The sequence below is a fragment of the Sphaerulina musiva genome (genome assembly GCF_000320565.1).
Source record: "Sphaerulina musiva SO2202 unplaced genomic scaffold SEPMUscaffold_1, whole genome shotgun sequence".
Lineage (NCBI taxonomy): Eukaryota > Fungi > Ascomycota > Dothideomycetes > Mycosphaerellales > Mycosphaerellaceae > Sphaerulina > Sphaerulina musiva.
Window position 1 is genome coordinate 1,135,420 of NW_016017383.1, and position 226,368 is coordinate 1,361,787.

Here is a 226,368-nt window from a genome sequence, read left to right on the forward strand (position 1 = left end):
TATATATATATATATATATATATATATATATATATATATATATATATATATATATATTATAATAGAAGAGAAAATAGCTAACAAACTTATAGTTATAATAAGCGCTATAGCTATTGATCGAATAATCTAATAGTAGGTAGATATAATTTTGACGGTTACATTACATATATACATATTGATAGTAAGTAATATAAATTCATCTTCTGGCTTTTAGCTAGCAAAATAGTATTAGTAGCTAGAGCAACTACTCTTAAGGATTAGCAAGTAGTATAGTACTTTAAGATTACAAATATGATTTCGATAGTATAGGCGGCCTTCTAGTATATTGAATAGATTAGCTAATAGGGTGTTTGTATCCGTTAGACTCTCTATATGATTCTATAGCTGTTTGGATAGATTTCTATATAGCATTCTGTAGCTGAGACCTAACTATGCTATTAGTATAGTATATAAGACCCTAGCGTTGTTCCTATACATATAAATAAGCTCTAAAATATAAGAAATATATATTCTAGTCTGCCTTTACATATTATATAATAGAGAAGAAGTATTTATTATTAAGTAGTAGGATATTACTACTAACAAGTTTATAGTAAGTTTTAGCAAACTTGTTATATATATTTAAAGTAATAGTGCTATATTAACAGACCTACTTTAGGAATAAACTTTGCTTTACTTCGATACTTATAGTAAGTATATCTAATTACTAGGCTATCTGTAATATCAAAATAATAGGTCCGTTTCTTACTAAGGCGAAATAACTACTAACTGTAGTTATTGTCCTTATTAATAGCGGAAAGTTATACTATAATACAACAGCTAGCTATTCTTCTTTATATACTGCTTCTTCTTTAATAATCGTCTCGTACGTTGTATAAGTAGTTACCGCCTTAGGATATACTATAGTATACTAATCGCTTATTATAGAAAGCGCTATTATAGAGGTTTAGGGATCTAATAGCGTAGACTATAGTACTAGAATCGTCGTTATTGCTATCAATAGGCTCCGACTAATAATTACTAATAATACTTGCTAATTCGACTATCTCTAAGCTCTCCTCTATTACTTAACGCTACTATTTATCCTTCTCTATTCTTTTGTGCAGCTTGAATCGCTCTAATTATCGTTATTATCGTACTTTCGCCTCTAGTCGAGTAGAGTAGTCTACAATCGAAGTTATACTAAGACTTTGATTAAGGTTTGGCTTCGAACTTTAATCAAAATTAAGTCTGTCTTCTTAGCATTAACAAACACCTATTATATCAACTCTCTATATAGATTCTTAAGAACCTATCTTTAAACCTATTGCTATAGGCTAGTTCTGCATACTTTGTTTTATTATATAGGTCCTAGAAATATAAGAGAGATGCTTTCCTTACTATATAGTTACTAAACTCAAAATTATACTATAATACCTGAATATCCTTCCCCAAACTAACGACTAATATTGCAAATAGCCTGGTTAGGCGCTTCTTACTATTATAGAGGGTCTTAATTAGTTATAGGTTTAGTAAATTAGTAGGGGTATCCAAAAGTTTGATATTTTAGGCCTTAATTTAGGTGCCTAAGGCAGAATGTACGTACTGTACGCAATATAATCCGTACCTACATTCTTTCGCTAGAAGGTACTGCCTACCTACTTTCAGAAGGACTTAAACAAGACAAGGTCCCTAGATAATCGAGACGGAGATAGAGATATAATACCTAATAGTATAGCTCTTTATAAAGAATTCGCTTTATAATAAAAGGCCAAATTACATAGATTCTTTTTAGGATTAGGGCTATAGCTTACTATTCTACTAGATAATAGAATTCGTGAAATTATTGAAGTTACTAATCCAAAATGTAAGGTCGCTAATTTAGACCTAAGGAGTAGAGCAATTAGGCGTAAAACTTGCTTTCCCTAATAAATTTATAAATAGATAGATATAGGCCAAACAAGGGTTTTTATATATGGCGGGCGCCGAAATTATACATAGCGGGCGCCCCGGCGCCAAGACTGTAGCCTTAGGCTGAAACTTCCGAGATTTTCAACTTCTTAGACATATCGCAGTTTCTATATACTTCGCTACTGTAATAGCGATAATACGTACAGTTACAAGCCTATAGTAGCGAAGTATCGGAATGATCGTAGCAATAATATACTAGAAGCCTGCATTTGTTTAACGGTTAGTTGTTAATATATCGCTATATTAAGTTCGGCTTCGGCTAAATACGCGATTGCCGCAGTCTCTATCTATATTACCTACTGCTATTAAGGGTATATCTCTATCTCCTTATTAGCTCGGCTAGAACCGTAGTCTGCCTTAGCGCTAGTATGTCGGCCGCGTAGGCGACGAAACTACTATATTAGCCTTATCTTTACTATTAATCTCGAACTTATTAGGGCTCTCTGTATTATTATCTAGCTCTTGTACCTACGTATCTATAACTGCCTCTTATACCTACGTATCTGTAACTGCAGCTCTACCTCCTCTTAACGCCCTACCTCCTCTTGACGCCCTACCTCCTCTTGACGCCCTACCTCCTCTTAGTCTACCTCGTCTACCTCGTACGCGCGTCGGTAGTAGCGGTAGCACCTACAATACCTCGGCTATAGTAGTAATTCGAGCCTATATTACGGTAAACTAAGCTTGAAACTCGGCGAAGTCGGATAGTAGAGGTTATAGCTAGTATTGACTATGTTAGCTAAGCCGGAGTAACGTTCTCCGCTCATTTTTGGTTAGACTCTATTAACGTCTAATAGCCCCGAGCTAATACCTATATTGTCTATAAGGATAACTACGAGAGATACTAAGAGATATAAGTAATCCTTCCTATAGCTAAAAACAATCGGGTTCCCTCTCTAGTCATATCGTAGACCGCTCCTCGTCTATACTACGTATCCTCGCTAGATCTATGCCCTAGATAATAATTTATAATATTAAGTAAGTAGTTAGCCTCCGGTCCTTTTGGTCGGCTTCCGCCTCTTCCTATTAGTCGGCTAACTTTCCTTTAGAATAAGAGCTTTTAAGGGCCCAAAGTTAGTACTAAAGGCTATAAAGGCCTTGCGTTTAGTTAAGCTCCCTAGTCTTTTGTCTCGGCCCGTCGCTCTAGAGTTAAGTACTACAATAGCGTAGGCTATTGTCTTACATATACTATAGGTAGAACTCCTACTTTTATAATTAGTCCTCGTAGGTTCTGGTAGTTTTCGGTCGGCGTCCTTTTTGTTTTGTAAAGATACCTTAGAGTAGGCGTTTTTAGTCGGCCTATACTAACTTTTGCTCTAGGCCTAAATAACTAAATAAATAGAATAAAATAACATAAATAAAATAACTTCCCTTATTCTAAATAAATATATCCTAATCACTATACCTATTTTCCTACGTTTTTCCGTCGGCCTATAATATTTACTCGCTCTAGGCCTTTCCTATCGGCCTACGTTTCTTTAATTATTTCTCCTATTTCTCTCTCGGGCTGTCTATAGTTTACGCGTTGCTATACTTTAGTTTATAGGTATCGAGGGCTATAGTATCTACTACATACTCTAGGGGTTCCTAGATAGGTTTATAATATCCGGTCTACTTTACTAAATCTTCGCGCCTCTTCACTTTTCTCTTAGGCTATTCCTTATATAATTCTACTAGGATAGGGTCCGGTTGTTTGTTATCGGATTCCTAGCTAGGTAAGGGATCTTAAGCAGCCGGTCTTAAGAGGTCAGTATAGAATACCAGATATATATTACTAGGGATCTCTAGTAAAGCGGTAAATTGTAGATAGACTAAATCAACTTTGTTCTAAGGATATTATAGTCTTATACTTTAGGTTCTATAGACTTATAATCGGATTCTAGGGCTATAGAAGCACTAGGTAAAGTCCTTCTCTACTATTTTCTTCTAGAGTTAGTTTATTTCCTCCTTCTAGAAAGGTCCCTTAAATACCCTACCTTCTTCCTTAAAGGTAGTCTCCGGTTATTCTACTATAGGCTCTAAGATACCTAGGTTAGAATCCGCGTCTATTAGTTCAGTAGCGAAGGGTAAGAGTATCGGCTAATTTTCTTTAAATAATCTAGCGATAAGAATCTCTAGAATTGTAATGGTTTATTATCGGCCCCTAGAGTATCTCATTCTCTTCTTAAGAGTATATTAGGGATAATAGCCTCGGCGCCTAGTCGATAAACTATAGAGAACTAAAAATTTGCTAGTATATTAGCCCATCGGATTTGTCTTTTAGAGAGTTGCTTCTTAGTAATAAAGTACTCTAGGTTCTTATAGTCCGTCTAAATAGTAAAGGAACTATACGCTTTTAGCTCGGCCTCCTAGAATTTTAGATAGGATATGATTACTAATATTTCCTTATTATAGATATTATAGTTTATTTTGGCTTAGTTTAGTTTTTTCGAGTAGAAACCTATCGGTCAAAGGATTCCGTTCCTTTCTTATAGGAGTATATCTCCTAATACGAAACTACTATAATCGGTCTCTAGGAAGGTAGGAAGGTAAGGATCCTATAGCACAAATACCGGGGAACTATAGTATTTTTCCTTTAGGGTATAGAATACGGTCTCCTCTTCTTCTCTCTAGGAGAACGATATCTTTTTGCTAGTAAGCCTAGTAAGTAGCGCTACAATCTTCGAGTAGTTTAGGATAAACAAGCGATAATAGTTTATAAAACCTAAGAACCTCTAGACTTCCTTCTAAGTACCTAGAGTTTTCTAGTTATAGAATACCTGCTTCTATACCTTTTCTATTAGTGTAAACGATAAAACCTAGGTACTTAATCTTCTTCTTTATAAATTTATATTTCTTAGGGTCGAGGAAAAGCCCTTCGTCCTAGAGTTTTTAGAGTACGAGACAAACCTTTTAGAAGTGTTCCTCTCTTGTTCTACTTGTAAAGATCGTAAAGATACGTAAAGTGGAAATTATCGAGAAATTCCCTTAATAATAAATTAATATACTGTTAGAAAGTTACTAGAACCCTAGAGAGACCGATTGGATAGACTAGCTACTTAAAGAGCCTAAAGCGCGTTCGGAAGGCAGTCTTATATTTATATCCATAGGCTATCCTAATATAGTAGAAAGCTACTACGACGTCTACCTTCGTAATCTACTTAGCCTTCCCTATACTTTTTAAGGTCTCTAGTATAAGAGGTAAGAGGTAACGATCGGGTTTAGATATCGGGTTTAGAGCCCGATAGTTATAAATAAACCGTAATCCTCTACCTAGCTTCTAGACGAATATAACGGGATATTAGAGGCGGAGTCCTTATTTCTCTTCTTCTATTTCTAGTTCGAAATCTTAAACTAGTTAGTTTCCTCTAGATTAGTTATAATCTTTTCGACCTTCTTAGAGAACTTGTAGTAGTCCGTATATTTTAATATAGTAGCTATATATAACTTAGCTAGGTTAGAGAAGGTATTTCTTAGATACCCGATCTTTACCTTAGAAAAGAAGTTTTCTCTACTCGCTATAAGTAGGAGTCTATCGAAATCTAGCTAGTATTTATACTAAGGTTAGCTTTACGAGTATTTTAAATAGAAGAGTTGTTCTAAGGCCTTAGCTTTCTTGTTACTATTCCCGAATACTATGTCGAGTTACGATATAAATACTTTAGAGTCCTTCGTCTTTCTATTGCTATTTTCCTAGAAGTGTCGTATTCTCGCTCTTTCCTAGGCTAAGAGGGTATCGTAAATAGTATCCTAGTAATAATCTATAGAGAGCGTTAGTTTAGAGGTAGAGGGTACTTAGTAGGAGCTTCGGAGTCGTATAAGGTAGTTACGGGAAGGTATCGGCGTTCCTGTCCTAATAGGCCGGTTTCTACTCTTAGAGGCCTATTACGACTAAATTATTGTAGCTAGTAGTTGTTATATTAACTCTAGGCTATTCGATTGATTTAGTAGCTCTATACTCTATAGGCCGGCCTCCGCTATAGAATTATAGAATAGGCGGACAGCTATAGAGTAGTCGTAGAAGTAGATTGCACTTCTTTAATAGTAATCTTTATCGCTTAGAGCCGGAGGTATATCTACTCTATTATACTTATTAATTCTTCTAGCGCAATACTTATATTAGGGTACGTCGTCGTTTGTCCGATCTCTAGTACGTTTCGCTCGGAGGAGGTTATTTTATCAATCGTACTTATTGTTATAGGAGAGTAACGTATATATAGAAACCTTATAGTATTAATATAGCAAGTACGATAAAGAAGGAAGGCTAGCTATTCTAGCCGGTCTATAAAGGAAAAAGGATAGAGTACGGTAGGCCTACTTAGGGGCAGCTATTGTACGTAACCTCTAGCTATACGTAACGCCCTAGATCTTCTAGAGCACTGCTTAAGGGCTCGCCCTTCACATCTAGTTGCTAGTTCTTCGTAGCTATATCGACCGAGCCTACATCTTGTAAAGCGACTACCTATAGTACTATAGCTCGATCTATACGAGATACCTAATAATAATAATAAGGACGAGTAGGAGACAGCGTTAAGTACGCTAAGTAGGGGTAGTAGAAGGCCTGTACAAGCTAAGGTAGCAGCGCGACGACTAACCGTCTTAGGTACCTACTATTCTATAAGTCTAAAGGTACAAGATAATAGCGTATAGGCGGCGGGATCTACTAAGCGAAGGGCATTGTTATCGTACGTTAGCAGGATTAAAGAAACTCCTATAGGGGCAACGTAGAGTCTAGTATACACGTAGTATATAGCAAAGGGTTTCGTATATCGTATATATTCGGCAGTAGGGGGAGAAGAGTTTGTAGGTAAGAAAGGCAGCAATACGTACATATAGTTTTATTATTTAGGAAAGTAGTATATTAGTTTATGCCCTTAATAATAAGTTTATACCCTTATACTGTTTGCTTAGTAAGAGCGAAAACCTTAGTTATGTCTAGTAAGAGTATAAACCTTAGGTTTTGATATATGTCAAGTTAGGTAAGGATATAAATTACTATATATTAGAAAGTTATGTATTAGCAATTTTTATCTAGTACGATTTTTGATTCTAAGCCGATTAGTACTATCTCCGTATTTATAGATACAAATAGGGGCATTTCTCTAGCCTCTTATTAGTCTATTAAATCAAAGCTTACTATTAGTAGTATCCTTATTACTATCGGCCTATATGCCCTAGGTAGGCGCTATAAAACTATTATCTTTACTATACTGTCCGAACAACGCTGACAATAGTAGCCGTATACCTCCGCGCTTATTCTCCTTATTGCCTTACTCTGGCTATATCTCTTTACCGAGCCCGCCGGCTATTATTAACTTATTCTTATTATCTCGCGCAGTACGTCTATCTCTTCTACCTAATAGAATAAAATTATTCTCGTTGAATCCGAGCGAGTTACTACTACTATATCCTTACTCTTGCTATATCCCCGCGCCTAGGCTACCGGCTATTATCAACTCGTCCTCGTTGTCTTACGGAACAAAGTACTTAATATTAACGTAGTATAGGAAGCGAGGAGCTACTAATTACTATATTCAAGGGTATTACTACATAGGCCTTCGAGTGCTCGGCGGAAGGCAAGTTGTCCGTTGCCCTGTTGTCGTATAAGACGAGTCAGTTCGAGGGTCTAGCGGAATACGTAAAATACTTAACGACCTGTAATCTCTAGAAGTTTAGTGTCTATAGAGATTTTAAATAGTAGGCTACTAGATACTAGTAGTAATTAGAAGAAGTTACTATAGATTACTATATTTATACTGCCGAATAGGCCGCTACTAGAGAGAGCCTATAATAGGCGCGACTTGATTATCTTTCATCAGGCAAGGCTAATTATTGATTTCGTTAATAATCAAGTAGATGATACCCTCGATATCGGCCTAGACCGTTTAGAGGCTAGCAGTTAATAGCTCTTCGAAAGTACTTTAAGTAGGTAGTCTGAGCAATTTATATAGGGTTGAGCTATTAATAGCGTATATAGCAATACTAGTTAGAGCTAAGCGGACGACTAGAGCTCTGCGCTGTTGCTATAAGCGCTTAGCAAAAGTTTAGAGGTATATAGATATTAACTTAATATCGTAAGATTTTCTAGTTCCGATAAGGCTACTTACGTTAAATAGTAATTATAGAGGATTTCTACCTATAAGGACATCCTCGAAGTAATAAATTACGGTATTAGATAAGAGGCGTTGCTCGGAAATTAAGAGATCCCTCTAGCCTATTAATTGTAAATCTATACGGAGCTCTGTAGGATTAGCGGTAATCTATTCTTTCTAGTAGTCTCTACCGGGATAGTCGTAAATAGTAGGCTACTACTAGATATACTTTCTAACGAATAGTATCTAGTTAGTATTAATATCTATTAAGCGGTTGCTAAGGGTATTGATATCGCACTAGCTTATCTTTTTGGACTGAGCGTTCTTCGAAATCTTCTATCTTAATTCGAGCCTAGACCTCTAGAGAAAGCTTTTAAAGGGGTATAATATATAAATCTAGGTAGTGTTTGTAATAGCGCCGATACTAGTAGTAGGCGTCAGAGTACCGATCAAAGGTATAGCTATTTTAAGAGTCTTGTAGGGTAACTAGTAACGTCGGGTATACGCGCAAAGGGTCCTCTAGTAAGACAATCTAGGTTCGATAATAATCGTTGTATATAGGATCAATAGCATCGTTCTAGTACTTAGAGAAGTAACTTAATAATCGTAGTATTCTGCAAATATTTATTATCGTTCAGAGCGAGAATACGGCCTTAATCGGACGGAGCTCGGTAATCGACTAAAAGTACTATACGAGTACCCTTCTAAAGGTAAAGTCTAAGAAGTAAGTAGTATACCTCCTATATACCCTAATCGCGGCTGCCTACTATCTTGTTTATTGCTTTAGCTACAAGCCGGATAATTAGTTGATTAGTTAATAAAATTATTAGAATTAGGGCCTTCAGTGTCTCTTTAAACGAGACCTTAGTATATAGTACTTAGTATATAGCGAAATATCTATATTAGCGCGCTAAGCAAGTAATATTAGGGGATTATAATAGTTTAGTATAGTTTAATTGTTTTATATATAGAAGATCTCTAGTAGGTAGGATTACGCTTCTTACTTGTCTCCGCAATAGGTTAGAATCGATAGAACATACTAGGGTCGTTAGCTCTCTAGTTTTTCTTACGATATTAGTAGTACTCTAAGTACTTTATAGCGTTACACGCGGTTCATTATATTAGAGAAATTCTAGGGCCGAAACTAATAGTACTATAGTCAGTTTAAGCAGCGGTCCGTTAGGGCTCCGGGTTAATAGCGAAGAGGTAGCGACGCTAGACATTCGTAAAGTCGCTACGTCTATCTTCGTCCTCTATATTAAATAAGCCTATTGTATAGGACTATACGAATCTATATCCTTAGATTTCAAACCGATACTAATAGTCTTAAATATAGAACTTTAGCTTTGGTATAGTCTTAATTAAGCAATCTAATCTTTGCTAGAAATAGGCCGTAGTAATATATAGATTATCGCGAAGCGTAGCTCTCAATAATTTGATTCGACCCTAAGAATTACCTTAATTATAGTCTCTGTTATAGCCTATACAGAAGAGTCTAATAGCTTATAACTAGGATACTACTACGGCTGTAGAACTTGAACCGGTAGTAATAATCTTTAATATAGAACTTCGGCTTTAAAGGGGTTTTTATATATAGCGGGCGGTTTTTCTCTAAATGGCGGGCGCCTCGGTGCCAAGCCTGTGTAGCCAATTCCAGAGAGATCTTTCACTCTGAATATTCCTAACAAAATGTACTCTCTACCTAGGTAAGGAGGAGGAGGAGGTAGTGGTAGTAGTAGTGGTAGTGGTAGAGGAGGTAGAGGAGGTAGTAGTAGTAGTAGTAGTAGTGGTAGTAGTAGTAGTAGTAGTAGAGGTAGAGGTAGAGATGGAGATGGAGATAGAGATAGAGATGCCTAGGGCAATGCCTAGGAAGAAGATGAAGGCCCGTACGCCCGCCTGCACGGCGCACGCACGCAGGCGTACGAAATTGGCTATCGTTCCGTACTACTAGTAGGCAGGACAAATAACATTTGGGGCGCCCGCTATTTAGAGAAAAATCGCCCGCCATTTATAAAAACCCCTTTAAAGTATACCTAAAAATATATAGTATTGAAAGTATATAGGGGTTTTGATAATCAGCAGGAGCACAAATCATAAAGGCAGGAGGCCTACGCTAAGCTTAAGGCCTTAGGCTGCGCTAAGCCTACAGTAGTTATATAACCTACTCGTCCAAACACTACTTCTACGTTGTACATTCTAATATATATATACTATATATATTACAGTCTATTAACATTCTAATATAGAGCTACTTAATAAGACGCTCGCGCGCGCTGTATTTATAGACGTAGAACTAGAGGAGTCTATTAATAGACTCCTTAATAATAAAGACGTAGCCGTAGAGGCAGCGACTAACCTAGTAGCGACTAATCCAATATATACGCTAGTACTGCCGGACGTAGAAGCGAGAGAACCGAGCCAATTGTAGGCTAGAGAAAGAGATAGACTTAGTATAGGTAATAATAGCGAACAGGGCATAAATCGTCTAAAATCGACGAAGGGCTAGTCTCGAATAATACCTCTATTATACGCTATAAAATTCCGAAACCCCGTATCTAGCGCTTCGCCTCTAAGTCAGATGCCTATTAATATATTAACGTATACGGAAAGCGACATAGCTTTAGCTAGACGAAGAATAGTAGTAGGAAGTATAATAACAATAAACTACTAGAGTTATAGAAGTATGCCCTTAAGTACGCGAAAGGCGATAGGAAGAATAAGTTAATACTCGACCGTAAGCCGTTAAAGAAGAGATATACGTAGAAGTTAGACTGCTAGGCGACAATAACTATTTACGCGCTAGATAAGGACAATCCTTTAGCTTTAGAGTAGATATTCTTACTTAGTAATTATACAAAGCACAACTACCTTAGTATCTCTATAGCCGGACTAGCCTTCTTCCGCCGCTAAGAACGTAGTAAGGGATTCGTAGCTTTTATCGCTAACTATCGTAAGAATAGAGCCTCTCCTTAGTTAGCGTATACTATAGTAAAGGATAAGTTTATTACTAAGGTAGGCCTGTTAGGTATAGCGGCTATACTAATTCTGCGCAATATCTATAACGAGTTCGCGTATATCCAATATACTATAATTAATATACTTATCCTAGTAGACAAAGTGCTCTTAGAGCTTATAGATAACGGCTTCTTCTTAGCTTATAAGGTTAATTACGATAGTAGTAACGAGAGACTACGCTGTATATTCTTTGCGTATCCTTAGCTTGTAAGTATCTATAAGGACAACGCGTATATACTAATATTCGACTATACTTACAATATCTATTTATCCGGCTTACCGCTACTCTGCTTCGACTTTATTATATACCTTAGTATTGTACTACCTCTAGCGCATATATTAATACTAGATAAGACGTTCGATAGATATAAATAGGCCTTTAAGACGCTATAGCGACTCTTCGAGGAGTATAAAATCGACGAGCCTGATATTATTATTTACGATCGCGATAGAGCTACTATAAACGTACTCGAGGCCGTCTTTCTAGGCGTCTAATCTATACTATATATATAGTATATAGACACCGCCGTCGAGGTATAGGCCTATAAGATATTTGGATAGTAGAAGAGCGAGGATAGTATACGTTACGTCGCTACTGAGTTTATTGCCCTCTACAAGATATATTGTAATACTACTATAGAGGATAGATTCGAGGAGGCCTATAACGTATTGCTAAAGCGGGCGTAGCGTAACAAAGCCTTAGATAATAGCGCTAATAGCGCAGATAGCGCAGATAGTATAGATAGTATAGATAGTATAGATAGTATAGATAGTATAGATAGTATAGATAGTATAGATAGTATAGATAGCGTAGACGACGAGGTAGATAAGATCGCGCGGCCTATCGAACTTAGTAAGTATATATTAGAAAATAATAAGAGTATACCGGAACAATAGCTTAAGATAGTACGATACCTAGAGAAGTATTAGTAGGTATACAAAAAGAAATACGTTAAGGTATAGACAAACCGAGTATACTATTACAGCTATAATATATCTTCTACTAGTAAGGGCGCTTACGTAGGGCTCAAACGGTAGATATAGAGCGCTTGTAATAATACTCTTATATTCTTTATAAAGCTAGGGCTATTCTATAATAGCTATATCGATAGATACAATACTACACTATTAGTAGTATAGAACAACTTATCGATATAGTTCATTAACAAAGCGTTCTATTATAGTATTAATACTATAATTAGTGTCTACGTACTTTAATATATATACAAATAGAAGGCTAAATTAGACGTAGAGCTCGAGTATATATAGAACGATCGTTACTATATCTGTAGCGTATATACTAGTATATTTATAATAACAATAGGTATAGACTACTCTTATAAGCTCGATAGTATAGAGGTAGTAATACTTTATAGCTACGATATATTCTAGTATATTCTAGGTATACTAGTAGATAATAGCGAGCTAGTAGTAAGAGTACTCGAGGCCGTAGTATACTTCTATAAGCGCTTAGTACGATAAGTACGCTCGTATATAGCAAATACTAGTACTTCTACCTTATAGCGTAAACTAATACTCGTAGAGAGGCTCGATCCAAATAATTGCAATACTATACTAAGAGCTCGTACGCTAAAATAGCGAGCCTTAATGGCTAATTTAGTAGTAGTCTAGACACCGTGTTACTACGCCGCCTAGTACGGTCTAGTATAACTATAGTAAGGGCTATAAATACGGCAAGTACGCTTGTCTTACTGCTTAACGACTGTATAGCGCTCGGTATAAGCACAAAGTAGGCGGAGAGCCTTATACTAATCTATATAGTATATTTACCTAGCGACTAGCAATAGCGATACTACAAGCGATACTACGAGCAATACTATAAGCAATACTATAAGCGATACTACGAGCGATACCGATAGCGACCCCTAATGCGCTAGCCGGTATTACGAACGAGTAATTCGTATAGTTGCTACAATAGTAAGCCGATATTTTAGCGCAGATCGCCGTACTCGCTAATAGTAATACTATACTACCTCTACCCCTCCCTAGAAGAGTAGTATGTACGAACGTTAGGTAGTATATAGACGACTTCGAGCTTAATAAAGATAAAGAGGAAGATAAGGACGACGAGGACGATAAGGATAAGGACAACGGTAATATAGATATAGACAATAAGTTTATATAGCTAGCGCGCGTACATCGCCGTATTAGATAACTACGGTTTAGGCCGTATAAGAAGAGGGCAGGTTAACGGCCGCTAAGAAGTTAATAGGTATTCTCTAGCCTATAAGTAGCTGTCGTTGAAAGCAGCTACAATACCTCTAGAATAGGGTAGTTTATAACTTTTGCAAGGGGTTCTAGTATATAGGTTGCTAGTTTAAGAAGCCTACTTTTAGCTATATGTTTCTTGTTAGATTTAAGGCTATTGTTTATATTATTAGTATAATGCTCCGCTACTATGTTTCTATTGCTACTTTATCTGTCGCTGTACTATATATTACTGTTAAGGAAAACTTATTAATTTGACATTGTACACTAAGAAAAGTTTTAAGATATATAAAGCCTAAGGCCTCAAGTTTGGCGTAGGCCTCCCGCCGTTTATAATTTGTGCTCCCCCCGTTCATCAAAACCCGTATATAGTAGTAATTTTTAGATTACTATAAAGATTAATCCGAGATAAGCAAATACGTTCCTAGGAGTTACTAGCTCTCTACTAACAATATATACTATTTGGTGTTAATTTTATTAGTAAGTCCTATTATAGGTTAGTAGCACTAAATAGAAACAAGTTAAAACAACTATTAAATTGAAAGTATACTTTATAATTACGCTTTGTTCCTATATAGTAGGTATATAAAGGGCAAATAATACCTTCACTAACAGATTAATATCGAGTAGAGTAGTATTTATATATACTATAGGTCCAATTTAATAAAGAATTAAGAGCTGTTTCTAGTCTATAGACCTATTTTTATATTAAATACTTTATAACGCTACTATAGATAGCAAGCAAAATAACCTTCTTTATACTTTTAAAAGGTATACTACGTACTCTCGGTAGGTAACTTTATATAATCGTAGTAGGTTAATTTCTACTTGTTGTTCTAGATATAATACTAGGAATACGAGAGAGAGAATAGGCTAGGTATCGAATCGTTCTACGTTAGGGTACACTAACTATAGCCGCTACTATATTTAGTTACTAGCTACCTAAGGGACGAGTACTGACGCGGTTAAAAAGAGCCATTATATCTAGATTGGTATTTTACAGCTAGTATAGTACTAATATTATATCTAGGATCTTTACTATTGTTACCGTCGAGTAACTAAAGAGGTATAGTTTTAAGTTAATTAAGTTTGTAGACATTGATCTCTAAGAGTATTAGTTCCGGCGCCTTTGTCTTAATACACTATACTACTTAATTAGTCGAGAGAGATTATTAATGTAGTTACGGTTAATAGTAATTTTATAGTAGCCTAGATAGTACGCTTTATAGTACTATAGCTACTATAATAGTAAATTCTTAGCTAAAGTAGAGGAGGCGATCTTGTTAGAGAGAAAGAGATAGAGATAGAGATAGATATGCCTAGAGCAATGCCTAGGAAGAAGATAAAGATAGTAATAGAATACATATAGACATACGCCCGCTTGTATATACGCCCGCTTATATATACGCCCGCTTGTATATACGCCCGCTTGTATATACGCCCGCTTGTATATACGCCCGCTTGTATATACGCCTGCCTCTATATACGCCTGCCTATATATACGCCTGCCTATATATACGCCTGCCTATATATACGCCTGCCTATATATACGCCTGCCTATATATACGCCTGCCTATATATACGCCTGCCTATATATACGCCTGCCTATATATAAGCCTACCTTTTTGTATACCCGTCTATATGTATATATATATACGTACTCGTTCCGTACTACCTTACTAATAGGCAAACCTATAGGGCATATATTTCGGTTACCTACTATTTAGAGTTTTAGGTTAAGGAAGGGACATCTATTCTAAAGCTTCTAGAGTACTAAGCAAACTTCCCGGAAATAGTCCCCTTATTCCGTTTGTATATATTATAATTTTATCGGTATATACGATCTAAGTACTCCTTAATAACAAGTTAATATACTACTAAAAGGTACCTTAGAAAGACCGAATAGGTAAAGTAGCGATTTAAAACGCCTAAAGCAGGTATAGAAGGTAGTCTTATATTCGTAACTTTAAGCTCTATTATTATAGTAGGAAGCTAAAATATCTACTTTTTTAATCTATTTAGCGTTTACTATATTTTTTTGAGGTCTTTAGTATAAGAAGTAAGTCTAGTTCAGAAATTGAGTTTAAGGTATAGGTAAGTCTAGTTCAGAAATTGAGTTTAAGAAGTAAGTCTAGTCCAGAAATTGAGTTTTACTAGGTTTCTATATAAATAGACCTCGAGGTCTAGCGTCTAAGCTATACTATAAAATATGTTCCTTCTCTAGGTATACGTTAAAAGCCTTATAGCCGGCCTCTAGTATATTCTAATTAGAGGACGCTAAATTATTAATCGTACTTATCGTTATAGGAGAGTAAACAAAATTGGACGGAGTACAACAGCCTTAGTTAGGGGTCACAGTATATAACCGTATATAGTCCAAGTATGTAATGCTTAGAATCGACTAGGGTAAAATCTTAGGGATCGCCCTTTATATCTACGAATTTGATTGTCCTAAAGGCTTATATATCTACTAGGTAAGTATTTATAATCGTATTCTCAATGCCTAGCTATTATAGAGGAACAGTAGGACTCCGTTACGTATAGTACAATAGACAGGTTTTAATACCTCTCTACTATCTAGAAGATACTCTATAGTATTACTAATATAGATATATGTTAATTACTCTACTTCAACCTTTCTTAAGAGGTAAAGCAGTTAGGTTATTATAGAAGCTATATACTATAGCTATAGATCTTATATTAAGATGTCTATAATATAGATATAGAGTTTAACGCTAAGTATCTAGTATTTGCAGAGGCAGCTACTTGTAGCATAGAATTCCAATACTAGTACTACTAGGCTTATTACAATAATACCAATATTTAGCTTGAAGGTAATAATAAAGCTAATATAAGAGATATAAGAGATACGTAGACTACATAATAGTATATATGCAATACGCACTTTCGCTAATACTATTATATAGTGCTTGCTTGCTTGACTAGGTCCCTAGCAGACTAAAGTAGATATCATTCACTAGAAAGGACTATAAGTATACCTAGATCACTTAAGGGTAATAGTTCATTTATATTTACTTATACTAGCAACTTCTATATAATTGGGTCCTAGTAGTAAAGAGTTTATAGTAGATATGCTAGCGCTATATCGGTAGTTGCTAGATAGCTCTACTCTATTATTATACAATATAGTATATAAGCGTCGATAACTACTAGACCGTAACTTGCTACTACTACTAGGAGCATAGAAGCGCTAGAACATCAAGTTTAGATAGATAAGGCGCGCCTGCTGTCTAAGCGGACTGACTAGTCCCCTAATATATAGTAATTATAGTCCAAGTACGCTATTACACGTTCGTAGAAATTTCTAGTTTTAACTCTAGAGTATAAGCGGAGAGCTATTAGCCTCTCTAGATAGACAAGTACCTTTGATAACTTTCTATTAACATTCTCTATTTCTATTTGTAGTTAATATAAACCTCTTAACTGGGCTAAGGTTACGTAATATAGCTTTTCTCTTAGATTCCCGGCTACACAAATAGCAGACCCCAAAACTGGCTTAGGGCAGACCCTATTCGAAGTCATTAAGTTATTACCGTATATACAATACTTCCGGCCTTTACGTCAAGGCCTTAATATATAGTAGTACTTCTCGTATAATTAGTTACTTCCCTAGTATAAGAACGATCCTAGTAATCTAGTTGTATATAAAAACTTTCTATAGGCTAAAATAGCGCTATATTATCTATTCTGTATATACCTAATACTATTGTATACTCTATACTATATAAAATAAAGATAGTACTCCCTATATCTTTTAGACCTTAATAGAAGTACGACGATTGTATGATCGAGAATATATCGCTAGCTATAGGTACAACTACCCCTCTAATTCTATAGAAGCTCTCTAGAAACCTAAGAATTATAATAAGATCAAGGATTAAGACTTCCAAGAGTATAAGGTATTGGAAAATAAGATAGTATTACCTTAGGGCGAGATTAGCAACGCTATTCGTATAGTAAATAACGATCCGAATGACATTAGACTAGTCTCTATTTGTTAGTAAGTATTGGTACTTATACCTTAATACTTATAACTACCCGTTACGCGAGTAGCTTAACACTTAATATAGATACTTAGTCTACCTTAGCAAAAACTTATATAAACGAAAGTAAGGTTGATTATATAATCATGTATTGAACTACTATATCTAAAGACATACTAGCTGTATGCTAATATAGCTTCTAATGAATATCAATAGCTATACTAGGGGTTTTGATAAATAGCGGGCGCAAATAGCAGGCGCCCCGGTACCAAGTCTATATAGCTAACACTCTAAGCGTTCCTAACAAAAAGCACTCTCTGCCTAGGTATTACAAGAGGAGGAGGAGGAGGAGGAGGAGGAGGAGGAGGAGGAGGAGGAGGAGGAGGAGGAGGAGGAGATAGTAGTAGTAGAGATAGAGGTAGAGATAGAGGTAGAGATAGAGGTAGAGATAGAGGTAGAGATAGAGATAGACATAGACATAGACATAGACATAGACATAGAGATAAAGATAGCAATAGGATATATATATATATACCTACATGTATATACACTTAAGTACGCCCGCCCGCCTATATGTACATACGGACCTACGTACCTACGGACCGACAGACTTACGGACCTACGCGGGCTTACGAAATTGGCTATCGTTACTCGCTCTGTACTACTAATAGGCAAGCCTATAGGGCGTATATTTGGGGCGCCTGCTATTTAGAGGAAATTCGCCTACTATTTATTAAAACCCTATACTAGTACTAGAAAGTTAGACGTTATTACCCTTATCTCCGTATACTTATGAAAGGTAGTATAGGAAGCTAACTACTTTAGGGCTACTATTCTCCAACTAGCTCCTACTATTATTGTAGTATATAGTATTAACAATTAAACTCTCTATAAGTTCTTTGAACTCTCTATTAGTTAAGTCTTTAAAGAGCTATCGAATAGTAGTATTTAATAGCTTTGTACTTCTTTCGATAGTATCTTTTATCTTACTATTGATAAGGAATCTATAATTAGTCCACTTCTATTTAAGTAGATCAAGCTTTGCCTATTATAAGTATCGTCTAGTCTAGAACTATTGAGAGGTATAAATTATTTTACATAATAACTTCTTTTAATTAGCTACTACTATGCTAGGGGTTATTATAAACGTCGGGCCAATAAATTTTAAACGTCGGGCCCAAAGTTTGCCTTAGGCCGCATTGTGTACCTAAGGCAGAATATTCGTATATTACCTGCTTCTATAACGAGCGCGACGAGACCGACGAGATACAACGAGACCGACGAGATACGACAAGACCGACGAGACGCGACGCAACGAGAGCGACGCAACGTAACGTAACATAACGAGGGCGACGAGAGCAACGAGAGGAACGAGACGCAAAATACCTATCTAGAAAGGAGAGAGAGAGAGAGAGAGAGAGAGATAGAATACCTAAGAGAAATAGTTTGAGATATCTTCTGCCTAAGGCAAACTTTAGGCCCGACGTTTAAAATTTATTGGCCCGACGTTTATAAAGGCCCCTCGCTAGATACTATACTTCTAAGTATACTATTGAGTTTCCTTAACTTGTATAGTAGTAGGGCCTTGGATAATATAGCTTTCGTAATACTTTAGAGGGTCTTTATAATAATTAGGTTAAACTGCTGTATTAGGCGCTTCTTACTATCTATATAGCGTCTATACTTAGCCCTTACAAACGTCGCTTATTCAATAATACTACCCGTATCTACTTGAATAATACTAATATAGCTACCTAGAATAAGATACGCCTTATAGACTCAAATAAGCCTATCGACTAGCAAGCTTTTATTAAGGAGTATAGTTAGCTAGAACTCGAAATCTAGGTCTCTACTAGCTATAAACTTATATTACTTAATAATATAAAGACTAAAGCTAGCTTAGTAAATAGTACTGCCTAAGGCAGAATGAACTTTCCTTGCTTACATTCATTTGCTACCTCCTACTGCCTCCCTACTTTTAGGAGAACTAAGAGAAGACAAGGTCCCTAGGCAATTAAGAGATAGAGATAGAGATAGAGATAGAGATAGAGATACAGAAATAGATACGGAGATAGATACCGCAATAGATACGGTATAATAGACACTACGCAATAGACACTACGCAACAGACACCGCGCAATATAGACACGCGTGCCTTAGGCAAACTTGACCTCCCGCTATTTAGAATCTTTGCTCCCGCCGTATATAATTCCTCCTAATATTGAGCTCTAAGGGAATTATACGTTTATACTGTTTACTTTTAAGCAACTAGGGCTATATAGCTACTCTTCGTAAGTATAATAATTTATACCCTTACTAATATTCCTTTACTAACTTAGATAGTTTAAACTCTTACTATGTCTTACTATATAGGCATAAACCTATATATATATATATATTGTATATTGCAATAGGTAAGGGTATAATCTTGTTAGTAAGGGTATAAACTAATACTCTTGTACATTACTTCTCTAAATAACAATACTATATATAGGTATTACAACCTCTCTTACCTATGTACATTTCTGTCTCCGCTCTAGTATATCAATATATAAAGCTCTTTACAATATACTAAGTATATACTAGATTCTACGCAATCCCTATATTAGTCTCTTGAATTTTTTGTACTTTCCTACCTATAGAATAATAACTACCTAAGGCAATTAGGGTTTTTATATATAGCGGGAGCATAAATTTTATATAGCGGGAGGCCTCTTAGGGTTAACCCTAAAGTCTAGGCCTTAGGTATACTTCTTAACGCTAATAGCACTTCCTCTATACAAACATACACATACGCGCGTAGTCGTAGTATATAGTATAGTGTTTTACCGATAGACAGATAGCAAATAGCGATAAGAGTAGTAATACCTTAGGTATATCGCGATTTACTAGAGCGATAGACGCGACAACGCGACGACGCAACGACGTAACGACGCGACGACGCAACGATACAACAACGCGACGACGCAACGACACGACGACGCAATAACACGACGACGCAACGACGCGACGACGCAACGATGCGACGACGCAACGACGCGACGACGCAACGACGCGACGACGCAACGACGCAACGACGCAACGACGTAACAACATTACGAGATTGCCGTCGCTATCGCAGTATGTTAAGAGAATTCTTCCTATCTACAGAGAAGTATGCCTAAGGTTTTCGTGCCCAATAGTATTAGGGTCAACCCTAAGAGGCCTCCCGCTATATAAAAAAAAGCCTCCTACTATATATAAAAGCCCGCAATTAGTTGCTACTATTCTACCTTCGGTTACAATAGCCTACCTCCCTTCTTTAGTACACTAGGCGCTATCTCTTACTCTTCCTTATTGTTAGGTATTTCGTATAGATTAAGCTATAGTACTATACTTAGCCGTTTTAATAGACGTAGGCTCGGCCGATATAATTACAAAGAAGAACTAGCAACTAGTATATATATATATTGATTGTGTTTGTCTATACTTATATTATATTAGCTAATTATTGACTAGAGAATTACTATTGCTTCTATATCTTTATTTGTATATAGATAGTACTAAATGTATAGAATTAATATATAGATATATATATATATATATATATTATAGTTTAAATTTCGAGAACTTAGCTATATATATAGATATAGATATAATATATAATATACGCTAAGGGTATAAACTAAATTCTAGTAAAGAAGGTTAGCTACTTAGCCTCTCCTACTTATAGGCCTTCCTATAGGACTTTATAGGCCTATACAAGTCGGACTAACTATATGTAATATATTAGCTAGCTAACTCTATTCTAGTTAGTATAAGTTAATCTATCTAGAAAGTAAAGTTATAGCTAATACAACTATAGTATATCCTTTAAAGTAGAGTATACTAAACCGAATACATTACTACCTCAAAAAAGCCTACTATAGGCGCTAAAAAGAAGCTCTATATAGTAGCCGCTAGAGGTACCTCTATATAGTTCTATAGCAAAGCGAAGGACTACTATACCCGCCGGAGATATTAAACGTACGCGCAACGTACGTAGTATACATTGCGTACGTTACGTTGCGTACGTTGCGTACGTAGCGCGTAGAGCGCGGCTTTTAGAGCTAGAAGAACCTTCCTCTAGTATAACGTATTATACCCTACGTCGAAATCAAGACGATTCTACGCTAAATCGGCAATCCGAACCGAATTGCAGAACCCTATACCGAGTTTAACTAATCTAGCAACTATATGCTAAATTTAACCGACGATAGCGATAACAAGCTAGATCGAGACAAACCTATACTAAATAGGCAATCCTAATTGAATTATAGAACCTTATATCGAATCCAAATAAACTATTAACCCTATACTAAATTCAACTAAACTATCAACTATACGCTAAATCAAACTAAACAAGCGACGACGACAAGCCCTACTACTAACGACTATATATACCGCTACCGATACCCTACCGCCCTAGTACGACGCTATCGAAAAAGTTACTCGCTTGCTAACCTATATACCTTCTAACAAAGTGTCTATTAAACCTACGTTTGTAAAAACTTAACAATACTAACCAACTTATAGGGAATTATATGCGGCGGGAGCAAAAAGTCTAAATAGCAGGAGGTCAAATTTGCCTAAGGCACACTGTGCCTATATCGCGCTATGTCTATCGTACTGTGTCTATCGTTAGGTATGTCTATATCGCGCTATATGTCTATCTATCGCGCCGCGACCATCGCGCCGTATGTCTATCGCGCCGTGTCCGTCGCCGTATCCGTCGCCGTATCTATCTCTCAATTGCCTACCTAGGTAGTAGGGCATCTCTATCTCTATCTCTATCTCTATCTCTATCTCTATCTCTATCTCTATCTCTATCTCTATCTCTATCTCTTGATTACGTAGGTATTTCTATTTCCGAGCCTATTTCTTGATTGCCTAGGTAGGCATCTCTATCTCTACATCCGTCTCTTGATTCCCTAGGGACCTTAGAGGCAGCAGCAAAGGAATATGCATTCTGCCTTAGGCAAATTTGACCTCCCGCTATTTAGATTTTTTGCTCCCGCCGTATATAATTGCCCTAACTTATAGAACTATATATACTAAACTATACGCCGAACTATATACCGAACTATATACCAAACTATATACTAAACTATATACCGAACTATATACTGAACTATATACTGTATCGATATACCAAACCAAATTGTAGACCTCTATACCAAATTAAGACGAATTTATATACCGGATCGACAATTAGTATTGAATTGCAGAACCCTATACCAAAATTAAGACGATTCTATACTGAATCGATACGCCGAATCAACTACAGAACCCTATACCAAAATCAAGACGATTCTACGCCGAACCGATATACTGAATTAAACTATAGAACTCTATACTAAGATTAAGACGATTCTACGCTAAATCGATATACCGAATTGAACTATAGAATTCTATACCAAAATCAACTAAATTAGCGACTATATACCGAATCTAATCGACAATAGCGATAACAAGCCTTACTGCTAATAACTATACCTACTACCGATATACCGAAGAGACATTTATATTACTATTGCCGATACGCCGCCGCTAATATACTATCGAAAAAGTTACTTGCTTAACAAACTATATACCTTCTAACAAAGTATATAGCAAACCTACGTTCGTAAAACCTTAATAATACTAACTAACTTATAGAACTATTACCTTACTATATACTATACTAACTTACTATACCCGAATTAAGTACTATAAAGTACCTACTACTATTCTACTATATTTGCCCTATTCTACTATACCTACCCTCTATATCTACTAATCCTCTCTCTACTATACCTACTAATCTAGTTAATAGCTACTATTTAGGATAGTGTAGCCGGTAGCGACGAAGAACTACTAAACAAACGACTATTCAAGTATACCCTCCTATTAGATCGACCTAATTAATTTAATCTAGATAAAGAACACGAATCGAAATACGACGCCGACTATCCGAGTATAAAGAGGTATACCCGCAGCTACTAGCGAGCGAAGAATTACTTTGTAGATAAGCGCGCCGGATACTACAAAGCTGTTACTACCTACGCCGATTATCGACAGATAGCGCCTAGTATACCTATAACTTAGTATATACCCCTAGCTAAAAAGACTAAAGTAATATCTCGTACTACTATAGTACTAGTACAAGTACTAATACTAACTGCCTCCTCGTTGTCGTTAGCGCTCTAACAAATATTAACGATCCTTAATTTCCGATATAGTACTAAGCAATAACGAGCTAATTAGGTATTTGTAGCCGATTCTAACTACCTATACCGTATCCTTTACCTGCCGCCGTACCTATATATAGTAAACTGGAATTATCAAATGCTACCTACTAATACGAACGATGCTCGATTCGATACTTAATATTAATTACTATAAGCCAATTCGGTATTAGTAGTCGGTTCTAACTACTCGTACCAAACTAAAACCTATCTACAACTATAGCTGTACTAAGCCCTATACCAATACCTATACCTACTATATCTGTACCTAGCCTCTACGTCGAGACTATATTAATTGATATCTCTCTGTCCCTATCGCTCCTAAGCTAAATAAACGACCCCCGATTTCCTACGTAATATAGGTTAATTACTAACTAATTTAGTATTAAGACGACATCTTCCGCAACCCGGAGTTATCTAGAATTCCTCTAACGACGCCAATTCCTTCCGCCGACCTTATCTTAGACACTTCTACTGCCTTCGTCGTCTTAGACGTTAGACTATAGACTACTTCAAGACGTCGATAAGTCGATACTATAGGAATCAATACTATAGGTATTGATACTATAAGAATTGATACTGTAGGAATTAATACTATACTAATTCGGTATCTCTAGTTTATAGTTTACCAATCCCGCTACTACTGATAATTACGACAGCCTACAAAGCTCGCAAGCTACTCTATCGCAATACGCTACTTGCCTGTAACGTAAGTAAGCAATATATTATATAGTTACTAACCGATAAGGCGAATAGACTACTATTGTTATACGACGACCTCGTTTAATAATACTCTCGGTTTAGATACAATAAGTATATACAATATATAAAATAAGCGATAGTTTAGTATAGAACAACAGACGTTCTTAATTAAAGGAATTAAATATACTAACGTCTATAAGCTCTACTATAGTAAGACTCGTAAAGGAGGTATAAACAATAAGAAACAAGGCGCCCTACCGCTTATATCTACCGGGAATTGTATAGATCTAGGACGTATTAACTATAGGCTAGATAAGCCTATAATAGTCAAAGAGATGTTAATAGCGTACGTATATATTTAAGTAGAATGCTTCTAGATTCGAGGGCAATAATAGAGCTATCGCGGCTATATAGTGTCCTTCCTTAAGGACGTTATCTAGGTCTATAATAAACTCCTACTTATGCCGGCTAATCTTAATATCGTAGTTCTTAAGGCTGCCGACGCTAACGATACCGATACTACCGATTGTAGTACCCGCTAGTTATAATTAAGCAAAGAAATTACTATCTGTAAAGATATTAGGGATTTATAAACGTCGGGAGCATTAATTTTAAACGTCGGGAGCCCTACGCAAGACTAATGCCCTAGGCAAGATCCTGACTTCAATCTTAGTATACCTCAAATCTGCTGTAGGCAGAAAGACTGCCTACTTATATACCTGCCTACCTGCCTACCTACCTGCCTACCTACCTACCTGCGTACCTATCTATGCCTACGGGCTACCTTACCTGAAATTCAGAAGAGAAGGACAAGGACAAGGACAAGGACAAGGAGGAGGAGGAGGAGGAGGAGGAGGAGGAGGAGGAGGAGGTAGAGGTAGAGATAGAGATAGAGATAGAGATAGAGGATATGCCTGCCTAGGAAGAAGCCTACTAAGAAGCCTACTAAGAAGCCTACCAAGAAGCCTACGGAGAAGCCTAGAAGCCTACGAAGCAGCCTACGAAGAAGCCGCCTAAGAGAGGAGAAGAATATATAGACGGCAATAGAGATAGAGAATATACGCATATATGCGATATCTTGCATCAGTCTTGGCGTAGGGCTCCCGACGTTTAAAATTAATGCTCCCGACGTTTATAAATCCCTAAGATATTGCTTTAAGTTAGCTCTACTTCTTAAAAGTATACTACCTAGGCTACCGAGACGTTCAAATCGATAATACTATAGATCTCCTATATAATAGTAATACAATTAATAATATTACTAGCAGCGTTACGGTAATACCGGCCCTAATAGAGACGGCCTTAGTAATTATCGTCTACGTACTTAGCTAAAAGCTAATCTTACTAATTCTACAAAAGCCGACGCCGACACCGAAGATAATAGTAACAATAGGTTTAATAGTAGCACTGTACCGGCTCTCGATATAGACTACAATATAGATAACCTCAGCTGCTAGATAGATATACAAACTCTTAGTAGCTAACAACCTGAATAGCAACTAGTAATTACTTAGCCTAATATAGAGGAACGTCTACTATCCGAATAGATTAAATTCTAAGCAATTCTGTTACTAGCCTTCCTATCTCTATACCTATCCTAAGGGCCTTATAGAGATTAAATAACCTCGAGATCGTAATATTATACTACTACTACTACTACTACTACTACTACTACTACTACTACTACTACTACTACTACTACTACTACTACTACTACTACTACTACTACTACTACTACTACTACTACTACTACTACTACTACTACTACTACTACTACTACTACTACTACTACTACTATAATAATAGAGATACTCTACTCCTATTACTTTAAAAGAATCTACTAAGGAGTAAACCCTAAGGTATTATAGGAAGTCTACTATGTCCTACAAAGCAGTATATAATCCACCTAATAATACTTATAATGTCCCCTTTATTATATAGTAGCCTACTGTAACTCTTAGCCTCCTTTATTCTAATTATTAAATAAATATAACCCTTACCATTGTATAGATTATGTATAAGGATTCAGAACTTATTAGTATCTTAATTCGAGATTAAGGATTCTGCTACCTTCTATCGGTCTCTATACCTTAGTCCGGATTAGTATACTCTAGGAAGTATTATATAGTTAACTCTAGAAGTGTCTAGAGCCTGCTCTAGGATTACTTATATATATAACCGCCAAGTGTAATGTAGTCGTTATAATTTACGTAAGCGTTAGATATATCGTAATTATTAGATATATCGTAATTATTAGATATAACGTAACCGCTAGATATAACGTAAGCGTAAGATATTACGTAGCCGCTAGATATTATGTAATTGCTAGATGTTACGTAGCGTAAGATGTTACATAGCCGTTAGATGTTGTATAGCTATATCTCTTAGCTAGAAGTTTCTAGAGAAGTAGGGACTTCCTCTAGAGATATTTATATCTATTGCTAGATTTAATATCCTGCTACGCTTCTAATTTATTTATCCTTATATACTTATAGAGCGTAACTATAGAAGCTATACTAGAAGAGCTAAAAGAAGAGGGGAAAAGGGAGCTCCTCCTTAAAATTAGGAGCTAGGAGCTAAAGGAGTATTCACTAAAGAATAGCCAGCCTAAGGCTAAGAAGATTATAGATAGAGAGCTTATATATACTAATATAGTCGTTAAGAAAAACTTCAGTATATTTGCTCTTATTAGCAAAGGATATACTTAGTACTATAGAATAGTTAGTAGAGACCTCCTAGAAGGCCTCGGATTACTATATATTGGTGATAAAGAGAGGAAAACTTAAAGAGTATCTAAAAGAATAAAAAAACTCGGAAGGGAACTAGAGTTATCGTATTCTATATAGAAATTAACAGATATTATAAGAATATCTATATACGTCTAGATTTTCCACTAATATTAGGAGAAATATAGAACAAGGCTAGGACTATACCTGAAAAAACCGGTTCTGTTTACGGCGCAAAGGGCGCCGATACTATCAGGGAATTTATGATAGTAGCTGCTATTTTACACAAAGATATTGAGATACCTTTAAAGAATAAACACCCTTCTATAATAGAAGAGGCAAAGAGAATAATACTTCTAGAGCTTGATAATATACTTCCGCTATTTTTCGAATAGGAAGTAGATAAGCTAGCCCTATATAGAGAACGAATTAACAATAAAACTCAAATCCGGACAAAACTAGATAAACCTACTTATGATTTATTTTAAGGTCCGATATATCGCTAGTATACTAGTACGCCAGTATGCTAGTACACTAGTACACTAGTAAGGTAGCGTATATATAGAGGAACTATTTAAGAACTTATTATATATAGCAAATAAGGCAATTACGCTACAGTACTATAATAATCTAAGAGCTAACAGACTATAACCTAGCTAGGTAATACTTACTATATAACTGGACACTACTAGAACGCAACAGAATATCCGTACCTATACCCTAGCCTAATCGGTACCTTAAGTTACAACGCAACGCCGCTACTATTAGGCTGTATATATACTTACTACTAGCTAGGCTGTCCTAATAAGTAACAAATAATTACAAGTATAGCCTTACTAACAATAACCGGTAAGGCCTTAATTTAAGTACCTACTATTGTTAAGTATAGGTACTAGCTATAGTTACTATACTAACATCTACTTAGCCAAGCCCGAGAGTTAAGGGGGAGGACAAACTGAAAGGATACCGGAAGCTGACTAAGCGTCGGCGCGGATCAACTATAGTCTGCGGCTAACCTTACCTAAATACTATATATATATATATCAACTATCTATACATATTACCGTTCCAAATAGTATAATCTACTACTTTATGACCGACCCTCCGCTATATTAGTCTTAACTGTATTATATAACACTAAGAGCTATTAGATTACTAAGTAGTACTATAAGGAGTACTATAAGGAGTACTATAAGGAGTACTATAAGGAGTACTATAAGGAGTACTATAAATAATACTATAAATAATACTATGCCTATAACTACAACTACGTCCGCGGCCGTAGCTCTATACTAGTTTAGTACTAATATATGTCTTAATCTCGGCTGTTTCTGCGGTCTTAATCTCGGCTGTACCTAGTACATATGCCTTAATAGCCCGTTACTAACCCGCAAATTCCGAGCGCAACGTAGTAGTAATAGCTCTCTCGGCCGCTACTACGTTGTTATAAGCTACCTCCGCGCTCGTTATAAGCCTATTAGTCGTCTTAGTACTACGCTTCAGTAGGTTTGGTAGCTATAGATACTAAGCCGGTTTTATAAGACCTACGAATAGAATAGCCTTATGCCTTGAATAATCGAGTTAAGTACTCTATAGGCCTATTAAATAGACAGCTTCGAAGGCTTTGAGCTTGTCTAGTAACGCTTATAGTTAAGTTTAAGTTCTTATAGTAATAGCTATTAGTATATAGTGTTATATAACTCGTTTGTAAGGCGATACTACGCGGCCTAGGCTATAGCTTTACTAAAGCTAGGTATATATATCTTGTAGATAGAATAAACAGAGGAATTTAGCGCTACTTTGTATAAATAATCGAGTAAATTGATAGTAAGTTACTATTACTTAACCGGGGTACCTTGCCTAACCTATACGTAGCTTAACCGATAGTTCTAACTATAACCCTTGTATTGTATATTTTCGCGTTACGTATATATAGAGTAAGTAATTCACCGTCGCTAATATTACCTATATAATTGTCAAATCCGTCGGTATTCTTAGTAGTCCTACTGTAGTAAATATACTTATATATCATACAGCTTATATTACTAGGCGTATAGATAATAGCAAATCCTTTACTAAACGCGTAGTCTTGTAGTCTCGCCTTGTAACAGTTATAATAACATAGATCTATTATATTAATAACCTTAGCATCTCGGCGAGCAGTAAATACAGAATCTATACTAGATATAGCCGAGGCGCCGGCAGTTCTATATAGAAAACGGACGGTAGGTATATCTTAACCTTCTTACCGCTACGTCCTTTATCAACGGCAGAAGCTATCGATTCCTAGGGTGCCGGCTACTACTATAAGGTAGGATGTTTAGGCAATAAGAACGCAGACGCGGACGCGGACATAGATGTAATACTAGCGTTGTTGTCGATCGTAATATCAACTATAGTATCGTCGATTATAATAGTATTAGAGGTATGCTTGCCTTAGTATAGCTATAGCTATAGACTAATCGGATCGTCCGGCGTAGGTAGCTTATTAAGTATAGCAGTATTATTTTACGCTAGATCGTAACTATCCTTGTCTTAATTAGTTAATATAGTTAGTACTAGCTCTTCTAATAGCCTAATACGGCGGAAGCCGTTCGGTAGTATAGTAAATAGTAAAGATAGGTCTAGAAGCCGGTCGGTTATATTAGTATCGGTATCGTCGACGAATAGGCTATTATTCGGGCTATTTAGATCGTTCGTAGCTGTCGTTTCGTAGTTCGTTATAGTACTTAATTAAATTAAGAGCCGTATCTCGCGCATTTGTAGTCCGAATCTAGTAATATTGCAGTATAATATTAGTATAAGTATATAGAAACGATTTAAGAGAGATATATATATATATCGGTACGTCTAGTAAAGATATTAGTATCGGTATTCGTATCGGTAAGATCGTAAGAAAAGTCTTCTTAGGAAGTAAGGTTAACTAAGGATCCGCGCCGAGTATAACTTATAGTATTAACTTATTCCGGTGTCTTTTTAGATTGTCCTTCCCCTTGACTCTTAGTAGCCGAGCAATTAGGGCTCTCTAAACACTATTAGCGAAAATTATAAACCGCTAATTGATCAATACTACAAATGCTTACTTACTATATCGCTTCTTATCGATTGTAATACTATTCGGCTTCTATTACCCCTTAACACTTAAAGCCTTTCTCTCTTACCTTATTAACCTACTAAATTTATAGTATGCCGCAACTACGTACTCTATCTTACTAACATCCTACGATACTAATTAAGTAAGAGGTAGTCGTTTACTCTATACTTGTAGGACGCTCGCTAGCAAAGGGATGATCGGTATATAAGGTACCTTCCTATATAAACGTATCTATTTAGCTAGTATGTTCCCTTCTCTCCTACTTACCTCTTTGTAGCAAGTACTTAATACTTAAACAACGCCTCGTTTCTATCTTATATAGACCTGTTACACTAGTATAGATTTGAAGTATAGGTAGGTCCGACTATCTACTAGTATATTTCAGGCTATACAAAGCAGTATTTAGATAAAATACTTTATACTTCTGCCTGTTTATTTTAAAAGTTTTCTATTGTTTGGGGGTTTTTATATATAGCGGGCGCTGTTTTTATATATAGCGGGCGCCCCGGCGCCAAGACTGTAGCCTCAGGCCGAAACTTCCGAGATCTTTAACTTCTTAAACATATCGCAGTTTCTATACATATATACCTATACATATACCTATACCTATACCTATACCTATACCTATACCTATACCGACGTATACGTACACGTATACGTATACGCATATAGGGAGTTACGTGTATATCGCTATACTACTAAGTATAATACGACACTAATAGCAATAGCTACTGTATGCTAGCGACAATACGATCTCAAGCGATAGTACTCTCGGTATAATCCGAGCCAATTAGAAGACCGACAAAGGTATACAATAGTAGTAGGTAATAGCTAAGAGCGCGGAAATAGTAGAATTGGCGGTAATTCGACGCCTAACAGAAATGGTAGAATTAGCGGTAATTCGACGCCTAACGGAAATAGTAGAATTGGCGGTAATTCGACGCCTAACAGAAATGGTAGAATTAGCGGTAATTCGACGCCTAACGGAAATAGTAGAATTGGCGGTAATTCGACGCCTAACGACGACGATGCCTACGACAATAACGACTCTAGCGACGCAGTTACCGAGGACGAGGATACCTTATATAGTCTACGCTATAAGATCCCTAAGCCCCGTCGCTAGCAGTTTCCTAATAAGCCCTCGGCATATATATACCTTGTCGCTTATAGTAGTCGCTATAGCGTTGTTTAGATAAAGAATAGCGGCTACAAATACTTTACTAGTACAGACAAGGTAAGGAAATATATAGTTAAGTATACTAGAGGCAACCGCCTGAACAAGCTCGTTAAAGAGCGTACTAGATAATTATTATAGAAGAAGTAGTATACCTAGAAGAATAGCTATCGTACGATAGTACAGGTTTCAGCTATCAATAAAGATAATACTAAGAGTAAGTAGTTATTTAGCCTTAGAAAGGCAGAGAAGTACAACTACCTTAGTATTAATCCTATAGGGCTGCTATTCTATCGTCGCTAACAGTACGGTAAGCGCTTTCGCGAATTCCTCCGAACGTACTATAAAACTAGTATCTCTCCGGCACAAACGCGCGCTATAGCTAAGGTAGAGTTCGTTACTAAAGCAGGCCTTACTAGTATAGCCGTAGCGCTAGTCCTTCGAGACATATATAATAAGTTTACTAAGATCTACTACGAGCTAATTAGTACTAATACTCCGGTCGATTAAATACTATTACTTCTCGACGAAGAGGGCTTCTTCTATAGCTATAAGTATAAAAATAGTAGGCTCGAATGTATATTCTTCGTATACCTAGAGCTTATTCAACTCTATAAGGACAACGCTAAAGTCCTTATCTACGACTATACCTATAATATAGTAAAGTCTAAGCTACTACTCTTATACTTTAACTTCGTCTTACGGCTTAGAACTATACTTCTACTTACGTATATACTTATACTAGATAAGATATACGAGGGGTACGTATAGGCATTTCAATAACTATAGCTCCTATTCGAATAGTATAATATCGATAACCTAGAGGTATTTATATATAATAGGGACAGAGCAGCTATTAATACGCTTACAAAGGTGTTTCTAGGTACTAATACTATACTCTATACTTAGTATATAGATATAGTAGTTAGGGCCTACGCAGCGAAGACGTTCGGTTAGTAGAAGAATAAAGAGACAAATCGATTCGTACTAAGCGAGCTTGCCGAAGAATTCCTCGCTCTCTATAGAAACTGCCGCTATATAGTCTTTAAGGAGGCATTTAACGATATATATACTACCCTTAACGAGCGCGCGAAGTACGGCGAGACATACTACGACAGCGACAATAGCGACGATAATAAGTACTATAATACTGTATCTAGAGCTACCTTTATAGCTACCGAGACGGATATAGAATTAGAAGAAGAGCTAGATATAATTATACGACTACTCGACAATCCTACTATACCTACTACAATAGTTAAGGATACGCTAGATCGTTAGTAGAAGATTGTACGATATCTATAGACTGCTTAGTAGGTTTATAAGGAAAAGTGTATAAAGGTATAGACAAACAAACTACGATATTTCGGTATTAATACTTCCTCTAGTAGTAAGAGTACTTATAAAGGCCTAAAGGTATAGACGACATCGTCGCGCAACGATATACTTACGTTCTTTATAAAGCTCGTACTATTTTACGACGCGTACCTAGATCGCGAAAAGGCTAAGTTAGCTAAAGCACAGAATACTACGTCTACGGCTTTCGTATATAAGGAGTACTATTATAAGATTAACACTATAGTAGAGACTAGAGGGCTCTACTATATTTAGAAATAGAGGGAGAAACTTCAGGCAGAGCTTGAATATATTAGAAGTAAGAGGAACTATATACGTAGTCCCTATACTAGTATATTTACGCGGACAATAGGTATAGACTACTCTTATAAGCTAGAGGGCAAAGAGTACCTTACAACAGAGTTATTAGATAAGTTCTAGATTATTCTAGGCACTTATAATACTAGATATAGCCCGGCAATACGGCTACTCGAGCTAGCGATACGTCTACGTAAGCGAGTAGCGCGTCTTATCCGCTCTTACCAAGCTGGTACTAGCGCTTTATCTAATAGACGAGATCCGACAGGTACAGAGCGTAATAATCTAAATAACCGTACAATACTAATAGGGGAAACTTCCGAGACTACGTAGCTCGCGCGGCGTAATAGCGAGCTACAAGTGCCTATCTACTACTAACCGAATCGCCGTATCGTAGCGCTAGATAGTATAAAGTATTGTTAGTATAGTATAGGTTATATATACGGCAAGTATATCTGCCTTCGTAATAAGCAACCCTATAACGAGCGCTACAAGTATAAACTACCTTATAGCGGCTACGAGAACGTCTATAGTATAGCGACTAAACGACCGGCGACCGTACCGGCTATACTAGTAGCATCTCGCCGAGCGCCGTAATCAAACCGCGCAGTTCATGAATATAATAATATTCTCGAACTACTATAATCCGGTTAGACAAAGCCGGAGGCTAATAGAAAGAGGACTTACTATTCGGAGAAAAGGGGCAGGGTAGTAGTAGTAGCGGAGGAGAAGGAGGAGGATAGCGGCGGAAGGCGGGGGGCCTACGAGATAGTAGGTTAAAGAAGAAGAGAGGGTTTTTTATAAAGAGAAGCGCTCTCCTATAGTAGGGAGAACAATAGTAGCTTAATCCGGCTATAGACAATAGGAAAAGTAAAGCTACGCGAAAGCTACTATTTTCTACGCGTACCCCTATCGCGATCGTAAAGAGGAGGAGGTATATCTACAAGATAAAGGCCATTATGGTCATAGTGCACCAAAATTATAGTTATAGTGCACCCCGCTGCCTCAGGCCACAACTTTCTAGAACGTTACTTTCGTATATATCGATTTCTTCCTTCTCTTACTTAGTACTATATCAAAAATTAATATATTAATACGCTAATACCGCGCTGCAGTTCAATACTCTACGCAATAGTTATAGGCAGTGATATTAATAATACTGATATATTAGACGCCGCTGTGCGCTTACTAGCAGTAGAAGATTTAACAGAAGAGGATAAGTATCTTTTTCGTTCTAAAAGCACTACCAACGTACTATACGCCAATAGTATTGACGACGACGACGATAATAATAATAATAAGGAGGAAAAGGATAGGGATTAGAGCAAGCGCGCCGACTACGACAGACGCGAATAGTTAGATATAGTAAACTATCGGCGGCGATTCCGTAATAAGGAAGTATACGAGTTCCTTTCTAACGCACAGAATAGCGGTATAGAGCCTAAGCGCGTTTGCTCTATAGCCTTTAAGTAGTTCTGCGGTCTATTATATTCTAAGAACCTAGTAATTATATAGGATATCTATAACGAGTACGCGCGCGTCAAGGCTAGCGATATAGTCTTTATTACGCCTATAGAGCGTACTATTCAGATACTGGATAAGGACTATTTCTACGACTTTCTAGAGGATAGGAGTACGCTTATATACCTCTTCTTTACGTATAAGGATAATAGCAGCTCGCGTATAGTACTAGATGTTACTTATCGTACTAATAAGTATAATCTGCCTATTATAGTTTTTGTAGTAGTTACTACTATTAGTATCTGTATACTAGTAGTACTTATATATATCGAGAATATGTAAGAGACGGACTTTAAGTAGCTTCTACGGATATTCCTTAACCTTATAGAAACTAACGATATTTAGCTACCTACTGTATTCTTCTATAATCGCGACTAAGCTCTGATTAGGGCCCTAAAGACTGTCTTTCTATCTATACTAACTATACTCTGTTTATAGTATATACGTAGGGATGTTAAGGCCTAGGCTATGTCTGTTATTAGCTATAAACCGGATAAGACGATAGGTAAGAATAGACTTACCTTAGAAGGCAAAGAATTTATAACCTTCTATAACGATATTATTAATATACTAAGGGAGGTAGAGTATATAGATGCCTATTAGAAGCTTCGAGAGTACGGTAATAAGGAGGTTGTAATATATAACGACGATCGGTAGCAAGTTATAGAGCGCTACCTATAGAATATATAGTATAAGTTATATAAGAAGAAGTAAGTAAAGGCGTAGACTGACCGGATTCTATACTATAGTATAAGTACTATATCTCCGGGTAAGTCTGCCTATACGTATCTCAAAGGATAGATTGTCTCTATATATAGCGATATTCTTATATTCCTATACAAGATAGTACTATTTATAGAGTACTATATTGCGTACTATAATATAAAGGTCGGATAGGCTCGCAACCGCGCTGCTATAGCATTTATTACTAGCGTAGGCTACCGTTTCTATATATAGCTTATCCGTATCGTACCTATAAAGCGATTACTTAAGCTACGTAAGCAGAAGGAACTCTTAGAGATATAGCGTAAGAAGGAGTATACAGACGACGAGTAGTAGACATAAGAGATGCTATATACTTATACGTTACGGCCGTAGGTAAACAGGAGCAACCTAGAACAACTTACTGCGACAAATAGCAATTTTAGGCAAAGTAACTTAATTCCGTAGCTAACATACTTTATAATCGACTAAGGTAGGCGCCTATAGGAGTTTCGAGTACGTCCGCGTAGACGACACTATATAGCTATAGCTTATAGTACTAGTACTAGTTTAATAGGTACTCGGCGCGAAGCTATACGTATAGAGCGACTAGATCTAGCATATCTAGCAGAAGTACCTTTTATAGTAGCTGCTAATACAGCTCGGACGCTAGTAATTAACTTATCTAGTAAGACTCTAGCAATTAACTTATCTAGTAAGACTCTATCAAATAACTAGCTTATACGCCGTAACAATATACTACTACCGAAGCGTAGACGACCGAATAGACCGAGCTATCTATCTAGTACTTAAAGGTACAACTATATAGCTAGTTATATACGGAATTGTCTATATTGTAGAGCTGTAAATAGTATAGGCAGAGCGTATATAGGCTTTACTTATTCAAGAAACAGCCGAATTGCTAGAGGAAATACGTATATTATAGGCAGAGAATACTACTATAAGAGAGCAGATAAATTAGCTCCTACAGTAGTTATCGCAGCCGCTAGTAACGCTAAGGTACGACCTATATACTAATCCGTAGAGCTAAGAGAGCTTATAGATAGCGTATAGAACGCTAGGTAGGCAGAATATATTAGTAGGTTACGAAATACTAGATCTAGGCTAACCTTAAGAGATAAGGGCGTTGAACTATCCGCGTTAGTCGCTACTATTCCGACCGGCTAGGGCAAGAAAGCCGTAAGGTAAGTATATAGCGACGTAGCAATCGTAGAGCTAATCAGACAGTAGAGATATAGTATTAGTAGTTATAGGTATTATAAAGAGAGCGGCAATTGCGTTATTAGAGCAAAGAAAGCTAAGCTACCTCTAATCGATTGTAATACGACATTCGACCGTCTAACAAATAAGTTGCTACTGTCGATCTAATGCTCTACTATACTAAGTTTGTATTTATATATGTCGTTACTGTCGTATAAGTAATGTGTAAAGAAAGTAATATCTATATTAACCTAGAAAGTACGAAAGTAACGTTCTAGAAAGTTGTGGCCTAAGGCAGCGGGGTGCACTATAATTAAAATTCTGCTGTACTATAACTATAATAGCCGCAAGATAACGCGAGCTTGTTTTTATATATACTCTAACTATTTTTAGCTAGAGGGTAGGGGGAGGGGGATAATATAAAGGGCGAGCCCTTAAGTAGTACTCTAGAAGATCCAGAGCATTACGTATAGCTAGAGGTTACGTACAATAGCGTACTGCTACCTCTAAGTAGGGCTGCCGTACTCCGTCCTTTTTCCTTTATAGACCGGCTAGAATAGCTAGCCTTCCTTCTTTATCGTACTTACTGTATTAATACTATAATGTTTCTATATATATACGTTACTCTCCTATAATACTAGAGAAGCGACCGGAGAAGAAGTAGTACTAGGCTATTTAGGTATAGTATAATACTACTTGTATTTGCTACTATTATCGATTAGCTCTAGTATTAGCTCTACGACTATCTTATTAATCGCATCGTATATCTATTAATTGTCGTCGGCTATACTTGAATTAGGTTAGCTAATTCGAAGCTAGATAATTGCTGTCGGTTCTATATATAAATTCGTATATATATAGCGCTAATTGACTTAGATTAGTATATAAATATAGATTTATACGCGACGCGTATATAGAATTCGTAGAATTCCGATGTTTGCGTATATTTAGGTACGGTATACAGTATACGTAGAGGATATAAACCAAATTCTAGTAGAAAAGATTAGCCTCTATATTAGCAAGATTAGCCGACGTTCTATAATACTAAGAGGCCTACCTATAGGATATATTATCTATATAGGGTTATAGGGATGTAAACGCGCTATATACTTTGCTTGTATTAACTATAGGCTTGTCTTCTAGGAGGTATAGTTACCTTCTATAGCCGATCGTTAGACTTTCTATATAGTATACCCCTCTGTCTAATTCTTACTAGGATCAAAATTGTAAAACATATCTATTTTGCTACTTATTAGTACGGAACGACCTCCAAACCTTCCGAAGCGCAGTATAGGTCAGGTGTAGGGGGGAGTAGAGTACTAATCAATTTGAGGTTTAGTGTACTCTAGCTAGAGAAATCAGTCCGGGAGCGCCCGTCGGGCCGCGCGGCAATTTCCTATTGGCGTATCCTTTGCAGTGGAGCACGCTAAATCTACTAGGCCCAATACGTTACTACCTCAAAAAACTACCTACCTGCCTACCTCTCTATCCCTACAGGCCACTCTGCCTAAAATTCAGGAGAGAAGGACAAGAAGAGAAGAACCAAAGAGAAGAGAAGAACCAAAGAGAAGAGAAGAACCAAAGAGAAGAGAAGAGAAGAGAAGAGAAGGACAAGGACGAGGACAGGACAGGACAGGATAGGACAGGATAGGACAGGACAGGATAGAACAGGACAGGACAGGACAGGACAGGACAGGACAGGACAGGACGAGGACAAGGACGAGGACGAGGACGAGGACAAGGACGAGGAGATAGAGATAGAGATAGAGATAGAGATAGAGATAGAGATAGAGGTAGACATAGACATGCGCGCGCTGTGCGCGCGCGAAAATTGAGATTGGTACCTCCTATACATTCCGTACTACTAACGGGCAGGCCTATAGGACATATTAAGGTACAATAAATCTACTTTCTTAATCCTTACTAGGTATCCTATTATAGAGCTATAGGTAGACTCTATTTCTGTCTAGCTATAGACCCTATTCTAGTAATTTATTAGTACGGAACGACCTCTAAACATTCCGAAGCGTAGCGTAGGTTAGGTATAGGGAGAAGTAGAGTACTAATCAATCTAGCTTAGACGCTCTTAGTTAGAAAAAATCCTCGAAGGCGTATACTCTAATTAGCGCGATCTTTAGCGGTAGGGCGCGCTAAATCTACTAGACCTAATACGTTACTACCTTAAAAAATTGCCTACCTAGCTACCTACCTACCTACCTCTCTATCCCTATAGGCTACTCTGCCTAAAATTTAGTAAAGTAGAACAAAGAGAAGAGAAGGAGAAGGAGAAGGAGAAGGAAGCTACGAAAGAAGAGGAGGCCGAGAAAGAAGAGGAAGCCGAGAAAGAAGAGAAAGCTAAGAAAGAAGAGAAAGCCGAGAAAGAAGAGAAAGCCGAGAAAGAAGAGAAAGCCGAGAAAGAAGAGAAAGCCGAGAAAGAAGAGAAAGCCGAGAAAGAAGAGAAAGCCGAGAAAGAAGAGGAAGCCGAGAAAGAAGAAGAAGAGGCCTAGAAAGAAGAAGAAGAGGCCTAGAAAGAAGAAGAAGAGGCAGAGAGAAGAGACGAGAGACGAGAGATACATATGCGCGTATACGCGTATATAAGAATTAAGATTAGTACGTACTCTATACTACTAACAGGCAGGCCTATAGGACATATTTAGTATATCCTTTATCTTAGGGCGCGCTAAATCTACTAGGCCTAATACGTTACTACCTTAAAAAAGGCCTACTATAGGTAATATATCCTATAGGCCTGTCCGTTAGTAGTACGGTATCGGCCAATTTTCTATATATACGCGCGCGTATGCGCGTACGTATATCTGTCGTCTCTTCTCTCTGTCTCTTCTCTCTATCTCTTCTCTCTATCTCTTTTCTCTATCTCTTCTCTTTGTCTCTTCTTTCTATCTCTTCTTCCTTCTTCTTCTCCTTCTCCCTATCCTTGTCCTTGTCCTTGTCCTTCTCTTCTCTATATTCTTCTTTACTAAATTTTAGACAGAGTAGCCTATAGGGATAGAGAGGTATAGGTAGCCTACCTATAGCGGGCTTTTTTTTAAGGTAGTAATATATTAGGCCTAGTAAATTTAGCGTACCCTACCGCTAAAGATCGTACTAATTAGAGCATATACTTTCGAGCTAACTTTTCTACCTTAATGTACTTTTCCTAGATTGATTAGCCTCTACTCCCCTCTACGCCTAACCTACGCTACGCTTCGGAAGGCTAGGAGGTCGTTCTATACTAATAAAGTAAGAGATACCTACCTATATACCTACCTATCTGTCTCTATAGGCTACCTTACCTAAAATTTAGAAGAGAAGAACTAAAGAGAAGAGAAGAACTAACGAGAAGAGAAGGATAAGGATAAGGATAAGGATAAGGACAAGGAGATAGAGATAGAGATAGAGAGATACGCGCTAGGTATCTCTAAGGTATTTAGTATCTCTAAGGTATCTAGCATTTAGTAGAAAGAGAAGTCCTAGAAGGGAGGTTATAGGTATAGAAAGTAAAGGAGATATATAGTTTTTTAGAGGATAGGGTTATAGTAGAAGGGTATATAATTACCGAATAACTTAGAATAGGGTCTATAGCTAGATAGAAATAGGGTCTGCCTATACCCGGCCCTATAGCCCCGCCGGTATTCTGTACCTAGAAGCCGGAAACTTATCTCTTTCGAGTAAGTTCAGGGTATAGATAGACTATCGATCGACTATAGGAGGTAGGAGGTAACTGTACATTCAGATCTTGAGTTTAGACTTCGCGCTACCTCCTAGTGCAGAGACCCTGCAGCAGCTCCTGCCCGTTTCGCGGCGGGAAGGTGCCACTTACCTCGCCCTGGCCGTTGCCCCTCAGCACAACACATCTAGGTGGTAGTCAACTACCTATCACACCCAACGCTTTGTGGTCGATTTGCCTCTGCCAATTGTGTTTTGCGCTCATCTCACATGCACCGCCGCCAATACAGTAGTTGTAAACCAACATATCGACCGACAGACAACCGATAGAAAACCGACAGACGACCGACAGACGACCGACAGACAATCACATTGATCTGGTGCCGCTACGACAATTGTTTCTGCCGCACTCTGATTGTACACACACGACATCACCACGACGAGCGAAAACGTCCTTGTAGCGCCCATGAGGGTCGTCGTCGGTGCTGGCCAGACTCGCTAGGAGTAAGGAGTCCATGGACGCCGCAGGCGATGCTCGACACCGCAGGAACCAGTCGACCAGCAATGCCATTCCACTGCAGGAACTCGACCGACGTGGCGGAGGAGAAGGCGCGGTACAGGGGCAGGGAGGCGGAGGCGGAGGCGGAGGCGGAGGAGAAGGAGGTGGTCTCAGACGCACTGGCGGCCTTGCGCGGGAGGAGTTGCATCGGCGGACTCTCAGTGATCGCGGTCGAAACCTATTCACGCGGCGCGACGTACACAGAAACAACCACGCCGGAGGCAGCAGTGGTGGTAGGAGCAACGTACAGTACACTGCGATTGACGCGCCGGTGACGCCCGTGGCATTCGTGACCACTCCATCAGGAGAGCACGAGCGGATCCATGACGGCGACAACGATGAACAGCACGGGTCGCCCATCGCGGATCGTGGTGCATTTCAGGCGGCCATTGGCTTCGCAGGCCTGTCTTTTGCGCCGCGCAACCGCGACTCCAGCGACTCGGACGTGGACAGTGAGGATCAGGACCACGTCACACCAATGCCTCAGCGCGCGTCCAGAGCCACTTTTGACTCTCTGCCCCCACTGCAGACCCCGAGCCGCAACAGTAGCATGGAGCGCATGGTGTCTGTCGAGCTAAACGACGGACCAGCGTTCCTCTCGCCTGGCGGTGCGGATGACAACGATGACACTCTCCCACTCACCGAGCCTGCTCGTCTGCAGCCGTCTCCTGATGCTCCGCAGAGCACTCCACAGCAGTCCCGACGGCGGGCAGCTTCTGCACTGAGCGTAGGCGGTCTGGGCGTCCGCTTCTCGCCGGGCTCGCGCAGCAGTCGATCGCGTAGCAGCAGCACACGCTTAGGTGATGACCTGGCCACTGCAGAGCTGGGCGCGCGGGCGTCAGGTCTTGAGCGTAACGCGTCGTCGACATCCTTCTCGCCCAGCGTGGAATCGTCTCTGGCACGAACCGGTACTATGCTTCGGAAGATGTCGCAGCGAGTGGTCAATCTAAGCAACGAAGCCGAGCGTGGTCAGTCCATGCCTCGACAACACTCCATAATCCGGCCACGTATCGAACAAGATGTTAGCACCTCCCAGGAAGGAAATCTAGATGGCAGTGCAGCCCCTAGATCACCCTCTAGTGAGAAGGCACCCCGTCTGGTAGCGGAGCCTGATTCGCCTGTTCTGCCGCCCATCGAGCGCAATCCACTCAAAGGCAAGTCTCTGGGGATATTTTCATCGCAGAGCAGACTGAGGCGCTGGCTGCTGAACTTCTTGGTACATCCATTCGTAGAACCTTTGATACTCGTCCTGATTGTTGTTCAGACGATCATCCTGGCTGTGGACGCGGCCCCAAACGCATTCACAGACACTCGTCCGACCAACTGGGGCACCAATTGGACAGACTGGCTACTCTTTGGCATTTTCATCGTGTACACGCTGGAGATTGTCGTCAAAGTTGTGGTCTCCGGCTTCATCTTCAATCCGGTAGAGTACAGCACCATCGATCGCAGTGTTGGCGTGAGAAGAGCGCTCAAAATGAAGGCCGATGCTCTGTTTGCGCTGCACAGGAGTCCCTCGAAGACTGGCTTTCGATCCAATACTGTAGATGCGCATCACGCGCCCGCGCCTGATTCGCTACTGCGCTCATTCACAACCCAAACATTCGACGATGTGCCCGGTGGCTCAAGGCAGGCGCAAAAGTTGCGTCTGGCTCATCGAGCTTTCTTGCGACACTCTTTCAATCGTCTGGATTTTGTGGCCGTTTTGTCCTTCTGGATCAGTTTTGTGTTGGGATCCGCAGGTGTTGAGCATCAGTATCACATCTACGTGTTCCGCATGATGAGTTGCCTGCGCATCCTACGACTGCTCGGCATCACCAGCGGAACTTCGGTCATTCTCCGCAGCTTGAAAAGAGCCATGCCCACCCTGTTGAACGTTGCCTTCTTGATAGGCTTCTTTTGGCTGTTGTTCTCCATTGTTGGGGTCCAGAGTTTCAAATCCAGCCTGCGCAGAACATGTGTATTTGAAGGTCCCGACGGGAACAATACGCAAAACCAACCGCCCCCAGCGGGAAATTTCCAATTTTGTGGTGGCTGGCTCGCAGACAACGGAACTGCCATGCCTTGGCTCAAAGCAGATGGCGTGCCAGGCACCGCCGACCACAAGGGCTTTCTGTGTCCGAAAGGGTCGTATTGCGTGGAGGGCGGCAATCCTTACAATGGCACCATCAGTTTCGACAACATCCTCAACTCAGCGGAATTGGTTTTTGTGATCATGACCTCAAATACGTTTACTGACACCATGTACTATCTGACCGACTCAGACTATCTCGCCGCAGCGCTCTTCTTCGCGTTCGGGATCATCTTCCTGACGTTCTGGCTGATATCGCTGTTGATCGCGGTCATCACGTCCTCCTTCCAGGTCATCCGAGAGGAGAGTAAAACCAGCGCTTTCATGAACGCTGCGGACCCTGCTGAGGAGTCTGTCGAAGACGGAGACACTTTCTCACCCGATCGTCAGAGCAGCACGGCGCACACCGCAGGCCTGAGACGAGCGTACGCGAAGACCTACTGGTTTTGGATTTTGGTCATTGTGTTCGATTTGGTCGTTCAGAGTTTGCGGACTGATACGATGGGACCCTTCATCAAAGACCTCATTGGCAACACTGAGCTTGCCGTCACGTTGCTGCTGCTCGTCGAGATTGCCTTTCGCTTCGTTTCTGACTGGAGAGATTTCCACCACCATCGTCGGAATTGGTTCGATCTGTTCCTTGCCATTATGACAGGCATCATTCAGCTCCCACCGATCAAGCATTCGGGCGATCCATACGCCTGGCTCACGGTCTTCCAAATTCTGCGCATCTACCGAGTGGTTCTGGCCGTGCAGCTTACGCGGGACCTCATTCTACTTGTGCTGAGGCACGTTTCCGGTGTTCTCAACCTCATCTTGTTTGTATTCCTTCTCACCTTCCTGGCCGCCATATTTGCATCTCAGCTGTTTCGTGGACAGCTACCGATGCTCGACGGCCAAGGAAACTATGTTCAGGTGACGTTTGCGACAATTTTCAACTCTTTCCTGGGAATGTATCAAGTACTTTCCTCTGAAAACTGGACACAGGTCATGTATAACGTTGCTAGATTTAGCAAGCAATATGGGACAGCCTGGATTGCAGCGTTGTTCTTCATCATCTGGTTCTGCCTGGCCAACTTCGTCGTTCTCAACATGTTTATTGCGGTCATTCAGGAGAATTTTGATGTGTCTGAGGATCAGAAACGAATGCAGCAAGTCAGGATGTTTCTGCAGCGCAAAGAACTGGGGGGTGACAGTGGAGGAACGCTGTCTCTGGCCACCATCTTCAAGTTTGGTCAAGTCAAACGTCAGGACCCTCTGGACTTTGGATCTGCCGCCACGGAGATGCTGCTCAAGGATGCCGTCGTGAAAGACTTCTTGGACGAGATTCAGCAGGAGGAAGCAGATTTGCGACGCGCTCCTACTGCTGGGCTGAAATCTGCATCGACTCTCAATCTGATTCAGCAGCCATCCGGCTGGGCCACCAAGTGTCGAGCATGGCTGAACAAGCATCTCCGGAACAGGCAGCCGAACCCATTCTACGCTCGACTCCAGTTGACGAAGCCTCACGAAGAGCTTAATCCTCGCCAGCTGGCCGAGGAAGTGGTTGCAGCGGCCGAGCAGCGCAAAATCTCACAGCGCGAGTACCTGCGACAGCACCCAAACTACAACACCACGCTCTATCTTTTCACGCCGGAAAATCCGATTCGCAAATTCTGCATGCGCATCGTCGGTCCCGGCCGGGGTCAGCGTATACAAGGCGTGCAACCCAACCCCACCATCTGGTACTCTTTCTCAGCCTTCATATACGCTGCAATTGTTGGTATGGTTCTCTTGGCTTGCATTACAACACCGTTGTACCAGCTGGAGTACTTCGACAAACGCTACGCTGGCATCAGTGACCGGTACAACTGGTTCATCTGGACTGATATTGGGTTTGCCGCGCTGTTCACCGCAGAAGCCAGCATCAAGGTCATCGCCGACGGCTTTTTCTGGAGTCCCAATGCTTACTTCCGTAGTTCATGGGGATTCATCGATGGAGTGGTGCTTATCACGCTCTGGATCAACATATTCACGTCTCTGTACGACCCTGGAAGCGGATCGCGCGCTGTCGGTGCATTCAAGGCTCTCAGAGCGCTCCGGCTGCTCAACGTCAGCGACAGCGCTCGGGACACGTTTCATTCTGTCATTGTGTTGGGAGGCTGGAAAGTATTGAGCGCCGCCTTCGTCTCGCTCAGCTTGCTCATCCCGTTTGCCATCTACGGACTCAACTTGTTCGCTGGCAAGATGACATGGTGCAACGACTGGCAGCAATACGACATCCACAACCTGACCGACTGTGTGGGTGAATCGGTATTCTCACCTATTGGCTACGACATGCTCATGCCCCGACGCGCGGCTCCGGTCAACTTTGCCTACAATTTTGACTCCTTCGGCGACGCACTGTTCATCCTCTTTCAAGTCGTGTCGCAAGAAGGCTGGGTAGACCTCATGTGGAGCGCGCAGTCCATCACAGGAGTCTTTACACAGCCGGCCTGGTTCTCGCAACAGGGCAATGCCGTCTATTTTGTCCTGTTCAATCTGCTTGGCGCTGTTTTCGTGCTCACGCTGTTTGTGTCAGTCTTCATGCGCAATTATACCGAGCAGACCGGTGTGGCCTTTTTGACCGCCGAGCAGCGATCGTGGCTGGAGCTGCGAAAGCTGCTGCGACAAGTCGCTCCATCAAAGCGACCGAATCGACAGCGACGACGGCAAAGCTGGCAAGAATGGTGCTATAGACAAGCCATCATGAAAAAGGGCCGCTGGCAGCGCACTGTCACCGGCGTCCTTGTTGCCCATCTCATTCTCCTCTGTATGGAATGGTACCCTGAACCTTGGGCGTGGACACTCACGCGACTGCTCATTTTCTTCGCCTGCACGCTATTCTACATGGCCAACATCTTCATACGTCTCATGGGCCTTTCCTGGGCGAGATTCCGCAAGAGTGCGTGGGACATGTACTCCCTAGTGGTCGTTTCTGCAGCGTTCATCACTGCGATCTTGGTCTTCCGAGACGTGCACAGCAACATCGCCTCGCAGATTCATAAGTTGTGTCTGGTTGCCGTTGCTCTGCTCCTCATTCCCCGCAACAATCAGCTGGACCAGTTGTTCAAGACGGCGGCTGCGAGCTTCAGTGCCATTGCAAACCTGCTGGCTACGTGGTTTGTGCTGTTCCTCGTGTATGCGATTGCATTCACGCAAACATTTGGGCTAACCCGCTTCGGGGCGAATGAGTCTGACAACATCAACTTCCGGACCGTACCAAAGGCCCTGATACTGCTGTTTCGCATGAGCGTCGGCGAGGGCTGGAATCAGCTGATGATGGATTTTGCCAATATTGAGCCACCATATTGCACATTAGCTGATGAGTACTACGACACTGACTGCGGCAGCAAGCAATGGGCCTATACGCTCTTCATTTCCTGGAACATCATCAGCATGTACATCTTTGTCAACTTGTTCATCTCCCTGATTTACGAGAGTTTCTCATATGTATATCAGCGGAGTACTGGGCTGTCGATCATCAGTCGCGAGGAGATTCGGCGCTTCAAGCAGGCTTGGGCGGAGTACGACCCTGACGGAAGTGGATATATCACGAAAGAACAGTTCCCTCGGTTCCTCGGCGAGCTTTCGGGAATATTCGAAATGCGCATATACGATGGAGACTTCACGGTTAAGTCGCTGATAGCAGACTGTCGATTGGGCGCCGGACGCAACCCACATTTGTCGCTGGATGGCCAGTCACTGCATCAGGGCGTTGAACTTGATATCGCCAAATTGAGTCGGAGATTGGCCGACTTGCCTGTGCAGGAGATTCGAAACCGCAGGAGGAGAATGAACACATTCTACGAGGAAGTGCTAGTGTCGGCCGATCCTGACAAAGGCATCGCGTTTAATGCACTGCTCATGATATTGGCGCACTACAAGGTCATCAGCGACAGCAAGAGTCTTAAACTCGAAGAGTTTCTACGGCGCAGAGCACGATTGCAGCGTGTGGAAGAGGCTGTCAGCCGCCATATTGTGGTTGGCTTTTTCGACACGCTGTATTGGTCTCGCAAGTTTCGGCGAAGGATTGAGGCCAAAAAGGATGCGCGAATGACGGCAATACCCTCGTTTGGTGTGCCTGAAATCCTCGTTCAGGACGAGACAGATCACCAGGGCACACAGCTTGGGAAGCTCGACGTTCCGGCCCTGAGCATCACACGTGTGGACCCAGAGTCGGATGATACTGCTGGCACGTTCGGCACGTCACCACGGTCGGCCGGTGGGCTCACGAATGCATCCAGCCCCAGGTCGCGCGCCAACAGTGGCGGTGGTGGCATCGCGCTCAGAGATACGACACAGAGGCAGCGAAGTACATCGATTCAACTCACGCCCACCTCGTCCCCGACCCGCGAAGAGTTCCGTCTCAGTCCGCAACTCCGGCCCCAACACCAACCGACAGCCAGCAGTGGCAGTATCCAGCCCGATTGGCACTTTGCTGCCGCTCTCGAAGGCGCAGGTGGATCGGATTTACATTCTCCGCCCGCCAGTCCGGGGGGGCTAGGAGACGGCCGGAGTGGCGGCGGCGGCGGCGGCGGGGACAATAATGCACGCAGTCGCGCCAACAGTGCCGTGTCTGAGATTTTCCAAGACAGCGCATGGGGACAGAGCATGCGAAGAAGTGTGACGCAGAAGAAGAACTCGCAGACGGGACGGGGATCACGGAGCCCATCGCGAGACGGAGGAGATGGACTGCCTTTGAGTCGGGGGAGCAGCAGCAGGCGGAACGAAAGAAGTTGACGAGTGCCATGAAATGACCACATGCAGACCAGGTTATGCACATTGTTGGTGACTTAGTAGTAGTAGATGATGATACAGGTCAATAATCAGCAAAAACATGATGATGTTTCCTCTTTCTAGCCCGTTTGATGATGGGGCTCGTAAGGAACAGTAAGTACAGGTAAGGTAGGTAGGGTAGGTAAGGTAGGTATTGTGAGAGGTGCCTAGGAATAGGTAGCCGAGGTTCTCCAACGGGTCTGACACTATCTTTCTACTGTAGACACACCGACACCAGCGACATTAGGTGCCTCGTTCCCTCTCGGGCAGATACATGTACCTATTCTTCGGCCTCGTCACCGACACGTCTCCGCTGGGCCAGATAGATTCGTCCCGTTTCGTAGACACCGAGGTACAGGCCACTTCCGATCATGGTCCAGACGGCGCGCAGAGCGCCGCCACGAAACAATCCCTTGACGCCTTCTTGCTGCATCACTTCGCGGGCCACGGTGAGACTGGACTTCCGGCCGGGTGCAGCAGAGGTAGCGCCTTTCCATGCCTCCCAGGGGTTCTGGCGTGCGGCTGCAATGGTGTGGGCGGTGGCATCCACGACGGCATCCTTGGCCTGTTTGACCGACTGGCGAGCAGCAGCAGCAGCAGTGCTGGCGGCGGCGGCAGCGGTGGTGGTGGTGGTGGTCTCGGCCGTGTGCAGCGAGTGCGGTTGGTGGTCAATGGCCGACAGCATGAGCCTCGTCTTGACCACGTCGACGGGGGTGGTGGCGACGGCAGCAACACTGCCGCCGGCGCCGGCGCTCACGGCGGTAATGATGGCGCTCTCGAGCAGCGTGTTGGTGCGGGTGCCGCGGTCGTCTCGATGGCGGCGAATGCTGGTTTTGATGTGCTCGAACAGGGGGAATTGCATGGCGGTAAAGGGCAGATTGCGGCCGGCCAATGCAGCATAGCCGCGCCACAGAGCGAGAGGGTTGGAGCGGAAGCGTTGCAGAGTGTGCAGCGTGGCATTCTTGGAAGGATTCTTCGCATTCTTCGCATTCTTCAAAGTAGTATTCACATTGTCATGGTTGACCATCTGCGCATTCTGTTTCAAGACCTCGGCGGGCGTGAGAATGGCACACGACACCAGCTCAGCGATGCCTGAGGCAGCAGCCGCATTCACGACGGCATTTCCATTATCGCCGAAGAGGGTTTTGATGCCCTCATATGTGCTGAAAAAGGCGCCCGAGGAGGGGAGAGTGGCGATGATTACGCTCCCGACGCCCTGATACAGTCCGCGATACAGGGCCGGGGTAAAGGCAGTGTTGGAGGCATTGCGGTAGAGGGTGCGGTAGGCGGGAGACTGCAATCGCGTGTTGACCGTGTCCAGCGGGTATACGATCAGGTCGACGGTGAAGGCGGCCAAGGCCCCAGCGAGCCAAATGTCCGCATTGGTGTTGGTATTTGACGAGGCCATTCAAGACTTCCAGGTTATATCAAGTTATACCTGATGTACCTGGTAAAGGCGACTTAGGTACCTAGGTCGGCCGTACCTGATATGTCCGTCATTCATGGTATTGGTGGCATAGGTACCTTACATGTACCTGACATGAACATAATTGATATCGACGTCGTCATCACCATTGCCAGTGCCACTACAGTTTACCACATGATCCACATCGCCCTCGGAGGTACCTAGGAGGTAGTGTATTACCGCATGTTACACTGCCCGAAATAGCCGAGAGTTCGCCGCGATATGGCCGCGCGGGAGTGTCTTCACCTCCGCGGAGGACTGACTGACTGACTGACTGACTGCTCCTGCTGGAGGTACCTGACACTTCCAGTTGACCTCCTTCCTTACCTAGGTTCCTTCTACCTTCCTTCTTCCTTCCTCCTCCCTTGCTCCTTCCGCCAGCCCCAGACAGGTGATGGTGGTATCGGCGCTGGCCACATTTATGCGCTGCCCCATCCGTCACGTGTCCATCGATCCAGCTGCTGCAACTCACATCGCCGCCGCCATCACCGCCACCACCACCACCACCTCCACCTCCACCTCCACCTCCACCTCCCTTCCCACCTCTCCCGCGCGGGCACGTCGAGCCTACAGCCACCAGCGCAGCCCATCATCCTACACCCATCGTGCCTACACATTCAAGCGCTTTAGTCCACATGGCCGCGTCGTGGGCACTGGCCGTAAGCGCCAGCGCGTTGTCTCAGCAGACCTGCAGCGCAAGTCGCTCGATCAGCCTGCCAGCGTGATTGTGTTCCACGATATCCACGAACCCGCTTCCCCGCCCGGCGCTGTTCCCAGACGATCGGAGCTCCAGGAAGACGACGACGACGACTTATCCCATGGCCCCCAGTCATCGTTGAGCGCTCAGGACATTGAACATGCCATCACGGGTCGTCAACGCCCCCCGGAAGAAGCTGAGATCAACACATCCATTCATGACACGCGGCCCCAGACGACCCTTCTGGACCAAGCAGCGTTTGAGCAACTTCGACAACAGCTCGTGCGAAGTTACACACTGCCCCAGTTGTCGCACTATCTGCGAGCTTCCCTGCGTCCGCCTTCTGCAGATCAGGCGAGTGCCGCCGAGCCAAAGCAGACGAGGAAGGCGCTGCGCATTTCGCCGTGGCAACCCCTGCAAACTCCTCTGGACGTGCGCCGGCCCATGGTGGTCCAACCCACTGCATTGAGCCGCAAGCTGCGAACTGCCGAACGTATCATCCGTCTCGCCTGGAGTGTCACGGTGGATGCCGAGGAGCAAGCAGTAGGCGAGTTGGAATTGATGCTACAACCGTGGCAGCTGTCGATGCTCTTTGATCTGTGTCCCAGTGGACAGCCTTATTACAAAAGCCTCGTCACTCCGCGGCTCTTACTGGAATCGACCACTGTGCAGAACTACCGGCGAGATGGCGTGGCCAGGGTGACAGGTCGCCGACGTGATGCGGAACAGGTTGCCTACCAGTTGGAGCGTGCCCTCATGAGCGTGCAACATCTCGATATGGATCTGGCCCGTCTTGTGAGCAAAGTGTCGACGATCAAAGACTCCGCAACGCCACGCCCGGGACGGTGCACGGACAAGGATTTGTCTCTGGTGTCCAAATTAACGACTTCTGTGATATGCAGTCGAGGTCCGAGTACTATCACCATTTACAACAGAACCTCCGCGGGGGTGAACCATGCGTGTCGTCTTATCCTCTCCTTGTTGGACCTATCTTCCGTCTCTGGCACGACATACGAACTCTCCTCTGCGCTGGGCTCACAATCAGGACCGAGTGGTATCCTTGAGATGGCACCAGTGGATGCCTCCATCTCTGGTCTGCATGCTCGCTGGAAGGGGTACGATCTGGTCCGTCGGGTCAAGGCGGCGTCACAAATTCCATCTATCCCGGTCATCTCTCCGGACGAATCAGGCGAAATTGCCAGAGACATTACGTCTCATTTGCGCAGCCTCGAGTGGAAGCACCGACCTGTTCCATCTCGTGAAGTATTATTAGGCCACGGATATTGGCAAAACGGCGCGCTTCTATCGGGCGAATGGGACGCAGATGTTGTCAAACTGCTTCAAGTCCGCTCTGCTTCAGCATCCGATGCTGAACCACAGCATCGTTTGCATGCTGAGAAAGACGCTGCTTCAGCGCAGAGCATAGCCCAACGGCACTTGCCCGCGGTGGACATTGCTCTCTCCTACTTTGACACTTATCACTCACCAAAGATTGTTCCCGGCAAAGATGCACGAGGTGCATCAACCTCTTCGAGTCAACAAATCCCGCACTTGATTGCGTATCTTGTGCCAGCGCCTCACAGCAAAGGTGGTGGTGGACACACTCCTCCACGCGCCGAACTGCACTTTGAGTTTGCCACATGGCAACGCGAGCTCAACTTGACCAGCTTGCGAGTCGTGCTCGAGACCCAAACTCTCAACGTCTCTCTTCCGACCCGTGCAGTGGACTTGGCCTTTGCGCGCTCTCACGCCATGGTCGCCGACATCGGCTCTGCCAGGCTGGACCCTCATATCTCTGCATTCTTTGAAGAGTTGAAACATTCGGTGCAGGCCACAGATGGCGCCATAGCTGCACCACCGGAGCTGATTATTCGCCTGCCCGCGTGGCTTATCAGCGGCTCCCATAAGCAGAGGAGTTCCGTACAAGACATTCCCATCACATATCTCCTCGAACGGTTCGAGCAGAGACAGAAGAAGATGTTTGTTGCACAAGACGACTCGAGCCATGCACCACAGCGAGAGTCGGTTGTCCAACTGGCTATAGACAACCTGGGGACAAGTCTTCACCTCGAGTACCAAGAAGTGGACGGTGGCGCCATCTATGGGTCAAGTAGCACTCTATCAGTGAAAAAATGTACGGGAACACAGGATCGTTGCCAGGAAAACACCCAACCTGCAAAAGAGGCTAGCAAGGTAGGGTTAGATGATCGTGGCGACTCGATTGCCCAGGTCGTCTCTGCTGCGGTGACTGTCGCGGATTTGATGACGCACGCCGCAGAGGGCTCCCTGCGCGTGGCACATTCGATGCAATGAACAACGTCCCAAAACGGGAAGCGCGAGTGACCATTCACTTGTTATCTAAGTAGGTAAGACGTCCAGCCTCGTGCACGCCTTTCTCTCTTCTCTCTCTTGAGGACTTTCTTTTTTGTCTCAACTCATGGCTTTTGCCGAGCTCTCGCGGGAGTGCACGGCACTGAGCGCTCTGTGTGGAGCGGGCAACATACACGGCATCGGGCTCGTCGTTTTGCATTGACGCTTCCATCCGCAGTGCTGGACAGCTTTGAGGCGAGTAGGTCACAAACTGCATGTCTGAAAAGAGCTTTCACTTGTGAGCTAACAAAGGTCAGCATATATGGCCGGTCCATCAAACATGGCTCCCCGGGGTAGTCACGTACTAACGCCTTCCACTGGCACAGGCTCGACGCCTGTAACCTCAGCTGCTTTGGGCTTTGGTGCCTGAATCTCATCCTTCTACGGTGGAAATTAGCGTTGAAAAGCGACAAATGCAGTGCCATGTGTAGCTCACCATGAATGGGAATGTCAGGACTTCCTTGATGCTGTAGTGGTTCGTCAGGAACATGACCATGCGGTCAATACCCATTCCCCAGCCTCCCGTTGGTGGCAAACCATATTCAAGAGCGTTCAAGAAGCCCTCGTCAAGCGGTTGCGCTTCATCATCACCTTGTGCTTTCTGGTTGGCCTGCTCCTCGAAACGCAGACGCTGGTCGAAGGGATCGTTCAGCTCGGTGTATGCATTGACAATTTCCTTCTTGCACACGAAAGCCTCGAAACGTTCGCAAATACCTGGCTGCGAACGATGATACTTGGCCAACGGACTCATGACTTGAGGATGGCCAGTGATAAAGGTCGGGTTGATGCACTTCTCTTCGATGAACTCGCCCACAAGTTTATCAATGATGCGTGAGTTGGTCAGCGGCGGTGAACACTCAATGCCAGTCTTCTTCAGCATGCGCTTCAAAAATTCATTGGTTTCAGCTGTATGAAGTTGGTCTCCAGGAGGGAATTTCTCGCCACAGGCCTCTTCGAGCGCGGGAATCATCTCGACGCGCTTCCAAGGCTTGGCCCAGTTGACGTCGTATTCTTCACCATCGACGGTGGTGAACTTGGTCTGGAGGCCACCCGTGACATACTTGACCATGCCCTCAACCAGCTCTTCTGTGCGTTCCATGACGTCGTAGACATCAGTGAAGGCTTCGTAATATTCGCAAGTTGTGAATTCAGGGTTGTGCGTGAGATCGATGCCTTCGTTTCTGAATTGCCGGCCCAGCTCATACACCTTGTGAATTCCGCCTATGACGAGTTCCTTCAGGGGAAGTTCAGTGGCAATACGCAAGGCAAGAGTCATGTTTAGGTCGTTGTGATGGGTATTGAAGGGCTTGGCTGTAGCGCCACCCGCAGACTTGAGCAGAATCGGCGTCTCCAGCTCATAGAAGCCATTGTTATCAAAGTAGTTCCTGACATAGCGAACGATCTTGGAGCGCGCTATGAACGTGTTGACGGTGCTCTTATTCATAATCATGTCCAAGTGGCGGTTGCGGTAGCGGGACTCCTGGTCACGGAAACCGTAGTGCTCCGAAGGGATCTGATGCAGACAGGGCGAGAGCAGCGTGACCTCCTGGGCAAAGATAGACAGCTCGCCAGGGTTGTCCTCACGCTTTGGGCTGGTGCGTCCGGGATATCCCTTGACGCCAATGATGTCGCCACGACGCAGGATGTCGTGCTGGGCGGCAAAGGGCGTCGCGCTGGTGCTCTCGAGGTTTTGAGCCATGATCTGGATCTCGGCGCCGTTGACAGCCACCTCGTAGAAGCGCAAGTTCTCACCCGAGGTGCGGATGTTGTAGATGCGCACGCCCACGCTGATGATCTTGTCCTTGACCACGTCGCCCTTCTTGAGGTGGCCAAAGTCCTTCTGGAAGTCGCGCAAATCGTAGGTGACGTGGTACTTGTGCGGGTACGGATTGGGACTGCTGGTCTCCTTCATGCGCTTGACGGCACGCGAGCGAATCTCAAAGTACTGGTTGGGGTTGAGTTGTGCCTCGTCGTCCTGCTCGCCGCTGCTGCCCGCCGCCTTCTTCTTGCCGGCGGGCGGCGCCTGCTTCGGTGGAGCGGCCGTCTTCTTGGCCTCCTTCTCGCGAGCCTTGATGCGCTTCTTCAGCTCCGACTTGGACACCATCTCGCCCGTAACCTCGTCTTTCTGCAGGTTTGTCTGCGTGCCCCCACTGGCAGCATTGGCACCACCACCACCACCACTGCTACCGTCCATCGTCAACGCCGACACCTGCTCAGCGGCGTTGCTGACGGCGTCGGCGACCGCGTCTGCTGCTTGCTGTGCTGCCATGTCGTTGTTGCGAAGCTCCGGTCCGTCAGACAGCTTCAATTTGAACTTTTCTCAGGTCAGGTAGGTACCTTGGTCCTTAGCTAGGTAGGTATGAATAATCTTCGTCACTCACGCACACTCGCCGCTGAGTCACACCCGCCCGGCCTTGGCGTTCGCGGGGTACTCAGCCCCCCACGAAGGCTCCAAGGCTGGTGAGGTAATTGCTTAATCAGCAGATATGTAAAAGATTGAGTTATCGATTCGCCCGACGCCCGTAGACGGTAGGAGGTACGAGAAGTGATTCAAGTGAATTAATTACCTTTAGGCTGGTTACAGCTATGACTGTGGCCCGTGGGGCATGAGGTGCAATTGAATATAAATGACTTCCAGGTTGTGGAGCTCACTACTTGACACTCTACTGCTGCGTGCGTGCATCGACACGAGGTCCCAGCTAATTACCTGTACTCATGTTCAATTGTTCATGTACAGTAAGTAGGTAGTCGATAACCTGCCTGCCTGCCTTGATCATCGGATTGCCTTGCTGCGAACAGTGTATCCAGCCCTGTTCCACCATGCCATGCCGTGCCCACTTTGGCCTCCCTCGTCGAACTTCTCCCTCCAATTGCACAGTACACCGTCTTAAGAGAAGTATTGTTGGAGCCAAGGCTACTGGCTGCTGGCGTACAATCTCTGTGTCAAAGCGTCAAACTGAGTCTGAGTCTCGGGATACTGCAGTAGGATCGCACGCAAGTTCTGAAGCTGATCTGTAGAGATGGAGGGCGCCGAACTCAGAATTGTCTGAGCACTCGATGCGTACTGCAAGTCGCCCAGGATGTGACTCACTTGCGGGTCCGGATGAGGCTGTCGCGGTGGCGCGACGGGAAGGACAGGTGGCTGTGGAGGCTGGGCCTGCGGTCCGTACGGGTTAGGAGGAAAAGCGACTGGAGGGCCGTAGCCTGGCTGTTGCGGCGGCACGCTGTTGGAAGGCGAGAATGTGGCGTGCTGAGGGTTCAATGGCGAGCCTGCAGGACCACCGATGCTCTGACGAACGTGCTGTGGCAGATGGCCGTTGGCAGGCGATTGCTGCGGAGCAGCACTCTTCGATGGGCTGTCTGGAGCTCGCGCGACTATGATGGTGGCGAGCAAGACTCGCTCTTGTACTGGTTTCTGTAGTGTGCAATGCTCAAGCATCTCCACGTGGCCTGGAAGCGTTTCGCCGACCTCGACCGGAATGATGTACAAGTCTTTAATCATTACAGGCTTGTTCTCCGCCACCACCGCGTAGCGCTTCCTAGTATGAAAGTAGTCGAAAATCGCGTTGAACGCTTCGGCATTGTCGTCCGGTGTAAGCTGCAAGACCGAGACATCACTGCTCGAGCTCCATCGCAAGCCGCACAAGTAATCCTCTGCTTTCGAGATTGCCAGTCTGCCGTCAATAGAAAGTGCGGGTGGTAAGATATGTTGCCATGAAGTACCGGCTTGCAAATCACGTCCGGCCACAAAACGTCCATTTACGACTGGAGCGCCTTCCTCGCTGGTCTGTATCAGCTTGCCACGCCATATTACGGATTCACCGCTTCCTTCTGCTTGTGGATATGTATCGTCGTGATCCTCCAGCATGCGATCAATGTCCGGATCGTCTTTGGCGCCGTTTGTCGGGGCTTGTGGGCGATGCACGGAGCTGCGACGTCGGTTTGCTACCTGCGTAGGTCGGATAGCTGCATCTTGCGGTCCAGTGGGCAAGGTTGGAGAGTTAGCTGTCTTTTCCCATATTCCTTTCATATCAAACTGCTGGCTTGATGAGCGACTTCCGATTCCAGAACGCTGCATAGTATCAACAGCTGGAGGGAGCTGTGACGCTCGCGGTGGAGATACACTCTTGTTAGGACTACCATCCATAGCCTGTCCTATGGTGGTGCCATCACGACGTGCCGGGGTCTCAGATTCAACCAGGTGGTAGCCTTTGTGGTCTTGAGCGTACTTTGGTCCTTCGGGCTGGTCAACAGTTGCCTGACGGTCCAGTACTTCCTTCATCTCAGCGCGTTGACGTTGCAAATCCTCACTTGCCATGTCACTACTGCTCATGGTCGAAATCTCGTCTGATGTAAGTGACCCGTTGAGCAGCCGCTCTACCAGAACATGATTCTTCTTGAAATTTGCGAGCAGCGCTCTGAACTGTATGCTGTAACCCTGCTGATTGCCGCCATAGTTCATGTGAAGAGCGTACTCGATCCTCGCCGCATGCAGATCGCCGAGGGCAGTTGCATTTTGACCTTTTGCAGTCTTGTGTCCAGATCGGACGCGCTCTTCAACAGTAGACGTGATAGCGGACGCTAAGGCGCGTGCCGCCCTCTGGCGATCTTGAGGCAACTGATCGATTCTGAGGAGCGCAGTGTCCGCATCAGATGAGATCGTAGTGCCAGTATCTGCCTCTGCCTTGCTCGGTGCGGTGGACGACTTGCGACGCTTCTCCTGCCGGCTCGAGCGAGTCATTTTCTCATCTACCGCAGACTTGGCGTCTTCCGGCTCTTCCTTGGCTTCGCTTCTCTTGCGTTTGTTGCCAGTCTCCGTGGTGTCCGCTGCTCCGTTGGCAGGTGCTGACGTCTCTTGAGAGGCTGCCATAATGGATGTCTGCGGCTTCGGCTGCGGCTCATTTTCCGCTACAGTCTCCTGGACAGCCTCCTCTGGCTCCGGGGCCACATCCTTCTTGAGCCAACCAGGTCTGTAGGGCTCGCCAGTCTTGGTCCTGCTCTTACGACTCTTGCTCATCTTCTTCTCGTTCTGAAATATCCTGTTACGTGTCTCCCATATCTTCTCGCCCCGACGGATGGCTTGTATGGTCTCTGGGTGCTCCTCTGGGCGGCACTCTTCGCAAAAGTAGTGCTCAGGCACGTCGTCCTCATCGTCGTGAACGCCCATGCACACATTGTGCTGCCACACAGTGCATGCATCACAGCCAATAAAGGCGCGCTTGTCCTTGGGATCAGTGTTGCCGCAGATGCAGCGGATCAGCTCTTCCTCTTCCTCGTCCTCGTCATCTTCTGGCGGGACTGGCTCTTGGCCGCCCGGCTTCTTACTTATGCTGCTGCCGCTGCCGCTGCCGCTGCTCTTGGCCTTGACGCTCTTCGCGACCGGCTTTGCGCTGGGTGCTGGAGATGTAGACGCATTCTTCTTGTGCTGACCTTTGCCCGATCGGTCTGAGCGACGTGGTTTTTCTGCGCACGAATTAGCCAACAGTGTCTTGCAAGTTCTGGATCGCGATTGTGGGTGTGGCTGCGCTCGCTGTCGCCGTCGTGGTCGTGACGGTGCTAGTTCTGGCACCGCATGACAAGCCGACGACCGTCTACACCGCTGAATGAGGGAATTGGATGGCTCACCTGCCATGTTTCGTGGCATCGCAAGGCAACGCAGGCGCGCGCGCGCGGCGTGATAGAGTAAGTGGCTGGGTGAGGGTGTGGTCACTCGGCACGCTTCAGTTTGACACGATATCTAGCTAATACGTAGAGAAGTGAACCCGTCCGCAGGCTCGACGCCGCTTCCCCAACACCTTTGCGCCCTCTCGCAGTGACCACTGAGCGTTTCGCGCGCCTTCGCAGACAGACACTGCTGCTTGAGGTGTCCGGGGTAATTGTTGCGCCGCGACCAGTGCCTCTGACACAATCCTCCAGGCAAAAAAGCGGACTACACGGTAGCGTGCGCGAGATCTGCTACTTCAAGATGCAGCGACAGCGGTGGGCGTGGTCCGTTATTTCTGTGATGGCGGATGAGAGGAGAGGAGCCGATGGTGAAGTCACCCGAGGCTTTCTTGGTGAATCACGCGACTTGCAGGGCGCGCGCAACGGTGATACAGGCTTGTCGCAATCCAGTGCACAAAATTCGGCGCACACGATCCGACAGCGCAGGCGAGGTGGTGGTGGTGGAGGCGGCGGCGGTGGTGGTGGTGGTGGTGGTGGTGGTGGTGGTGGTGGTGGTGGGAATGGCAATGGAGAGAGACGATGAGGGTGAAGGGTGGAGGGTGGTGCAAGCGAAGGTGGCGATGTTGTGGTGGTGGTGGTCCAATGGGAAGGGAAGACAAGCTACTGCAGCTGCTGCTGATGATGAGAGAAGAGGAGTTGAGTTGAGTTCAGGGCCAGTCCGCCAAGCGGCTGCCAAAGCCTGAGCGCGAGCGGCGAGCCTGAGCCTGAGCCATGTGGATCGGCAAGCTTCGTGAGGTTTCTCTCACTGTCTACTCCTGTGGGACCTGTGCAATGTGACGGTACGGTCCGCTTGTCCGCTTCGGCTTCGCGGTTCGCGCAACAATCTGCCCTGGTCATGCTCATGCTTCCATGTCCTGTCCTGTCCTGCCCTGTTCAACCTGTTACCCCCTACTCCTAGGAGGTAGACCCCTTCTCTCTACCCACGACAATACCTCTACCGCCCACCCTGCATCGATGGCCGACGTCCGATCACTTCTCAAGGAGGCGAATGCGGCCAGGAACAGTTCCACTGGCGCTGAAGGCGCTGGCAAGAAACGCAAGGCCGCTATAGCGTTGTCGCAAAGCCCTGGCAGGAAGAAAGCCAAGTCTGGTCCCATCACGCCTGCAGCTATGGACATTGTTGAGCGGCAAGCAGACGAGCAGCCTCTTGTGTCCACTGTGAGACAGGCAGGAGAAGTCCACGACCATGGGGTGGAGAGCAGCGACCCACGACACGAGGAAGAATTGGCTGCACTGGACCGCGATCTCGCGATGATGGCTGCTGCCCATGCCACATCTCACAACATCGAGGCTGCACCAGCCGTCTCCGCTCCCCCTATGCGGGTTGAAGACATTGCTGCTCAAGCTCGCATAGAGCAGAGTGCACATCCAGGCAGGAAAGAAGTCGAGATTGAGGCCGAGCGTGAGGACGCCGCGAAAGCTCTCGAGGACGAATTCGAGGCCATGGTCGGCCTTGAAGAGCGAGCCAGACGATTGCGGGAAAGGCGCGAGGCGTTGCGTAATACGCATTCAACTGAACAAGGGGGCGACAGTGAAGCAGCCACTGCTTTGCCGGCCTCATCGACACATTCACCGGGCGGGGCAAATCAACCAAGACCACGTTCCGCTGTCGAAAGGGATGATGCTGAGGTTAATGATGACGAAGACGACGACGAAGACGACGACGAAGACGACGACGAAGATGACTTTGCGGATTGGAATTTTGGCGTCAAGGCTTAGGTAGGTCTTGCAAACTCGAGGGCAATGGTCATATCCGATACATTGTGTGTACAAGCTACTTGGGCTCACTACACAAATGAGGTCGTCGGTGCTGTGCTAGCTACCAATGAGAGGATGCTCTCGGTAAGCCACTGCAGGTTGTGATAGTATGTTTCTGGCTCTGGCTCGTAGCGCAGTCGTGATTGTGATTCTCCATTCGTAAGACGGTCGATACACGATGATATGGAGGCCAATCAGACAGAGTAAGTCATAACCTAGGTACCTTACCTTACCGGAGTCTGCAGAACAGCTGTTAGTATGTCGCTATAGTATCTCTGATCAAAATAAGAAGAGATAGGATCACTAGGCACATCTTGTACGAGACAAACGGGCAGCAGCGACCAAAAAAAATACTCAAAACAACAGAAAACACATAAAGAATACTTGACATGTGTTAGTCTCTGACGTTTGAGAAGTAGGTACCTCAGGTAGCTAGACGATGGAATGTCAAGATTGCCCGAATTCGGAATGGCACCTCGTGTCACTGTCCACAACACAACATTAATGTACCTTTGAGTACAAGAAGCAAGTCGCGTAACAGTTGACGATGACGACCGAGTACAAGGGCCATAACAGACGTGTGGTTGAGCATCAGGGATCCATTACAGCAGGGAAAAAAGTCACTGAAAAGAGACATGCTCCTCGTAATAGTTCACCGCCTTCACATTCATGACACATCTAGGAAAAGCGTAGGTAGAGTCTCATCACACTCAGGTATGCATAGGTCCGTCAATCACTTCTTCCATATGCTCATCGACCTTCGCTCCCGTTAGCTGGTGGATTCACAATAATGTGCGAGCACAGGGAGCTTCATACCGCGGCTTGTGGAAATACAGCATCAATATGCCAGCAGCAACGCGATACAAGAATCCAATGAGGAACAACATCCTGCACACGTGTCATCAGAAGGCGCCCTCGATCATGAGCCATGGTGGTTGCTACTGACCCGACGTCCATTCCATAACGTCTGAGCTTGAAACCGAAGTATTGGGCCGCAGCGTCCACATCATACAAGTAGTCGAAGGGGACCAAGTTCTGTGTCCAATAAGCAAGGTAAACGATCCAGTCAGTGGCAGCGTCTTCCACACACCTCGCTGAATATGGCTTCTGTGAAGTAAAGCCCAGGGCACGAGCGCCACAGCCATAGCATGTGCCACTCCTCTGCTGTGCGGAGTCGAGGAGCCACCCCTCCGAACAGAGCAGTGGCAAGAGAGGCCAGCACGGCGCTGAGAGGCCCATTTTCGCGACGCGCGAACACGGAAACCAAGCTTGCCAGCCCATACTGTCCCCAAGGTCAGCATATCTCATTCATACTTCGAGTCCGGCATGTAATGTGTGCTCACAATGCACCAGAAGTACAACAAGACCACAAGATAAAGCTTCGAGAAGCTGATCATTGGTGTCGCAAGTACTATAAGGAGGGCAGCAAAGTGGAGGCTGCTGAGAACCATGCGGACGATAGTCGATGCGACTTTGCCGATGTAGTATGCTGATCTAGAGTGACCAGAAGCAGCCTCTCTGAAATATACCAATCGTTCTTCGCCAAAGATCCAGAAGCCGGGTGCTGATGCAACCAGTCCAATGGCCATTGCGGATAGTAGTGCTAGCTGCGGCGTGCTCAAGTAGTCGATTCTGGTGCTGAGAAGGGTGAATGGAGGATGAAAGAGGCCTACGAAAAGGCTGCCATTTGATGGATAGGTAGATAGACCAATGAAACCTCCAGCACACGCAGCAGTACCAAGCTCCATGATGAAGCATGATTTTTGACGCGTTTGCTGAACAGATGCTCTCTCGAAGCAGTACCATACTTGGATCGGCCATGCTGCACCTCTTTTACATATCGTGCGCTGCAAGCCGGTCTCAAGCTCACGCTCACTATGTTCGTCAACGTGCTCAGACTTGTGAATACCTATTACTTCTTTGGAATAAGCCGGAGGATACTGCTGCACTTCATGGTGGCCCATGGTCTGCCAGGCTTCAATCAAAGCTGGCATGCTCGTGGAGGTACCCGTGCCGGCGGCATACACGGCGCCATCTCCTGTAACGATGTCGAGCACTGTGTCGGATGCGTTCACATTGCCAGGAAACGCATAGCCTTTGCGCTCAAAATAAGGCTGGACTTGTTCTGTAGGACCGCAGTATACTGTCTGTCCTTGAGCCAACAGTAATATATGGTCGAATAAGTAGAAGATTTGCTCCCGTGGCTGATGTACAATCACGATCGTTGTAATACCAATCCTGCTGATTCTGTGCAATAGTCGCATGATTGAAGCTGCAGTTTGTGAGTCCAATCCTACGAGACAATGCGTTGAAGTCAGCAAGCGTCTTCTCCAGCCCACCAACGACTCGCGGGCATGTTACCGGAAGTCGGTTCGTCCAGAAAAAGGGCCATGGGCGCAGACGCCAGCTCGATTCCAATATTGACACGCTTTCGCTGACCGCCAGAGATGAGAGGGTGGCTAGGGTCTCCAACGCGACAATGTTGGACGTGGCTGAGCTGCAAACAGTCGAGAAGGGCGTTGACATGGTTGTCAATCGCCTTCCGCGTCCACTCAGCGGGCAATCTGATCTTGGCCGCGTGCATGATGTTCTCTCTCACTGTAAGCTCTGGTAGCAGGGTGTCATCCTGCGGAACATAGCCATATATTTTCTTGTAGCGACTCAGATCATCTTCGCGACCATTGATCCTGATACTGCCCGTCGTTCCGCGCAGTTGTCCCATCAGCACGTTCATGAGTGTGGACTTGCCTGCTCCACTGCCGCCCATGATTCCAAACAGGGTGCCTCTATCGATGTTGCCTGTAACTCCCTGCAAGATCGTCTTGCTGCCTGTAAGAGTCAGGGTGAGATTCTCGAAGCTGAAGCTGAGGCCCACAAACGAGGTGGTGACAGCCGTCGTGATCGAGTGTATGAGGTTCTGCATGGCAGGACTACTGGTAACGTCTTGTTCTGGAGCGGGGCTATCCTCATCCACACAACCATCGTAGTTGTCTGCTCGCATGTGGGCCCTACGATTCGGCCATGTTTGAGCAGGCTGATTCCTTGCTCCAGCTTTGGCAGATTGCGATGTGTTCTACATTTCGCGATCCGCCTGTACCCATGTCGCCTCGTCGGTCGGGGAAGGGGGCATGGCACGATTTCGTCGCTGCTTTTGACGCCTGTTGATCCAGTGCGTAATGCCGATCGCTAGCAGTATCGATAGGTCGATTGCGAGAACTAGGTAGATGGGTGCAAGTTGGACTTCACGCATGCTCCCTGGAGGGCAATATGCCCAAAAATGGCCTGTTCGATCAGTATAATCAGCATTTCGGGGCGAAAGTGTGCGGAGGCGACTGACATGGCCGTGGTTCGAAGCTTCCAGTAGGGCAGAAGTGGCCGGCTGGGCATATAGTCTGGACTCTGCCATTGTCTTTCCTGTCACAGAAATGTCCATACTTGCAGACAACTGGTTCGAGTATGCCTTGAGCGTCGCAAACTGAACCCGAGAGGCGGCTAATCTGGCAAGCGCTGCTGGGAGGACAATACTGGGGAGGGAAGGTCGCATTCGAGTTGGGGCCTGGAGCTGTGAGCCTACGCATCCGTGTCTGTTTGCATGCGCCGTGGAAAGGCGTAGTAGACTCACAGTAGAAGCCGCTCAGACAGGTATCGTTCTGTCCAAGCGGGAAGGGAGACGCACTCGGCTCGTTGCAACTGGCTTCGAGAAATCGGGTTATTGGACTCGCGCCAGACGGCGCTTCCACATTCCTCGCGTGCGGTTTAGGGATGGTAACGATAGTTTCGGGGGTAGAAGCTCGATTAGATGGACGGACTGCCGAAACGAACGTGGATATGCTCTGTGCTGCCATGACTGATCATAATGCGTGATTGCGTGCCTTGAACTATATGTACCTTGATAATGTGAATCGGCGTCTCCCTGGCCAGCAAGCGCGAACATAATTCAAGGTAGTGATTCCAGACTCGCCAACGTCGCAACTGCGCTTGGGTGACATCGTCGTTACTTCCGGGCAGGGGCAAATTGCAGGCCAGCCGCTGAAAAGCTGGCCAAGCACATGCAGCTGCTGATACAAACGTCCAATAGATATCTCGCGAGTCCTCGCACTATCACTACAGTTCTATCTTGCTTCTCCAACTCGCATGCCGCTCCGACAGGCACGCGTAGGCATACATTCGACTCTTGGTTTCTACTCTTTCATGATGTCGCTGGTGGTCCCTAATGTCGACGCTCAAAATCCGGTGCTGGGACTGGATCTCCCGGAACGCCCGGCTAAAACTGGCGCAAGTATACAAATGGCAACGTTATTGTGGGGGCGTTTCTGTTCTCATACTCCACTATGAGGCGGAGCACCAGATTCCGTATCGACCTGTGTGGGCGCGATTCGCCGCCTCTTCTCCCGACCTTGATCTTCTGATTCAGAAGGGTGACTACTGGCGTTGCTCTCTCTTTTGATACCAGATACCATAGCAGGCACATGGGGCATGGAGCTACTGTTCGCTGCAGATTGTCCTGGCGTTTGCGGCGGTGTAAAGAGTGGCATACTCGGGTTGCCCAGACCTGATCCGGCTGCCGCAATCGATGGTAGCGGTGTCAGCGACGGTGTTGGATTATTCATGATTGGTGGTGCATTTTGATCTGGTACACGCGCAAAACTGGCGTCTGTCGCTATACTCGATTGAGACATGCTTCTCGCTGGGCTGGCTGGACGGCCTCCCATCTGGCCAGTAATAGCAGTACATGGTGAAGGCGAAGGGCGTGAGGCCTTTGCTGTCGTACTCGAAATACCGTTGCTCGTAGATACTGGGGCTGTGCCTGTGGATGCTGTCGTAGTAGCGAGACCAGTCGATGTTGCCAGCGGCGTCGATGCCGCAGAACCTGCCTTTGCCATTTGGAAGGGTGCCGGTGAAGGTTTGGCACTGGTAGTATTCGCTGACTGCTGATAAATGACGCCGAGCTCGCCAGGAGCGAAGGTCAGCGCCGAGCAAAAGCCGTCTGAGGATGTCATTAAAAGCGTTTGGCCATCACCCGTCCTACATTGAAAAAAGTCAATACTGCCGTAGCTCACTACCGCGAGGCAATACTTACCAGCTCAAGTCGGTAAATGTGGCATAGTGAAGATTGCTCACAACGCACAGCGGCTTCTGCTGCTGCGTGTCGTACAGATGCACAGCATCTTGCGTGGCCACAGCATAAACTATGCGATATGGCAGACCAAATGCAGGTACGGGTCCTGGAGGGGGTAGAGGTGTTGTCGAAGTCGATTCCGAGTCTGCTCTCGTCCGTGGCGACGGCATTGTACCTGCACTGGGCGCAGGCGAAGGTGCACCTGCGAGTGGCGGAGGCTCCATTGCCGCATGAGACGTTGGCGCTCTGGTTGGCATGACCGGCTCTGGTAGAGCGGGGAGATCATCTTCAGTCCTGGTATCGATGGTGATTTCCTTGGTCTCTACATGCGAAGAGCGGATCTGGTAGAGTATCGGCGAGCATTTGACAGCGATCGAGGGCTTGTTGTGGCCCGGAAGATATGCTACCGGAGGCTTGTTGAGCCCAGCTCTGGTGTAGATGTACACGGTATTGATGATTTCGTCTGTACTTTTGCCTCCATCGAGCGCTGGATGACTCGTCTTGAACTGGCCTGCAGGTGTAAGGAGAAGGCTGCCATCTGGCGTGAAAGTCAATCGCCGGAAGAAAGACGTGAATGTCTCATTGGCGTAAATGTTGGTGTTCCGGATGCCCGTGGCGAGACCTAATCCAATGCTACCCGACAAGCTCGGCGACGCTGAAGGCATGACCGCAGGGAGCGGCATCGACGGACTAGGCGAAACGGATCTCCGCACGGACTGAGAACCAAAGGACGACCGTCGGCTGTGCGACGTCGGCGGCGGATTCATTGGCAGAGCCAACGACTGTGGTGTTCCCGGCGCAGATGGTCTCGGCGATCCTGCCGCTTCCGAGGCCAGATCCTGCACAAAAGAAGCTCGATGACCGCCGAGGGCAAAGTCTGGAGGTGCAGGGCTGTTGGATGATATGCGACGTCCAGGCAAGTCCATTTTCGTGACTTTGTTGTGTTGGCTGAGTGAGGGCTGGCCATCTTTCGTCTTGAGCGTGTAGATGTGAACGGAGCGATCCGAGGACTGTGTTGCAACATACTCATTGAGCGGATCCCAGGCAACACCTTGGACGTAGTGATTGTGTTCTGCAATCTGGCGCACCGTTTGTCCTGTATACTGTATCAGCTTGTGTTCGTCGGGTCACAGAACCTTTGGTGTCCTCAACGGTCGTACCAGTTGAAGCGTTGTATATCCGCGCTACGTTATCCATACTGCCAGTGATGAAGAATAAGCCGTCGGGTGACCATGCCAGATCGTATATCTCGGAACCCGTATTTGACCTGCACATTGTCTTGACTCTCCAATGCTCCACATCTTCTTGTCCATCGTCGCCAAAGGCCGAGGTATAGGCTGGGTTATCAGAAGGAGTCCACAGCAAGACGTTTCCATCATCTCCCGCAGAGGCCAGCAATTCGCCTACAACATATTAGGATGACAAATGTAGCTGGAGGATGCGAGAAGCACATACCGCGAGGGCACCACCGCACCACATTGACAGCTTGTGTGTGCTTCTTGAGCGTCGACAGGTACTTCACCTTCCGCTCGTCTCCGTGGCTCTCGACGCTCCATATCTAACGCTCCCGTTAGCCATTCAATGATCCCAATGCTGATGTATTGTGCTTTCTGCTACCCACCCTCACGTTGCCGTCGCCGCCTGCAGTTGCCAAGCGCCCTTTGCCCTGCAGTTCAAAGTGGGCAGAATAGATGGGGCTGTTTTCGTCGTGCCAGGCAACAAGCAGTGGTGTGGCTTTCATCGCGTCACAAGAGCTGGCTCACGGCCAGGGACGGGATTGTATGCACAAAACAAAGTATTCGGGCGGTATGGGTTGCGGAGGTGGTCGATGGGATGATGGAGGGCTTGTGGAGGGCGTGAGCCAGCAGGTAGGCGCGTGGCGGAAGGTCGGCGAGGTAAATGGATAGGTAGGTAGGTAGAGAGCTGGAGAGGCAGGGAGGTAGGTAGTAGGCCGATATCACGACGTCCAAGCGCACTTTAGAGGTGAGGTGAGGTGCGTGAGGTGAAGGTGCGTGAGGTGAGGTGAGGTGAGGTGAGGTGTGTAAGGCGGAGCTGGTGGGGTTCGCGGAGGTTGGTTGGCAGAGGGTGATGGTGAGATGAAGAGTGAGATGGAGAGGATTATTGAGAGAGATATAGAGAGAAAGAGGTCGAGAGAGAGAGAGAGAGAGAGAGAGAGAGAGAGGTAGAGGCAGAAGCCGAAGCCGAAGCAGAGCAAAGCAGTGGTGCTCGTTCGTTACACAACAATGTACGCTCTCCCGCGATGCTTAGGTTGCGGTGGAGCTACTCCTAGTACAGCGTGGTCACTGGTGGTAGGTAGGAAACGAAAGCTTGGGTATGAAAGAGTCAAAGACTGAAAGTATGTCTGTACCTCGCGCGTAGCTCAGGTACATAGACCTCCTAAGGTAGTTCCCTAGCTCACTGCCTCCGTAGTATGGAGACGAATGGTTCATGCGCTGCCAAGACACTCATCCGCGACGCGTGCAATTCTGACCGCGTGACCGTGACCGTGACCGTGAGTCCGTGACTGGGAGACACGCCATTCTGCCTCCGTTGTCCAGCGGCCTGCTCTGTGCACAGTTGATGATCATAACGACCACGTCGACCGCCAGTTTCGCGCAGTGTCTACAGGAGAAACTCCCCTGTGGCAATAGGAGGTAATGAGAAGGACATTTTGCTCCTTAAACGAGTATACCAATCCGCCAAGCCTGACAGATGGATTGCTATCAACACTCCAGAAACACTTAGGTAGCTACAACCACAGTCTTTGGGATTTGTCTTCTTGCAGGTCATTTATAAACGCATATGCATTTACTACTTATATGTAAGGCATACCTGTAATCATTCTCTTGATCGACACTGTTGCGACTACATGTACTATAGGTGGAAACACAAAGTCATTCCACCTAGTATAGCTAGGTCTGTTGCCTCCCTAAGGTTGCTACGTCCTAGGCTTAGTGTTGAACGTAAACACTCGCCAGCTCGGAGCTTCGCTTTGTTGGTCGTGATGCTGGATATATTGCTTTGGCTGCCGACTCTGCTCATTGTCGAACTAAATACAATCATCGGCTACTGTTGCTCTGGGACGCACACATCAACTATCAGTCGCATTGTTAGACCGGCGGCCTCGTGTCGCGAGTGCCCATGCAGTTCTTTTACGGAGTGAGGTGCCGAGCCAGCACAGAATACAGACTGACTACATGTGCCTAGTAAGGTACGGTAGTTATAGTTTACTATATGGACAGCATTATCACGGTTCTAAACACTGTCGCGAGTCTAGTGTTGTTATCAAATGTATGTTGCAGTCCAAGTACCTCAGTCCATCTGTCTCTTAGTATATAGTTCTAGTGTGATTGAGTAAATCTGTGAATCTGTTCCTAGAACCCGGTTCATGCCTTGACCAGGGCATAAGGCAGCACTATACCGTCTCGACGCCGCTGCGTGCCATGTCGTCCCACTCTCCGGACGCAACTGCGACTACTTCTTCTCCAGCGATGAAATTCACAACGCCTCTTGCCATCCTTGGCCGGGTCGGCAGCTCTGAGAAGAGGCTTCCAGTTGGACATGCCTTTGCCCGATTATTGAAGCTTCTTCCTTCAGAGTTCTTCGATAGTTCCTGAGACTTACCTCCTACAAGGGTGTAGGTGGAACGTAAGCCGTACAGCAAAGCACAGCTCAGGCACCTAAGGTACATATGCATATGATAGCGTATCAGACTTCTTCCGACTCTTGTTCACAGTGAAAGCATCTACACAGGCACGTAGGCTCCAAAGCGCGCCGTTCGGCCAGCTGGAGTCTTTATGCCACGTGGCGCTTACAACTCTCGTGCATGCACTCAGGTGAGTATGTACTCTGACAAGGTGCCGCACTAGAAGAGTTGCGGGTACCTCCTACATATATCTTGCACTTGGGCAGGTCTTTCTTGGACAGAGCGGTAGTGCGAGAAGACAGCTATTGGACGTGGCAAGCCCACAAATCTACATCATACACGTAGTGCAACTGTGGTTGCATGGATATCCCCGGGGTTGCACAAAACTTGGAATGAACCTACAGTATGTGAGCCTCAGTGAGGTACCTCCTACCTCCTAGGCTCCTACTGCCGTCGGCGCTTGGAAGGATCTCGGACCGAAGACCAAGAAGAGATCAGGTACTGTATACATATGCGAGCTGATGACCTGATGCGACGGAACCGGGACAACGGTGCCTGTGGGGAGATTACTGCGAACAGGACAACGCCCTCGTGTAACCAATTGGCGAGGACGCAACACGTGGATTATTATTATTGAAGAGAGTACCTCCTATGCCTTGAAGGCTTGAACGTTGATACCTTACCTCCTATGGTATATGTCCACGAGAACGAATCTGACGGGAACGATAGACTTTCCGGGGTCATGACCGCAACTCAAAAGTTGGACAGCTCCTCGGAAGCTGATAACTCAATTCCGCCCATGAGTCAGGACAGGACTCTTCAAAATGGATATACATGTATGTGCCTGTGTGATTGCTGCATCCGTCCGGCGCACCGCTGTTGACGCTGCTGTGGGTTTGACGCGAATAATTGCTTGGTCAATGAATCGGCGGGTTTCGGTAGTTCAGGTACCTTAGTGTAGGATATTGGTAGGTGGGAGACTGGTAGTACAAGCTCGGTGCGGTGGTGAATAATTTCTTGGTTGGCAGTTGACTAGATCCCTGTAATAATCCCATCCGGTGCTTAGTAAGGCGAGATGCCCTGATCTGATACGACGACCTGCTCTCGCTCGTTCCTTCCTGCTTGCTGACACCAGACTCATCCTCGCACCTCACCTCCATTTACCTCGCTGCACCTCACCGGCATCACCGCACCGCACCGCACCTCACCTCCCCTCCACTCACTTCACCTCACCATCGCTCACCTTTTCAGTCGCTTCCGAAGTGGAGAAGAGCACAGCCACGCCAAGCACAGCAAAGCACAGCAAAGCGCATGTTCGAAGAGAGACAATGATTCCAGCCGCCGCGCTTCACTGAGTTGCGTGCAGTCCGACTAGATCAGACCAGCAAAGTCCAACGACAAGCTCTCTGCCCCACCGAATCGATCCCGAACTATTCACGAATGCTCGTCCTGCACCTCCTACATACATCGACCGCCGCCGAAACTCCCTCGAAATAGGTCGGCCTGTTATCAGCACGGAATTCTGCACATTCTTATCGTCGAGAGCACTTCCTCAGACTGCTCGCAATCACGCCCATCTGGCGTTGTACGCCACCAACACAACAACACCACCCTCTATACGCATAGCCCGCTCACACAATGATCACTCGGACATGGACGAGCCTGCTGCTGGGCTTGCTGATGTCGTGTCTATGTCAGCCAGTAATCGGCGCTGATCGCTGGTTCAACTACCAAACAGACGATGGCACGACCGTAGTGCTCAATGACAACCGTCAGCCCGCTTTGTATACCAAGGACTTTGGTGACTGCTTGGGCGGCAGCACCATCAATGTCACCCGCTTTGATGTGGCCTACTACAAGGACAACATGACGATTCTGTGGCACATGGCAGGAGAGACTGGCGTTATTGGCGACAGTGTCATGATGAGCATTGGAGTCTACGCCTATGGCGAGAATAGATACGAGCTCATCTTCAATCCTTGTGCTGCCAATATTCGGAGTCTGTGTCCGCTCAACGCGAGTGTACCGATAGTGGCCACCACTATCATTCCCGTCAGTGCATCCGATGTGGCTGCCATCATCCCGCTGGCCTTGACCATTCCGGACTTCGAGGGAGAGGCTATATTGCGCATCTTCTCCAACACTACACAATCGGAGATTGCCTGCTATTCTGCCGTCGTGACGAATGGTGCCTCGTTCAGCCACCCTGCCGCTGTGGGGACTGTGTTAGGGCTATTCACGCTGGTAGCTGTGATTGCTTCTTTCGCAACCGCCATCTATGGAGAAGTCGTCCCAACAATGAGATTGCACTACGCGCACTCCCTCTCAGTCGGCGTGGTCTTTGCCGTCTGGCAGCACATCTTTTTCTCCGGGGCTCTCTCAGTCAACTGGGCATCAGTACTGCCGGCATGGTGGAGCAACTTTGCGTGGGCAAGCGGCATGATTTACACCCAGAGCATGCAGGCCAACCTAAACGACTTCATTGGAAACGACTTGGGTAACACCTCTCAGGTGGGAGCTGCTCAGTCTGGTTCTTCGAATGCTGGCGTTGGTGGCGGCTTTGACATTAGCTCGATTTACAGGAGAAGTCTCTCCAGCGTCAAGCGAACTGCAGACCACCCTGTGTACCACGATCTTGCTGCAAAGATCTACGGTCGGCAGGCAGCTGCCACGGAGTCTACAGCGTCGAGCTCGGGCTTCTCAAGCAGGAGCCAAGGCTACCAATGGTATGGCGATCCAGTTCCCAACGGCCTGCCACTGCCAGGAAATTATTCTGGCTTCGCGGGAACTCTTGGGGCGGAGAGCATATCCGCGAGCACAGCTTTCCTGACCAGCTTTCTCTGGTTCCTGATCATCCTTGTGATTCTGGTCGCAGCAGTCATGGCATTCAAGTGGCTTGTAGAAGGGCTGATTCGCGTGAAGTGGATCAAGCAGGATCGATTGAAGTTCTTCCGCGATCATTGGCTGGGCTACAGTGCTGTTGTCGCACTCCGCATCTGCTATATCGGCTTCTTCGCTATGATGTTCTTGTCGATCTTCCAGTTCACTTACCTCTCTAGCAGCGGGGCTCAAGGCATTGCTGCGATTGTATTCATCATCTTCTTCATCGGCATGCCACTCGCAGCTGCATATGCTGTCTGGTACAAGAAGGCCATCACTGGTACGACATCTGGCCGAGTCTTCGAGCATAAGACGCTCATGGGCAGGATTCCCTTCCCCAAAGGATTTGGCAGCAAGACGCCAAATACCACCTCTGTGGAACTTCAACCGCCCACTCAGCCAAATCACGCGCATGCCGAGAGCAAGTCTAGCACTGTGCCCCTCTGGAAGCGCAAGGCCTCAGCTGATAAGGTGCCCACAACCGCTGGTAACGTGCACAGCGTCCATGATGATGATGACTACATCAAGAAGTTTGGATGGTTAGGAGCTCGCTTCAGGCGAACACGTTGGTGGTTCTTCAGCGCTTGGCTCTTTTACGAGTTCATTCGTGCCGTCTTCTATGGCGGCGCCTCTGGCTACTCCCAAGCACAAGTTTTTGGTCTTCTGGTAATCGAGATTATTGCCTTCGGTCTCATCATCTGGATGAGGCCATATGAGGGCCAGCGACTCAACGTGCTTGTGGTGTACTGCCTTGGCTTCAGCAAGGTCGCAACTGTTGCGCTGTCCGCTGCATTCGATGTGCGCTACAACCTGGCACGTATTCCCACCACAGTCATCGGCATCGTCATCATCGTCATCCAAGGCATACTCACCATCATCACCATGATTGCGATCGTGGTGGGCGCCATCAGCTCATACATGTCGGTGATGCGTAACGCGGAAGACTTCCGACCTCGTCGCTGGTATAAGATGCGCGAGAGGTACTTCGACCACCTTGACCGCACTGTTAACGACCTTCCGCGACCACCCAAGGTGAAGAAGTCCAAGCAGCTGCCGGCTGAGCCCGAAGAGGCGAAGGTTGGTTTCGAGATGAGAAATGTGAAGCGGGTCGCAAAGATCGAAGACGAAGATAAGAACTTCCAAAGCGAGATTGCCACCGGTCCGAACCAGACCTTGGTTAGCACCGAAGATCTGTCATCGACAGCCTATGGTAAGAGAGCGATGACGCCCACTGGTGTGAGCCGGGCGAACAGCAGAGCAGCAAGTGTGGCAAGCATCAGCACGACGAATTTGCCATACGGTGCACGAACACATAGACCAAGCTGGAGCACTCGAGACTTTCAGCGAGCAGGTTTTGTGACGCAGGAAGAGGACGACACGAGCCTGACTGCCGTTGGCGACGATCCCGTCACTTCGGGAACACCTAATAAGCGGCATAGCGGGGTGCCTTCGTATAAGCAACCTTCGCTGCGCACAATGCCCAGCAATGCTTCTTTGCGAGTTGGCGCGGAAGTCAGCAGCACGGATGCCATCGGTGTTGTGCCTGTACCTACCGTTCGCCCCAGAGCAGGAACGATGGGGTCTATCCGGAGCTCACGTCGCATCTCCGGAGCCTCCTGGGGCATTCCCGAAGCTGCTCCGAGCCCAGACCATCTCACTTTCGAAGTACCGCCGATACCATCGCAGTACTCCTCCAAGAGAAATTCATGCATGTCCCAACACAACGACAATGGGGAGTCGAGCAGTAGGCCTACCACGAGCCATCAGCAACATCTTGCACATGCCAGGGGCATTCCGCTTACACCAGCGCTGGAGCACGAGGAGTGGGATCTGAAAATTACAAAGACCAACTCTAAGCCACAATAGCGCTGTGGCTCACCGGTTTGGGATATCTCTTTCGAAGACTATCCCGCGAGTCCATATTCTCGCGCCGGTACCTTCGATTGGATCTGATTTGGTGCAAGCGTGGAGAACAAGACGTGCTTGCTTTGGACATGATTGGAAGAGAGACGGGAAGAAGACAATATTGATTCCGCATGGCGAAAGGCGTAATGAGGCGATTGCGCAAGCAATGAAACGAAGATGGATGCGTTGAGCGTGCTTTGGCGCATAACGGCTCCCAAGAGCAGCGCCAAGGCTTTCTAATACCTTTTCTTACGAACATTCCTTGACATATTTCGACAGAAGATACCAGCTCTACCAAGGGCAACACCCCACATTAGCGGGAAATCAGATGATGCAGAGCTCTAGCAATCGCTCACGCCTGTCATAACCAGTATGATGGGATGATAGAAGGATGATGGGCACAATCACGGCTGGACCGAATAAAGCAAACATGTGTAGACAGACAGATGAAATCAACAGACGTACCAGTATCCCATGAATTAAAAGTCTCGAAGAACCGCATCATTGACACGCCACTTCCAGTCCTGGCATCATCATCATCATCATCATCATCATCATCATCATCATCATCATCAGCTTCAAATTCTCAATGAAAATGCTACATGGCAAGCAATCTGCACGTACGTGCTTTTTACCACCTAACTAGGTACACTACCGCGCAGTCCCATTCCCATCTCTGACAGACTGCGTAGCCGCCGCCTCCTTCGCCGTCCTCCCCTGCTCCTCCAACACCACCCTCTCCATCTCCCGAAACCCTTCCACCGCCTCTCCATACTGCTCAAACACACCCTTCGTATACCCCTCGGCAACCCTCTTCACAAACCCATCTTCATCCCATCGCTCCCCAATCAAATCCTCAAACGTCTGATAACCACCACCATCAGACTTCCTCTCACAGCCCCACACAGCTTTGTACGCTGCGCCCAAGGCGCACGCATTCCCTCCAATGTCTAATTTGAATACGCCTTCCACTCCGCCGAGGACTTGGCCGGCGATTTGCGCAATGGCCGGGTTGGCGGAGCCGCCGCCGACGAGGTAGACGCGGCGGGGTTGTGGAGGGAGGAGTTGGCCTGTTTGGGGGTCTTTGGCGGAGTGGACGAGTGGTTGGGAGCGCAGGCGGAGAGAGAGGAATTGGGATTCGATGATGGTGCGGGCATCGTCGGTGATGAAGTCGGAGGAGGAGGCTGTGGCGGTGAGGTTGTGGGAGTGTGGGTTGTAGGTGTATCGCCACTGGCCTGCAGGGAGATTGGGGACGATTTCTGGACGGGGAAAGTAGAGACCGAGTCGCTGGGGATCGGAGGGGGATTTTTGGGATAGAGGGGGTGTGGAAGTGGCGGCGGAGTTGAATTGGTCCCAGTCTTTTGATGAGGAGAGCTGGTCGCGGATTTGTTCTCGGGCGAGGCCGCCGTTCTTGTAGCAGAGCATGAACATGTATAAACCGGACGTGGTGGGATGGTTCATGAAATGGTACGCAGGGTCGGGCTTGTATTGGGGTGTGCTCATCAGGAACGTCGTGCTTGTGCCCAGTGATACCATCGCGTCGGAAGCTCGGAGAGGGAGCGCAAGAATGGTCGATGGGTTGTCACCGGTGGTAGGGATGATTTGACAGTCCTTCGGAAAGCCATATCTTCCAACGAAATAGTCACTGATGCAGCCAAAAGCTTTGCCGCCATCCTCTGGTACATCTCCCAGTTTCTTCTTCAACTCTTCCACACCATGCTTGCCACCTGCTGCAAGTGCCAACAGTCTCTCGTCCCAAGCCCCCTTCTTGATATTCCAGAGGTTCATACCAGTCACATCCGCAATATCAATCGGCGCAAACCCACCAAGAAACACCGACGCCAGGAAAGACGACACCAACGAGATCCTCTCGGTCGCTTCATAATGTTCGGGATACTTTTCCCGATATCTCAGAATCTGCGGCCCACTGAATCGATGATGCGCCTTACTCCCCGTCACCTCCGCCAAAGTCTCCGCATCTCCCAACTCCGCATCAAAAGCATCACACTGCTTCTGCGTGCTAGCATCCTGCCAATTCGGACTCATATCATGCGCAAACGCTCCAGTCTCCAGCTGTTCTTTCAACGACTTCCCAGAATCCAGATTCGAGAGAAGTGCACTCGCATCTCGGGACCAGAAGACCGTTCCATGTTGCATTCCCGCTCCAGAGAGACCTTTGACTCGGTTGAAATCCAGACCAGCTTCTCGGAGGCGGGAGAGAACAAGATCGATGGCATCTAGCCACATTGCAGGCGGCGCGAAGACTTCGCCTTCTGCAGGGTTGGTGAGGACGCCCTTTTCGATGCCATAGGTGGAGAGATCTGCATCAAAGTCGACTTTGGCTTCGTGGATCAGTTTGAGATTGGACTCGACGACAATTCCTGTTATGGTATCAGTCTTGGGCTCAGATTGTTCATGGTATACAGATGGTATATATACGTACCCTTGAGTTGTTGCGTGGACAGGTCGAAACCCTAGTTCGACAAAAGGTAAGCTGGTATACCTCGAGTTTCTGCTCTCCGCCTTCACTTGCCATGTATAACGGGCCGTGGGAGGCCATGATGCGATATCCTTTTGTGAGATGTGGTGATTCTGGTCACGTTTCATCAACACACTTGATGTGTGTCCTGTCACTCCTGTGGATCCGGAATGCAGGTACAGCTTGAAGCGCTGAGCTCATCATTAGATTATTCCCCCACATGCAGCTACATTTAGTTCTATAAGGTACCTATTTAGCCTGATATGCCCGCAACTTGCAAGCCCCGGGCGGAACAAGCAATTGAATGAAAAGCCGAACTGCGGAATAAATTGCTTCTGCTACCTTTAATAAAATAGTCTGGGCCTCTAGAACTAGCTGTCGTTGTGTGTCGTGATACCTCCGTACCATCCGATCGTCCTCGCCACATCCGGGAAGATACCGCCTCGTATCAAGGAGTTGTCGTCGCCGTGCTGCTGGACAGAGCCTCTGTGCTCTTGATGCTGGTTGATCTGCTACGTCCACATGCCTCGTCGATCTCTTTCAATGCTTCCCGGCCACCAAGAGCACCTAGTTTCTGCGCCATGAGTGTATTCTGGGTCTGTAAATCAGCCACCTGGTTTCTCAGCAACGAGTTCTCTCTGCGTAATAGATCTGCTTGACTCCGGAAGTCGTCTCGTTCGCGCGACACCAGGGAGAGCTTATACCGATCGTCCTTCTTCTTTCGCTTTTCTTCAGCTTTGCGCTCCTCTTTCGCCTTCTTGGCCTCTAGCTTCTCGACCTCTCTGCGATGCTTCTCTTCCGTCTTCTTAAGTTGTTGCTCGATCTTTTCCTGCGTCTTGCCACTTTCGCTGTTGTCTTTCTCCTGGGCCTCTTTGATTTTCTGCTGTTCTGCCAAGCGCTTCTTCGCCAGCTGTTGATCGAGCTTCTCACGCTTGCGGACAAGCTTCAGGACCTCCTTCTCGTGGTGGGACATGCCTTTAATATTCTTTGCCTCCTCCGAAACGTTGCCGCTCATGATACTGAGGTTGTCTGTTGATACATCAGGGGCTTGTACCTCTGGCGCCGTAGATACTCGTCTGAGCTCCTCGGCCGAAAGAAAGGATTCCATCGATGATGTGTCCGAAGAGTCATCGGATGATTCTGGCTCCGGATGTAAGTGCTGCAGCAGTACGCCAGACACTGATGCGGGCGCGTACGCCTCAATGCCGGCTTCGATTGCATTGGTGAAGCCGGATAAATAGCCTCCTTGCGAAGACTCATGTGTCGTGGTCGTTGTAGAATACGCGGCGGCAGGAGCAGGTTTTGTCCGCTCTGGTAATACTGGATTCGATGCTGTTGTTGGAGTCTCTGAGCTAACAGGCGCAGAACCATTCACCTCGGAAGGTGCTGAAGAGGTGCCCCCAGTCTTTGTCTTCTCTGCTTGCTCTCCTGGAACTCCTCTCTGCTCATCGAGGTCATCATCAGGGTGTGGTATCTCATCCAAAGCACATGCCCAATCAAAGAATTTCGTCAGGTCACCAAGCATGGCCTCTGGAGTCCCGCGCTCAACAAGAAATCGAGGTATACCACCTCCGGGATCTGATCTAGTCACCATTATCCATTCGACGGGATTCAGTTCCGGTTCATCTGAAGCATTCGCGTCCCTGCCCTGCGTGCCTTTCGATTGAGTGTCATTCGAATTCGTCCTGACCAGCTTGGTCGTCGACGTCGATTTCGCTGTAGACAATGGTATCTCGCGTATGACCTCGACAGATTCGTACTGACCTCGCACAAGCCCAGACCGAGAGGGAGCGTCGGGATGAGCGACGGGCTTCGATAGCACCATGAAGTGTCTGGGGACATGCGTGTTACCGCCAATATCGACAGCACTCTTGTCAGACAGAGTGCTGTCGCTGCTGATGACCAGAGCCACAAAGTCTCTCGGCGTGACCGGACCAGGGAATGCAGCACTCAACTCATACACTTCAAGCTTGCCTAGTCCAGGTATATCGATTCTTTCGAGCCGTCTGTCGGCTGCGATGCCTCGCACGGCACCTGCTCCGGGCTCACCTTGAACCGTCAAAGCCTGTGAGAACTCTCGCATCATCGCTCGCTTGAACCGATCATATCCAATACCCTCGTGAACCGAGCGCCTTGCGAACCATGCGCCATGTCGGTCATTACCGGCCATCTTGTAGAGCGCGACATTGTGTGGGTTCTGTTCTTTCTTGAACTTGTACGGCTTTCCCCAGCTCTTTTGCAATCTCACATGGTCTTCGTGAGGCGGATCCGATCGGGCTTCTGAAGCAGTCACTCCTTGGTGCGAAGTGGCCTGGTTGGGCTTACTTTGCGAGGCTTTGGAGGCATTGAACGGTGTACCATCAGGATTGGGCGGGACGGAATTAATGATGAGCTCGCCGGCCGTTAAGCAGGCCGATGCGAACTGCTTGAGATCGTCGGTGGGCACTTCATTCCAGTCCACTGGCCCCAGGTAAGTGAGCGCTTCGTGCAGCTCTTTCATGGTCGCTGTTTCGTGGACGACGACGAGTCGTGGTGTAGGAGTGAGGCGGTCGAGGAGAAGAAGGTGGTATGCACATGCCCGTATATCGAATGCTCCATTTCTCGCTTTGCTCCAGTCATGCAGCAAACATTGCAGCAAATGTAATAAGGTACCTAGTGTAAATGGCACTTACAGTAATCACAATTGGAAGCTGAGGTGAAAGTAGCTGTACACGCTTCGACGCGACGACATTATGTCACAGCGTTGTCGTATGATGATGATGATGCGCCAGGTTGAGCCAAGTTCCTTGGTTTTGTCCCACCTTATCTCCGTACGGATCACGAGTCCGCGGAGCTGTCTCCTGACCACTTGACCCAATAGGAGGTAGGACGTAACGTAGACCTAGGAGGTAAAACATGACCTCGGACGCCCAGGATCCGGGCTGATGATATGCGACATCCACCGCTGAAATAATGCAGTGACAAGTCAACGACCGTAGAATGGTTTGGGTGTACGTATAAGATGACTGTTCAGCGCAGTCAAAAGCAGCATCAGGAGCAGTAGTATGCAAAAACAAGAACGCAATATCAATCACAACGACAGTCTGGGATTCCTCCCATGCTTCTTTCCCGTTCACTCCCCTCAACATATTCTGTCTCCGTCCATCAGCCTGTCAGGAAACTCATTGCCGTACGCACTCCGTTTCGCCCTCCACAAGTGCCACGACGTACTCTTGGCACAGATGACCCGAGTAGTCGGTATATCCAGTCGATTTCCACCAGTACACGCAGAAATGAAAGCGCTGGGTGTTTCTCGACTACTTTTTTTTAGTCGGGATAGATGAAGCTTCGTCGACCAAGTCGTGTTAGAGAGTCTCTCATAGCAACTGCTCATGCAGTATTGCTTCGATCTCAGGTTGGGACCCACAACTTGCGTTGCTGACGGGGAGCCTCTGGGCGGGCGAAGCTGCCCGGGTCGATCTGTCCATGGGTAGTCACAGGCGTTGCGGCATTTTGCTGTTGTTTGTGGCTGTTATACTCAAATCCGCCGCGACCAGCGAAATTACCACGGCCTCGGACAGGAACGTTATTGGCGCGAAAGTTACCGCGCCCGCCACGGGCATTGCCACGCGGAGCAAAGGGCACGGCATGGTGATTTCGTGGCGATCCGCGTTGAGCAGGCACGTTGCCAATGCGTGGGGACTGAGGAGCCTTTGGCAGGTCCTGCTTAAGTGTTGGCTGTGGCTGACTTTGAGGCTGTGGACGACGGTCGAAGGCATTTGGATCGATGAGGTCGGGTTGCGGCTTGGGCAACATCGCCGCTGGCGCACGTGGCGGCCTGAACACAACTTCGTTGTCCTCGTCCTCGTCCTCGTCCTCGTCGTCTTCCTCGTCGACTGCGTCCTTGGGCGTGATCGGTCGATCGGCCTTCTTTACCTCCAACGGCTTCTCATTGTTATTCTGTCTAGCATCGATGCTCTGGTTCTCACGACTCAGCATGGCTTGCCGATTCTTAGAGTCGCGGTCCTCTCTGCCCACAGCCTCACGCAACTGCTCAAGTCTCTTCGTCTTGATGTCAAAACCTTTGGCAAAGCCGACCTTGCGAGTATCGTTGCACAGGAAGATGAAAGACTCGAGCGCTGCAACGGGATCCAGCTCCTGATGAATGCGCCAGATAATGTAGTTGAATAGAGGCTGTAAGCCAGCCGGGACACTAGCACTTGACGATTGTGGTCGACTGGCAGCTGCATTCAGGGAAGCAATGCTCTTTGCTGGCGGGCCGACTGCCTTCTGTGGAGTAGCCGGGAACGAGAGCGCGCTGGCACTTGAGCGTGGGCTGTGCAGGGACGAGGGCGACAACGAGCCACTAGCTTCCGTGGCACCTGAGCTAAAGGACGCCTTAGCATTCTCGTCGGAAACGAGAAGCTTGGCACGACTCTCATAGGAATTGTTGCTAGAATCGGCCAGTTCGAAATCATGATCGTAGTTGTCTTCCGAGAAGAGCGTGCGCGGCACGACGAAACGCTCGACCAAGGCCCATTTCTCGTAGGTGTCTTCAGGCCCTTGTACAGCGACCGAGTGAGGATGCTTGTCGGTAGCGTCGTCCAGCCACTGCAAAGTCTCGCGCACATCTTCCGCATGTTTGGTAGTTCCATTCTTTTGTCGGTTCAGCTCATCCAAAGCTGTCTTGTGTCAGTCCCGCGAAAGCTCCGTATATTATGCGTGCCCGTGCCACTCACCGTGCAGCGGGACAAAGAGGCGGATTTGCTCGTTCTTAACCCACTGCCGAATACCGTTTCTAGTGCTTCTCTTGACTCCCGCTACCAGTGCCGAGTCATCGACAATGCAGTTGAATATCTTGCGCGCTGGGCGGGTCGCTGGGGAGCGGGTCTGCGGCTTCGCGCCATGCTGCGAGACTGGGCGCTGTCGGGAGCGCATGGTTCCTTTTCCGCTCGATGCGGGCGGTGGTTTCTATGTGATCGCGGTATGAGATAGTGCAGGGAGGAAGAGGAAGAAGAAGAGAGAGACACAAGCAGCAAGCAAGTCGAAAGCTTGTGGGCGGCGCTTGTGACGAAAGTTCCGTGGGGGACGCGGCGGTCAGGTAGGAATGACAACAGCGCAGTGCCTCGAGTCAAAAGAAATGTAGGCGACACACCACTGAACCAGTAACCATCTTAAGCGAGTATGAGTTGGTGGTAGAGGTGAAGCGTTCATGTGCCGAGTACAGTCGCGGGCGGGAGCGCGCATATGGCAGTCAGGTAGGTAGACGGTAAGGTAGGTACCGGTAGTGTACTGTACGGTCGTAATGGCAGCTCGGCGAATGCGGTCGAGTCCTCTTCAGGGTTGGGCAGGCTCGGTTCCTGCGGCGGGAGTGGGAAGGGGCATGCTGTAGTAGCAGACGTCGGTTGTCGGTGTTGCAACTACCTGCGATTTATGCTTGTGTTGTGTGAAGGTCTGCGTCAAGTGATGAAGTGGAGCCTACAGTTATCGGCCTGCCAAGAACACATGCACATCCCAATCAGGACCGATGATGACCGCCAATCGCTCCCAGCCTCCCACCTCCATTATTCATTATTTATCATTTATTATTATTATTAGAACTACATGTAAGTTACTCACTGTTACTGCGTCCATTTCCGCGCAAACCTCAAACCTCGGCGCCATCTACACAATCTCATATGGGGTTCAGTCCGAAAAGTCTGCTCATCAACAACATCATTCACTCCTGGCGGCGACTTGTTCATCTGGCCTTCCTGTTGTTCTAGAAACCGGGCGAAAGCATGGAATTCACACGCAAGTACAGCAAGGTACCTTAAGTCGATCTGATCTGCTCTGTTCCTGGTCTTCACCTGGATCATCTCGAGCATGGCATAAAGACTCCCGTCGCGCCATAGCTCCGGTCATGAAACCATACCATCGCCTTCACTCCCCCCCTCTCACTATTGAAGTGGGCAAGGGAGTATGGTATCGGATTATTGGTAACAATCGATTCGGGACCGCGGTTCTTCTCAGAGTCAATATGTTTCCACGGTCTTACGAAAGGCGTACCCAACAGTACGATTTGTAACCCCTCAGATGTGCACAATACCATCGAGCGGTACCGTTGCATAGCCTATTGCTCGAGTCGGTCTCGCCTCATCGCACCAATGTAGACGTGAGCGACGATGCGTAAGCCTACACCGTCCGTCCCATGTGAAGCACGGAGAGTAAATAGAAGTGGAACTCTCGATTTTCTGCAGCGGCGCATTGGCACTGACCTACCAGTTTGAGTCCAGTACCCTTCGTCCGAGGCACCACGCATCTACGCGCCAATCTCCCTGTTCTGGTCCTCCTTTCCGCCGTATCCCTGCGCAACGCGATCTGCACCTCCACTGCTCTGCTCGCTCTGACCTTGCACACCACCATAACCACTTTGCTCTCCACCACTTCCTCCCTGCCCAGTGGTGAACCCGCTCATGCCGCCTTCCGAAATCGTCTGCCCATATCTGATGTTCTCTGCCGTCTTCTCGCCGCGCTCCTTTCGCTGCTGCTGAGCCTCTGACGTGGCTGATGGATCTTCAGTTGTTCTGTCTGAAGAGGAGCCAAACTGGCCCGTCGACTTCGAATTCGGAATCACATCTGAGTTCTCGCCCTCATACCTGCGAGGTATCAGTATGAGGGAAGTGGCAGATTTGTCAGAGCATTTACTGAGTCTGTTCGCCGCCCTTCTCTGTGTCCATTAAGCTGGAAGACATGTTGTTCCAGAGATGTGCTGTGTGTCAGATAGAATGTCCTGATTGTGTGCTTCAGTGTCCTCTCGACAGGAGTTTCAAAGTGATGAGGTAGGTATAGCTTGTGTGCAGCAGTTGAGATGTGCAAACGTTGTTGAGCTGCAACATCCTCAGAATGGAAGCATTCAATGGAACCTGAAGCTGGAGCTCATCGCAAGCATGACCTCATTGTGACCACCAAAAGACGCCGCGCTAAGTCTCATCAGGTGCATACTGGTACAGTGCATACAACGCGTGTATGAGGAATCATCCGCGCGTGACAGAGCTTTAATTTTAGTCGAAGAGGTCATCATCGAGGTCCATTCCCATGAAGTTCCTGTGGCTTGTCAGCATAGAGCTTCCCAATGTATAACATGGTTACTCACATCTCATATATCCGCATGAACTTGGTTACGAAGGCCTCCAAATGAAAGATGACCTTCGAGCCCATTCGAATGCGGTGCTCATAGAAGGCCGCCCACTTGACTACCTCAGGCTTCAGGCTGTCGTCCAGCTTCGGCATGAGCTTGAAAGTGAGAGTCTAACTCCCGTCAGCTCGTGTTTCGGTCGAGATCAGTTATAGAGATGTACACACCTTCAATATTGTCGTAGCGGGAATGCAATGTGTCAACAGATCATACAGCTTAGCCCGAACTTGCAAGATTCTTGCAGGACTCCGCTCCTCAATAATTTCCTTTGCAATGACTTCAATCAATGCTTCCCAATCAGGCGGCGGAATCGGCGTCTTTTCTGATATCTGCTCGTTTTGTGCATGAATGGCCTCGAACATGAGCAGTGCTCTCCTCAAATTTCGCTTCGACTCCTTCGCGATCTTCTTCTCTAGCGGCTCGCAGCTCGTATATCGCTCGTCCTTGCCAACCTTTGCGAGCACTTCGCAAATCTCCGCCTCCGTGGGTGCAGACACGCGCACAAGCAGGCACCGTGATCGAATAGGTGCGATAATGTTGGACGTGCTGTTCGCCAATAGAATCAGGCGAAGGTTGGGGCTGTACTTCTCCATCGTCCGACGCAATGCCGCTTGCGCATCTCGCGTCAATTGATCTGCTTCATTGATGACGACAACTTTGAAGCGCTGCTTCGCCGCAAGGTCGACTTGTTGTGTCTGCGCCACTTCCTTCAACAGGTCCTGCACGACCACTCTATCATAGTTGCCCACGTCGGAGGGCGTGATCTCCAGGTGATAGTTTGAGGAAACGATGTTGAATTCCAGCTTGCGATTGGAGGTAGTCTGAAAGACTCTGCTGTCTATCTTAATCTTCTCAACTCCCGGGCCATACAGAGCGCGCAATGTTGCTGTAATGCGTGTCTTCTTGCCTGCTCCTGATGGACCGTAGATGAGCAGATGTGGGAAATCGCCGCTGTTCGCGAGAGCGCGAAGTCGTTCAGACAGCTCGGGGTGGTAGGAGAGGGTTTCGAGAGTGCGCGGGCGATGTTTGTCTACGAGAAGGGCCATTCTTGCGGATGTTGGAGAGGTATCGCGGGTTTGATGGAGATGGGAGTGTTTGACTGTGGAATGGTGAATGAGTGGTGATGGTGATGATGATGCGTCTCGGAGAAACGCGTCGGACGCGAGATAGACGCGAAAATGGACAGCCGCTGATGCACTCGTTCCGAGGTCCCACGCATTCATTTAGAGCGCATGCCAAGACATAACGAGTGCAGGTCAAGGTACAAACGGTCTCTCGGCCGTTGAAAGCTCTTATATCCAAGGATACAGGTATACCTTTTTGCTCGTGCTCTCTGAAGCGCATCTTCCGTTATGCAGAATCCCACTCCCATCAAGTCCAGCCGCCCAAGAAGGCTTGGTCTGCCAGGTATGTACTTTCTCTTTGCAGCATCATTTCTATCGTCTACACCTGTTCCAACAGCAATAACGCTTCACATATACTGCTGTAAGACGTACGTGGAAGCGGCACCGAAATTATGTGCTCTGGATGGATCACATCACGACACAATTCTCCTCGTCTTTCTTTTGGTCTTTCCGGCTCAACTTGCCATTCTGCGGCATAGCTTTCTCCTTCTTCCCACCGTTTCTCTTCAGTTCTTCAAGCCGCTCGATCGCCTTGGGGAATTTATATGCTGCTCAGAAATCAGTAGCCGCACTTCGCGAAGCATACGCCCACGAGAGGGTCAAGGGCACTTACAAGCGGATCTCGAATACCACTTTCTCGCCTCCTCCATACTCTGCGGACATCCTATCCCATTCTCCGTAAAGTAACCCATGGCAAACATAGCCTTTGGGAGAGGAGGCTCCGAGCTAGCAGCTTTTCTCGCCCAAAGATAAGCCTCGGTATCACTATTTTCGAGAATTCCCGGCGCACCAGTCAAATACCAGCCAGAAAGTGCCAATTCAGCCCCATGTTCACCTTGTGCTGCAGCCTTGGTATAGTATGCTATACTTGTACGGTTATCAATGCCGCAGCCCAACGATCCATATTCCCATGCTTGGCCAAGGCGAAATTGACTATGCTTGTAGCCCAAGCCGGCTGCTTTTTCGAAAAGTTGACGAGCATAAGAGTCGTCTGCGACGACTTTGCTCCGGATTTCGGGATTTGTGTTCTCACTCTCATAGATTTGGGCCAGTTCATGCAAGGCATGTGGGTTATCAGCATCCGCCTTTTCAGCGCCACGTTTCAGCCAAATGACAGCTTCGACGACGTTGCGTTGTTGGCCGAGTAGACCTTTCAGAAGAATAGCGCCGAGCTTGTACATGCCAGGACCATCACCAAGGGTAGCAGCACGACGATACCATTGTACAGCTTTGGCATAATCACGGCTGGTGCCGCCGCCTTCCTCGGCTCCCATTTCGCAACAAACGGCTGTTCTGTAAGCAGATTCGGCATGATTCTCTTTGGCAGCTGCTTGATATAGCTTGAAGGCTTCTTTGGGGTCAATTTCAAGACCAAGTGCCCCTGAACCGTAGCAATCTGCCAGGTAGAACTGTGCTTCTGGAAAGCCTCCACCCACGAGCCTCTTGAGACGCTTATGAGCTTCCATAACGAACTTTTCACGATTCTTGCTCGTCGTCCGAGGGTCAGCACGCCCGCCTTCAGTCGCAAGGACGTTAGACGCCTCGACTAACTTCTTGACAAGCACCAATGCCAAGTTCATGTTACTTGGAGCGTTGTCAACCGCAGCACGCAGGCGCTCGAGCTCAGCATGGGTGACTGGCTGCGCGAATGGATCTGTAGAAACCTGCCGCTGATGAGACGCATCACCGTTTGCCACCTGACCAGGAGGAGACGAGTGTGATCCATTATAGTTGCGATTAGGTGGCGGTTGAGACGGCGGGGGGTCACCGCCCCGGTCCAGCAGTCCTGGGCGAACCGGTACAGGATGAAAAGGAAGAGCATCTGGATTGTGAGGAGGAGGATTCCGATCGGGCGCAGATCGCTGCTGACTAAGTGGTGCTCCCATGCCATTGGGTGGTGGCCCTTGCGAAGGCGGGGCGCTTCCTGTCCTGCCCGGATCCGACCAAGTAGTACCTTGACGATCCAGATCAGGTCGGCCTGGAAAGCCTCTGCCCATTGGCATGCCGTTAGGCCCTCCTCGTGGATGCATTCCATTCGGCCCGCCTCGCATGCCATGCGGTGGGCCTCGTGGCGCCAACGGCCGTCCCTGTGCATCAAAACGTTGCGGAGGCGGAGGCCCATTCCTGTATGGTAGAGGTCTGCCGTCATCTAGAGACCGTCTGACCTGCGGCTCGTGCGCGAAAGGCGCTCGAGGGGGCTGCATATTGTTGGCAGGGCCTTGCCGTAGGCGAGGATCTTGCGCACCTGGAGGCGGTCGTTGCGCATAACCTTGAGGTGGAACTGAAGACGCCCCACCATGATAGCCATCATGCCTTGGTGGCCCCCTCTCCGCAGGTGGCAATCTTCGATCACTAGGCGGGTACGGCTGCGCCGACTGCTCATATCGCACGTCTGGCATTGAGGAAGATTGCGGCAAGCCCGGGTGACCTGCTGGTGTGACGGCTGGTGGTAGTGGCGACGTTGAGGGACCGTTCGCCGGCAAGAGCTTTCCCAGATGTGATGTCCGTGCTGGGGCCACATTGTCAAAGTCGGGCATATCCGCCTCGATCTCCTCTTCACGGTTCGTGGGCCTTCGCTGCAGAGGCTTGGGCGGAGGTGCAGGTTCAGCACCATAGTCATCATATATATCACCAAGGCTAGCAGGTCTGCTGTTCTCCACTCGTGCAAAGGGTTTCGATGGCAGACTTGCATAATCGTCATGAAGTGTCCCATTTTGCAGCTGTGCCAACGGCACTGTAGCTTGGTGTCCGCCTTGAGGGCGTGCGCCGTGAGACGTGGATGGACGTGGTGGTACATGCGCAGGACTGAGTGGCTGGTGGTTGTTATAGACTGGGTTCTGGTGATGCTGGGCTCGACTCGTGTCAATGGGCGGAACTGAGCCAGGTCCGCGTGACTGTGGCATTGCCCGCTGACCTGGTTCAGCTGGAGCATAACCTTGCTGGTTTGAGGATGGTTGCGGATAGTGATTCTGGTGGTAGCCATTTGCCTGACGTGGCGCGTCTTGTCCAAGGCCAAAGTCGAAGTGCTGATCGATGGGACTGCCTACCTGATTTGGTGGCGGGGCTTGGGGGTAAGCAGGCCTGCCCTGCTGGCTATGCTGCGGCGCAGACATCTCATGGCGTCCATTTTGGGGTGGCTCAGGATACACGTCACGGCGTTCCATGTCAGGCCTTGAAGCAGGATTCTGGTAGCCATTCTCTCCGGAGCCATATGATCGCTGACCTTCCAAAGCCATCGGCCTCCGCTCTTGATCTCGACTCCCTTGGCCATTTCTTCTTTCCGATTGCTTTGAGTCAGGTCTCTCGTCTTTCTTGTTGTCGCCGAATACTGGAAAGGCATTGTCGAATGGTAGAGTTTCGGGTGATCTTGCTTCAGCCTTCATTTTGGCCCTCTCTCTCGCCTTCCACTCTTCCATGGATGACCTACCGGGAGGTTGTGGTTGTTGTGGTTGTTGTGGTTGTTGACGTTTTTGTGTATTCGGGGCCTGCTGTGAAGGCGCATCATTGCTGTAGCCATTGGAGTAGCCACCCGGCAGCTGGGGGGCATACTGATCCTGTGCAGGGCGCTGGTCGTACTGCTCCCATTGAGGCTGCTGGCTTGTCGGATCTCCATGCATAGGTCTGCCATTGGGCGCAGGACCTCGCTGCTGTCCTGGTGGTGCTCTCTGCTGTTGCGCTCTTGGTTGATATCGAGCATCATACGACCTGTCCCCATTCCCATAGTCTTGCTGCTCGCCATAATGCTCTTGCCGGTATTGATTCTCGTGCTGCTGCTGCTGCGGCGGCGGCGGCGGCCTACTTCGTGCCTGCTCATAGCCACTACCGTAACCCTGGTCAATGCCGCGCTGATAGTGTTGGTTGTAGCCACCGTTCTGCAGCGGTTCCTGTGGGTAGCTGGTTTGATCGTATTGCGCTTGGCGCTGGTCGAAGGGTGTGCTTGCGTAGTCGCTATACTGGTTATAGCCATGCGATACAGGCGCTGGCGGAGGCTGTGGGCGAGCCTGGTAGGGTCTGCGCGGAGGCTCATAGGCCGAGTTCTGGTCGTAGGCCATGTTGTGCTGGCGTGCAGTGCTCCAAGCCGATGGGTACTATGCCATGTTCGCAGCGCAGATTGGTGGACCGCAATGTGTGGTGAAGGCTTTGCAGCAGAGACGTCGGGCTGTCTCAGGACTGACTGATGCGTGGTCAGTACCTCCTAGTGGGGGGAATGTTTTGTCGCAAAGCAGACTCGTTGCAAACAGCGACACGCGAGATCGCGGTCGCGTCGTCGGTGGTGGTCGTCGTCGCAGTGGAGCTAGAATGAGTAGGTATAGTTTGGGACTGGTGGTGGGTTGGTACCACAGTTGTATAGTGTGCACGCGCTCTGTCGTGGGCCAATGGATCGGGGGGGTGTTTCTGGAAGCGCGTTCGTTCAGATGGGTGGGTGGATCAAGGCTCAAGGTACAGTTAGTAGTGGAAGAGGTAGAACCAGACGGGACTTGAACCAGTGAACGGGAGACGGGGGGGGGGAGGTCCTTCAGCCACGGCTCAGGTACCACCCAGTCCAGTGCGCCAATGTCCCAGTGAGCAGTGACCAGTGAGCCAGCTAGAAACTAGGTACTTTACCAGTTACCACCTCGGACTTCCAGGTTTCATTCTGGAGTGTGGTGGCGTTGTCTTGTGATGTGATGATGGATTGCTACCTTGTACGTACATCACTGTACTACAAGTACTTCCAGTGTATACCATCTCTATTGGTACATGTATCTCCATCAGTAGTGATACAGTGTATTCAGGTTTCCAACTGATTGATTCTACCTGGAGCCTGGAGGTACTGCTGATCTGCAGACTGCTGGACTCGTGTCTCTGGAGTGCATAAGGTTATGTAGCGTTGCATAAGCCAAAATGAGCGAATGTACCTTAACTCTATATACAAAGCTACCAGTGACCACCGAGGAGGTACATGACTAGGTACATGTAGGTAGGAGGTAGACGGTAGACGGGACGCCAGCTACCTCCTAGACGCACATGTTATATAAGGTGAGTCTGCTTGTTCACTTGTGTTCTTCTGCATACCTTATCCAACGGTCGAGCTGCGGAAACACACCTACATACAGATACCGCCAGGAATACCTAGATGTTGGATACCTTATACATACATCCGGTAGAATAGATACGATGGCACGTGTCGCCAGCCGACTCGACCACCTCAGCCGGCGTAGATAAGACTACCTTACCCAGTCAAGTCGTATGGCACGGTCGGTGATGTGATACATGATTATGTCGGTACTAAAAATGTGTCAATACGGTAGCGGACCTACGGTATGCTTCACTTTATCATCTTTCATGTCTCATGTCTGGAAGAGTTATCATGAAATGGCTGCAGAGGTCGACAAGTCTGTGTCTGCTCCTTCTATACCATCATACCCCGCCAGCCCGCACCGAAGACCTGCAACAACAAGTCTTGGCCATTACCGAAAGCGAAACCGGCCCCCCACTCACAGCACTCAACTTCTCTTCGACCTCTCCCCTCATCTTCCACTCCACCTTCTCTCTGCTCCACCAATGGTCCAACACCTTCTATCCCAACGGCCATACTATCGCTACCGCCACAATCCCCCCGCATACCAACCTCTACCACGCACATGGCAATGGTAGCTTCCCGCCGAGTCCAGAATGGTTCGCCTTCGATGCCTCCATGGCATATGCCATCCTCGGAGGCCTTTCCGATAGCCACCTCCTGACCTTTAGAACCACCAGACCAGTCAACGTCGTCTACTTCGATGGCACGAGCGCTGCCTTGACCGACAATGGCTCCATGGACACTCAAATGCTGCTGCTGTACAACAATTCTGCCAATGTTCCCGATAACCCGATATGGCCACGCCCGCCTCCCAGGAGACCGAACGAGACAACTCCCTACCCGCCGCCCCGCTGGGGATATGGTCGACCTCCTCCAGGCTTCAATCCTCTGCAAGGAGAGTACGATCGCGCCGATGGACTGTGCAGGTTCATCAGGGAGTCGAGCCTTGGTGGGCCTGGATGGGGCTTCGAGGGCGTAGTGAGAATGAACGCTGCCTTCGAGCTGATTTGGTGTAATTTTACCTCACCTTCAGCCCAGCTCGTGTCATGGCTGAACGTGAGTGCGCCTTTCTTGGCAGGAGTGGCTCCTGGGCCCTACTGGAGGCATATGAACACTGCATTTAGGGGAAGAAGCGCATACGAATGGTTTCTTGCTGCTGCAAGGACATATGGCTTTACAAGAGGCATGCCTGGCATGGGCGAGTCTCGAGTGAAGATTGACAGTTGTGGACTGTTCAGCTTCTACGACGGCGCCATGGAGGACCAGAGCAGAATCAGGACCAAGGCGGAGCAAGCAAGACTGAACCTGACCACGAATGGCTCGTGGAAAATGCCAGCGCATACCGGAGACCGAGCTGCTGCTCTCCGCAAGCTCACTCATCGGCGACGCTACCTACGTGCAACGAACATTAGCATTTCGGATGGACTTTACATGCGCGCAGAGCTCGAAGAGCGCATGCGAGAGACCTTGGAGGCAAAGAGTACAGCATGCAGCGGAATTGACTGGGTAGCCTTGACACAACGCATCGTGACCGATTACAGTACGGAGCTTCTGGAGCTCAGAACACTTCTAGCCGGATCCACTCCTCGCACGAATGCCTCTGAAATACGCTCCTGGCTATCTGATATACGGACCTTGATACATGCTCTCTACATGCCATACTACGAATATCCCTCTCACACGCCCTCCACAATCGATCAAGCCTTCTCGACTGCGCATCCATCTTCACTTGCAGCCCTCGATCTCTGCAAGACACAGCACAACGTGCTCGATCTCAACCAACCACTATCGAAGAGCGAGAATGTGACTTACACATCAATCTTGGAAACATTAAACTCCATCTGCTCCGTACTATTACCATTATTCCTCTCCACCGAGCGTCTCTGGCTACAGCACTTCAACAACATCACCCGCCTTCCAAACCTGACGCCCGACTTACGTTCCACAATATCTTCCACAACGTTGAGCAACCTTCAAGCCTTGGAAGAGTTGATGGCTTGGCTAGGATGGGACGAGCAATATACGACTTGCAACCCAGGCTGTGAGCTGGGACAAGTTTGCGCAATTCCCATTTGGCCTGTAATGGGTACCGGGCATTTTTCGGGACCCAATGGCGAGGGCAGGAGACCAGGTAGGGATGGAGGCCAACGAGAAGGCTATGACGAGTATGATACGTGGTTGGAAGCGAAATGTGTCGAGTATGGAGCACGAAATTTCGGAATGTCCGATATGATGTTGGCCGAGGAACGTTGGTGATGACTACTACTTCTACTACTACTACTGCTACCTAAGATCCATACTATGAAATTGTCGTTAATGTTATAGATTTCCAGACCAAATAGAAGAAATCATGCATGGACTGGTTCAGCGCAATTCGAAAACCCCCAAAGGAAAAAGATAGGGTATATGTACCTGAGGTAGGTAGGCAAGGTAGCACCACTCTTATCATACAGCCTTGCTATTTTCTTTTTCTTTTTGTCTTTCTTTTTTCAATTCAAACAGAATAAAAAGAAGAAATCCTCCTCCCCTCCCCTCTCTTCGCTTCCCTCTTCCCTCCTCCCTCTTCCCTCCTCCCTCTTCCCTGTCACCTCCCCTCACCTCACTGTGCACAAACACCTACAATCCGGCACAGGACACGTGTCATGTTTCGCAAACCACCGCTTCGCATGATGCGCATGAAAGCCATGTTCACAATTCACGCAAAACGTCAAAAACTTGGCCATGACTTCCTCGTTCAATTTCGCCACTTCATTTTCCTTGGCGGCCCCTCCTCTGCTGTTGTTGCTGTTGCTGCTGCTGCTGCTGCGGTGCGGGTCCGGGGTTCCTAACCACATTTTGCAAATTCCACACCGAGGCATGTGTCGGCCGCATTTGGGACATGTGATGCCTGCGCTGGCGGAGGCGATGGCGGAATTACGGGAGGAAGCGGGGAGGGAAGGGGTGGTTGTAGTACCTCCGCCTGTTGTTGTTGTTGTCGTCGTTGCTGCGTTCTTGGTGAGGTCTGCTCCTCCCCCTCCTCCTCCGCTACGGCTACGGCTACCACCGCTACCACGTTTGTTGTCGTATTTGGCGAGAGAGAGTTGACAGTGGTTACAGCGCAAGGAGATTTGTCCCGTCGGAGAATCAGACGAGTTCCGTCGGTCTTCCGTGCCGGCCATCTGGCTGTGTTGCACCATGAATTGGCTGCGTTCGGTAAAGGCGCGCCAGCTCTGCATTTGCATGAAATACGTCTCTTTCCACATCTCCCATCGGACGTCGTCGATGAAGCGCGGATTCGTGTAGGCAGCGGCCAATACTGCGGTTTGCAGATCGTTGCTTTTGGTGATGTAGGTTTGGAGCAGATTCATCGACTGTTCGCCGAGTCCTGTCAGGAGAATTCCTTCCAAGTCGCCGTTCTTGATGGCTCTCGCCGTCTCGCTCTGGATGAATCCATACAATTCATTGTCGTCGAGATACTTGAGTCCGAGGGCAACACGGTATCCCAGATGTAAATAGTTGGTCTTCATCACATCTCGCCAGTCTCCAGTCGTCAGATATGCCAGCAAAGCCTTCAGGGCTGGGTCGTCAGTATCCGCTGCCATCCACATACACATTTCGCGCTGTTCTTCGTTGATCTTGTCCGAAGCTAGTAATGCCCCAAGTCCCGAATTGGGCACCGTCTTCGCCCTGATGAGGGACCTGAGCAGGTTGAGCGCGATGGGTTTGCACTGGTGAAGCACAGCTTGCACCACGGCTTGATAGTGCAAGCCCCGGTTGGAAAGATCTCGGCATTCCTGTTCCAGGTCATCCTGTCTGAACTTCCACCCGCACATTTCTAAGCATAACTGGCGAGTATGAGGGCACTGGGTACGTATTCCCTCGTATGGCGGTAGACCTCGGGAGGCCGCTAGGTCGACCACTGCATCTTCCATTTTACCCGTTCTGAACGACAGCTTGCGGTTCGGATTTGTGCCAATTTTCTCGGCACAGATTGCGGCAATGCCAATGTAAGAGAGGTCGAGATTTTGACGCTCTGCAACCATTCCATCTCGATTGGCTTGCTGCCGGAAGCGGTTGATGATCTCCCAAAGCCTCTCTAGCTGCCAGTTGCCAGACACAAGCTCTGTATTTCGGGCGCAATTCCACAGGTAGCCTCGCCGGCACCGCTCTCGCTGGAGAGTTGGACAGGCCAGCATACTAGCCAGCTGCGGAGAATCGACTGTGCATGCCAACCTTTCATCTTGCGCATCACTGTGCATCGATTCGCCTTCATAGTCCGAGGGGCCGAAATCCTCGGCCGTTCGCGCCTGCTTGTATGGCTGAGCAGAGGCTGGTTCTACTGGCGCCTTCGGCTCTAATATGGAGATATCTTCAAACGCCATGCTCATATCGTATCGGGCACTAACGCAAGCTTGAGACACTGTACGAGGCACTCGTAAGATGTCAATCTTCCGATTTGGCCGTAGAGCGAGCACATCCTGCTCGACTGCTTGGGGATTCGCGGGAATCCAGTCGAAGGCAATTAGTTTCGTATTTAAGCCTGCCTCTGGATGTTCGTCGAGAGGCCGTTCGACGGACCTCGTCTGGGAGACGTAACTGTTGTGTATCCACGGCTGTCCGCCGTGAGAGTTCACTGGCAGGTATTCCATATCATGAAGCAGTGAATTACGTCCTTCTACCATGTCAATGACCTTCAATTCACCGCGACTAGAGCACATTGCTAGACGGCCCCGTTGCTGACCAGAATATCTCAGACTCCATATCGTGGCAGTGGTCGTGTTGTCAACAGCGGGCTGAAAGTCGAACACGGCGCCCCCTGTCCCGGTACCAGAGCCATTTTGGGAGATCCAGCGCTTATCCCACACTGTCACGGATGGATCATTCGTCGAGCCAGCGGAAGCGAAGTAGTTTTCATCGAGCGGGTCAACAGCAATATTATGGACATTTTTAGTAGTTACTTGAATACCGCTTTTGCTGGCAAAATAGTCATCTGTAAGCTGCATTAGCCAGAGATGCCGTGCTACAGGTTTCCTGCTGCATACCTCTGAGATCGTACAGCCTGATCAGCGACCGCTGCGCCGCGACTATAAGCTCCTCTGGATGGTTGGGTACGAATCTAACACTCGAAACAACTTCTGCTGGGCACAGACGTCGTATTGGCTCGGCACTGTTACCCTGGCCACTGGCGTCGAAGATGTTGAGACACGCGTCCGAACGCGTCCGGTCAAGAGCCACGGCCAGCCAATTTTCCGTGCTAATAGCGATTGAATTACACTTTCTCTGCTGTCTCAATTTGAACGTGGCGATAGTTTCTGATGCACGTTCATTTTCGTTCAGCTTAACCAGACATGCGCTTCCAGACACCAGGCCAAGGGCCACGACCGACTCGTCCGTCTTGGACCAGTCAAAAGCACCAAAGTTGGGGAGTCGACCATATCGTGCCACTTGTCTAAAGATGGCATCTTTCCGTCGCCTGTTAATGATGTGATTGAGGGTCAAGCTCTGGTCGATGACATCCACAACGAGGAATTTCTCCCTATTGCCAGAAGAGAACGGTGACCATCGCACAGCGGCCTCCATGAGCTCGCTGGGTAGCGTCGCTCTCGGACTTCATTGCCGGACGACGCGATGGCAGCGAGGAACGACGCTCGTGCTTAGAAATGAAGTTGATGGGGTGAATGTCGCCGAGACTGAGAGGTGTAGTTTACTGCCTCCTAGGTGGTCGTTGTAGGAGGTACCTAGGAGGAACAGTCAATGGTGGATTTGGATAGGACTACGCGACGTCGCGACCCGAAGCGAGGACGGCTCTGGCCGCGCCGTGCCGTGGTTCTACCGCAACTTTGTACGGTGGCCTACAACGACATGGAGGTCCATCGGAGGATCCGAGGATGCTTACCAATTCCAGATCACAGGCCGGATACCGTATACACCTTAGACTAGAAGGTATCTCCCATGGCCCATATAGGTGCTAAAATGCTCTATCACGAGCGACAGCCAACAAAGTAGGTGAACAACATATCGATATGGATGGTGCAACCACAAGAACAGCTCCTCCTCTGCCTCCACGACGGCCATCAACTGCCGTCTCACACATGGACGAACCGCCACCATACGAGGCTGTTGCTCACCAGCAAAAGGCTTTCGAAAAGGCTAGTGCCTTAGCTGGCCTCGCACAGAACGATCCTCGATCCTCAAGCCAAGACTCTTTAGTTCCGGAAGAAGGGACTCAGCAGCAACGAAGAAAGCTGCTCTTGGTCTACATCCATGGCTTCATGGGCGCCGAGACGAGCTTTCGCAGCTTTCCAGCCCATGTGCACAATCTACTCACAGTCCTTCTGTCAGAGACCCACGTGGTGCATACCAAGGTATATCCTCGATATGCCTCCAGAGGCAAGATAAGCATTGCCAGGGATGACTTTGGCAAATGGATCGAGCCTCATCAAGACGCCACTACGGACCTTGTACTTCTCGGACACAGTATGGGGGGTCTTCTATCTGCGGAAGTTGTACTTGCGCCTGCGATACGATCGGGAAGCGGACCGTTCAGACATCGCATATTGGGCACGATCAATTTTGATGTTCCTTTTCTGGGCTTGCATCCTGGGGTCGTCAAGAGTGGCCTTGCCAGTATCTTCAAGCCTGCCGAAGAGCCACGAGACCAAGATATCGGAGGTGGATCCCATACATCGTCGAGCGAGGGAAGTCAGGTAGAATCCCGACCACAGATACCTAGTCCCACCCCTTCAGCACAGCGTGTAGATACTCTATGGGCTCCCGGTAAACAGGATCCAAACTATAACCCGTCGTTTGCTAATGACGTTGTGTTGCCTGTTCGAAAGGGCTGGCGTAATGCATGGCACTTCATTAACAAGCATTCCGACGACCTTACACAAGCGACCAAGAAACTTGTTTCGTCGCACCTCGAATTTGGCGGCGCAATGGCCAATTATGGCGAGTTGAAGTCGCGATATGCTAGAGTGAGAGCTTTGGAAGAAGTAGATGGGAGAGTCCGTCAATCCGTCGTGGAAGGAGGAGTGCCCCCTCGGGTGCGATTCGTGAATTACTATACGGCTAGTACGGGACGGTTCAAGAAGCCCAAATCGCCACCTCGCGAGTCATCCAGAAGTCAGCATGGATCACGATCACTTTCTCCAGCAGATCACCCTCCAGATCTGCATGCCCGAACGAGCACCGACTCTGTAGCGACTCGCAGATCTGACGAGGAGCAGTGGGAGGAAGCTATGGAGAGCATGACTGTAGGCGACGCTGCAGAAGCAGAAGGTGTTCTCGAAAATAATACTGCAAAGAAAGCAGACCAGGCTAGTATGACCTTACCAGACTTACCGGTCAAGCCTCCAGCACAGGTAGACTTCAGCTATATTCAAGACCCAGAAATCAAGAAACTAGTGCAAAGAGAGCACGACAAAGCAGTGAAAGCGTACGAGGAGGCTATCGTAGAGCGCGAAAGACTTTTATCAGGGAGGGCAGCATACAAGGGCAAGCAGCGGCAGTTGGAGGATCCTGTACATCAGTCAAGGAGCGAGGAGCCTCGGGGGAGACCAGCTGTGTCCCACGAGCGAGCCAAGAAACCAGAGTCCGAAATGACACACTCGGAGCGCGAACATCTGCGGCTCGAGAAGGAGCAGCATCGCATGGAACGCGAAGGGCGCAGAATGCGTGGCGAGCGCAGTCCTGAACCGGGTCAAAGTAGCAATCCGGATACGATCCCAATGGTGGTGACTCCCCCTAGAGAATCGAGCCCGCGGCCCTCGACTACTGCATCGACAGTTGATACGTCTTTCACGTACGACCAGAGCTCACTTGCCCCAGCAGCCAAAAGCATGACATCGGTGAATAGCAAAGAAGAATCGCACAAGCCCAGGAAGGACCGCATGTTCTGCACCTTACCGCCCAAGGATGCGAATGGCGAGCGAGATCCAAGGTGGGTCCGAGTATTCATGGAGAACGTAGATGAGGTGGGGGCTCATTGCGGGTTGTTCTTCGTGGACGAGAGATATGAACGCCTGGTCGGAGACGTGGCATCGAGGATTGAGGGCTGGGTCAATGACGAAACTGGCGACGCCATATCTAAACCGCCCTCGCAGCCGCAAAAGTGGTGAGACGCAGCAGGTGCCGGGCCTTTCGATATGTACGCTGATGTTCATGCCATCAAGGCTAGAAGTGCTATCGTTATGTGCTTGGGTATCATAAATTGAGACGAAGCAAATACCAACCGCTCCTCTCTTCACTTACTCGAAAAAGCCTCCGCCACTCTCATTATCGCTTTCCATTTCTCCATCCTTTTGCTCATCCTGCGAAAGTTGTGGTGCCTTAACAGTCTGCTCCGTCTTTTTCCCTTCTGTAGTGATCTTCTGCTTAACAGTCCTCTGCTCCTCTTCTCCCTCTCCATCGCCACTGCTAGCCCGCCTCAACCTGCCCTCTCTCAAATCTTTCAGTCTCCCTTCGCTCGCGCACTTTTTCACCAGCTGCCACATATCATCATCGCCCTGTCTCACCACTTCCCCAGTGCCAGTCTCACGAGGTCTCCCTTTCTCCTCCTCCTTCTCCTCCTCCTTCTCCTCCTCCTCGGATTTTCCCTTCCTCTTTGTAGGAAACAGCGGTACATAATCCATATCGAGCGGAAAGTAAATTGCATAATTGACCTCATTCTCTCCATCCTCTACCTTCCTCCTCAACTCCTCTAGCTCCCCTCCTTCGGCTTCAGCATTCTTCAGCGCTTTCTTACTCTTCTTTAGTCTTCGTTCCGCCTTCTGCCGATCGAAAAATCGAACCTTGTGCCACCGTCCAATGCACTGGTCTCTCTTGATTGCATCTTCCTCCCTCTTCAGATCTTGCTCTGCGGTCTGCAGGGCCCTTTCCTTTTCGGAGCGAACCGTAGCGGGCAGCTTAGATGAGTTGGGACCGTTGAGAAGACGTCTGAGGGATCGGATGGAGGATTTGAGGTCGTTGACCGAGTGAGCTTTTTTGAAAGACTTGTTTCCGAGGTTGGCAGGGAGAGGTTTATGTGGTTGGGCAGTGTTGATGCGGTGACGTTTGTTGTAGGGGCGCGAAGAAGACTTCTTGTCGTCGTCGAAGGATGAAGGAGCAGAGCGCTTGGTGGCCATCCTGAATGGTGGTGGTGGTGGTGGTGGTGGTGAACGTGGGACCTTGGTATGAAAAGTGAGAACGAAGAAGTGAGTGGTAGAAATAAAATCCCGAACGGAAGGTGGAGAGAGCAGCCGATCCTCAAGCTTCAATTGAGTCCTCCCCGACACCTTGTACCAGAAATAAAGTGCAGTAGGTAATCCAGGGTGTTCACAATAATGCCACGACGAGTATGTCCGTCTTTTGTGCAAGTCGGATACTGAGGGCATCCACCACAGCACATGAACCACACCTAGCCACATTCCGCGACTTGGCCAGCAGGAAGACGAGTTGGTCCGACACGCTCGCGTTGCCCAGATCGCCATTTCCAGCGCGTCCATCGCCGGAACAGCTGGAGCTCTACCGCTCGCGATGCGCCGATGACCTGTATGCCTGGCAGCGGGAGCACCGACCCAAGACTGCCACCATCAAAGACGCATCGGGAAGCAGACAAGTCGACAACGAGTTCGTGCTGCACGATGGCCCGCCATATGCCAATGGCGCAGTCCATGTCGGACATGCGCTGAACAAAATTCTCAAGGACTTGATGTTGCGCACCGAGCTGGCGCGTGGGAGAAGAGTCCACTATCGACCAGGCTGGGATTGCCATGGCCTGCCTATCGAGCTCAAGGCTCTCCAGCAGCCCAGATCGTCGAAAGATCGAGTGAAGCCCAGTAGGGATGCGCCGAAGAAGGAGGCACAGGCTGCTGCCGAAGCTGCGAACCAGATGACTGCGTCTGATATTCGACAGGCTGCGTCGAAGCTTGCCACCGAGACCATCGAATCGCAGAAGAAGAGCTTCAAAAGCTGGGGTGTCATGGGCGACTGGGATGCGCCGTACACGACGATGAGCAAGGACTTTGAGATCAGGCAGCTGGAAGTCTTCAGGGAGATGGTGCGGAAGGGTACGGTCAGCATGCGTCGACATGAGTCTGGAAGGCATGCATACTAACGGCAACGGACAGGCCTCATCTCAAGACATCACAGGCCAGTACACTGGTCGCCCTCGTCGCGAACGGCTCTAGCTGAAGCCGAATTGGAATATGATGACAATCACAAGACTACTGCGGCCTTCATTTTGATGCCAATAGTCCGTCTCCCTTCCATTCTCTTGCGGGACAAGGACATCCAACCAAGCAAATTAAGTGCTTTGATCTGGACCACAACCCCATGGACTCTGCCTGCAAACAAAGCTATTGCTGTGAATGGCGACATCGAGTATTGCCTAGTGAACACCAAAAGCGACCAATTCCTCGTCGCAAAGGATCGCTTAGAACACTTGCAATCATTCTTGCCAGATGACCAGTTTGTCGTCACGCCCAAATCATTCAGCGGATCTGAGCTCGCAGATGGTCAAGCCACGTGCTTTAACATCTTTACCGGCCAAGAGTCTCCGATCTTACAAGCAGACTTCGTGACTGCAACGTCTGGTACTGGCCTTGTGCACATAGCGCCTGGTCATGGCATGGACGACTACGTACTTTGCCAGCAAAATGGGATAGGGCCTGCATTTGCGCCGGTGAACGATGGAGGAATGTTCACTTCTGATGTGTGGCCTACTGCAAAGGACAGCGACCTAGATTTGCTCCATGGGCAATTTGCGCCCACCAAAGGGACAAATGCCGTGCTTAATATCATGCGTGGATGCAGTAAGTATCTGCCAGCAGACAGGGATGTTCTCAGTAGTGATCTTGTGCTCGCGGCGCACAGCTTCGCACACAAGAATCCCATCGACTGGCGCACAAAGCAGCCTGTCATCACACGTGCAACTGCGCAATGGTTCGCGGATGCATCTGCAATCAAAGATCGCGCTCTTGCTGCTCTCGATGACGTGAACTTCATACCTGAAAGTGGGAAAAGCAGACTGCGCAGCTTTGTCGAAGGCCGCAGCCAATGGTGTATATCTCGACAGCGCGTATGGGGTGTTCCCATTCCAGCGCTATACCACGCCGACACTGGTGAGGCTTGCATCACTGACGAGAGCATCGCCCATATCATCAGCACGCTTGAACAGCGAGGATCTGATGCCTGGTTTTCCGATGCGAAAGACGACCCTGCATGGTTACACTCGTCGCTAGAGCCTGGCAAGTGGCACCGCGGCAGAGATACCATGGATGTCTGGTTTGACTCTGGGAGCAGCTGGACTTCCCTCAGCGCCAGAGAGGCTGGCATGCCCTTGAGCGACGTGTACAGCGAGGGCACTGACCAACACCGAGGTTGGTTCCAAAGCAGTCTGCTTACAGCGGTGGCTATGCAGGATCCTCACGCAAAGCCTGTTGCACCATTCAAGATGCTAGCTACACATGGCTTCACGCTCGACGGGGATGGGAAGAAGATGAGTAAGAGCCTTGGCAACGTTGTCTCACCTGAAGGAATCATTTCAGGCGCCTTGGTACAGACACAGCGGGGAACGAAAAATGGTAAGCGACAGCAGCAGGAGCCGCCGCCAAACAGCCAAAAGACTTCGCTCGGTCCAGACGTCCTACGGCTGTGGGTTGCGTCGTCGGACTTTACCCGAGATGTTTCCATCTCCCAGACAGTGATACAGAGTGTTCAACAGGCTCTGCAGAAGTACCGCGTAACCTTCAAGTTTTTACTGGGAGTACTACACGACTACTCTTTGCTAACACCCAACAAGGGTCCCAAGTTGCAACTTGATTTGCCAGATCGAGTCATGCTCTACCGGCTACAGGAGACGAACAAGTCTGTAAAGCGAGCATATAGCGAGTACAGGTTCTATGTCGGCATTAATGAGAGCAACAAGTTCATCAACAATGACTTGAGCGCCTTTTATCTCGAACTTGCGAAGGACAGACTATATGCTGGATCCACGGAAAGTCGCCAGCGTACACAAATGATACTGTTGCACATTTTACAGAATATGATTAGGTGGCTTGGGCCTGTCACGCCTCATCTTATCGAGGAAGTGGAGGCGTTTCTACCACCTGGAATACAACCTCAAGAGCCATATCTTCAGCAGATCTGGGAGGATGGCTCTGATGGTCTCATTGAAGATTATCCGGACGAAGTGGAGCAACAACGAGACCACAACAACACCATGCAGGCATGGCATGCCTTTCAAGCCATCAGCACAGCTGTGAAGGTGGCTCAGGAACGGGCAAGAGCTGCGAAAGTGCTTGGTAATGGACTCGCTTGTCGGGTTGAGATTCATACACCTTCGCCAGTCTCGCCGACTTCTTCACACCTTCAGTTCGTGGAAGAATTGGAGAGAGAGTTGCCTGCCATGCTTGTTGTCAGCGGAGTTTGTTGGATACAGCATGACGTTGTGGAAGGAGTTCCTATATCTATCAATACTGAGAGTGCGGAGCTGGGCGATGCATGGCGGTTTGAGCAGCCGGTAGAGATCAAGTGTGAAGGGAAGACGTTGACGGGCAAAGTGGTGGTGCTGCCCCCTGCACATGAGAAGTGCGTGAGGTGCTGGAAGTATGTGGCCGAGGAGAAGGCTGTGCCGTGTGCGGCGTGTCGGAAGGTACTGGTGGAGGAGCATGCGGATCTGTTACGATAGGGGGGATGGAGTGATATGCGTAGCTGTGTAGCTGTGTTTGCGGTCGTGGTGGGAGTGGGAGGGGCAGCAGAGCAGAAGTGATGGAGTGTAGGTATAGTGTATAGGTAAGGTATATGTATCCAATACCACTCCGCTCAGCAGAAGTACTACTGGCCACCCAATGTCCGTCAGTGCGCTGTTCCGTTCCCCTGTAGTGGGGGATAGGTGGGGGACCGAGCAGGTGAAGTGAGGGAGTGCCCGCACTGTAGTCTGTTGTTGCGATGACAAGGATGTGAGATACTGAGATTATTGCTGGTCCGCTGGAGTTATCAACAAGTGACAACAACCACCTAGGTACCGTCTGTCTAGGTAACCGGTAACCCGACGACGTTGTTAACTTGTTGGTAGGAGGTACCTTACCTACCTTACCCGGCCGTGCATCCGCACTCACTGCATCACTCACCCGACTCACTTACTCACCTGCCTCGCTCTACCGCCCGCCCGCACACCACCCTTAGGTACCCGCCCCGTACCCGACCTGATTACTTGCAACTCGTACTATCCATTATTCCACCGGCAATCCTCTATCGATATCGGCCGGGCACGTGCGCACTTCCGAAACATGCTCGAATATTCCACGGAACCTTGTTGATCCCACCTCGCAAGAGCTGCAAGACGGGGCGGCAGCGTCCCGTTCAATCTTTTGCGCTGTGCGTGCTGCCACTAACCGCTACACACCTTTTTTCTGTGGTACATTCCCGTGTGCCGCGCTGATTCCCCCGATGGTAACGCTTTTCCTACTCTCTTGATATCAAGGAGCCTCGTTTGTGCTGAGACCTTCCTCCTACAGCGATCATTATTTGGAAACAGCAAGAAACCCTCGTCGACACCACCTCGAACCCCGCCCATATCCTCTCCCGACAAGGACAAGGACAAAGAGAAGCGCACCAGCTACTTTGGAAAAGAGAAGGATAAGGATAGGGACAAGCTCAAGCGCTCCAGCAAGTCGTTCCCTTCGCGGAGTGGCAACAGGCGAGGCTCGGACGAGCACCCGCTGAACTTGCCGCCCGACGAGTTGCGGCGCCTCAGCGCTCTCTCTGCCCGGAAGATGAGTAGCACCAACAGTCCGCGACACTCGCGGGAGGGAGGAGTGCCCGTGCCTCCTGACGCAATGGAGACGACGCCTGCCCCAGAGACCCCAGGTTCTTTTCCAACAACCAATGGCACGAACGGGATCAGTGAGAGTGCCGAAGAAGGCGAGCATCCTGCGCCCGCTCCACCACCACATAAATCACAGCCAACTTCGCCCCCGCCGCCTGAGACACGTCCTGAAGATGCGGAGAAATTCAAGGCCGAGGGCAACAAGTACTACAAGGTGGGCAAGTATGCGGCGGCAATCGATGAGTATGGCAAAGGTACGGGATGAACTTGTGGTCATGATATGATGAATCTGCGCTAATGAAATTTGTGAGTCTGCAGCCATTGAAGCCAATCCGACATCGTCTACCTATCTGTCCAATCGAGCGGCAGCGTACATGGCAGCAGGAAAGTACATAGAGGCATTGGAAGATTGCAAGCGAGCAGATGAATTGGACCCGGGAAATGCCAAGATCCTTCATCGCCAGGCCAAGATCTACACTGCTCTCGGACAACCGCAAGAAGCGCTCGATGTATACGATCGGATACAGCCTCCCGCCACTGCAAAGGATAAGCAGCCAGCTTTGGACATGCAGAAGCATCTCTCGGGGGCGCAGGACAGTCTGAAGAACAGCTCTAGTGGATCAATGGTGCTATTTGCACTTGATCAAGCCGAGAAAGGACTTGCTTCGACAGTACAACCGCCCAGGAAGTGGAGACTGATGCGAGGAGAGGCGTACCTGAAGATGAGCACAATAAACAGCCTGGGAGATGCGCAGAATGTTGCAATGTCATTGCTCAGGCAAAACAGCGCTGATCCAGAGGCGCTGGTGCTGCGAGGGCGTGCGCTGTATGGACAAGGAGAAAACGAAAAGGCAATACAGCATTTCCGGCAGGCCATCTCATGCGACCCAGACTTCAAGGATGCCGTGAAGTGGCTCCGATTAGTGCAAAAGCTGGACAAAACCAAGGCTGAGGGCAACGACCACTTCAAGTATGGACGATATCCTCAAGCCGTAGAGGTGTACACGTCCGCGCTGGAAATCGATCCAACAAACAAGGGCACCAATTCGAAGCTTCTCAACAATCGAGCCATGTGCTATACGAAACTGAAGAAATGGCAAGATGCCATCAACGATTGCGACGCCGCCCTGAAGCTCGACCCCAGCTACGTCAAAGCCTCCAAGACACGAGCGAAAGCTCTCGGTGCCAGTGGCGACTGGGAAGAAGCCGTTCGAGCATTCAAGAGCATCGCCGAACAGAACCCCGAAGAACCTGGGATCGCAAAGGAAGTGCGTGACGCAGAACTCGAACTGAAGAAGAGCAAGCGGAAAGACTACTACAAGATTCTCGGCGTCGATAAGGAGTGCGGAGACACAGAAATCAAAAAGGCATATCGAAAACTTGCAGTGATACATCACCCAGACAAGAATCCAGATGACCCTGAGGCTGAGAATCGTTTCAAGGAGATTCAAGAGGCGCATGAGACGCTGATTGATCCGCAGAAGAGACAGAGGTACGATAGCGGAGTGGATCTGATGGAAGATGGAGGTATGGGTGGAGGTGGGTTCCCTGGTGGGATGGGCGGCATGGGCGGCATGGGAGGTGGTGTTCAGATTGATCCCGAAATGCTGTTCAATATGATGGGCGGAGGCATGGGCGGCGGAGGCGGAGGTGGAGGCTTCCGATTCTCAGGAGGCGGAGGAGGGCAACGAGGCTTCCCAGGCGGTGGGCAGGGTTTCTCGCCATTTGGATGACGACGGGAGCGTATGCCAGTAATGATGACATGCATGCATCGAATGCATAGACCCTTTTGCTACCACATTTGCTGTGGTGCGCGCGAGCATCCATGGATGTCGGTAATGGGTATTTAGGCTGGATGTTGGCTGCCAAGCGGTATCTATGGCATGACTGTGCTGACTGGCTGCTGCTGCTGCTGATAATCAAGATAGATGTATAGCTAGAGAGCCTTTCAACGCACTGCCTCTTGTGAGTCGTATCGAGAAGAAGACATCCCTGCCAGCGTTGCGCGTGCACCCTGGTGACCCTGCGAGCTGAGAACTAGCACAGCATGCCAGCAGAACCACCCATGCAAAATAGGGGTTCCCTGGTGAGGCTTGGCCGTCATCGCTACTCGCTAGGGAACCACTGGATCAGACTGACCAGTGGTATCACGGGTATGGGCCTGAAACGCCTAGGATGATCATGCCACGTTGGCGACGGAGGCTGGCAGACTGGCATCATAATAATTAAGGTATGTCACTAATGAGGCTCGCCTGTGAGACCGGTGCCTTCATCAAGGCCCGCGTGCTCTCGTCAGGTACGTTGAGTGAGATGCAACCGCTTCACCCGACTCTCGTTTTCTTCTATTTCGACGATCGTTTTCAAGCCTCATACAAGACTACTCGCTCGCTGATCACTTGTCTATTTTCCGCCGAGACTTGCCTGCGCCGAGCAGCAAGCAGCTCTCATCCGTGCATCCGCCCAGGACCGGGAGAAGAATAGAGATGAGATGAAGCTATTTCAGACGCTTGTGCTTGCGACTTTCTTGGGCTATGGTGTTGTTGCGATAGAGAAGAGAAGTGTCTGTCCCAAGGGCACCTTCGATGGCGTACCCATCCCGTGCTATGATGCTGGGAACACCTCCACGTGGCAAGGCGTGGCCTCCACGGGTCTTGGTCCTCGACCAATCGTCCAAACAATGATTTCCCAGGCGTCGCTGCTCGGACCAGGACGACGAACGACAACCACACCAGCACACCCGCAGCCAACGCCGAATGTCGTGTGCAAATGCGTGGAGCAGGCCATAATCTTCGACATGCAGGATTCTTACAATGCCCATTCTCCATCCGGCAACCAGGTGGCTCCCATCGTTGGCAAGATGCAAACCCAAGTTTCCCTCCGCCACCCAACCGGCTGTACGACGACTTGCATGACCGCATACCAAACCTATGAGTCGCCTCGGATCGAACGTACATACAGCGGCCCCGTTGAGCTCCTCATGCCACATGTGGAAACGACGGATGCGGCTCTAAAGGGAATGCACAGCAGTCGGACAACACCACCACCGGGCCCGCCGCCGCCAATGATAACTCCTCCACCGGCATTCCCCCGTCCAGTCGCCACGGCAGAAGCATTAATCACTGCTCCTCCTCATCTTCCTCCTCCAGCACAAGTCCCCAAACCAAACCAGGTCGCCAATCAACCACAACCACAAGCTCCACCCCAACCAAACCCGGTCGCCAATCAACCACAGCCACAAGCTCCACCCCAACCAAATCAACTCCCCAATCAACCACAACCACAAGCACCACCAGCCAAACCAGGCCAACTCCCCAATCAACCACAACCACAACCACAACCACAACCACAACCACAACCACAACCAGCACCAGCCAAACCAAACCAACTCCTGAATCAACCCAAATCAACCTTCACACCACAATACATCATCCATGCAATTGCAACGCTCGTCCCAGGTGGTTCCCCTGCTGTGGTCCACGGTACGACTTATTCCATCCCTCAAATTGCTAGCCCTGCAGAACCGACGGTGCCACCGCCGCCCGCGGTCGTGTATGTGAATGGTAAGCCGAAACCTGTTGATCAGGTCCCTGGAGTGCAGATTGGGAGTGGGATTTCTGGTTATATTAATCAGGGAATTGGAGGGGGGAATGCTGGTAGCGGCAGCGGTGGTAGTGGCAGTAGTGGTAGTGGCAGTGGTGGTAGTGGCAGTGGTAGTAGTGGCAGTGGTGGTAGTGATGGCAGTGGTGGCAGTGGCAGCGGTGGTAGTGGCAGTGGTGGCAGTGGCAGCGGTGGTAGTGGCAGCGGTGGTAGTGGCAGCGGCGGCAGTGGCAGCGGTGGTAGTGGCAGCGGTGGTAGTGGCAGCGGCGGCAGTGGCAGCGGTGGTAGTGGCAGCGGCGGCAGTGGTAGCGGTGGTAGTGGCAGCGGTGGTAGTGGCAGCGGCGGCAGTGGCAGCGGTGGTGTTGGTAACGGCGGCAGCGGTGGCGGTGGTAACGGCGGCAGCGGCTACGTTGGTGGTGGAGGAGCAGAAGGAAATGGCTATGTCACGCTCACGGAGAGTGTGGCATATACCACCGTTGGAGGAACACCGTATTACAGTCCGAGACTGCATATCTCGCAGACACAATTGATTGTGCCGCAGAAGCCCACTGGACTTGGGAACAGTAGTACTCTGGCAACTACGACTGCAAAGGCGAGCACGACTAGCACGAGCAGGACTACGAGTACTGGCACGGAGAGTGGCAATGGCGCTCAGGGAACGAGTTCGGGTGGCACGGGCCAGCAGACTGGCAGCGCCGCTGGGAGAATGACAGTATCAGCAGTTTGTCTGGTTGCTGTGGTGTTCGCCACGCTGATGCTGTAATATAATGTCTACTCATGACGGCAAGGCCGTGATGATATGAAAAGCGTTGGAAACTTTTAGGTTAGAGTCAAGTAAGGTACAGAAGGGAATTTTGTGGCGTTTTCTTTTTTTGCTGTCTTTGGATAAAGTACATAGCTATTTGTCCTGGGGCTTGTCCTGTCTGAAATCTAGCAGATGGTCTCATACAGAGACCTCATGTGTACGGTCTGTCGACGTCAAAGGACTTTCTTCTGATAGGTACCTCTCAATTTCCAGAGCTTGAACATTCTGCTCAGGACACTGTCCATGACCCATCGTGGTAAAAAGGTGGACGCCCACCAGACCAGCCTGTCAACGCAATCAGCCGAAGGTAAGCAAATATTTCCCAAGAGACGGGAGCCGACAAGTTTCAACTATGTTTGAGCCATTTCGCCTTAGCAGGCCTGAGCTCGGGGATATCACGGGCATTCAGGGAGGAATTCAAACTGCTAGAACCTACCATGCTTTGCCACCTTCCCAAAAGTGGTCTTTGTTGGGCTTGTTCAGGACGGCATGAACCACTCGTCTGCTATAATCTTCATTGGGCACACCTTGCGCTTGGCTGTGCGTGAGACGTTCCTTGTACTCCGTCTCGACTGGGAAGTAATACGAATCCTGTGATAGTGTCCGTGTCGTTCTCGCGATATTGGATTTGACGCCTCCTGTCACGATGGTGACAACTCGTACATCAAACGGTTCCAGTTCGACCCTCAGGGTGTTCGAGTAGGAGTGCAACGCGGCCTTGCTAGCGTTGTAGACACTGCCAAACACGTATGGTATAATTCCAGCGACCGATCCAATCTGCACGATTGTGCCCTTTGCATTGATCAGGAGCGGCGCGAAGGTCTGACACATGCGCATGACGGCAAAGAGATTCGTTTCAAAGGTCAATCTGATCTCTTCCATCTCCACATCCAATGCTGGGACCGTATAGTTTCGGCCGGCATTATTCACGAGGTAGTCGAGACGTCCACCGGTCCGGCTTTCGACTTCCGCCTTGAGCGCGTTGATGGAGTCTTGTTCGGTGACTTCTAATGACAGCGTTTCAATTCCTTGTTGAGCGAGGTCAGAGATGCTGTCGGCATTGCGAGCCGTTGCAAAGACGCGCAGACCATTCTTCTTGAATTCGCGGGCGAGAGAGTGGCCAATGCCGCCCTTGGAGCAGCCGGTGATGAGAACGGATTTGGACATTATGTCGGAGTTTTGTTTGTTGGTATGGCTTTTAGCAGTGTAGTGGCCGAGGCTGACGTTTTCCCAAAGTGGCGGACGGTAAAGCCAAGTTTAAGGTAAGCCATAGTGAAAAATGGACATTATTAAAGTTACGGTAGACCGTAGAGCCATAGTGGCATAGAGGGGTGACTGCCCTGCCAAGCCAAGCGAAGCGTGTTTACCTGCGTGTTCCATCTTCCAACAGGCACCACTCGTCGCTTTACCCACATCAACAACAACAGCAGCGACAGCAGCAACAACAGCAACACACACGCCCACACCACCCACACCCACACAACTCCCATCTACATTGCCACCGGCCTTCTTCATCGCCTTGCTCGCACCAACACCGCTCCATACGCACGCACGCACGCACATACCTCTCCGGCGACACCTCCCCGGTCATGGGCGAATCAAGGTTAGACAGAGTACGACGACGGCATTGTATACCGTTCAGCTCGCTAACAGATGGCTCAGACAGGAGCTGCTCGCGTGGCTCAATGGCCTCCTGCAGCTGAACCTCACCAAGGTGGAACAGTGCGGTACTGGGTACGCCGCTTGCTGATCCAACCTTCGACTCCTCCCTCACCTACTGACTGTTCTCAGCGCTGCGCTGTGCCAGATCTACGACTCGATCTACCTCGATGTCCCGATGAGCAGGGTCAAGTTCAATGTAAACGCCGAATACGCCTACCTGGAGAACTTCAAAATTCTCAGCAACACCTTCCGCAAGCACCACATCGATCGCCCCCTACCCACCGAACAGCTGGTCAAGTGCAAGATGCAGGATAACCTGGAGTTTCTGCAGTGGACGAAGAAATACTGGGACCAGTACTACCCTGGTGGCGACTACGATGCGGTCGGCAGAAGAAAGGGTGTCGCAGCAGGAGGCGCTCCTGCGCTGCCGCCAAGTGCCTCACGGACATCGGGCGCCGCGAGTGGTGCACGAAAGCCCGCAGGAGGTGCTCCGAGAGCAAACAGTCGGCAAGCTGGCGTCGGCGGGGCTGCATCTGCGGTGTTGCAACAGAAGAACGCCGAGCTGATGGAGACCGTACAAGGACTAGAGCGTGAGCGCGACTTCTACTTCAGCAAGCTTCGCGACATCGAATTGCTCATCCAACAAGCAATGGAGGCCGACGCAACGCTAGAGGAGGACGAGAACGGTCTGCTCAAGCAGATTCAAACGATTCTCTACTCGACGGAGGTGAGTGCGCTCACGACAATCTGACAGCGTGAAACATCATGCTAACTCATCTATCACAGGAGGGCTTCGAGATCCCCGCGGAAGCCGACGGCGCCGAGGTTGGTGGTGACGAAGAGACGTTCTAGAAGAAACAGTCTCTCCCGGTTACGCAATCCCCGAAGAAAGAGCATGACATACCATAAATGATACCACTGCAGCGTTTGACGAGAAACGAGAGAGGGACGAGGCTTCGGTGAAAGCTTCGATGAGCACTTGACGGATTGATGCTGCCTGATTGGGCAGCCGTATGGCAATTTCGGTTCTTGAAAACAGGACGCCGAATGAGTGCGAATGCAAAGACAAGTTCGCGGCCAGTTGTTGGACATCTCAGTGGCGCTCCCAACTAACTCGAACCGGCCGTTCATTGCTCGCCGGCTTGATGCACAAGTCTGTATCAGGTCCAACCAAGTTCAGCTGAGCTGATGCTGCTCTCTTCCGAAAGTGATGATCGCGTCTCAAATGTAAATACAGGACAGAGATACAACTGACTACTAGCGAGCGTAACACCGAATAATGGCAACTTTTCGACAACGTCCCGAGAGCTATACCTGTCATTCCGGGGTGTCCCTAGGCGATGAGATGGTCATCACAGTGATCACACGCAGGCGAGCCCTACTCCAGCGTTTAGGGCTTTTGGTTCATAGGAGACGTAGGGCCATCTTCACAGCTGCAGGGGCGTGTGGCAGGTATTACATGTCAGCAGCAAGTGAGAGTATGTTCCCGTGGTGTGATGTTGCGCACTTCCGATGGCGTACTTGGCATGGTGCGACAAGGTAAGCGTATCACCTTGCCACGCTGTAAAAGGGTTTTTTTTACATATAGACATTACTTTCCAGTACAGATCAGCAGTCCCTGACGATGGATTCGGCCCATTCAAGACATCAAGATGGATGCTCGAGGAATGCCAATGTTCGCTTCAGGCTTTCTCGTCCTGCATGTGCCCATTCTCTTCGGGCAAGCAGTCGTGATCATCCATCGCAAACTTGCTCTTCTGCCGCAGACTCTGGCCCTGTGTCAAGAACAGAAACGGCGTGAAGGCAAACACGGACGCCACGGCTGCCAAGATGCTGGCAGCAATGTTTGTTCCCAGACCTGAGAACATCTGATATGCAAAGAGAGGAAAGACTGCAGCGGCGATGGTCCGAGTGGCGCTGACCGCTGACACTGCAGATGCGGCATGGTCGCCGTAGCTATCAGTCACGTAGCCGAATAGAACGTATGAAAAATCGGTCGTCGCGAAGCCGACACATATGAGACCGATCATGGAGATGGGCCAAGGAACAGTCGTCACTCTGGGAGGTACGGTCCACGCAAAGATCCAGAGTCCAATGGCAAGAGCAGGACATGCTATCGCAAAGGACCTGATTTTGGTCTCGGGCACGATGCGGAGGTGCTGCGTCTGGCACCTGCGAAGCAAATGGTAGTCGTAGAAGCGCGGCAGCACGTCCAGAAGAACTCCTATGAGGATAGCGATGAATGAGAGCGACGAGGAGACGTCGGAAAACGTCTTGTCGAATGGTGGATCGGTGTATGCCACCGTCAACCCGGCTGTCAGACCGTACAGCAACCCAAAGGCAATCCCGCACAGTGCAGCACAGAAGATCACAATGGGCTCGGTGAACAAATACTTCAATGGCCGAAGTAGTGAGTCTCGTGCGAAGGCGTTGAAATTGAAGCCCTCGGAAGATGTGGATTCCGCCTGCAAGTCATCTCGCCCCGTCGCTTCTCTGATGGCCCGGACCTTTCTCTCCAACAGTTGATCCGCCTTACTCTCCTTGACTCCAAAGGCGAGAGCAGCCGACACGGCAGAAGCAATGGCCGAGATGTAAAACACCCATCTCCATCCACACGTCGCCGTGATATAACTGGCATACACGGGCCCCAACGAGAGTCCCACAAATCCCGCCATGGTATACGCATATACAATCCCGATCCTCGTGCGCGCGGCATACATGTCGTTGAAATTCCCAAACGCTACCGTCGCGGGTATCGCTGCGGCTACGCCTTGGAAAAATCTTCCGATGTATACTCCGGCGACGGAGGGTACGGCTGCTGTGATGATGGAGAAGATGCAGAAGAGGAAACTGCCGACGATGTAGAGGGTGCGACGGCCAAAGGTTTCTGATACGGGAGCCAGGACGATTCCGCCAATGGTTTGGCCTAGGAGATAGATGGTGACAAAGGCGAAGTAGGCGAGTGTGCGGCTGATGTGGTATTCGAAACGTGCAGTGTCTGCTGCGCCTGTCTATTGATTTTTTTGGATTTTTCCATCGATTGTTAGCTGGATATGATTTTCTTTTCGTAGGGAAAGGTAAGGAAGAAGGAAGAAGTCTGTCTCTCTCACACTTACGCCCGCGGAGCTGATTCCAGTCATATATAGCTCTAACCAACAGATGATTGTGGTCGTGTACGCCTTCATCGAAGGACTCCAGTTTCGGGGATGATCTGGGGCATCGCTATTCCAGCATACCCGCTGGTCATCATCATCGCCATCCAAGTGAACTCCATATTGCTCGAAGATGTCGTTGTTGTGTTGGTGGTGGTGGTGGTTGTTATTGTTGTTCTTGTCGCTCAATTTCTCTGCAGATGACGTTGGCGATGATGATGATGAATCGACGGAGCTCATTGAGTTCCTGGAAAGGAAGAGTGAGAGGGAGGGAGGGAGGGTCTACTACAGTCGGGGCAGATAAGATAAGAAGAATTGTAAGATGTAGATAGGTAGGTAGGTAGATAGGTACAGTAGTAGTATACGAAACGACCAACTACCTACCTTACTACCTTACTCACGCCTCCCTCATGACCGAACTACTTTTTTTTTGTTTCTCGGGGGTTGAGAACCTGGAACGATGACGACGATGATGAGTGGTAGAAGGCTTGACAAAGAGTGAGTTAGTAGGAGGAGGTAGTGACAAACTCGTATATCGAGAAATGGAGATTAACTTTCCACAAATCTGAATGCACATCCTGTCCCTGTCCCTGTCCCTTTCCTACGAGTTGGCCATCGACCTACTGCATATAGTAGCGCAGCTATATATTTGTGGCTAGAGCCTAGAGTTAGTTTTGGCAAAAAGGGGAATAAAAAAAAAATAAAAAGTCTCACTCACTCACACTCATCTTGTTGCACAATCAACGGATTTCTCTTCTCTGAAACATTTTATTATCCTAAACTCCTAGAAGGTGACTAGTGCTAAACAATCTCCATGCATAGGACTAGCAGATCTGTAGCAGATCGATCTGTATGTATATAGCACGTGGTGTATCAATGGTGCGCAATGCATGACGCTTATATATATAGAATCGAAGATTGGTTCAACAGACTAGAACTTTAAAAATGTCATGAGAGTCAATATGGGACTTTTGCAGTGCAGAATGGAAAGTTGGAGTGAAAATGGATAGAAAGCAGCACGAGCTGTGGTCGTGTATCATTTCGGCTTTCTATGTGAAGCTTTCGAGATATTGTCTGGGGGTCTTTTCAATCCAACTACCAAAGGAGACTTGTTGTATCTTTACATGTCGAGGCTCTATATCTGCAGCAGTCTGCGATCGCCAGTGAATCCTTCGATCGACCTCTTCGGCCCTTGCGGCCCGAGCATCTTCACGCCACAACCATGCAGAATGGCCTCTGGAAGCCAGTCGGGATGTCACTGCACGTCGACTCAAGTTGTCACGTGTGCCGCTTGAGTATGTCTTGCAAAACCACCCCGGCACTTCTCGTTAGAAATCAACCAGTAATGCGGTACTGGATCGGCTTGAAACTACCGCCGTTCGATTGCAGTGCACTACATGCAGTCATCGCGACGATGAGATCCATTTTCGCCACGAAATCGATGTGATCTCCAGCCTTTGAGGTCGGTGGCAGAACCTTCAATTCTCCAGTCTGGGAATCGATCGGCACGTTCATGAAGCAGTTGAATGCGCAAGGAATTTGGTCTTCCGATATGCCATACTGCTTGATGGCATTGGCAATGTTGCCGAAGCACCCTTGATGTGGTTCCTTGTCGCCATAGATGATACGGAAAGTGTCCTTGGAGCAAGGTGTCAAAAGGAAGTCATGTCGTCCACACGTGTCCTCTACAATCTCGAGCATGATGTTGCTGCGGTTCGAGTATATGGGATCGCCCGTGGTGAGGTAGATCCGGCTCGCGTAGTCCAGAGTTCTGCCGTTGGAAATCACCTCATGGGGGTCGTGGCGGTTGAATGCGACAAGGTCAGATACCTGGACGCCTTTGGGATCAATGACGGTCAATCGTTGTCCTTTGTTGAGCGTGAAGGCAACGCCCGTCCGTGGTGCGATTTCTATGGCGTTCGACATTGGCAGCAGTGATCAACTAAGGCCTTCTGATCGTTGTTTCTCTCGAAGGTGTGTATTTCCGCAAATGCTCTTGACGAGAGGGCACCTCGAGCTCCCTAGTATGCATTACCCATCAGCCACGCCGCAGTAATCGTCTGGTCAAGGCGATTGTGGGGAAAAGCTTGTTCGCCGCCAGCCTGGAAGTGATTCGTACTCAATGTCGGTTTTAGAGTATCCAGATCGTGGCGTCGTTGAAGAGCGATCTGGTATGGGCCGGGGGGCCGAGGACATGGCAGAGAGGCTGCCTCTACCATTGGCTCAGCGGGAAGAATGTCACTACCCGATGCGGTTGCGTGTTTAGATGGCATTCAATCTTCCTCACTTGTCACTAACTTCAACTTCACTGTCATGCACGGCGTGTACGTCATGACTAGCTTCGTCTTCACTCCGCGTGTCCTTGCACGCTAGCGCCGCATTACCGCTGCTAGCAAAAGTAGGTAGTGTCGAGACACAGACTGGATGATACATTGCTTGCGTAGTAGCCTAGTAGCTGATGGTAAAATGACAACGATGGCGTCGGTTGCGGTGACTCGGACTTTGTTCGTGGCAACTGGGAGCTGCTGGCTTGACGTGGCTTCATCAAGTTTAAGGATGGGCGTGGCATATGCATACTGAGGGCATCTTGCCAAACTGTCCTCCCAACCTGGATGCAAAAGCGAAAAATATGCAGCTCGCCATCATCGTCGTCGTCTTCTTTATTGGTCTATACGTGCCTACATTGATAGCGTCACGACCCCGAAAAGCCCGGCAAGACCTCGCCAAGAACTTCGACCATCTCATTCAAGGCATAGTCAGCTTCCTACGAGGGCAACGGGTCCCCAGATATGATTCGCAACCGAGAGAAGAGGTCGATGTGCTCCAGGATGAGCCGAATGCTCTGATGACCAAAGAGCAGGTCGAATCGGACTTTAGCATGGACTCGTGGCAGCGACTTGCATACGAGGAGTTCCGTTCAACCATCCTCGCCAAAGGAAGTGGACTCAAGACCTTCCCCTGTGTCTATGCCACCATGGGATACCGAGAGGGGTCTCATCGGTACATTTTCCTCGAGAGCGACGATCCCAGCGAACCTCGAAACGTTCGAATCGTGGCTCCCGCGTTGCGAGCCTATCTGCGAATGTCGAAAACTCTGGGCAACAACACGAGCATGGTGATCATGGCAGCTCCAACAGAAGGTGACGTGAAGTCCGTGGAAGAGTACAACCTCAGGTTCTGGGAGATGCTGCGTGGACTCAGAATTTGGGACACGACACCTTGGCCAGAAGACTTCCCGCAAGATACGGAAAATGCGAATTGGGCGTATTGCTTTGATGGCACGCCTCTATTTCCAGTGGCTTTGACGCCAGCGCACCAGAAGCGTTGGTCTAGACATGCTCCCGTGCCTTTGATCGCACTGCAGCCCAAATGGGTGTTGGACAAGCTATTGGGGACACCCGAGAAGCGCGAAGCTGCGACCAGCAAGGTCAGGAAGTTGTTGAAGCAATACGATCAGACCGAAATCAGTCCTGATCTAACCACATACGGTGATGTCGGTACTAGTGAAGTCCATCAGTTGTGTCTTCTCGACGAGAACGAGACAGCGGATGTTCCATTCCATGACTTCGACAAAGGCGGCTCATCGGCCGCCTTTTCGCGCCACTCGTCCCGGGCTAGCTCGCGAGCTTCGATTGAAAGTACTCTCTAGCGTTTTGTGTTGTTCTTGAGCGCGACGCATATTTGTTTGGAGTGGTGTCAAATGAGCGATGCATCTTGTCATTAGCGTTATTCTTGTCGATGATTAGCCAATTCATTTGCAAAAGTTCTAACATCTCAACATATTCTTTGTCGCCTTGTTGCTTTTCCCATGTTCCCAGCTTCCCAGGCCGTATCGCATATCGCACAGCCTGAATATACCGTTCTTCCTGATCAATGACCTCCTACCTTCGGGGCTCTGGAACCGTCCTTCGCAGAGTCCGGTAGTCTCTACATTAGTTATGAATCTGTAATGGTTGAGGGAATGGGCACAGCAGGAAAAATACCCGTAAATACATATGTTTCGATAGGTATATATGCTTCTTGGTAGGAAGTAGCCCGCTCTTGGTAGATGGAAATGAACGCGTCGAAATTAGGTTGGGCATGTTTGACACGCGTGATGTTGACAATTTGACAAATGATGTCAATGGTTATTTTGGACAGATGAGGTAATCAATTACATAATATGGTATGGAAAGGTATAGATACCTATAGGTATACTATGTAGGTATAACCTACCTGAGTATTGTACATCAAGCGCTGCCCCAAACGGGAGAACTTCCTTCACTCTCATAGACATGCCCTCGAATCGTTCTTCCTCTCACATCGTTACAGTCGTCAATCATGATATATTTCTTCGCGGGCTGTTCCGGACCAACCCAGTCATCGATATGAAACCCTTCTTTGTCAAAATGATCCCCAATATGCTTGATTCGAGCCTCCCAAGCACGTGCAGCGTCATCGCGGACCGGAATGTCCTGGTGTTGGGAGTGTTGGGACTGGGGCTGGAGCTGGTGTAACAGTGTCTCGCAGAACCCACACCAGAAGAAGGAATTTCCGTGTCCGTTTTTGCTCATACGGGATTGTGTGCACGCTTCCCCGATATTGAGGTTGTTTGTTGCTACAGGTTCATGCTCCGGGCTTTGCAGATGCCGGGCCAGGACTGCAGAAGTTCGGAGTGGTCGACGCGTACAAGTTTTACCTTCCGTGGAGGGTGAACGAGGGAGAGTGCATTGGAAGGACTCGTGAATATCGTGCTGAGAGGTCTCATGGCGTTTCCAATCGTTGCGGCTGCCAAACTTCTTTTGACAGCGAGGAAATGTACAGCCGTATGGACGTGTGTGGCGTTTGATGTGCTTTCTGTTGGTTTCGCCAGGTTAGTACTGGTGACTCTGTTGTTGCTGATAGTATGATGGTAGTGATGACGGCGTTATGTTGTTATTGTGTTTGCAGCAGGTAGTAATGGTATGATCGTACTTGAGGTCGCACCCGCGTCTGTGGGACTTGTAGCACGATGGACACTGGTGATGATTGTCGAAGCGGAGCTGGTCTGCCGTGGTACGAGGCTGGATTGTATTCGTGCAAGAGGGCGCATCTTCGGCGTCTTGAATTTCATAAAGAGAAGTGGGAGGAGCTTCGCCTTCACTGTCGATAGAACCAAATTGATGATCGCTTGCCAGCATATAGTACTGTGATGAGTTTTCTGTGTACGACGAGCCTGGTAGGCTTCCTTCAAGGACGCCATCGAGTTGCATGGACCAGGTACTGTGATCGATATAAGGCACATCGTCTTGCATAGCACCGCCCATTGCAGCCAGCGTATTATCATGCAGGTCGGAACCGGGAAAAAGTTGAGCGAAGTCATCTTCATGCGATATTTCGTTGAGCTGCTGCTGATGAGATTCGTCGGCGATCTGGATCCAATAGTATTCGAGCTCGTTATGATCGCCATGAGATATCTCGCTCTGCGGCTCCACGAAGTTCACGGCAGACCTTGTCTCCAGATCGGTGGTAATGGCATCATTAGGTCGATATGCTTGGGAGCTGTAAGTAGGTCAGTCTATATATACTTGGTGCCCATCAGGAGTACCTTACGATTCGAGAAGACGCCCTTCATCCCAATTCGTATGCTTGCGTCTGATGTGCGCCTTGAAGTTATCTCGTCTTGGCCAAAACTTGTTCTCCTTCCCCTCCGATTGCTGCAGACATGCACAGCAGATGAACCCAGTCGGATTGCCCACAGCAGGCCTGAGACAGTGGACACTCTTCTTGTGCCTTTCCAGATCGTTGACTGTCGCAAAGCCATCTTTTCTGGTGCAGCCGTGTGCCGTACAGTGATGGCGTTTGAGGTGCGTTTCTGCATGCTTTCTGTGACAAAGTCAGTCAGTACCCTCGCTATGTTCTGGTGTAGCGTTGATACTGACCGCGCGTCAGATTGATTCTTGGGCTGGCGACCACATTGTAGGCAGGGGTCCATTGCTGGTTTTCGCGGACCTGTCCCTTCCACGAGCCTACTATTACTTTCCGTAAGGACGGTCTGGAGACCCGATGGCCACAGTCTATCGTTGCCGGCATGTGGCCCGTAAGGGGATGAAGAGTATCCGAACGTATACTCGTTTCCGTTGGCACTACATTCAGTCTTTGAGGCAACTGGTTGTGATACGTAGCCCGAGTCCGCAATGGAAGGGTTATAGGACGAAGTCCGCTCCATCACGGCTCGACTGCCGATTTGCATGCACTCTGCCATGTCATCTGATCTGGTAGACGGGCCAAGCTGCCATCCAGAACCAGGCATCTGGCCATAGAGAACGCCATGCTGTCCCTGTCCATCCCATGGCTGGACTTGTTCGGATTTAGTCAGTTGCTCAAGTGGAATCTGGCCAGCCTCCTGTGCCAGATCGTCGAGACTGGAGAGGTCGAGGTTGTTGGGATCAGACATGTGTCGCTGTCGGAACGGAGATTGACTATACATCGTCTATTGCTTTCCATTCATGTCTCATACCACGAAGTCAACCACAAGCAAGACGTCGAAGGTGTGGATGACTGAACCTAGAGCGTGAGCTTCGGCAACATCACAGCTGAGGTCGTTGCTCGCTCTGAAGCACTTGGAAGCATATAGAATGACCCCTCAGCCGTGTGCAACTCGAACGAAGGCAACCAGTTCGCACGCAGTATGCATGCACGAGGGCGTCGCGGCGGAGCTTTCCTATTGGTCAGTTGGTGCATGATTGAGAGGCCGCACTGAGTGACTGAGCACTTGTCAGTGATCCTTCGCCCTGCGCATGGCGGAATTTGCAGCGTTCGAGACCCACTTTTTCGCATACTACTGCTCTCTGACTGGTATAATCTGGTGTGTGAACAAGGAGCGGCGACCAGGTCAGAGATGTATACGTATTACAGACTGCCGTGTCAGCGCTCAATCCGCGGTCGACGAACCTATCACAACGATGCGGTAGACGTGAAAAGTGTACATGTAGGTATTGTACAGTCTTACAGCTGCATGGGCTCACCGGAATGCTCCCACCGAGACTTGGAACTGTGCTAATGAGCTCAGGGCACTTCGTCAATTCCAGCTATTTTCTTGCTCTGCTCTCATGATCCGGCTACTCACGCCCTGCACTAATTCAGGCCTGTTTCTGACCTTGTGTAGAAAAGTCCCAAGAGTTCAAGTACCCGGCGCCATGGCAGAGGTAATTGGCGAAGCCGAGCCATGCAAGGTATGGAGCCAACAGCCAGCCAGACGTCTCGTCCACTTGGCCCCAGATATAAGCCAAGTAGCCCACTGTGCCTGTCAGAGCAATGATATCGGCGCTGGCAGCTACAGGCTTCTTCAAGCCAAAGAAGAGAGGTGTCCAGACCAAGTTCAACGCCAATTGAATGGTGTACAAGGTTGCGCCATGCTGTGGAATGGATTAGTATAGCACAATCTCGCGTTCAAATCATCGGGTGGAAACCTTTGCGAGCTGCACTGTGCGTGGGTTCACGCTCGTAGTCCCGATCGTCCAGGCACGATAGCTAGCATATCCCATCGCACCATACAACGCCGTCCAGACAGGACCGAAAATCCATCCAGGAGGCTTCAAGGGTGGTTGGCGCAAGGCTGCATGGAACTTCCTCGTCTCTGATGGGGATATGGCGAAGCCTGATGACAGTAATGATCAATGGTCAGGAACGGTATGGTATGCAGACGTTCAAGTTGCGGACGACTGACCAATAGCGGTGCCAGCAGCGATCGGGAGGAGCACGGCGGCGGCAGGCTGTTCGAACAGAAAGGCCGGGAGCGTGATGGAGGGGATGTGGGTGGTCATGGTGGTGGTGTGAGGATTGCGTGTTGATGGTATAGTGGTACCTTATAGTGGTATAGTGGTATAGTGGTAAGGTATAGTGTAAGGTGTACCACGGGACTGCACCCGTAGAACTAGCTAGATGTACGGGTACATGTATTTGGGTTCGGGAGCTTCCTCGCACGGCCACTCGGCTCGGCTCCGCTCCCGCTGGGCGGACCCGTACACTGACAGAGGTACCTACTCTTACAACCATCTTCCGGCCGTCTCCAGCTTCACGACCACTGCACTTCGACAAGCCACCACCAAGTCGTCCTTTCTTGACCGCACTCTTCACGTTCGTACTCTCCCCTCATCAGCACCATCTTCATCTTCATCTTCCTCTTCATCTTCATACTACCATTCCCCTTTCACCTGTTTCTTGCTGGTTGCATCCCCCCTCGTCTCTCTGTCTACTTGCACTCTCGCGGCTTACTTCTAACTCTGCGATCATGCAGTCCTATAACACCACCCCTCTGCGGCACGGAGACCGCACCCTCCTACGATTTCGACTTCGTTAACGTCCTGAACTTCCAGTCTGCCCGCCCCGTGCGTCCAGCGACTCGCAGGCGACTCCGCCGTGCACGCGCCCAACTTGATGGCGGCAGCAGAAACTGCATAGACCTTTCTCTCTCCCACAGCAAGCTCTCCGTGTGGACGTCATGGACGACTACGACTACAGCCATGGTCATGGTCGGACCCCCATGAGAGAGTCACCACCCATGTTGAGAGCTCCAGCCCGTGAACGTGACTCTGACTATCGCTCTGGTCAGGACGCGTATCGCGGCGAGAGGCGCCGCTCGCCGGGTGAGTTCCCTCCCCGGTCTCGCACTGTGTCAATGCTGTGTACTTCCTTGGATATGGACGTGATGAATGCTAACCTGTCGACCACAGACCGCCGACGCGACCGTCGACGTTCGCGCTCTCCAGCACCCATCGATCGTTACCAGCCTGATCGTGTGCGTGATGAGTATGCATACAGCGCCCGTGGCCGTGATGAGCCACATCACCAGCGACGACGCTCATCACCACAGCCAATTGACCGCTATGTGCCAGGCGAACGACCTGAGCACGTACCCATCCTCGTCAACCCAATGCCTGATCCGATGAAGTTGGACATCCAGGTGGGATTCACCTGGTTCGCAGAGTGGTGGCGCACCGAGCAGCGCATCAAGGAAGAGAAAGAGAGAGCGAAGACGGGACGCCCGCCACCGCGTCTCCGAGGGGAGCGGGAGTCCAAAGAGGATCGCGAGACTGAGCGGCCTAAGATACAGGCTGCATACGACCAGTACAAGGAGAACTTGCAGCGTCTACAGGCTCAGACATTTGTGCGTCTGCATAAGAATGAGGATTGGTTCCGAGAGCGCTATGTTCCCGAGTCGCGTGATGCGTTCAGGAAGAAGCTAATGAGCTATCGCAAAGGTCTATTCGCGCAATGGGAGCATGATCTGACCAATGGCGTCTTCGACGATTTCACGTTGGAAGGAATCTACAAGACCGAATCCAATGGGCAAGGTGGTATCGTGGAGCGCGAGGAGGGCGAAACTAATGCTGCGACAGAAGTTTTGGGTGTTGGTGACTTACTCCCCTCCAAAGGTGCCGATCTTCGCGATCCAGCGTCGCTGCAGCCCACCTTGCTCATCAAGACCATCGCTCCGACTGTCACGCGCGAGAAATTCGAGAGTTTTGCGAAAGAGCATCTAGGCGAAGGCGCTTGCGGCTTCAGCCACTTGTCTCTTTCAGACCCCAATCCGCTCAAGAAGTGCCATCGAATGGGATGGATCATCCTGAACTCAACACCCGAGCAAGGCGCTGATGCCTCCGCGGATGACAGCAAGGCTGAACAGAACAGCAATGGCTTGGGCGATGGAAAAGAAGGCACGACAGCAGACGCAGATCCCAAAGCTATCACTCAGAAGCAGAGCTCCAGCGAGAAGGCTCTCGAGAAGATCAACGGCAAAACGATAGAGGATCCAGACCGTGGAAACTTCACGGTCCACTGCGGCGTCCACCGTCCACCAGATGCTCCTCGGAAGAAAGCACTGTGGGACTTGTTTTCAGCGTCCGAACGCATTGCTCGGGATTTGGAGCTGGCCACTCGCCTTGTCCGTAAGCTCGACAATGAACTCGGCGATGAGTATTTTGGCGTGGCGAAGATTGAAGAACGCGTTCACGACCTGTCAGAGCAAGGTTTGCTGAAGCCTGAGCAGCCTGCCAAGCCTGAAAAAGACCCAGATACGATGGAAGCCGAGGTTGAAGATGGGGAAGAAGAAGACGACGAGGGCATGGTCGAGGAAGACGATGCCGACGACGAAGAGCTTCTGATCAAAAAGAAGAAGCTGGACCTCCTGGTGGAGTATCTGCGTCGTGTCTATAACTTCTGCTTCTTCTGCGTTTTTGAGTCCGACTCAGTGCATGAACTGCAGCGCAAGTGTCCTGGTGGACATTTGCGCAGGCCGCGTGCCAGTCTGACCTCAGCTGCCAAGGAGACAGGAAGAGCCAGTGCTTTGTCGGAAGCATTCCCTCTCAGAAAGAGAGCAGGTTACAAGCCGGATGGGGAAGAAGAGCCAGAGATGGACACCAAGGACGAGAGTCCTGTGGAAGAGAAGAAAACGCTTTCCATGAAGCCATCCACCAAAATGGTGCAGCAGCTGCAGCGTGCCTTCAATTGGGTGAAGACGTTCGAGGACAAGATCCTGCAAATTCTGGAGCCAGACAACGTAAACATTCGTAAGCTCGGAGGCACGCCGTTGGAAGAAGGTGTGGAGAAGGAGCTTGCAAAGGTAAGTGCTGCAACATTCATTCATTCATTGCCGCGCGTGTGCTAACATATCGTCATTAGTTCGTGCTACAGGAAGATGTCAATAAGTTCCGCTGCAAAGTCCCAGAGTGCACCAAGCTTTTCAAAGGAACCGAGTTTTGGCGCAAGCACGTTGAGAAACGTCACGCCGATTTCCACGAGCGTATACGCAATGAAGTCGAACTCGTCAACACTTACGTGCTCGATCCGGCGCACATTGCTCCAAGCAGAAGCGATGCCAACTCCAATGGACACTTTCCACCGAGCAACCATGCACCGACTGGCACGCCACGAGGCTTCCAGCTCAACCAGCAGTTCCCAATGGGCTTCCCCATGACCGCTGGGCTGACTCCCGGTGGTACACCTGGCATGCCGCCGATGTTTGCAGGTCAGCCGATGGGCATACCAGGCGTTTGGACACCTGGAATGGCTCTCGGTAGCGGTGGGCCGATGCGCACCAACAACCGCATGCAAGGTGGTGCCTATCGAATGCCTGGTCCTTATGCGCGCAACGGCAGAGGACGAGGCCCTTCGATGAGCAGCGGACGTCCTATGGGTATGATGGAAGGCGGCACCGCAACGATGGGTCCAAACGAGGCCGTGGTAGGTCGCAGCTTGAGAAGCTACGAAGACCTGGATGCGGACAAGGAGCAGAGTACGGGAGAACTAAATTACTGATCTCCTGGAGAACGGAGTGCAGGTGAACGGGGAAGGGCAAAATGAGCGCCACAACAGAAGACATTGTGTGCAGAAAACTGTGAAGCTGTGTAGTGTTTTATGGTAAAGCTCGCACTGTTCGAGAATATCGACGGGTACCTAGACACAGGATTGCTGGCCTCTACTCTCCCTACCTTACCTTCACTTCCCTTTCTCCCTGTCAGGCGCGAGACGCATCGCGACTGTTCAGGAAGATATCTCTGTACAAGCTCTAGAGAAAGTTCAGGTACCTTAGGTATCATACTTAAGTTTACACTCGTTCTTGATGTCTACCTCGTACAACAGCTTCGAATTGCCGTATGGCATCGCAATATCATCGCTCTTTATATTTGCCTCTTATCTACAGTAAATAGGTAACCTGACGGTCCCATCTTACACCAAGGTACATGTACCGTCGTCAGGCACACGTGGGAATCGCATAGGTGGACACCACTGTTCGAGAGAAGTTGAATTATTGTATAATACAATGTCTCGACCTGTTCATGCATGTCTGTTTGCAAGACACACACCACGGGGGGTAATGTATGTACCTTGTGTATCATGTTTTTTTTTTACACAACAACAGACCATGGATGATCTTCCTCGCCGTACTGAATGCCTTCGATCCAGTTCTTCATCTGCTCCACAACAGGACCGAATTCTTTGCCAGCTGGGAGACCACAGTCGACCAGTTCACCCTTGTAGGAGATTGCTCTCACGGGCGACACTGTCGCAGCCGTTCCCGAACCGAAGACTTCCAATAAGCGACCTTCTTTTGCTGCCTCGGCGAGCTCACGCATGTGGAATCTTCTTTCGGAGATTTTCCAGCCTTGCGGGACCATTCTCTCGCGCGCCAGGGCAAGAACGGAATCTCGAACGACGCCGTCGAGAATGGTGCCGTCGAGAGGTGCGGTCATGAGTTCCTTCTCGCCGTTCTTGTGTTGAATGGCGACGAAAAAGTTCATCGTGCCGACTTCCGTCACGAAATCTTCTTCGACTCCTGTTGTGGGATCGGTATCTTTGAACAGCCAGAGATTTTGATGGAAGCCTCGAGTGGCTGCTTGCATTTGAGGTACGATGCAGGGTGCATAGTTGGCGCCCAGTTTGCTGGCTCCTACGCCACCTGGCCAGGCTCGCACGGCGTAATCGGTGGCTTCCAGAGAAATGGCTTTGAAGCCCGTCGGGTAGTACGGTCCGACAGGAGAGGCGATCACGTACAGCATGGCACTACCTGGAGGACCAACGCCGAGTGTTCGCTGTGTGCCTATCATGTTGGGTCGAATGTAGAGGCTGTAACCCTTTTGTCTGCAGTACAACAAAAACATTATCAGCGACACCTCGACTTGAGCCACACATGTGTGGTGTGAGTGCGGCCATTACTCACGATGGGATAAACCTCTCCTCCAGCTTCACAAACTTCTTCAGCAGTTCAATCACCGCCTCCCCATTGAACGTCGGCAGCGCAATTCTCGCAACACTTTTGTTCAATCTTGCCATGTTCTTGTCTGGTCTGAACAACCTCACTCTCCCCTGCGTATCTTTGTAGGCTTTCATGCCCTCGAACGCTTCAAACGCATAGTGTAGGACACATGTCGCCGGGTCCAGTGACAGGTTCTGATATGGCGTGATGCGAGGTGCTAGCCAGCCATCCGAAGCCGTCCATTCGAGGGAGAGCATGTGATCGGTGAAGGCGCGGCCGAAGACGAGGTCTGCATTGGGCGTGATCTCTTTGGGTGTGGTGGTGGTGGTGACGGACAGTTGGCTGGCGTCAATGGTGCTCAAGCGAGGATCGCTGGAATCGGGAGCGCGGAGGCTGTACAGTCTTCTTGCGCTGGTACTCCATGTCGTCGTGGTCGATGTCGCGAAGAATGTCTTCTGAGACGCGCTTCGGCCAAAGAGCGTTCGGAGGGCCATGGCGGTCTGTCTGTTTGTTCGTCTTGGTGTATCTTAGCGTCCCAACCACGCTGCTCAGTCTCTCGAGGGACGTCCACTGTGCCACAGCCTCCAAGCTGCACGCAACACTGTCAATGGCTCCAATTGTTGTGGTGTGACTCGACGTATCGTGCTTTAAAGTTGTGAGCCATATGCCAGAATACCTTACCCAGGGTCTCAACTTCTCAAGTCAAAGCGCCGCCGATGTCGGCTCAAGCGAGATGGTTTTGTGTACGTCTATACGATGACAATGTTCGTGCATTACTATTCACAACTACCTGTATATACGAAAACTTCTGATGAGAGGATCTGGTGCTGATTGACTGCTCTTCTGTGTGCGAGCCGTTTGGGCGTATGGCAGATATTTTCCACACTTGCAGCCTGAGCGCACGGTTGTCCATATACCTGTAGCTAGCTGGCGGCATCTTGCCCGTCGTTGATATCCTTTTTGGTAGAACGTGGTCTGCCCGCTGCTGAGTGCTGCGAAGTGGCATCGTAATGGCAGAACGTCCTCTCAGGTGCCTGATATCCTCCCTCTTGAGAGAGTCCCGTTGAAATTTACCGGATATTAGTTCTTTTCCATTGCTCATGAGTAGAACCCAGTCCATGGCACCGAGCCGCTTGTCCCATACATTGCCGCTTCTGTGGGCATATGTGTGCCACTCACCGACATCTCACTCGGAATCGTGGGTCGTCTTTGCTGGTGAATGACCTGATGTTGTGCATAGCGCAAGTGCTGCGGGTGCGACTGTTGCTGGCGTTGTTGATGTTGCTGCAGGAGATTTCGCTCCACCAGTCCAAAACGAGGTGTAAGCTGCATCAAAGGCATGTAGTTCACAGGGGGCACATCATTCGCCAACCCAGGAAATTCATAAAAGAAGTTAATGTCCATTCGCCAGTTCGCCATATCCATCAGGCCATATTCGAATCTATCCGTGAGTTGGTACATTGAGGATTTTGGAGAGTACGCCACGACTTCGAATGGTTCAAAGTCGCCGACGACGCGCATGTTTCGTGCGAAAAATGCCCAAAACTTGTTAGTTAGCATGTCAGTCTGTGAGGACATTAGACGTTCGCGAAGTTTTGGCCACGTCAAATGATCAATCACAGGCTCGTGGGCTATAAGGCTTTCCGCCATACTGGATGATATTAGTCTCGGAGCGCACGTCCCAACCGCCTGTACTCGATTGCTTACTGGGGCTGAAACCAAGCGGGCAGCGGTCCTTCAACTTGAGTAGCAACAGTCTTGGTTTCGAACATATATCTGAAGCGGTGATATCAGCTGAGAGTGTATGGTATAAAGCATGCATGCTCTTGCAGTTCCTACCTTTTATGGAGCATGCGAAGGCAGCTTATCCGCTCGACCATGTTGCAATCCTTGAACAAACACATGTCGACCATGCGAAGCACCTCCCAGAGTGGACAGACTTGCTCATAGCGCGACAATGCAAACTTCCAGCCTTTCAATACAGCGTTGATGATGACATCTTGATTGTGTTCGTCGTCGTAGCAGATTTGCTCGGGAGGGATATTCCGGATGCGGTCTACCAAATGATTCAGGAACATGGTGAGATCTCGACCGCCTGGGTCACTTCTGCTGCCTGTGACGAGCATAGCAGTGTGTGGCTCAAGGCCAAGCCCATGATCCGAACTGCTTATGCCAACAATGTTTGCCGTGTCGAGGCCGTGACCATCTGTAGCCCCTGCCCGTAGGGTTGAATCCCTCGCCGGATGCTGGTCATAGTCTGGCCGAGATACTTAGCAATTCGCATTTCGCTATGACTGCCCGACCGATGACATACCTACTGCACCGGGCCAGAATTGCGAATCGGGCAAATTACTCAGAGACGAATCGATAGTGCTGTCGATGTCTGTTGATGCCGGACTGGTGCTATTCGCCACGTCGACTCTGTGCGCAATGTCGGGAGCCGATTCTTTCCCATTCCTAGGCTGAGTGTGGGAAGCTTCGAGTTGAAGCACGCGTGCCTCAAGCAGAGCAAGGCGGTCTTGGACTTCCTTCTTCAAGAATCTGTTGGCTTTGCGATCGACCTCTTGTTTTCGTTGTCGTTGCTCTGCCGTGAGCACTCGGCCACTTGCCCAAGGCTTTTTCTCGATTGCTCCTGCATCTGTACGCTTGCCAGGTCCTGTGCGAGCGCTCATATCTGCAATTGGGCACGAGTATGCTGCCGCAGGCTGGAGCTCAGCTGCCTCGTAGCAACCGCATTCCCTTCCCAGAGCATGTGCGCTATATGAGCGGCATGGTTTGCCACTGTGAAAATACTAGTCCGCAGATTGAATTCTGGTCAGAAGCAGCTCAATAGTGAATGATGTTGGTAGGGATTCGTGCGCTCTACTATGACCCCGCAGGAGTGGGAGAGATCGACAGACCAGACCAGACCAGACCTTTTAACCTGCACAGCCTGAATCGGTCTTCAGAGTTGCGTGGTGCGAACCCTATGTCAAGCCAAAAGGTCATGCTTAACAACCCAACTCGAGTGCTTTCTCCTGTGAATCGGCTTCTTAATTATCTTGCGAGACGTGAGCAGGCTTGACGAGCAGCAAGGCTGGTAAGGCTGGACACCCAGAACTCCGTTATGATGGACATTACTCAATGCCTTGTGGTGACTGCTAGTCTCGTGAAGTTAAGGTACCTGATTATACAGGCTTGGGTCTCCAATTGCAGCCAGCCCTCGAGGACCCAAAGTCTGACCCGCCAAGCGGTTTAATCTCTTCGTTCAAAAAGCCAACAAGGAAATGTATGGTATGCTGCCTGTGGCAGTCGTTGGCAGAACACATCTTCGTTTCCATGATTTTGAAAAATTTGGAGAGGACCGCGACAACATTGTCTGTGCAACAATGCGCCTAGATTCGTCGTTCTAGCAGTGTGAATGCACCTGCAAACACATCTTAGGTACAACAGCATCTCCACACCTAGGCGGCCACTGATGGCTGGCTGAGGATACAGCCTCAACTGCCAGTTGTGTAGCTATAGATGATGGAGGATATCGTAAGGAGAAGCCTTAAGAGGTACCGTAAGGTGTAGGTACCCGTAGCCGTAGGTATGTAAGTCTAGCCGGAGTTGCGCCGCGTATACCAGCGCCTCGTCACAGGCCTAAAATGTCTTGGCAATATATCGGGCCTTCGGACCTGGTAAAGAACAACATCATTTTGGGTCTCCTTTTTCACGCCACGACACGGTCATGATGCTCGCACGATGAGAACGATCAGCGTTCCGCAAAGTTCGCCAGTCAATATCTGATATGGGAGTACCGCCTCAGCTGGATCAATCCCAAGAGAGACCACGTCACCATGTTCGCCAATGCGCTCAAGTCGTTCTCGAGTAACATCACCAGCAATTACACCCTTGGCCCTCAGCCTATCTCAATAGCTGGAGCTTGGAAGATCTATGACGCCAAAAGTAAGCGCACAGGCAAGGCAGCTTCGGTCTTTGTGTTCGACAGAAAGAGCTTGGACGGGTCCACTGGCGGTGGTGGCAGCGGCGGTGGGCTCGCTGGACGGGGCGGCGGCGTATCGCTGAAGCGCTCCCAAGATGAGGTCGTGGAGCGATTGAAGAAGGAGGCGAGCAGTTTGGCGCGTCTGCGGCATCCATGCATTCTCGAGCTTGCTGAGCCTGTCGAGGAGACGAGCCGGGGCGGTCTGATGTTCGTATCAGAACCCGTTGTCAGCAGTCTAGCTGGCCTGCTGCAGGATCAGGACGAGCAGGCGCGCTCTGGAGGACGCACTAGCCGCTATGTCGTTGAAGAGTCGGACGGCACGCCAAGACGAAGAGAGCTGGAACTCGACGAGCTGGAAATACAAAAGGGACTTCTGCAGCTTGCTAAAGGCCTCGAGTTTCTCCATGAGAGTGCTGGATTAGTCCATGCAAATCTCACTCCTGCCGCTATACTGATCAATGCCAAAGGCGATTGGAAGATCTCAGGTCTAGCATTTTGTGGTCCTCACGAGAGCAGCACTTCCGCCACGTCCATAACGCCCATAAGCTTGCATGAAGTGCTGAATCACGACCCTCGTCTGCCGAGAAGTGTTCAGCTAAATATCGATTATACATCTCCAGACTTTGTTCTTGATAACACTCTTACTTGCTCTGCAGATATGTTCAGCCTTGGTCTTCTGATCATCGCGCTGTATAACAGTCCGCACACTTCACCACTCAGCACAGGCGGATCCTTATCATCCTTCAAGCGCGTCTTCTCGAGCTCATCGACAATACCGTCGCAGAACAATAATTTCCTCATTCCCGCATCTCATCCCATCCCGCAAACTCTGGCCTCCGAGGTCCTCCCCCGACTGATCACTCGACGACCCGCACAGAGGCTCACCGCCAAAGCCTTCCAGGAAGCTAGGTATTTCGACAATATATTGGTTTCTACTATGCGTTTCCTGGATGCTCTGCCCGCCAAAACGCAAAATGAAAAACAGGCGTTCATGCGCGGTCTCCCAAACATCATGCCGCAATTTCCGAAGAGTGTGCTCCAGAGAAAGGTGCTGCCTGCATTGTTGGAAGAGATGAAGGATAAGGATTTACTTGCCCTGATCCTCTCGAACGTGTTAGCCATCATTCAAGCGATGCCCGCAGGGAAACAGGTATTCACAGAAAGGGTCGTGCCAAAGCTACGAGAAGTGTTCTTGGCGAACAAGACTGCGGAGAAGGACACTTCGAGGGAAGGTGCCTTGATCGTACTGCTCGAGGGAATGAATATAATAGCCGAGAATTGCACAGGGAAAGAATTTCGAGACGACGTGCTACCCATCGTTCTTGTTGCAATGGACTCAACAACGCACGCACTCGTCGATGCCGCGCTTAGCACGCTGCCTTCATTACTCCCAAATCTGGATTTCAGTACCATTAAAAACGAGTTGTTTCCGATGATTGCGCAAGTATTCGCGAAAACCAGCAGTTTGCAGATCAAGATCCGAGGGCTTGAGGCATTCTCTACCTTGTGCGGAGGCGGTCACGACGATGGTGCAAACGATGACCTCAATGGCATCGGCATCACGGGAAAGAAGGCATCAACCAGTAGCATCATACTCGATAAATACACAATTCAAGAAAAGGTGGTCCCTCTTCTCCGCGGCATCAAGACTAAGGAACCCGGGGTCATGATGGCAGCTCTCAATGTCATTCGACAGGTCGGAGAGGTGGCAGACATTGATTTTCTAGCCAAGGCTGTGCTTCCACTACTATGGGAGTGGTCACTTGGCCCGTTGCTGAATCTTGCGCAATTCGAGGCGTTTATGAAACTGATTAAGAGCATGAGCGGCAGAATAGAGGCAGAGCAAACCAAGAAACTCCGAGAGTTGTCGAGCAGTGACAATCGTGGCAGGCGCTCTGCAGCAGCGCACAAAGTCGCCGCTGGCGGCATTGGATCCTCTGGTGAGTTGGGTGACGACGCGCAGGCGAGCTTCGAGCAGGTTGTATCTGGGCGCAAGCAGGAGGAAGCAAATGCAAACCGGGATTTAATGAACGATTGGAACTCATCAGCGCCGCAAGCGCAGACATCCTCTTCCAGTGGAGCACCTGCCTTTTCGTGGCAGGCAACATCTGCTATGCCAAACAGATCGACCACGGCGCTGCGCCAATCCCACGTGCCCACACGTACAGTGACACCGGATCTTGCGACCTTCAGCACACTTGTTCCTTCCAGTCAATATTCTAATCCTCTTCAACTCCAAGCACATGGAGGACTCTCCAATAACGTCGCAACACACTCGACGGGTTCACAGGCTCCAAGAGCGAATGGCACCAACGTCGGCCTCGACTGGTCTGCTGCGGCTACTCGTTCGACAGCAGCAGGGTGGTCTGCACAGACGACGTCGAGCTCTGCTGCTGCTGCTGCTACGGTGTCGCGACCATTTGTCGCAAGCCAAAGCTCGTTTTCTATACCGCCTCCGCCTATCAGCCCACAAGCACTGCACAACGGATACAGTGCACCTCCGGGCAACTCGATGCCGCGACAGGCGCAGCAGCAGGTATCAGCACAACCGCAGCCGTGGCAACAGGCTCAGACTGGCGGAGGTCTGGAAAAGTACGAGAGTTTATTGTGATTAGCGACATGGGGGACTACGAAAGACTAAATCACAACAAATACCAAGTGTGACGTCTGTTGGCGAAGAAAGCTTGGTGCATGACAAGTCGCATGTTTCACGAAATGACAAGTGACAAGTGACAAGGCTGCCCCCGTCGGGCCGCCCATGCACTTGCAGCGATATGTTGCAGATTGTGTGGCTCGTGGTGATACAGAGTTACAGACAGTGCAGTGCTCCACATTTTCAACAGCAAGGACCAGTAATGCAAGCAAGGCCAGGCTCAAGCATTGTTGCATTCCACTGCAGCCCACACGTATGCAACTGACAATGGAGAAGGGGGAAGGGCATGTGGGCACGACGGGCCATAGAATGGATTGAGTCAGGACTGCGGCAGGGCATGCGACGTCTCAGCACCACATTTGACCATTTGATGCGCCACCCCAGAGTCGTGGACGGTGGTGGTCGCGCGCGAGCGAACGAACGTCGAGTCGTTCTCAACGTAGGATGATGATGTGGGTCCCGCGGCGTACATTACCTTTCGTTTAGTTTGCCTGACGAGGGAAGGGGGGATGGGGCCCTCCGTCGCTGCCGCGGGAAGGATGTTTGATTGAGCTCAGAACCGCTTTGTCAGCTCACGTGAGGCGTCGCATCGCGCTCTCAGACTCTCCGCGCACGGGTTCGCGGGTCCCAAAATAGTAACGGCGCGAACTCTCTTCCTCCCCACGACCTCTCTCCCGGAACGGCCAGGAGTTGGGAGGTACTGTACCTCCTAGGACCTCAGGTTCAAGCTCATAATTTAAATGTCAGTTTCATTAGAGCTATGCGCACGGCAACGCTCGGATGGTGATACTGCTGGGGCGCACAGACAGGCGGTACGGCTGCTGCTTCCGGCCTGGACAGGTTTGGTGATGAGAGTGTGAGAGAGCTGTGACTGTGAGAGGGACGGGAGTCCGCTCGCACTCGCACTCGCGCTCCCACATCGCAGCGCTGAGCTTGCTTGCTTGCTTCGAGCTTGATACACGCTCTGACCGTTGACGTGCGGGTGCGCCTGCCTGTCTGCCCACAGTGCCTGCCTGCCTGCCTGCCTGCCTGGCACCTGGCACCTGGCTCCTGCCTACTAGCACCTGCCTGCTTTCCCATCCTGCCTGCTTGCTTTCCCCAACAGCGCCACGTGCCTGCCCTTCTTGTTTGCGCGCTGTTTCAGCCGGCACCGGGTCCTGGCCGTCGCTCAAATGCAGTAGTGGTGATGACTGTATCACAGTCGTACTCGCTGCCAAACTTTCCCTCTCACTTTTTGTGTTCATTCCTCCTCTCTGGACACTCGACCTTCCACCGCCTCAGACACGTCTCTGCGCCATTGTACGACTGCGCGTCGTCTGCAGCCTCGAACAACAACAACAACAACAACAATAATAATAACAACAGGAAGAGGACGAAGCAAGCAAGCATCTGTATCCACCACCTGCGCTTCTCTCACTGCCATCCATCATCGACATGGCCGAGTCCGCCGCCGTCGCGCCCGCGCCCGCGCAACATGAGACGCGTCCTTCCAACGTCAAGAAACCCCGGGCACCCCGCAAGTCGGAACGTATACAAACCGCCCTGCGATCCTATAAGGTCTTGAAGGACTTGACTCCCGAGCAAATGCAAAACTTCATGGATTCCTATCAGATCTATTCGCTGGATTGGGCGGATGAAAAAACAATGATTGCAACGCTGGGGTTCGACTACAAGCAGAAGGTCGGACAGAAGCTGGCAGACTACTACTGCGTTCTCAACCACCTCTGCGCGTTGGGAGAACTGTGGGTATACAAGCTCGCGATCATGGTGGCGGTGCTGACGATTGCATAGCGAGAAGATGTACATCCCGCCATACCTGTGCGACAAGAACATCATCACAAACCAATGGATGTATGAGGAATCCGTTTGCAAGGAACTGACACTACCACCCAAAGCACGTGTCCTCGAGCTAGGCTGTGGCCGAGGACGAGTCGCCGCGCACGTCTCCCAGACGACTTCTGCTCAAATCACAGGCTTGAACATTGATCAAGATCAGCTCGCTAGCGCTCGTGAATGGAACAAGCGCCAAGGCCTCAACAACGAGTTCATTCACGCCGATTTCAACGAACTGCCGCTGCCTCTGGAGTCGGAATCCTATGATGCCTTTTATCAAATACAAGCCTTTAGTCTCGCCAAGGACCACGAGGCACTCTGCAAGGAGTTATACCGACTGTTGAAACCTGGCGCCCGGCTGTCTCTTCTCGACTGGGTGAGTCTCGAGGCCTATGATCCTAAGAACGAGCACCACCAAGAGCTATTCCGCAAGATCAAACCTCTGATCGGCGCCGTGGGTACACCCACTCCTGCAAGTCTTGAGAGTGCACTATCCAAAGCCGGCTTCCGAGTTTTGCAATCCAACAATGCCAATGTCGGGGGGATTCAGGCGCCGCTGATTGAGCAAGCTGACGGCTACTTCCGTATGGCCCGCAAGGCTATCCTGGGTGGTGTTCGAGTGGGGGTATTTCCCCCTCATTTCAAGACGCTGTTCAACCGCCTCACACAAGATTGCGATGCCTTTATCGAGGCGGATCGCGCAGGACTCTGCACCACGACGTGGCACTGGTTGGCTGAGAAGCCTCTGACCACGTCTTCGCCACCTAACGATGACTCGGCATATGGATCTTTGTCTGGGTCGCAAGAGGCTGTCAACTCGTCCACGCCGGCCGCGCCCGCCACGACCGCCACGCCTGCCACAGATGCAGCTCCGCAGAAGGAGGTGCAAAAGGAGGTGCAAAAGGAGGCTGTCGGCAGCTCTCCGTTGGCTCAGTCCGCGTAACCCAAACCACATTGCGATGTGCAGATGTCTCTTTTGGTCGTTTCATGCGGTATGAGATGTGTGTGTGTCTCTCTCTCTCTCTATCTGCGTGTGTCTGTGTGTGAGAGTGAGTGTGTCTGTTATCACGGCGTGGGAGGTCCCGGCTACGTCGTATACTCGTCATCACAGCCGCGCTTGGAGGGAGGTGGGCATATTGGACTCTCGAGACTTGTATTGACATGGCGGGTACCCTTCTCTCTCTCTCTCTCTCTCAATCCTAGCAATACATCTGTACGATAACCTACCTGGTGATTCCAGCTCACTCCAGCTCTACCTGCCAATTACATCGTACAAACTCACCTATCGAACCTCGCTACTCTCAGGTCAGCAACAGTGGATCGCACGCTTTTCGGACCTGGATCGTTGCCACTCAAGCATTTCCTACTTTCGATATCTACTTGGTGTATATGGACACGCCCAATTTCTTCCATCGTGTTCACACCTCTCGGCTTAACCGTTCGCGTTGAACTTGCCATTGCCTCTCCGGTTTGCGAGTGTGTATCGCAGCAGTGCCAAAGGGTGTGTGCATGCCCTTGTGGCGATGCTGAAAGTTGCCTTTCAGTCTACTAGGCCTCCTCATTGTCCTTCTTGCCTTTCTTTCCCTTCTTTCCGCTGCCAGAAGGTGCCACTTCAGCATTCCTCTTCTGGTGTACGATGAACTTGGTATAGCATTCTTCTCTGTCCCACTCGAAGCCTGCGAGGTAGGGTGCTTCCAGCTCATCGTCGGCCTGTACAGTACCGCAATCCGTCAGCGAGGAATATCAAAAGGAGTACAAGTCTGTGTATTCTGAGGTTCCGACGTTACCTTCTTCTTGAACTGCTTGTGAATTGCATCTAGTGCATCTTTGATTGTGACGCCTTTGGAGTTACGGGCTGTGACTTCGAGACCCAGCGGGAAATGGAGATCGATCTTCTTGATGGGTGGGTTGCAGAGCAGCTTTTTGAGGACTTCTTGGTCCTCGACTTTGGATGGAGATGTGTTTAACTTCCTGTGGAGGAGGAGGAGGAGGAGGAAGGTTAGCTTGGCTGGTGGGTCGAGGATTGATGTTTGGACCTCCGGTATGTCCACTACAACGACACAACGTGGAAGAATCACGACAGGACGGACTAAGAGCTTACCATCCAAGCTTTTGGGTCTCTGGTGCAATCTTGAGCTCCACGCCTTCCTTCTCTGTTATTGGGCACAATTCAGTCAGTTAGGCGGCTCATACTTTGGTCAAGGGAGCTGTCTGTCGTTGGTGTATGGATAGAGAGAGAGAGAGAGAGGAAGGAAGAGCCATCCATACCAAGATCATTGATGTTGAACACGCCGCTCACAGTGCTACTTGTCCTGCGGTGCCGGATCTTGGACTCGGTAGGCGAGGCAGGTGCATCATCAATGGCAGAGTCAACCTTGGACAAGGTGGACAAAGGTTCTTGCACTTCAGCGGACATGATGGATGATGATGATGGTGGTGATGGTGAGGGTATCGTTTGAAAGAGTGATTGTGTGTGTAGGTGATGGAATGATTCAGTAGTCGGTGATTTCAGCAATGGTGGTGATGATGATCATACAGCAGAGGAAGGGAGAGAGAGGGAGAGGGAGGGAGAGAGGAGAGAGAGAGAGCTCTTCAGTCACAAGGTAAATAACGAGCTGTCGAGCGGGGTCTTGCAAAGAACATGTGACATTGGAGGAAGTTCCCAGGAATTGGGGGAAGGTGATGCCATACCAGGAGGCTCAGGATCGGAAGTCTCAGTCTCTCCATCATCAGCAGCAGCAGCATCATCAGCAGGAGCAGCAGGAGCAATCAGCCCATCGCTCTTGCCTTGCCTACCTAAGCTCTCGTCAGCTACTAGCTACCTATTCGGTCTCGTGACCACCTTCTGCACCCCGCAAACTTATCAGTGACCCTGCTTTGACGGCTTCCTTCCCGCGCTGCTTGCCTTCAAGGTTGCCTCTCTCAGGCCCTCTCTGAACTTGGTTCTGTGACATTATCCCATGTCCGTTCCATGCTGGTCACTGGTCGGATCATTGCTCCGATCGGCGGACTTACCCCTCAGTACACAAGTCTCCAAGATGCAGAGTGAGAGTGTTGTTTGATATTACCGTTAGGTCTCTTTTGATGATACATTGTACGAGTAGTCTGTAACACCCTCCCTCCTCCTCCTCCTCTTCTGTGACGACCAATGCCTGGCCAGCGATGATCACAGTCACATGCCGTTGGGGGTGATGTCTGGGGAGCGGACGCATGGGGGCCTTACCCGCCTGTAGCCGAGACTAGCGCGGCGATCTACCGGTGGTATACAGGTACCTGTAGTCGTGGGTGAAGTTGTGCAGGAGAGAGAGAGAGAGAGAGAGAGAGAGAGAGAGAGAGAGATCAGGTGATTTGTGGTTATGCAGGTGTACCTGTGTATGTATACGCTAGGAGCCACGCTTGCATAGATAGTAGCATTATTATAGATTAATCCGCGCCCTTTTGTGCACCAGATTCATCATCGAGCAGCCGATATAAATGGCTTTATTACTCATCTCGCAATTGATTGAATACCCTCTCGGACGGTGGACCGATCGAATACGACTTCATCACCAGACTTCTATTGCCACTCACTACCTTGTTCACTTGATGAATTCCCCACGTCGACGCTCCCTCTCTCGTTCTTGAAGTACCCCTTGAGCTTATTCTCTACTCGGCCGTCTATTTATTGACCCTGCTTTTCAGCCTATACACTGTCACACCAAGGTTGCTCTTTGGGTATTCCTCGGCCGAGACAGTTGCATGTGGTAATCCATGTAGATTCCAACAGAGTCACCACTCCAGTTGAAGTCTGCCCTGTGGAGGTCGGCACAGATATGGCATGATGGTGCTGGTGGTGCTCCGCTGCGTTGGCATATGTATCTACGCCAATGAGTTCATACCTCTGAATAGCCATCTGCCGGCTTCCAGCAGGTACAGGTACGCTTGAAGTCTCAAGCAAAAAGTAAAACTCCTGCTGCACCTCAATTCCACCATGCGTGAGCAGTGTCAAAATAGTTACTCCATCCACTGCACACAAATCGCGTCGTTTCTCAAAAACTCGACGGGCCAGGTAATTTCGCTTTCGGTGGTTCTGCAAGCGTAGCATTGACGGTAGCTTCAACGTGCGAAGAAATCTCTTTCCCCTTCTGCTGCTCCTCTTGAGACCTCCTCAACGCACGCTCCTCATCCTCTGTCACTCCAAATGTCATATTCCCGGCTCCGCCCCGCCCGACTTTCCGCGTGACACTACTACTGTTGTTGGTGGTGGTGGTGATGTTGGTGATGTTATTGTCTTTGGGCGCTGGACTGCCTCCCAGTACCAAGTCTTTAAAAGTACCGTTTTGATGAAGCTCCTTGGGACTGTACCAGTTGCCACTGCCTCCACGTCCACTGTACGCGTGCTCCCGCTGTTCTCGGGGGACTGTTGAGCCGGCTGCGGAAGAGGACAAGGACCGGTCGGCCTCGACATCTGCCTGGATTTTCTCGCTTTCCTGCTGCGCCGCTTGCCAGTTACCTGCGCCTCCGCGTCCGGGCATGTTGAAGGCAGTGTGGTCAATGTAGAAAGCTTCTTGCTACTACGATGGAAAGAAGAGATGGAAGAAAAGGAAGAAAAAGTAAAGCGAGCGCGTGGAACAAGAGGCGCCAATCCTTCACTTGGCAAAAAAGTGGAGCCATGTCACGTAACCGCGGAGATACCATATCATTGCCTACACATAGAAGTTCTACATGATTGCATATCGTGCTGCAAATGGGAATTCTCTTCATGTTCGTGCTAACAGTGCCTCGTGAAATAGGCTAGATTGATCATGATTCATCTTCATCAGAACGATATTGCAACCTACCTTACATTCCATTACTGTGGATGACATGACAAATCAGCTTGGAATGTTGAGATCATAAATGCTACATGTACAGACTCTAGCGGTCACACACAACAGCGACATTGAAGTGAATTTGACTACATTCTAAGTCCCTAGGGCTCGAGGCACCCTACGTTCATTCAAGAATATGCAGCAAATCCAGTAAGAGACTGACGTAGCAGGAAATGTCGGTCACGCTGTCTGTGTTGAGAGCTACTCGTGGGAAACAACTGAAAAGGGTTGCTCAACAGGGACACTGGGTTCTGTGCAGCCTATGCAATGAGCCGGTATCATTGAGACGCGAAAAAAGATATTCTTCATGTGGTGCGACACGATCGCTCTTACTCTGCGTTATCATCGTTGTTCTCGGGCATAAATCATGTCAACACAAAAGCTCCCCGCTCACTGAACCTTCTCGCTCCCATGTGGCTCTTCAGCCTCTTCGGTGGTCTCCATCATACCCTTCCTCTCATCTTCGACAGTACTCATTGTCATGCTACGAGAAAGGCTACCAGTGCTTCGCTCTAGCCCGCCATCGCCCGAATCATCCACGACACCCGCTGGGGGGACAGAACTCTTCCTATGTCTGCTCATGACTCCCGGGAACATTTTGGGTTCATGGCCAGCCAGAGTACCACTCCCAAGCAGAGTCGAAGCGGAAGCTGAGGACACTTCTGTCTGCAGTTGAGGCGGGCCCTGGTGTGGGGACTCGGACATGTGATTCATCGAACGTCGAGCGCGCGGTCCAGACGTGCCATCGACCAGCTGTGCTTGACCGAGGTCAATTTGCGAAAGGCGGGCTGCCTGAGCATTGGGCTGGTATGAGCGTGGAGCACCGATTGCATTGGAAGTAGCATAGGCTCCGCTTCTATAGGTCGAAGCATCATTACTGTGGATTGGGTTCGTCGCCGAGGGGTGGGTCATCATGCTGGGAGTGGGACTAGGCGGAATGGTTTGCTGCCCTGGAGCTAGTGCTTTGGCGCTCAGACTGTCACCCGCAAGAGCATTGGTATAGCGATCGATCATGGCCAGCTCTTGGAGCCAGGTTTCGTGACGAAACGCTTCTCGAATGTTTGGCACGTTGACCTTGGCCATGTCGTTGCCAGCTACGCCCGGCAAATGATAGTTATTGCCGAGCCACCTCTGTTTCATCACATGCTCAAAGCCAGACTGGATTACGGAGTGCTTCGCTAGCTCAGACATGTCGACAGCAGATAGCTTGTAGATCTGTGCTGCAACAGCGTACTCCTCGATCAGTGGCTCCTTGGTGAAGGCGAACTGGAGTGGATCGTCTGTCGATAAGCTGACGTTGAGACCTCGGCGGAAGTATTGGAGAAATGGATTTCGTTCATAAGCCAGGAACAGGGCGTTGTTGCTCAGCGGACTCATCGCAACACCAATTTGTTCGAGGTAGAAGATGTATTGCAGCAGTGGCACTTTGCGGAGCAGCAAGCCGTGGCTGATGCTGTGGCAGCATAAGACAGCGGCTGCCAAATGGTCGGTGTCTCCCGCCTCGCCACAGTGCGGCCGTAGTACAAACGTGTTAAAACCGCGCTGTTTTCGCCAGACATTGAGTGAAGCAATGTTCGCAAACAGATAGTAAATCCAATACGTGTACGGGGGGTTCTGCTTGGTGTTCCAGTCCTTTGGCAATGGGAACTTGCGGTAGATACGGCGCTCTGTTTTGCTCTCATCATCGACAGAGTCAAAGCCAATCACTCGTTGCAGGAAAACATGAAGCTTGGGATGCTTGCTCGGATCTTGCGTGACTTCGAAGAGTGGCTCAAACACATTCTTGAGGACCTGCTCAAAACTCTCCATCGTCTTAGCCGCCTTGTACACGTCGTACAGACGAGGCACCTGGATCAACCACCTGACGTTCGGAGAATACAGCTTGTTGTCGACGACCCACGCTGCAAGCTTCTCCCACTCATCGGGGCTGCGACCGTAGATGCTGATTCGCCATTCGACCATTTGATATTTGCTGCTTTCGAGGTCTGCGATGACCTCCTTGGTAAGCTCAGCGAGGTACCTGCCTTGTATATGGTTATCTGTTTTCAAGAAAATGGTGCGCAGTCTGCTCTCTCCCACAGGATTGTACTTGAGATTGAACTTGTCAAAGCGATGGAATGAATCTGTGTGGGCGTGCATATCCAGGGTATCAATACTTAGGTCGTAAGCGGTCAAGTTGATACTTTCAAACACTTGCTTGAGTGTCAAGTACTCGCCGTCTCGAAAGAGCACTACCTCATCAGGCGACTTCTTCATCTTGCTTTTGATGAAGCGGAGCAGGTGCTTCTGATTCATGCATGCAGAGTGGTGTACGTGAGTGTCCACCTTTCGTACGTTGTAAAAGTCACGATGCGGCACAGCTTTGGTGTCTGCCACTTCCTGGTACTCATTCAGAAGTACGTACAGGTTGAACTTGCCTTCCAAGTACTGCAAGCGACGATATGCAAAGGACTTGCTAGGTCCATCGGAGCTGATGGCAAGAATGCTGTCAAGGTCCATGTAGTACTCCCTAATGTCGGGAATATGCAAAATAGGCTCACCAAGCTCAGCAGACGTGCGTGTTTCGTACACCTGGTAGACACCGTTCTGGTCAAGTTTGTATGTCATCTCCGAGGCCTCAGGCACAGGCAGGCAATCCTCGAGATCAAAGTCCTCGCCAATATCCTGACCCATCTTGCGCTGTGGCTTTTTAGGCTTACTGCTCGAGGTAGCGGGACTTTTTCCATCTTTCTCACTGCTAGCATTCCTCTCTTTGTTCTCGTACCATACAGGTTCCGGTGGCGGTGGGTAGAGCTCCCAGCCGGGCTCATCGCGCGGATTATCCGTCGGACCTTGCAAAGATAGTCTAATGTACTTGTGCCTCAGATCAAGGATCTTCTGTAGGTTTGAATAGATGGCACTAAGCTCGGATGTCACGTTTGCATCGTTCACAGCGTCCTGGCCAATGCCGGCTCCAGCACCATGGATACCCACCTGCTCTAACAATGGTTTCGTTTCGTGAGGCAAGCCAGGGTGGAGCGAGTGCGCTTGTGCGGCACGATCTGCCTCCAACAGACTCTCATCTTCGGCAGCGTGCGTAGAGCGGATGCCATTGAGGCCCTCGAATCTGCCAATGCTGGGAGACTGTATTGTGGAGCTATCGGGATGCTTACGCGGATCGCTGAGGCCGACGGGGAGTGCGGATCTGTAAGCTGATTGAGCTGGTTCTCTCAAGGTGGAAGTGCTTTGCTTGCTCTTCACACTGCCTGATCTCCTCAAAGAGCTAGCGTCTCCACCAAAGTGTCCAGAGTATGTCCTTGCGCGAAGGATGGGGCTACTGCCCATTACCGGACTGGCAGACAGAGCGTGCTCATCCAGTGTGTTCTGACGCTGTTGCTGGTAAAACTGTTTCGCCTCGACATGAGACATTTGCTTTTCGAGCTGGTAGTTGTAGTGGGCGGTTCGGCGCTGTTTGTCTCGCAACAGCGTTCCCTCGGGCTCGGAAGCCTCCTCGTCTGCGGCAGCGGCGGCGGCGGTCGTAGGCTCAGCAGAGGCATGCGAGTCTCTGTCGGCTGAGGTGTTCGATGGCAGTCCTTTGGAAGAGTTCTCCGGATGCTGAGAGGGTTCAGAGGGCTCGCCAGCTTCACTGTTGACGCCTTCGGAAGAAGCAACTTCGTCGTCGTCGAGATCGCTATCGTCCGAGTGCTGGCCGTGGAAGGACATTGTGTTTCGCTGCATTTTATGGGCCTACCGATGGTGGTACAGCAACAGTGACAGCAGGCTTGTCAGGTAGGTGTATAGTGCCGCTGCGCTGGCGGGATGGAAGTGGATGATGGGTGGAGCGTGAAGCGGTGTGTCCCGATGAACAGCGCGTCCGTTTCACAATGTTTATATTAACAAGGCAGTACATGCACACAGGCACACATCGCACCGCAGTTGGACAAAGTTGCTGTGCGTGGGATCTCCGAAGCTTTTATTAAGGTGTGACGATGGTCGGTCCCTGCAGCTGTCTGGTGTCATTCAGTACCTCTTTACATAAGGTACTGTCGGAGTTCGCCGATGGTCTACCTAGGTAGTCTACTAGGAGGTAGTTGTATCACCTGATCTCAGGTATTTAACTGCCTCTCCTCTCTAGGAGGTACCATCTACACACACTTGCCAATACCTTCATCATACAGCACCGCAGTCGTCCCGCCACAGTGAAGTCGTAGGAGGTATCCTTAATTGCGAGAAGGAGTAGTTCAATGCTTCGGGAGATGATCGCTACAAGTATGGCGTCTTGGACACTTCCATGCCAGAATGGGCGTGATATGCTTCTCCAGCACGAGTGGTATAGTACCAGGTAAGGTAGTAGGGCCAGGGAATCCAATGGTTGTGTGTAGTAGCAGAAAATTGCAGCACAACAGTGGATGGGAACAGCTCCTTCTGAACGTTTCTTGCATTTCCATCTCGTAGCTGCTTGTTGCGCAGCAACATTGAACATGACGACTGACAAACATCTCTGGCACAACAACAAACAACAGCAACAACAACAACGAGACATGAAATTGAGCTCAAATACAGACTCCCTGCGTACAAGACACCACGTCAGGACACCAGCCGAAGATGCCTACCTTGAAGCAGATCAGCTGCTCACTGGAGCTCGGCAGCAACACACGACTGAAAGAGTACGGCCACCGCTACACTGACGGCGGCGTCGAAGCCTTCGTGGCCGTCCCGGATACGCAAATCCCCTTCCATATCCGAGTCACCTCGAGCGGATACATCGCGCCGGGTCTGGCGGCATTCGTGTTCATGGACGGCGCGTATCAGTGCAATCGTAATCGGCAGCGGTTGGCAATACCTGCTCCCGGCTTGGATCCTAGCAAGTACGAGGTCGACTTCCAGCTGCGTCAGAAGGAGGAGAAGACTTCAGAAGGCCTCTTTGTGGCTCGAGAGTGGTCATTTGCCCAGTTGAAGACCGGTATGTGTCCTGATTGTGCCTGACCGCGTTCTGACTGACATGGACAAGGAAATGCCGACCGAGCGCCCGACGTCAACCCCAGCTTTGCATCCAATGTAGGTACCATTGAGGTTGTCATTCTGAGGTGCAAAGAAGGTGGTTTCAGAGAAGATGCAGTGGATCCAGCACACGCAGTAGTCAACGGCGGCCCTGCTACGACAACGCCGTCTCGGGCCGCATCTGTTGTCAGTAATGTCGTCTCTGTCACGAAACCAGCTTCCGTTGCGAAAACAGCATCAGCTAAAGCTTCGAGCAAGGCTCCGTCGAAGGCGGTCTCTGAATTGGGCGGCCTAATGGGGCTCTTTGACGGAGCCGCTGATGATGACTTCGGCGCAAGCTATGACGGCCCGGATGATTACGACCCACACGGCTTCCCTCGCCGCTCTCCCAGTTATGTCGAGAGACGGCCGCCGCCACCAGATTATCGCTGGGACACCTTTCGTGGCGGATATCGACACTTGCCTCCACTCCACCGATCCCCAGACCAATTCAGAAGAGTCTACGAGGATGAATTCCACAGTCTCGATGTGCATCCGCCAGAGGACAGTCCTCCCGGCAACAACAACGAGAGAGGCGACATGGTCTTTATCGAAGAATCAGCTGGTCAGATTGGGCAACTCGTCATGCAAGGAACCGAATGTGCCAAGCGGTACACAATTATGGAACGAGAAGCCAATATGCATCGCTATGAGCCTGACGTCTTTTCCACCATGGCTAGAGCTCTTCAGCGCAAAGCACAAGATATTACATCCATAAACCAGGAGATTAACAGTTTGTACAGATCCATTGATGCCTGCATGCGCCGAATGGACAAGAACGATTTCCAGCAAATGAGAAGCTTCCTACATCAGCAACACGTCTATCCAGAGATACAGATCGAGCTGGCCACACCGCTGCCGACGCCGACGCCCCGTCGGGTCAGTCCACAATCTCCTCAAACACCTGCTATATCCAGACTTCGAGGTTCGGTTGCCAAAGCTGGTTGGCAGGATGGAGGAAGTGGCAAAACGAGGAAGAGTTTGGCGGAAAGAAAACAGCAGGGGCTGAACCATCGCGACGAGAGCGATGCGGGACGCCGGTCCCCCCCTCGAAGCCAAAAGAGTAACGAGGATATGGACGGCGTTGCTAAGTGGACTGGTAATGTGCAAGAAGATGATATCTGGGAGACGGCCTCGGCGAAGAAAATCTCGCGCAATGGGCGGTGGCATAGCTCGCCCGCACAGGACAGCTCGCGCAGAAACATAGGCTGGAATGATACACCAGCCAACTGGAACGATACACCAGGAAAGAGCAGCTCGCGCCACGACAAGAACGCTTGGGGCAACTCGTCAGGCTCGGTACATTCCGCCAAAAAGTCGCAGAAACCGCAAAAGGGTGGCGGTTGGTCTCCCGACAGATCGTCTGTAAGTAAGCCACCAGGTGCATGGCCCGCGACTCCCAACAAGAGTGGCAAGAGCTGGTCACAACAAGGCGAAGGTCAGGACACCGGCAGCTGGGGCGGCGGTGGCGCCTGTGACAATATTGAATCTAAGTCAAACAATAATGGCGCGGGTTGGAGTGGTGATGGCAACGATGATGGCGGAAGCACCGCTTGGGTAGATCAGGCTGACGCACACTCTGAAAAGCAGGATGATTCCAACCATGGCTGGGGAGCGACGGGTGATGATAATGCGAAGGCCAATTCCTGGGGCGGTGGCAATGATCCATCCCAGAACAACCAATCCCAGGCTTCTCAGAAGTCCACAAGCCAATGGGGCCATGGAAATCAATCAAAGAACAACGATGAAACCGGAGCGGGTGACAAGCCAGCAAATGACGACCATGGAGGAGGAGATTGGGGCAATGTTCAGAAAACCAGGAGTCGGACCAAGTCAACGCAGCAGAAAGTCAAGTCAAAAGCAGCCGACAATAGCTGGGGCAGCGATGGCGCACTGTCAAAATTGAGAGACGATGCTGTGGCAACCACGGTTTCAGCGATTCGTCCAGTCATCAAGCCCTATTGGCAAGTCTGGGACAAGCCAGCAGAAGAGGAGAAGAAACCTCGAACGCAACCTCGCGATGCATATGTTTACCCAGCACCGCCATCGATTGCAGCACCTCCAGGCAAACCTCCCAGCGTAAGCCACGGCGTCCAAGCAGGTCGAGGAGCGAATTACACGCACAAACTCCATCAACCCGAATATCTCGACACCATGCAACAACCCTACGCCATTTTCACATTCAAGTATCGGAGCAAAGCCGCAGTAGAGAAGATTCTAAAGAAGAAAATCGATACGAGTAATGTGCAACAAGCAGTCAAAGAAGTTGAAGCAGAGAGATTGAGGAGACTACCCAAGGACGAACTAGTCGCAGAACTGATGCGAAGACAAACGATGATGAGCAGCAGCCGCAATAGCAGCAACAACAGCAGCAACGGCAACAGCAGCGCTTCATCATCTCACCTGCCTTCCCACACAAGTAAGCTCCGTGAAGACAATAATGATGGAGAGAAGGAGAAGAAAGCCAGTAGCAGAACAAAGTCACCCTCGAACAAAAGCGGCTGGGGTGTCGAAGTCAAACCCTCTGACTCTGTGAGTAATGTTGCCGCATCGCGAGCATCGCGAGCATCGAAGAAGGTGGAGAAGGAGAAGGTGGATGATTGGCAGCAAGTGGGACAGGGTGAAGTCGCCACTAGTTGGCATCAGAAAGGAGGAAGCAGAGCAAGCAAGGCGAAGACGGAAGAGCATTGGAATTCCGGGGATGCGGATATGAAGCAGGCTGGTGGTGGCATTTGGTGAAGAGAGAGAGAGAGAGAGAGAGAGAGAGAGAGAAGATCACTCCGGCTACTACCCAGTAACCATCGAATACGGAGAGATTGTTACATGTTGTACCTTACATGTACCTTACTCGATACAGTGAGGTAGTTATGCGCTCGCACCTTGAGGAGTCTCATAGATGTCTTTGTCAGGCAAAGATGTTCCTCAAAGTTCAGATGTAAGACATAAAAAAAACAACCCCGGTATAATAATGTCTACACGTTCCAAGCTCCAGCCGAGATTCCTACACGCTGACGTCTTTTTTTTTTCTTTCTCTTTCTTCTCTTTGGTGCTTGTGATGAGACCAATCTACTACGTGTTCAAACCCGCAGGCCCAGGCAAGGTGGGTTGAGCGTATTGCCATACGAAGGAATCAAGGCTGTGCCAATGATCGGAGTTCGCAAAGCTGCAAGAAAGAGAAGCGTCGTCAGTGGAAGAAGACCTAATAATGTAAATGAAGCTTCGCAACGTGTACGGAGTGATGAGAGGATATTCAGGCTGCGAGAAAAAGCAACAATATGTATGGATGGTAACCATGCAGGCTCGTGCTGGGAACCGCTGCATCTGTACAACAAGAAGGGGCTGCCGATTATCATCATCATCATCTTCGTCGTGGTCATCATCATCATCCTTTGCAAAAGAGAATCATTTGTTGTGCCATGCAAAGTTCCGTAATGAGTCCCATTTTTCTGCGTTGCCGTATCTACAGTGGGGAAAAAGAGTGAGTCAGCCCTGTGTCAGTAGTTCCAGAAGTGTAAGGTAGAGCTGTAAACGCAGCAGTAGCAGCAAAGAAGAAAGGCATGATCAAACGTAAAAAGAAAAGTCGTCCAACGTACATATAGGTCATGCTGCTCCTCAGACTGGGTTGCAAAGTTTCCGGGTATCCCTCAAACAGCCACATCACACTCGCCCAACTCATACTTGCGAATACAGGCCAGCTGTATCGCCTGATGAAAGCTCTCTGTTCCTCGCTCAGCGTTAGTAGTCCCTTCCCTCCATGTCCTCCGTACGAACTGCCCACTAGAGCATTATCTCCAGGAGGCTGCACAGCCAATTTTGCCAGAGCCAGAACCACGCGGGCAAAGACATATATCACGATTTGCTGGTTCACCGAGCTCTTTGCTCCCTTCCCATGTCCGAACACCCAGTAGCCTCCGTGAAGACCTGACAAGAAACTGTGGAACGGCGCTTCTTTCCCCGAGTTAGCCTTTCGGAGCAGGAGCATGCCGGATTTGTAGAGGAGAGCGAATCGTGCGAGATTGCTGGCGTGTTGGCGTGTGGCTTTGTAGACGAGGTAGATCTTTTCGCGCAGGGTGCCGGAGCGGAAGAGGAAGATCATGACCAAGGCGTGGGGAAAGCGCACTTTGGTGCCGTAGACTGCGCCATTACGGATGGCTTTGACGAGGGTGAGAGGTGCTTTGTATTGGGGGTCGAGGATGATGGATTCAAGGGAGGACTGGGTGAGGTTAGTCTAGTATAGTAATTGCAGTAGAGGTTATGTGTGTAAGTGAGTGACTGCATACCTGTAGAGCCTGGAGAGACGACATAATGGCGGCTGAACAAAGTGTTGTAGTGAGGTGTAGGTTGGAAACAGCAAGCGAAGCTCTTCAACCTGTAGAGCCCGGCTGTGGAAGATGATTTACCGAGGTCGGCATGTGAATGTGAGCATGCGAATGCCAAGTGGGTCTTCCGCGGTCTCGTCCCGTAACGTCCCGGTCCGCTCTCCACCAACCATGCCTCAGGTTGTGTCAACTGGTCTTACGGCAACCGCTCTGAAAATACCTAGCTCAAGAATCCTCGCTGAACTCCCCCTTCTCTCTGTAGGACCTCGATGTCAGAGAACGCTCACCAGTGACGAACTTGTCTTTTGGAGCCGCGGACTGCAGCGACATGCTCTCCCGGCACACGACGACTCTGTATCAATTCCTTGGCATACTGGTTCAACAGCACTGCGAGTGTATTATATTTTTCATGGTCTTTTGAACACCATTTTTTAGTCTGCTCGCATGGCAGCGTGCCCGGAACGGGGCTTACAGTGGGCTCTACCTCATATTAAGGACGGGATCAACGGCGAGAGCGGAGTAGTAGAGAGGCTTGAAGCGGCTTTACCAAGTTGAGCAGTGCCATCCATATTTCTGTCATAACCAGACATATGCTTATGATGTCTCGTATACTTCATACATCGTGTTCCATGCTGCTGCCAAAACTCGTCCATGTCTGCAGCGCTTTGCACTTCCAAGGCCTGTCCTGTTGTTTCCGGAGCCCAATCATGCATTCGGTCACTGTCTTTTCCACTCGCTCAAAGGTGTCTCACACTCGTCTTTACAACTTGGCTCCATCAGAACCCTTTTCCCCAATAACATTGAGGAAAGCTTGATGAACATGCTCAGTCAAATCGGCAGCTTGCAGGCTTCTTCCCTTTTCCTTGAAAGCCAATCTCGAACATTCTCTCGTAATGGCACTTCCTCCGTACGCCGCATACGCCAATAGTTCATCGGCCTTCATGTCCCCTTCATGATCCCAGATCTTATCCAGGTATGCTTTCCTGTACGCGAGCAGTGTTGCCAATGAACCTGTCAATGTGTCGCCTTGTCCGCCACTGCGTTTCAATCCACCTTCGCCGTCGGATACGAGGGTTTGTGTCCCATTGGAAATGTAATCGACGGGTCCCTTTTGGATAATGGTGACACCTCCAAACGCAGTGGCGAGTTTCGAACATAATGTCTTGGGATCCTCTTTGGTTGTATCGATTTTCTTCGCTTTGGCCAGTCTTCCAAACTCGACTACATTGGGTGTCAGGATACATTCTTTGTAACCTTCAACCAATTCTGGACGAGTCTGGGCGAGATACAATCCGTCTGCGTCTAGTACGAAGGATACATTTCGTTTCTTGGCTTCGGTGATGACCCGCGCGCAGGTTTCTTGCATGGCTTCGTCACGGCCGAGACCAGGGCCGATGACAATGACATGAAGGCGGTCAAGCATAGCTATCACCGAGTCGGAAATGTTATCTATGGTCTCGTTGTGTGCGAGGTTCTTTTTCTGTCGCATGTAGGGGTGCACCATGAGATTGGGAGAGTAGGTCTTGATGACGGCACCAGCGCCGGGTTCGCAGATTACGTGGGACTAGATTGTTGTTATGAAGTTGTTCGAGTGCTGTGTGACGCATTTGGATATGTGTATATTTGATCTGTCGCTCACCATATCTGCTCCAAGCTTGGCGGATGCCATGGCTGAAAAGTAGGGAGCTCCTGTGTAGTCTTCACTGCCCCCAATGACTGCGACTCGACCGAGTTGGCCTGGGAGGACAGCGTAGTTAGCATGTTGACTGTTGGTATCATACCAGTAATGTTGATATGCTTGCCCTTGTGAAACTTCTCCAGCATTGGAGGCACCATTTTAAAGACATTTCCCAATACTTCTTTTCGAGACATGTCGGAGGTCATGCTTCCGTGGTGGCCTGTATCTTCAATATCCTGAATGGCGGGGAGCTGGAGGATTGGGTGTTATATGTAGTTTGCGGTGTTGTTCGGAACTTCTTCAAGCAATGGAATTCCATCAGTTCTTGGTACTTCTTCACATGATGTTTCTATGACGAGGCGTATGCAACGTGGGGTGGATCCAAACTCCGATACATATATCTCCTACCACCTAGTAGGCTACATGTACACGTACAATTCGACCCATAGGAATCTACAATCGCAACAAATTTCCAGCAACATATCGCAATGAGCGACGGACTCAACCCAACTGGTCCAAGCCATCCTGGTCCTAACCAAGTCTACGAAGTCTCTGGTAACCCCGCCTCGAAATCCCCAGCCGAAGAAGCCAAAGCCCAAATAAATTCTCAAACCGATGATAGCAATGCAGTGTAAGTACTCTCTTTGGCCCTGTCCTCCGCAGATCCTACTAAGACCACTTTTTCTCTACAGAGCACATCGCGGCCCCGAACGATCCTCGTCGAGTGAAGCAATACCCACATCCCGAGCCCGCGGCGTGCACGGTGCTCCCCCAGGTGAAGAAAGCCTTCCTGGCGGAGCTCAGACGCAAAAAGAGCAGGATGAGAAGGAGTTGGACGCAGCTCAGATGGCTGCTCCTGGTGAAGGGAAAATCAGCAGTGCTGTTCACGCCAAAGCTGGAGCTTCGGGGAGCCAGCCTGGACTCGAATCAGACTTGGACAAGAAGAAGAAGGAGCAGGCGCCTGCAAGAGAAGCTATGAAGCAGGAGAAGCAGAATAAAGTCGACGTGGGAGGAGTGTTGGGTCAGAGAGGTGGCCCGGCTGAAACGGTGGGAAACAGGAATTGACGCATAGTCGAGTAAGGAAGCCCACGATGTGAGCCAAGGGCACTTTGGTAAAGATTCGGCGCTGTCGCAGATTCGAACGAAACATATATGTCTGCGAGTGGTGCACTGAGCGATATGGTAGACAGGACGTGCCGTTGTGTATGAGTGCACTCGCAGGCCGGGAACAGTCCGCACACAGTGCAGAGCAATTGGATAAGTGCTGTACAGATTCAAGTGGCTGGATTTCACATAAAATCCAGACAGGATATCCTCCTTCTCAGTCCTGCTGCTGCTGCTTCTTCTCCCAGCTGGAGTAGCTCGAAGTTGTAAAGCTAATGTGAGGATCGGAAGGCTGTCCAGCAGAGCAGTACTTGAGGAATTCGCTTCAGAGCACTTGTTCATTCCAACCTTCATATCGACCTAAGCAGTCACGATGAGGGCGACTTTTCTCTCATGACAGTCCATTCCTCGCTTTGCACAATCTCAAGTAAGATGTGCGTGTTCATATGCTCCTCCCTTCAATCTCATCCACTCCTTTGATCCTCACTTCTTTGATCCTGATAATAGTAAAGCGATGTTTACTCTTGACTGTCCGCGTATGCCTCTGTCTTCTCTTCGTCTTCTCTTTGATCCTGAGCGGTTCGCTTTCCACGCCCATGACCACAGCCCTACACTCGTATAATCTATCGTCGATGTACGAGAATTTCCCCTTTGCGATATGAGGGATGAAATGCGGTACATCCTCAGGAGACGTCTCCAGCCCCTCAGAAGGCATTACCCTCGAGGTGCTCGCCAGGCTCCCGGTCGTAGGATCTAGTGTGGGTACAGTACGCTTCGTCGGACTTTTGAGTTGAGGCTCAGCAGCTGGTGCTTTCAGAGTGTAATCTCTGCTGCCCAAGTTGACAGCGCGATTTAAGCGAATGACATCTCCGGGTTCGACACCATGCATGTAGAAGGGTAGACGGACCGTATCACCTTGTGTGAGGAGGTATGGGTTGCCGTGGATATGGGCAGTGATGTAGTGCGGTCCCTGTGATTGCATGATGGGCAGTAGTTCGCGCATGGAGCGGCTGAGTTTGAGAGGGTCTGAAGCCGAGCTTGGTCTGGGGGCCTTGGTGGTTTTGCGAGCTGGAGAGGCTGTAGCAGACAGAGCGGTCCGCTCCAATTGTTCCTGGAGTCGTAGAAGAGATGATGAAGACGCTTCAGTCGATTTCGCAGTCCCGCTCGGTGGAGGAGGCAGTCCTTCGTTGGCTGTATGCGTCGACGCAGAGGGCGAGACGGTGCTCAGGCTGGCGGTCCATGGCAGCAGGAAGGTCGGAGGCAGCGGAGAGCCCGTCTCACACAGCACGCGCCGGAGAGTACGAGACAGCATGGTTGTCGCGTTGATGATGGTGATGATGATTACCTGATCCTTTCAGCACCTCCGTCTACATCGCTATACTGCACAGAGTCGCGAAGACACTAGCGCCAGCGGAACTCTAAAGTTTCTCAGAGCGCCAAGATCTAGGTAAAGAAGTCTACGAAACTTCATTCTTCGCTTTGCCACGACCACCACCCATCCAACACTTGCTCTCTGCACAATGCCTCAGAACGAGTACATTGAGCGCTTCACCAAGCAACATGGTCGTCGTCTCGACCATGAAGAGCGCACCCGCAAACGAGCTGCTCGTGAGGGCCACAAGGCCTCCGAAAATGCGCAAAACCTGCGTGGTCTGCGCGCAAAGCTGTACCAGCAGAAGCGTCACAAAGAGAAGATCCAGATGAAGAAGGCTATCAAGCAGCAAGAGGAGAAGAACGTCAAGTCCGCCGAACCCGCCGAACCGTCCTCCAAACCTCTGCCCGGCTACTTGCTCGACCGCAGCAACACCACCAATGCCAAAGCACTCAGTTCTGCTATTAAGAACAAGCGAGCCGAAAAAGCCGCCAAGTTCAGCGTGCCTCTACCAAAAGTGCGAGGTATTTCGGAGCAAGAAATGTTCAAAGTGGTCAAAACGGGAAAGAAGACTGCAAAGAAGAGCTGGAAGAGAATGATCACAAAGCCCACTTTTGTGGGACCAGATTTCACGAGACGTCCGGTGAAATATGAACGCTTCATTCGCCCCATGGGTCTGCGATACAAGAAGGCGAACGTGACACATCCGGAGCTCGGCGTGACTGTGCAGTTGCCGATTATTTCCGTGAAGAAGAATCCGCAAAATCCAATGTACACGCAACTGGGAGTGCTCACCAAAGGAACCATCATCGAGGTGAACGTGAGCGAACTTGGTCTGGTCACTGCAGGGGGCAAAGTGGTATGGGGTCGATGGGCTCAGATCACGAACAACTGCGAAAACGACGGTTGCGTGAACGCGTAAGCTAGCCCGTCTTCATATACGATACTGGTACGCTTTTGCTAACTTGTTCGCGTTGTAGTGTTCTACTAGTATGAGAGTGCTTCCGCATGACTCAACTTTACTACAATCGGCTATTTTGATAACAGGCCTCTACAGCCTCTTCAACTGACAGCCACCACTTCTCTACCGCATCTTAGCTCGAATTGAAGACAGTACTCAAGGAGCCATACGATGGAAGGCACTCCGAATGGTCGGAAGAAGGAAAAGCAAGGGCAGGCAACTTTCGTTGATAGTTGGAAATTGCACATGAAAGGTAGATCGGGGTGGCCGCGCAGCATCAGAGCGTTCCCGGGGGCCACATGATGAAGGCACACGGCTCGGCGTGTCTGTACTGCAGTGTTTGAGAAGACGAAACCTGTTCATTGTTCAGACAGTCCACGAAGGACATCAAATAACAGGGCGGGTATCATGAAAAGTCTAGCCACGAGAATCGTATCGCTGTGTTCGAGAGATCGGGAGATATCGTCAGGACCAGAGATGAATGTCATCAGGTCGCACCGAGAGAGACAGACAGACAGAGAGGGAAGCAGAGAAGGCGTAACCACTTTTGTGTGCATTCCGTTCGCTTTCTATATACAACGTGGTATAGTATGCTGCGTCTGCACTCCTTGTAGCCTGTGCTTGCTGGTCTCAGCTCACTGGTCCAGTTGCACATAATTCGAGGGGAACAAGCCAGCTTGACCATTGTATTCACCAGACCACCAGTTCTCATCCGGGAATTCCTGCAGCCATAGGTTAGTAGTCTTCTTGAATGGAAATCTGCAATTGACAAGTGGACACTCACCACATTGGTGATTTTGGCACCTTCTGGAAAGCTCAGCTCGTTCTCTTCTGCAGCCTCATAGTCGTACTCGGCAGTGGCTGTTTGTCCTCCACCGGATGTTTGCGCTGGAGGTGCAGGTGGTGGTGGTGGCTCGTCCGCAACGGCTTGCGAAGTATGATGAGTTTCTTGTAGCGCACCACCTTCCACAAGTTCCACATAATTCGACGGGAATAGTCCTCTCTCGCCCTTACTGTTCTCGCCCATCCACCAATCGTCATCGACCATTTCAATACCCGTGATACGCTCACCCTCTTTCAATGCAATCTCGTTTTCTTCATCTTTCTCATAGTCGTATTGCGCGATGGCCTCTTGGCCACCTGCTGAACCTGCTCCCCGCGGATCTTCAGCTTCTCCGAACGTCGTGGCAGCGGCTGCTTCTCCTGACCCTCGAGCTTGATCGTGAGCTTCGACTTGTGGTGGCTCTGTATCCTGGTGCTGGGACACGACTTTTGACAGTGAGGCCTCTGGCAAGCCACGAGAAGGCAACTGCTCAACAGGCTCAATGGGTTCCGCTCCGCGACCCACAGGCATGGCAATTCGTACTGGAGATCCCTGATCAACAGCGGCGGCGGCGTTGTCATCTTCGTCTTCCTCGTCCTCGTCTTGTGGCACGCCTCGAGGAGGTGGCGGAGGGAGGTCCTGATGTTGCACTGGTGGTACTCCGGCAACACCGCGCACTCCCGCATTCGGCTTGCTGGAGTTGTCGAGCGGAGGCGGCTCTGGAGCTCCGCCGGTATGTTGTTGTACTGCGCCCATTGGCGCAGCGCCCGCAAATCGATCTCTGATAGAACCCACGCCTCCTGTAGGTGGTGCTTGCTCCTCTTCCTGGACGTCCTCGGGTTGTCCTGTACGTTGCTCACTGATGCCACTCCCACCAGTGCGCGTGGGAATCTGGACACCCCATTTCTTTCCACCGTATGAGCTCTGCCAGCCACCGCTTGGCTGACTCTGTATTGGTGCCTCTCCTGTTCGCTGCGTATCAGACACACCGCTGGTACCACGCTCACGTGCTTTTCGCTCTGCCCAGATCTGAGCTGGGGTCTTCCCTCCTTCATCGGCAAAACTCTTGCTTGCTGCGCCGATTGGCGCGGCAGCTTGAATTGGTTTCGATTGAAAGCCTATGGGAGTAGGTGCTTTTGTTCCTGCAAAATTGCTCGCTTGGGGACCGAAGTTGTTGGCAACTTTAGGCTTGGGGAGCTCAGTGAGTGGTCTGTTTTGCTGGAAGGCGGCGGAACGGTCGGCGAGCGATTTTGGCGTATCTTCATCACCTTCGTTCGATTGAGTGGGTCTCGTTGGTGGAGGCGCTGCCTGTGCTTTTCTTCGGATCTCATTCAAGTCCACCTTGCCTACTGGCTCATATGCGCCCTTTACGACGGTGGGTCTCTCGTCTTGCGTATTGCCCGAAGCTTGCGCTTGTCTCCTAATGGCAGCGATATCGACCTTTCCAATAGGCTGATACCCCCCACTGACAACGTCTGCCTTGTTTCCGTTGCTAGGCGCTGGTGCTTGGAATTGTGAAGGCTCACGCTTCGACTGCAACTCAGCCATGTTGACTTTCGTAGGCTGGTAGGAAGAAGCGACCTTCTCGAGCTGCGATCGCGTTACCGGTGGTGCGTCCTCGCCCCAGCCGTCAGCATCTGTGGAGGAAGGGGGCGGTGCGGCGCGTGTCCTGCCTAGAGGGGAGAAGCCGCCAGTGGGTCCGAAGCTCTTGGTAGGCAGCACAGGCTTGGAAGGCTTAGGGGGAGGTGGTCCGGCAGCTGCAGAAGGGATGGATCCGCCTCCGCTATACTTGGAGCCTGACGAGTCGGCCACTTTCTGCACGATCAACTCGGGCGTCAGGTCTCGCTCGGAGCGCGCAGTGACCTGCACATGGTAGCCATGTAGCACCTTGGAGACCGCGTTGAGATGGCTGGTAAAGTAGCCCTTGGTCCGCTCGGGCACGCCTTCGCCGCACCATGCAATGAGGACGTTCTTGGGCAGCGTCGTGTTGGGGTCCTTGACCTTGACGAATGCGAATTGGATGCGACCGTCGGAGAAGTCTTCGATCAAGTCTGCCAGCTCGCCCTCGCCCGTCGTCTGCACGGACAGCACGCTCTCCTTGCCCGAGTCTGCTGCAAAGGCATTGGCGAGCGGTGCCTTCACGGAGAAGATGGCCCAGATGCCATGGGTCGGCGACGACGCGGCGGGGCCAGAGGGGGCGGAGTTGACGATCTTCTGGTAGCTAGCGGTGATGGAGGGCCCGTTCTGCGACAGGTTCAGCGCCGCCATGGTGGGTGGTGTGGTGTGGCAGAGGAGGAGGGGAGGAGGGAGGAGGAGGTGGTAATGGTGGTGGTGGTGGACTGTATGGTGCGTAAGGTAAATAAAGTACCTCCGCCTCTACTGCTGGGAGCCTAAGAGCGGTAGTAGGTAGGGCTTGCGTCACTCATAGGCATAGCGTTCGAGGCCTGAGGGTCAATAGTCTGAGTAATAACTCAAAGGAGTTAGCCCCTCGAGCCTCCCTGCCTCGAACTCGGTCCTGCGTACGAGCTCCCGTCCCGTCTCCCGCCGGCCTATATTTGTCTTGGCCCTCAATACAATTCGGTCGAACTGACAACAACAAAAAACACCAGCACGGCGTCCAGCGCTCTGCGGTTCCGCAATCCTCCACCACAACATCTCCAGTCTCGCAGTCATCACTGCCATAGGTAGTTCATCTGCTCCGTGGGTGTCGTTCCAAGTGTTGCAATCGCTTCCTTCTCCTCCTCCCCTGATCTGCACCCACAGCCAGTCGCGAGGAATGAATGCGGCATACAGCACTGCGCTTTCCTACTAATTCTTAGGCATCGTCATCGCCATCGCCGTGGACCCGGTGGGCATCATGGACGACGACGGTTCCGAGTACTTCTTTTGGGATCCTCCGCGCTCAGGCCCCGTCGCACAGCACGATGCCGAGACGATGACCGACGGAGATGCCGTGGACGACGCCGCGCACGACGAGCACGACGGACACGACGAGCACGACGCACCGATGATCGACGAAGATGCCGTGGACGACGAGCACGACGATGAGGCCTCGTCTGGCATGGACCTGTCCGAGCCCAGCCGTTCCGTGACACCTACATCCCCCAATGCGACTGCTGCGCAAGCCACAGTCGCTCCGAACCACGCCGGAAGCAAGAAGCGCAAGCTCAGTGATGCTGATGGTATTGCCGATGGCGTTGCTAAAGATCTAGCTGATGAGCAGACTAAGAAGTGCAAGCTATCAGCCGACAAATTCTCGCGTTCCCCAGTCGTCCCATCCAACAAGAACATGTCCGTCTCCGAAGCACTGTGTCAGTCTCCCGCTGTTTTGCAGCTGATATTCACTCATTTGCCGCCCGCAATGCTCTGTCGTTGTTTGCGCGTCTGCAAACAATTCAACCACCTGTTGACAGGAGCCAGAGCGCCCCAGGGAAAACAGAAAGCTAAGTCCGCAGCTCGGATTGTGGATAGCGAGGCAATCTGGGTACGTTCTAGGAAAACGTACTTTCCACAATTGCCACGCCCACTCAGGAACCGGACGGAGCTGCAAATGCTGCAATTGGTAGGTGGCCGGGCCTGCCAGTTTTGTCGAAGACCTCCAGTCCCTCTGTCTGCCCCGTCCATCTTCAACGGTGGCCCGGGAACAAAGGGCGTGCGCGTGCTTTTCCCATTTGGCGTCAGGACATGTGGCTCATGTATCGAACCACTGGTGCGAAAGGTAGGTATCCTATGGAGATCCAGGCCTACCCTCCCCCTTACTGATCGTCCAACAGGATGTTCACGCTCTTGCTGAGCCAGTCGCCGCGCGTCTGCGAATGGGGATAACGTATGCCTTTCGTAACGACGAGCTTCATTATATGACAGAGACTGTGCGCCAGGCATTTTCCAGCTTTCCAGAGACCACGAGATTCTCCAAGGTGTACTACCACCCCGATCTGGTGGCTATCGAGCACGAAGAGAAAGATGCTCAACAGTTGGGAGAGGGTGCCTACGACGAGTGGCGCAAAGGTCTCTACAACAGAGGCCGGAGTGCCATGGCGGACTGTGCGCGCTGGGAAAACTGGGAAACTGGCGTGCGTCTCGGCGCGAACCTCGCGCAGGTGCTCAGGGAGTATGACTTGTCCTCTTTTCCGCTCCATGTGAAGGCGACCCAGAGTAGTTCTGCCCACGCAAAAGCAGCCCACGGTAAGCAAATCTCCAGTCCTCGAGCGGCTCTGGTGAGGGCCGCTGCTCAACGGTGGCTTCGCCTTTCCTTTCTATCATTCGCATCTCGTTGCTGTTCGTTTGGGGAATTCTGAGCAGCATGGCAACGGACAAACTTTAAGCGGGCCTAATTTTGCCAATCACAGGACCGCATCCTCTTCCTGAGCCCGTGCACGTTTTTAACAACGGAAACCAGCCCTCGTTTCCAATGCATCAGCAGCTTGGTAGACCTGCACCTCAGCAACACCCATTGCCATTTCCGCCTGCGCTCCCACTCCGCCCGCTGGTATACCCCGTTGTCAATCAGCCTCAGCAGAGAATGGCGCGCAGTCTACAGGAGGTGGAGAGCGCTCGCCAGGCGCGCAAGGCCGACATCGAGCGACGGTGCAGTGCGCTCGAGCCGCCACTGGAGCCTGCTGTCCTACAACACATGGAGTCGTTCCAAGCCGCGATGCAGATCACCACTCCCCTGACTGACGCCGCATGGGACATGCTCAAGCCGAGAATTCTTGCCCAGAGAGAGGCTGCCGAGCTCGCGGAGCACGCCAGAGCATCACAGCTGGCCGCATTGCAGGCTGCCGTACCATTGCACTGGCCCGACGACATCATATCTCGACCAGCAAAGGAGATGTATGACCGTGGTTACGAAGACGCTCAGATGCCGCTCCGCAAGCGACTTGGTGAGTATGCCGACGACATCACCAATGGCCAATGGGGCGGCGGTAAGATGCTCGATCGCGACAACGTTCCCATTTTCGCCATTCACGTTCTATCCCATGTGCACCAGCGATACGAGGAGGACAAGCAGCTTGGTCTGCTGTCCGATCTCGAGCCTGTCGCAAACAAGCCAGGTACCACCCAGGGATCTCCTTCTCCCACGCCATTCCTCTCTTTGGATAACATGAAATGGGTCTACGACCACAAGGTAAGACTGTTCACGGACACGCACCGGAAAGAGCTCTTCATCTGTGCTGGATGCGACGACAAGCGGCCCAAGTGGTTCGCTTTTGAAGGTTTAGTACAGCATTATGGTGCAAAACATACCTCGGAATTCAGCAGGGGAAACATCATCGTGCACTGGCAGACTGCCAAGTGGCCCGACAAACCTCCCTTTCACACGAACCCAGCACAATGGTTCAAGCATCGCCCGAGGCACGCGCCTGTCCCCGGAGGGGACACTCGTGACCAGTATTCTCCGGCCTCCTTTCCTGGTCAGAATGGCTACGACGCGGGGTTCCTGTCGCAGTACGCTTCGATGGGAGTTGGCAACACAGTGCGACAAGTGAACGGTACCGCCAGCGAGGATGATTGGCAGCACATTAAGCTGGCAACCGATGCGCGCGAGATCTGGGATGCTCTAGATGGCATCAAGGACTTACTCGAATGCGTGAAAGTGCAGACTGTCCTTCACCATGCTGTGGCCAAATTCAGTGATCACTATCATTACAAGCCAACGCTGGATCTGTTGACAGTTGCTCTCGCGAGTCATAATGTGACGCGTCCACTGAGGAATGTCACGGGTCTTGCCTGCAAGTCCTGCGTTGCAGTTGGACAACACTCCCACAGCAACTCCTACTGGACCCGAATCAGGGGCATCAAGCTTCTCAGTACTTCTCATTTGATCACACACTTCGAGCTCATGCACCAGGCTCACGAGAATGCGGGGCCTCTCGACTGGGTCAAAGAAATGATCGAATTGCCCGAGAAGCAGAGTCTCAAGGAGCTGTTGCACACTCCAGGAATGGACGATAACAAGCTAGCCCTGATCGCCGCTGCTCTGCCAGCAGGGACGTTCCCAATGCCATTGCCAGTGATTGGTCATGTCACTGAGAAGAGGAAGAAGTCGAGTGTGAGCGACGAGGCATCATTCGAGAACCTGATCGTGCGCAAAAAGCCCAAGAAACACAGCAAGAAACTTCAGAAGGCTAGTAATAGCTTGCTAGGCCGGGATGGGTCACAAGAGACTCTGCCGGAGGTGAAAGAAGAGGAGTACGATCCGTTGCGACCTGCTCTGATACCAGCGCGAAAATGGGATCCCGCGCTATTTGACACAGATGCACGCAAGCCACCGGAACCAGTGGCGCCTGTCACGCAAGCTCCCCCACAGGAGTTCACGTTCAATCGCGAGACGATCGCCATGCCGGAAAAAAACAACCCGACTCCCGCTCTGGACCGAGCAACACGCTGCCCATCAGTTGGACGGGCCCACGCTGCATCGACCACCCAGACACCTTTGGCTGCGCCGAATATAACGCCAGATGGCCAACCAGACATTGCCGCTATCATTGCTGCCCTCACTGCTGGAAGACACTCGGTTCTTGCTGCCCCCACTGCTCCGGGACAAGCAGCTGCTTCTCCTGCTCCCCCAGGCGAGAGCTCTGGCATTGCGCACGACCAGTCATTTGCGGAGGCGCACGGCAGAGATCCGCGCGAGCTACAATCCGGCGGACAGACTGATGCTTACGCGCCAGCACCACGGTACTTTCCAACTCAGCAGGCCCATCCGCAACCGGCAGCTGTTCCCAGTGTGCATGAGCTGCAAGCAGCACTTTCTCACAATCATTGGCAATACGAGCAGAACCATCACCATTCCGGTACGGCGCGTGCGTACTCCACTGGCCCTCAGCCTCAGCAACACCGACCTCCACCTCAGCCTGTCCCGCAGTATCAATTTGTGTATGAAGAAGATCGCCCGTACAGCCAGGCAGTCCCATACGCGGCGAATTACAGAGAAGCTCCGTCGCCGCAGTATGTACAGGTTCCGAGACATCAGTACGCGCCACATGGCTACCATTATGAAGTGCCCGTACCACAAACTATCTACGTGGACCAGGATGGCCGACGATTGATTCCTATCGATGCGGCTCCCGCCCCAGTACAGTACTTCTCCAACCGTTACGAACAGCAGCATTACGTCAGACCGGTTTACACGAGTGCGGTGCCGCAGCCAGCTGTACAGGCTGTGTACGACGACCGGCGTCCCGTGTACTACGAACGAACAGCCAGCGTCATACCACCACGGTACGCATATGACGATCGCGCGTCTGTGGGACGCTCTGAAAATTGAGAGATCCGAGAGCGATGTAGGATTGGGAGTAGAAGGAAGTGTCGAGGGATGTGCAAGTGTGTTGGGGATTGACGGAACTTAATAATGATGTATACTGTGTTCCAAATCCCTGCACCGCATTACCCTGGCAAGGCGCTTCGACTGAGACTCTGCCCACGCACTCATGAACAATGAGAGGTTGTTTGGGCACAACACACGCAGATGAAGGGTCTCAGTCCCTGCTACTATGTAGCCAGCGTTGATAGAAAAATCTGTATCAGAGGCCACCCTCGTATAGCTTATAGGCTCAATAAGTCTCCAACTGTGAACAATTGTAGACGTTGCAACTAACCACAATGCTTTCGACAGTGAGAGCGTGTGAGGCAAGATGTCTCGACACCGCTGATAGTGTTCGTCCGGCTCAGCTCGACAAATTAACCACGATTGAGCTTTTCCAACACTGAGAGACCAATTATACACGACATGGTGGTCAGAGGCTCACGTGCAGTGGGCATATAAAGTAAGGTACATGCTACCTCGCAGTAGTAAAGCATGGGCTGGGTGACTGACGGTGTTTGACATCACGACTTTTTTGGGGGGGATGCGACAATGACCAGCCTATGATGGCTTGATGTGCGAAGTACAGGTAGTACAAAGACGCATTCCCGCGTGAAATATCCCCTTCATCATCATCACCATCATCATTCATCATTCATCATGCGTGCTGCATCTTATACATGTAGTCTTCTTCGTCCGTTATTGCAACAGTCTTGTCCCAAAGCATCCCTTCACTCTTCCTATCCTCTCACCATCACCACCAAAGTCCCAGCAGGAAGAAGAAACATGGCATCCCTCATCGACGCAGCACGAAGTACAATCTCACAGAATTTAGGCGGTGTCATAGCCCAGAAGCTCGCACCCGCACACACGCAATTCACCTTGGAAGATGTCCCTGATCAGACCGGCCGAGTGGCATTGATCACGGGCGGAGATCAGGGCATCGGATACGGCGTGACGCATACTTTGCTGTCGAAAAATATCGCCAAAGTGATTGTGTTGTCGTTTGCGGCTGAGGCGGATCATGCACGAGCTGCGATCAAGGAAGAATTGGGCGAGGATAAGGCTTCGAGGATGATTTTCTTGAAGGGGGATTTGGGAGAGTGGAAGCAGTTGGCGGGGTTGGCGGAGCAGATTCAAAAGGAAACGGATCGGTTGGATGTGTTGGTGGGAAATGCCGGTCGGGGGATTATGACTGCTCAGTTGACGGATTTGGGGGTGGATAGACATATGGCAGTCAATCATTTTGTAAGATTCATGGAGAAGAAACAAGAAAAAATTAAGAGTGAATTGAATTGCTAACACGTACCTTTTTTCTCTCTCCTTCTCATCACAGGGACATGTCATCTTGACATCGCATCTACGTGAGTATCAATCAATCAACCAATAATAAAAAAAACATGCAGCCTTTCCAACTGACCACAACAAAACCCCCCCAAAAAACAAACAGTCCCCCTCCTCAAATCCACCGCCACAGCAGGCCACCAAGTCCACATTTCCTTCCAAGCCTCCAACGCACACGAACTCACCCCCAAAGACACGTCTTCCTTTTCCAGCCTCGCAGAAATCAACACCGACGCCGGCCCCAATGGCCAATATGGACGATCCAAACTCGCCACGATCCTCTACGCCCGCTATCTCGCGAGACATGTCACTCCTCAAGTCCCCCAGATTCTGATTAATGCCACGCATCCGGGAGTGGTGAATACGGATATGTCACAGAATGATATTCATGGTATGTTTTTACTTTGTTCTTCTTCTCCTTTCTTCTTCTTCCCTCTCCATCCTTCTCCCCTCCCAACCAATTAAATATTAAAACAAAAAAAACCCCCAAAAATAGAACCCTACCCCCTCCTCGGCTACGGCATGTCCGTCCTCGCCGCCCCATTCAAAAAGACACAATTCGAAGGCGCCTTGTCGACTCTCTACGCCGTGACAAAAACTTCCGAATCCGGAGAATATATTTGTCCACCGGCGGCCGTGGAGCCCGGTTCGGAATTGTCGAGAAATGAAGCCTTAGGAGAGCAGTTGATGAAATTGACGCATGACGTGATTCGGGAGAAGATGGGAGAGGATATGAAATTTTATTGATTTGATGATTCCGGTGGGTTCAGGGTTGAAGGAGTAGAATGGGGAATGATATATCAGAGTTTAAGGTTTGAGGCAAAAGTAGTAGCTTACTGAAGACTTCGGAGTACTCACCGAAACCTTCTTCTCCACATGCACGTTACCGCGAACGAAAGTTCACGAGGGAAACTCTTCTACTGCAACATGTAACCTCTTACCTCCTAGTAGGAGGTACTGAGACGACGGCAAGCACACAGTCAAAAACAATTTCGCTTCATTGGATATCTTCGCGATAATTATACATGTACACCCAGTGAGACGCCTCGCTCGTGTCCTGTTCGTGACCACATGATGCTGCAGTCATAATACAATGGGTGTGATTTTGTGCACATGTCGTCTCGAATCATACACCGAAGCCCAGGCCGCTATCCTGTGCTAAGAAACTTCGCCGTACATCGGTACAGGAGATATCGACATTGATGTGTTTCTCACAGAGCAGCAGCTCCGCTTTTTGCCGTCGTTCTTGTGGACTGGAACTCTTGCATGTTCCCAGCTGCCACTGATCGTGGCAGCAGGCGGTACTTCTTTGCATGACACCAGCACAGGACCACGGCTGAGCATACTGGAAGCGTACTCTGCTGCTGCTGGCGGAGAAACGCGGTCGTCGAGATCCATGGAATCGTCCTCGAGGGACTCTTCCAATAAGTAACGGACTTCTTCTTGAAGTTGAGAGCGACGATGGCCTTGTGTACGGCCTCGCTTCTTGCTCTTCTCTGTAGCAGAAGCTGGTACAGCATGTGGCGAGTGTGGCTTGGAGCCACGGCTGTGTCGATGTGGTGCATGCAAGGCCTTCTCGCCAAGGGAGAAGTCTGCCTGCATCGGGCTGCTCACCATTTCCACGTCGTCGTCAATCACAATCGGCTTCACCGCAGTGCCGACATGCTCCTCCTCGATCGGTCGATGCAACAACCCAGCATTCCGGCACGTCGCCTGTCGAGCCAAGCAGGCTCGAGGCGCCATGGCCGAAGATGTTGTCGATACTGAGGACATGGAGGAATAGCGTGATGGTCGGGAGTCATCGGAAAGCGTGGAGTCTGGGCTGGAGTAGTAAGAGCCGCCGCTCATGAGTGATGGACGTCTCTGGGAGACAGGGTTGTGAGCTGCAAAATCTCCATCCATGATACATCTGTTGTGGCTCGTTTTCTGCACAACCTCCATAGCAGAGCACATGGATGATGGACGGGAGCCATAAGCACTCACTGCAGGAGTGCTGGAGGCCATCGGTTGAGGAGTCATGACCGGCGTCGGTAGAGGACCAAGCCGTGCCAAGGCAGGCATGGGGGGCACAAAGTTCGGAATTGGCTCCAGACAGGGTAACGCCCTAGCAGGAGTGGGCGTAGTCTCGTGGGAAGTCGACTCGATCATGCGTGGGAGCTTGAGCGTATCCCTGGTAGGAGTGGGTGTGGTCGAGGAAGCAGCGTCAAAGTACGGCGACACTGCTCCACCGTCCAGGAGGAGCTTCTCCTCCATCATGGGCAGGCTGTCAAGTTCTGCAGTAAGCAATGGAATGACCCGCTTCCACCGAGAGCTATCGCACAGAACACCATAGCCTGGCGAAGGTGGTGTGTTTGGCGAATATTTCAACACAATTGCCTGCCATTTCTCGAAAGCAGGTTTGGGGATGTGGAGCTTCCAATTGATCTTGCTGAGAAAGTTTCGTTCGTTGGCGTTGATTTCGCAGACTTTGAGGCCAGACATCTTACTCCATGCCTTGGCCGAGTAGTTGCGATCCTGCAAATACTTCGATGCCAAGATCAGCGCAGCGAGGAACATGCGCCTGCCGCACATCAATGAGCGCTCCGCTGGACAGTCCACGGGCTGCTCCATGGTAAAGTCGTTCTTGGGCACGTGCGGACGAATCAGCACGAGATAGTAGAGTGCGACTTGAAGGGTCGAGTAGCTCGTCTTCGATCTCTTCAGAGTTTCCTCAATGTACGTTCGCAGTGGTAGGACACCACGGCCGACCACCTCAGAACGACATGGGACCACAGACAGGGGCCATATGACCTCCACCATTTGGGTGGCAGAGTCTTTTACAAAGAACTTAGCGAATGGACTAGAATGACCAGAATCAGGATACACGTTGCTTACCGACGAGGTTGTCCACGAAGTTCACTTTTCGATCGCGCTGCCGGACAAGTGGGGGTGGCTTTTGAGCCCTGCACAGCGAAGACCGCCGTGGATTGTGCAGCTGTGGTGCTGGTACTGACGTGACGTTGGCATATGACAGGCGCTGCTTCGTCAGGCCTGCAACCTCCTCCACCGACGTGGAGTCTTCATGCCGATCGCGTTGAGTGCACCTCTCAGGGTAGTCGTCTTGGGAAGTTCGAAAGTCGTCAGAAATCGATGTGGCGATGGAGCTTGAAGCTGATGAAGCATCCGAGAAGACCGAAACCTGCGACGAGGGAATCGAGGAAACTATCGACGGCTCGTATGGGCCATATTGGTTGGTATGTGGTCCTGGACCATCAGAGCTCGGAGCCTCTGCCTCCGTGTTCATTCTGTGTTGTGAAGAGCAACAATCGCGTCAGATTGTGCGATATTGCCCGAAAGTGTTCAAACCCTTTGCGCCTTCCAATGCTAACATTCAACAAGCATAAGCATGTGTTTGTGATCCTTGTGGGGGTCGGCTGAAGCCCTCGATTCGCGAGAAACGTCTCGAATAGGGTAGAATCGCGAGGAAGATGCAGCCGAGTCAACCAGCTCAGTCTGTTCAAGTGATACGAGTCGTCTCTCCAGCTATACAGAGATGCGATTCAAGGTAGAGCGATTCACCACTGTGGTCCTTGAACGGCGACAGATTTAATGGTGGACTTCTCGAATGTGACTGAGCTGGTGATGGCGCGCTGCTGAGTGATTACGGACGGATTCATTTCGATACTGCCGGAATAGGTAGGGTATAGCTATCGTTGCCGTCGAGGCTGAGTGGAGAGTCGCGCCCGAGTCGGCCGAAGAGAGTATGAGTCGAATTCGAGTATAGGAAAAGGTGACTAGAGCGTCGTTGTTGTGGCAGGCTCAGGATAGCGTGAGAAGGTGCAGTCCGTCCTCGCAGCCCAGGGGAGGAAGCGGAGTACTAGAGGCAGGTCGTCGGTGGTCGGTGGTAGGAGGAGGAGGAGTGGGTAGTCGGGGACGCGTGAGGTGAGGGTGGACGTCGGGTTGAGGTGAGTGGGATGGGCGCAGCAGGTGGCTGACTATTAGGAGTAGAAGGAGGAGGAGGAGGAATGGTAGGAGGTAGGTAGTAGGAAGAAGTAGAGGAAGTAGTAGGTTAGGTAGTGGTAGTAAAGAAGAGTGAGTAGGTAGGTAGGTATGACTCTAGCGGCGAGCGAGGTGGCCAAAGAGCGATGACTCGATAGTACACAAAGGGCAGGCAGTAGGCGGCAACCCGCAAGAAGGTGCGATGGACAGCGCAAACATTGACAGTGCAGGTAGCAGTGAAGACCTACAACGACAACGACCACAACAACCACGAGTTCGAGGGGGGAGGGGGAGGGGGTCGGGGTCGGGGTGGTGGTGGTGATGAGGGAGAGGAGGAGGGGGGATTATTATTATTATTCTGGCGGTTGGCGGCTGCTGCTGCGGCTGCTGGGGAGACAGAGAGGCAGAGCGCAGAGAGGCTAGAGGTGCTGGTCACTGCTGGAGGGTCGGCCAGTAAAAGTCCGTTGCCGTCAGCCTCCCCAACTTTCCCTCTCCTCTCTCGCCTCTCGCCTCGCCTCGCCTCGCTTTGCCTGCCGCCCACGTCCAGTCATAACTGTGTGCTAGTTCCAGCTCGGCTCCTGCCGCTGCCTGGAACTCGCCACTGTTTCCGCCACCGCCTTGACGCTTGCAGTTCTACAGCCTATGCTTGCCTCTATTCACGCACGCACGCACGCGCTCTGTCTGCTGATGAGAGCTGTTTCCGGTTGCATCTCCAAAAGCTGCCAACATGGACGCGCCTAGGGGGTCCAACTGCTGTATGTGAAATTGAATTATGCAACTACAAGGCACAAGGCACAAAGTTTGACATTGCTTGCAGGAGCTCATACCTCCCCTGCTCAGCAACAACGCATCCTGGACTCTCGCATTAGAAGGCTTCACGTGATTATGACTAGGACACATGGAATCATGGAAAATGCTGTTATGTAAAAGTCAGGTAGAATCATACTTTGATACCTCCTAAATGTAGGCAGGAGCAGGCAGGAGCAGGCAGACAGACAGACAGGCAGGCAGCACTACAAGATGATTTGCTGCTCGTCTAGGTACACCGTACACTTGAGCAAAACATGGCGTTGTCGAGTCATAGTTGGCGGATGTGCCAAGAACTGCTGTGACGCTCGAAAGAGAAAAAAAAAGTCGTGCAGTCAGACGACTCCCGTCGCCACGCCTGCTTCAGCTCAGCTCAGCTGTTTCTCCGTTACACGGCACTCGTAAGTGTCACGGGATGTCGTAGCAGTAGCAGACATCTGTACCCGTGATCAACAGCAACAGCAACTGCAACAGCAACTGCAACTGCAACAGTGATGATACCCTAGGAGGTAATAGTAGGAGGTAATGAGGCCATCGATCAGATCATAGATGATGGATGGCGTTGCGAGGAAAAGTGGCTATGGCCTTCAAGACCAGTGGGCGAACTAGAACACTACAGTAGAACTCTCCCTAACTTTAGAACTCTAGAACACTAACAAGCTACTCCGCCCACCTTTCCCGGACGATCTTCCACGACAACGACGACAACGACGACGACGACAACAACTGAGAAATGCCCCAACGGCCAACAACACTTCTCGCCACCGAGAGACGTCCGCCCGTATCTCCTGGTTAGTGGCGAGAGACATCCGAACATTTGCGGGTCATCTGCTACCTCCTACTGCTGCGGTGTGCGCTGTACTGTGCTGTGCTGTATTGTGCTATAACTGAACTGAACTGGAATTGTGTCAGTGCTGAAGAGTGCTGCCTAGAGCTAAGGTAGCTAGCTACAGCCTACAGCTACTATAGAAAGCATACCTACCTTTAGAGCTACTACCTACTATACCTAGAGAACGAACTCCTCCGCTCCGCCAAAAAAAGCAGACCTGAGATGATGATGTGATTGGACAAAGCTAAAAGCTCGTAGCAAGGCAGCAAAGCAAATAAACAACAACAGCTCAACACCAAACAAGAAAAGAACCAAAAATCCATGATCCAAGCACTTGAGATTTTTTTCATGGTAAGAAGAAGAGGCGCCTTGTAAATCAGGAAAAAAGTTTCCCCCAAAAAGGTGGTTTGTGGTTTGTGACGCGTGGTGCTATCGTACCTAACAGGTTCTAATAGATCCCACATCACGAACGGTACAGTAATGTACCTTACCTCATACCTTGGTGCCTAGGTACATGTCCTTACAGGCGCCTAGCCTAGCCTAGCCCAGCCTAGCCTGGCTCTCCCTCCTCCTCGTGAGGTCGCAAAGGAAGAAAAAGCAAGAAAAGAAAAGACATTTGATTCATTAGGATGAGACATGGGTCTCATCAGACGAAACGTCATAAGAGAGAGAGAGAGAGAGAGAGGGAAAGACAGAGGAATAGGAATGCTAGGAGGAGGACGAGGACCAAATCGAGAAATTTGCAGAGGTGAGGAAGGTATCATTAGTACAGTTAACTAAGGTAGGTAGGTAAGGTAGATAGATAACGCGTTCGCAGCCCTTGGGATGAATTGCAGCAATGGAATAAGGTAACCACAACAACAACAACAATAACAATAACAACCTTCAAGTGTCCCTCGTCGAAGAAAAGTACAATACCTCAGTAGTAGGTAGGCACGGTAAGTAGCAAAGCAAAACAAACGAAAAAAAAAAGTTGAACAATCATCCCCCGCTCCTGCCACCTAGCCTTTTTCACTCACGATTCATCAAAAACGGACATTCCCCAGGAGCAAAAGAACTCATTTCCTCATGCGTCAATCTCGTCTCCTCCGTCTGCGCTCCCACCGCCACCGCCTCTCCCGGCCGAGGCTGCACTCGAACCTCCATGTCCTTGGGATGCGGATGGACTTGCTCTGCCGAGCCTTCCAAAAACTGCTGGTCGACTGCATCGTAGTACGTCGTCGCTGCTGCTGCCGTCGTGGTGGTGGCCTCGGGGGAGAATGTATCGTTGTCGTCGACGACGACGGCGGCACTGGTCTGGCTGGCGTGGTTGATGATGTCTTCGACGTCGCCGTTGATGGGGGAGGAGTAGATGGAGCGGTGGGTGGTGGTAGGGGGGTTAGTAGTATTTGGTGCATCTGTGGTCGCTGTGGAGGATGGAGTGGAGGAGTCGGGTGGAATCACGTCTGTTTCGACAGGGGCGTTGGAGGGAATGGATTCGACTTCGCGATCGGCTCCTTGTTCAACAGCACTCGTCACAATAGACTGTGCTTGCGAGTTGGTCTGGCCCAATGGCAATGGGTTCGTAGTGGCAACTGTTACGGGACGAGAAGGGGTCTGTTGCGTCTGTGTGGTCGACAGCCCTGTGTGGCCAATATCCCTTGTTTGCTCATCCCGTGATTCGGACACGACGTTGCTCTCCGGCCGCGAGACGTTCTCGGACTCCGGGGCATGAAGTGATTCCGTGGGGGCTTGCACACTCTCCGGGTCCACATCGAGCGCAGCTTCCTTGTCGACTTTGTGATTCATCGTGGCCTTGTTGACAATACCGTGAGGCGCAATCTGTCGAAACATCTCCAATGGATCCATCCACGTCTGTACGTCGCGCAGTCGAACCTTGTCATCCACGCCTGCGACAGTGACGCCTTCGATGTCGATGAGGCCGCCATGTGCTTTGGCCGTGACCTTTTCGCCCTTGCTATTTCATGTCAATCACTCAGGAACGAAAAAGAGTGACAATTACCATCTGAACTCACTTGTTGAAGCCTACGTAGTCTGCGCGAAAGTCAGTGTGAGCAACAAATACTTCGGCGCCGGACCTTTCTTACCGTTCTTCATCACTCCCCAGTGGCGCCATCTGAAAGACACTCGAGGCGGACCACTGTATACTTCCAAGACCTCCCAAGCGAACGTCGGCATCATGCGCTTGAACGTCTTGTGACTCGATGCAAAGTCGGAGTTCTCGGGGCTGTAATACTCATTCGGCGCAATGATGCCGTTGTACGTGCCGACCTAAAGCACAGCTTTAGTGTCGCTGCCATTATGAAAACTGCAAATGTAACTGCACAAACTCTAATCATATGTTCGGCATCCCTATGGTCAACATCGTTAGTCCCAGAGGTGTCTGAACAGCTGTTGTTCAATAACATACTGTGGTGGCCCACCCCCCATTGCGAAGGAGTATCTCTCATGATCAATTGTTCGCCAATCTGACAGGCGTGGCTTGAAGGACGCTTCGACTTCCCAGTTCTTGACGAGGTTCTCGACCATCTCCTCTAGACTCCCGGGAGCATGATTCATTGTCTTGCCTAGTTGCTCGCGGGTCAGTGCCTCGCTATACCCCCTTTGCGTGTATAGACGTTCGAGTTCGTGACATGGTCGGTGCCACCCGTAGATCACTAAAAGGCTCATGGCCTAGACTTGAATGGAAGGTATTGACAGCATCCAGTAGATCTCGTCTTGCAGTATTGAGGATGAGAGTGCTTGGTTTCCAGTGTGTGGAAAGTCGGCGCCCGTGTCACTGTCCCTCGGACTAGACGTCCTCGTGGAACAACTCGCGAGGATACGGATATGTCGTGATCCATCCCAAAGAAAGGGGACTGGTCGTTGCAAAGCAGCATCAACAGTCCAGCACTAACTCACCTTCGGCCCACACCTTTCGTGTTTTGGTGTAGTCTGGAGCTCGTCCATAACGCCACTTCACGCCTTGGTCTCCGAAGATAGCGTTCGGGCTCGAGAGGTAGTCTGGCATCTTGGTCGTATCATGGCTCTCTTGCGAGACGGTCGAGGGGTCTTCGGTGGCCATGATGAGAGCCTAGGAGCAAGAGTGCGACTGTTGCTGTGTGGCCTGTCGTTGTAAATTCAGAAAGAACAAGTTGTACACAAACGAGAAGAACTAGGGAAGTGGTTGAGGAGGGTAGCATTTATTATCTTATTCGGAAACCGCACCACGAGCCCTCGCGTAGGGCGTTGGTGGCCTACGGACAGTCACAAGCTCACGGAAAACCACCAGACCAGGGCCATGAACGGTAGGCGTGGGTCGTAGTGGACACCTAGTGTGGCTTGGAAACGCGAGTCGACCGTTCATCCTTGAGTTACCGCGTTGTGTGAGGCCGCCTGATTGTGTGCGAGTGGGTTCAGGGCGTGGTTGACCAAGCCCAGGAAGCACGCCAGACTGCATCGGGCAGAAACAATCATCTCTGCCACAAAACAACCTGGCTAGGCAAAGGTGACCTATCCAGGCATACACTGTAGAGTCCGGCGCGATGCCGGTGACAACTGTAGCGTGGATGTGCAGTCATACAAAAGCCTGTAATCGGGCCACACATCGAAGACATCTGGTATCCAAAGAGAGTTTGCCATGACTGACAAAGCAGGGTAGTAGACAAAAAAAACGTCGCATTGTATAGCTACTGTCTTCGTTGTGCGCCTGGAGCACGTGGGTGTCCGACAGTGGGGTTCTTGGGCATATTGGTGAGGTTCAAGTGAGTACTTAGTGATGTCGTACTGCATGCGCCGCGCTCGATCGAATATAATAAGGATATCATTCTCGATCTCAGCGATGCTATGTTTACCTCGCTTCCGGCCCCGATGATATGCGTGGGTGGATATCTTCGTCGAGGGTCTGCGGGTCGGTGTGACACTGAACCCTGCAGGATCGTGGCAGGCGTTCATCCGCAAGACTGCCTGTCCCACCACCAAACGCGGGTTTCGTCTTTGACGCGCTCGCTGAAAACGAAGCCGCGGAGGTAGGAGCCTTGGACCGAAAGTTCTCCAGCATTCTACTGTCATCTTGTTCTCCAGCGCTGGCTTGGAGAGGACTCACTTGTGACGAGACGAAGCTCAACCCCAATGCTGTCTCACATACCACCAAGCCGTTAGCCACTCGCCCACCCAGCCTTATCAGACTGAGTGCGGAGGGATCGTCGTAGGACTGGGTACACGTGGCAAAAGTTGCGACCCAAGGTTGAGGATGAAATTCCACGATGCTTGCTTGGCTCATGTTTCCGCAATTCAACGAGCATGATACCGGCAACATATCCGGTGCTTTCGCTAAGAACTGCATGACTAGAGGGAGTCATTATCAGCATGAACGAATCTTGCCACCGTTCCAGAACGCTATCTCGAGTTCGGAGATCCATCAATTGCTTGGTCAATCCATGATGTTGACGTAAGCATCTTGTTCTGTCATGCGGACAAGTCAGTCAAGAAGTATTATGCCAGAAAGGGAGCTGGTGCCGTCGAGGCTGTTGCACGCACACGAAGGCGCGGTTCTAGTGAGCAAGCCCACAGTGCTCTCAGCTGTATCTCCATCGCACTGAATTCTTTTTCTTTGGCTATCCGCTTATATGGTTGACATCATGTGCAGCAAGGTATGCTCCCATCAAACGAGAATCAACTCCTGAGAGCCGAGTCCGACCGGCTACTGATTGCTGCTGAATGCCGAGTCTTTTGAGTCTAGATTGTGAACAAGGAAAGCGCATGTCTCGAACATGGTCCTTGTACTCAGAGGCGTGGCGTGATCGCCAAAAAGATGACAGTGCACCTGAATTTGTCTTCCTGGCCGAGGGTACTGTGCCCTGCGGGACGTCTGCTGTGACTCTGTTTAGCTTAGCCATGGCTTGGTGGTAGTCGACACGTCCGAGCCACTAACCTTTCATCATCGGCCACATGTGATTGCACAAGGCACTCGTACAACCAGCCTTTCCTGGATGCAGGTGGTCAGCACGACAATCGCGCTAACGCGAAGTTCAGCGCCATCACGGAGTGCTCTGCCGTTGGCCCAGGATAAAGGCAGCGTGTTCCCCAAAAAAGGCATGCGCCCCAATGAGCTGAGATTCGCAGGAGCTCACTCTTCTGCACAGCTGTGACTTGACTCATTTGGCGCAGGCCACAGGCTTCCTTTCCTAAGACCCGTGCAGAAGAGAACTCAGTTCCTGAAAACGTGCCTCAGCGAGTTGGAGACAGGTATACATGGTTTGCCTGTCGATAGAAGCACCACCGCTGCTCTCTAGCCGAGAGATGAGCCGACCATGTTCGCCGCTTGGTTGTAGGACAACTGACATCACTTCGTTGCAAAGTTCTTCTTCAAACGTGTCGGGGTCAGCAAGAATCCAATTCTGGGGATTCGTGGAGAGTTTCAGTGGCGAGGCAGTGGTGAAGATTGCAAAGGTCGAGACTATGGGCAGATCTCGAATTTGTAATCGCTTTTCATCCAATGCCAATGGCGAGCACACCACGCTCTCTCTGTCGGCGTCCCAGTGGGCGCCCGGTAAGCGAGTGTCCCGCAGTGCGGCGTAGACAGCCAACCAGGCAGCATCTAAAGCATTCCCATCCAGAGCGAGGCACAAGATGTCCACATATAGCGTCCAATAGGCCTTAGTCACAACCTGTCCAGGTTCGCCCAGACCGTCGTCCTCGGCGGCCGGCTGAGTGTATGTGATGCGCAGATCGTCCAGATTCACAGAGCCCGAGTCGTTGAGTAGGGATGAGATCCGATATGAGAGTGATTGTGCCACCGAGCTTGGCGGATTGCCGGGCATGTGCGCTGGAGAACAGCCTGTACTGAGTTCTAGATTTGGCACCAAAAGGCCGAGCTGTTCGATGATGTCGATATCCTCTGCCTCATCGCTGGGGGGTTTGGCGACATCTGAAGCCAGAAGAATCTCAGCTCGCACTCCACACACTATCGCAGTGTCTCCGACGCGGACGAGGGCGCTTCCGTTGCTGTGAGACAGCGATCCTGTGTTGACTGTTGGCTTGCGGAACTCGCTTGGCGAGCGACCACTGGGACGTGTGGATTTGGGCGCCTTGAGATGCGCGAGGAGAAATGGTTTCGGCGTCAGACTCGCGAACGTGTCGCGCGGGAAAGACAGTCCCGGTTTAGCATCCGCGGCCGCCATGATGTTGATGTCGTTGTTGTTGTTGTTGTTTTTGTTGTTGTCGTCGTCGTGTTGATGTACGCGTGCCGAATCTGAACGAGACTTCTGTGGCCCACTTTTTTTTTCACACGTCAGGGCTCCGCGCGCTCATCGTTCTACCGGGCCTGTCCGGATCGCCTATGTCAGTGCAGTCGGCGGAGTATAAGTAGGTACATGTACATACTTGCAACAAACAGCTTGAACTCCAGTCGTTTATCCCAGTACATTGAACAAAGTGATCAACAGGAACACACACAGAAACTCATCCTCACAAGCAAGAGACCATTAAGCGACACTCGTCGAAAACCAGGCAGACCAAACAGCGTCAGTTCAGCCAAGACCCATCAAAAATGGAAGACAACCACATCTACCAATATTCCCTCCTCAACGCCTTAATGGACGGCGTCTGCGAGACCGGAATCCCCGTCTCCAAATTCCTGACCAAAGGAACTCAAGGTCTCGGAACCTTTGTCCGAATGCAAGGCGAGCTCTTATTCCTCGACGGCAAAGTCTACCAATTACAAGCCGGAGGCAAAACCCGCGAAGCAGACCCCTCCGATCAAATTCCCTTTGCAGTCTCCACCAACTTTGTTGCGCAAAGTACGCAGTCGGTAGATTTTGCAGACAAAAGCGGCATCGATCAGGCGTTGGATGGATTCAATGATCATGCCAAGAATCTCTTCATGACGTATCGCATCGATGGGGCATTTGACCATGTCAAGTGTCGAACTGTGGAGGGGCAGGAATACAAAGGACAGTCGCTGTCGGAACTCGGGAAAAAACAGTCGATGGAAGAGTACTCGAAAGTGGAGGGGACCATTATCGGCTTTCGTACGCCCCTGAATTGGCAGGGCTTTGGGGTCGCAGGGGAGCATCTACATTTCATCAACAAGGACCGGTCAGCGGGCGGGCATGTTTTGGATGTAAGAGGGAAAGGGTTGGAAATGAAGATGGCTGTGGCTGCCAATGTGCATGTGGAGTTACCGACGTCAGAGGACTTCAATGCGGCGGAACTGGTCACTGATGACAAGGGGGTCAAGGAGGTAGAGGGATAGATAGATAGACGAGACTCCAGTGCTCGAGCTTCATGATACTACATATCTATTGCTTTGTGATTCTATACCATCTCAACATCTCCTTCCGCCTTCCATTGGTTCCTTGTTCAGCCCACCGAATCCTGGATAAGTCCGGCAGCCAAGTCTTTGACCTTCGAATAGTCGATGCGCACATCCACAAGGCTTACTCCCTTATGCGCAAGAGCCTGTTCCATGACCGTTTCAATTTCAGAGGAGCTGTTGATCCGGAAGCCTTTTCCTCCAAACGCTTCCGCATACTTGGCGAAATCAATTCCTCCCAGTTTGATGCCTGAGCTGCGATTGTACTTCATTTCTTCTTGGAATTCCACCTGTCGATAGGTTAGCTTCGGTTTACTCCCACGAGGAACACCTGTCGGCCCCATTGAATGCATACCATATTGTAAGCCTCATCGTTCCAGATGAAGTGCGTAATGTTGCAGCCTTGTAAGACTGCGGTAGAGAGCTCTTGGGATGAGAACATGAACCCTCCGTCGCCACTGATGGAGATGACCTTTTGCGAACAAGGAGGTTCTTGGATCAGAGAAGCTGCGATGGCCCATGGAAGTCCTACTCCAAGGGTCTGCTGACCGTTACTGCAGAGCAATTTTCGAGGTTCGTAGGCGAAGAAGTAGCGCATCATGTATATGTATACCGTGCCGACATCACTAAATAGAAGAGGCCAAGTCAGTTTGGTGTCATGAGATGTATAATGATGCAGCCTTACACGCAGACTGTAGTGTCTTTCGACACACGTTTCTGCAGCGCCGCGATGAACTGCAAAGGATGGACAAATCCATTGGAGCTCTTGAAGTTTGTGATTTCCTTGCTCCAGGATCGGAGTTCTTGCGTCAATCCTTTGCAGAACTCATCTTTCGCTGGGTCTGTGACGTTCTGGACAGCGTCACCAAGCGCGAGGATGTTTTGTCTCACAGATCCAAGGAGCTCGATATCAGGGTGGTAGTATGCTCCATAGTCACACGAAGTGTAGTCCTGAATCGAAGTCAGCTCGTTTCATGTCGCAGACTTCTGGGTCGATTGACTTACCACATGAACAATATTGAGATTGGCATGAGGGTTCCAGGCGCTTGCGTCATATTCAGTCGGATCATAGCCAAGACATATGATGAGGCTGCCAACATGTCAGCATACGACCCTGATACGCATGAAGGAAGTCGTACTCTGACTTGGCAAGTAGCCTGTCTCCCGTCTGATTTCTGAAAAGTCCAACTCTGCCGAAGAAGACTGTATCTGCAAGATCTTCTGGGACTGCGCCCGCTGCTTGGAAAGTCTCTACCACGGCAATGGGATGTCTTCGCAGGAACTGACGAACAGCGCCCACAACAATGGCACTGGAAGCTCTCTGGCCCAGGAAGAAGACTGGAAGTTTCGCATTATCGATCATCTTTGCCACCGTGGCGATATCTGCTGTAGGAGATGCCCCATAAAGAGGAGGCGTGAAAGCCGAGCTTGGGAATGCCGTGATCTTGCTCTTCCCTGCTGCTACATCCTAGAAAGCAGTAGACACAAGTCAGCGAGACGATCTCAGACTCGTTCAGGCCCATGTTCGGAGAGCTCTTACCATGGGCAAAGACACCACAGCGCTTCCCCTCGGATTGCCATTGGCAGTCCTGAAGGCTGCTAGCACCACTTCTGCCGCCTGATCTTCGACGTCGATATTTGTGGCCGACTTTGCCGTCGGTCTCAGGATGTCCAGAGCTTTCATGCTCTGATGAGTGTGCTTTGTACTGAGTAGTCTCGGCACACTACCGACAATGGCCACCACGGGATCTCCCTCCGTCGTGGCTGTCACGAGGCCAGTGGTGAGATTGCCCGCTCCTGGGCCTGATGTAGCTATACAAACGCCGGGTGTGCCTGTGATGCGGCCGACTGCTGCGGCCATGAAAGCTGCATTCTGCTCATGTCTGCACACGACAAGTTTGATCTCGGGATGATCGGACAAGGTGTCGAAGACGGCATCGACCTTCGCCCCGGGGATACCGAAGACCACCTTGACGCCGGCGTTGTTCAAGCTCTCGACGATGATCTTGGAGACTTGCTGCTCGGCCATTGTGATGGCTGATCGGGGTTGCTAGAAAAGGACTGATGAGAGTGCGAAAGATGTACTTGCCTGAGTTGGTAGTGTCTACGAGATAGTTGTAGGCGTTGCCGAGAGGATCCGACCACGACGGCTCCAAGGCCCGCTCACTGCAGTGATGCAGAGCTGCTGAAGTCTCTGAAGTGCATTGGTTATGTCATCCTCAGCGGCCTTACCTCCTACCGTTAAATAAACGTGTTGAGGGAAAGAGCGATGGCGGAGGGGCAGGCAGGCATCGGCACACGCTCCGGCACTGCTTGTGGGTCCATCATGACGCGGACCGTGCCTCCGCGCTCTCCCGCCCTTGCACCCACAAGGCACTGTGACCAGTCAAGTCACTGTCTTCTCAGTGTCGACCAGGTGGGTTGCAGCACATCGCACCAATACAGCGGAGCGGTGTTGTTGTTGTGGTGGTGAGATGGGCCGACCATGTTGAAGCGCAAGCTGTCACAGCCCGACAGCGAGGACCACGACGACAACGACGGTGACGGGACGCCAACCCTCTTCCGCAGCGATGCCATCGAGGACCGCCAGAGCACCTTCATCGCCGTCTACTCGCCCTCTCTCCAGCCCAAAGAGCTGCAGGCGCTCGCTGAGTTCCAGACCGCCGACCACAAGATCTTAGGCTGGCGGCGAGAGTCCAATCAACAGAGCATCGGCAAGTCCAAGCTGTATGTGACAGGATCCGACGATGATGGAGAGAAATATGCCGGCAAGAAGGTCGAGAAGGTCCTGGAAGCCTGTCAGGCCACAGGCGCTGTAGTTGTGGCGAGATGGTGGGGCGGCGTCATGCTGGGTCCCGTCCGCTTCAGTCACATTGAGCAGGCCGCGCGCGCAAGCATACGCGCCTGGGAAACACACCAAGCGGAAGCCCGCACCAAGAGAAGAAGACTGGCAGACGAGAAAGAAGAACAGGAGAGGCTAGCCAAGTCGCTCGGCGCGAGAGATGAGAGCATTGCGGTGTTGAGAACACTGGCCACCGATAAGGAGCAGCAGCTGAAGGCCGCTCGAGATGGTGGTATATCAGTCACCAGTACCGATGAGATCCTGCAAGCGCCCGGTGTCCCTGCTCCGACCACCCAAGTCCCGATCGAGTACACGACGCTTCCAGTCGAACGCCTACGAGCACTGGACAAAGCTCGAGATGCGACGTTATCGTTTCTGCTCAAGCGTATTGACAAGGCAGAGGCTGAGTTCAAGAAGCTGAAATCCGAAGTGGCAGACAAGACACTACAGTAAGGAAGGGCTCAGTGCATTAACATATTACAATGCCAGGACCTATCTATTCTGCTTCTTCCAAACCAGTGGCGTCCAAATATGGATCTTTGGGCGGTGCTCCACGGTTTGTCCTTGGAGCCTGTTCCTCCGGATCTGTGTTTGACTGATTCTCCAAGTCTGTGTTTGACTGTTTATCCAGATCTCCTCCGCTGCCCGGATAATCTCCGGGCTTCTCCTCATCCGAGCTGCTGTGCCCGGAACGAGAGGTTGGGAGCTCTATTCTTCCTTGCTCCTGATCCATCTCTGTCGTAGGTTTCTGAGGAATCGCTGATTCTGTTGGTGCAAATTTACTTCGCGAACGAATCTTCGCGCCGTAACGATAAAATATGAAAGGAATAGGGGCCAGCAAAACTGCAACCCCTCCTATCAGACTGCCAGCGCCACCGACGCCCATAGCGTCGAACATCTGTTCTGTAAATAGTGGGGACACAGCTCCAAGCGCAGAACGGCAGACCTGGATGGGCGTGTTAATAGCTGAAACCATCAAGTCGTCGTCCTCAGATAGCGACTCACTGTGTTTGCGGCAATAGCGCTTGCAGCGTACATCATGTACGTATCGGCCAGATACGATAGGTAGGACACGAAGACGAGTACAATGGACGTTGATAGGAACGTTCCAGCCTGGAATCAAAGTACATGTCAGCACGTTGCACATTGTACAAATGTGCATAAAAAGAAAAGAAAAGTTAGCCCAACTCACCAGCGTTGGCACAATCCACGGCACAGAATTGTAATTGGCACTCCATGCGAACCAGAACATGGTGACGGGAAAAAGAATCCCCCCGATCATCGCCAATGGCATCCGGTCCTCTGGTGCACGAGGGATGCCCGCTGCCATTTTCTTGGTAGCAAATGTGGATTCGTAAAAAACGATGCCGCCTGCTACAAAGGCTCCCACGAGAAATCCGATGAGTGGGAGTTCGCCCACGCCGCTGTTCCAACCACGTTTTTGTTGGAAGACGATGGGATATCTATTGAATTATTGTCAGCTTTTTTGTCTCTTGTGCATGTATGGATTACAGCGTGAAAGGGACCCAACAACTCACATCGTAAAGGACATGTACAGTAGCGCGTACACGATACTGAGGTAAATGGCAATCAAGAAGGAAATGGGATCAAACAAGATAATCCACGGTCTCGTCAAGGTGATTCGGAAAATGGTGCCCAACTTCTGCCCATTCGCCTCTCGGGGCGCTTGCACATTCTCATAACCCTGAATCTGGGCCCTCCGAATCCTCTTCGCCTTATTCACCAAGACCTGCGCCGGCAACGTCTCCGGAATGGTCAACATGGGCACCAACGTGATCCCTCCCAACCACAACAACACATAAAACGCCCATCTCCAATCCTTGGTCAACTCCAAAAACCCACTCACGACAGGCCCCAACGCCGGCCCAGCAAACGTCATCATCGAAAACACACACAATGCATTCCCGCGTTCAATCGGCGGCCACAAATCCGCCAACACACCAGGCACATTACTCAAAGCCGCAGAAGCAAATGTGCCCGTCAAAAATCTCCCCACGAGTAACCCCCCAAACGTCGGTGTGAAGGCGCATAGAAAAGTGAAAATCACGTAGCAAATATATGTGCCGTAGAAAATCCATCTGCGACCATAATATTCCGACAGAGGTGCCCAGAGCAACGGACCGAAACAATATCCCAGCAAAAATAAGGTCGTGACGAGATTCGCGGCTAGCACGGAAATGTTGAAATGAGAAGCGATGGAATTGACGCAGCCTGAGGGCGAGGAGGAGGCGAATGTGGAGGAGATGACGAGGCAGATGGAAACGATGGTGATGTACCATCTGCGAGCCGGGGACCAGTTTTTGGGATTTTCAATGTCTCCCACTGGACTGAAATCGAGGTGGCCTGAGGAGTTGAGGTGGATTTGGGTGTTGGGGACGTTTTTGCTGCGGTAGGGTTTGGCTGTTGGGCGGGAGAGCATGCGTTCGAGGGCTTCCATTTTTTTTCTTCTTCTTTTTCTTTTTCTTCTTTTTCTCTTTGGCTTCACTTTTGGTAGAGAGAGGGTTTGTCTGTACAGTTTGGCTGACTTGCTCGGTTTGCTTTTTCTTTTTTCCTTCAATGCTGTTCTTGCTGGTGGTGCTGTCTCTGTAACCGTGGCCAGTGCCGTTGCAGCATCCTAAATAAATGAACAACAATGAACAACGGATGATGATGCGAGTGATGGAATATAATACTCTAATTACCAGAGCAGAGCTTCAGAAAGTCTGGAAGAGAAAATTGCCACCACATTGTTTGGTAAGGTTTCAATGTTTGGGTTTGTACTCCAAAACACTGCTCCTCGGGAATACGGCACATGGGCACATACATGACATACATGAAAGCAAAGCAAAGCTGCCCGCCTCCTTGCTTCTGCTTGCTGCCGAGCTGCGCTGCTGACTGCAAACTAGGCAGAAAAGATCTTCGGCGTCTTCAAATGTACTGGTACCTCCCTAATAGTTCTATCTCGTTTCTACATGTAGTCAGTCTGTTTCCCCACGGAATAGTGAGTTCTTTTGGTGTGGGGAAAGGGGGGTAAAAAAAGGCATATCTCAATCTCATGCGACCTCATCGGCATCGTCGGCAGAAGAGAAGAAACAAAAAGATACCTACCTCCGTTATTCGTTGCTCGCTTGCTTACCTGCCCGCTTCTAATAAAAGTGTTCCACGGCATACATGTACTTACCTGACTGTAGCGGAAAGAGAGCATATGCGAATTACCGGGCTGGGTGAAACTATTGCAATCAATGTAATAAAAATCTGCTGTGCAATCAATTACCAAACATTTGATAATTTTCTGTTTCTTTTTCTGTTTCTTTTTTCTTTCCTTGGACATTTGGCCCTCTTCTGGTTCTTCTTCTTCTTCTTCTCCTGTGTTTCCGGATTCCCATTTTCAACGAGAGAAATTCGAAGGCTTGAATGAATGAATGAATAAATGAATGGGGTTTGACTGGAATTGCGCTCGCGAGTTTCATGCGTATGAGGTCTTTTTCATAAAAGAAGAAAATCAGTCCCTGTATCCAAACAAACAAACAGAGAGAGATATAGATACTCGAGCAGAGAGACAGGGCAAGCATTGAGAATGATAGCTATACAGGTAGCGAGTGACGAGAAGGAGTGAAGTGAAGAGATGATGTTTTTCGGGGGCTGATAACAGATTTGATCCTTGCCTTGCGAATCCTGGACCCATGCTGAGATCCGATTCGATCAAAAGGAGTCTTTTGCCGGAAACACGAGGGACCACCACCACTCTGCGTGAATACAAGAAACAGTCAGATCTGCTTAATATGTACACAACGCCGTCGCTACCTGACCTTCTAGACTACATGCAATTCACTACTAGGTGGCCTGAAAGTCGCTCTAGCTGGAACCCGTTTCAACTGCTGGTGGTTTATATTCCCAGACCAATTCCATCTAGTCTCGCTATCTCCAATTCTCTAATACTTTCTTGCAAAAGGAGGTACAGCCTTGCACTCGGCCTCATCCAGTGTGTTTGCAACAACAGCACGATACCCAATCTCAACCTTCTCATGTGGCTTCTTTTGCCATGTGAGAGAGTGCTTCATCCAGTTCTCATCGTCTCGGTCAGGGTAGTCCTCACGAGCGTGTGCTCCTCGAGACTCTTTACGAACAGCTGCAGCTTCAGCAGTCTGGACGGCGCAAGTCAACAGGTTGCGCAGCTCCAGGGTTTCAACGAGGTCACTGTTCCAGATCATGCTGCGGTCCTTGGTGCCAACTTGGTGGAATTGCTTGTCGACTTCGTTAATCCTGTGAAATGTTAGTTAGCAATGTTCCAATATTTGCACGCATCATGACACTCACTTCTTGACACCCTCGTCAAGCGACTCCTGTGTTCGGAACACAGATACATCAGACTGCATGACCTTCTGCATGGCGCTTCGGATCTCGTTGGTGCTCTTTGGTCCGTCCGCGGTTCGGATTTGGTCGACAGTGGCAATGGCTTCGGCGCCTGCATCGCTGGATATCGTTTGGTGTGGCTTGCCAGGAGAGAAGTTGTCGCGGATGGTGTGGCTGACAGCACGTCCGAATACGACCAGATCGAGCAGAGAGTTGGCACCGAGGCGGTTTGCGCCGTGGACCGACACGCAAGCGGCCTCACCGCAAGCGAACAGACCTGGCACAACCTTGTCCTTGCCATTCTCGTCCACTGTAAGAACCTCACCAGTGTACTTGGTGGGGATACCGCCCATGTTGTAGTGCACCGTTGGCAATACAGGAATAGGCTGCTTGGTCACGTCGACACCAGCGAAGATGGAAGCAGTCTCAGAGATACCGGGGAGACGCTCGTGCAGAATCTCGGGAGGCAAGTGCGACAATTGCAGGTAAATGTGGTCCTTGTCAGGTCCTACACCACGACCTTCGCGGATCTCCATGGTCATACTTCGGCTGACAACATCACGAGAAGCAAGATCCTTCGCGGTCGGAGCATAACGTTCCATGAATCGCTCACCCTCGCTGTTGAGCAAGTAACCTCCCTCACCACGAGACCCTTCAGTGATCAAGCAACCAGCGCCATAGATACCAGTAGGGTGGAACTGCACAAACTCGAGATCCTGGTTAGGAAGTCCAGCGCGAGCGACCATGGCCATGCCATCACCAGTGCAAGTGTGTGCAGATGTGCACGAGAAGTATGCACGACCGTATCCTCCAGTAGCCAGAACAGTGTTGTGAGAGCGGAAGCGGTGCAGAGTGCCATCTTCCTGGTTGTAGGCAATGACACCCTTGCACTCGCCATCTTCCATGATCAGATCAATGGCGAAGAATTCAATAAAGTAGTTGGTGTTGTGGCGGAGTGACTGGCCATAGAGGGTATGTAGAAGGGCGTGTCCCGTTCGATCAGCAGCCGCACAGCATCGGTATGCTTGTCCGCCCTTGCCAAACTCCCGCGACTGACCACCAAAGGCTCGCTGGTAGATCTTGCCGTCGTCTGTTCGCGAAAAGGGACATCCGTAGTTCTCGAGTTCGTATACAGATGCGGGTGCCTCTCTTGTCATGTAGTGGATGGCGTCTTGGTCTCCCAGCCAGTCGGAGCCCTTGACAGTATCGTACATGTGCCATCTCCAGTCGTCCTCGTGCATGTTACCCAGGGCGGCATTGATGCCTCCTTGAGCAGCCACAGTGTGTGATCGTGTGGGAAATAGCTTCGATATGCAGGCTGTGTTGAATCCAGCCTCGGCCAGGCCGAATGCTGCTCGCAGACCAGCTCCTCCTGAGCCCACGACCAGAGCATCGTATTCGTGGTCGATGACAGGGTATTTGTGTCCAATGGCACCAGATGCCTCCTTCGCTCGTAGCGGTGCGGACGTGATGATGCGGTTTGCTCGCGGCGTGCTCGAGAAGTTGCGAGTGGCGCGGATGGCGCTGCGGCCAGAGAACTGCCTGAGACTGGCGGAGAACATGATGGCAGCGGCGATGCAGCGAATGACTCCCAGTCCGTGGCAAAGACTCTGTTGCGGCGAGTTGTTGTCGACGTGTGGTTTAAGTCGAGAGCAATGTCAAACCCGAGAGTCTAGGACGTAATCATCGATGTTCGTCCTTAGACGGAGTGTTAAGGATCGATCCCTGGGTCCACAAATTACCCACGGCGGACGTATCACGTGTGCAGGCGTCGATAACCGAGCTGGGCAGTCCCGGACTGGTCCTCCCCCTGCTTACCGATACATTATCCTCTATAGACTGGTTTCGAGCACCACTATCCTCGGCTATCATTTCAGATTTGCATGTTCCGAGTGATGGACACGGTGGACATACGTGTGTGCGGATCAGGTGGCAGACCAGCAGTGGCACATCCCTACCGTCGGCAACAAGCAGCGGCATGGAAGCCACCAAAAGATCGAATAAAGATATCGACTCCCGTCTTTTCCCATCACTATTCGACGCCCCTGGCCACGCTGCTTATTCCCGCTGCTATAGTGCTATACCCGACATGCTTATGATAATCATCATTATTATTATTATTGACCTTTCTTTCGCTATCAACTGGCGGGAGGCACATCTTGTGGCCCCTCGGGGACCCAGCCAATCACAAGCTTCTGGAATAATCACTGTCCATTATAACCTCGTATGCCTCGGCGACTATCGGCTGGCGGAAGTGGAGACCACTCACCCGACTACTACATACTCTGTGCGTGCCGACGACATCACAAGGATACATAATAAGCACGTCAGGTAGATAGCAGCATCTCAAACGAGAGACAAGGTGAGTGGCCTCTGTGCGAATGCTCGACGAATCACGAACCGCACAACAGTAACAGAAGTTGCCCAAGCACTTGTTTGTATGAATGTTACTACTAGGAGGTATTGAGGGTAAGGTAGGTAATGTATTTCCAGACTCCAGGTCGTCGTCGTCGTTGCAGATGCAGATGGGTAATGTAGGTACTCCATCTCTGGGAGGTATTCCTTGGCATATCTACCTTACAGGAGACACAGAGACAGCTCAGTCAGTCGCACCTGCACCATACTGGGTAATGATTCGGTACCTGCCCTGACGTGTAGCAGTAGGTAGGTGCAGAGATGGAAGGAGTTGTGTTGTCGAACGTCATGAATCATCATATATAATCACCGATCCTGTACACGGCAGGTACAACTCCCAAACAACCTGAACACTGCAGCTGTGCATTGAACGTTCTCCACCACAGTCTCCGCCATGCTTCGCCTTTTTGCCAGATCCATCCGCCCATTGTCCAAGACTACCACTACCACTACTACTACCACTTCCCTCCCGCAAGTGCAACGCATCACGCCTGCCAGACTCCTCTCATCAACAGGTAAGACCCGAACGACAGAAACGACTCCGACAACCAGAGACTGAGACCTCATCCAGCAATGGCCGACAACCCCGAACTCAAGGCATCCGGCCTCTTCGACGTCAGCCATGTCACCGCACTGGTGACAGGCGGTGCAACAGGCATAGGCCTGATGATCACACAAGCCCTCGTGGCCAACGGAGCCAAAGTGTACATCACATCCCGAAGAGAAGAAGTTCTCAACAAGGCAGTCGAAACATACAACACGGGGCCCGGCAGCCTACACGCCCTTGTAGGCGATGTCAGCACAAAACAAGGCATTCACCAACTCGTCCAAAAAATATCGCAAAAAGAGCCTCAAGGGATCCAACTACTCGTGAACAATGCGGGCATTGCTCGAGACGATAACACGAAATTCTCATCCAACGATGGTCCACCAGATACATCTTCTGCAGAAGCTATTTCCGAATATTTCCTCCGCTCGGAAGAAACTCAGTGGCAGGATACCTTTCAAACAAATGTCACGGCACAGTATTTTATGAGTATGGCTTTCCTGCCCGCTCTTGCGAAAGGAGGGAGAATCACTCCAGGATATTCGTCTTCGGTTGTCAATGTCAGTTCGATTTCTGGTGCAATGTAAGTTTTCAAAATCCGTTTTCTGCTTCTCCTATGAAGACGAAGAAGAAGAAGAAGAAGAAGAAGAAGAAGAATACTTTACTAACAATCAACTACAGGAAAGGATCAAGCATGGGACAATTCGCGTAAGCTCCATTCCCATCCCACACCATCTTATTTTCCCACTTTCTTCTATCTTTAACAGCACCCACATCTCCTCCTCCCTTGCTAATATGTATGTAATAGCTACGCGAGTTCCAAAGCAGCATCAACACACCTTTCCCGCATGCTCGCAACCACCTTTCAAGGCTTCAACGTGCGCGTCAACGTCATCGCGCCAGGCGTCTTTCCCTCTGAAATGACAGGCGGTGACAGCAATCATGTCAACAAGACGGAAATGGACATGAAATCGTCCAATCCCGCTGGACGCAAGGGTCACGATACGGATATGGCTGCTACCATTTTGTTCTTGGCTGGGAAGGGTGGGGTCTTTTATAATGAACAGATTTTGGTATGTTTGCTTTGCTTTGCTTCCTTGCTTCCTAATTGATTATGGCGTTCGAATTGATGTGCCTCATGTGCTGACGACATTGTTTTTAACAACAGTATCCTGATGGCGGAAATACGCTCTCGCAGCCAGCAGTCAACTGATCAAGTTATACGCGAAAACGAACGTACGCGTCGAATGTGTAGATAGTGTAAGATAATGCACCTCAGGGCAAGAACCAATCAATCACCAGCTCGACTGTATCGTGTTCTTGAAGTGGTATGTGTCGGAAGCCGAGCCGACGAAGAAATCCAACCCGATGCGGCTGTGGAATGTTTTGCATTCTGATGAGAGAGGTGGTCCCCTTTGTACTTCGCCAAAGCTTGCCCGTCGATACCTTACCGACCAGACAAAGAGCTGTTTGCACCGCGCTTACCGTTACCGTACCTTGGACAGACACGAACGTGTGTATGCGAGAGAGTATCTCGACTTTTCAATCGTTCCATCAGTCAATTCCCAATTCCGCTTGCATTGCGAAAAGGCGGTTCAGGAAGGCTCACATTACTACGCACACTGGCACTTTTCCGAGCAGCAATGCCTACCATAGCTGAGCCCGAAGCTCGATTACAAGTCCCATTGCAGCGCGTCGTACGCTCGCCTTCACGCCGCAATAGAGATCGAGCAGCAGCAGCAGCATCGACAGCCAAGCCGCTTCAGCTACGCGGTAGAGAGACTTCCGAGAAGTCCACCACGCTCGAACGAAGCATGTTGTACAATACGACTTCTGCGATGAGCAATTCACGTCGACCAGCACCTCAGTACTTTGCAGCGCCCTTGTCACCACCGCCGGTAGCGCCGCTTCCACAATTCCCAACGTCTATACCTTCGTCTGCAGCGGCGATATCTCCACCAGCAGCGGCAAAAGCGAGGCAGAATGAGGACTTCTTGTGGACCATATCACGGACGGGGGAGGCCGGTACTGTCCTCCCGCCCTTCGCAGAACAACCGAGACCCGCTCCCCAGCCTCCCAAACGACGTCCACGCACTCCTGGCGAAGAGTTTCGTGTATCGCCGGTGTCAACGCCCTTGCGCAGGGGCCTGAGTAATAGCCAGCGTTCGAAAATTTCTCGCCCAGCACTGGTGCCACTGGCCACATCGACAGTACAGCTCCCATCACAGCAGCAGCAGCAGCGACCGACCAGCGTTCTGGACCCTCATCTGATTACTGCCCAGAGATTTGTCCCTACCACAGCACCGCAGTCTCCATCTGCGTTATTCACAGGTGAATCAGTACAACAACCAGCAGTTCAAAACAGTAGTACTACGATGCCAGCAGCGGCGAGATTGCAAAAGTCGGGGCGTGGCCGCCGATCGACCTCAAAGACGCCTGCGATGCCGTATCCGATGATCCGCTCGCACACAGCACCGCCCACCTACAACAGAACCGTCAGTTCCATTTCTCGCAGCACCGCCAGCTCGTCCACTTCGTCATCGTCTCGTCGCACTGGGCGATCCAGGTTCACCAGAAGAGATGTCGCAGCGCGAAGGTCCCTCGATGCACACCCTGCAGCTGCATCTCGGCTGGCACCAACATCTTCGATCCGAAGTGCATTATCCTTGGCCGACGATTTGAGTAGACTGAAGACAAGATCTGACGCGATTGCGAAGCCTTCCTCGGCACCATCCACGCCCGGAAGCATCATCAAGAGTCCGTTCAAGAAAAGTCGAAAGGGGGAGACGATGAGCATGTTGCTCAATACGGGATTCTTTCCCGTGGAAGAGCTGATTTATGGGAAAGATGTCAGTACGGTCAGCAAGTTGCGACAAAGTCAGATGTATCGAATCAATCTTCCGCCAAGGTTGAGCTTCATGGGCGACGATGATGTATTGACTGCACTGAGGTCACCGAACAACAGTGGCGGTGGGGGCGACAGTCCGACCGACAGCCTGTCTTCGCCAAAGTCTCCCACCTTTCCTCGGAGATCATATCGTAAAGCACGAAACCGGAGATCTGGCATGGTGAGAAGTCCGCTGACCCAAATCTCTGAGAACAAGGTGGCCAGTACCGTGGATGAACAGGACGAGGACGAGGATGAGGAGGAGGAGGGACAGGACAGAACCTCGTCAAGAAACACACTGGCAGCCATTGCTGAAGATCCGGCCTGGGGTGATGAGGAGAATATCGCTCCAGAAATTGGTTCCGCAATGCCGGCGGCAAGAGCCATCCATCTGAGAGGAGGTTCAGTAGTCACGGTCACGCCACCTGAGATGACAGCGTGGAGATGTTCAATATACATTCCAGGCGCGATCAAGCTCCCGAAGCCAGCGATCATGCCACGCAAGAATTCCGTGGCGACTCTGGATCCCTTTCAGCATGCGGTGGATGATATGTATCAGCTGTCATTAGCGGTACCCCGGCGGCGGAGTGACGATGCGGTGGTGGATGACATTTGCGACTTCTTCGATGGATTTGGCTTCGACGTGAACATAGGCTTCGATGAAGACTGTTTGGGTTTCGCACATGTCATTACGGACGAAGCCTCCAATATCGGTGAAGTGATGGAGGAGGAGGGGGAAGGTTTCAGCACGCCGACCCTGGAACCAAGTCCCATCGAGATTGAAATCGCAAAGGAAGTGCTCGATAGCACGACAAAGGCGCAGCAGGCCATGATGCAGGCCTCGCGCAGGCCACCGCCAGTAGAAACGGAGGAAACGCTGAGAGCGCGCGGTATAGCCCGATTGTCGAGGGGTTCAGCAGCGTCCATATCATCATTATCATCGTCATTCGTCGGACCACCCAGTCCCAGGGAGTCGCTCCTGCTGGGGAGCAAAGCTGGTGTACGCAGTGGCTCGGTCAGCTTACTGCTTCCCGCGCCGGAAGGCAGCATGTTTGAAACAGTACGGGGAAAGTTTGGGACCTCGGCGACAGCAGGCTCAGCGGGCGATGCCAAGGATAGTCCCCGTAGTGGGGGCCGGGCTGGATTCGCTGGAATAACAACAGCAACAACAAAAACAGCAACAACAATGGCAACCGAGGGTCCATTGACGACTCCATTATTGTCATCCAGCAGCGGCTTCGACGTCCAGGAGATTAGTGTCAGTTCGGCGTGGGTAGCGCCTGAAGTAGTGTCCAAGGTGGTGAGTAGTAATAGCGCATCATCATCATCGCGAAGGACCAGAACTCCCCTCCTCAGCAGGTTCAGGAAAGCAAAGGCCTCAGCAAGCTCCGCGCTCTAGGATTTGTGTTATACTGTAGTAACTACCTCCTAGTGCTGTCGCCTCAGGCCTGTGGGCCTGTGGACAGGAGAGATGAGGTGACGTCGGCCTTCTGGTCTGGGGCCTCTGGGCAGAGGTCGATTGAGTTCTCGGAGAATCTTTGGTGAGCAGCGGGCCAATCGTAGATGTCAGATGGGCGACGGTGTCCTGGGGGGAGAAGAAGCCGCCTGGTCTCAGTGCTGCACAGGCTACACAGGCTGCACTCGCCTATCTGTATACAGGCAGGAGAGAGAGAGACTCTAGAGAGAAGCCGGGGGGAGGGGAGGGAGGGAGCGCGGAGAAATGGCGATCAAGGAGATCTCTCCATCTCGTAAATGATATGATTTGGAAGACATGCCTGAGGGTAGAACAGCGGTAATTGACCCTTTCTGTTCGTATGGCCCCTGCTTCGGTCTGGCGAAGTGACGCAGGCTCATCGGATTGAGCTTCTTGGCAGTGGTGAGAAAACGGAAGCGGATGAAGCCGCACGACTGCAACTACCATATCGGGAAGATGGGTGCTGGGCCGGCGTAAACATGCCTGGAGAAGCTCGGGGTACCTCCCTCCTAGGCTCCTAGGCTCCTACCGTGGGCGCTGTTTCGAATGTTCAAAGACGTCACGTGCTGGGGAGCAGTGGCTCCATGTTGGTCTCTTCGTACAGACTCCCTTTTGAGGAGCTCCTGATGCCTGATGGTGAGATCTGTCGCTGAGCCTGAGAGAGAGCCTGGCTGCCTGAGACAAGTCACTGAGACTACCAGGGCCAGGGATGGGAAAGCCATGGGGATGAGTACCTAGGTAAGGACCTAAGGTATGACCGATCCTGCTGGAGATTCAGATTTCCGATTCAGTACATGTACCTACCTCCTAGGCTCCTTCGTAGTGGAGAAGAGCGATCCCAGGAAGGCACAGGACGGCAGGTGTCGGGAATGGGAGGAGAGGCGGGCGCGATGTGATGATGGGCGACAAGGAGTAGGTAGTCCGGCAGACAAGTACGTACAGTAGTTGCCTATTAGTACCTACTATCGGTGGCGGTAGTGTCCACGGGCGTGTGGGTGTGTGGGTGGGTGGGTGTGCGTCGTCGCGTCGTGCCTACAGTACATACCTGACCTAAGGTACTTCCCAGTAGAAGAGGTGACGTGTAAATCATAATGTGGCCGCGGTCCAGTGGTTAGGCACTGGCGCATGATAACGGATCGGGAGGTACCGTATGTAGTGTCTACCTTAGTGAGGTGTGCCTAGTGTGGTTCACAGTATTCACTGTCCACGGAAATCATCAGCACTCAGCAGATCCCATCTAGTAAGGGTCAGGTAGATATTGGCGTATTGCTATTCTCTCATGCTGTCGACACTCAATAGGCGATAGCGTGTACCAACAGCCCTGGTCGTGCATAATGATTGCATTTCGATGATCCAGTATCTAAAATGTTTATTTCTGAGATGATTGTATCAAGTATCCAGCGATCCACGCCCAGTCACCCGGTGTATATATCCTGGCCCCTGTGGAGAAGGGGGATCCATCGACATGGTATCATCTCAGCTCAACTTGCCAGTGACAACAGACGGACAGGGATGGATTGCAAATTCAGGTGGCTTCTTCCCTGTCGTCTTGGCGCTCGTTTATGCACAACTCCCATGTGTCTCTCTGTTATTTGCCTACGAGCCCCCGTCCACACGTCCCTAGTGGCTCCCAGGGTGCTGTATACTGTATGCAGTTACATGTATCTTCCCGTAGTGGCACGTCAACGTCACTCACTAGGCTAGGTCCCTCCACGGCCAAATCGTAACCTCCGAATCGTTTAGTGAGAGAGTGGGAGTGGGCTCCTGCGCACCTGCTCCATCAGCAGCACCAGCACCAGCAGGAGAAGGAGCAGGAGCAGGAGCAGGCCAGGCAGGCAGGCAGGCAGGTGCATCCATCTCTCGCACCTGCACCTGCACCTCATATCCACTCCCACTAATGTACTGCTGCATATGCCCTTGTCCGGCATCTCTACCTACCTTACGGCCTCTCCTCTTGCTCTCGTGCACTCGCATCCAACTTCATGTATATATAAAGACTGACTCGTCACATCCTCCACCACGCCTCACTTTTGCTTGCCCACCTACCTGTACACGCTGTCTCTCACTGGCAGAACCAAACCACGATAACCTTACCCACCTCGCCGCCGTCTCCATCGCTCCCTTCTGCCCAGAGCGACGACCTAGATACAATACTACCTACCGCTGCTCTCACTGACCTGAACCATGTCATATTCGAAAGGTCTGCAGAACTTGGATCCTCCTCCCATACAAGAGCTACCAGCACAACAACTACAGCAACTACATCCACAAGAACCACATCAACAACAAGCACAACACGCACAACGGCTACATCAACATCAACAACAACAAGAGCAAGAGCAAGAACAAGAGCAACAGCAGCAGCAGCAGCAACAGCAACAGCAACAACGGCTGTGGCAACTGACAACGACAGACTGGCTCGCGACCTCGTTGGACGACTGGGATGCCGCCACGCTGCATTTCCAGTCATGCAACGACACTGTTCCTCGCATCCTCCAACAAGATCTGCTCCCTTCGACGACGAATTCCACTTACCACTACCCCGACCCTGGGCCTTTTGTAGGAGCTTTCTGTCTTGCTTGCTGGTATGCCGGCTCGAATCACTGACCATAACAGGAATTCCAATATCTGGACGGCGGCCTGCACACGGCCACGACGGCGACAATAAAGGCATCGCCACCAACATCACCTACCACTCTGCGTATGCAAGTCTCCAAATCACACCCACCCACAACTCTGATGGGCAGCGCCAATATAAACGGCAAGCGAGACTTCCGTCACCTCGACATGGCGCATTCGACAAGCTACACATACGGCACCACCATGTGCCCACCGAATCGCCCCTCATTGTCGTCAGCTACAACACCACCATCCACCACGCCTGCTCATGCGCACCACATCGACGATGTTCAGATCTATGAACCTGCCGATTATTGCTCCAAGCTGTCGAGCGTCTGCGAACAACCTGAACAGCCGCAAGTGGCCCCCACGAAGAGAGCGAGAGTTGATTGCTTTGATGAAAATCGGCGATCCTCTCACCCTGCCTTCGCTGCGTCCCACTTGTGCCCCTCTTCAGCGCATGACATCTCGCCTAGCACGAGTGTAGCGAGCCCTCATCACCTGTCCCCACCCTCATCGTACACGACAAGTGAAAACATGAGCAGACAGAGTAGTGTGACTAGTGCGTCGGTGAATGATGCTTTCGACATGATGCGCGTCGAGTCCTCCTTCTCCACCGCTGCTGCTTCTTCCCACACACCTCTGTTTCCTCTCGATGATATTGATAGTGCACCTTTCGTATCATGTTCGACACACATCAAAGAGCCCGCAGCTGTGAGTAGTCAGCATCCTACCCGCTTTTCATTTGACGGTAGTAGAGCCTCTCACTTGCTCAGCAATGTGGGCTATGGCTTAGTTAGTACGGATTTTTCTTTTCATGTGGGTCCAAGTATTTCTGATGATGCTGCTGCTGTTGGTGGCGGCGGCGAACAACAGCAGGCTCGCCATCCCTACACGACGAAGCTCGGTATTGCGGCATCACTGGCCCCAGCGCCAGGTGCGGAGCGCAGGCAGTCGGAACCTGTCAATTATTGCAGTGGTGCATCCACCGAGTGGAAGGATGTTGAGCGTCGAAGAAAACACATTGAGAATGCTCGTCAATCGATTGCTCCCAAGAACGAAGCGAAGACCAGCAAATCCCCAACGACTTCGACAACACCAGCAGGCAAGCAAGGTGGGGATGACAGCGCCAAAGGGAGCAATAAGCGCTCCAAACAAGCCATCTCCAAAGCCCCCTACATTCGGCCCCAACATCCCAAGCTCCGCTGCAACATGTGCAACGAGTTTCCCAATGGCTTTCGGGGTGAGCACGAACTTCGCCGCCACTGGGACCGCGCCCACGCCTCATCCAAGAAAGTCTGGATATGTACTGAGCCTACTACACGAACTGAGTGGTGGCCCGCTCGGCCATTGGCCATTTGCAAGCAATGCAAACAGCACAAGAACTATTCCGCGTATTACAATGCTGCAGCGCATCTGCGACGAGCGCATTTCTGTCCCAGGAAACGTGGAAGGAAGGCGCGAGGGGAGGAGAGGGAGTCGAGGGCTGGCAAAGCAGGTGGAGATTGGCCGCCTATCGAATGGCTGAAGGCGAATGGGTGGTTGAGAGAGATTGAGGTTGAGGCTGGGTCGGAAGCTGTCCCAGAGAATGCGTTTGGTATGACAGATGACGCAGGGAATGCTTTGGATGTGCCCACGAGTACCTCATATGCGACCACGGGTGTCGAGCAGGAGTATGCTGCGATGCCATCGCAACAACAACAACAGCAACAACAACAAGTCCAACATCAACCTTTGCCCACCACTACTGCCGAGCTATCGCCTTTCGGCATGGGTAGTATCCAAGCCTATCCACCTACTACGGATTTCAACAGCATGGACTATCCCACTACCACTAATCCCATGAACACGTCGAAATCCTGGTCGATGTCGACGATGCCTATAATGACTCCTGCCCTGCAACAACAACAACAGCAACAACAACAACAACAACACAACATGTCCGCTCCCGTCAACACGATGATGAACTTTGCAGCTCCTGGCATGAATCCATCTGCCGGTTTCGCACCCGACTATGTCAATTCGCAGGCGAATTGCATGTTTTGAGAGGGGGGTATGGACGGAAAAGAAAGGGGAAGTTAGAGCGGAGAAGGAAAGATGGATAGAGAGAGGGGGAGGAATAGAGAGGAGGCCTCGACATGGTCTGAAGAAGAAGAAGATACAGAAGAAGAATGAAGAATGATGTGTCAATGTAAATGTACAATCTTAATAATCAATAAATCCGTCATTCGTTCGAATTAGCTCAAGCAGAAGGAGATGAAGTTTTGCTGGCTGGTTGGTTGCTTGGGTGGTTGCTTGGCAATTCTGAGAACATGGGGATAATAATCATAATCATAATAGTAATAGTAACAGATACCGAATGAGAAGATGGATGGCGAGCGAGCGACTATTGTAGAAGTGTCACAATTCATTATGAGTTCCTTTATCAAGAGGATAGGGTGAATCGCAATAAAGCAAAGTTTTTTTGTTCAAAAATCATCTCTTGACTTTTGAAAACAACTTCCAAACGCAACAAGTTTCAGATGGGGTATCATAGGTAAGGTAGGCTCCAAAAAACAATCCTCGCTCATCGCTCTCAAAATTCAAAACTTACAATTCCATATCCGTCTCTTCACCATCATCATCATCGACTCTGCCCTTCTCCTCCTCCTTCCGCTGCTGCAGCATCGTAGACGACTCCCGTAGAGACCCACCATCACTATCACCACCACCCCTCTCCTCCTTCTCCTCCTTCCTCTCCAAAATCCTGATCCTCTCCTCCAATTCCACAATCCTCGCCTCTTTCGTCTTGATAACAGCCCTCGAAATATCTCTCCCCATTTTTACACCCTCCGTGCGTAAATCGTGTTTGGTCAAAATCGCTCGCAGTCTCCCTTTCACAGATAGCGGCAGCGGAATCGAGCGTAATACGCCAAAGACATCTTGCGTCAAGGTGTTTTCCGTGGAAGTGGCCAGAGAGTCTTTGAAGCGGGTTGGTGGGGATGGGGAGGAGGGCGGTTCGGGAATTTCTGGGAGGACTTGCTTTTGTTTGGGACGTGGAGGAGGGGTTGTTGTGGTCGTTTCTTCTGCTGCTGCTGAGGCTGCTGAGGCTGCTGCTGAGGTAGGAGCAACGTGGGTTGGTGGTGGTGGGTTTTCTTCTTCTGCTGCTGCTGCTGCTGCTGCCGGTTTATGCTTGGAAGGAGAAGTGGCAAAGTAGTCTCCAATGCTCTTCTTCAATGATACTGGTGTGGCGGGATCTTCGAGCCATGGGAGTCTCCGAGGGCTACGTGTTTGTTTTCCTGACTGATGTTCGGAACTGGGTGTGGCATAGACTCCCATAGTCGTTCGAGGCTTCTGTGGAGTTTGAAATATGGATTCATCGGCCACCCGTGCCAACTCTTCTTCCTCTTTGCTCGTCAATGTCCATGACTCGTCGTCGTAATCGTCGTCGTTGCCATCCTCCACAAAGCCAGCATCATGCGAACTGCGCTTGACACCAGCAGCATGCTGAAGCCCGACAGTCCTCGCAGCAGGCGTCGGAGACAGCGTCGGCGACGCAAAGCGCACGCTTCTCGACGGCCTCCCAGCACTCCATCCTTCTTGCGCCTCGTCGTTGCGTGGAGTTTCCTTCCCAGCGTTACTCAAGACACACGAGGCCTCGCGGACCTGAGCTTCTTCCGCCCACAAGAAAAAGCCGCATTCGTCCGTCTGCTGGCACGTGTAAAAGTATCTTCCCTTGTTCGGACTCTCCTTCTTGACGCAGAATCTTTCCGCCGGTAGTCGCGGAGTGCAGTCGCAGTACCAGATGCGGTCGAAGAGACCTTTGAGTCGGCCGGTGCGTCCGGGCCCGCCGCCTCCGCCTCCTCCTCGTCCCTTACTGTCGCCTCGACCTCTGCCTTGCCCTCTGCTTGCGCTTGCTCTTGCTCCACCACGATAATTACTGCGATACCGACTGGATGATTGTGGTTGTTGCATAGTGCATTGGCGTGTAGATGCGTGCCGCTGGAATATGCAAAGCCAGCGAGGAACGTGATACGGGCATGTTTGTTGTGGGAGATGTGGCTGGGACGGCAGCTTTATTAGAGGTGGCTGGGCTAGTTACGGGCTTTCCGCTACCAGGTGTGATCGCTTGCGCCGAGGAGAGAGAGCGATGGATGAGAGAGAACAGGAAAATCTGACTACATGCCATGACGGTATTCGCCTGATTTTGCTGATGATGAATATCGCATTACATTATCTCGATGAGCCAGCATCCTCATCACCAAGAACAGCCTCCTCCGTCGCCTTCGGGTATCGCATCTTCCTCAACTTCTTTCTCACTCTGCTTTCTCCTCCTCCTCCTCCTTCTCCTTGTCAGCTTCAGCTCTCTCCGTAGCCTTCGCTGGCTGGCTCTGCGCCTCCTCCGTCTCAGCAGAACGCGCTGGAACGTCCACAATGTCACTGCTCTTCCCCTTTGTTGTCTCATCTGCCTCGACTGTTTTTGCAACAGCCTCACTACTCCCTGTCGTATCGTCTATGGATGGCTCGCTGATCTTCAGTCCCTCGACTGCAGCACTGGCCTCTGGCACATCGTCCTCTCCTTGCTCTTCCTTATGACTCGGCTCGTTCCCCTTCTGGCTATTCACCTTGCTGGATGAAAGTTCCGGGGTAGGTGTTTTCGTCACCTTCCCATCTGCACTTTTCCCAAGAGCCATAGGTGTAGATTTGTCCCCACCACTAACTGCACTCGCCGATGCTGGTGGAGACGACTTCTTACTCCTGGCTGCAATCTCCGCAGCGCCCGGCAACGCGATTCCTTGACTTCTGCTCACCGGGGCAGGCGCAGCAGATTTTGCTGTCGTAGACGTGCCAGCAGCAGCAGGCGTGATGTTATGCGACAAGGCCGGTGCAGTCTGAACTCCCACAGGTCCTCCCTTGGGCACCGCGACATTTCCTGCAGGGACAGGTCCGATATTTTCTCTCAGTTCTCCAAATTCATTCCACTCTTCCACCTCGTTGAGATCCTAGTCTCCTCATTAGCTAAAAACATCTTTTCCCATCGCGTCTTTCCTCGTATTCTAAAAGTAGCACTGTTCTAGGCGGGTACGCACATACACCGACAACGAATCCCTCTTTTACCAAACCCGGTAATTTGCGTTTCCCAGCTCTCCTCTGCCACAGTCTTCTGGCCTGTTCATCTGTGGCAAGATCGATAGCTTGGAAAGGGATTTTATTGGCTTTGAGAATGGTTTCCATTCGTGAAGTTGCTGTTACAATGTGGGAGGAGCCTGCCGTGAGAGAAGTGTAGAGGAAGAGTCGAGGGTCTTTTTCAAGCGCAGTCAGGTCCATTGTGGAAGTCATTGTGGTTGGTGTTGTTGATGGTATAAGGAGAGGATGAATGTAGGAGAAGGTCGGTGAGAGGCGTCACTCGCATTCTTCGGGGGGAAAGAGCGGAAAAACGTTTAGACGAACTCATCAGATATCCCATCTAGGAGGTAGTAGCCTTTGGGATAATTATACATTCACACTACTACAAGATATTGCTCTTGTGAGGCATATTATAACAATACAGACACAGACCACTGTGTTCATCTCCTCGCTATAACGCTGATGTGTAACAGCCAAAGCTCAAAAGGGAAGATATTGCAGAACCTCAACGTTTGCAAATATTATCCCACACCTTCTTCAGTCCACGCTTCGAAGATCTGTCCTTGATCGCAAAGGCCCCCTGGCTTCCAGAGTGGTCGTCACAAATAACCAAGCTTGACAAGGCTAACGGATCTGGCCGTTCGAAATCGACGCCAAATACCTGCCTCCGCTGAGAAGAATCAGGTCTTGCTTCCTCGGGAGCTCGAAGATCTTCACGAGTGAGGGTCAATTTCAGAGTCATCTCACGCCCGTCAAGATCTGGCGTGATACTCCTTGCAATGTTGCCGATTTTCTTGGTGTGCAATGGCAATCCCAGCCCGGAGTCCATGGGGCCCTGAGGCATAGTCGAAGATGACTCCGTAGTGGTCTGCAGGGATCCATCGTGCTCATCGTTGTGCGACGAGTCGACAGATGGAAAGCCAAACTCAAGTGCCTCGTCAAACTTTTCAGGCGATGCAAGGAAGGCACGCAGCTTTGAACGTGCATCCGAATCGCCGTAGTATCGTGCCCTAGTGTCGTGTGAGCCATCTACAGGCGATGGAGTCGGAGTAGGTTCCTTCTCGCAAACCACATTGGGTTGTGGTAAAGGCGGTACAGCAGGCAGGAGCGTAGGTGGTGGCAGCGGCAATGGTGCCAGTGCGCGCTTGCGAGAGAAGGACTTGCGAGAGCTCGACCTTGGCAGGTCATCGATGGGTGATGATGCCATGGAACGTGACGAGGAGAAACTGCTTTGTCGCTGCTGGACATCACAGGTTCGAAGCAGGTTCGGCTCACTGCGTCTGAAGTCGACACTCATGGGTGTGTTTGCCCCATCCTCAAGCCAGTCCTTCTCCAGACCTGAAGTCTCCCTGGACCTTGATGATGCTGCGCTCATGCTACGATCACTGGATGACCAGGTGGGAGATCGACTGTGCTCTGCATGTAGCCTCCGCAGCGCTCGATTAGAACTTTGAGTCAGTAGCACTAGCTCCTCGGTGCTGAAGTGTGTTCGCTTGATCTTGTCAGGCAGCGCTAGAAATCGTAGCGCCTGCTCTTCACTGACGTCTTCGAGGAGTGGGACATCAGGATCGCTGAACAGTGGTCGAGGGCGCCATGAATGGGATGTTGATGGTCTGGTCCTCATGGTATCGACAGACTCACGTGGCGTCGACTGCCTTTGACGTCTCTGTGAAGCGGCTTGCTGGAGGAGTCTGAGGCGTTCTACAGATGAGAAGTATTTCTTTCTGTCTTGGGTATCAGTGACTGCTTGGGACTTCTGTCGAGTCTAGATGTGTGCTGAGGTGTGAGGAGATGACTTACTGAACGGAAGGTGGCAACACTTCATACTCATCCGGCGTGAGCTGAGTCGCCACAGCCATGGTAGGCAATGGATTCGCAGTGAGAGGCTCGCGAGGATCCAAGACGCCGGTGATTGGGAAGATAGAAGGTGGTTAATACAACAATGCTGCAAGGTGCCAGTGTAGTAGAGTCGGATTGAAGTGGGACCTTGCAGCAGAGGGGCACAATGCACACCGGATCCAAGGCAGTTGCGGTAGCGGCAGGAAGTCAGGTATAGGTATACGAGATGTGATGCAGTTTCTCTAGTCTCCGTCAACAACCCTCTCTCAGCCCTGCTGCTGTAGCGCCGTCAGCTGAGTGACATAGAGTTGGAGCCACGGAGCGAGAGAAGTAACGGTGGAAATACAATATTGGAGGTGAGGATGTAGGAGGTACACGATTCGCTTCATCGACTACCTACCTCCTCCCTACATACCTGAGAGGTACCTTAGCTTAGGTACAGCTCTGGTCAGCCCAGCTTCTCTCCGCCCAGCTCGCGCAGTCTCCGTTTCCTGGGCCGTACAACGTTGTAGTGCGCCACAACCAAGGCCATAGCAATAATAAGCTGGAGGAAGAATATTAATATTAATGCGGATGACAAGGAACGTCCTGAAGATCGATCCGGCAGCTACCTAGCGCACTGGGCGCGCGGCATGCGTTTCTTGATCCCGTCCGGCACCGTCAGATGTGCCCTCTCCCTCTGCACACTTGCTAGCCAAGCGACACGTTCTGTGCGTTGGCCGACAACACGGGCAATCGCTGATCGCGAACTCGAGTCTCGCTCTCTCTTTGCGTTGGGCAGATCTTCCTTGCCGACAGCTCGATGCGTCACGCCAGGAGATGGACAGTGTGTGTGGGCGAGCGGGTGCGTGGCATGTGTAGGTATCCTGTCATCCTCATCCTGACATCCAGGGACACCGGATGCGCAAGCGTAACGACGGTAACGTGTCTGCCTATCATCGTTGGTCGTAGTCACACTCGGGCTGAGGATGAGAAGTGAGGGCGATGGTCAGAACTCTAGGTACTGTCGCGACTCTGCGTCACCAGAAACGAGCAGGGGTTCAGGCTCAAACTTGGTGCCAGTTGGTGGATGTTTGGGACTCTGGATGACTAGGGCCGATCCAATATGCGGCTCGCGCTTAATTCCACTTCTGCGGAGGGGATCCAATGAATATGAGCGTGGAGCACCGCCCTTGCTTGAGATAATGGACACTGGGGCCGACTGCACTGTGAGCTCCAGCACACACACCACCTCCTACAGGACGTACCAGAGTACCTGATGTCGCTGGCAGCAGGCTCTCTCGCGTGGAACTGAGCAACAACCAATCTTACGCCCACGCCGGAACGTTTCGGATGCCGGCCGACGAGTGAACAGTCGCCGCTGCTCCGCACGATCCTGCAGATCACCAACCAAACTCAGAAACTCAGTCCAGCTTGTGAAACTATCTGGACGGCGAGAACGAGAAAGGTATGAGGTACCTGAGAAGGCTGAGATGTGGAAAGCATTGGCAGGAGAGGCGGTATCGTATATCGTTACATCGTACCTCCTAGCTCTACTCGAGTCAGCAGGCAAAAGCGAGGTATTGTTCCGATGTGTCATGAGACAACGTGCGAAGTACGAAGGATGACGAGCTACAAAGCAGGTCGCCGTCGCGGCCTATGTCGCCCGCTCTGCCTTCGGAACTTCCCTCCATACAATTTACATAGATAGAGCGCAATTGACTTGACGTTTGTTATGCTCTCTTTAGCTACATGTACTATGTCGCGCAGCATCATCGCTGATGATCGGGATCAAAACACGCAGCAACTGAACAGATTTCGCAAAGGCTCGTTCCATTGGATCCGCCTAGCTGATACCACAAGAAGATCGGCGTTATCCACATAGAGAGTCTAACCTAAGTATTCGAGGCAGAGTACAATGCTTTGACATCTAACGTCCGATCCAGGTTTCTGCAAGACTCCCGACATCCAGCTGTTGCCACGACCATAGAACTTATTCGCGTTGCTTACACATCTGATTAGTGAGCAGATGGCCATCGTTGTACAACATAAGAATGAGAATGCTCGAGCTCGAGCTCGCGATACCAAGAACTGCAATGTAGTGATTACTCAGGCTGAGAAAGTACTACCTGTGGTTATATGCTCGAGACTTTGAAACCAAGAACTAAGAACTGTGATACAGAGCTTGCTGTCCGGGAAACAAAAGTGTGATGCAAGGCCGTTATGCCAGTGATCGTGCGTCTCAAGCTTGACACAAACTCACTCAAGACATTGGGGATACTGCGGAGCATCTTGTTCAGTCCTAGACAGACTCTGAAGCCTCAACATTGCCGACCTTTTTCCCCTCGCCACGGACGTCTACAGCCTTCTGGCTCCTCGCTCGAATCTGCCCGACATTACGCCTTCGCCTTCGCCAAATGAGACTATGATGCACGGATCTCTCCCACCGCCGCAGAAATGGATACATCGCATGGCTGTAGCAGTACTCCCAGTAAAAAGTCTTCGACAGGAAATGGAGTTACTCCCGCAGGCTCTAACAGTAGCTCAAGCCCCACCGTCTCGGACTCATCCCCGCAAACAGTGCCTGCAGATTCGCTGACTCCTCATGAGACAAGATCCCGTCTGTTGCCACGTAGTAGTGACATAGATTTGATACAGAGCAACAAAAATATTGATCAGGGGCCCTGCTATCAGGATACATTTCTGAATACTACCTGTAGTAGCTGGAGTAGACGGACGTGTAGAGCATGGCATACTGACGGCACCAGTGCTTAGTAGGGGAGAGCGCTGTTTTGGTGGTCGACGCGCGACATGAAAGATTATGCAGTTCCAGACAACCAATGGCCTTCTGAGACGTGCTTTTGTTAATGGACGACGATTATGAGATATCAGACATTGTGTGCCAGTGTGGTCTAATATTGATATACGAAATGTGTTGAACACGAAAAAGACGCGTGACGCGCCAAGACTATTGCCATGACGAAGTAACCGTGCCATGCTACGTACGCAAATCCAATAAGATAGAATTACGAAAACATACCCAAATCAGTAGTAGAAAGCGATATTCTGTCTCTTAGAGTGTATCTTATAATATACCGCTATCTCTATATCGAAATTCAAAGTGTTGATGTTGCTGTCGCTATCGCGCTGTTTATTAATCGAAGCCAACTATATTACGTCAGTACGTAAGTACCTAGAGCCTTAATTGACTATCTATATCAGCGTTACCGCTACCTCCTAGCAATACCTATACGAGTATATCTCGACATAGAGACAATAGTCTATTATAATTCAATCTCCAATAGACGGAATGCCGCCTTTTACTACTGATTTGGGTGTGTTTTCGTAATTCTATCTCTCGGGGCCTAGGTTGGGGCATGGCACGGTTACTTCGTCATGACAGTAACTTAGACTTGACTTCTATATGCCAAGAACTCCAGGAGCACCTGCAGTCACTGGGCATCTCCTCCCCATTCCTATACCTCTTACCTCCAACCACGACTGAGATTCTTTCCGCGACCCTGACCAAGCGGGATGTCAATCTCTTTCAAGAAGACAATGGCGCCTTTCGTCTCGTACGCTCTTCTTCTTCTTCACTTACGTCGACACCAATGGGCGGCGGGCATAGGCAGGTGAAAGGCCCACAATATACGAAAATAACGATTTGACCGACCAAGACCTTCGAACAAAATTGCGAAAGATGATAGAAGATTTCCAAGCTTCCAATGTCGCGGAACTGGTTATGAAGCGACTACCAATATATTACTTGCTCGAGGAATTCGGCGGAAGCATCGTTCCGCAGATGTTTCTGGATGAGGTTAAGTGATGGGTTTCCTGGCTGGCCACATCAAACGAGATCGCTTCACTGGCATTGATCTCCCGCGGTATAATGTGGAGAGTCAACCTGTAAGCAGGTATCCTACATGCACTTGGTTGTTTGTAAGAACAAGCTGCATGAAATTTTCGGTACCGACCAACTGCGTTTGTTGTCTTACTATCTTACAGCAAACGTGTCGTAGTCGTGAGTGAACAGTGCCGTTAGCTAATTCCAACGAGCTTTCAAGAGGCACAACTATGGCATGTATTGGTAAGTACCACCAATTCACTTTGATTTTGATTCGACTAAGGCAATCTCAACTTAGATAGGGTCATAGGGAATGGCGCCTCCAATCACGACAGAAGACTACTACAGGGTGCTCGAAGTGAGCCAGACCGCTACAACTGAACTGATCAGGAAATCGTATTTACGACTAGCGCTCAAGCATCATCCGGACCGCAATGGTTCGAAAGAGGGCTTCCAATTGGTATGTCGTTCTCCAATTGCTACAGTAGTGGCACTGATGGCAGCGAACTGAGACCCTTATCCGTGCGCACAGCAATCTTGCTCACTTTAAGTTTATAGCTAGTCCAGGCCTATGAGACCCTGAACGATGAGAACAGGCGCCGACAATATGACCTCCTCTATCCCTCCATCAATGCAAATCGTTCGAGCGCACAGAGTGCCTCTGACGAGGCCGCTCAAATTGTCGCACTTCGAAAATTGAATGAAGAACGTATTACACGATGGAGGCTCACGCGGAGCATTTTAGACTCTGCAATCTTTGAGTTGCAGCGAAGCATTAGAAGACAACAGAATGTTGTCGACGTCCTTGCAGGTATCATTTCAAAGGCGGAAGCTGCTGAAGATGCGCAGAAGAAGAACTGGGGAATATGGTTTTTTAATCAAGTTTTCAAGACGGCTGTTGCGAGAAAGTATGAAATAGCACGCAAAGACAGGCAGAGACAAGAGCGAAGAATTGAAAAAGATTTCAAGGAGCGAAAAATAGAAACGCTAAAAGCACAATTGCAGGAAAAGGAGAAGATGTTGCAGCAAAGCGAGAAAGAAAATAGTGCCGCGGATGCGCGTCACGACCTGGCATTACGAGCTGCAGAGGCCAGAATCCGGCAGAGGAGAGCTGGGGAACAACAGCAGCAGAATAGCAAAGCAGCTGAGACGGAGAGAATGGAAAAGGCTCGAAGAGAGGAACAAGCGCGGCAGCAGGAGAAGCGAGCGCGAGAAGCAACAGAAACATGGAGACAACAGCAATCCCGCGCACCAACAGCCTCAACAGCGCCCAACGATCCCCCCAACAGACAAGCCGAGCAAACCCCTGCCTACGACTGGTTCAGAAGTACTAGGCCTACTTTTACCCACTCCCCCCATCAGACTCCCCCATCGATTTGCACCCACGGTGGCTGGTGGGACAAAGTGCAAGGCCGAACGACTTGCACCGAGTGCGACGAAGTGTGGACATATCTGCTGATGTGCCCCGGGTGTGGCAAACAAGCATGTCCGAAGTGTCAACGGGATTTCCGACCCCAGTTTCCTGATAGAGCTGCAACAACAAGAGGCGGTCGAAAAGGAAAAAAAGGTCGGAACGGATGACTGAGATTCTCGTCGGGGTCGTCGAGCTAGATATTTAGACTTGATACTAGGTAAGCAAGGTACGTGATCCATTATATGTTGTAGGTCTCCAGCTACAAAGTACTACTAAAGTCTCAGGTATCCCTACTGCCTAGGTGTATACAAGCTACTGTAAGAGGAAGGTACCTACACATAAGGTGACGAGTCTATTGTTTGAATTCCTTACACTATCTTAACTCCTCTCTTCCTATTCGTCTCTGGGTATAACAAATCATCACAATAATAATACATACATACATACTTTCGTCACATAGCGACTCTCTTCACCCGCTATGTCTACCCAACTCCTCCTCCTCCTCCTACTGTTCATCAGGCATAGCATACCAAAAATCCCCATCTTCAATGCCCTCTCGACTCGGCACGGGTCGAAAGGCGACTTGTTCACCTTTGGCACTCCTCTCTAGCGCATCCCAGTCGACATCCTCCCATCGGAGATTCAGCATGCGTAATCGCACGCCCCAGTCTTCAATCATCGCGACGAGACGAGCAGTGTCCTTTGTGATGGGGGATTGATTCAACAGCATGAGGAGCCCGTCGAGCCATTCGGAGGCCAAGTGAGAGGTTTGCGGGAACAGTTCGAGGAGGACGAGCTCATTCTCTCGATTGGGAGCAGCGAATCTTCCTTCTAATGTGGGCGTGCCGAGGACGGTGATTTTCGTGGTAGAAGTCTTTGCAGAGCCGCCGCGTGCGGACGTCGGTAGCGTTTCGGTGCCTTTGTCGTCGGCTTTGAGAGCGGTGGCAGGTCGAGGTGCCTCTGGACCTGAGACGTTGCTGTCTACGGAAGTAACGTTGTTCAGATCGATCTTTTCAGGTAAATCTGCCATGGATGGCGCCACCTCGGCCTGGGCTGGGAAATTCTGGTAGTGTAGCCATCTTCGATTATGGCTGAGTCGAACATATCGCCAGGAGGTGTCATCGGCTGCTGCGGAGGCGGGAAACCACGAGCCTTGTAGCAAGCAACGTATGCGCTGCTCTCGCATGAACTGTAAGCTTTCTTGGCGCAATTGCTCACGCACTTCGACGAGATGTGGACCCCAGGCATCCTGATATACGTCGTTGAGGTTCTCCATCTGCCATTTTCGGGCTGTGCTGAGACTAGCGAGGCGGAGGTCGTCTTCGACTCTTGCAATGTCTGTTTTGCGTCCCGCCGTGCCGATGATTCGTTCGACCACGACTCGCACAACCTCTTCGATCTTGTAAATGTCCTGGTGCTCAGCCCCAGCGTCCTTCCACAGTCGGATGAATGTATTCAAGGACGCTGTATGAAGTCGACCCCATTGCAAGAGCAGAGGCTTGTATAACCTGTCAACGCTCTGATCGCGGTGGAAACTGTTCCGATACCCGGGCAAATCGCCAGTGGTGCTGTCGTCAATCTCGAATAGCTCGTACAGCACCAATGTCACGCACAGACTCGCGCGAGCGATCGGGCAACGCTGCTCCCTCGGAATCGTAGACTGCTCCAGGAGTGTTTTCTGAAACGTCTCCTCGTTCCGCCGTGTATAGTCCACCAGATCCATCATGCCGAGATAGCCCGTCTCATCAAACTCCCAAGCTGGGGATTCGGTCTCAAACCCAAGCCGTCGCCACTTCTCGGGATGGTGCTTACGGGCCTTGACTCCGTTTGTTCCAGGAGGTGGTGAGTACGGCTCTGGATTGCTGAGCAAATGTATCGTCTTCAACGCGCGCTTGTGTTCTGCCAACTCCACATTCACCATGACATCTCTCCACTTCCGGAGCAGTAACTTGGTCAGATCCTGGAATTCCAGCACAGCAATCGCCAAAGGACTGTCGGCATAATTCGCAGCATCGCCCCTCATTAACATTCCCACCGAGCCGATCACTCCCAAATCTTGCAAACTCTTGACGAACTTGGGCCATTCGTGCTCCGCACCATTGAGTACGGCATCGCGCATCAAGGCGTTGACCAGCTGCAGCGCATTGGCGCATAATTGGTGATCCGAGGCGCTCAAACGCCGTACGAGTGACTCCAGAAATTGCGGATGTTGTTCCAACGCAGGTCGAATCGCGCGAAATCCATAGATGGCCGAACTCTCGTCGTCCTGCCCAGCAACAACGGGCCGTGAAACGACGAGTACGAGGAGGAAGAGGGCGTTTCGCACGATGTTGACGAGAGGGTGTGATATCGAGAGGGAAAGCGCCTGCAATCCGTCGTCAGATCTGTCTACCTCCTTGTTCACTGACACCTCCACCGCCACAGAGGAGAAGTCATGTCTGTATGTATGTATACCTTTTCTACAATCTCGCGATCACAGCACTCCCATCCCATATCGAGCTCTAGCAGAGCGTCCAAACTTCCCAGCGCGTATGCCTGGGTGTTACCGGTGGTATCGAGGACAGCGCGTCGGAGCGCGGGAAGGCCTTCATACTGGATAAAGGCGTCGGCGAAGGAAGGATCGCGCAGGAGTCCCTTCAGCTTGAATACAGCATATTTTCTGGCGCTTTCGCTGTCGGCGTTCAGACTCGAGACCAGCGTCGCGACATCTGTGGGCTCTTCCATTCTTTGCGTGGCACTGGGATTCCGAAGCACACGACCGAAGATGCCGAATACGGTATGGGCAGAGGCAGTGGAACGCGCGAGACCATGGCGTGAGGGAGCAGGTCGAGATGAATATGAGCGACGCGTGCCATGAGTCGGGCGTGAACTGGGGTGGGTGTAATAGGTACCTCTTGAGGTACAGTACTAGGTGGTAGGCGCTAGCCAAACTGGGTGGACATAAGAGTGCAGCGTCCACGTGACCATGCATGACAGTGCAAGGTTTGGTTCCATCGAATCCTCAAACAGCACCGGAATATCGTCGATTACGCCTTTTTGCTGGGCAGACCTCTACACATGAAGCACGCACGGGTGGCGACAAGGCGCGGAGAGATGGGCGTGCGGGCATGAAAGTGGTCATTCAGCGGGTGCGTATCATTCGATGGCTGTACACAGAGCGTTCTATCTGTACCGATCCGTGGACAGCGACACTGCGCTGATAGCTACAATAACACATCTTGGACAGCAGTGGCCATGGGTTTGCATCGTCGTGGTCTGAGTACACGCCGGGCAACCAACACCGGGACCGTGGTCACAGTGCGAGCCAGATGAGAGAGAGAGAGAGAGAGAGAGAGAGAGAGAGAGCATACGTCAGTCACTTTCTCCAGCCCACGTTCCTATAACAGTCATGTCAGCAACAATACCATCTCGGTGAGAACACAACAAACATACCAGATGACATGCGCAATGTCCCGTGCCGTGTTGATCGTCTCACTGACCCGACCAAACAAGCCTGCGGCGACGATATCGTCCTCGTCTTCATCCACTGGCATGAACATTCCGCTGGGCGTCCTTCGCATGCCCTCCACCTGGAAATCGAATTGCTCCGCCGGCGCTGCAGTATTGCGTCGTGTGCGGCGAGTGTCTGCCGCTTCTCTATGGGAGAGGGAGCCCGATGCACCCAGACTGGATTTGGGATTGGTGGCACCAAAGCTCCACGACGAGTCCGAATCGATTTCGTCTTCGGCATCATCATCTGTAGGGAGTAAGAAATTGTTGAGTGGGTTCGTGGGCCGCAATGTTTCCTGCGATGGGCTCGGTGAGAGATTTCCGGTGCTCCACGAGCGCCCGAATGTATGGTGCTGTGCTTCCTCGGTGATGTCGGGACTATCGGTGCGGTATTTCAATGTCGTGGCGGGTAACGTTTCGATGATTTTCCTTCCACTGGTGGCCGAGTTGTTTCTGCTCCCAGTAGGTCTTCGTTTCGCGGTCGCACGCCGTTTGCGCTTCATCATGACGATTCCTTCATCACTGCTCGAATCGGATACTGCATGCTCACCGTGCGCTTCTTCGTCCTCAATTTCCTCGTCATCGTCTTCATCCAGACCCGTGTATTTGCAATCAACCGCTATGCATTGCTCCACACGGTCATCGAAGCGAATGTGGCGTTTCTCGTGACTCTCGTAGGGAGTCCCCACGCCACTCGTGCTATGGCTCGTGAAATAGTCCATCTGGTCTCTGCTGGGGATTTCAGATTGCAGTTTCGAGTCAATCACGTCGGGACCAGCTCGCCGCCAGTGGCAACCTTGAGATTGCGCCGATGCCGCAGCTTGCTTGACCAGTGACGAGGTCGATAACGACTTTTGCAGCATGACCTCCGACATGCTTCGCTTCTTCAATATTGGTTTCTTGTTGACGAACGAATTGTTCGTGGACAGGCGCGAGGCAGAATTAGTGCCCGAATGATGCGTGATGGGGTACGAAGCTGCGACCTTGAGTGGGCCATACAACCAGGTCACGTCAGACTCCTTGAGCCAGTTCAGTCTTTCGGGTGAGACTGTGCGTAGATCAAACTTGGTTTTGGCCCACGTCCGCCAAGAAGCGTTCTCGAGCCTCGACCTTTCCCCATACACCGTCTTTCGTTGGGAAACAATATTCCTCCATGACGACCAGATGTCTTCTTCTCTCCATTCGTGACTGAGAAAGTCCACTTGCCGCGATGGTTCCTGCCTCACAGCGGTATCGTCCACCACTGTCGGTGTCGACAGTGGCGACTCTGATATCGTGGTGTTGGCGGGAGACTCGATCGGCTCGTCATGACATTTGCCGTTGGTCTCCGCTACTACTGATGAGTCTGTGGGGAGACCAAAGTCCCCGTCGTAACCATCATAGTTGGGGAAAGTGATGTCGGTATCCTCGCTCGTGTCACTGGTTACCGAAGAATCACTGCTGGTGGTGACAGAGTCGTCCACGGTGTGATTGGAGATGGTGGAAAACGAGTCCGTCGTGGAGTGCGTAGGCAGCGGACAAGTCCATTGTGAGGGATGATTGTGCAGGGTCTCCTGGTGCTCTGCATGAGGTGTGTATGCGGTGCGTGGGCTGGCGGTGCTCGATGAATCTTTGTCGAAGAACAGAGAGGGTGAGGATGCTGAGCTTTTCAGAGAACCCGAGCGCTGGTAATACGGAGACCTATCTGGCTGCATGGGGAGGCTCAAACATTCCGTCATGGCGTCCAATGGCTCCGTTCAAAGCATACGGCACACGGCGAGCGGACGGGTCAATCCAAGCGAGTGTGGACGCCGCAATGGCCAGTGGCGGTGTCTGCTGAGGATGCTACTCCTCTCCCTCCTTACTGATGCAGCATTGGCTTCCCGTTCTGCGCCCAGTGCCGAAGTCGAGGTGTGTGCTGGCTGCTACGATACGGCAAGAAAGGTGTTCGAGAGGGCAGGACGGTGGCAGTGGTCACGATAGGCGTGCGACGTGAGAGTACAGCTCGGGGCTCGGGCAAGGTCTGGGCTCGTCCTGGGGCCGATATGAGAGAGTGCGACGGGTGGAGGGTTTGGTTGGAGGCGGTCAAAGGCTCGGAGGGGGCCTATAGCGAACAATTTCAGCGACGAGGGTGGTGGTGTCAGTGTGGCCGTGTGGGTAGGTATGAAGCCTGGTGGTAGTAGTAGTAGTGGTCGGAAAGTCGTGGATGTGGGAGATGTTGTAGGAGGGTAAGGTAGGTAGGTAGGTAGTAGGTGAGGTGATGTGGGCCTCAGAGTTGGAAGTTTCTACAGGACCTTTCCGGTTCGTCTGGAGGAGGACCAGCATGAACGGGAGTACCGTGCCTTGATCTAGACCAGCGTCTGCGCGAGGCCGCTCCTGCAATGCACAATTAAGAAGAAGAATAATAATACTAAGGTAATAATTAGACACCCAAACTACGGGAGCACAGTGGAGACTGCCAACGACTGGAGACGACTAGGTAGTGGATAGGGTGCGTGCGTGCGTGCGTGCGTGCGTGGAGGGATGAAAATTGGGGCTGGCTCGGCGAAAATGGCGGCGGTCGTGTAGTAGGGGGAAGTCTGCGGAGGGTGAGCACAGGAGACAGGGCCCAGCCGGTACAGGCAGACTCAAGTCACTCACTTCCTCTGCGCGCGCGACGCCGTTTCAGCCAATGGCACTCCATGACATGCGCCGTATGCGGGGAAAGGCAGGGATGGCATCGTCTTGGTCCTCTTGGAGTCTCTGGATCGAGCAATCCGCGACCAGGTGTCACAACCTGCTCCTATACTACATGTATGATGTACCTACTACCTACATTACCTACCTATCTCCTGTACTCACCTACTGCTACTACCGCTGAGACCCCGACCACGATGGACGACATGAGGCCGTGTACATACATACATCCATCCATCCATACATATAGACTGATAGAGTACAGTGTTGTGCAATGCCTGCTGTAGCGCCCACTGTTCACGGGCTCCCTGTCTGTCGGAGCCTGCAGCGCCGAATGCTGTGGTATCGATCTTGACCGACCGACCTTACTCACCCTACCTACCAGCCGCAGCCGTCTACTACCGTGTGTGTACTGCTGCCGAGATGACGGTACCGAGTAATCACAATCATCATGACAGCGGCGGCTACCACACATCAAACAGCAGTGAGAGGTAGCATAGTCTCCCGTCCATGCCAGCGGTGGATCCCCCTGTGTGGTTGCGGGTGGGTGGCACTGGGTGCCCGCCTACTGACTGCCCATCCATGTTGGGAGTAGAGTCTCACAGTAGACTCCGGAGGAGGAGGACGCCACGGCCGTTTGCAGACAGCTCCACCCGGGAGAGAGGAAGTGCATCTTTGAGGCTTGACTACAGTAGTAACGGGGTACCTCCTCGATTGCAAAGGCAGAATCATGTTGGTTCCATCGACCAAACCCCATCTGCCGATCGGCGTGCCACGATCCGCCCTGTGGTCCTGTGCGCTACGTGCGGGAACAGCAATGGCAATGTCATGGCCGGTGCCACCACGACTTCACCTGGCACAAGGCTGCATAAGCATTCTCTCAATCTCTCCTCCCTCGGACCCTCCTATACTCTGTGAGTCTGTGTTGACTGGGCGGAAAACGGGGCACAGCAAATCGCTGTCTAGTGCTCATCTCGTCTTCGACCTTCCGAGGCCACACTGCCATAACCTGACAGGAGGTTCCCAAAAACGACAAAGCCTTTCCTTGTTCGTCTTCCATCCGAATCCGCGTCCACGCCACGAAGGCGCTATTGTCGCAAATGCTGACTGACCCCAGAGGGTGACTTTTGACTGTAGGTGAGCTCATACATGCATCCCCCGCCTTACACCAACCATGGCTTGACCAACTCTCTTTCTTTCTTTCTCTCAGGTAGGTATCTCTCTCTATCTCTATCTCACTGACTCTCATAGTCGATGAAACACTGCACACAGCACGATCCACGCAACTCTAAATCCTTATCATCTCATCGCAGGAAGCATTCCCAATAGACTCGAGACAAGTAACGAGCTCGCCCGGTGCACTATAGCCATGGCCATGAACATGAACGATGGATCTCACCCCCCTCAACAACAACAGGGATGATAGAAAAAAAGAGGTGCAGGCTGCAGCTGTCCCAGATGTACCTTTTCAACGTTTTTCATCCGACCACTCACAAGTCCTCTCAACCGCATTGGAAAAAACTTACTCACACACAGCTTCCAAACACGCTCCGCTCCTAGGCTTCCTAGTTCGACCAAGACACGCACACAATTGCTGATAACACGACCGCTATCATACCTACCTTAAGTATACATTATACAATGATGAGAGAGAGAGATTGTGAGTGCGCCCGTTCGTTTTACACTTTCACTTTTATGCCCCATCCCCATATCGGAGCCCCATATCGGAAGAGTCTTTCGCAATGACCCATTACCTCTTGAAAATTGAATTATGATCTATTTTATCGCGCGCGGGCGCTTGGGTTGTTCGCGATTGATCAAACTCCACACTACCTATGCCGCGCCTTGCATCGCACTAGGGCTGTGACGTGCATATAAACTGATGCCCTGCCTGCCATGCCATGGCCTATAGAGGCTTGTGAGAGAATTCGCTCGTGCTGCCGTGCATACATCTGCATAGCCGCTGTCGAGAAAAAGAAAATGAGGGTTCGTCTCCCAATAATGCTATCTTTCCAGTTATCTAGTAGTAGTAAGGTAAGGTAAGGTAGTCCTCCTATTAGCCCTGGTACAATAGCTACCGGCCGCTCTCACCGTGCCACGCCGGAATTTTTTATGAGCTGTAGGTTATGTACTTTATTCATTAGGAGGTAAGAGTCATCATCATCATCATCATGCAGGACATTTTTTTAGTACCAAACTACCTGCAACGTGCAAAAAGATAGCTAGTAGTGAATCGATAAAGCTAGTAAGAGGGTACAGTACCGCCCGCAACGACCCTTGGAACGTCGAGTCGTTGTTTATCAAAAGATAAGGAAAGAACAGACTCTTGTGTCGTCGTCGTGCAAATTTTTGTGTACAACGTACCACGCGAGTGAGTGGTTTCTCATCTACCTTACCTTACCTTAGGAGGTTCAGGTAGTACTCATCTCATCTCATCTCACCTCTCCCCTCTCAACCACATACAACCACCTACTGTATATAGGAGGTACAAACTACCTTACCGGCCGGGCCCTCATCATCTCAACCATTACCCCCCGTTTCCGTTTCCGTTTCGGGAACCTCCTCGTCCAGATTCTACCTCCTCCTATATACAAACAAAACTCCAAATCCAGCGACCTTTTTTGTATGTACATATCTAGGAGGTAGCATGTGAAAGCCGCGCCTCTCCGTTTACCTAAGGTAGGTAATGTATATATCAAAAATCTCTCGGCTTCATTTCCACTTACTCCCGCTTTTTTTCCCTTTGTTCCCGCCCGCCAGCCCATTTTTATCGCTTTCGATTGCCTGTTTAGGGTATTTTGGATCTGAACCCCATTTTTGGGGTTGTTGTTGTTGGAAAGATATGTATAGATAGATAGATGGATGGAGGTAGGTATCCGAGAGAGAAAAGAATTTCCCAACGAGCGCGTATTGCGGTCGTACTACGGAGGGATTATTATTGTTATTGTTATCGTTTTATCATCGTTGAGCATTGAGACTCCGAGCATTGAGAGCATTGATTGTATGTAGCATTCATACCTTAGGTACACACAGTTCCTGTTATTGTCGCACTGTGCTGTAGGTATGTGCGCGTGTACACTACCTTTAGGTACATGTATGTAATAATGTTGTGCCCTTTTTTGTTGTCATTATGCATAAGCCATTGTACAACTTCTCTTTCCCTCTCACACTTCTGTTCCCTTCCGCTCCACGTTCAATCGCATGCATGCATAAGGTACCTATGTACAACTCGGCGCCGAACTTTTCTTCTGGTTCGGTGTTCCCTCCTACTACATCTGCATGCATATTCACGGCTCCAGTTTTAAAGAAAATGTCGTGTCACCTCTTGTGTGTTGTAACTTTTTTCTTTTCTTTCTTTATATACATACATCAGGTACATACATACAGTATATATTAATTGCACTGCAGGCTGCAGCCGCCACAGTCTTTCGGCTTTGTCCAGTTTAGTCCAGTGACTCCAGTCTAGTATCGGTACCCACTTGAACAAAAAAGATGGAGCCGAGGTACTTACTTGCCTACTGTTTTTTTGTGGGTAAAGAAGAAAAAAAGGATTGTTGTGGAGGAGGAAGAGGCGAGGCGAGGAGAGGAGAGGGGCGAGGAGGATGGAGGATTTGGGGGAGGCAATTTTTTCGAAGCGATGGTAGGAGGTAGGTAGGTAGGTAGATTTGAAGTTGCACGAGCACGACTATACCGAGTTGATTCAAATGGCAAAAGGTAAACAAGAGCAAAGACAGAGATGTAGTCTTGTCGCAGCCGTTTTCATGGCGCGAAAAAAAGAGGGCATCCTGATGGTAAGGCAAGGTAGGTAGGTAGTCAAAATTCTCCTTTTGCCGAACCAGAAGACAAGTCCATGAAACCTCTCTCGCTCGCTAGGAGGTATTCTCGCTAGGAGGTATAGAGAGAGAGATGTACCTAGTACATGTACTTCACTCACTGTGAGCCGATATCCTTCGCGGGCCCGAAATGGGGGAACGCACATACGTAGATACTGATATATCAGCTGATCAATCATTCCATGTCGGCATACCCACCTGCCTAGAAGGTACCTACAGCGCTTCATTTCGATGAATTGTCCACCATTAGAAAGGTAAGGTAAGGTAGGTACTATTTTTGTACTTCCAATATCGACGACTACTTACTCCTGATGACCACTCGTCATATATTCAATCCCCGCCTGGTAGATTTGTGCATACACTTCGACCTCTGCCACATTTCGGGGCACATATAGCATCGTATAGCCCAGATGCAGCGTCTCTGTCCCGCTCAATCGATGTCTCTCTCCCCAGCCTTTGCCAATGACTTCTCTTGCATCGGCAAAACTCAACGTCACATGGCCCGACAAATCCGAGCGGTGCACATGGCAGATTTCGCCTTTCGAAGAGGATATCAGCGGCGTGACGGGATCTTGTAAAAACAGCGCGCGACCATGTTTCTCCAAGACAGAAGTTTTCCATTCTACTCTCGAATTGACCTCGCCCAGCTGCTCAAAGGCAGTCTGATAGGCTGCTTGGACCTGTGCATCTTGTGGCTCCCCGTCGTTTCGTTCGCGTTGCGGAAACACGAAATGTTTGGCTCGTGATCGAGGGCCTGGTCGCTCTGGCAGTGGCTGTTTTAAAAAGCATGTCTGCGCTGCTCGGCGCTGTGCTTCTGTGGCCTCCTTCCAGCCTTTTGCATACTGCTCGGGAGAGTCGTAGAGCGCGAGATTGGTCGTGTCGTCTCGTGCTTGAGTGATTTCGGCTTTCTTGCACAACATGAAACCATTCCAGTCGAATGGAGCTCCTCCTGGTCCCACAGCGCGCCATTGTTGGTATTCTTCCACCAAAGCTGGGCTGGCTTCTGCCTCGGAGCTGGTCAGGGAGTCCATGTCGAGCCTCGAGGGCAGGTGAATCAGCTAGGAGGGTGTAGGATGATGACAGGGCGTGGAGAGCGAGCGGATGTGATATCGTCGCGTCTGTAGTCAGCAGCAGTCTGGCACAACGTCGTCGTGCAGGCCTACCTGGAGCGGTTGTGCGTGCTATAGTAAGGTAAACTTGTAAGTAGGTACCTTAGTCCTATCCTGTGAAGTCTATCCTGCATCTGGCTGACGAATATCGGATGTGCTCCCGCATGCAACGACACGCCTGTTTGCTTCGTCAGCTGCGAGTCGACGAATGACCAGTATAGCAATGCCAGAGGTTCTCAGTCTTTATGCGGTGTCTGTGTTGAAACTTGGAAATGATTCAAATGAATGCTCATCTGCCTCACCCGGCAGCGCAGGGATAAAGGCCGCGTTTTTGGCTCATTTGCTTGGCCATCCCGTCTCTTCTCCTCTCTCATCTTCTTCCTCCGACTCTCCATGTAAATAATCAATTTAATCAATTAATTCTACTTGTCCACCAGACCATCCTGATTCCTATATGTTTCCTGATCGGAACCTTGCCGAGGACTGAAGATTGCCGCAACAACCGTACCGCACTCCAGACGCCACACACCATTGAGCCGCTTGAGGCTGCGTCATGCTTGAACTCATCACAAATTGCAAGCATCCTTAATATTATGTACTTTCAACTAGAAAGAAGAAAAAAAAAGGGCAATGAGCTGCCGTTCGAGGCAGATATGACCACTCTCAGTATGCATCGCCAGAGATGCTGCTGCGTGGCGACCAGAATTGTCGTTTTTGATATAAGCATAAAGTAGGTATACCGACTCACTCATTTCCCCCCAAGGCATCATTTCGTCAAGGCTCATGGACAAGCCCTCGTGCAGCGCGCCGAGCAGCAAGGGTGGGCTATTTGGTGAGGGGAATGGCCATATTCTCTACATTGACAACGCTGAATGTTGCTGTATGCGTCTGATCATTCTGGTGGCGTTGTCAAATTGCAAAAGGCCAAGGGAGGAGAGAGGAGAGCGAGACTCGTCCTAAACCGTAATTGTCAGTGATGTGTATTGCTATTAACCCGAAGCGCAAAGCAGCAGAGCAAAACACACGGAGGACTAAGGCCCCGTCTACTCTGTCGATATGTAAATAGTTAAATTGTCGATAGTTGTCGGAAATTATAGTTAGCGTCCAACTGTCGATAGTAACGATAGCTAAGTAGATATATATTAATAGTTCTATAGGGATACCCTTGTCTCCGCGCCGTCGTCGCTATAGAACCGACGGTATTACCGCCTTAGCTAATAACACACTATTATCCGAGACGTATCGTACCTCCTACGTATTATTCTATTATCTATCTCTATTAATAGACGCGTTATATCGGCCGAGTTCTACTATTTTATCTACCTCTTTCTAGCCGTTACTATTATTATTATACCGCCTATACCGCTAAGCGCTACTAAGAAGCCCCGAGGCGTTAAAAAACCGAGAACCGCGACTTAAACAAAGGCCGCTACTAGGCGTAAAGCGGTATACGACGCGAAGAAGGCAAAGGACGTACTAAAATACCCTAAATTATCGTAGTATAACGATACTTATATCGACTTCTTTTTAAGGCGTTTAATCGATTCTAAGGCTAAACAGATATATAGAAAGAACTTCTATAGTAGTAATCTACTAGCGATCGCGTTAGTAATATACGAAGAGTTCAAAATTCACTTTACTAGCGAATCTTTAAAGGCTAAATAGCAGAACGATATTAAGCCGACTTAGGGTATTTAGCTACGATACCTATTATATGCTTCTAGTTATAATAGCCCTCTAGATAGAGTACTAACCGCTGTCGCTACCGCTAGGGAAGCGTACGAGGTAGCGTACCCCGAGTGCTATTAGTTTATAGACAGTACTAAGCCGTAATAGAAGCACTATATAGAAGAGCTCGTCGGTAATAAGATAGTAACTAGTAACGAAGCTACTACTACTATAGATCTCGTCGCTACGATAGAGGACGTAGATACTATAGTTATCGACGATTCGAGTTCGGAATCGGACGACGACGACGTCGACCTAAACGAGCTGTTAGATATTAAGTATAGACTATAGTACGGTTATCGTATAGCGAGCTAAGAAGGTATATATACAGACTAAGAAGAAAGTAGAAGCGGACGCTACGAAGAAACGAGTATACTACGTTGCTGCTGCCGAGAAAATATAGTCTATAGTAGCCTAAAGAGCACTTAAGCTATTTAATAGGATACTTGCCGAGTATCTGAAAACCTAGGAGATTCGTACTACGCTACTACCGCCGCGGTAGAAGAGCAATATAGAGCTCCTATCGGATAGAGTATTAGATACGACCTTCTTACCTATACTTACGTTCGACCGGAAGATAGAGGTATTGGATTAGGTTAGGCCCGAAGTATATTGTATTAGTATTAGTATATCGCTACTAGCCGTAGGAAGAGAGAAGGAACTAGAAAACTTCGTTTATAGTACGCTCTCGAGACTCGACCGGCCGGCGTAGATACTAGAGCGTTTTGTCTACGACTCTAGGACGTAGCCGTCGTCGTATAGGTATCCGTATATACTATATAGTTAAGATATACTTCTAGAGGGGCGTCGGTAGTAATATAGAAGTAGAAGAAGATTAGAAGAGATAATAATTCGAAGCGGAAGAAGAGATAATAATATATAATATAGCTCGATCGATATTCCTATACTACTATCGCCGCTACTATCGCCGCTACTCCTACTTATATCTCTCTATAGAGATATAGCTACTACTATCCTTCCTTGCCCTATATATTCAACGATCTTATTACCTATAAGTCTATTAACTACCGTAGCCTCGAAAATCTTAAGCATTGCCTCTAGCGACTCGACGACGCACCGTCCAACCGGCCTATCCCTTATATATACTGTTGCCCTCTGCCTTAAAGTATAGCTCCTAAGAAGAAATTAAACTACCGCTATACCCTAGAGTACGATAATCCTTGTCGTTCCTCTCGTTATATCTTCTTTAGCTATTCTACCTATAGAATAGATATACTAGTGTCCTTAGAGTTTTATTACTAGTATATAATACTATTAGTCGGAGGCATTAGTTATACTATATAATTGGTATTAGCTAGCGTAAAGAAATAACCGTAGGATAGGCCTCGTTATAGGTTGGGTTAGGTATAGGTTAGGTACAACCTAACTTAAATACCCAACCCTACAAATAAGCTAGGTACCTAGCTTATAAGCGGGGTATAACCTAACGGTAAAAACCCAGTAGGTATACCTAATAGGTATTGCAATAGGTATTACATAATACGAGTTGAATACCTACGAAATAGTAGAAAATAATATAAATAAGGCATATATACCTACTACCTGATTCCTAGAGCGCAGATTTTAATAGGAAAATATTTTATGCTTACTACAGCTGCCGACTATATATACCGACTATATATATAGACTAAAAAGAGATTACTAGAAAGGAAAGCTCTAACTAATTGATTATAGTTATAAGCTACTATATACTAAGGACAGAAACTACCTTACTTCTTAGTAAGTAGCTAAGTATCTAGAGCAGATTGCTCCTTTGCTTAAGCGTCTTAAATCTTTTAATAGGCGTAAAGCTAATCTTCGAAGTTTAGCCGCTACTAACTATAATACTAATACGCAATTTTCTTCGTATCTCCCTCGAGAGTTTGCTAAGTAAGGCGTACGCTATCTTCTAAACGCTCTTTCGCAATAGTAAGCGCGTAAGCTGCCGCTACTAACTTATTAGCGTAGGCTTCTAACCTCTGCTTAAGAGTTTGCTTATTATCGCTAGTATTATTATCTAGCTCTTCTTAATTATAACTAGCTTGAAAGTCTCGACCTTAGACATCTTAATCTTGCTTATCTTACTCCTACTTATCTTCGTCCTACTTATCTTCGTCCTAATCATCTGCGTCCTACTTATCTTCCTCTTGCTTATTATCTAGGAGTAGCGGAGTATTATCCTAAGCTATTAAATTAGTATATTATAATTAATAATAAAAGAGGAGTAACTTACTAAGAGTTGCCTACTAAGTAGTAGTATCCTCGCTATTATTGTTGTCTATAGTCGGATTCTGAGTAGCGTCTAGTATATCCTCGTCGGAATCGTAATCAACAATTCGTCGAGGCTTCTTAGTTAGGAGAGGCTTATATTTTAGCGTAGCCTTCGGTTTTAGTACCTTAGAAGCTTTATTCTTCTTTAGCTCTATATAGATAAAATTAGGATTAATAGGACTAGAATTGTAAGGGCAGACTACGAAATCGTTAGGCTAAACACCCTACTCCTTAAGGAGCGAGCGAAGACACTCTATATCTTTGCCTTAGAGTATAACGCGCTTAGCGTAAATAGCTAAAAGGTTGGCCGCTAGAGGAGGTAAGTAAGTAAGTAAGTAATTAATCAGAAAGAATAAGAAATAGGAAGACTTATAGGTAAAGATTCTTACTAAGAGAGACTTAGTATATTCTTAAAGAACGCTAAGAGCGCTTGCTTAAATGCGAAGAGGTATATAAGCCTAATCTATAACGAGCTCCTTAATAAGTCTAGCAAATAGGGTTTTCTTAATATAGAGTAGGCTCTCCTTCTAGCACTTCCTAATCTCTTTAAGAGCTAATACTTTAAGGAAGTTAGTACCGACTACAAATGCTAACTACAAATACCGACTATAAATACCGACTATAGATCTAGATTCTAGAATTACTTACTACCTAGGGTATATCTATGTCCCTTCTTAATACGAGCGCCTAGAAGCTTTTTACTACCTATACGCGAAGGAAGTCCCTTTCTACTAGTACGAGGAGTCTTGCGAGTAATCGATTGTTTACGCTTCTACGTAATCGATATAGCCGAGGCTATTGTAGTAGATTAGTACGCTAGTATAGTATAGTAGCGGTAGTATAGTATAGTATAGTAGCGGTAGTATAGTATAGTATAGTAGTGTAGTATAGTGTAGTAGTATAGTATAGTATAGTAGAGGTAGTAAGGAAAGAGAGAAAAGAAGGGGGCAATATTGATATAGTAAGTTAGGTTTTTTCTAAAGTAGAGAGTAACTTTGTATTATTAGGAGACAACCGCTCGGCTAATTAGAGGCTACGGATTGTTTACTACCTAAGTAATAACATATACGTACTTTATACGAGATCCAAATAAGGTTTGCGTATATAATCTTTAATTACCGGAAGTGACCGGTAGGTACGGTTAGTAGGTACGGTCGGCAGGTACGGTCGGCAGGTACGGTCGGTAGGTACGGTCGGTAGGTATAGTCGGCAGGTACAGTCGGTATAGGTAGTAAATATTATCGGAAAGTCTTCTCGGTAGGAGTCCTAATCCTTCCCCTAAGATATAGTTAGCAGATATAGTTAGCAGATATAGTCGGCAGATTCCTAAAAGCTTAAAAGTTATCTTTTCCGTTATTTTCCTCTAGGAAGCGCTTCCGAATCTATCGACAAAGTACTATATCCTTTTGCTACAACGTTACTCGTTTCGTATATATTGCAAGTATATTAGAGACTTCGAACTTAAGTATAAGAAACGCTTCCGTCGCTTCCTATAGATAGAGGAGGGCCTCTGCTTAGAACTAGTATACGCTACTCGAAGATTTACTTACGATATCTAAAGTAACTTCCCGACAGATCCTCTAGAATAGTAGTCGACGTATTAACAGCTAGGCCTCATCATAGGTACAACCTACCCTAGTAGGTATGTAGGGTAGGTTGGGTATTAGCAATACCCAATAGGTATAGGTATTTAGCTAGGTATACCCAACCTATCGGGTTGGGTACAAACCTAGTAGGTATTGCGATACCTAGTAGGTATTGCGTACCTATTGGGTATTGAATCTTCGTATATAGAAATAAAAAACCTAGAAACCGGGTGCCCTAACGAGAGCGAAGAAGCGATTTATTTGGACTAGGTATAAGAAAAGAAACTGTATATAAACCCGATATAGATACGAAAGTAAAGATTATAGTTAAATTAAATGAAGAAGCTTAGGATTATATATACGCTATACTACAAGTTGTAATATTTTGAATCTTGAGAAATATAGTCGGCAAATATAGTCGGCAGGTAAACTTTATATAAGCTTAAAGCAATCTCCCTATAATCGTCTCGTAGCATCCCGGAGGCACTCTTGCGCAAGCTTGAAGCTTAGGCGTACTAATCGCCTTGGCTCCTCTACTACATTACCCTCGTTATCGCTAATCGCATCTAAGTTACTAATCCGTTCTATAAGATCTTTCGTCTGCTCTCGGTCTTCACTAAGGATCTCCTATAAAGTTAGAGTACTAAGAAGCGCTTGGGAAACCTCTGTAGCCTCCTAGGCGATAAGAACTCTAGTATCGTACTCATCGTCCCGATAGCGAAAACGAGATACCATTAATCCAGAGAATGTTGCTACGGTGTATTAGCGATTAAAACGACTTTGGTGTCGAGCGATACTGAAATCGCGCTCACACCTAACTCCGGCGGTAGGAATACAGAGAATATCCCGCGCTATTAATACGAGAGTAGGGTACTTAGACTCTATTGAAGACTACGTCTTTAGTACCTCGAATGGATCCCCTTTATCTATATCAGCGTCCAAATAGTCGGCGAGCTCGTTATCCTCGTTAGTGCTGCGTCTTTGACTTTGAGAAGACTCTGTACTCCTACTAAGAGTAAAGTCGATATAGCCTTTGTGCCGACTCCTTCCAAAACGGCCCTACTAGGTAGAGGTACTCGATAATGAACGATAGCTCTTCTCCTACTCTGCCCTTAGCTTACCCTCGTAATACGTACGGTAACTTTCATCCCTAAAGTTATCGCGTACCTAGAACTTCCGCTTAAGGCAGGGGGTAAGGAGGACGCTAATACCGTAGTAATCGCCAAATCGATCCTAGGTATCTCGATAATATTTCTCTAGCTTAGCCTAAGCAGCCTCGTATGCCTGAAAGACATCCTTCTTCTAGGGTATCCGCTTATTCTTAAGTCGCTTCATCGCCTCCTCTAGAATATCGAAAAGCTTGTTGTAGTATACGAGGACAAGGTGAATCGTCGGACCTTTCGTAGTTCTAATTACCGCTGTCGCCGCTGCAAATGGTTTCGTAAGGTCGATAAGGTACTCTACCCTTTACTATTCTTCGGAATCGATGCCTATATCTTTACCTAGGTCAAGTCGCTCGATATAAGATTTAATAACCACTTGGAGTCTGCTAAAGCGATCGAGCATTAACGTTGTTGAGGACTACCTTGTCTTTACGTCTTAAACGACCCTTAGGATACGATCTTGAACGCCTTTCTACCGACGGTGCTTTGCAAATAGCTGCTTCTTTTGAAGCATCTCTTTCTAGAGGTCGATAAACTATTCGAACCTTTAGGAGCTCGAGTTAATAAAGACGCAAAGCTTCCGGATCTAGAGATCAAGATTAGCTAGAGTAACGAACTGCCGACTATAATTGCCGACTACGCGAGTCGACTATACTTTCGAGGTAGAAGGGTTTATAGTTTATTAGGCGTAGATACTAATCTTACCTTCAAAAGAAGATAGGGTATACTATTAGCTTGAGGACGGCTGATTTGCTTGCTCTAGACTCTTCTTCTCTATAATATCTTTCTATCCTTGTCGTAATCCCAGAATTCGGAAAGGTCGTTCGTAGGACAAAGCCCTAGGCGGTCGAAAAAGGCCTTTAGGGGAAGTTGAGCAGTATAGGCAAAGCAGGGAAATCGCTCCGGACGGCTACCTCGATTACACTCCGCAATTGCCTCCTCCTCTTCCTCTCCTATCTCTGATTCGGGACTAGTCTCCGTACCTAGATAGAGAGGTAGCTGCTCCAAGCTCGTTAGTAGCTTAGTAACCGTTATACCGTACCTCTCTTAACAAGTATCAATCGCTAAAACACTATAGAATATTAGAGGAGAGTAATAACAGTATAGCAAGTGTCCTTACATCGCATTGTGTAGCGTCTTATTGTTAGAGGCGTTGTCGTACGTAATAGCAGTCAATCGCCGCTCAATCTCGAACTCTTATAAGATCTCGAATAGTATCTCCGCAAGATAATCACTAGTATAACGGCTAGTAATATAAGGGAAACCAAGCATCCCTTCGTACTAAGTCTATTGGTCGTCAATCCAGTAGACCCGTATAGTTAGGAATAAGGTTTTCATAGTCCTGGATTGCTAACTATTATACGCGATAGCTATCTTAAATCTTCTAGCGAGACGGGCTTTAAGGGAGTCGGCGGAGTCTATAACCTTAGTATCGAGCATCCTTCGGTATGTCGACGCGTATTTGAACGGAATTGTCTCGACCTGTCCCGGAAGTAGTGCTATATAAGTCTGTTTCACCGAGGGTCGTTCAAAGAACTGGAATAGTAGACCGTTGTCGACAATTATCTCAAAGTATAGGCGCGGGAAATCGTCTGGTGTATAGCCTAGGTCCCTTGTCTACCGTGGATTGCTAATAGTCTAGAAATATCGTCTTAGTATAAGTAGCTAGACGTAGTCGGTAGACGTGGTCGGCAGGTATAGTCGGCGTTAGTTAGTACTTACCTGTCGATGCTTCGCGGCCGTAAACATCTCCTTTGTAAACCCTCGCTTATCTTGTTTCTCCTAGCAGTTCGAGGAGTCGAGATACTTCTCGACAGATGTTGTACTAGTATTTAGTGCTAGGTGTTTTAGTATAGCGTTACAGCATCTGCATACGACTTTAGGCGTCGCATCTTCTTGAAGCATTCTCTCCTCTAGGAAATCCTATACCTAAGATGTCCGAGACTTACTCCCCTAGGTAATTAGGGACCGATCGAACATAGCACGACCGTTCCGCTTTTTAAGGCGCTTTCCGGTATAATTCCACTACCGTACCTCGTACCAACGCTCAAAGTTGTCCTTATACCTAAGCCTCTATAGCTAGTAATTTGACTTGATATCCTACTCTCCTATATAATCAGGCTCGATAGGGAGAATAAGGGAACTATCTAGTTCCTCTTCTACTAGACTCGGCCGTCTCGTTCTACGCCGCCTAACGTTAGGTTATCGTCGGCGTCGACCTAGTGTTAGACTCGATGGCGCGTTAAGTGTCGTCCTATAGCGCTAGCGTAGCCGTGCGCTCGATCGCGTAGGGGTCCCGGAAGAGGTATCGGGCTAGGAGGAGGATTCGAGCCGGGAGCTTCCTACTCCTAGGGAGGACGAGAAGGAGGACGAAAACATAGTAGATAGACGACAATAGCGTAAAAGTCCAGAGGTATCTTAAAGAAGTAGGAGTAGAAAGGGGAAAAAGAAAGAGAATTTCCTATACTCAATTATAGTGTTACGCTATAACAAGGGTATAGCTAATAGGATATGCCGACATTCTGCTATATCCGAGCTAACCTATCGAAACCCTAGTTCAGGCGTCGCTTGCTATTTACCTATCGCTTCCGCTTCTTAGTCTTAAACTTTAATAAGGGTAGCCAGTCTCTTATCCTTCTTAACCAGTTCCTCGAGACTAGAAATCGAGAGGTAGAGTTCGTCTTCTTAGAGGAGGAGGAGCAGGATAGCTTCGAGAGTAATACTAGTATACTCTTTTACGCCACAATAGATAAGGCTTTCTATTACTACTGGCTATATTGTCTGTTCCTTCGTAAGAGAGTTCTCTTTCTCGTACATCTTGTACGCCATCTTTGCGAGATACTTGTTCTCCTTCATTGTCTTTAAAGGCAAAAAGCCGTTAGCTACATAGTCGTAGGTAGCGGGAATGAGCCAAGAAGGGCCTAGCAATCGCTCTCTATAGTAGGCTTGAGCTTTGGTATCCTACGATAGGACATTCCGGCAAACGGCTCGCTTAATAGGCGAGAAGATCTTATATAGTAATAGCATTCGGACTTCTTTGATACAAATCTGGAATTGTAATTAGTTTCTGTAGTCGGCAAATATAATCGGCAGATATTTACCTTTATTGTCTCGCTACCAACGATTTTCAAGACCTCTTTTATACCTTTCTTATTTGGTATATCCAGGTTCTTAAGGATAATAATCTTGTCCTAGAAGTAGTAAATAGAAGAGCGCTATTGATTGTAGGCCGTCGAAAAAGTAGAAGAGGATGCCTAGATAGCAAAGGTACCAATGGACTTAGCCCTCGCTTCCTCTATCTATAGAGTCGAGAATAGATTGAGAACTGATTCTAAGGGAAGGCAATAGTTGCTAAGGCCGCTAACCCCTTTGTCGCACTCCTCGCTAACAGATAGATGCTCCTATTCCTACTCAATCTGGTCTTCTTTCTGGAATGTTAATCGTTCCTTAGAGTCGATATCGCCGAGTTCGAGAAACTAGTCGGCTTTATTAATCTTTGCCTGCTTATCGGGAGGAAGTATTGTACTCTTTCCAGTCTGCTTCTTTGTACTAAATCAGAAGTTAGTACTCAAATCTGCCGACTATATCCGCCGACTACATTTGCACTTACGCTTTTTAATTATACTCCTTTATATATATCTTTCTCCAGCCCTCGATAAGTTCCTGTTGCTTATCTTTAGCGAGGCTTTCGAAACTCGTATACTCCTTAATTTGTGCCTTTTTGAATTGCGCGAAGGATTCGTTGCGCGCTTTGCGGTATCGATCCTGTACCCTCTTTTCTTCGTCTATAGCGGTAGTATGCTCTCGGTCTCGTAAAGTGTTTGGCTTAAGGGAGTACTCCTCGAGTGACTTCGAGGCTGCGCCGAGCTTTGCGCGCTTGTTTGCTAGTGCCTCTGGGGCATTGCTCTTACGTTTCGGCATAGTAAGGTTTCTAATGTTGGTATAGTAGTTAAAGAAGAACTCGGTCTGATTACGAAGGTAGGTATCGACGGCGCTAGTAAAGGTACGGAGGTACGGGTATTGTAGAGGTGTTGTAGTGAGGTAGTAAAGTGAGAGAGAGAAAGTAAATTTACCCCACTAGGGCAATTTAAGGTTTAGGCAGCTGCCGAATCCCGGCATTAGTTACGCCGGGCAACGATACTACCTATCTTTCCGGACTAATAACACTCTACCGCACTACTGTACCGCCGACGTTATTCTAGATAATAAGTATAAGAACTATACGTAAGTCGCCCCCCCTAGGCGTTATTAATTTCGAATATAAGTTGTTATCCGTTCGTTCGCCACTACTAGGATAACTGCTAGCAGGGGTTATATATATATATATATAGTATATAGATATCTATAATTAAAACGATATATATATCAAGTATAGATATCTAGGACCTATATAGTAAAACGCGTACTAAATTATATATACGCCCTAGAGAAAACAATAGGTCCTACAGCTATAGAAGAACGTGTTCGGCAGACGTGGTCGGCGTATAAGTCGTATATCCTACTAGCGGCCTTAGGATATATATAGAATCCCTGTATAGATTACTAATTACCTTCCCGCGAGATCCGATATACT

At 49.7% G+C, this 226,368-nt stretch overlaps 67 protein-coding genes across 67 annotated transcripts; 26 read left to right on the plus strand and 41 right to left on the minus strand.

Moving 5' to 3' along the window:
• Nucleotides 1-30,874: 30,874 nt before the first annotated feature.
• On the plus strand, nt 30,875-31,048 carry SEPMUDRAFT_8261 (uncharacterized protein; the record flags this gene model as incomplete). Its single annotated transcript, XM_016910313.1, has 1 exon — nt 30,875-31,048. A coding segment is annotated over one exon (174 nt), but the record flags the coding sequence as incomplete, so codon positions are not given.
• An 11,720-nt stretch (nt 31,049-42,768) lies between these two features.
• SEPMUDRAFT_145791 (Ion_trans-domain-containing protein) lies at nt 42,769-47,423 on the plus strand. Its single transcript, XM_016903272.1, has one exon. The coding sequence runs from the start codon at nt 42,775-42,777 to the stop codon at nt 47,362-47,364; it is 4,590 nt and encodes a 1,529-aa protein (XP_016764693.1). The 5' UTR covers nt 42,769-42,774; the 3' UTR covers nt 47,365-47,423.
• Nucleotides 47,424-47,528: 105 nt separating this feature from the next.
• Nucleotides 47,529-49,050, minus strand: SEPMUDRAFT_129488 (mitochondrial carrier; the record flags this gene model as incomplete). The annotated part of the gene is made up of 3 exons (XM_016902287.1): nt 47,529-48,694; nt 48,941-48,986; nt 49,046-49,050. The coding sequence occupies 3 exons, from the start codon at nt 49,048-49,050 to the stop codon at nt 47,681-47,683; spliced, it is 1,065 nt and encodes a 354-aa protein (XP_016764694.1). The 3' UTR covers nt 47,529-47,680.
• Nucleotides 49,051-49,259: 209 nt separating this feature from the next.
• On the plus strand, nt 49,260-51,875 carry SEPMUDRAFT_103941 (uncharacterized protein; the record flags this gene model as incomplete). The annotated part of the gene is made up of 1 exon (XM_016900524.1): nt 49,260-51,875. The coding sequence occupies one exon, from the start codon at nt 49,260-49,262 to the stop codon at nt 51,873-51,875; it is 2,616 nt and encodes an 871-aa protein (XP_016764695.1).
• Nucleotides 49,421-54,261, minus strand: SEPMUDRAFT_145792 (lysyl-tRNA synthetase, cytoplasmic). Its single transcript, XM_016903273.1, has 3 exons — nt 52,369-54,261; nt 52,238-52,313; nt 49,421-52,175 (listed from the first exon to the last, which is right to left on the minus strand). The coding sequence occupies exons 1-3, from the start codon at nt 54,199-54,201 to the stop codon at nt 52,165-52,167; spliced, it is 1,920 nt and encodes a 639-aa protein (XP_016764696.1). The 5' UTR covers nt 54,202-54,261; the 3' UTR covers nt 49,421-52,164.
• A 284-nt stretch (nt 54,262-54,545) lies between these two features.
• SEPMUDRAFT_145793 (uncharacterized protein) lies at nt 54,546-58,112 on the minus strand. The gene is made up of 2 exons (XM_016903274.1): nt 57,558-58,112; nt 54,546-57,395 (listed from the first exon to the last, which is right to left on the minus strand). The coding sequence occupies exons 1-2, from the start codon at nt 57,574-57,576 to the stop codon at nt 54,847-54,849; spliced, it is 2,568 nt and encodes an 855-aa protein (XP_016764697.1). The 5' UTR covers nt 57,577-58,112; the 3' UTR covers nt 54,546-54,846.
• A 478-nt stretch (nt 58,113-58,590) lies between these two features.
• SEPMUDRAFT_145794 (uncharacterized protein) lies at nt 58,591-59,983 on the plus strand. The gene is made up of 2 exons (XM_016903275.1): nt 58,591-59,617; nt 59,712-59,983. Exon 1 carries the CDS (start codon nt 58,611-58,613, stop codon nt 59,373-59,375), a length of 765 nt encoding a protein of 254 aa, XP_016764698.1. The 5' UTR covers nt 58,591-58,610; the 3' UTR covers nt 59,376-59,617; nt 59,712-59,983.
• Nucleotides 59,984-60,147: 164 nt separating this feature from the next.
• SEPMUDRAFT_56060 (uncharacterized protein) lies at nt 60,148-66,434 on the minus strand (the record flags this gene model as incomplete). The annotated part of the gene is made up of 13 exons (XM_016909389.2): nt 66,155-66,434; nt 65,989-66,091; nt 65,694-65,936; nt 64,495-65,629; nt 63,037-64,439; nt 62,752-62,970; nt 62,512-62,696; nt 61,776-62,487; nt 60,758-61,707; nt 60,505-60,696; nt 60,361-60,449; nt 60,231-60,302; nt 60,148-60,172 (listed from the first exon to the last, which is right to left on the minus strand). The coding sequence occupies exons 5-13, from the start codon at nt 63,257-63,259 to the stop codon at nt 60,148-60,150; spliced, it is 2,667 nt and encodes an 888-aa protein (XP_016764699.1). The 5' UTR covers nt 63,260-64,439; nt 64,495-65,629; nt 65,694-65,936; nt 65,989-66,091; nt 66,155-66,434.
• On the minus strand, nt 61,068-66,434 carry SEPMUDRAFT_145797 (WD40 repeat-like protein). The gene is made up of 7 exons (XM_016903276.1): nt 66,155-66,434; nt 65,989-66,091; nt 65,694-65,936; nt 64,495-65,629; nt 63,037-64,439; nt 62,752-62,970; nt 61,068-62,696 (listed from the first exon to the last, which is right to left on the minus strand). Exons 1-5 carry the CDS (start codon nt 66,272-66,274, stop codon nt 63,734-63,736), a joined length of 2,307 nt encoding a protein of 768 aa, XP_016764700.1. The 5' UTR covers nt 66,275-66,434; the 3' UTR covers nt 61,068-62,696; nt 62,752-62,970; nt 63,037-63,733.
• Nucleotides 66,435-69,342: 2,908 nt separating this feature from the next.
• On the plus strand, nt 69,343-73,437 carry SEPMUDRAFT_145799 (TRP-domain-containing protein). Its single transcript, XM_016903277.1, has one exon. The coding sequence runs from the start codon at nt 69,818-69,820 to the stop codon at nt 72,923-72,925; it is 3,108 nt and encodes a 1,035-aa protein (XP_016764701.1). The 5' UTR covers nt 69,343-69,817; the 3' UTR covers nt 72,926-73,437.
• A 106-nt stretch (nt 73,438-73,543) lies between these two features.
• SEPMUDRAFT_160018 (actin-like ATPase domain-containing protein) lies at nt 73,544-75,560 on the minus strand. Its single transcript, XM_016907873.1, has 3 exons — nt 75,498-75,560; nt 75,408-75,438; nt 73,544-75,345 (listed from the first exon to the last, which is right to left on the minus strand). Exons 1-3 carry the CDS (start codon nt 75,522-75,524, stop codon nt 73,616-73,618), a joined length of 1,788 nt encoding a protein of 595 aa, XP_016764702.1. The 5' UTR covers nt 75,525-75,560; the 3' UTR covers nt 73,544-73,615.
• Nucleotides 75,561-75,754: 194 nt separating this feature from the next.
• Nucleotides 75,755-78,164, minus strand: SEPMUDRAFT_145801 (uncharacterized protein). The gene has a single exon (XM_016903278.1). It carries the CDS (start codon nt 77,941-77,943, stop codon nt 75,892-75,894), a length of 2,052 nt encoding a protein of 683 aa, XP_016764703.1. The 5' UTR covers nt 77,944-78,164; the 3' UTR covers nt 75,755-75,891.
• A 255-nt stretch (nt 78,165-78,419) lies between these two features.
• On the minus strand, nt 78,420-80,840 carry SEPMUDRAFT_145803 (uncharacterized protein). The gene is made up of 3 exons (XM_016903279.1): nt 80,578-80,840; nt 80,162-80,393; nt 78,420-80,104 (listed from the first exon to the last, which is right to left on the minus strand). The coding sequence occupies exons 1-3, from the start codon at nt 80,593-80,595 to the stop codon at nt 78,834-78,836; spliced, it is 1,521 nt and encodes a 506-aa protein (XP_016764704.1). The 5' UTR covers nt 80,596-80,840; the 3' UTR covers nt 78,420-78,833.
• A 519-nt stretch (nt 80,841-81,359) lies between these two features.
• SEPMUDRAFT_145807 (P-loop containing nucleoside triphosphate hydrolase protein) lies at nt 81,360-83,691 on the minus strand. The gene is made up of 4 exons (XM_016903280.1): nt 82,767-83,691; nt 82,558-82,712; nt 82,110-82,508; nt 81,360-82,060 (listed from the first exon to the last, which is right to left on the minus strand). The coding sequence occupies exons 1-3, from the start codon at nt 83,643-83,645 to the stop codon at nt 82,466-82,468; spliced, it is 1,077 nt and encodes a 358-aa protein (XP_016764705.1). The 5' UTR covers nt 83,646-83,691; the 3' UTR covers nt 81,360-82,060; nt 82,110-82,465.
• On the minus strand, nt 81,724-82,156 carry SEPMUDRAFT_34029 (uncharacterized protein; the record flags this gene model as incomplete). The annotated part of the gene is made up of 2 exons (XM_016908555.1): nt 81,724-82,060; nt 82,110-82,156. 2 exons carry the CDS (start codon nt 82,154-82,156, stop codon nt 81,724-81,726), a joined length of 384 nt encoding a protein of 127 aa, XP_016764706.1.
• A 1-nt stretch (nt 83,692) lies between the features above and the next one.
• Nucleotides 83,693-88,136, minus strand: SEPMUDRAFT_145808 (uncharacterized protein). The gene is made up of 2 exons (XM_016903281.1): nt 84,337-88,136; nt 83,693-84,271 (listed from the first exon to the last, which is right to left on the minus strand). The coding sequence occupies exons 1-2, from the start codon at nt 87,773-87,775 to the stop codon at nt 84,132-84,134; spliced, it is 3,579 nt and encodes a 1,192-aa protein (XP_016764707.1). The 5' UTR covers nt 87,776-88,136; the 3' UTR covers nt 83,693-84,131.
• A 1,194-nt stretch (nt 88,137-89,330) lies between these two features.
• On the plus strand, nt 89,331-91,170 carry SEPMUDRAFT_145809 (uncharacterized protein). Its single transcript, XM_016903282.1, has one exon. It carries the CDS (start codon nt 89,401-89,403, stop codon nt 91,039-91,041), a length of 1,641 nt encoding a protein of 546 aa, XP_016764708.1. The 5' UTR covers nt 89,331-89,400; the 3' UTR covers nt 91,042-91,170.
• A 180-nt stretch (nt 91,171-91,350) lies between these two features.
• On the minus strand, nt 91,351-94,472 carry SEPMUDRAFT_160025 (uncharacterized protein). The gene is made up of 2 exons (XM_016907874.1): nt 93,807-94,472; nt 91,351-93,754 (listed from the first exon to the last, which is right to left on the minus strand). The coding sequence occupies exons 1-2, from the start codon at nt 94,342-94,344 to the stop codon at nt 91,380-91,382; spliced, it is 2,913 nt and encodes a 970-aa protein (XP_016764709.1). The 5' UTR covers nt 94,345-94,472; the 3' UTR covers nt 91,351-91,379.
• SEPMUDRAFT_160026 (uncharacterized protein) lies at nt 94,443-97,870 on the plus strand (the record flags this gene model as incomplete). The annotated part of the gene is made up of 3 exons (XM_016907875.1): nt 94,443-94,461; nt 94,813-96,218; nt 96,261-97,870. 3 exons carry the CDS (start codon nt 94,443-94,445, stop codon nt 96,882-96,884), a joined length of 2,049 nt encoding a protein of 682 aa, XP_016764710.1. The 3' UTR covers nt 96,885-97,870.
• Nucleotides 96,361-97,889, minus strand: SEPMUDRAFT_160028 (uncharacterized protein; the record flags this gene model as incomplete). Its single annotated transcript, XM_016907876.1, has 1 exon — nt 96,361-97,889. One exon carries the CDS (start codon nt 97,887-97,889, stop codon nt 97,014-97,016), a length of 876 nt encoding a protein of 291 aa, XP_016764711.1. The 3' UTR covers nt 96,361-97,013.
• Nucleotides 97,890-98,083: 194 nt separating this feature from the next.
• SEPMUDRAFT_145813 (isoleucyl-tRNA synthetase) lies at nt 98,084-101,509 on the plus strand. Its single transcript, XM_016903283.1, has 2 exons — nt 98,084-98,813; nt 98,874-101,509. The coding sequence occupies exons 1-2, from the start codon at nt 98,102-98,104 to the stop codon at nt 101,432-101,434; spliced, it is 3,273 nt and encodes a 1,090-aa protein (XP_016764712.1). The 5' UTR covers nt 98,084-98,101; the 3' UTR covers nt 101,435-101,509.
• A 668-nt stretch (nt 101,510-102,177) lies between these two features.
• Nucleotides 102,178-104,155, plus strand: SEPMUDRAFT_160030 (TPR-like protein; the record flags this gene model as incomplete). Its single annotated transcript, XM_016907877.1, has 2 exons — nt 102,178-102,828; nt 102,893-104,155. Coding segments are annotated over exons 1-2 (1,569 nt in total), but the record flags the coding sequence as incomplete, so codon positions are not given.
• Nucleotides 104,156-107,029: 2,874 nt separating this feature from the next.
• Nucleotides 107,030-108,160, minus strand: SEPMUDRAFT_129507 (NAD(P)-binding protein). The gene is made up of 2 exons (XM_016902288.1): nt 107,413-108,160; nt 107,030-107,261 (listed from the first exon to the last, which is right to left on the minus strand). The coding sequence occupies exons 1-2, from the start codon at nt 108,141-108,143 to the stop codon at nt 107,150-107,152; spliced, it is 843 nt and encodes a 280-aa protein (XP_016764714.1). The 5' UTR covers nt 108,144-108,160; the 3' UTR covers nt 107,030-107,149.
• A 267-nt stretch (nt 108,161-108,427) lies between these two features.
• On the plus strand, nt 108,428-109,941 carry SEPMUDRAFT_145815 (uncharacterized protein). Its single transcript, XM_016903284.1, has 4 exons — nt 108,428-108,579; nt 108,639-108,710; nt 108,768-109,365; nt 109,425-109,941. The coding sequence occupies exons 1-4, from the start codon at nt 108,566-108,568 to the stop codon at nt 109,488-109,490; spliced, it is 750 nt and encodes a 249-aa protein (XP_016764715.1). The 5' UTR covers nt 108,428-108,565; the 3' UTR covers nt 109,491-109,941.
• A 379-nt stretch (nt 109,942-110,320) lies between these two features.
• Nucleotides 110,321-112,030, minus strand: SEPMUDRAFT_129509 (MFS multidrug transporter; the record flags this gene model as incomplete). The annotated part of the gene is made up of 2 exons (XM_016902289.1): nt 110,321-111,649; nt 111,755-112,030. The coding sequence occupies 2 exons, from the start codon at nt 112,028-112,030 to the stop codon at nt 110,321-110,323; spliced, it is 1,605 nt and encodes a 534-aa protein (XP_016764716.1).
• A 1,095-nt stretch (nt 112,031-113,125) lies between these two features.
• On the minus strand, nt 113,126-113,716 carry SEPMUDRAFT_152778 (uncharacterized protein; the record flags this gene model as incomplete). The annotated part of the gene is made up of 1 exon (XM_016907483.1): nt 113,126-113,716. One exon carries the CDS (start codon nt 113,714-113,716, stop codon nt 113,126-113,128), a length of 591 nt encoding a protein of 196 aa, XP_016764717.1.
• Nucleotides 113,717-114,419: 703 nt separating this feature from the next.
• SEPMUDRAFT_103963 (YqcI_YcgG-domain-containing protein) lies at nt 114,420-115,439 on the plus strand (the record flags this gene model as incomplete). Its single annotated transcript, XM_016900525.1, has 1 exon — nt 114,420-115,439. One exon carries the CDS (start codon nt 114,420-114,422, stop codon nt 115,437-115,439), a length of 1,020 nt encoding a protein of 339 aa, XP_016764718.1.
• A 521-nt stretch (nt 115,440-115,960) lies between these two features.
• On the minus strand, nt 115,961-119,577 carry SEPMUDRAFT_145816 (uncharacterized protein). Its single transcript, XM_016903285.1, has 7 exons — nt 119,478-119,577; nt 119,221-119,408; nt 118,579-119,166; nt 117,691-118,515; nt 117,362-117,634; nt 116,744-117,310; nt 115,961-116,626 (listed from the first exon to the last, which is right to left on the minus strand). Exons 4-7 carry the CDS (start codon nt 118,236-118,238, stop codon nt 116,020-116,022), a joined length of 1,995 nt encoding a protein of 664 aa, XP_016764719.1. The 5' UTR covers nt 118,239-118,515; nt 118,579-119,166; nt 119,221-119,408; nt 119,478-119,577; the 3' UTR covers nt 115,961-116,019.
• SEPMUDRAFT_112641 (translocator protein) lies at nt 118,891-119,574 on the minus strand (the record flags this gene model as incomplete). The annotated part of the gene is made up of 3 exons (XM_016900989.1): nt 118,891-119,166; nt 119,221-119,408; nt 119,478-119,574. The coding sequence occupies 3 exons, from the start codon at nt 119,572-119,574 to the stop codon at nt 118,891-118,893; spliced, it is 561 nt and encodes a 186-aa protein (XP_016764720.1).
• Nucleotides 119,578-120,065: 488 nt separating the features above from the next.
• Nucleotides 120,066-123,360, plus strand: SEPMUDRAFT_145820 (uncharacterized protein). The gene is made up of 3 exons (XM_016903286.1): nt 120,066-120,396; nt 120,484-122,372; nt 122,432-123,360. Exons 1-3 carry the CDS (start codon nt 120,252-120,254, stop codon nt 123,065-123,067), a joined length of 2,670 nt encoding a protein of 889 aa, XP_016764721.1. The 5' UTR covers nt 120,066-120,251; the 3' UTR covers nt 123,068-123,360.
• A 63-nt stretch (nt 123,361-123,423) lies between these two features.
• Nucleotides 123,424-125,158, minus strand: SEPMUDRAFT_145821 (branched-chain-amino-acid aminotransferase). The gene is made up of 2 exons (XM_016903287.1): nt 124,470-125,158; nt 123,424-124,390 (listed from the first exon to the last, which is right to left on the minus strand). The coding sequence occupies exons 1-2, from the start codon at nt 124,997-124,999 to the stop codon at nt 123,658-123,660; spliced, it is 1,263 nt and encodes a 420-aa protein (XP_016764722.1). The 5' UTR covers nt 125,000-125,158; the 3' UTR covers nt 123,424-123,657.
• Nucleotides 125,159-125,334: 176 nt separating this feature from the next.
• On the minus strand, nt 125,335-127,177 carry SEPMUDRAFT_152784 (uncharacterized protein; the record flags this gene model as incomplete). Its single annotated transcript, XM_016907484.1, has 4 exons — nt 125,335-126,156; nt 126,213-126,281; nt 126,345-126,762; nt 126,820-127,177. The coding sequence occupies 4 exons, from the start codon at nt 127,175-127,177 to the stop codon at nt 125,604-125,606; spliced, it is 1,398 nt and encodes a 465-aa protein (XP_016764723.1). The 3' UTR covers nt 125,335-125,603.
• Nucleotides 127,178-128,213: 1,036 nt separating this feature from the next.
• SEPMUDRAFT_122118 (ARM repeat-containing protein) lies at nt 128,214-135,536 on the plus strand. The gene is made up of 5 exons (XM_016901749.1): nt 128,214-132,867; nt 132,917-134,668; nt 134,746-134,929; nt 135,060-135,111; nt 135,227-135,536. Exon 1 carries the CDS (start codon nt 128,327-128,329, stop codon nt 131,081-131,083), a length of 2,757 nt encoding a protein of 918 aa, XP_016764725.1. The 5' UTR covers nt 128,214-128,326; the 3' UTR covers nt 131,084-132,867; nt 132,917-134,668; nt 134,746-134,929; nt 135,060-135,111; nt 135,227-135,536.
• On the minus strand, nt 128,214-135,536 carry SEPMUDRAFT_129517 (uncharacterized protein). Its single transcript, XM_016902290.1, has 5 exons — nt 135,227-135,536; nt 135,060-135,111; nt 134,746-134,929; nt 132,917-134,668; nt 128,214-132,867 (listed from the first exon to the last, which is right to left on the minus strand). Exons 1-4 carry the CDS (start codon nt 135,372-135,374, stop codon nt 134,507-134,509), a joined length of 546 nt encoding a protein of 181 aa, XP_016764724.1. The 5' UTR covers nt 135,375-135,536; the 3' UTR covers nt 128,214-132,867; nt 132,917-134,506.
• Nucleotides 132,560-134,118, plus strand: SEPMUDRAFT_137362 (S-adenosyl-L-methionine-dependent methyltransferase; the record flags this gene model as incomplete). Its single annotated transcript, XM_016902835.1, has 3 exons — nt 132,560-132,867; nt 132,917-133,711; nt 134,070-134,118. 3 exons carry the CDS (start codon nt 132,560-132,562, stop codon nt 134,116-134,118), a joined length of 1,152 nt encoding a protein of 383 aa, XP_016764726.1.
• Nucleotides 135,537-137,007: 1,471 nt separating the features above from the next.
• On the minus strand, nt 137,008-137,466 carry SEPMUDRAFT_20156 (uncharacterized protein; the record flags this gene model as incomplete). Its single annotated transcript, XM_016908322.1, has 1 exon — nt 137,008-137,466. A coding segment is annotated over one exon (459 nt), but the record flags the coding sequence as incomplete, so codon positions are not given.
• Nucleotides 137,467-138,079: 613 nt separating this feature from the next.
• On the minus strand, nt 138,080-141,641 carry SEPMUDRAFT_145824 (AMP deaminase). Its single transcript, XM_016903288.1, has one exon. It carries the CDS (start codon nt 141,523-141,525, stop codon nt 138,199-138,201), a length of 3,327 nt encoding a protein of 1,108 aa, XP_016764728.1. The 5' UTR covers nt 141,526-141,641; the 3' UTR covers nt 138,080-138,198.
• A 751-nt stretch (nt 141,642-142,392) lies between these two features.
• On the plus strand, nt 142,393-145,598 carry SEPMUDRAFT_129520 (uncharacterized protein; the record flags this gene model as incomplete). The annotated part of the gene is made up of 2 exons (XM_016902291.1): nt 142,393-142,750; nt 142,799-145,598. 2 exons carry the CDS (start codon nt 142,393-142,395, stop codon nt 145,564-145,566), a joined length of 3,126 nt encoding a protein of 1,041 aa, XP_016764729.1. The 3' UTR covers nt 145,567-145,598.
• Nucleotides 145,599-146,229: 631 nt separating this feature from the next.
• On the minus strand, nt 146,230-147,131 carry SEPMUDRAFT_137367 (peroxisomal membrane protein; the record flags this gene model as incomplete). Its single annotated transcript, XM_016902836.1, has 3 exons — nt 146,230-146,287; nt 146,421-147,040; nt 147,108-147,131. 3 exons carry the CDS (start codon nt 147,129-147,131, stop codon nt 146,230-146,232), a joined length of 702 nt encoding a protein of 233 aa, XP_016764730.1.
• Nucleotides 147,132-147,702: 571 nt separating this feature from the next.
• On the minus strand, nt 147,703-149,088 carry SEPMUDRAFT_145825 (Ribokinase-like protein). Its single transcript, XM_016903289.1, has 3 exons — nt 148,949-149,088; nt 148,786-148,883; nt 147,703-148,710 (listed from the first exon to the last, which is right to left on the minus strand). The coding sequence occupies exons 1-3, from the start codon at nt 149,028-149,030 to the stop codon at nt 147,907-147,909; spliced, it is 984 nt and encodes a 327-aa protein (XP_016764731.1). The 5' UTR covers nt 149,031-149,088; the 3' UTR covers nt 147,703-147,906.
• Nucleotides 149,089-149,242: 154 nt separating this feature from the next.
• On the plus strand, nt 149,243-151,280 carry SEPMUDRAFT_145826 (uncharacterized protein). The gene is made up of 2 exons (XM_016903290.1): nt 149,243-149,455; nt 149,517-151,280. The coding sequence occupies exons 1-2, from the start codon at nt 149,313-149,315 to the stop codon at nt 149,887-149,889; spliced, it is 516 nt and encodes a 171-aa protein (XP_016764732.1). The 5' UTR covers nt 149,243-149,312; the 3' UTR covers nt 149,890-151,280.
• Nucleotides 150,371-151,240, minus strand: SEPMUDRAFT_32485 (uncharacterized protein; the record flags this gene model as incomplete). Its single annotated transcript, XM_016908497.1, has 2 exons — nt 150,371-150,577; nt 150,695-151,240. 2 exons carry the CDS (start codon nt 151,238-151,240, stop codon nt 150,371-150,373), a joined length of 753 nt encoding a protein of 250 aa, XP_016764733.1.
• Nucleotides 151,281-151,434: 154 nt separating the features above from the next.
• SEPMUDRAFT_145827 (uncharacterized protein) lies at nt 151,435-155,376 on the minus strand. The gene is made up of 3 exons (XM_016903291.1): nt 153,046-155,376; nt 152,281-152,983; nt 151,435-152,218 (listed from the first exon to the last, which is right to left on the minus strand). The coding sequence occupies exons 1-2, from the start codon at nt 155,350-155,352 to the stop codon at nt 152,897-152,899; spliced, it is 2,394 nt and encodes a 797-aa protein (XP_016764734.1). The 5' UTR covers nt 155,353-155,376; the 3' UTR covers nt 151,435-152,218; nt 152,281-152,896.
• On the plus strand, nt 151,449-152,296 carry SEPMUDRAFT_137371 (ribosomal protein S8e; the record flags this gene model as incomplete). The annotated part of the gene is made up of 2 exons (XM_016902837.1): nt 151,449-152,218; nt 152,281-152,296. 2 exons carry the CDS (start codon nt 151,449-151,451, stop codon nt 152,294-152,296), a joined length of 786 nt encoding a protein of 261 aa, XP_016764735.1.
• A 715-nt stretch (nt 155,377-156,091) lies between the features above and the next one.
• SEPMUDRAFT_32835 (uncharacterized protein) lies at nt 156,092-160,354 on the plus strand (the record flags this gene model as incomplete). Its single annotated transcript, XM_016908512.1, has 3 exons — nt 156,092-156,802; nt 156,858-157,269; nt 157,410-160,354. 3 exons carry the CDS (start codon nt 156,092-156,094, stop codon nt 160,352-160,354), a joined length of 4,068 nt encoding a protein of 1,355 aa, XP_016764736.1.
• A 758-nt stretch (nt 160,355-161,112) lies between these two features.
• Nucleotides 161,113-165,996, minus strand: SEPMUDRAFT_122126 (uncharacterized protein). Its single transcript, XM_016901750.1, has 5 exons — nt 164,609-165,996; nt 162,231-164,547; nt 161,841-162,125; nt 161,727-161,754; nt 161,113-161,638 (listed from the first exon to the last, which is right to left on the minus strand). Exons 1-2 carry the CDS (start codon nt 165,015-165,017, stop codon nt 162,893-162,895), a joined length of 2,064 nt encoding a protein of 687 aa, XP_016764737.1. The 5' UTR covers nt 165,018-165,996; the 3' UTR covers nt 161,113-161,638; nt 161,727-161,754; nt 161,841-162,125; nt 162,231-162,892.
• SEPMUDRAFT_33719 (NAD(P)-binding protein) lies at nt 161,177-162,481 on the plus strand (the record flags this gene model as incomplete). The annotated part of the gene is made up of 4 exons (XM_016908548.1): nt 161,177-161,638; nt 161,727-161,754; nt 161,841-162,125; nt 162,231-162,481. 4 exons carry the CDS (start codon nt 161,177-161,179, stop codon nt 162,479-162,481), a joined length of 1,026 nt encoding a protein of 341 aa, XP_016764738.1.
• Nucleotides 165,997-169,112: 3,116 nt separating the features above from the next.
• Nucleotides 169,113-170,412, minus strand: SEPMUDRAFT_32085 (uncharacterized protein; the record flags this gene model as incomplete). Its single annotated transcript, XM_016908483.1, has 6 exons — nt 169,113-169,305; nt 169,364-169,382; nt 169,436-169,619; nt 169,679-169,700; nt 169,759-169,915; nt 170,250-170,412. Coding segments are annotated over 6 exons (738 nt in total), but the record flags the coding sequence as incomplete, so codon positions are not given.
• A 95-nt stretch (nt 170,413-170,507) lies between these two features.
• SEPMUDRAFT_129530 (ribosomal protein S5 domain 2-like protein) lies at nt 170,508-173,509 on the minus strand (the record flags this gene model as incomplete). The annotated part of the gene is made up of 3 exons (XM_016902292.1): nt 170,508-171,791; nt 171,867-172,200; nt 172,261-173,509. One exon carries the CDS (start codon nt 173,507-173,509, stop codon nt 172,514-172,516), a length of 996 nt encoding a protein of 331 aa, XP_016764740.1. The 3' UTR covers nt 170,508-171,791; nt 171,867-172,200; nt 172,261-172,513.
• On the minus strand, nt 171,178-171,609 carry SEPMUDRAFT_112661 (uncharacterized protein; the record flags this gene model as incomplete). The annotated part of the gene is made up of 1 exon (XM_016900990.1): nt 171,178-171,609. One exon carries the CDS (start codon nt 171,607-171,609, stop codon nt 171,178-171,180), a length of 432 nt encoding a protein of 143 aa, XP_016764741.1.
• A 250-nt stretch (nt 173,510-173,759) lies between the features above and the next one.
• On the plus strand, nt 173,760-174,582 carry SEPMUDRAFT_129531 (alpha-acetolactate decarboxylase; the record flags this gene model as incomplete). Its single annotated transcript, XM_016902293.1, has 1 exon — nt 173,760-174,582. Exon 1 carries the CDS (start codon nt 173,878-173,880, stop codon nt 174,580-174,582), a length of 705 nt encoding a protein of 234 aa, XP_016764742.1. The 5' UTR covers nt 173,760-173,877.
• A 52-nt stretch (nt 174,583-174,634) lies between these two features.
• On the minus strand, nt 174,635-176,671 carry SEPMUDRAFT_56171 (acetolactate synthase; the record flags this gene model as incomplete). The annotated part of the gene is made up of 6 exons (XM_016909390.1): nt 174,635-174,932; nt 174,998-175,268; nt 175,328-175,593; nt 175,648-175,732; nt 175,782-176,110; nt 176,183-176,671. 6 exons carry the CDS (start codon nt 176,669-176,671, stop codon nt 174,690-174,692), a joined length of 1,683 nt encoding a protein of 560 aa, XP_016764743.1. The 3' UTR covers nt 174,635-174,689.
• A 349-nt stretch (nt 176,672-177,020) lies between these two features.
• Nucleotides 177,021-178,632, plus strand: SEPMUDRAFT_145833 (ribosomal protein S5 domain 2-like protein). The gene has a single exon (XM_016903292.1). It carries the CDS (start codon nt 177,128-177,130, stop codon nt 177,935-177,937), a length of 810 nt encoding a protein of 269 aa, XP_016764745.1. The 5' UTR covers nt 177,021-177,127; the 3' UTR covers nt 177,938-178,632.
• Nucleotides 177,021-179,942, minus strand: SEPMUDRAFT_56176 (MFS general substrate transporter; the record flags this gene model as incomplete). Its single annotated transcript, XM_016909391.1, has 4 exons — nt 177,021-178,430; nt 178,490-178,597; nt 178,677-178,947; nt 179,023-179,942. The coding sequence occupies 4 exons, from the start codon at nt 179,940-179,942 to the stop codon at nt 177,981-177,983; spliced, it is 1,749 nt and encodes a 582-aa protein (XP_016764744.1). The 3' UTR covers nt 177,021-177,980.
• Nucleotides 179,943-181,122: 1,180 nt separating this feature from the next.
• SEPMUDRAFT_145834 (succinate dehydrogenase) lies at nt 181,123-183,508 on the minus strand. The gene is made up of 2 exons (XM_016903293.1): nt 181,802-183,508; nt 181,123-181,747 (listed from the first exon to the last, which is right to left on the minus strand). The coding sequence occupies exons 1-2, from the start codon at nt 183,397-183,399 to the stop codon at nt 181,417-181,419; spliced, it is 1,929 nt and encodes a 642-aa protein (XP_016764746.1). The 5' UTR covers nt 183,400-183,508; the 3' UTR covers nt 181,123-181,416.
• A 1,138-nt stretch (nt 183,509-184,646) lies between these two features.
• Nucleotides 184,647-187,046, plus strand: SEPMUDRAFT_145835 (NAD(P)-binding protein; the record flags this gene model as incomplete). Its single annotated transcript, XM_016903294.1, has 5 exons — nt 184,647-184,767; nt 184,824-185,382; nt 185,481-185,507; nt 185,608-185,872; nt 185,968-187,046. 5 exons carry the CDS (start codon nt 184,647-184,649, stop codon nt 186,010-186,012), a joined length of 1,017 nt encoding a protein of 338 aa, XP_016764748.1. The 3' UTR covers nt 186,013-187,046.
• On the plus strand, nt 184,647-188,986 carry SEPMUDRAFT_129537 (uncharacterized protein; the record flags this gene model as incomplete). The annotated part of the gene is made up of 5 exons (XM_016902294.1): nt 184,647-184,767; nt 184,824-185,382; nt 185,481-185,507; nt 185,608-185,872; nt 185,968-188,986. A coding segment is annotated over exon 5 (2,544 nt), but the record flags the coding sequence as incomplete, so codon positions are not given.
• A 2,089-nt stretch (nt 188,987-191,075) lies between these two features.
• On the plus strand, nt 191,076-193,307 carry SEPMUDRAFT_160062 (uncharacterized protein; the record flags this gene model as incomplete). Its single annotated transcript, XM_016907878.1, has 3 exons — nt 191,076-191,719; nt 191,777-192,893; nt 192,919-193,307. Exons 1-3 carry the CDS (start codon nt 191,345-191,347, stop codon nt 193,305-193,307), a joined length of 1,881 nt encoding a protein of 626 aa, XP_016764749.1. The 5' UTR covers nt 191,076-191,344.
• A 998-nt stretch (nt 193,308-194,305) lies between these two features.
• Nucleotides 194,306-195,750, minus strand: SEPMUDRAFT_145837 (uncharacterized protein). The gene has a single exon (XM_016903295.1). The coding sequence runs from the start codon at nt 195,731-195,733 to the stop codon at nt 194,369-194,371; it is 1,365 nt and encodes a 454-aa protein (XP_016764750.1). The 5' UTR covers nt 195,734-195,750; the 3' UTR covers nt 194,306-194,368.
• A 209-nt stretch (nt 195,751-195,959) lies between these two features.
• On the minus strand, nt 195,960-197,098 carry SEPMUDRAFT_152807 (uncharacterized protein; the record flags this gene model as incomplete). The annotated part of the gene is made up of 2 exons (XM_016907485.1): nt 195,960-196,761; nt 196,853-197,098. 2 exons carry the CDS (start codon nt 197,096-197,098, stop codon nt 196,075-196,077), a joined length of 933 nt encoding a protein of 310 aa, XP_016764751.1. The 3' UTR covers nt 195,960-196,074.
• Nucleotides 197,099-197,244: 146 nt separating this feature from the next.
• Nucleotides 197,245-198,744, minus strand: SEPMUDRAFT_129541 (uncharacterized protein; the record flags this gene model as incomplete). The annotated part of the gene is made up of 2 exons (XM_016902295.1): nt 197,245-198,609; nt 198,686-198,744. 2 exons carry the CDS (start codon nt 198,742-198,744, stop codon nt 197,391-197,393), a joined length of 1,278 nt encoding a protein of 425 aa, XP_016764752.1. The 3' UTR covers nt 197,245-197,390.
• A 587-nt stretch (nt 198,745-199,331) lies between these two features.
• SEPMUDRAFT_103997 (uncharacterized protein) lies at nt 199,332-200,303 on the minus strand (the record flags this gene model as incomplete). The annotated part of the gene is made up of 4 exons (XM_016900526.1): nt 199,332-199,686; nt 199,729-199,930; nt 199,953-199,958; nt 200,036-200,303. The coding sequence occupies 4 exons, from the start codon at nt 200,301-200,303 to the stop codon at nt 199,332-199,334; spliced, it is 831 nt and encodes a 276-aa protein (XP_016764753.1).
• Nucleotides 200,304-202,860: 2,557 nt separating this feature from the next.
• On the plus strand, nt 202,861-204,128 carry SEPMUDRAFT_32469 (DnaJ-domain-containing protein; the record flags this gene model as incomplete). The annotated part of the gene is made up of 2 exons (XM_016908496.1): nt 202,861-203,011; nt 203,110-204,128. 2 exons carry the CDS (start codon nt 202,861-202,863, stop codon nt 204,126-204,128), a joined length of 1,170 nt encoding a protein of 389 aa, XP_016764754.1.
• Nucleotides 204,129-204,308: 180 nt separating this feature from the next.
• On the minus strand, nt 204,309-206,812 carry SEPMUDRAFT_145840 (ELMO/CED-12 family protein). Its single transcript, XM_016903296.1, has 2 exons — nt 206,416-206,812; nt 204,309-206,326 (listed from the first exon to the last, which is right to left on the minus strand). Exons 1-2 carry the CDS (start codon nt 206,683-206,685, stop codon nt 204,467-204,469), a joined length of 2,130 nt encoding a protein of 709 aa, XP_016764755.1. The 5' UTR covers nt 206,686-206,812; the 3' UTR covers nt 204,309-204,466.
• A 256-nt stretch (nt 206,813-207,068) lies between these two features.
• SEPMUDRAFT_145841 (uncharacterized protein) lies at nt 207,069-209,880 on the minus strand. Its single transcript, XM_016903297.1, has 2 exons — nt 207,394-209,880; nt 207,069-207,338 (listed from the first exon to the last, which is right to left on the minus strand). Exons 1-2 carry the CDS (start codon nt 209,166-209,168, stop codon nt 207,317-207,319), a joined length of 1,797 nt encoding a protein of 598 aa, XP_016764756.1. The 5' UTR covers nt 209,169-209,880; the 3' UTR covers nt 207,069-207,316.
• A 1,197-nt stretch (nt 209,881-211,077) lies between these two features.
• On the plus strand, nt 211,078-211,709 carry SEPMUDRAFT_145842 (uncharacterized protein). The gene is made up of 2 exons (XM_016903298.1): nt 211,078-211,238; nt 211,357-211,709. Exon 2 carries the CDS (start codon nt 211,494-211,496, stop codon nt 211,701-211,703), a length of 210 nt encoding a protein of 69 aa, XP_016764757.1. The 5' UTR covers nt 211,078-211,238; nt 211,357-211,493; the 3' UTR covers nt 211,704-211,709.
• Nucleotides 211,710-214,209: 2,500 nt separating this feature from the next.
• On the minus strand, nt 214,210-215,206 carry SEPMUDRAFT_76027 (uncharacterized protein). Its single transcript, XM_016910118.1, has 2 exons — nt 215,102-215,206; nt 214,210-215,048 (listed from the first exon to the last, which is right to left on the minus strand). The coding sequence occupies exon 2, from the start codon at nt 214,967-214,969 to the stop codon at nt 214,241-214,243; it is 729 nt and encodes a 242-aa protein (XP_016764758.1). The 5' UTR covers nt 214,970-215,048; nt 215,102-215,206; the 3' UTR covers nt 214,210-214,240.
• Between the last annotated feature and the right edge of the window lie 11,162 nt (nt 215,207-226,368).

What these genes read in the sequence shown, in the direction of transcription:
- SEPMUDRAFT_145791 (XM_016903272.1), top strand. Translation starts at nt 42,775, where the DNA reads ATGTACTATCTGACCGACTCAGACTATCTCGCCGCAGCGCTCTTCTTC.
- SEPMUDRAFT_145792 (XM_016903273.1), bottom strand. Translation starts at nt 54,201, where the DNA reads ATGGCAGCACAGCAAGCAGCAGACGCGGTCGCCGACGCCGTCAGCAAC. An exon ending in TCCTGACATTCCCATTCATG is followed by an intron (nt 52,314 to 52,368) that starts GTGAGCTACACA and finishes TTTCCACCGTAG; the next exon opens with AAGGATGAGATTCAGGCACC.
- SEPMUDRAFT_145794 (XM_016903275.1), top strand. Translation starts at nt 58,611, where the DNA reads ATGGCCGACGTCCGATCACTTCTCAAGGAGGCGAATGCGGCCAGGAAC.
- SEPMUDRAFT_145797 (XM_016903276.1), bottom strand. Translation starts at nt 66,274, where the DNA reads ATGAAAGCCACACCACTGCTTGTTGCCTGGCACGACGAAAACAGCCCC. An exon ending in GCGGCGACGGCAACGTGAGG is followed by an intron (nt 66,092 to 66,154) that starts GTGGGTAGCAGA and finishes CGGGAGCGTTAG; the next exon opens with ATATGGAGCGTCGAGAGCCA. An exon ending in GATATACAACGCTTCAACTG is followed by an intron (nt 65,630 to 65,693) that starts GTACGACCGTTG and finishes TACAGTATACAG; the next exon opens with GACAAACGGTGCGCCAGATT.
- SEPMUDRAFT_145799 (XM_016903277.1), top strand. Translation starts at nt 69,818, where the DNA reads ATGATCACTCGGACATGGACGAGCCTGCTGCTGGGCTTGCTGATGTCG.
- SEPMUDRAFT_160018 (XM_016907873.1), bottom strand. Translation starts at nt 75,524, where the DNA reads ATGGCCTCCCACGGCCCGTTATACATG. An exon ending in CCCACGGCCCGTTATACATG is followed by an intron (nt 75,439 to 75,497) that starts GCAAGTGAAGGC and finishes TTGTCGAACTAG; the next exon opens with GGTTTCGACCTGTCCACGCA. An exon ending in GTCCACGCAACAACTCAAGG is followed by an intron (nt 75,346 to 75,407) that starts GTACGTATATAT and finishes ATACCATAACAG; the next exon opens with GAATTGTCGTCGAGTCCAAT.
- SEPMUDRAFT_145801 (XM_016903278.1), bottom strand. Translation starts at nt 77,943, where the DNA reads ATGAAAGAGCTGCACGAAGCGCTCACTTACCTGGGGCCAGTGGACTGG.
- SEPMUDRAFT_145803 (XM_016903279.1), bottom strand. An exon ending in CCTCTTTGTCCCGCTGCACG is followed by an intron (nt 80,105 to 80,161) that starts GTGAGTGGCACG and finishes GACACAAGACAG; the next exon opens with CTTTGGATGAGCTGAACCGA.
- SEPMUDRAFT_145807 (XM_016903280.1), bottom strand. Translation starts at nt 83,645, where the DNA reads ATGGCCCTTCTCGTAGACAAACATCGCCCGCGCACTCTCGAAACCCTC. An exon ending in CCGCTACGACAATATTGAAG is followed by an intron (nt 82,713 to 82,766) that starts GTGTGTACATCT and finishes GACGGGAGTTAG; the next exon opens with ACTCTCACTTTCAAGCTCAT. An exon ending in TTCATGCGGATATATGAGAT is followed by an intron (nt 82,509 to 82,557) that starts GTGAGTAACCAT and finishes GACAAGCCACAG; the next exon opens with GAACTTCATGGGAATGGACC.
- SEPMUDRAFT_145808 (XM_016903281.1), bottom strand. Translation starts at nt 87,775, where the DNA reads ATGGCCTACGACCAGAACTCGGCCTATGAGCCTCCGCGCAGACCCTAC. An exon ending in GTGGTATTCGAGATCCGCTT is followed by an intron (nt 84,272 to 84,336) that starts GTAAGTGCCCTT and finishes ATTTCTGAGCAG; the next exon opens with CATATAAATTCCCCAAGGCG.
- SEPMUDRAFT_145809 (XM_016903282.1), top strand. Translation starts at nt 89,401, where the DNA reads ATGGCATATGCCATCCTCGGAGGCCTTTCCGATAGCCACCTCCTGACC.
- SEPMUDRAFT_160025 (XM_016907874.1), bottom strand. Translation starts at nt 94,344, where the DNA reads ATGGAGGCCGCTGTGCGATGGTCACCGTTCTCTTCTGGCAATAGGGAG. An exon ending in CAGGCTGTACGATCTCAGAG is followed by an intron (nt 93,755 to 93,806) that starts GTATGCAGCAGG and finishes TGCAGCTTACAG; the next exon opens with ATGACTATTTTGCCAGCAAA.
- SEPMUDRAFT_145813 (XM_016903283.1), top strand. Translation starts at nt 98,102, where the DNA reads ATGTCCGTCTTTTGTGCAAGTCGGATACTGAGGGCATCCACCACAGCA. An exon ending in CAGGGAGATGGTGCGGAAGG is followed by an intron (nt 98,814 to 98,873) that starts GTACGGTCAGCA and finishes GGCAACGGACAG; the next exon opens with GCCTCATCTCAAGACATCAC.
- SEPMUDRAFT_129507 (XM_016902288.1), bottom strand. Translation starts at nt 108,143, where the DNA reads ATGTCCAAATCCGTTCTCATCACCGGCTGCTCCAAGGGCGGCATTGGC. An exon ending in TGGGAAGGTGGCAAAGCATG is followed by an intron (nt 107,262 to 107,412) that starts GTAGGTTCTAGC and finishes TTGCGTTGACAG; the next exon opens with GCTGGTCTGGTGGGCGTCCA.
- SEPMUDRAFT_145815 (XM_016903284.1), top strand. An exon ending in GTGGAACAGTGCGGTACTGG is followed by an intron (nt 108,711 to 108,767) that starts GTACGCCGCTTG and finishes GACTGTTCTCAG; the next exon opens with CGCTGCGCTGTGCCAGATCT. An exon ending in CGATTCTCTACTCGACGGAG is followed by an intron (nt 109,366 to 109,424) that starts GTGAGTGCGCTC and finishes CATCTATCACAG; the next exon opens with GAGGGCTTCGAGATCCCCGC.
- SEPMUDRAFT_145816 (XM_016903285.1), bottom strand. Translation starts at nt 118,238, where the DNA reads ATGTATAGTCAATCTCCGTTCCGACAGCGACACATGTCTGATCCCAAC. An exon ending in AAGAATCAATCTGACGCGCG is followed by an intron (nt 117,635 to 117,690) that starts GTCAGTATCAAC and finishes ACTTTGTCACAG; the next exon opens with AAAGCATGCAGAAACGCACC. An exon ending in AGACGCGGGTGCGACCTCAA is followed by an intron (nt 116,627 to 116,743) that starts GTACGATCATAC and finishes CGAAACCAACAG; the next exon opens with AAAGCACATCAAACGCCACA.
- SEPMUDRAFT_145820 (XM_016903286.1), top strand. Translation starts at nt 120,252, where the DNA reads ATGGACGACTACGACTACAGCCATGGTCATGGTCGGACCCCCATGAGA. An exon ending in CGAGAGGCGCCGCTCGCCGG is followed by an intron (nt 120,397 to 120,483) that starts GTGAGTTCCCTC and finishes TGTCGACCACAG; the next exon opens with ACCGCCGACGCGACCGTCGA. An exon ending in TGGAGAAGGAGCTTGCAAAG is followed by an intron (nt 122,373 to 122,431) that starts GTAAGTGCTGCA and finishes TATCGTCATTAG; the next exon opens with TTCGTGCTACAGGAAGATGT.
- SEPMUDRAFT_145821 (XM_016903287.1), bottom strand. Translation starts at nt 124,999, where the DNA reads ATGGCCCTCCGAACGCTCTTTGGCCGAAGCGCGTCTCAGAAGACATTC. An exon ending in GAGGAGAGGTTTATCCCATC is followed by an intron (nt 124,391 to 124,469) that starts GTGAGTAATGGC and finishes GTTGTACTGCAG; the next exon opens with ACAAAAGGGTTACAGCCTCT.
- SEPMUDRAFT_122118 (XM_016901749.1), top strand. Translation starts at nt 128,327, where the DNA reads ATGTTCGCCAATGCGCTCAAGTCGTTCTCGAGTAACATCACCAGCAAT.
- SEPMUDRAFT_129517 (XM_016902290.1), bottom strand. Translation starts at nt 135,374, where the DNA reads ATGTCCGCTGAAGTGCAAGAACCTTTGTCCACCTTGTCCAAGGTTGAC. An exon ending in GAGACCCAAAAGCTTGGATG is followed by an intron (nt 134,930 to 135,059) that starts GTAAGCTCTTAG and finishes CCTCCTCCACAG; the next exon opens with GAAGTTAAACACATCTCCAT. An exon ending in ACAAGCAGTTCAAGAAGAAG is followed by an intron (nt 134,669 to 134,745) that starts GTAACGTCGGAA and finishes GGTACTGTACAG; the next exon opens with GCCGACGATGAGCTGGAAGC.
- SEPMUDRAFT_145824 (XM_016903288.1), bottom strand. Translation starts at nt 141,525, where the DNA reads ATGCAGCGAAACACAATGTCCTTCCACGGCCAGCACTCGGACGATAGC.
- SEPMUDRAFT_145825 (XM_016903289.1), bottom strand. Translation starts at nt 149,030, where the DNA reads ATGACCTCCGACATGTCTCGAAAAGAAGTATTGGGAAATGTCTTTAAA. An exon ending in GCTGGAGAAGTTTCACAAGG is followed by an intron (nt 148,884 to 148,948) that starts GCAAGCATATCA and finishes CTGTCCTCCCAG; the next exon opens with GCCAACTCGGTCGAGTCGCA. An exon ending in CCAAGCTTGGAGCAGATATG is followed by an intron (nt 148,711 to 148,785) that starts GTGAGCGACAGA and finishes ACAACAATCTAG; the next exon opens with TCCCACGTAATCTGCGAACC.
- SEPMUDRAFT_145826 (XM_016903290.1), top strand. Translation starts at nt 149,313, where the DNA reads ATGAGCGACGGACTCAACCCAACTGGTCCAAGCCATCCTGGTCCTAAC. An exon ending in ACCGATGATAGCAATGCAGT is followed by an intron (nt 149,456 to 149,516) that starts GTAAGTACTCTC and finishes TTTTCTCTACAG; the next exon opens with AGCACATCGCGGCCCCGAAC.
- SEPMUDRAFT_145827 (XM_016903291.1), bottom strand. Translation starts at nt 155,352, where the DNA reads ATGGCGGCGCTGAACCTGTCGCAGAACGGGCCCTCCATCACCGCTAGC. An exon ending in GTGCCAAAATCACCAATGTG is followed by an intron (nt 152,984 to 153,045) that starts GTGAGTGTCCAC and finishes CTATGGCTGCAG; the next exon opens with GAATTCCCGGATGAGAACTG.
- SEPMUDRAFT_122126 (XM_016901750.1), bottom strand. Translation starts at nt 165,017, where the DNA reads ATGAACACGGAGGCAGAGGCTCCGAGCTCTGATGGTCCAGGACCACAT. An exon ending in CTTCGTGGACAACCTCGTCG is followed by an intron (nt 164,548 to 164,608) that starts GTAAGCAACGTG and finishes TCTTTGTAAAAG; the next exon opens with ACTCTGCCACCCAAATGGTG.
- SEPMUDRAFT_145833 (XM_016903292.1), top strand. Translation starts at nt 177,128, where the DNA reads ATGTTGAAGCGCAAGCTGTCACAGCCCGACAGCGAGGACCACGACGAC.
- SEPMUDRAFT_145834 (XM_016903293.1), bottom strand. Translation starts at nt 183,399, where the DNA reads ATGTTCTCCGCCAGTCTCAGGCAGTTCTCTGGCCGCAGCGCCATCCGC. An exon ending in CTTGACGAGGGTGTCAAGAA is followed by an intron (nt 181,748 to 181,801) that starts GTGAGTGTCATG and finishes AACATTTCACAG; the next exon opens with GATTAACGAAGTCGACAAGC.
- SEPMUDRAFT_145837 (XM_016903295.1), bottom strand. Translation starts at nt 195,733, where the DNA reads ATGCAACAACCACAATCATCCAGTCGGTATCGCAGTAATTATCGTGGT.
- SEPMUDRAFT_145840 (XM_016903296.1), bottom strand. Translation starts at nt 206,685, where the DNA reads ATGGAAGAGCCCACAGATGTCGCGACGCTGGTCTCGAGTCTGAACGCC. An exon ending in ATCGCGAGATTGTAGAAAAG is followed by an intron (nt 206,327 to 206,415) that starts GTATACATACAT and finishes GACGGATTGCAG; the next exon opens with GCGCTTTCCCTCTCGATATC.
- SEPMUDRAFT_145841 (XM_016903297.1), bottom strand. Translation starts at nt 209,168, where the DNA reads ATGACGGAATGTTTGAGCCTCCCCATGCAGCCAGATAGGTCTCCGTAT. An exon ending in GACATTGCGCATGTCATCTG is followed by an intron (nt 207,339 to 207,393) that starts GTATGTTTGTTG and finishes TGACTGTTATAG; the next exon opens with GAACGTGGGCTGGAGAAAGT.
- SEPMUDRAFT_145842 (XM_016903298.1), top strand. Translation starts at nt 211,494, where the DNA reads ATGGATCTCACCCCCCTCAACAACAACAGGGATGATAGAAAAAAAGAG.
- SEPMUDRAFT_76027 (XM_016910118.1), bottom strand. Translation starts at nt 214,969, where the DNA reads ATGGACTCCCTGACCAGCTCCGAGGCAGAAGCCAGCCCAGCTTTGGTG.